Source organism: Vulpes lagopus, chromosome 2 (genome assembly GCF_018345385.1).
Source record: "Vulpes lagopus strain Blue_001 chromosome 2, ASM1834538v1, whole genome shotgun sequence".
In the NCBI taxonomy this organism is placed as follows: Eukaryota; Metazoa; Chordata; class Mammalia; order Carnivora; family Canidae; genus Vulpes; species Vulpes lagopus.
In genome coordinates, this window is record NC_054825.1 from 145,152,853 (window position 1) to 145,372,805 (window position 219,953).

The following is a 219,953-nucleotide window of genomic DNA, read 5'->3' on the forward strand; positions in this document are numbered from 1 at the left end:
AAGGATTTTATTTATTCATTCATGAGAGACACACAGAGAGAGGCAGAGACACAGGCAGAGGGAGGAGAAGCAGGGAGCCCGATACAGGAATCGATCCTGAGACTCCAGGATCATGCCCTGGGCCAAAAGCAGGCGCTAAACCTCTGAGCCACCCAGGGATTCTTGTTGATGATATAGTCTTAAACAGACTATCCCTTGTAGGTGAGGGCTTTGGGCTATCCTCCTTGGAACTTCTCTCCAGGTCTGACATATGGCCTGTTGATCCTCTCCCTATTAACTCCATGTTCAGCACCTGCCTGAGGTCTAGGTATGTGGAGAGATCTGTTTGGACACAGCTCAAGCTGCTCCTCAGCATTCTAGTTCTTAAACATGGGTGTTTGCCCTCCAACCTCATCAACAGTAGCTGTGGATGAGGGATGACCCAGCAGCAAGGGACACATATCTAGTCACTTGTGTCATTAAGGGGTTACATTATGCAGGCCTACAGCTTTGTCTCCCACATACCCCAAAATATCTGGCACCCAAACATGCAGAGAAGGAAGCTCTATTTTTGCTAGAAGGCATTTTAACCATTGTTTTGGGTTTTAATACCTTCTTATCGGGCAGCCCCGGTGGTGCCTGCAGCCCGAGGTGTGATCCTGGAGACCCAGGATCAAGTCCCACATTGGGCTCCCTGCATGGAGCCTGCTTCCCCCTCTGCCTATATCTCTGCCTCTCTCTCTCTCTCTCTCTCTATGAATAAATAAATAAAATCTTATAAAAAATAATAATACCTTATCTTCACTCTTAGGATCCTAATAATTCTGGGATGTTAGTCAGAGGAGTTCAAAGGATAATGATAATCAAAATAATGGTTTTTGAGCCTCCAGGATATTATACTAAATGAAAGAAGCCAGACACACAAAAGGTCACATATGTAGGAGTCCACTTATAAAACATCCAGAGTAGGCAACTCTATAGAGAAAACAGACTAGCAGAGGCCAGGAGCTAGGGGAGGGGTGCATGGAGAGTAACTACTTAAAGGAAAAAAGTTTTCTTTGTGAGGTGATGAAAATATCATGGAACTAGATAGAGGTGATGTTTGCTCAACACAAAATATACCAAGTGTCACTGAATTGCATACTTTAAAAATGGTTAATGGGTAATTTCATATTATATGAATTTTACATTAAGAAAAAAAGCGTAAGATTTCCTGAACTGGTGCATGCTAGCACCAGGCTGGGACTGCGTCCAGGCTGGGTGTCAGCTGGCCCCAGTGATAATGGCTGTGTTTCAAAATGAGGTGGAGATCAAGGACTTCCAATATGATGAAGACTCAGAGGCATATTTCTAGCCCTGCCCATGTAGGGATAATTTCTGCATTATGAAGGAAGATTTGGAGAATGGAAAGACGTAGCAATGGGAACAGCTGCTTTGTCATTGTAAAAGTGATTTATGACAAAAATCAATTTAGGTGTGGAGAAACAGTCCCAGCCTCTTCCACCCACAAAGAATTAGTTAAATGCTGAAGAAGACTTTAGAAATCCAAATCCTGAACTCTTGGGAATGAGTCAAGGTGGAAAAATCAAAGACAAAGTTACTGACTTCTTCATGGGGACAGCTATTCTATAGCTGGCTCTTCTGTTAGAATGTGGATCCTTTCTATTGGCTGCCAAGTTCATCTTCAATTAAGGAAGCAAGTCCATGGGATACCTGGGTGACTCAGTGCTTGAGCGTCTGCCTTTGGCTCAGGTCATGATCCTGGGGTCCTAGGATCAAGTCCCACACCGGATTCCCCACAGGAGCCTGTTTCTCCCTTTACCTATGTCTCTGCCTCTCTCTCTCTCTGTGTCTCTCATGAATAAATACATACATACATACTTTATATAAGCAAGTCCATGACATGACATACCTGGATTTTGTGTTTAGAACTTTGAATTGGAAGTGTCCTTAATTTTCCATGTGATTTTATTTATTTATTTATTTATTTATTTATTTATTTATTTATTTTAATTTTATTTATTTATTTATGAGAGACACAGAGAGATAGAGATAGGCAGAGACACAGGCAGAGGGAGAAGCAGGCCCCATGCAGGGAGACTGACTTGGGACTCGATCTTGGGACCCTAGGACCACTCCCCGGGCCAAAGGCAGGTGCCAAACCACTCTGCCACCCAGGGATCCCCCTCCATGAGATTTTTTTTGAAGATGAACTTTTGGCCTAGTTTTTTCAATTAGTTTTAAATTTTTATTATTTTTTTAGGTTTTTTTTAAAGCTTACATTTATTGAGTACCTACTATGTGCCAAGTCCTGTGCTAAGGAGTCACCTGTATTGTGGCATATAATCTTCACCACCAACTGTTTGAGATAGGTGCAATTTTTACACTTAGTTTAGAGATGAGGAAACTGAGGCTGTAACATGGAGGTTATATGATTAGCTCAGGCTCTCTAAGCAGTAGTTTTCAGAGAGGCATGCAAACACAAGTAGTCTGCTCAGGGGCCAGCATCTCAGTCACTGTGCTTTGTTAATTCACTGGCCTCAGAGGAACTGTTCACCTGTAAGTTTTGTCAAAGAGGAAAGAAAGCCAACCTATACTGGTGGTAGGTTTGGCTCATACTTGTGTAGTACCTACTGTGGGCCAGTCACTTATGTCAATTCCCCGTTTCTCACAATCACACTTCGTGAGCAGAACTACTGCTATGCCATTTTTGTAGATGAGGAGACTGAGCCTTACCCACTCACCCTGAGTAACAGGACCAGTCCCTCAGCTGAGGATGGGAGTGACTGGCTATACCCCAGGCCCTCCGGCTCCTTCTCCCAGCACCCTTCTCTTCTTTGAGCACAATTGTCTATGCAGCAAATAACAAAGCTATTGAAAAAAAAACAAAAAAACAAAGCAATTGAGAGGGAGAAGGCATGGCCTTCCCTTCCCATCCCACAGAATGAGCACTACGATCCTTCCATGGAAACCTCATTCAGCTCAGTTAGTCCAAAAGCTGAAGACTGTAGAATTGGCTTCCTTTCCTCTCTGTTACATGCATATCTACTGATGGATGAGTATTGACTAATGATGAAATGTTAGTGGGGACCCCTGGGTGGCTCAGCGGTTTAGCGCCTGCCTTTGGCCCAGGGCGCAATCCTGGAGTCCTGGGATTGAGTCCCACATTGGGCTCCCGGCATGGAGCCTGCTTCTCCCTCCTCCTGTGTCTCTGCCTCTCTCTCTCTCTCTCTCTCTCTCTCTCTATGTCTATCATAAATAAATAAATAAATAAATCTTAAAAAAAAAAAAAGAAGAAAGAAATGTTAGTTAATTTAAGCCTGAAGAATACAGGCACAGGGATAAATCCAGTAGCTGGCCTAGAACTATTATCTGATCTTCTGTAGTGTACTAGCCAACCTTGTACTTCTTTAGTGGAATTTTCAGACTGTATTTCCCCAGGCCACATTCACAAATACAAACACTGCAGTGACCTTGCTAACAAAGGTAGCCGCCATGGCTCAGGAATCCCATTTGTTCCTTATTCAGCAGAACTTTAAGGTGATTTTTTTTTCTTTTGTTTTTTTTTTTTTTTAAAGATTTTATTTATTCATGAGAGACACACAGAGAGAGGCAGAGACATAGGTAGAGGGAGAAGCAGGCTCCCTTTGGGGAGCCCATTGTGGGACTTGATCCCAGGGCCCTGAGATCACACAGAGCCGAAGGCAGACACTCAACCAATGAGCCACCCACACATCCCTCAAGCTGATTTTCTAAGCAACACAAATATATCTGCCACCCTTCCCCAGATCTCTCTTTCTGGTTCCAACCCATTCCAACCATATTAGCCACAGAGAACAGGACTTGAAGAGATATACTCATTATTTCCCTTTAGAGCCACATGGAACTTCTGGCCTATCTTGTCAAGTAAGTGGCAAACCATCCCAAGAGAGGTGCAGAGTTTCTTCTCCATGTTCAGAACTCTGGCTTCCCTTGCAGCCTCATGGATGCTGCACGCTGCTTGGGGAATGGGAGGGGAGAGGGAATGTAAGGTGAGAGATGAGCTAGGGCTGCAAACCCAGTGCCCTTGGCCATCAACAAGGCCAGATTAGTGAGGCTGGGCAGGTACTGTCTGTATGGGGCAGCAGACACCCAGATCCAGCCTGCAGTCATATATAAAAGTGACCCAGGGCATCCCTGGGTGGCTCGGTGGTTTGGCGCCCGCCTTTGGCCCAGGGCGTGATCCTGCAGGCCCGGGATTGAGTCCCGCATCGGGTTCCCGGTGTGGAGCCTGCTTCTCCCTCTGCCTGTGTCTCTGCCTCTCTCTCTCTCTCTATCATGAATAAATAAATCTTTTTTTTTTATTTTTTTTTTATTTATGATAGTCACAGAGAGAGAGAGAGAGAGAGAGAGAGAGAGAGAGAGGCAGAGACACAGGCAGAGGGAGAAGCAGGCTCCATGCACCAGGAGCCTGATGTGGGATTCGATCCCGGGTCTCCAGGATCGTGCCCTGGGCCAAAGGCAGGCGCCAAACTGCTGCGCCACCCAGGGATCCCCATGAATAAATAAATCTTTAAAAAAAAATTTAAAAAGTGAACCCAGAGCTGCCAAACCTACCATTTTTACAAAAAGCCCCAAATCTGGACTTGTGTGTAAACTTTGGTATTTATTTTTTTAAGGTTTTATTTATTTATTTGAGAAAGTGTTAGAGAGAGCATATGAGCAGGAGGAAAGGGGCAGAGGGAGAGGGAGAAGCAGACTACCCACTAAGCAAGGAGCCCAATATGGGGCTTGATTTCAGGACCCTAGGATCATGACCTGAGCCCAAAGCACACACCTAACTGAATGAGCCATACAGGCATCCCAGCTGAGGTTTAAATTTAAGAAAATGTCATCGCCCTGTGTAGGCCAAACAAGTTTGTGCACTAGATAAATTCTGAGGATCTGGCAATTTGCAGGCCCAGCTCTAAACTGTTGTTTTTTTTTTTTTCTTTTTTAATTGTACATTGAAGGGTGCCTGGGTGGCTTGGTTGGTTAAGCATTTGACTCTAGGTTTTGGCTCAGGTCATGATCTTGAGATCATGGGATTGAGCCCCACATCAGGCTCTGCATTCAGCATGGAGTCTCCTTCAGATTCTCTCTCCCTCCTGCTCACTCTCTCTCTGTCTGTCTCTCTCTCTCTCTCCCTCTCAAATAAATGAATAAATAAAATATTTTTTAAAAGTTGTAAATTGAAAATCACATAACATGATACACAGACTATTTCAAGGCATTCTGTGAAAGGGGCCTCTAGTTGGAGAAACAGGAAGCCTGGATTGAGAAACAGAAAACTTTGTTTTGAATCCAAACTGTATGTGTGATTTAATAGCTGAGGGACTCTGAGCAAGTTAAATAACTAAGTTATAGATTACTTGTAAAATTGTCAGAACCACATCTGCCAATCTCACTATGCAGGGCTATTGCAAAGAACAAACCTGACTATCCATTCAGGAAATTCCTACACAAATAATTTACAGTGTAAATTCTGAAAGTCAGAGAATGGATCATATTCAGTACATAGTGTCTTTGTTTATTTGGACACAGACATACTCAACAAATATTTTTAATTGACTTAGCTTGCCAAAGTTCCTGCTATAATCCAAATTTAAGGAATTAATCTTTTTAATGATCTACAAAATAATTGGTGTGACTATTGAACATAATTCACATAGTGACTAATTCCTGCTAAAACCATTTATCAAAGTTCCCAGACTTGGTGAAATTACATGTTAATGTGTAAATCTTTGTCTGGTAGAGGTGTGAAAAATTTCTGTCTGGTGAAGAAGATATCTACAAAAGTAATCATTTACTATTCTATAAGATATTAACCAGTTTTGTATGTAACTCAGAATTCTTATTGTAATATTCCTTAATTGCTTATATATATATCTAGATCCTCAAATGCTCTTTAAACCAGTATGAACACCTTACTGGTTCCTTCATTAAGTAATGCACTGAATAAAATCTTTGACATGTGCTCATTTTATATATTTGCATGAGAATCATAATTTCATTCTTTTGAAAATCATACTTTAATTTAGTTTGTCTTTTCCTAGCCAAAGTAAATTCTTAGCAGTTTTTCTTGACCTGTTTTACTAATGTTCTCCAGTTTATATCAGTGCAGAGTGGAAGTTTAAACTGGGCCCAATGTCAGCAAATCGTTAGGCCACTGATATGTTTTTGTGAAAGACAGACATTACATTTCATTTTATTTCTCATTCATTCATTCATTAATTCATTCATTCCATTTTTCCAACAAACATTTCTGGAACATATACAGGGCACTGAAGAGATGAGTAAGTCACATATATACTCCCTTTGAGGAAGCTTAGAATGAATGTACTTTCATAACTAGAATATCAGAGAATACGGATAAAGGGCTATGGGAGATTACTGAAGGAATTAGTGTTAAATTTGATTGGAGATATCAGAGAAGGAGTGATAGAAAATGTGACATATTAGCTGGACCTAGAAGGATGAGTAGGATTTTGAAAGATGCTGCAGAAAAGGAGAAGGTATTCTCAGCTGAAGGAGAACTGGACAACTGACATCAACGTTTTTATGGTTCTCTGACCCAATTTCAATGTGTGTGGGGTGGTGTTTGGGGGATGTTCCACACACACAACACCAAGCAATTCTCAACTACCACCTGGGTGTCAGAGAATTCACCTCAGAGAATCCACCCAGAGATAGCATCAGATTCTACAGGTTAAGAGCTCTGCCCTGGGGATCCCTGGGTGGCTCAGCGGTTTAGCGCCTGCCTTTGGCCCAGGGCGCGGTCCTGGGGTCCGGGGATCGAGTCCCGCATTGGGCTCCCGGCATGGAGCCTGCTTCTTTCTCCCTCCTCCTGTGTCTCTGCCTCTCTCTCTCTCTCTATCATAAATAAATAAATAAATCTTAAAAAAAAAAAAAAAAAAAGAGCTCTGCCCTGCAAGACTGCCCTCCACTCACTTCAGATGCCAGTCGTAAGCTTCAGGCTATTACTTGTGCTTCTGATCTACAGGTTACAGATTGGAGGTTCCAACTATCCCCTCCTTAGGTTCCTTTAATGGGCTGGAATAGCTCATAGAACTCTGGGAAACATTTAACTTAAAGTTACCAGTTAATTCAAGGATACAACAAAGGATACAAATCAACAGGCAGATATATACGGGAAGGTATAGGGCAAGTTTGTGGAGCTTTCGTGCTCTCTCCTGGGTGCCACTCTCCCAGCATCTCCACGCTTTCACCAATCAGGAAGCTCTCTGAACCCAGCCCTCTTGGGTTTTTGTGGAGGATCCAATGCATAGCCATGATTGACTAAGTCAGTGTTCATTGGCTGGTTCAACTTCTGGGGGTGAGCACTGAAGATTTCAATGCTCTAATCACATGGTTGGTTCTCTTGGCAACCAGCGCCCAACCATGAGTGGAGACCAGAAGTCACCCTCCTTAATATAACAAGAGATGCCTTTACCACTCTTTAAAATATATATATACATTTATTTATTTTTATTTTTTTTATTTGAGAGAGAGACAGAGCGCACAAGTAGGCAGAGCAGCAGGCAGAGAGAGAAGGAGAAGCAGGTTTCCTGCTCAGCAGGGAGGCCCCACCCAGGACTCATCATGACCTGAGCTAAAGGCAGATAGATGCCCAACCAACCAAGCCACCCAGGCACCCCCAGCCTTTATCACTCCTAGCACTTAGGAAGTTCCAAGGGTTTGGGGAGCTGTGAGCAAAGACCAACATGAGAAATCTATTTTGGTTATCTGAATGACCAACTATATATTTCTTACAAATCACAGTTGGGAACAAGTCCTCCTATGACATTGGAAATCACAGTTGGGAACAAGTCCTCCTATGACATTGCAACATACATGGGCTTTTGGCAGGAGAAAGTTACCTGAAAAAGGATTTGGAGTCTATTTTTGCACAAAAACTACCCCAAAACTTGGTGGTTTTAAAAAACACTTGTTTATCATTTCTTACACATCAGCCGATACAGGCTGGGCATAGGTAGAATGTTTCTGCTCCACCTCTCTCTCACCCTGCTCAGAAAACAGCGGCTAGTCTGAGGAATTTCCTCAGACTAGGATAGCAGAGGTGCAAGAGAGAAAAACACATGGTCAATCCGAAGCCAAAGGCTGTGGAACTACATTCCAACCCTTTTGTGGAAGGAACCATAAAGTCATCTGGCAAAGGACACATATAAAGAGAGGACATGAAGAATTAGAACCAATGATGCAGTCTACACAGCAACAGACAATAGAAAATCTTGAATGCTATGATAAAGAATTTAACTTTCTTCTAAAACACTAGGTCTTACTTACTCTCCCCAGAAAAAAACCCAGTAATTATATAACATAATAAAGGTGTTAGCTAACACTAAGGTGGTAATCATAGGGATGCCTAGGTGACTCAGTGGTTGAGCTTCTGCCTTTGGCTCAGGGCGTGATCCTGGGTCCTAGGATTGAGTCCCGCATCGAGCTCTGCTTCTCCCTCTGCCTAGGTCTGCCTCTCTCTCTCTGTCTCTCTCATGAATGAATGAATGAATGAATGATTTTAAAGTTAATCATAATGCACTACATAAATGTATAAAATCAACGCATTATATCAAATCCACACATTGCATACCTTAAACTTACACAACATCACGTCAATTATATCTCAATAAAAAATAAGAATTAAACGTAGGCAAGGGGAAGTCATCCCTTTTTTTAAGCAGTAGGGGACATTCTCAGTTCTATTTTAGAAAGATGATCCTAGGGCAGCCTGGGTGGCTCAGTGGTTTAGCGCTGCCTTCAGTTCAGGGTGTGATCCTGGAGACCCGGAATCGAGTCCCACGTCAGGCTCCCTGCAGGGAGCCTGCTTCTCCCTCTGCCTGTGTCTCTGCCTCTCTCTCTCTCCTCTCTGTGTTTTTCATGAATAAATAAAATCTTTAAAAAAAAAAAAAAAAGATGATTCTATTTAGCAGGTTGGAGGATTAGAAAGTTTACAACCATCTGAACTGGTGGAGTGGCTGTGGGAAAAGCGACGGGGGACAAATTAAACATAGTTCTTAAGTTGAATAAAGTAGCTCATTTTTTGGAGGAAGAATAAGAAACTCAAAGGCAGCACTCATATTTATAAGTTGGTATGGTGAAACCATTGACAGTGATAACTACTACTAGCTTGCTACTTTCATTGCGCATTTATTGTGTGCCAACTACTACTGCAAATATTTTATGTACACCACCTTGAGTCCCACACAGTGGCACTTAAAACTATGATACAGTGGGAAGCCCCAGTGGCTCGGAGGTTTAGCGCCGCCTTCAGCCCAGGGCGTGATCCTTATCGACCCGGGATCGAGTCCCACGTCGGGCTCCCTGCGTGGAGCCTGCTTCTCCCTCTGCCTGTGTCTCTGCCTCTCTCTGTGTGTCTCTGAGATTAATATGAATTTAAAAAAGAAACTATGACACAGTGCTGTATTTTCTGTCCTTATTTTTTTAGACTTTGCTTCTTTATTCATGAGAGACAGAGAGAGGCAGAGACACAGGCAGAGGGAGAAGCAGGCTCCCTGCAGGGAGCCCGATGCGGGACTCGATCCCGAGACCCCAGGATCACGCCCTGAGCCAAAGGCAGACGCTCAACCACTGAGCCACACAGGTGTCCCCTGTCCTTATTTTGTACCTGAGAAAGAGGCCTAAACAGCTGAGTAACCTGCCCGAAGGTGCCTGCTAATAACTGACAAAACTGGGGGTTGATGTAAAAGTGCTTTGATTAGAACCTGAGCTTATATAAGGTCTAAGGGCTGCCTTTGCAGATCTCTATCTACCTGCGCCTACTCTGCAGATCTTGGAGGTACTCATCCTATGAGCCAATTCTAAGAACGAAAAAAGGGAGGGAAGTTAGGGCCGAAAATGGATCGATCTCTCCTGTTGGCTCTGTTTCTCAAGGGAACCCTTCTAATGTCTCCCCGAGCCCATCTTTTTTTTTTTTTTTTTTTAAGATTTTATTTATTTATTCACGAGAGACAGGCAGAGACAGAGGCAGAGGAAGAAGCAGGCTCACGCAGGGAGCCCGAGGCGGGGCTCGATCCCGGGGCGCCAGGACCACGCCCTGGGCTGAAGGCGGCGCTAAGCCGCTGAGCCACCCAGGGATCCGCTCCCCCAGCCCATCCTAAAACACTACAGAAAACCTCTCTCGGCCTGGAGGCCTCGGTAGACTCACAGCCCATTCATCATCCTGACACGCTGTCGGGTTTCCTGGGCGCCGGCGCCTCGCTCTGCGGGGCGCTCCAGCCTTTCAGCAGCCAGGCTCTCCCTGCACACGTGCCTCTGCTTGGGAAACGAGGGTGATGACGTGCAACGCACGCAAGCACGCACGCACGCGCACACGTCACGCGCACACGCACACGCACACGCACGTAGCGGCCGGCCCTCAAACAACCGAGGCCCGTGGCGGAGCCGGTGGCCCAGCGTCCCCGCCGCCTGCGTGGGAGGACCGGGAGGCACGTGTGGGACACCGTTTGACGGCGTTTCTTGCCGCGGCCAACCACTGCGGAGTTACCTCGTACTCGCTCCCCGCGCACTTTGCGCCCAGCGCTTGGTGCTGCTGCTGCTACCCGAATGAAGGCTTCCCCCGGAGCCCCCTCCCCCGCTCCGTTCCTGCTGTTCCTGACGCAAAACCGTGGTTGACAGAACCAGGGAGGAAGCTCGGGGATGGGTGGGGCGGTGGGGAGCACAGCCGTGACTGGCAGAGCCTGAGCACGCTGCCCGGGGAGCAGCACCGCGTGGAGGACGCGGGCGGCTCGCAGCGGCCTGGAGGCGGGAGGCCGCGCACGTGCGAGGCGCCGCGGTTCGGTAAGTACCGCGTCTTGTGCTACGACCTGGTGTTGAGGTCTGCATTGCGCTGCAGGATCCGCCCTGTTTTCAGGTGCCTTCTCCAGACTTTTTTTGAGGGGCCTGGCTGGCTCAGTTGGTGGAGCGTGTGCCTCTTGATCTGGGGTCGTGAGTTCAAGCCCCACCGTGGGTATAGCGAATACTTAAAATCTTTAAAAAAAGAAAAAAGGGGCACCTGGGTGGCTCAGTGAGTTAAGCGTCTGCTTTCCGCTCAGGTCCTGATCCCAGAATCCTGCATCTGGGCTCCCTGCTCAGCGGGGAGTCTGCTTCTCCTTCTCCCTCTGCCCCTCCCCCCTGCTCAGGCGCACTTGGTCGCGCTCTGTGTAAATCAATCAAATCTTGAAACAAAAGACAAAGAAACAGATCTTCAAAGTCACCCTTGCAGGCAAGTGGCTATGGCTGCGTGACACAGTGTAAAAAAGAGGGGAAGTAGAGAATTCCAGAACAATTTCCCTAACGCCCTACAGACATTTTGAATCAAATCAGGTACCAGTCATCTTGTGCCCTATTCTGGCCTCTGGAAAGCAGAGGAGGCCAGACAATGTGTATTGTGAACACTACCCTCCCTCCTGGCTGTGCCTTTCCTATTCTGGTATTCTTCTTCCTTCTTTCCTTATTTGCCTAGCGCCCCCCCCCCTTTTTTTTCTTAATTATAACCCACATATGTTGCAGATGGCCGTAAATCCTTCCCAGAACAAAGACTATTAATGAAAAATGAGTGGGACAGGCACTAGTGGTCCATCGGGCATACTGGAGGAATGCACAGAGGGGAACAGAGGTCCTGCTGGGCTGCACCACTTAACGTACCCACAAAAAAAGGGCAGAGCGCCATGACAGCCCAGATCCTGATGCAAAGCCTCCTTTCTCCTCCCTAGCTTTGCAGAAAGGCTCATTCAGATAGCTAAGGGACACAAGCAAACTAAATCATCATATACAACCAGGGTATCTTTCTCCATCCACAAAAGGTGACTTTTATTTACCAAACACACAGATTTGAGTCCATGTCTTCACAACCGGTCAGAAATTCATGTCACTGCTCTAAGTGGCTTATGAATTCCAGCACCCAGGTTGATAGACACACAATCAAGGATATATTTCTAATACAACTCTGTTTTGAGTAAGCTGATTTCTAACTCAGCTTAAAGCTAAACACCTTTGTGGCAATTCAGATTATAAAAGACTCTTACAGGAACCAAGACTCTTCTCCTTTCCTAAATTCAGTCTATTTTTGATTCATACAAGCCTAAATTTCTAGGCTGTCTTGTTTAACTTCTAAACATATTTCAGCCTTTAAAGAGTGAATGAGGGAGTATAAATTGATGCAACTTTTCTAGGAAGCAATTTGGCAGTAAACATTAAGAGCCTTACGTTCCTTTATGGTTTTGCTCAGTAATTCCACTTCTGAGAAACAACCTGCAGATAAGGATTAAAATGTTGATCTTCGATGTACGGAAATGGACTATATGTGAAGGTGCATTTCATGTAAAAGAGGTAAAAAACTGGAAACAATCCAGATGACCTGAGATAGCAGAATTGTCTAGTTATGAAGTCATAGAATATACTATTCTGCAGTTCCTAGCAATGATGCATACTTGAGTTTTACGCCCTGTGGGAAATGTTCATAATAGAAAAAGTAGTGGTACCTGGGTACCTCGGTTGGTTGGGCGTTTGCCTTTGGCTCAGGTCATGATATCAGGGTCCTGGGATTGAGCCCTACAGCATGCCCTCTGCTCAGCAGGGAGTCTGCTTCTCCCTTTCCCTCTGCCCCTCCCCCTGTTCTCCCTCTCTTTTTCAAATGAATAAATAAAAAACATATTTTTTTTTAAAGTAAAAAATGGGCACCTTGGTGACTCGGTTGAGCACCTGTCTATGGATTCTGGCTCAGGTTGTTATCTCAGGGTGTGGGATCAGCCCATGTGGGGCTCTGTGCTCAGCTAGAAGTCTGCTTGTCCCACTCCCCACCTCCCAGCCATGCTTGCCCTCTCTCTAATGAATAAAATCCTTAAAAAAAAAAAAAAAATAGAAAACAGAACTGCAAATACAGTACACCCCTAATTATAACACACACAGACATCCACAAATATGTATTCCAAGGAAATGCATTAAAAGTATCTGAAAGATGAGATGATTGGTAAGTTTCATTTTCTTTTCCACATGGGTCTCCATTTTCATGTTCAGCAAGGAGTATGTTTCTCCAAGGAGTATGATCATTTCATGATCACTAATTGAAATAAAAGTTGCATTTAGGAATAGGAATTAGTGTAGAAATCTACCAGAAAGCAAATTATTGATTTCAATATCCTTTTTATTAAATTATAAAACTGTTGTCAATACACACACTTTTGGAAATACAGCTTTTCCAAATATCTGCTTTTCTGGAGCACATGGTTTAAACAAAAATTTCTATACCAATTTCTTGGTCATCAAGCTATTTAGCACTGGTAGCTGAACTACCACATGTAGCTACTATATATACAGAGTTTATGGAAAATATTACAAAGACAAATGCCTTGAAAAGATGACACAGTGCAGAGAAAACCATAGTTATTAAGCTGGTATAAAACTTTAGTCAAAATAGTCTTAGTCCATTATGGCTTTGCATAAAGCTTCAAAGGAAGAATATTTAAGACACTTCTCATCAAAGGCACTTAGAGTTGTAATAAAATATTTCTTTGAATTTAGTTGGAGTCCAACAGCATTTTAATTCCTTTTTCACATTCCATCTCTCATTGAAACAGTCCTCAAAGGTAGATATTAATGAGGGAAAATAGTTATCACTTCTTAATATACATGTTAAAAATACGCAAACAGAATTAATACAAATTTTGGTCCACTGAAGCAGGTAACAGTATCAGACTGTAGTGTTTCTCTTAATTCTGAGCAAAAAGCCATCAACTCTCAAGACCCAGTTCCACAAAAAGAGCCCTCAGTTTTTATTTGCATTGGCTGCCCCCGGGGCTCCCCTTGAGGAAATGGGAGTTCAGGTCCCACATCTCCGCAGTGCACTTTCCCTAGAAAGAACCATCGCATGCTCAGTGGGAGCGCTGCTCCGAGGTGGTGGCAGTGGGGAGACGGGACGCGCCGACTCACAGGCATCTATAATTCCGTGTCCCGGTACCGGGAAGGCTGGCTGTAATAGCCACGCTTCGAGTGTTCGGACAGCTGCTGGCGGTATTCTTCCTCTTCAGCATCACTGCCATAACTTCCTCTGGGATCCTGGTAGAGCCTGGAAGGGCCTTTCTGGGGCTCGGGTGGCCTGGAACTAATTAAGTCAGAGTGTTAAATGCCTCCCAAAGCTCATCCAGGGCTTCTGACTGCCCGCGGAAGGGCGGCCACATGCCCCAGACAAATCGCAGACCTCGGAGACACACGCCACACTCTGCTGGCAGGGCAGGGCTACCTTGGGCCCCGCTCCAGTTTCACTGTGGGGATTAACAGGTTAAGGCCATTGTCATGTGGGCAGTGAGTGAGGAAGTCAGCCCTGTGTTCCCTGACCTAAGAATTCCCCTGCTGGACTGAAGGTGCCTTCCCCATCCCTGAGTCTTTGGCTATAAGCTCACCCAGCAGAGTGACTTCTAGTTTCAATCAACTAGGGACTACCTGGTTGGCTGTACCACTGCTCAATTGTTAAAGAAGAAATTTGCCTTTCGTGTTCTATTGCTGTAAAACTAGACTCTAGCTTCCAGTCAGCACAGCCAAAAGAAACTGACTTTTTCTGTTCTCGGAAGCAGGAAACAATCCAGTATAAAAACCTCAACAGGAAGACACTGCCATAATTCCTAATGCTTATATGGCATTTTAAATATGAAGCATCTTACCAACACTGGCCCATTGATCGTCACCTTCCCTTCAGAACACAGTTCAGTACAAGTGGCCTGACTTTGCTATGTGATGCAAAGGAATTAAGGAGCTTGGCTAAGAGCCAGAATATATTAGTGACAAAACAGTTAGTGTCTAAGCCCCCAGGAATTCTGCTCATGTGCTCTCCCAATACAGTTTAATGTATCTGTGCTTCAGTGTGTTAAAAGGGTCTAATTTGAAATGTCAGTGATTAAGCTCTTGGTTTTAGCACACAAGCAAAATTACTATGAAATTTTGACTCTATAATCTTTACGATTAAATTTGAATAAGGGGGTACTTAGGTGGTGCAGCTGGTTAAGCGTCCAACTCTTGGTTTCAGCTTAGGTCGTGATTTCAGGGTCATGGGATTGAGCCCTGTGCTGGGTACAGCACTCAGTGTGGAGTCTGCCTGAGATTCTCTCTGCCCCTCCTGCTTTTATTCTCTCTCTAAAATTTAAAAAAAAAAAAAAAAAACTAAAAGAAAAAAAAATTTTTTTGACTGGATAAGGTAAATGATTGGCCGGGGGGCGGGGGGGGGGGAGGGGGACGCGGGGTCTTCTTGTTACATTGATGCGTAGGTGAAGAAATTTTTTTCTTAGGAGTCCTAGACAAGCCCTCTTTTTAGACCTAATACTGCTGAGCAGCCCTTACCTTGTGTGCTGGGACAGGCCAGGGTCTGGCTTGTGTGTTTTGATTGGAACTGCATAGATGTCAGGATGCTTCTGAGCAATTTCAATCTGTGGTAATTAAGGGAAACAAAGAGGAACAAAAGGGAAAGAATGAATGATTGCTGTGTGGCTTGCTGGTTTCTTGCTGGTCCCATTTTCCAATCCAAACTATTTTAAGTAGAGGAGGAAAAATAGAAACAACTCTTTAGTTTTCATGGTTGTGTATGATTACCTAGTATTTCATGTCAAAATAGGTAAAATGTTTAAAAGCAATGAAATTCTGCCATATGCTACAGTAAGGACAAATACTATATGATTCCATTTAAATGGGGTTCCTAAGTAATCCAGTTCACAGAGACAGAAAGTAGTACGGTGATTACCAGGGCTTCAGTGAGGAGATATGACAACGTCTCAGGATGGATGGTAGTGATGACTGCAGAACCCTGTGAATGTACTTAATGCCACTAACCACTTAAGAAATAGTTAAAATGGGGTGCTCGCTTCGGCAGCACATATACTAAAATTGGAACGATACAGAGAAGATTAGCATGGCCCCTGCGCAAGGATGACACGCAAATTCGTGAAGCGTTCCATATTTAAAAAAAAAAAAAAAAGAAATAGTTAAAATGGGGAAAATTTGTTAAAATGGTAAATGTATATTTTACTGCCAAAACAAACAAAACCGAAAAAGAAAAATGCTCAGAAGCACTGCTGCTGTTGTGACAGACTTAAATGAGGAAAACTCCCATATTCACTGGACAGGATATGATCAATGAGCCTTCATTTAAATTCTTGACTGTTAAAAGGTTAGATGTGCATATGGCACAAAAATTCAAACTGTATCGAAAACTACAATCTATGGGCCTTTCATTTTAGCACACGAGGTTTGCTTGTTTTCTTTTTTTTTTTTCTTTTTTCTTTTTATTTTGCTTGTTTCCTATGGCAAATCTGGGAGCAAATTTAAATTCAGTTACCAAACGAATACAAAGGATGTTTTAATGAAAAATAACTTCTGAGAGGCACTGATTCTCTTGTCATACTTCCCCATTCCAGAACCTGATATAAAGTTCTAAGTATGAAAAGCAGAATCTTATTCACCTATATTTGTCAGACTTTCTTGATTATAAGAAAAAGGGACACAGTGATAGCTGATAATCTGGAAATGACATACACATAGCATGTGCCTGTGGTATCATTGCATGTGAACATCCTTTTCAGGTCTGTATGAAAAAAAGACTGCAAATCATTATATTAAATGAAACTTAACATTTTTACTGTTGACATGCTAAGGTAATCTAGTGGTTTAAAAATAATTACCCTTGCATTCTGTGCTTCTTGAAGCTCCTGCATTCTCTGTAATCTTGCCTTGTGATCCATCTTCTCAAATATTTTAACTTTGCCCAGGACAGACTTGGGAGCGCCTTCTTGCTCTTCACTGCCCTCTCCCACCTCCTCACTCTCTGGGGAAGGGACAGGAGTGGAGGGCTTCAGTATAGACCTTCCAAAGGAAGGTTTTGCTGCAACAGGAGGAGGACAGCCTCTGGTAGATGCCCCAGAAACTTCATTACCAGCAACGGCTGAGGGGTTTGACTTATAGTCATGGGATCTGGAGATGTCAAAGGATTCTTCTCTGTTCTGAGTTTTGGCCTGCAGAGAACAATGAACATATATTTACCTTGGGCTTTCGGTTTATTTTCAAATCTGTATTAGTGATTTAATACACTCCCATTTCCTGATCAGTTTCCAGAAGTGGTCAACAAATACCATTCTGACAAGGAATCAAATACTACAGGACAAACAGCCACTGGTTGGGCATCCTGAGCCCTACCCTGCTTCCTACAAAAAAGTACTAAGAACTCTAGGGAACCAAGAGGGTGTTGGGGAAGTGTTGGGGGCCTACAAGTTCAGAGGTAGTTCAGACCTACTTTTGTACTAGAGGATATTAAGATTAATACCTTGGAAAAAGACCTCAGAACAAGTCGGGGGTGTTCAAGATCAAAGAGTGGGATCCTGAGTTCACATACCAAGGGTGCATGCCCTAGCTCAGAGGGAAGGCCTCTGTCCAGCCATGAATGAGACTAGAGCAGGAAGGGCAGCATATAATGCCAATGGCCACTTTTCCTTCATCCTTTGATCCTAGGTCTGGTTGTATATTTTCAGTGATATATTTTATGAGGTCCCTATTTCTGACAGTTCATACAACCAGTGATTGCTTTCTTCCTATCTAAGGTATTGAGCTAAATGGAGAAATCTTACTAGGTTATAAGGAAAAGCCTATACTTACAGATTTGGTTCATATGACATATACCATGTGTTCTTATATTGATTCTGTTCTGAGTAATGATTTAATTTAAAAATAAATTAAGCTGTCCTCATAATGAGAGGGATCATAAACAGTGGTGGTGATTGTTTTCTTTAGTCAATCATCAGTAGGGATTTTCTGGTATATCTAAATCAGATTGTGGGCAGAAAACTCTAACTGAAAAAGAAAAACAGATTCTGAGATCAATGTTTCTGGGCATTTAGTATTTGTCAAACTTTTATTCTTGCTACAAAAAAATTTTAATGAAAAATAAAATAATAAGTGAATGAATAAGTGAATAAATAAATACCAACAGTTCTAAACCTGTATGCTCTTCCTAAAACTGCCTTTCCTTCTTTTCACTCTTCCCTAATTTTAGGGTTCACCCAACAAACCAAAAGATGCGTTTTAATAACAAAGAAGTGAGCCAAAAACATAAATTCAACACCATTCATTGTGTGTGCTCTTCCTGGCTATGCAGGAAACTGGGTGTCTGCTTCCTCTTCCTCCCCATCATGGGCTTCCCAGCCACGTACCTTGGGCGGCTCTGGCTTGAATGCGGGGGGTGGACTACTGTCCCTAAGTTGATCTCTGCTAGCAGCCCTCCTCATCTGAGCTCGTGGCTCTGGGCTGGGCTTCCTTATGCTCTACAAAACATAAAGGTTCATTCACAAGAAGATCCCAGCAAAGAGAAGAGAACACTCATCTGCTTTGCTGGAGTTCTGCCAAGTTGCAAAAAGTTCAGAAGTTGAGGTTCATAACTTGTATAAATGGAGATACCCCAGTGCTTCTTTACTAAAAAGGCAGGTATCAGCAAATACCCATTGGCTAATGCTTTATACTTTTTTTAATTAGCTGCAATCCATATTAATTAATAGTCTCTTCCTTTAAAATAATTCCTCCCCACACACAAAATCCTCCCAAAGTCTAAAATCTCTTTTGTTACTTACAGCTATTAATATTTTTAAGCATTAGCTCATCTACACCTGTAGACATGAGGGAGTTAATTTATTCTTTATAACTTGTCCACTAGTATATACTAATTTTTTGGCCTTGGTGGGTTTTATCTTCCCTTCACCTTATTTTTGGGGGGGGGGTACTTTTATTTCATAAAGAATAAAATCATTCACCAAAATGAGCTGACTTGCTAAAGAGAAGTCCACAAGAATAACAACTATTCAAATATATGGATAACCTCATTTACACTGTTCCAGTGTTCTCTGAGGTACAACTAATAATTGGTCCTAACTTAGTGCCTGTTGACACAATCTCTAGGATCACAGAAGCTATTCACCAGTGGATGCATAGTAATGACCAGATGTATATCTGATCATAAACTCAATTAAAAAATTGAAGTACAAGAGAGAAGGAAACTGATGGGGAAACACTCAGGAGTTCCAGCAAGATTAGAAAGGTTAAAGGGAGGATGGATAAGAAAAAGCAAGGATACCTAAAAGTACAGAGAGACCTAATCAAAGGTTACAAGTAAATACAACAAAATTGTATTTAAAAATAATGTTCCACTTGTAATTTGGACAGCTGGCACATAAAGCTGTTCAGTGTATCCATCATGCTCTAGATCATCAGTGTGATGAGTGCTGATCACTCAATCTCTCCCAGCACTTAGTTCCTGTCTGGCTTTCCCATGGACCACAAATGCTATCATATAGGCATTGACTTGGGATCATAAGCCCCCTAGAAGTCATCTGTTCCAACTCAGGAATACCTTCCAAAGCACCCTGAATAAACAGTTGTCCAGAAGAATTCAAGTGAAACACCAGAACGTCCTTTTCCTGCTCATGGCCTCACAGCCTGTGGTCTGCCTCGCCTCACCTCCTCATGCTGCACCGGCTCCGAGGAGCGGGTGATGGAAGACACCAGTGGCTCCTCAGCTGGCTCATCCAGCTCATTGTCAGTGTAGGCACCTCCTTCACCGTCGGTGTCTTCAAAGTCACTGATGAGGCGGCTGTCGCAACTCAGATAGTCTGCGCCCATGGCAGTTAAGTAGGACATGCGGTCTTCAGGGTCATCATCCATCCCTTCCATCTAGAGGAATTTGTTTCGGAGGGTCAGTGGGGTCGACTTGGCTCCTGGGAGTGGGGACTCAAGAAAATTCCCAAGGGCACAGCCAAGTGACTGAAACTTTGACATGCCCTAGAAAGGGAAGTCATCTTTATTTTCCTGAAATCACTTGGCTTGAGACGACTATTCATTTTTTGTGCAGGGATTCAAATTCGGAACCCTCCACCCTATCCTTACTACCATCCTGTATCCCACTACTGAGCCATGCTTCCTCAGATTATTGTGCTTCTCTTCCAGAATTTGGGCTCCTTTTCAGCTTTCTCTGCTAACACTTGTCCCCAATAATAAATTCACACTGCCTGGTGCCTGCACACCTCTCCAGTCTTCCACAAAATTCTCAAATCCCCAAGGAAGGAAGCTATGTCCTATTCAACCTATTCTCACAAAGGAGGCTATTACAGAACCTCAGCAGGCTGTAAGCACTTAGAAGATGCTAGACATCTTGACTACACATGCAGTTTCCAAAGGGCAAGACTAGGACTCAACAATCTAATTAGTAATTGAGTCACTTTCACAACAAAATCATCCTCTGACATCTCACAAACTAGTTCAGTTCAGATGGACTACAGAATACTAGCACCAAAGCCTCCTTAGAACCACAGGAACTTGTATGATCTCTTTGCTTCCTCCATTCAGTAGAACTGTGGGTAAACTACCTGCATGGATGAGAAGCTAGCCAATTTTAGAGGCCTACACAAGCTTCCAAGCACTCTCTTACCAACCTATTCAAATTCCTAGGACACATTTTCCTCCAATCTTCTAAACAAATGATTCCAACTCTGCTTGCTAGCTTTTCCTTTTTTAAAAAATTCATTTTTAATCATATTCTCCATGACTCTCATCCTCACCTCTCCCCTCCATGCTGACTTTCCTGTATCCTTAGTAAGCTGTGGAGCTCAGCACAAGATCTTGTAAGCTCTGATTAGTGTGCTTGGAATACAACACTAGTTACTACGTTAAAAGTAAAAGGGAAGTGAATGTAGGGTCACATACATCACATTCTACTTTTGTTTGAAAAGTCCCTTCATTTTATTTTTCAGAGAATTTATAAAATTTCCAACTTAATTAGCACATATGTTGAAATCACTTCAAATGGGCATAGTTTGACTACATTCACTACCCTCCTGAGAAAAGATTCAGAACACGGACTCTCACCTCATAGCAGAGTATCTATGCCACATACCTTTCCTTCAGAGACCCAAACTGCTTCTCCTTGCTGATGCTGGATTGTGTCCTTCAAGCTGCCAAACCAGCTATCATTGGCTGAATTTAGGTTGATAGTAGCTATAGAAATGTAAACAAAAGGTTTGCATCAATTTCCAGAGCAATGTTTATTAAAAATGCTACTTCAAATATAATTTTCCTCATTTCTGTCATATCTGAATTAATACTTTGGCAAATGCAAGAAAAAGTATGCACATATTTGAACAATAAACCCTTTAGTTGCATGTAATTAAAACCCTTACCCATCTAGCAATTGGGAGTTTACATTACAGATGAATGTTATAAAGCTAAAAATGAATTACGTTCTTTTCAGAATGTCTACTTTTCAGAAAAGCTACCTTTAAAAAATATGTTTTTAACAACCATGTGTTTAGGAGCAAAGAAAACATATCTAAAACAAATATAAAAGTACTATATTTTAAAGATTGTTACATAGGCATGTATGTGAGAAATAAAAATATATACAAATTTACTGTTAGATATCTCAAAAAAATAGTAAAGGTAACATTTAAGTGTATATAACTTTGATGGACTTAAATATTTTAGAATATACATACAGATTAACCGATCTCTACAGATGTATATTCAAGGAATATAAATTTTCTATTCCAAACAAAATATACCTTAGATAGCAGTACTATGGATCGACCAAGCACTTTTCCGAATACCTTACACAGGTGAGCTCATTTCTTGTTTATTCAAACCTTTCATAGTAGGTATTGCCATTTTACAGAAGAGAAATTGAGAGACAGTAGTTAAGAGTAACTATCTGGTCTAAGATCTGACACGAAACAAGTGAAGAGTGAAGAAACCTAGATGCAAGCTCAGTTTGCTTTTAGAACCTATGGCCCTAGCCACCCACCGTACAACACAGTTCATCTAAAAATGAGTACAAAATAACCAAATAAAACATATGCAGTTGTCCTACAGCAGTATGTGTTTATGGACCTAACAGAGATAAGCCGATCAAGCAAACTGCTCAGTTGGGCTTAAAATGATCAGACTGAAGGTAAATTAGGATTTTTTTTTAACTATGTCATAGCTTTTTATTTATTTATTTAAAAAATTTTTATTTATTCATGAGAGACACACACAGGCAGAGACACAGGCAGAGGGAGAAGCAGGCTCCTTGCAGGGAGCCCGATGTGGGACCCGATCCCAGGACTCTAGGATCACACCCTGAGCTGAAGGCAGGTGCCAAACTGCTGAGCCACCCAGGGATCCCCATGTCATAGCCTTTTATTAAAGGGTATGGCATTATGTGTAGCACCCAAAGGAAAACCAGGGCTTGTGGGTAAGAGCTGTTAGGCCTCCTGGTCTATCTGTCCTGAAGTCTGTGTAATTATGTAAGTGTGTGTGTATGTGTGGCCAAAAAAGAACCATTAAGCAATTTGTAAGCAACTGTGTTTCAAGTTTTCTTCCTAGTAATCTATGCCATTCTTCCATTTCATCTAACCTTGACCTTGGAAAATCCTGAATGAGCTTAGAATTTCCTTGGTTATCAATTATTTATAGTATTAGAATAAACTGATACATTGAACAACTCAAGGAAAATTAACCTTGATTCCTTGGACTTTTGTATCTTTATCATGGTACTTTGCAAAGATTATTGTTCTCCTAGGTAAAATATGATGCCATGGTATTTAAATATGGAAATGAGATTGTATACCCTAGAAACAAAAAATAAATGGTTTGCAGGAAATGTATACTGTAAAGCTGCTTTTTGAGCCTTATATTGGAGTTATTTGAGATGAATACAGTTTGTATCATGAGGAAGACCTAAAGTTAAAAGGGCCATTTATGAAATGGAGAGAATATGTTCGTTCATGCCTCCTGATAAAATGAAAAAGTCATAAGACCGATGATTAAATTTACATTGAATCAAGTATATGAAAAAAAAATCAGAGTAGTTCATTTCTTAAGCTTCCTATAAAGGTAACACAGACTAAGTTGCTCCATCCAACTCATGCCCTTGACCTCCTTTTAAGAAGTGGGTGGCACAACTGTGATATTGCCTTCCCTTGCAATCAAGTACCTTTGATTTACTGTTGGGTTTTGCTCATTAGGTTTTTACATATTCTTTGACTTTGAGCATTATTATACGCTATATATATCAGTTAATTCCTGTTGCTCCCAACCTCTGGACTAGGCCTATATCTCCTTGGACAGACTTAATGCATCTCTGAAACTCCAGACAATGAAATATATAAAGAATCTGCAGTTAACCTCTGTCTTAGCTGGAAATCCTGGAACTTTGAGGCCATCCATTCCCAGCCGTTGAACAAGTATGGTCATTACTCCCTCCCCAGCCAAGGAGGATGTTGGGAAGTGCCAAGTGCAACAGCAGATGGTGACATGTAAGGCTGGACAGGTGGGGAGAAACTGGAAATGACTGCTAAAAGATACTGGGTTTCTTTTTGGAATAATGAAAACATCCTAAAATTGATTGTGGTGATGGCTGTACAGTTCTGAATATACTAAAACTCACTGAATTGTACACTTTAAATGGGTGAATTATAGGTTATGTAAATTAAATCTCAACCTATTCATGTGACAGGGACCCTCCTATAAATGAGCAACCATCAACCAAGGTATCTAACCAGAGACCTCCATCTTATTCTGCTGGTTACCAGTCTCTACATTCCCATGGGAAACCAAGAATTGGCTACTACAGTTTGGGTTCTTTCAGCTGGTACAAGTTTCACTTTTTCCCTCAAGCATTTTCAAAGACTGTATAATGACATGGAACTATTTTTTTTTTACATGTAATATTGAAAGGTAGTAAAATAGATATAAAGTAATATCACTAATAATAACAGTGGCCTTTGTTGAGTACTTGGAAAATTCTAGGACTGAACTGTAAAAATTTCACATTACTGAAACCTGGAGAAGCTAATAGAAGTGCTAGAATATCCTGTGGTACTTTAAAAATCCCACAATTTCACATTTATAAATGGTGGCCCTGCTGGGGTCTCTCAGTACAGTTCCATTTCATTGGTCTTCAAACCATGAAATGAGTGCTTCAGGAATTTCAAAAAAACATGTAATTCAAACATTGTTTGAAAAATAATTTTGTGACAAATACACATAAATGCATTCTATAATAAAATTTTTTAAACTGAGAAGGAAAGGTAGCTTAACATTTTAACTTACACTGAGAATTAACTTGCTTTGGGGCAGATCTCAGAATAAAGCTTCCCTTGTCATCTCCACTTAACTGAGGAGTACCTTGAGTTTGCGAGGGGAGTCATTTTAATATTGTCATTATTAAATATTCATCTGCCGCAAAAAGGACTTTCTCCTTACTGTGCATAAAGGGAAAAGAAGGATTTTTGAGCCTGGGGAGACCACCTACAACATTACCCTGGATTTGGATTTTGAATTATGGTGTTCATCAGAGAAGTTCTATTATTCCTACTTATTAATTCAAAAAAATGCCATAAACTTATTTTCCTTCCTGGTATCTCTTATCCTCAAATGAACCCCAACTTCAGCTCTGAGACATGCCCCTAGTCATTTAGTGGACTTAACCAGAGGTGGAGGGAGGGTGTGAGGTGGGATTTAATATCAGTCACAATCTTGCAGGTTTTGGTTAAATGGATGACTTACCTATTAAAGGGAGGAATTACACTGTATGACCCTTTCCAGCATTAAAAAATACATCTGTGTTCTATAGAATACTGGACACATAGTCCATTTCACCTGAGCTCAACCATACACTAGATGTGTGACCTTGCAGAAGTTGCTGACCTTTCTTATGGGCTAATAAGCAGACATGAAAGGCTGTACCTCTATTAGCTACTGCTATAATAAAAATAGTAATTATTATTATTACCATAAGTAGTAGCAGTAGTAAAAACAACAGAGGAAATATATATGAATGTATCAAAAGCACAAGCTCTTAAGACTCTACATTCATAAAAACCCAGTTTATTATAGACCACTCTTTCCTATACATGTGGCTAAATTACCTGTCAGTTTCAGCATTTTACCATAGTGGTAAAAAGTGTGTTTCTTTACCAAGAAAAGCCAGTGACAATAAAACAAGAGTCTGATGTAGAGATATATTCATCAACTCCCTCCTTTCCCAGTGTCAGATATGCTAAAAATGACACAGGTAACGGTGAGCAGCCCTGAACTCGAAAGAGCTCTCATTACCCTCAAGTATATTCTATCCACACAGTCCCTCCCACAAAACTGCATGACCAAAAACTTCATATAACCCTTTTAAACCTGAATTGTACCACATTCACAGAACTAGTGACATATGTAGGTACTGCATATATTCAGTTACTCAACACACTACATTCTTACATTATTTTACTTTTATAAGGAATAGATGTGGGTCTTCATTTCAGGAACTTAAAACTATTATGTAAAACTTAAAACATACACAAAGTAGAGAGAACATGAACTTCCTTGTCTACATATATTACCCAGCTTCCACGACTGTCAACTCTTGGCTAGTCTTCTCTATATCCGCCACCCACTCTCCTCACCAAAGATTATTTAAGCAAATGCTAGGCATATTAGGTCATCCATAAATATATATTAGGTCCATCCATTAATATTTTATTTAGCACAGAGTCCTATAAGATAAAGACTTTTTATTTAAAACATAATCACAGTATGATTTATTATCCTAAAAAGGAGTAATAAATCCTTAATATCATCCAATACACAGAGTGTTCAAGTTTCTATTTTGGGGACCTTTTTAAATAATGAAACCAAGTTCCTAGCACCCTGTTGGTGCACATATGCATGGTAAGTAGGGCACAATGATACAATCTATATAGAGATGTGGGTGCTAGATGGTGCACTGGGCTCAATCACTAGCTTGCAGTCCCACACAAAAATTTGAACCCGTCAAAATGACCAATTTTTGCATGTCATGGATCTTTATGATAATTTTCAGCCAAAATTAAATATATAAACACCATGAAACTAATATACTGATAGGATTCATTTGTCTTCAAGGAGTCATGAATAGGATTCCAGACCACTCTTCTTTGTTCAAATTATTTTCTTAATTCTTCCATTCTTCATTCTCTATTTCCCATTGTGGAGCAAGGACAATTTTAAATTTCACTTACCTGTAAAAAGATGTGCACACGTTTTCTTAAGCTTGTTGGCTTGATCATACAACTTCCGAGAACTTTTGTTGGATGTTGGATTCAACCTCTGTCTCATGGTTTTGACACCTTGTCTAGAGTCTGGGTTGAAAAAAATCACAATCGGGAACCACTGAGTATAATTCAACAGGTCCACAGCTTTAGGAGTCACATCCAATAGTGCATGCTTATCCTGTTAGAAATGGGCAAAAGTTATGTAAATGTATATATAAAGTCATACAGCAACAGAGTTTGTCTTAAGGCTGCATCAGATAAAACTTATCAGTTTAAATCAAAAAGCAGAAAATGTTCTCCTCCACATTATGCCCACTGCTAAGAAAATGAATTAACATGCTATTTGGTACAGTGCTGAGAACTCTGAAAAAAACAGTACATCCCTGTGACTGTACATCGGCTGAATTCCACACAATGCAATAGTTTACATTTATGTTCAGTATTTATCATTAACATTTAATGATTATTAAAAATACAGATTTTGTTCCAAAAAGGATTGCAGCAAACTATGACCCAATTCTTTCTGACAACATGGCCTTTGGATGAATTTCCTCACCTGTTCAATAATTTGCCTCACAGTATTTAACCGGACCACCCCACTGGATTTCTCGGATCCTGCATCTTTTGGTTCCGTTTCTGTAAAAGCAAAAACAAAGGCTAATTAATTTTTTTTATTAATTTTTTTTAGAAACTGGGACCAAAGACTTCATCCCAGCACCAGCAATGGTGAGACGGATGGTGATGTCAGGAGCTGCCCTGAAGAGAGACCATGAGAAGGACCCATCACACCTCTTTAACTGAAGTCTAATCATGAGGGAGCAGGTAGTCCAACAACTGAAGACAAAGGGCTTGGACTCTGCAAGATATCAAGTCAGAAAAAAAAGAAAAAAGGAGAATCTAGAAAGACGTAAATAGACTATATACTAAATAGTATTACCCTATTAGTGTTAAATCTCTTGGCTGTGACAATGTAGTATAGGAGAAGAATGTCCTTGTGAAGAGATTCTCATTGGTAAAAACAATTTCAAATGGTTCACAAGAAGTTTTTCAAGTGTGTAAGTGTCTATGTCTATGGCAGGGGATGTATATGGCAAACTTTTTGATCAGTGACAGTAACTACACATGAAAGGTATGTGGGTATTCATTATTTTTTCATTTTTCTTGTATGTTATTAGATATTTTTCAAAATAATAACTGGGAGAGAAAAGAATCATCAGCAGACTTACTAGCAGTTTGGAACAGGTCCGGTAACTCATTTGCCAACTTTTCCAAGGCTATATCTGCTATAGGGCCAAATAAGACCACAGGTCTCTTGAAACCAGCTGAAATGAGACAAGAAAGGCCACGTAAACACATTTCGTCAGCTACTAAGATAAGCAAAAATATTTTGGAGCACCTGGGTGATTCATTTGGTTAAGTGTCTGCCTTCAGCTCAGGTCATGATCCCAGGGTCCTGGGATCGAGTCCCGTATTGGGCTCCCTGCTTAACGGGGAGCCTTGCTTCTCCCTCTCCCTGCTACTCCCCCTGCTTGTGCTTGCTCTCATTCTCTCTCTCAAATAAAATCTTTTTTAAAAAAGTATTTTATAGGCTAATGATAACATGATTAAATGAAAAAAATTATGTTCTCTCTCCCCCAGTTTAGATGTGCTCTTTTCTGAAGAATATGCCTTCACTCCCCTCCCCAGGATCAAATATAAACTTTGCTAGAAGTAACATATATAAACTTGCGAATGGTGGTATTAAAAAAAATAACTGAAGGACTCCTGAGTGGCTCAGTGATTGAGCATCTGCCTTCGGCTCAGGTTGTGATTCCAGGGTCCTGGATCGAGTCCCACATCAGGTTCCTCATGGGGAGCCTGCTTCTCCCTCTGCCTGTGTCTCTGCTTCTCTGTGTGTGTGTCTCATGACTAAATAAATAAAAATCTTTAAAAAAAAAATAACTGAAATTTGGAAATACACTTCCATGTAGGAGTTTGCATAACTCACTTTTTTGGAAGTCTTATTTCATGTTTGAATATGATTGCAACTCTATAGCCTGGCTTGGGTTTAAATGGTAAGTTTGAAACTGCTTATTACAGTCTGAAAATGAAGAAAAATAGGCTCAGAGCCCAGTCAGATCATTTCCTGGCCCCACTTGGCTTCCTCACCTTCTCGCAGCAAAACCCTTTCGTAAGCTGGGAACTTGGTGCTAACTGACACAGCAGCTGTTAGATCTTCCCGACTTTTCCTTAAGTTCTTCTTCATGCCAGATCTCTGGCCACGCATTCTCCAGAAATCTGCTCTGTCCCCAGCATTGTCTCTCTGGGCATTCTGAACACTGGCCATTTGTTCAGCTCTAAGAGAAGAAACCACAGGTAGTAAAAGCTTATTAGATAATGCACAAATGAAGTTAAAATGAACCAAAACCCATCAATGTTGCTTATGAACTTGGATTAGAGAAGATGCAGCTTGACAGTGAAGAGGTTTCAGAGTGGGAAATGTGGGGACTTTCTTTACCCAGTGAAAGCAGAGAAGGGCTGGGTGCACATAAAACCTACCAGAAATAGCTCAGTAACAAACACACTGAACTTGGCTACCCTGGTAGGCTGGTGTATAGTAAACATAACCCAAATTCCTGCCAAAGTACAATTATCTTTCTTATTTTCTCCAGTCAGCTACCCAACATGTTAACTGGGGTGCATAAGCCTCTCCCAAGGATGAGGGCCACACAGTGGAAAAGGGCAACCTGTTCCTGAGGATCGTGTTGACATGCTCCAGCCACTCTGGTATCTGCTCGTGTGCTATGCAAGGCAGCAGACACTCCAGAGGAAACAGTTTAAACACCAGCCAGGTGCAACAACGAACCACATGATACTAACTAAATACAGCAAATTAGGGGATCTCACAGTCCCAGGCCATACCTCATGAACCAGAAGCAGGTGATAGAAGAGGACATAAAGACAAATTATGAAATCATATGGGGCTTCCTCTTTGAGCAGGGAAGGGACTGTAATTGATTTGTAGGGAGAAGGCTTAAGAGAGATGTAGGAGAGTGTATGATCTCAGATACCTGCTTTTGTTGGGGATTAAGCCCTTCTCCAATTCGTTTCCAATCCTCACAGCCAGCCAGTGGCCCAGCTTGCCATCATACAGTGTATCTACAACTCGGAAGACCTCCCCCCTGCTGAAGGCCAGGCTCTGTGGAGTTTCCTTCTCACATTCAAAGTGGCTTCTTATAAAAAATGAGTCCCCTCTGCCACAAGCCAGGATGTCTCTATACACTGAAAAACAAAAGCATTCTTGTATGTTGCATTCTGCTTAGCTAGAGGTTTTTTTTCTTGAAGAGTTACCAGCTTCTCCTATCTCTGATCACCCTTTTTACTTCTTTTTATTTAGTAAACTCAGTGGACAGGCCCTATGGGAATCAGGACTCAAACAGGAAGAAGGACAAAAAACTAACTTCATGAGTCACTGTGATGGTTAATTTTATTTGTCAACTTGACTGGGCCATAGGGTGCATTTGGTCAAACATTATTGTGTGTGTAACTGAGGCTCTTATGGAAGGAAATTCACATTTAAATTAGTAGACTGAATAAAGCAGATGTGCTCCTTGAGTGGTGGGCCTCATCCAGTCAGTTGAAGGCTTGAATAAAACAGAAAGGTGAACCCTTTCCAAGTAAGAAAAAAACAAACTCTTCCCTGCTTTAGAACTAGGACATCAGCTTTTTCCTGCCTTCAGACTCAAGTGGAAACATTACGTATTCCTGGGTTGTGAGCTTGCCAGCCTTCAAACTTTGACTACACTATTAGCTCTTTCAATTGTCAGGCCTCCAGACTTGGACTGGAACCAAGTTATTGGCTCTCCTAGGTTTCCAACTTGCCAAACTCACCCTGCAGTCCTTGGGACTTGCCAGCCTCCACAATCATGTGAGCCAATTCCTTATAATATACCTCTGTCTACACAAACACACAGACACACACACACACACACCCCTATGGATTCCATTCCTTTAGAGAACCCTAATACACTTGCCAATCAACCTCCGAAGCAAACTGGGAAGATACCGTGAACCCCTATTTTACTGATGAGAACAATGAGGTCTGGAAGGGTGCAGCAACTTGTCAGACTGGTAAGCCTTAATGTGGAAGCTGCCCCAGAGACATGGCCCTTTGCATCTTTCATATGAAAAATCCAGTAAACTTCAGGCAGTACTTAAAGACAGATCACTATTCAGGGCAGCCCGGGTGGCTCAGCGGTTTAGTGCCGCCTTCAGCCCAGGGCCTGATCCTGGAGACCTGGGATCGAGTCCCGTGTCGGACTCCCTGCATGGAGCCTGCTTCTTCCTCTGCCTGTGTCTCTGCTTCTCTCTCTTTCATGAATAAATAAATAAAATCTTAAAAAAAAAAAAAAATCACTATTCAGAAAAGCGATTTTATTCCAAATTGACACAACTGGTAAAATTATTTCAGTTGGTGCACAGAAAATATTTCTATAGAACATTAAATGGTACTCAAATTTTCTTCACATACCTGTGACCCAAAAATTGAGTGAAGATACACTTCAATTTTTTAATACCCAGACTTACCTATCCTGGTCCCAAATACCTCTCTCATCCTTGTCCCACTTCCCCCACTCCCCACATTAAACTAATGATCAGACTTGCTCACCATCAGCTCGGCTCTGAGCTAAAATGGTCACCATTTCACCTTTAGGGATTTCTAGCAGGTAGAGAACGGCATCTTCCCGAACTAGCCCTCTGAAATCCTGTGTGTTCACCTAATAGGAAGGAGAAAAACAAGACAAAAAAAAAAAGTAAAGAAAAAAGAAAAAACAACAAAAAGGAAAAAGTCATTTTTTAAAAAGATGCCACCTAAGTTTTTTATGTTTGTTTTCATCAGGGCCTGGATGTAAAAAAAAAAAAAAAAGCCCTTAGTGTCTCAACTCAAGCCCTCCCAGTACCTGCTATGGGCCTGGGCTGTATGGGCATCACACATTCCTGTCTCCCCACACTGCCAACTGTCCCTTAGAAATATGCCATTCCATCAAGGATTTGTCACTGGATCAGATTAAAATTTCTTGTTATGCTAGTGTGTCTGTTTCTTGTTGAGTTTCCCATAGAAGTGGTCAGGGAGGTAATACACAATTATGAATCTTAACTATAATGCTATATAGGGAGTGGTGGACTCTTATGGTAAACAGGCATGCTGGCTCAGCTTAAGGTATTAAAAACACTTCAAAGTGATTTTAATAAAAGCCTGAAAATAAAAATCTAATTCCACCTTTCTCCTATAGCTTCTCTCACCTAAAAGGTTTTTAATATGTGTTTATGAAATTGAAGAGCATTACCCTTATAATGGCAGGCCATTAGCCTAATACATAGGCTTATATATTTACGCTTCTGGCACACTTATTTCTGGGAAGGAGCCACAACACTTATCCCCCAATGACCAAAGAGGGGACACAGTACATAGCTTTTGAAACGTAAGTCAGAAAGCAAGTAAAACTGAAATGTGGCACAAAGAAAAAGGCATTTTGGAATCTTTATTCAGTACCTTTAAGACCATTTTAAAACAGAATAGTTAAGTATGACATTTACTTAGGTAAATTATCATTAACTTTTCCCTTTGAAACAATATTTAGCATTTAAGATATCTGTCATTCCCATCTCTCTATCCCCCAATTAGGGATCATCACACTTTAGAATCTAATCCTTTCTTGTGCCATTTATATATATACACCTGTAGCTGTATATGGCCACATTTTCATATGCACTGTATATGCTTTTATTTAAGTAAGACAAGGCCATAGGGCTTTAGGGAAGACCTTGAGGGTCCCTCTGTCCATCCTGTGGCCATGTGAGGCTAATCTTGCATCAAGCCAAAAATAAAACAGTGAAAATTAAATCACACATGGTAATTATGTTTAAAAACTTAGGCGTTTCTTTCTCTTTTCCATCCCATAAAGTTTCTGAAAGAGAAGTAAGAACCATACCAGATAAATAATATAATAAACAAAGAGACAGTCAAGCCAAGCATGAAAACACACAGACTTCTGATATTCATAAGACCACAGCACACTAGTGTGTTTGTTCTATGTTAGGCTGCCACCTTTACAAAGGGAAGAGCCGCACTTAACCCTCAACAGAAAAAGAATGATTAGTAAATGTAGAGAGAGTTCACCACATACATTCAATTTGGCCATGAAAAGGAACATCGAAACAAATTACTGTTAAAGAGGCCATGACAGCACTTTGATACTGGAAGGTTAGGCTCTACAGTCCTCTCCAAGAAATACCCTCTTTCATTATCTATTTAGTAGTCTATGGGGGCTAGCCGTGTCTGCTGTGATCCTGAAAAGGATTCGCTATCAGCTATAGCTTTTGATTGTACAGCAGCTTCTCTGCCCCAGTAGGCAAACTCAATCTTTTTTACTCCTTTGCAGAACTAAAGGTTCCTTTAACAAAATTTATTCACGCCCAAGAATGAGGACTATCTATTGTCTGACTTTCAGATGAGATTACTGGAAAACAAAACAAAACAAAACAAAACAAAAACAAGAAAAAACAGTTCCCACAGCTTTTTCCTTGTCTTTCACCAAGGTGATAACAGGAAACAAGACACTTTCTTACGTGTAAGCATTGCATACCATGACGTTTACCTATGGACATGACGCTCCCCATCTTTAACAACTTACAGAGAGGTGTGTTAAACCCATAGGTGAATTCACTGGTTTTTTCATGGAAATTCAGAAAAATCTCTCTTCCCCCAGCATACAAAAATATTTTATCCTTGAACCTTCATAAGCAAAGGCTTCCAAATTCCTGACTTCCTAATGGCTCCACTCTAGTTAAGAAATGTTTTTTTTTCCTTTGGCATCAGCTCAAGAGTAAATTGGTATGAGCTGGCACTCTGATGGGATTCTTATCAGTAGCACTTAGTAGTATTTCCTAGGATCATGTGCTACCACGAGGTTCACTCAGGTATACTTAGTCTTCCAGGACCCTGAGCAGAGCCAAAGAGGGTCTAGAATATCACTGTAAATCTTAGCAAAGCTCATGATCAAGGTTTGCCCTTCATCTGCTCCATAAATGAAATCTGAACTGCAATGAGGCCAAGAGCCAAAAAGGAAGAGGACTACCTATTTTTGTGCTCTGTTGCCTGCTTCCTTGGGAATTCAACTTTTTTCCTCCCCTCGCCTTTGAACCAAGATGCTTTTTTACCAGACCCTCTAGTGACTCATAAGAAATCCAAGTTTACAGAAGCAGAAATTCAGTGAAGACAACTCCCTAGGATTCTATATTTTTGTATAGTCACAAGGTACTTGACATTCTCAACGTTTGTAAGTCAGCGGACAATATATGTATCTCATGAAATGTCAAAGCTGAGTTGTTTATTTTTTTTTAAAGCCCACAGATTATATAAACATATATAGTAACCTTAAAAGGATCAACATTTGATTAACCATTCTTGGACAATTTTAGATATAAACAACATATTAAGTGACAGCAACTTGTTATTTTCCAATGGGGAGAAAAACAGACATTGACCTTCCTGTCTTATGCCAGGAACTCTGTTAAATCCTTGTAGTGTTATCCATTCTACCTTCCCAGGGCCTCTACAAGGCAGGTATTCTCATCCCCACTGGAGAGATACAGAAACCTGAGTCTCAGGATTGAATGAGGCTCACAGAACTAATGAGAGGCTAGGACAGAATTTAAGTTTAAAGATCTAAGCCAGTATCCTCCTTTGTTCAAATACAGCACATGGTCTTAAAAGTGACAATCAGGCAGGGAATCAACAAAAAAACAAACATTAGCAAGATCTCTTGAGAGATCTTCCTCCCAGGCCTGAAGTTAGAATCTTAATTTTTTTGTTAAGCAAACTAATAAAAATCCCTGCAAGGGTCTTGAACACTATGAGCTTCCACTGACATAGGGATGTTTTGGGTTCAGAGCTGAGAAGACAGAGCCCATTCGAGGGAAAGAGACTTTATACTTGGCATCAACAAAGCTGCAACTGGTCTATTTTCACAAGCTGGACCACCTCCCCTTCCCTTACATAAGACCCCAGAAACCCCACTCTTTCCTAGTAACATGTAGAAATAGGGATGGGCTTTCCTACCTTCAGAATCTGGTCCCCCTCTTGAAGGCCTTCTTGTTCTGCTGAGGTACCCTCTTGAATACCAGCCACAAATATCCCAACGTCATTGCCACCAGCCAACCGGAGTCCCACGCTGTCTCCCTTCTTAAACCTCACCATTTTGGTATTGGGACTGCAATGAGTTCAGTTTTAGAAAAGAAATATGGGAGATTTTTCTTTGTAAAGGGGAACCAACATTAGCAGTGAAAGATTTTCTTGTATCTATAAAGAGATTTACATGTTACAAAGCTCCCATTTTTATCATTTTATCTTTTTGGGGACTGCGAGATGAGTATCAGTAGGCCCACTTAACTGGTTACTAAGTAGAAATACAGATGTTTAAGTAAATTCATTTAAGATTAGAAAGCAAATAAAAGGCAAGGTTAGGCCATCTGACTCCCAGTTCAGGATTCTTCCAAAGGACAGCCCGGTGCCACCACAGCCTGGGGGGCTTGTCAAGGCCAGGTCCTACTCCAGGAGCTGCTGCTCTTGACCACCACCGAATCAGTGGTCCTCATTATCCAGAACAGAGCGGTGTGTCATTCCTCCTCTCTCTCCACACACTAGGAACATCAGGATACTGTGGCCCCTACAGAGGCCCTGTGGCTAAGCAATACTTCACCTCTCTAGGAGTTACTGATCTGGTAAACTCAAATACTCAGAACCACATTCTGGAAAAGTAGCCAGATGAGTATACAAGCATTCAAAGTTTACATCACAAAGTTCACCCAATTCCACATTTTACTTTCCTACAAGTTATTTCTCATAAACACCAGCAACAGAGGTTGGTTAGAGGTGGCTAATTATCTGCAAAATCACCATCTGTGGTTAAAAGAAAAAAAAAATTCTTCTGGATTTCAGTTAAGGAGACAGGTATGTGGAAGGACAAAAGAAAAGAAAGAGACTGAAATACATACCCATATATTGCTTCATCTTCAGGACTCGGGCGAAGAAAAGTTCTTGGGGCTGCTTTAGGTTGAGGAGCTATGGATTAAAAAAAAAAAAAGCCATCATTATCAACCTGGACTAACAGGAGTGAGTTTGTCTCTATAAAAAGCACAAAATCCACAAAAATTCAAGTCTGAACCTTATGTTACATATTAGCCATCACATCAAACAACAAAAATAAGTCTTTAAAGTGAAGTTTAATTCTGAGGCATTAGCAGATGCCAATGGTTTCTCAAAATAAGTGGGGTAAGAAATGAAACTTCCAATATGCAAGGTGCACAATCATATGCAAAAGATAATATTTTTATAACTTAAAAACCACATAAATCTTCTCCATCAATAAATATTTATGCATGTAAAATCATGATAGTTTTAGGGTGGTGGGGGCAGGGCTAAGAGATGGGTTGAGAGCAGAGGCAGGAGACAACAGGATTTCAGCTAATCAAATAAAACAGAATGTGACTGCGACAGGACTGGAAACAGATATATTTGGTCTCTGCCCCCGGTTCCTGATACAGAGCTCCTAAAGTCCCTATTAATTTCCAGAGTGACAGTGGTGCCAAGAGCTTCTTCAGCTCTTTGCTTCCAATTCCTGACAGAACTCCTATATCCCTTGGAATTTCACGGGTGGCAGAGCATCTTTTGTTCTAAAGAGGTAACTCCTAGATAGCCTTGGGTGGGGGCTGGTCACCAGAAAGAGCAAGCCATGATTAGAAACTTAGAACTTTCAGCCACCTCCCCATCATTTTGGAGGGAACAGGGGTTGAAGACTGAGGTAATAACTGGTCACACACATGACAGACTTCCATAAAACCCATAAACATACTATGGACTTTGGCATGCCTCAGCGTTGTTGAACACATCGAGATACTGGGAAGGGTGGTACCTCTACAGAAGACATGACAGCTCTGCACCCCTTGCCCTTTACCCTGCTTCCATTTGGCCATTCTCCAGTTGTATCCTTTATAAGTAAAGGGCTTCCCTGAGTTCTGTGAGGCAATCTAGCAAATTCTCAAACCTGAGTGAGGAGGGGGTTGGTCAGAAGTTATGTATCACCTGGAACTAGTGAGTGGTGTGTGAAGTGGATACACCTTGCTGGACTGAGTCCTTAACCTGCAGGGTCTGCACTAACCCTGGGCAGTCAGCACCAGAACTGGACTGTCGGGACAACCAGCTACTGTCTGGAGAGTCTGAGAACTGGTAGGTGAGTAGGAAAAGAAACCCACACATTCGCTATCAGAAATGTTAAGAGCAGAACAAATTACTCAGGTTGGGATCAGGGAAGGGAAACACCAGGACCATAACTAATCAAATATTAACAAAATGTGACCAATCGGTTGGTATATAGAAAGGGCTGTTTTTCTTTATGTTTGTTTGTTCCTTTCTTTCTTTTTAAAGACTAGTTTTTCTGTTGTTTTTAATTTAACTGAGAAAGAGAGCACAAACAGAGGGAGCAGCAGAAAGAGAGGGATAAGTTCACTCCTTGCTGAGCAAGGAGCCCGATGAAGGGCTCCATCCCTGGGCCCCAGGATCATGACCTGAACTGAAGGCAGCTACTTCACAGACTGAGCACCCAGGCACCCCCTGTTTTTTCAATATTAAAAGAGAGAGAGACTGGAGTCCCTCTTCCATATGTAAGAATGATTTTTAAAAATTTCTCTCCATCTGGCCATCCTCTGGAATTACCAACCACATACTTTTGAACACATTTAAAAGGAGTCTCACCTGGTGGTTCCTCTTGGTATCTGGGTTCCTTGCTGTTCTCTGTGCCAACCACAGATGCAATATCCCCCATGGACTTAAAGGGAGTGGGTGTGGCGCCCATCCTGGACCATCTGTTCTGCATGTCCTCTCTTGAACTTAAGCACACATCACGTTAATGTCTCATAATGTAATAGATCCACAAATATGTATGTGTGTATGCTCAGTGTCGCGTGAGGGGAAGGATACATCATCTTACTTTGGCCTTTCCTTCAGTTTTTCATTTGAGGAATGATAATCATAGTCGGAATACTGCTGCCGTCTCTCCTCTGGAGAAAATGATCGGTTTGAATCTATTTCTGAGATATCTGGTTTCAAAAATAAGAAAAGACTTTTTATTAAAATATTTAAGACCTGTACCAGAAATGATACTGAGGTAAGGCAACATGGGAAATGGAAAAGAGACAGGCAATAACTGTGCTATTAGTCTAGCAGTCTTCCCTTGAAGAAAATCTGAACCTCTCAAAAGAAGGGCATTAATTAATAAAGAGAAAGCCAAATTCAGAATTTTACATACCCCTTACATTATACTTTCCTTCAAAGCTGCTACTAAGGAATCAAAATTCAATTACTGGATCATATATGTATACACTCATTTTTAACCACACAAAGCAGTGCTTCCCAAACTTTAATGTGCATATGAATCACCTGAGATCTTGTTAGAATATAGCTCTTCTGGGACAGAGCCTAAGACTCTGTGATTTTAGCAAGTTCCAGGATGCTCATGCAACTGGACCACACTTGGAATAGCAAGGAAGTAACCTATAAACACCTAGCACGTGGGGATTATTTCTTATGCTCTGTTTTCCTGCACTGCACTCACAGCAGTAACCAAATGATTACACTTTTGATATAATGGAAGCTAAACTAAGTCTTGAAATTTTACAAAGTAATTCTTTAAAAAAAAATCAATACATCTGTCTTCAAACTTGAGAACTTAATCTTTTCTAAACTCTTCTGCACGAAGGAAGTATTAGATGATTAATTAGGAAGTATCATGCCTACTTTTTTTTTAATGTATACGTTATACATGTATAATCACAATATTCAAGAAATGAACATTGCTTCCTAAGACAGAAGAGTGACACAGATTGCCAATCAATGAATACCACAAAATTCAGCCATTCTGACTGTTTCTTTACTATAGTGTCTACCTGTTTTAGCTATGATCTTCTCTTTGTTAGAAATATTATCTATTCGGATGCCTGGGTGGCTCAGTGGTTGAGCGCCTGTCTGCCTTCCACCCAGGGCGTGATCCTGGAGTCTGTGAATCGAGTCCCACATTGGGCTCCCTGCATGGAACCTGCTTCTCTCTCTGCCTGTGTCTCTGTCTCTCTCTCTGTCTCTCATGAATAAATGAATTTTAAAAATCTTAAAAAAAAAAAAAAGAGAGAGAAATCTCTATCTTTTAAAAACATCTTAAAATATAAGAATGAGCAATTTACACATGGATGCGGTTAGGTCTTTAAACCACTCATACATGTATTTTTTACTAATTTTACTGAAATTTGGTTTCAGTGGCCTAAATTAGAGTCCACTGGGGAGTTCATGAGGGCACCTGAATTTCATATTGGAAAACTATCTTCAACAGACACTTAAATAAGAAAATAACCACCATTTACTTACTGGAATTAAAGTTTAAAAGAGAAGCTTTTGTTGGAAATACAACTTCCAACTAGATGGCTATGCTAAATTAGTTGACAATATGAAACCCAACAGCCTTCCATGCTTCCAGCTGAGCTCACAGCCTCCCCCTTCTTTACCTTCTATTTCAGAGTCGCTGTCATTTAATGATGGAATGTTGATGAGCGTTTGCTTGCTGTCTCTCAACACCACTAGTTGGAGTTTTCCTCTTGACTTTTCTATCAGTTTTCGAGCATCAGTCAAAGACATGTTCTCAGTTACAGTTCCATTTATCTGTGTTTACGGGGTAACGGTCATGTTACATGCAATACAGTAACTCACAGTGAAACAAAGTGTGTATTTTTCCCTTCTAAAAGCATAAGGGCTTTTGCTCAGCTATTCAAACAGACATGGGCTTTAGGATGACTGACTTACTCAAAATGAATTATCCTTTAAATTCAATATAACCCTGCATGACTGGACCCCAAATACAGGCTTGAGAGAGCTGTGGTATACTTATGTTACTCTGCTAATTTATTTAACTTCCAAGCTCAAGACATTGGTTTGGTTTACTAATGGAACATGTTTCCTGACTGGAGAGGTTTATAAAAACTATTAAACATTCAGCATTCATAAACTAACAACTCAAAAAAATAAATAAATAAATAAACTAACAACTCTCTGTCTCATCTTTTCTTAGTTTAGGGAATAGTAGCTTAAACTTTAAATAAGCAGAGAAGGGATCCCTGGGTGGCGCAGCGGTTTAGCGCCTGCCTTTGGCCCAGGGCGCGATCCTGGAGACCCGAGATCGAGTCCCACGTCGGGCTCCCGGTGCATGGAGCCTGTTTCTCCCTCTGCCTATGTCTCTGCGCCTCTCTCTCTCTCTCTGACTATCATAAATAAATAAAAATTAAAAAAAAAAAAAGAAAAAAAAGTAAGCAGAGAAGAATAAAGTATTCACTTTTAACTGATACTACACTATTATAAATCTCCATGTCTGTTTTCTGTGATAAAACTCTCACCCTGCTGGCCCCCCAGCTTTTTTTTCTTACTATTGACTCCCATCTCAACAAAGTTTCACTGTATCAGCACTCAAATGGGAAATCTGGACTAGAAAGCCAAACATGACTTCAGCTATTCTCTCTCCTGGTCCACCTACCTTAAGAATTATGTCTCCTTCGTGCAGGTTGCCATCTTTAGTTGCCAGACCGGTTCTGGTCATTTCCTTTATGAAGATCTGACTCCCAAGCCGGAGACCGTACTCTAGGGGACAAACACACGCACACACACACATATATATTTTATCCACTTGTAGTGAACACTTAGTCTGCTTTTTAGATCAATTTAAAAACCTACAAAAAATGGGGATCCCTGGGTGGCTCAGTGGTTTGGCGCCTGCCTTTGGCCCAGGCTGTGATCCTGGAGTCCCGGGATTGAATCTCGCATCGGTCTCCCTGCATGGAGCCTGCTTCTCCCTCTGCCTGTGTCTCTGCCTCTCAATCTCTCTCTCTCTCTCTCTGTCTATCATGAATGAATGAGTGAATGAATGAATGAGTGAATGAATGAATAGATAAATCTTTTTAAAAAATCTACGAAAAATCAATTTTGCCCGTGGGACATTCTGTAGGACAACTAGCCTGGACTCATTGAAAAATTGACATGTAAAAAACAAGAGACAGAGGGACAGTTCAAGGTTAAAAGCGACATAAAAACCAAATGTGATGCATGAGCCTTCACTAAATTCTTGTTCCAGTATGAGAAGTGGGGGTGGGAGTGGATTACATTATTTCAAAGCAACTTCAAAATGAACCATACTACATTATATGGAAAGGGGTATTAATGTTAATTTTCTTAAGAACCAGTAATGGCATTATGGTTATGTGGGAGAATGTGCTTATCCTCTGGAGGTACCTGCTAAAATATTTAGGGGTAAAGGGCCACCCTTGCAACTTACTTTCAAGTGGTTCCAAAAAACCACTAAGAAATAAAAGTGTGGGAAAGGAAAAGAGGAGGAAAGAAAGGGGTAAAAAGGAGAAAGAAAACAAATGTCTCAAAATGTGAACAAATGGAGAAACTAGTTGAAGGCTAAAATGAGTATCTCCTCTAAAACTAACACTTTACATTGGGAACAACAACAACAAAAAACAATTCAGTACATCTCAGTAAATATGTTATGCTGACCACCCTGTTTCCTACAGGAAGGCACTGCAAATAGTATTCCCTTTATGTGTAATGATTCAGACATGTGGGGTTTGGCATTGAAAAAGTTTCAGTGTGCAAAGAAACAGGGTCAGTAAGCCAGGCAAAGCAATATTTAACTAAAACCAACATATTCTGGTTTTATGAACATATGAACTTTGAATTGCTCTCAAAAGAAAATACACTGTATTTTACTAAATATGCATATTTAAAAGTATTTTACTACTATTCAGATTCCTCTGATTTTACTTAGTAAACTTGTAAAAATATCTAATTTAAGGATAAATTTTGGTCATTTTAGGAAGCTACCACAACCTAGAAAGTTTTAAAAGAGGCACATTCAAATTTTACTATTATTGTTCTGGACTCAAAATCTTGTAATTCCAAAACAATTTTTTACCATTTAGAAAAGTTATGAAGTAGACTTATTAAAGATATATTTTTATCCAAGTATAATTAATATACAATGTTATATTAGCTTAAGGTATACAGTATAATGCATTTTTTTTTTAAGATTTTATTTGCAGGAGAGAGAGGGAAAGAGAGAGAGAATGAGCACAAGTCAGGGGAGGCAGAGGTAGATGCAGACTCCTTACTAAGCAGGGAGCCTGATGTGGGGCTCACACACAGGACCCTGGGATCATGACCTAAGCCAAAGGCATACACTTAGCTGACTGAGCCACCAGTGCCCCAGTGACACAACAATTTAAAGATTTTATCTTTATTTATTTGAGAGAGAGAGAGTGAGCAGGAGGGAGAGGGAGAGAGAATCTGAAGCAGACTGCGCTGAGCAGAGACCAACATGGAGCTCAATCTCACAACCATGAAAAATCATGACCTGGGCCAAAACCAAGAGTTGGAAGTTCAACCGAGTGAGCCACCCTGGTGCCCCTGATGCAACAATTTAATACATTACTCAGTGCTCATCACAATAAGTGATTCTCTTCACTTATTTCACCCATCCCCTCAGTCACCTCCCTTCTGGCAATCACCAGTTTGTTCTCTAAAATAAATTTCAAGTGCTTTAATAAGTGCTTTTAATAAGTTATCATCAGATCTTACCACAAATGAAAATGTTGAAGTCCACCCCTTCCCTTTTAGGAAGTTGACAGGAAAGAATAAGGAAGGGTAAGATAGTATCTTCTTTCATGGATGACAATTCCTTACTGGTTAAACAGCCTCACAGCCCAAAACAGAGGATGAGACAGCTTAAGTGATGATTTCTTTCTCATAAATCAACAATTCCTCTATCATCTTAAAAGCTACAGTCTTGGGGATCCCTGGGTGGCTCAGCGGTTTAGCGCCTGCCTTCGACCCAGGGCATGATCCTGGAGTCCCGGGATTGAATCCCACATCAGGCTCCCTGCATGGAGCCTGCTTCTCCCTCTGCCTGTGTCTCTGCCTCTCTTTCTCTCTCTCTCTCTCTCTCTCTCTCTGTCTCTCATGAATAAAAAAAAAAAAAAAGCTGCAGTCTTACTGAACAGTTGCAAATAGGCTGTTATTGGTATATTCTAGGCATCTCTCTCTTTTTTAAAAAGATTTTATTTATTTATTCATGAGAGACACAGAAAGAGAGGCAGAGACACAGGCAGAGGGAGGAGCGCAGGCTCCATGCAAGGAGCCTGATGTGGGACTCGATCCTAGGAATTCGGGATCATGCCCTGAGCCAAAGGCCACGTGCTCAACCGCTGAGCCACCCAGGCATCCCTATTTTAGGCATCTCTTAAATGGAGAAAAAACAATTTGACCAGTTTCTAAGACATTTACCAGCCAAGCTATCTGGTGCCCATGAAATGTAATAGCAGGCCATATAAGTGGATATTTTTCTTATGTCAGATATTCTTGCCTACTGCTAGATTTCTTTAAAGATTAATTTCTAGGCAACCCTCACCAGTGATAACTAAATTATTATGTAATCCTAACAAACAGTGGTAAAATATCTTTTTTAAAAATGGAACTTTTTTCTCCCCATGAATTCCAAGTTTAAGTAACAAAATGGCCCAGGAGGAGTAAAATGCTATCTTAGCAAAGGGACATAAGCACTTTTTATCCTTGATAGTATTACTAAGACCAGGGATGACTTGAGCAATCTTTTATGACAGATAAGATCTTTTCAAATTGTGGGTTACAACTCATTAATGAGTCCTGAAATTAATTTAGTAAGTTATAAACAGCATTTTAAGATTTAATGTAATGGAATCTCTCAGAATGCATCACACAGAGTAAGTACTATTCCATGAGACTTATGCAAGTTTTTGATATGGAGGTGTGCATCCATGATTGTTTGTAAGATGTGGGGCTTTCTGTGGTGGAAGGAGAGGAGAAGGGGAGAGGAGGGGAAAGGAGAGGAGGCAAGGAAGAGAAAGGGGAGGAGGAAAAGTATGAAAAGCACTGCTTTGGTAACTCAAAAACATGGGGTACAAGCCCTACAGAATGTGCATCAGGCCTCTCTGAAGGAGGTCTCATGCTGAGTCATTCTCAAAATTTCTCTATGTCCACATTTCAGTCTTGGAGCAGAGCTGTTTTTAAGTGTACAATTCTTGGGAGTTGATGAATTAATATGTCATTATCAGTGGTTATAAATAAAGTATAGAATCCTTAAACCTCCTAAAATGTACATTCCTTATAGATAGTGCAATTTCTTTTTCTCCTTTGTTTTCTGGAACTGGACTCTGCATAGCCCATTATTCATATTCCTGTGTATTGTAATGGGCACCTAGTTCTATAACAACTTTGTGTTCTACTAGAAGTAAAAACAAAACAAACCCTTTCCTTAGACAGGCCACTGAAATGCAAATTGCCAATGTAAAGGGCCAGAAGTTCCCTTTGCATTTTGGGGTGCTCTTCATCTCTTTTCCTCTTGGAAGGAGAATTAGAGAACAAAAGGAGACAAACGATATGTTACAAGTAATTTAAAAAGTCTTAACCAAGAACTGATGCAAGGAATATCTCCGTACCTACTCTAAAGCCCTGTTTACTCACCTACTTTTATCTACTTCTAGGAGATGGAGTTTGAGTTCTGGTTCTACCACTTACTTAACTGGCTTCAAGATGTGGGCAAGTCACTTCCCTTCTTGGAGTTTCAGATCCTCATTTAAATTACAGGTACTTACTGGCTTCTCTAGCTGCCACATGAGGCTTTAGTGAATTTTGGATGAAATGAAGGGTTTGCTGGGGCACTTGGGTGGCTCAGCGGTTGAGCGTCTTCCTTTGGCTCAGGTTGTGGTCCTGGGTTCCTGGGATTGAGTCCCACATGGGGCTTCTCACAGGAAGCCTAGTTCTCCCTCTGCCTATATCTCTGCCTCTTTCTGTATCTCTCATGAATAAATAAAGTCTTTAGAAAAAAATGAAGGGTATACAAGTGCTCCAAGGAATACAGTGTAGGACAGGGCAGCCTGGGCCAGGGTCCACCTCATCTGTGGGCATGCCAAAACCTCTCTGCACCATGGTCCCCCCAACTGTACAACGGGAATGAAGTCTCCTACCTACCACACAGCGTTCTGGTGAGGATTAAGAGAGTATTTATTCAGCACAGGCCTGGCATAGAGCAAAAACCCAAGATTAGCTGGAGTCCTGTCCTCTCTCATGGTTTCACCACATAAGCTGCACCAGCCTCACCAGGAGAGCTTGTTAACAAAAACACAGACTCCGAGGGCTCTTCCCAGTGTTTCTGATTCAGTGGGGCTGAGCTGGGGCCTGAAAATCTGCATTTACAGCAAGGTGGTGCTTATGCTGCTTTGAGAAACCCAGGCCTAAGAGTTTCAAGCCACATTTTTGCCGCCTGCCTCTGTCTTGAGACATGTCTTTGTGCAAGTTCATGAACTTTCTGTGCCTCACTTTCCTTATGTATGTAATGTAGATATAAGAAACTCCCACATGAGGTGGTTAGGAGGAAGCAATGAGCCAGTCAGTGCTTGGCACACATTAAGTGCCATGTAGGAGTTAGCTGTTGTAACAGTGCTTTTCTTCATGGAGCATGCCTACCTTCGTTTGCTTTGCTTTTCATCAGAAGGACCCCGATGGGCCTGTCCGAGTCAGGCTGGCCTGCATGGTCCGGCCGCCCCCTCAGCTCAGGGCTGGGGCTGCGGGAGTGCAAGTGCTCGCGGCTGCGGCTCCGGGACCCTGCGTGCCGGGCATCGGGCTGGGCCCTGCGGCCATACTCGGCCTCTGGGCTATAGGTGCGGTCGTAGCCACGGTCGTAGCCACGGCCGTAGCCCCTGTCAGTGCTCACGCCGTGGCTGCGCTCTCCGGGCCGCCCGTAGTCATCATCATGGTCCAGGCCCCGCTCTAGGCTCCGGCCCCGGCTGCGCTCTCGAGGCCGCCGATAGTCATCGTCATGGTCCAAACCCCGCTCCAGGCTCCGGCCACGGCTGCGCTCGCGCTCCTGGCTCCATGCCCGCTCGTGGGGACGCCCCCTCTCCGGGCTGTCCTCCCAGCTGCGGCTGCGCCCACCGTGGCTGCTGCGCCGGCTCCTCTCGCTGTACCCGCTGCGGGCACTTCTGCCATCGAACTCATCCATCACCTCAAAAGCACGGTCATCCTCATCGACGGGTAGGCTGCCCTGGGGCGGGGCCAGCTGGACCTTCCGGGGCCTCTTGACCACCTGTCACCCAAACAAACACAGTGGGAATGCAGGGCAGTGACAATTAAATATAGACAATGCAGTGGTTAAGAGCCCAGCCCCAGTTCTCTTGTCAGTAAAACTCTGTCCCTGACAGAGTTTCACTAAGCCTCCAGTCCCTTGGGTAAAAAAAAAAAAATCATAGAATCAAGTATAAGACAAGGAGTATAACTCAGTACCTCCAAAATCTGCTTCTACTCAGACTGTGAATAGCATCAAAGAACTTTAAATCACTAAGTTTTAAAAATCCAAAAATTGGGATCCCTGGGTGGTGCAGTGGTTTGGCGCCTGCCTTTGGCCCAGGGCGCGATCCTGGAGACCCGGGATCGAATCCCACATCAGGCTCCCGGTGCATGGAGCCTGCTTCTCCCTCTGCCTGTGTCTCTGCGCCTCTCTCTCTCTCTGTGACTATCATAAATAAATAAAAATTAAAAAAATAAAAATTAAAAAAAAAAATCCAAAAATTGAGACATTTTACATTCAACTGCCTAGATTCATCTAAAAGTCAATGTCATGGGGGGAGGGGCAGGGAGAAAGAAAGGCCCTTCTAGATTAAAAGGCACTGAAGAGATAAGGACCCAGTGTAGTGACTGAGCTCTAATTGGATGCTGGGTGGGGGAAGAAAAATCTTTCAAGATGTCTTGGGATTTGGACTGGATATTAGATGATACTTTAAAGTCACTATTAATTTCCTTAGATAGGATGACAGTGTTATAGTTATGTAGAAGAATGCCCTTATTGAGAAGATGCATGCTGAACTAAGTAGGATGGACACGGTCATTATCTGCGATTTTGTTTCAAATAGTTCACTAAATGTATTGCTTTTGTATACATAGGAAAATCAAGTGAAGATGGTAGGATATTAACACTGAACAAGTTATATTAAGTGTTTATAGTTCAAATCTTTGAACTTTTTTTTTGTTTGAAAATTTCATAATATAAAGTTGGGGGAAAAAAAAAACCCACATACCCAGTACATCCCCCTAGCACTGCGCTTAAACATAATGTGCTCCAACTCTGGCTTCATGTGTCCATTTGCCTGGCTGGAGTAGGTACTCTGTGCTGCGGGCTCAGGAGGCATCTGGCTCATAGCTGATCCTCAACCAGTATTTGCTAAATGAATGAGTGAGCAAATAAATGAATGAATGCTACAGACTGCCAATATCTCCTAAGACAGTCTAGTTTATTAAGATATGGCAGATCTTGTTTGGGCCTTTACAAATGGGTTTTTGAGCTGAAATTTATTTTCTATATTAACGCCGTTTTACAAGTGTTTTCAGTCTAGTTAATTGTTTTAGGATTGTGTAGCCTGGTTCCTGAGATAAGAGAACTACTGAAAGTTAGGAGAAGGATGAGAAAAAGGCAGGAAGAGATTACTTACATCTTTACATCATCATCTTTACAATGTCACCCCAAAGTAGAGGAAACAAAAACTTAGCAGCCGCTAAACTATGTAATTCTGTCAAGTGCTTAGAAGCAAGTGGTAATTTTCTTCTTAGCATATAAACAAGATGCTATTGAGGCAAGCTGAAAGCAAACAGAGCTTACAATGGCAGCGATCTTCCCACTTTTTCTCAGCTGCTGGACAGCAAATGAATGGAGCACATCCTCCATGGGGGTGCCGTTAACCATGACCACCCTGTCATTTTCTCTGCAAACAAAAAATAAAAATAAGACATGAAAAACTCCCATATAGTCACTGTAAATCGTTTATTTAGGAACACGCAGAAGCAGCAAATTGACCCCAAATGCTTAAAAGGCTCGGTGTCTGACAACTCCTGAGGCCGAATCAGTCAACTCAATGTGAGTCCTTACTAGGAGGAAACCCACGAGCAGCTCTGTCTACTGGAAACCAGCGGGAATGACTCACACTCAAGGGTGCCTCCAGGAGGGACTCAGCAGTGGTAAGATCTAGGCACAAAAAGAATTTCTGCACCAAGCCCTCCCCTCCCCGAAGTGCATGGTGGGCTGCAGAAAGTCTACAAACAGGGACACCTGGGTGGCTCAGCAGTTGAGTGCCTGCCTTCGGCCCAGGGCATGATCCTGGAGTCCCAGGATTGGGTCCCACATCGGGCTCCCTGCATGGAGTCTGCTTCTCTCTCTGCCTAGGTATCTGCCTCTCTCTCTCTCTCTCTCTCTCTCTCTCTCTCTCTCTCTCGAATAAATAAATAAATAAAATCTTTAAAGAAAAGAAAGAAAAGAAAAAAAGAAAATAGCCCCCAGAGCACGTTTAGATCCACCTGTGTTTTTAAGGGGAGGGGAAGAGATTAGTAGTTTGCCTCAGATTAATAAAGAAATTTTGAGGTCATTAAAAACCTTCTTAAATATCTCATCCCTAAAATTATTCTTTAATTCTACACTGCTCTCTGTATTAAAGATTGCTGACTTAGATATGACCATACAGACTTCAAAAGCCAACAGAACCTAAACTTTTGAGCTCTCTCTCTCTGGCCAAGGCAGCCATATAATTAATTTTAGATTGATCCTGAGAAAACTAACTCAGATAGGCATCTTTTAAAATGGCATCATCTCTTCAGACCAGAAGGCTGGCTGTGTTTTCATGTACTAAATTTTCCCAATTTCCACATTCCTCTTACAAATCAGATCATTAAACCAAAGTATCCTCATTAAATTTTTAATGAAAAAAAATAAATAAATAAATAAAATTTTAATGAATATATAAAGGAGGTAAAATAAATATAAAGTGTTGGAGGTAGACAGGAAAGCATGCTGATTTTGTACTCCACACTCAGCAATGATTCCTAAGCCTAGGAATGATAGTTGTGATAGTTATAACTACTTCCCCGTGTGGAAATGACTGCTCTCCTCCCTCCAAAGAATATTGGATATTTGGATATTTGGAATTTGGATATTTCCAAATGTTTGGAGCTTATTAAAACATTGTATGTTACATTCTCAATTCTTACTTTAAAACTTTTCTTTTTTTTATGATTTTTTTAATTTAAATTCAATTAATTAACATATAGTGTATTATTAGTTTCAGGAGTAGAGGTCAGTGATTCATCGGTCTTGTATAACGCCTAGTGCTCATGACATCACGTGCCCTCCTTAATGCCTGTCACCCAGTTACCCAGTCCCCCACCCCTTAAAACTCTTCAGTATATATAAAAGTTTTTTATTTTCAGTGCACACCCACTGCCCAAAGCACCCTGTCAAGAACCAACCAATGGGGCTGGCAGGGGCTGGGGCTAGGGCAAAAGACACTCACTGAAGCAGCCCATCAGCAGGCCCACCCGGTAGCACGTCAGAAATGACGATTGATGTTTCTCCATTTTCAAAGTGGGGGTTGTCTCTGCCTCCGGACACTGCAATTCCAAATCCTCTTTTGGAATCCTGTTCATTGGAGTTAAGAGAAAAATAAAAAAATAGAAATCCCTCCATAAGTGGCTTTCAGGATTTATCAAGCACTCGGTAAAATAAAGGTCAAACCAATAACGAGAGACAGCTCAGGAACAAAGGGCTTACAGATACAAATGAGAAACAAAATAAAGCACCATCATGGTTAGCTGACAGGTTTATCAAGGGAAATTCCTTATCTAAAAGAAACAGTCTTGTGAAAGCTGTAAAAGACTGACAGAACAGAGTTATCAGTAGAAGCTGGCAGGGGGTGGGAAATTACATCTTCTGTCCAAACAGGGATGTGCTATTCAAATCACTAGTCATACCTGTTCTCATAGTCTCACCTGAGCTGGAACAGCTTCAGTCACAACTGAATCTGTATAAAACACTATTTTGAAGTATACCTTTAACTTTAAAGTTAGGTGAACTGGTGGTTTCATTTTAATATAGGGTGGGGGAAAAAAGTAAATGGATTTTAAAAATTAAAATATGAAGATAAACTTAGTTTTAAGACTTTGTGAGAAAGCAAAGCATTAAACTCCTTCCTACATGTGTATAAGACAGAAAATACAGATTAATTATATCATGATTGGTCTAGACATGTAAAACAGTGAACCCAGAAAAAATACATACCCCTAATTCATTTCAGTGTGTATAGAAGCTAAGCTCCCAGAGCATTTGGCTAGCTCAATCGGTGGGGCATGTGACTCTAGATCTGGGGGTTGTGAGTTTGAGCCCCATGTTGGGTATAGGGATTACTTAAAAACAAAACCTTAAAAAGCTAAGCTCCTAAGGTTTCATCCAAATGATATGGCTATATGTGATTATAACTATAAATCAGGGTCTGCTTATGTGGAAGTGTACTCAGAGAATAAAATGAAGTCTCCTCCCACCCATGGAAGATTTCCCACATGGGACCAACTGTACCAACTGGAGACAAACAATTAGCAACATAATGCAGGCTAGACAATTATCCCTAATTATGTGGCTTTGGATGGGGCAGCACCATCACCTGGGTGGCTAGTTTATACAGAGGTAGCTCCATCCTCTAGACCTTAAACTTTGTCTCTCACTTTTGCCACTTGGGAACCACAACTCAAGGGGTATGTGAAATGCTGGTGGCAGGGTGCAGAGAAGAGTCAGAAGAGGACTAGAGTTGAAAACTAAGACCCTAGGGGGAAACCACTCACCAGGAGAAATCATGTTATGTGACTGCTCCAGAAGGTTTGGCACCTAAGCACTGCATCTGGGTTTTTTCTACCAGGATTAATTTAATTCATTTATACAGGAACTAACTTTTACCAAAGTCAGGGTTTGAAAAGTTCACGGTTCTAAGGGTCAAAAGAAAACTCTCCTAAGGAACTTATAATCCCTCTAGGAACTTTACAGTCCAGAGCCTGGAGGGACTCAGAGCAGGACTAAGACCCCAGCGGAGCCCACAAAAGTCACAGAGATGCTGAGCAGGGCAGCTGATGGAATAAGGTCAGCCCAGCCACCCACAAGATGACATACAGACTCTGGGTGGCTGTGCTTGTTTCAAGTGGGGCTAACACCTATCACACCTACCTCAAACTCTGCTGTTAGAAGAATAAAAAGGAAGAGAGCTAACATTTATTAAGCAACCATTATGTGCTGGAGTCCATGTACTAGAAGCTATTTGTAGTACCTCATTTAATCAAGAAGAGCAGTACCTGTGAATGACTACATATTAAGTGAAATATATTCATAGCTTCTGTCAATCCCATGGGCAAAAGAGGAGGATTTTTAAAAATCTGATTAACTCAGCACCTCTTAATAGAATCATGAGTAGGACAAGGAATACAACCCATGTCTCCTGATTGTTAAACCAACATTTCAAAATTTAGTTTGGACTTAATATATTACAGTTACTATCATAAAAGTTGGGGGGCTCAGGTTAAACATCTGCCTCCAGCTCAGATCATGATCCCAGTGTCCTGAGATTGAGCCCTGCATCCTGGCATCAGTCTCCCTACTCAGCAGAGCGTCTCCTTCTCCCTCTAACTCTGCCTGATGCTCCCCCTGCTTCCTGCTTGTTCTATCAAATAAATAAAAATCTTAAAAAAAAATTATAACAGTTGTAGTAGCTACCTCAACATCCTTAAATAGTATAGGTTATTTCATTTTCCCCTCCTTTTCTTTTTTCATAACCCATTCTATCTAGAGATAAGTAAATACATTGAATAACCTTCTATAATTTTCTATTATACAAACCTCAACCAAAAAATATATTAGCATGCAAATCTTTGATAATATAATAACTACTGCCTGCTACAATGCATCATCCACTTTAAGGGAGGAAAAACCATGTTTGGGCAAAAATGACTAAGATTTATGACCTATAAACTCAAGGACAGGGGATGCCTGGGTAGTTCAGCGGTTGAGGATCTGTCTTTGGCTCAGGGTATGAGCCTGGGGCCCTGGGATCGAGTCCCACATCAGGCTCCTCACAGGAAGCCTGCTTCTCCTCTCCCTTATGTCTCTGCCTCTCTCTGTGTCTCTCATGAATAAATAAACTCAAAAAAAAAAAGAAGAAGAAACAGGATTGCAGCAAGGATGAACTGCATAGCACTCACCTTTTGTAGGGTCACAGTGTACTGCTCCCATATCAGTTCTTCCATGCCTGGGGCCTATTTTAAAGCAACAAAACCAGTTGGATTAGAACCACAAACATTTCAGTGCTAGAAATAAAGCATTATAAAATTGAAAATGTCTCAAGAGAAAGTCCAGCTCACACATTCTACAAACCCAAAAGAGTTGGTATTTTTGAGGAACATTACATCACCTATTTTTAAACACCCCTTCAATCAAATGGCAGTTTTAACAATACTGGAAAATTAGTAAAATATGTAGTAATAGATATGTAAATGTTAAGTGTTGAGTTTTTTTATTATCACCACTCCAAAACAATCATTACAAAATCCCTCGAAAAAGAAATCTAAAGTTGTTTGTTTTAAGATTTATTTATTTATTTGTGAGAGGGAGCCAGCATATAGAGCAGGAGGGGAGAGGGAAAGAGAATCCCAAGCAGACTCTGCTGAGCATGGAGCCCAACTCGGGGCTCAGTCTCATGACTTTGAGATCACAACCTGAGCCAAAACAAAGAGCTGGATGCTTAACCCACTATGCCACCTAGGTGCCCCAAAATCTAGAGTTTCAAAGAGGTATTTTTTTATTCATTTTTTTTAATCACCCCCCTTCCCCATCAAAGGTGATCTCTTAGGCAAGCCTGATGCCTTTTTATGTCTAAAGGAATCCTTGGCCTTCTCAGAGAGTGCCCAATTGGGTAGCCTCTTCTCTATTAGTACTGCTAGGCATGAAAGATGAAAATGCCTGCATAAATTGATGGAGGCTTCAGTTTCTGACAATATACCAAAACAGATGTCCAGAAAAGCCTGAAACTGGCAGCTAGCAATTTAAAAATACTAATAATTATACAGACTGTCTTTGAAGAGAAATCCTTAAAGACTAGAAATACCAAGAAGGCTCAAAGCCAGAGAGATAAACCAGTACTGAAACAAACAAACAAGAATCCACGTAGGGTGGAGATTAGATTGGATGGATATAGTAGGGGCAGAAGGAGATGGCAGGGACACATGCTTTGTTCATCCTCAACTCTGAATAGAGTGGAAATAACTAAAAATACCTCCCTGGACAATTCCTATCAACAGACCCGTATTTACACAAGCCTGGGACTAAATTTATTATAGATCAAGCACACCTCCCCACAACACACTCAAAGTGGTTCTGCATGGTAGTGCCACACAGGTACATAGGGGCAAATGGAGATTCTCTCCCAGGTAAGTACCTGAGGAACAGGAGTTCACAATTTGAATGCACACACACAAGTCACCACTGTATGTTGGCAAATTGAACACCAATAAAAAATAAATTTATTATTTAAAACAAAACAAAACAAGTCACCATGAGTGAGAGTTCAAAGAAACAGAAAACTACAGAGTCAAAGACTCAATCCTGGAAATATCAGTCACAGGCTCAGAGAAGTAGGTACAACATGAAGTTTATCATAAGAAATTAAAAGGAGAAACTGAAAGTATACTACTGAAAGAACAAAAGAACATCAAAAATGACCATGCAAATCTGGAAGAAAAAAAAAAGCAAACAAAGCTTTTAGAAATAAAAATATGTCACTGAAATGGGATCAACAATGAAGTGAATCACATACTACACACAGCTGAAGACAATAATTAATTGGAAGACAGATGTGAAAAAGTGACCCAGAATGCAGCAAAAAGCACTTAACAAGTGGGACATGCTAAAGATAAGACCAAGGAAGTCTTACAATATAATGTGTCTGTGTCTAGTTAGATTTCCTGAAGGAGATGCTAAGAGGGTACCAGAGAAATACAATACTCAAAGAGATAACGGGTCTTACAGAATTGAAGATTTTTCAGGTTCAGGAAGCGCTGCATATCACAGGCAGGGTAAACAGGGGACAAGGAGAGACAGGGAGGAAAACACTTTTAAAAACGTGGTATTCAAAAATAATAATAATAAAAAAATAAAAATAAATAAAAATAAAAACGTGGTATTCAGGAGCAGAGTTAAATTGCTAATTAATTTTAAACTTCACTGATTTAAAACTACATGTTAAATTTTCTGGGGGTAACCACTATAGGAATACTGATGGTACATAATTCCAACAATGGAGAGGAAAATAAAACAAAAACCAAAAGCCAATCCAAAAAAAGGCGAAAGGGGAAATTTAGAAAAAAACAGCACAAATATAGCACATATTCTAGGATACAAAATACAGAAAAGTTATCACAACAAATATAGGCAGGATAAATTAAAAACCCAGCTATGTTTTTTTTTTTTTTTAAGAAAGTGAGAGTGAGTGAGGTGGGGGACACAGAGGGACAGTGATAGAATCTGTGCCCAATGTGGGGCTCAATCCCATAACCCTGAGATCATGACCTGAACTAAAATCAAGAGTCAGATGCTTAACGGACTGAGCCACCCAGGTGCCCCCAGTATGTTTTTTAATAGAGAGTTTCTAAAACACAAGGACACAAAAATATAATTATATGAATAAAAGGCCTTACTATACTTATATACAAATTAAGATAATTAAAACAAAACTAGTTGTTTTACATTAGAATTTTTTCAAATCAAATTTGGCATTCCTACACTAATATTAATATGAGAGAGAGAAAAGAATCGGAAAATGTTCAGATGATGTGTGCCCCCCCCACCCCACCCCAGTTTAACAAACTCTCTGAACTGGGGGAAACACAGCTTAACACAAAAGGCTATTCTATCAACTGATCTATTGGAACAGATCATTTGTTCCCTTTGGCAAAGGGGTTTGGTAGGAAGAAGCAATTTTGTTTTATACAGAAGGTAAACCAGCCTGGTCTTAAGTAGCTACTAACTGATGATTCGATGTGTGAGGAAGTCATGATCCTTTAGTTCACCCTCTGTATTCTCACTTTTAGGACATTTCCATGGCTAATACCATCTGGCTCCAAGAGATCAGAATTCATAGATCAAAAACTAGAATAGGGCCACCTGGATAGCTCAGGATGTGATCCTGGGTCCAAGGACCAAGTCCCACATTGGGCTCCCTGTGAGGAGCCGGCTTCTCCTTCTATGTCTCTGCCTCTGTGTCTCTCATGAATAAATAAATAAAATCTTAAAAAAAAAAAAAACTAGAATTAAAAAAAAAATCACCTCGAGGGTTAAAAAGAAAATACAAATTGTCTGAGGAACAGGCAAGAACTAGGAGCCATGCTATCAGCACCCCTGGGACCAGGTGCTATGGGATAGGGGTGGGACGGATGGGATCAGCATCCCAAAAGGAGCGATGTTTAGGTTCAATGAAGGCACATCAAAGCAATTAAACAGGTAAACATTCTGGACGCCTGTGTGGCTCAGTGGTTGAGCCTTTGGCTCAGACTGTGATCCCTGATCCTGGGGCTCCTGGGATGAGTCCCGCATGAGGCTCCCCATAGGGAGCCTGCTTCTCCCTCTGCCTGTGTCTCTGCCTGCCTCTCTCTCTCACTCTCTCATGAATAAATAAAAAAATCTTAAAGAAAAAAGAGGTAAACATTCAAAAAGATAATTATCTAAATTATGTAAATCTCCCCATTTAGATTTGTTCACCAAGACCTCTGTTTTTCAATTGAGAGAAAATTAAACTGGATTTTCAGGTTAAGATTTTTCTATCTCGCTCACTCCCTTTTGTCCCTATCTCCTAGTACAGTAGTTGGTGCAGAGAAAAGGCACTCAAAAAGGTTTTCTTTTCAGTGAACCAAGGAGTGGATACACTGTCCATTCATCAGTTGTTAATACGATTAAGGCACTGACTTCCACTACTTACAAGTTTTCTTAAAATCTGCTACAGTCACTGGCCCTCTGATTCTCTGACAGCACCCCTGAGGTGATTAGGCTGGGAACTCAAGTGCCTATTCGGTCTGGTGTTACAGGTGTGCTTTATATCACCATTCCTCTCTGGAATGCTGTGGTCTATGTCTAACATGTGCCAGTATAACACAAATTTTCCAAATTTTAAAACTACTTAAAAAAAGTTTTTGTAAAAGGAAACAGTAGGCAGAAACCTAGTTGATCAGAACTGATTATTTCTTTCCATTTCACAGAATACCTCCTAACTCTTTGGCCCCTTCAGGTTTCAATGTGGCTTTAACCAGCCACGTACCAACTAGCATGCATGCTCCCCAAGTTCATCTTCTCAGTACTTGACTCTACCTTAAAGCTGGCAAATTTCAACAAAGTGAATTAATGTGGAAGTTGTGTAAAATAAATACAGATGCCAGCTCTTTAAATATAGCAATATCCCTACACGTTAAGAAAAAACATCATGCAGCACCCTCTCCAAAATATTCATCTAAAAATCATCAGGAAAGAACTAACCAGTACCATGACAATCACCCCTAGAATTGGGGTGGGAGGAGTGGTGCTAAGGGGTGCTAAGGGGTGCGAGGGAGCACAGTGTCCAAAAAGGGTGTGATATTTGGGTTAAATGAATCAATAAAATGAAATGTACAGGCACTAAAAATAATTACTTAATTCTCATGATTACTGTATTTTTAATTAAAGAGAGAAAGAGCGAGTTGGTTTTATATTATTAGGTCTGTCTGCTCTTGGTGGAAGGAGTAGAAATAAAAATTGGCTATAAACTTTATATAAGCATATAAACAAGAGATGGGAAGAATACCAAAAAAAGGTTAAACCTCCTCAGGAGCTGTGATATGGCAGAGAATTGTTTTTATATAAGCACATTACTCTTTATTTTTAAAACAAAAATGTATTCTAAAACAGCAAATTCTCTTTTTAAAGTTTTGGATCCCTGGGTGGCTCAGCGGTTTAGCGCCTGCCTTTGGCCCGGGGTGCAATCCTGGAGTCCCGGGATCGAGTCCCGCGTCGGGCTCTGGGCATGAAGCCTGCTTCTCCCTCTGCCTGTGTCTCTGCCTCTCTCTCTCTCTCTGTGTCTATCATAAATAAATAAACTTAAAAATAATAATAAAATAAAATAAAATTTGTTATCATTTAGCCAATTGTGAGTGAGTTGCTACAAAACTTTATTTTTTAAATGTTGCCCAAGTAGAATGGCTTTTGAAATTCACTATTCTTCCATAATGCGATTATACTATCTAAGTATTCCCGAGCTATGCACAGGGGTAATTTAAATCAGATTTATCCAGAAAGAGAATTAAATCCCTATTCCTACCACTACCACCCCAATAGAATTGAATTAAATTTTTAATCAATCAAACCTTGCCAGGTGCCCAAAGATCTCCCCAACTTGTATGAACTGATCAGATTGTAAGTGGCTTCTTCTTTACCTAGGGTTAGTGGGTTGTGACATAAACTATTAACTACTTAAACATAATATTAAAAGAATATATTTCTGTTATAGTAGGTGATGAATTTTACTTTACTTTATTTTATTATTATTATTTTTTTATTCAGAGGCAGGGAGAGAGAGAGGCAGGCAGAGAGGCAGAGACACAGGCAGAGGGAGAAGCAGGCTCCATGCAGGGAGCCCGATGCAGGACTCGATCCTGGGTCTCCAGGATCACACCCCAGGCTGCAGGAGGCGCTAAACCGCTGTGCCACTGGGGCTGCCCAGGTGATGAATTTTAAATCTTATTTTTTAAAGATGAGGAAACTGAAGTAAATACATTTTAATAGCTCTTTTGAAAGCTATTAAAATATATCATAACTGTGTATTTAGCCTACAGCACTATGACTTTTTATGAAGGTCTCAGACCCTTCATTCACTCACTCCCTTATTCATTCATTCAGAAATACTAAGTACTCACTATGTGCCAAGCATGTGATTTACGACCCTTTTGATACATTGGCAAATAAAAATCACCAAAGCCCATGGAGTTTTTTACCAAATACAGTGTGCCCAAAAAGAAAATCACTGAGTGTCTTCTCTGCCTCATCAATATAAATACCTTTTGGGAAACAAAGAACTCCCCACACAGTCACACATTCCTCAGAACATCACCTCCCTGGGACAGTCTGCCAGCAAACAGCAGCTTAGCTGAGGGCTTCAGCTCATGCCTTTCAAACTGGGCCACTGGGCTTGGGCCCCACCCAACCTGGCAGGGCTGTGCACAGATCCTAGAATTGCTATCAGTATTCAGACTCTGCATGAATGCCAACGGGCTGTTGCTTAGCTTTGAGGAGCTTTGCATACAGGGCCACAGAAAGAGCTCACATGTATTAGAGCCAAAGACACACATATTGCATGATGCAGTGATTTCTCTCCCGGGCTAGGAATGTATGAGTAAGTGACAAGGATACACACAAAGAGTATTCATAGCAGCAATATTCTCAACAGCCAAAACCTGGAAACAACCCAAATATCTATCAAGAACAGAATGGACAAATACATCATAATATATTATTCAAATGCAATATTATAATGTAATAAAAACAAATTAGAGCCACATGTACCACAACAGATGCTACTCAAACAGAATGTTGAGTGAAAAACATCCTAGAAGAATGTGCAAAGCCTGATACAATTTTTATATAGTTTAGAAAGCAAACCATGTTTCACAACAATGTGAACATGTTTACTATGCAGTAAAGAAACTAAGCTTTATGTTCTCTGGTGTTCTTTACTACAATAAAGAAAGAGCCAGCAAAAGTAATTTTTTCTTTAGGGATGTTCTGTTTAGGATTATGTATGTGTATGTGTGTGGTAAATCTAGGAAAGAAAGGGGCACCTAGGTGGCTCAGCGGCTGAGCGTCTGCCTTTGGCTCAGGTCTTGATCCTGGGATAGGATCAAGAGGCCCCCCACAGGGGGCCTGCTTCTCCCTCCACCTTGTCTCTGCCTCTCTCTGTCTCTCATGAATAAATAAATAAAATCTTTAAAAAAAAAAAAAAAAGCAAGGTAATGAAAACCACAGACCTCAGGATGAAGTGAGCTGGGCAAGAGGCAGAGAGAGAAAGGACTTTGTATCCATCTTGGTGAGGCTCCATGCTATTTGTTTTATAAGTAGGCTTTATGATTTAGATTCATAATTCCTTTATGTGCACCAAACATTTCATTAAGTTCAAAAACGGGGGACATATAAGTGGACATCAAGGTGTACCTGATTCCTAAACAGGGACCTTATATCAAATTTTTTTAACCCCCGACTTTGCAAAATAAAAGTGTTACCACTTGACCTGAGGAGAGAAAGACAGGGTGGTGGCAATAACTTGAGAGATGCATAGAAGGCAGGTGAGGGAGAGACCATTTAGCTGTGGGGGAGCAGTGGGGTGAAGAACTCCCCAGACTCCTTCCCCCCCCCCAAGTCAACACCCCAAGCACCAGGAAGGAGCATCTTCAGGGTACTTCACACCAATCCCTCAGCCCTTTTATTTTTCATGTAAATTGTTTTCATTATAACTCTTTTGATATTATAATGAGTCATTCCTAGACAACACAGAAAGTTAAAGGGAGCTAATCCTCTACCATAAATAAAAAACTGTGTTTAACAGTAAGGTATTTACATGAAGAATGAAGGGAAAGGGGCAAGGACAAATAGTTACTTGACCTGTCTTTTTAAAATACCCCCTAGTTGTTGTTTTCCCTTTGAAATACCTTGGCCAAACAGGTAAAATCCTCCATTTTGCATAAATATGTTAAAAACTAACAAGGACGCCTTGGTGGTTCAGGGGTTGAGCATCTGCCTAGGCTCAGGATCCCGGAATCCAAGATCGAATCCAAGATCGAGTACCATTATCGGGCTCCATGCAGGAAGCCTGCTTCTCCCTCTGCCTGTGTCTCTGGCCCCCCTCTCTCTCTATGTCTCTCATGAATAAATAAATAAAATATTTCAAAAAATAAAAATAAAAAATAAAACCAAAAAGAAAAATGTCTTCTAAAAAAAAAACAACAACCAGAAGGCAGATAACCAAAAGTCTGCACTATCTCTACTCCCCCAACAGGCAACTTTTAGGCTTTTTGTCCACAGACTGCTAGTTCAGACAGATGGAGGCCATAGCTAAAGTTAAAGATTATTCAAACTCGGTCCATAATGGAGCTGCCTGATAAAGAACCCCACCTAAAAAAGTAAACACTCATACATGTTACAGTAGTACTTACCGTTCAAACTTTAAGAGGAAAAAAAGAACATGTGAAAAACTGTTTCCTGTGATTTAGGAACCCAGATATTAGAATAAAGATGGCTATAGAATAAGGAAACAAAAAGTTTTACCACAAAATAAGAAATTCCCGAACACAAACAAACATCTTCCACGAGGCAGTATATTAAGTCATTCTCAGGAAGCAAAACAGCACTTGCAGACTCCCAACACATGGAAAACAGCAGCCTTTGATTCATAAGCCTCATAAGAGGCTATCAGTTTCACACATCTGCTAAAAATAAGCCAAGTATTTTTAAAACCCACCATTGACTACACGCTGCATGTCACAATTTGTTACTGAAAGCTGCCAGAAACGCAAATAAATCCAAAGAGAAAGGAGTCACTATGAGAAAGCTTTTGCTACCCAACCACTACCCGCAAAGAAAGGCTGGGAAAGAAAAGGGGGAGAGCCTGCAGGGGGACTCACATGGCCTTTCAATCTCCCCAACTTTTTAACAGCCTGGATCCACATCCTCTGGAGGACCTGAGCAGTCTTCATGGCCTCCGGAGATTAATCAGTAGGCCACTGCCTACACCCCAGGCTGCTCACCCATTGCCATCACTCCACGTGGTTACATAAGGCGGATACAATAGTGGCCCACATTCCCAGCAAATCCTGTTGTCATCTCTCACAGTGACACATCCATACAGCAGGGACGCTGGAACGCTTTGAAAAGCACCACTTGCGAGGAAAAAAAGAAAGCAGTCTGGATTTACACCACTTGAACGGTTTTCTTTCCCTCCCTCTCTCCCATGCAAGGGAAGGAGAGGATCAGAGCAGATATTCTTGTCAGCCATATAGAGTGACTCAGAATCGAAGTAGAAATCATGAAGCAAATAGGACATTTTGGAGCAAAACTCTGGAAAGGAACATTTAGAGAAGTGTTTGTTTATACAGACCCTCCCATACACACACAAAAGGCACAAGCTGGCTGGAAATGAACTGGTGATGTTTCAGGTGAATGGAATTGCCAATGTTACACAGAAATTAAAGGCTTGAAGATAAGATGTTTCACATCCTTGGAGATAAGAGGTCTGTAGGCGAAAGGGAGCTTGAAGCCAACTGGGGGACAGAGTGCTCACTCAGCAAAGTTTTCTCTTCTCTCTAACCTTTCTGTAAATTTAGCAGATAAAAGAATAACAAAGAGTCGTACCATCTGTTTCTGTTTTTACCAGTGGTGGGGGTTGGGGGAGAGTGGAAAAGTACATTTTAGGTTTTTGAACGTCTAGAAAAGACTTTATGGGATGCCTGGGGTTTCACAGTTGGGTTTGGGATTTCAGAAGCATGGTCTTCAGGATCCAGTCCTCATTCTTGCTATGATATATGCTACACCAAGGGGTCAAAGTAAGCCGTTTGCAAATGTGGCGAGTGCACCGTCCAAAGTGTTTGAGGTTAAGGTGTTTGATAAATATGGATCATGAGATGGAGACCATACAGGAAGCAACTTGAAGTAGAGGCAAGAACATAAGCTGTAAAGGCAGAAGATCTGGAGTGCAGTCTGTTCTGTCACTTAGCTTGGATACTGTGTCTCCTTCTTTATAAAATGGGGATAATAGCACCTACACCTCAGAGGGCCACTGTCAGTCTGAAATGAAATAACCTCTATAAAGGGCACATGCTGAAGAGGCACTCAGAAATGTTCATGTCTTGGGGTGCCTGGGTGGCTCAGTTGGTTAAGTGTCTGCCTTCAGCTTGGGTCATGATCCCAGGGTCTTGCATGGAGTCCTGCGTCGAGCCCTGCGTTGAGCCCTGCGTTGAGCCCGGCGTCGAGCCCGGCGTCGAGCCTGGCGTAGAGCCCGGCATCGGGCTCCCTGCTCAGTGGGGAATCTGTTTGTCCCTCCCCCTCCCTGCACTCTCTCTCAAATAAATTTAAAAAATAAAATCTTAAAAAAAAAAGTTAATCTCTTTCCATTAAGTTCCTCATAAGCATTAGAACAGCAAAATAGGGTAGGAAAGTAGTAAAAGTTCGCTTCAAATCTTACAAAGAGAAAGGCAGGAAATACAACACCCAGGACTCAGCTGGGCTGTGCAGATGGAGGCAAGCTCCCTACACACCAGCCAGGCTCTTCCCCGAGCTCACGGGTTCCCTAGGCTCCAGGAGCAGAGAAGCACAAGAACCTAGGCAAGGAGGGAAAGCACAAAGCAGATCCCTCTTGGACTCTGACAATCCTTCGGAAAATACTTGAGTTTCCCTCGTGAGGAAATAAATACTTCTTTCCCTCATTTATTTATGCGTACTGCCCAGAAGTCAAAGGCATCCTACCCCTTAAGAATTTCAGATTCAGGGCAGCCCAGGTGGCTCAGCAGTTTAGTGCCGCCTTCAGCCCGGGGCATGATCCTGGAGACCAGAGACTGAGTCCCACGTCAGACTCCCTGCATGGAGCCTACTTCTCCCTCTGCCTGTGTCTCTGCCTCTCTCTCTCTCTCTCAAGAATAAATAAATAAAATCTTAAAAAAAAAAAAAAAAGAATTTCAGATTTGTATACAGTGATTTCCAGAAGTCAGTTTTTGCCCTAATTCTTTTAATTGTGCTTTAAAAAAAATACATAACAAAATTACCATCTTGGGCAGACCCAGTGGCTCAGGGGTTTAGCATCGCCTTCAGCCCAGGGTGTGATCCTGGAGACCTGGCATCGAGTCCTATGTCAGGCTCCCAGCATGGAGCCTGCTTCTCTCTCTCTCTCTCTCTCTCTCTCTGTATCTCTAGTAAATAAATAAAAAATCTTTAAAAAAAATTGCAAAATTACCATCTTAATCATTTCTAAGTGTACAGTTCAGTACTAAGTACTCCACATTGTTGTGTATCGAGTCTCTAAGACTCATCTTGCAAACCAGAAACTCTACACCATAAACGACTCCCTGTTGCCCCCTCCTCCCACCCCTGGTAACTACCATCATACTTTCTGCTCCTATGAATCTGACTGTTCTAGATATTGCACATAAGTAAGAGTCTTACAAGTGTTTGTCTTTTTCTGTGGGACGTACTTCACTTACTGTAATGTTCTGTGTTCATTCTTGTAGCATACATCAGAATTTCCTTCCTTTTTAAGACCGAATAATATTCCATTGTCTGTGTATGCCAAATTCTGTATATCCAGTCATCCATAGATGGACACTTGGGTTACTCTCACCTCTTTGCTATGGTGAACAGTGCTGCTGTGGAACGTGGGTTTGCACATACACTATCACCAATTCTTTACTCATTCACTCAGCAAATGTTTACTAAGTACAGCCTGCTAGATTCTGAGGATCAGATGTCAGTTAAAACATACAGCACTGGGGGCACCTGGCTGGCTTTGTTGGAAGAGCATGTGACTCTTGATCTCAGGGTCATGAGTTCGAGCCCCACGGTAGGCATTGAGATTACTGAATGAATGAATGAAGTGAGTGAATGAATAGATAAATATAAAGCATGGCACTTAGAGATACTGCACTGACTGCCCTCAGGAAGCTTGGCAAGAGACAGCACCTGATGGGAGGGTGGGGGATTTCCCCTAAGCAAGTGACCCTGAGATGAAGTTTGAAAAATGAATGGTATAGGGGTGGGGGTGGGTTGTGCAGGATGCAAAGACTAGCACAGAGCAAAGACCCTAAGAAAGGGGGAACCTAGAGAGTAGCCATGGGAACCACTGCAGCCTCTCCCTAGCAGTTTTTATACCAGGGGCATCAAAAGGGCATTTTGTGGTAGAACAGCTGCCTCAATAAGATGATCTCCCGTTTAGCAATTTACCTCCCCCAAAGACTCCTAAACTCCATATTCATATATTCGAGAAACATTTCCTGAACAGCAGCCTGTGGACTGAAAGACAAATTACCTGAAGTCACTGCAAAAGGCAGTCACGGTCCAATAAGGAGGAGAGTACACAGTAACAACTCAGTACTACTGACGGCCATAGCAAAGGAAGATAAAGGCCCACTGTCCATGCTGATGGGAGATAAGCCAAGTCCTTCCCTCACAAGAAGGATTTTAATGGGAAAGAGTAATAAATAAACATATATTATAATGGCAAGAGGATTAAGTGCCATGGGCTGTGACACTGGAAAGCACCAATCCTAAAAAAATCAGAACTGCTCTCCAAGGTGGGAGAACAGTAAGTGCAAATGCCCTGAGATGAGAAAGAATCTCATTGTGTTCAAGGAAGAAAAAAGACCATGTGGGGCTGGAGCAAGGTGAGCGATGAGGGAATGGCAGTTACAAAGAGCATACCGCTCAAGCACACCTTGAAACTGGTCTTATTTTAATGGTTGTGAAGGATTTAGTAAAAATTCCAATCGCTGAGGACAATTTCAAAACATCTATCAAAGAAGTAAGCAGGAACTGCTTTTTCCCAGGAAAAGCAGAAAAGGAGGTCCAGTCTCTCTTCCTAAAATGAGTAATTTTTTTAAAAAATTTTATTTATTTGAGAAAGAGAATGAGTGATAAAGAGAGCACAGGCAAGGAAGGGGAGAGGGAGAGGGAGAAGCAGACTCCCCACTGACCACGGAGCCCAGTAAGGGGCTCGATCCCAGGACCCTGAGATCATGACCTGAACCGAAGGCAGATGCTTAACCAAATGTGCCACCCAGGTGCCCCCAAAATGAGTAATTTTAAAATTATAAATCAAGTCCTTGGCCTTGGGCCACTTGCCTGTGGTCTCTCAAAGTAAACCCTTCCTTAGAGCAGTAGACTCGTCTGCAGGAAACTAAACAAGTCTTTATGTGATTTTTGGTTTACCAATAAATCATCCATAGCTTATTCCACAAGTATTTTCATTTTCCGATGGGATGATAACAAAGAGATCACCAGCTCCTTACCCTCCCCTTTATGGCTCCAGAAGGTAAGATGTGCTCACAGCCACACCTTACAATATGTACGGTTAAGAAAAAAGTAACATACACAAATTTTAAGAGGGGTTCCTGATAGGTCATCAGAATTCACAGGATTAGATTCCAGGCCCACTGCTGAAAGGTACAAGTTACCAATTTACCAGAGGTTTCTTCAACTCCATCACCCTTTATTTACCTAAGGGAAAACTTCAGTCTGCACTACAGTGAAGACAGAATTGGGAGACAATGAAGGTGTGCCTGGGAATCCTACTATTGTTTAAAAAGCAGGTCTGCTGAAATGCAAAGAGCAATGAAACTAGACTCCAAGAAGACACTTCCAGCCAAGATTCTGACCCTCCAACCCAATCATGACCTTGGGCACACACACAATTCAGTTGCCACTTGATACAAATAAGAGTATCAACGTCTATTCCATAGGGTGAAAGGAAGCAAACTTCTATGGAAAGCACTCTGTAAAATCCAGGCCAACAAACCTCCAAGTGGGAGGCAGAGTCTTCATTAATATATCCCTGGAAATGTGGAAATGGCAGCCATCTGATTTTGAAGAGCTTTGTAGGCCATCACACACACCTGGGTCCGAGCTCAGCTCCCTACACATCCTACAAGCTCTGTGACCTTGAGCAGTTTACTTGGTGAGGCTCAGTTGCCTTACCTGTAAAATAAGGCTCACAACGTCTACTCTATTATAAATGCTGTAAGGACTGAATGAAGTTCTTCATATTTGTAAAAGCCTTGCTGAGTGCTCATCACACAAGTCTCAATAAAGGTACCCACCAAAAACACTGCAACAATAGTATAACGAGATCACTCCCAAATAAGAACTGCCTGCTTTCTGTCTCCCAGAAGAGCATAGTATAGTAGTTAAGAACACATCATGGAATCCAAGAGAATGGGAAGTATATGTCTACACAAAAACTTGTACACAAATGTTCACAGCAGTATCATTTATGATAGCAGAAAAGTGGAGAAAATTTGGATGACTATCAATCAATAAATGGGTAAACAAAATGTGGTCCATCCACGCAACGGACCATTATTTGGCCATAATAAGGAATGAAGTACTAGTATATGCTGTGACACTGATGAATCTTATAAACAGTTTAAGAAGCCAGATAGTTAAAAAAAAAAAAAAAGGAAGAAGCCAGATAGTTGTAAAAAGACAAATACTGTGTATGATTCCATTTATGTAAAATGTCCAAAAGAGGCAAAATCAGAGGCCAAAAGTAGATCAGTGGTTGCTTAGGAGTAGGATTTTAGGGAGAAATGGGATGATTTAACTAATGGGTGTGTGAATTATTTTCTGTGGTGATAAAGATGTTCTATAATTGATGTGGTGGTTGCACAACTCTGTGAACATATGAAAAACTACTGAACTGTACACCTTCATTGTAATGTATATAAACTATATCTCAAAAAAAAAGCCTTTTTTTTCTTTAAGGGACACATCATGGATTGCATAATCAGAAAGTGGGGATTCTGGCCTCTGCTTCACCACTTAACTTAGGCAAATTACATTAATTTGTCCTTGCTTCGGTTTCCCCAACTGTTAACCTCTCTAGGGTTGTTAGGAGACTTTAATAAGTCCATGCATGTAGAGAACTCGGGGTGGTGCCTGACATGTAGTAATTGTTCTATCATTTTTAGCTATCACCAATTAGACTCATCCTACAGAAGACAGAAGTCAGAAGTAAAGTAACCTGTTCAAGTTCATTTAAGTAAAAGGTGACAGAGGACACATCCTAACTCAGGTCAGTGCGGCTGCAAAGCCTGTATCCTTTCCACTGAAGAACACTGCCTCTTTCCCTGTACCTGGATAGAGTCTTTCAGAAACTACCTGTGATCACTTCCTGGCCTTTAAACCAAAAAACAAACAAACAAAAACACAAAACAAAACAAAACACAAAAAAATCCCCACCATGGTTGTTGGTGCTTGGACACCTCTAACAAGCTTGAGGGTCATTCCCAAGTAGTTGGTCTGCATTCAGTCAACCCAGCTCAGCAACTCTTCTGAGTGACTGCAGCCTAGTGACTTGAGAAGGAGAGGGTGCAGGAAGGGAACCAGGTCAGACTTTATTTCTGGCTCTTGCAATAGCCTGCTAAGTATAAGTTCCCTAGGGCTGCTCCTCTGTGAACACATGTGTGAATCAGGGGACCCAAAACATATCATCACTGACTGAACATTACAAAGCACCAAGACACTGTGCTAAGTATTTAATGGCTATTAACCGTTAACCCTTCCAAAAACCCAATTCCTCCTTTTTTTATTTATGAAAATATAAGGTGTGATGAGCCATGAAACAAAGAATTGATAAGCTGGACTTCATTAAGTTTACAAACTTCTGTGAGTGACAATGTCAAGAGAATAAAAAGACTAAATAAAAACTAGGAGAAAACACTTGCAAAGATGTCTAATAAAGAACTATTATCAGGACACCTACATGACTTAGTGGGTTAAACTTCTGCCTTTGTCTCAGGTCATGATCCTGGGGTCCTGAGATAGAATGTCCTGCATTGGGCTCCCTGCTCAGCGGGAAGCCTGCTGATCTCTCTACCCCTGCCCCTCCCCGCCATTCATTCTCCCCGCCCCCCATCAAATAAATTAAAAAGAAAAAAAAACTATAATCAGACAAATATATACAAAAAAACTCCAAAAACTCAAAATAAGAAAACTACTTGGTTAAAAAAACAGGCCAAAGACCTTAATAGACACCCCACAAAGATTTACAGATGACAAATAAGCATATGAAAAGCTGTTTAGGGGTGGCTCAGTGGTTTAGTGCTGCCTGCAGCCGAGGGTGTGATCCTGGAGACCCCGGATTGTGATCCTGGAGACCCCGGATCAAGTCCCATGTCAGGCTCCCTGCATGGAGCCTGTGTCTCTGCCTCACTCTCTCTGTGTGTGTGTGTGTGTGTGTGTGTGTGTGTGTGTGTCTCTCATGAATAAATAAAATAAAAATTTTTTAAAAAAAGAAGAAAAGAAAAGATGTTTAACATCATATGTCACCAAGGATATGCAAATTAAAACAGAGATAGGACTACACATATTAGAAGGGCCAAAATCTGGAGTAAAGACACCACCAAATGTGGTGAGGATATGGAGCAGTAGGAGCTGGTGAGAATGCAAAATGGTATAGCCAGTCTGGAAGAGAGTTTGGTGATTTCCTTAAAACCAAACATACTCGGGGTGCCTGGGTGGCTCAGCGGTTGAGCATTTGCCTTTGGCTCAGGTCATGATCTCAGGGTCCTGGGGTCAAGCCTGGCTTCCTGTTCAATGGGGAGCCTGCTTCTCCCTCTGCCTCTTCCCATCCCTCCGGTTCATGCTCTCTCTCAAAAAAATAAAATCTTAAAAAATAAAAATTGGGGTTTTGAGTTTGAGCCCCATGTTGGTTGTAGAGATTACTTAAAATAAAATCTTTAACAAAACAAGAAAAAAAACAAACAAAAACAAAACAAACAAAAACATACTCCTATCACACAATCTAGCAATCATGTTCCCTGGTATTTACCCAAAGAAGTTATAAACTTATGTCCAAACAAAAACAGATGTTTATAGCACCTTTATTGAGAACTGCCAAAACTTAGAAGCAACCACAATGTCCTTCAGTAGGTGAATGGATGAATAAATGTGATGCATCTCAATGGAATATTATTTTGGGGGGATCCCTGGGTAGCTCAGTGGTTTAGCGCCTGTCTTCGGCCCAGGGTGTGATCCTGGAGTCCCAGGATTGAGTCCCAGGATCGAGTCCCACATTGGGCTCCCTGCGTGGAGCCTGCTTCTCCCTTGCCTGTGTCTCTGCCTCTCTCTCTCTCTCTGTGTCTCATGAATGAATAAATAAAATCTTTAAAAGATATATATATATAATTTTTTAAAATATATTTTAGTTATTTATCTGAGAGAGACTAAGAGAGATCACAAAGGCAGAGGAGAGGGAGCAGGAGACTTGCTACTGAGTGGGGAGCCCGATGTGGGGCTCAATCCCAGGATCCTGGGATCATGACCAGAGCTGAAGGCAGACGCTTAACCAACTGAGCCACCCAGGTGCCCAACAATGGAATATTTTGAGCACTAAAAAGAACTGAGCTTTCAAGCCATGAAAAGACACGGAAGAAACTTAATGCATATTCCTAAGTGAAAGCCAATCTGACAAGGCTACATCCCATTTGATTCAAACTATATGGCATTCTGGAAAAGGCAAAACTATGAAAATAATAAAATGATCAGTGGCTGTCAGGGTTAGAAGGAAGGGGAGAAAATAGGCAGAGCACAGAGGATTTTTTGGGGCAGTAAAAATACTCTGAATTATACCATAATGATGTATACACGTCATATACCTTTGTCCAAATCCACAGAAGGTACAACACCAACAGTGAATTGTAATGTAAACCATGGACTCTGGGTGGTAATGATGTGTCAGTGTTGGTTTATCAACGATAACAAACATACCACTCTGACGGGTAATACTTATGATGTAAGGCTTTACCCAGTGTAAAGGGTAGAGGGTATATGGGAAATCTCTGTACCTTCCACTCAATTTTACTGTGAATCTTAAACTGCTCTAAAAATTAACCTGAAATATTAAGGAACCTGCACATGGTTCCAAACTAATAGGTGGCTGGTCACAATCTGAGTCCAGATATGCATGAGTCCAATTTTAATAAGATATGAAGAGGGAGAAAAAAATCAGCTGATAATTACATTTAAGACCTTTATGTTCACATTTCTGATACAGTGAGCTATAAAGTATAATTTGTAATTTAAACAGACCATTCTTAATTATAATTACATAGAAACCATCAATAAGCCAAAAAGGAAGGTGCTAATTTGGCAACAGGGACACAGCCCTGTCTACTCTATGATTTTGAATCTGACTAAGCCCATACAGCATTAAAAAACAGCTTCACTTAAAAAAAAAAAAAAAAAACATACAAACTACCACCCCGTGACAAGTACCAAGATAAATAAAATTATAAACTGCTTTGTCAAAAGGCAGGTTAGAAAACCAGTCATTAGAGTGCTCAGCTAAATCCTGCTAGCAGGGTTGGCCCTAATGAAGCACAAAATAAACTGTCCCTCCTAGACCCTAGGCATCATCAGAGGATGGTTCACAGATGCTCCCACCAAATATCAGTATCCCTGGTTAATCCCCAGAAAGCCAGTAAGCCTGGAGTCTGAAACCTCAAAGACAAGCCTTTTCTATCAGAATTGGGAAATAAACGCAGAATTTAAAAGACCTCATGTATAGATACTCTATTGCCGTATAGATACTATATTGCCAACACTTAGGAGTTCCTTGGAAATGCTGAATCCCAAAGCCCTACCTTGGACCTGTTGAAAAGAACACGTATTTTACCAAGAGCCCCTATGTGATTAAGGCACACACTGAAGTTAGAGGCATTGGTCTGGGGCTATCTCCTATCTCCAACAGAACTCTGAGCTGTAACCGCAATGTTCTGTAGCTATACTGCCCAATATGGTAGCCACTAAGCACATGTGGCTGTTGAGCATTTAAAATGCAGCTACTGCAATTAAGAAACTAAATGTTTAACTTAAATTTATAAATAGCCACATTTAGTTTATAATCTGTTAACCATATCCCTAGTAGTCATTTAAAGTTTCTTTCTTTGGTTACTATAACTAATACTATGGCAAAATTGTAGTGCATGGAGCCTTCTCGATATTTTGTATTTCTAAATTGAACACCACCAACATTTCCAAACATCTTCGTTATGTCCGGACCCATTATTCCAGCAATTCACAGTGCTGGATCAAGATGAGTCAAATGCCATGGTTTTTAAATGCCATTTTGAGGAGAAAAAAGAAAAAAAATACTACTTATTTACAGTACTTGCTTTCATACTTTAAGGACCCTTTTGGTAATATTTAAAAATTTTCCTACAAGGGAAGTCTGGGTGCCTTAATCAGTCAAGTTTCCGACTCTTGGTTTCAGCTCAGGTCATGACCTGACAGTCGTGAGATGGAGCCCTGAATTGGGCTCTGTGCTGAGCATGGAGCCTGCTTAAGATTCTCTTTCTTCTGGGCAGCCCAGGTGGTGGCTCAGCGATTTAGTGCTGCCTTCAGTCCAGGGCATGATCCTGGAGACCTGGGATCGAGTCCCAAGTCAGGCTCCCTGAATGGAGCCTGCTTCTCCCTCTGCCTGTGTCTCTGCCTCTGTGTGTGTGTGTGTGCGTGTGTGTGATGAATAAATAAATAAAATCTTAAGAAAAAAAAAAAAGATTCAGGGATCCCTGGGTGGTTCAGCAGTTTAGCGCCTGCCTTTGGCCCAGGGTGCGATCCTGGAGACCCGGGATCGAGTCCCACGTCGGGTTCCCTGCATGGAGCCTGCTTCTCCCTCTGCCTGTGTCTCTGCCTCTCTCTCTGTGTGTCTATGAATAAATAAATAAAATCTTAAAAAAAAAAAAAGGGAAACAACAGAGAAAAACAAAGAATTCTCAGTTTCACCAGAATACACTCCATTAAGAGGAGGGGGCAGTAAAGACCAGAGACAGGAAGGGGAAAGGTGAGGTTTCCTGCATCCACCTGCCACACCAGGGCAAAGTGGGAGACCTAGCCAAGCTATTAAAAATACTGAAAATGCAAACCAGCAAGCCTTACTAATGACTTTGACTTAATAATAAAACACTGTAAATGTAACTGAATCAAATTATACAAAAAGAGTAGGCATCTAATGTTTTCTTCTCATGACAAAACTTATTAAATAAAAGGTTAAGATGTTTGAAACAGTCTTATTCCTAAACTTAGAAAAAAACCTCATTCTTTGGTCTAATATCTTGTATGTCATTATTCTATAACCTGAGGTAATCAGAGTCCATAAAATAGTGTGCAGATGCCCCCACCCCTACTATGTACTGTCCTTTTATTAGTGACATGGGAAATTTCAGATACGGGTCAACATTTTTTAAAATTCTGAATTCAGCAATGTTGATCTTCTCTCAGAAGAATCCATCTTTGCCTAGTAACAGAAATTGTTGGTAGAAACCATACACAATCTTAAAACATAAAAAGGCACCCAACATTTCCCTTCGGTGGAAAGGGCAGGTCAGGAAGGAAATCAGAACAGGCAATGGGTAGTAACAAACATAATCCACCAGGTGGCGCAAAAATGCAGAAATAAAAAGAATGTTCTTTCCCTTCAAATTTAAAATTTCAAAATAAATGCCATCTAGAGGAAATTAGAAATGAACTTTAATAATTACAATAAAATCCTACCACTATAGCTTTTATAAGAGGCAAGACAAATTTGCAAATGGGGAGGACTAAAAGTAGAAAATAAACACTTTCACTTGTCATTCATTAAAATAAAGCTTATTACAATACATCATCACCCTACAAAGTTGCTAGCCTGGCTCTGGCTGTTGTGGGGATATTCAAAGGAATTTAAGCCATCTGGGAAGCAGAAGATAGCACTTTCTAATTGTTAATCATTGGACCTAATTAGTATAGAGGAACATAATTTCCAGAAGACAGACCTACAGGAGTTAAAAGTTTCCATGTAGCAGGTGGGATCCAATTGTTGGTTCATTACACACATTTTATCAAGCACCTCTTTCCTTCCAGCTCTGTACTGAGCACTTGAGATTAAACAATGATGATAACAAACACAGCCCTGCCTTCAGTGAGCTCTCAGGCACAGGAGGGTCAATGTAAATCATGGCAGAACTAAAATAAAGCTGACAAATGCTATGAGGGGAAAGCACACAAAGGTCTAGAAGAGAAAGGACTGGCTTCTTCCAGAGATCAAGGAAGCCTTTCCTTCTTTGGGACCTCATGGAAGTAGGGTATGGAGCTCCCTGAGGAAGGCTGACCAACAGGCCACCACACTAGAGGCACAGAGAGGGTGGTGGCTGGGGGGGCCTCCCCGAGACTCAGGAGCGATCTTGGTGTCATCTATGAGCAAGTCTGAGGCAGGTCAATGTCGCAGACAGATTTGTATTTTTATATATTTGAGTCTAAATTCCTTATCTTTACAGAGAGCCAGAAAAGAAATGTAAGCCTAGGTCGACAGCCCCAGATGGTTACTGGACACAAGAGGTGGGGAGGGGGTGGACAGAGGGGCCTGACACTGATTCCATGGGCATTTAATGGCTTCTCAGGGCAGCTGAAGCCAAGGGGTCCATCCAAGGCTCCAGCCAAAATCCCCCTTCTACTGTGAGGAAAAACTATAAAGTGAACTATAATTTCCAAGCCAGGTTCCAAAGACACAGTTGCAGTATTGTTACTGAGGAGTGGGCAAGAAACAGGGTCAGGGAAACACACAATAACACAACACACGAAGCTCTCTAGCTGTTCTGCTCTGTAAGTTTGTCACTAACCAGCTGGTCCATGAGCATCTTGGATGATAACACCCATCACTCAAGGGTTTTTGTCAAGATGGACTGAGAATTTTACATGGGAGCTTTTATAAACTCTGAAGTGCCACGTGAGAGGGGTGTTTCCTATGTTAAGTAAGTGGCACCCTAAACAAAAAAGTCAATGTGGTATAAATTGAGTAAGATTTTTAAAATAGCCTGTATTTTTCAAATGCAAAACAGACCTAACAACACAGGACATAGTCCCTCCCCACCCTCAAGGGATGCTTGTTTTTAGGATGTAGGAAGGCCTGGAATAGTAAAGAGAAAATGACAGTCAATTGGCTCAAGGGCTGGGGTATCAGCCACTGATGTCACCCCAAAGCTTTTCTAGATCTCCTAAGCTGGAGGAACATCAACTCCTTTTCTGCACTACATTTTTGTCAAGACTTTGAACCCATGACGTCATTTTATTATAATGTAGAAGGTTTCCCTGACAGAAAAGAATCAACCGCTTGGAACTGAAATAGTCAACAATGTAGAAACACAATCAACAGTGCTGTCCCGAGGCTGGAATCCAGGAAAATAAGAACATCCAAAACCCAGACAGAGGTGTTTCAAACTCCTACAGGGACATTTCAGTTTCATGGCCTTTCTACACCCTGCAAACAAAATGTATTTTAAAATATATTTTCTGGGGATCCCTGGGTGGCGCAGTGGTTTGGCGCTTGCCTTTGGCCCAGGGCGCGATCCTGGAGACCCGGGATCGAATCCCACATCAGGCTCCCGGTGCATGGAGCCTGCTTCTCCCTCTGCCTATGTCTCTGCCTCTCTCTCTCTCTCTCTCTGTGACTATCATAAATAAATAAAAATTTAAAATAAAATAAAATAAAATATATTTTCTCCACAGTTTCCTGTGCTTATGTTACTGCTTAAGTTGGAGGGAGTCTACATTCAACTTCTCAACTGGTCCCTGTTATCTGTCACCTTCCTGGACTGAAACCAGAAAGCAAACGAACCCAGCCCCGTCTCTGTTTCGCTTTCCCACAGCCAAGAAGGACGTCAGACAAGAGTGTCCTCAAGAAGTGAGACTCTTCCACAAGTCAGTATCCTGACATTCGCATTTCCAGATAGTAGAACGGGTCAGGTCGGGCAAGATACCCAAGCTTCCTGCTTCTGGGAGTTCTAAACCATGGCCCAGCAAATGTTCTCTTTAAAAGGCCACAAAAAAAAAAAAAAAAAAAGGCCACATAGTGGGCTCCCTGGGTGGCGCAGCGGTTTAGCGCCTGCCTTTGGCCCAGGGCGCGATCCTGGAGACCCGAGATCGAATCCCACATTGGGCTCCCTCCCGGTGCATGGAGCCTGCTTCTCCCTCTGCCTGTGTCTCTGCCTCTCTCTCTTTCTCTCTGTGTGACTATCATAAATAAAAAAAATAAAAATAAGTTTATAAAATGTACCCATTTAAAAAGGTAAGAACAATTATTTGCTAATAAGCAGGGAAAAATAAAAACAAAAAAACAACCAACCAAACAGGCGGTTGATTAGTCTAGTCTAAACTCATGCAAAATTTAGTAATGGCCTACTGATGTGGCAGGTGTCTATTGACCAAGACACTGTCTTTACCTGGAAGTTGCTCACACCAGTACCGGAGGAAGTACACACACTTCTTGATTTGTGCTTTTCCTTCACTTTGGTTTTCACTATAATCCTCAATAAACTTTAGAACTGCTCTTAGGATCCAGTCACTGTTTGGGGATAATCCTGTTCTGTTTGCTTGTTTACTTTTTTACTTTTTTTTGTTTTTTAAATAATAAGGAGTAAGTTCTGAGTGCGAACATAACCCAAAAGTTAGGTCAATTGAAAATGAACTACACTTGGTTTTGGTAGCAACAGAACTTACTGGTTATAATTTACCTAAGCTAAATTCTGAACTTGTTCACAATTTCCAATCACACACCACACAGGAAGCTGGCCTGAGATCAAAATCTTGCTTCAGATAATCCTCAAAGTAGATCATTAACTATATGTGTTAGTATTATCCACATTGGGCAAGACACTTTGTGAAGAACTGTGTTAGACAATGAGAAATAAAAACCCTGGTTCCTGATTTCAAGCCGGAATGTTCTCTGTGCACCCTCACAGAGAGATTAGGATATGGCACCCACAACACCAAATGGTGCTTTAAGAGTAATGTTTTAAAAAGAGAGATATAGGGATCCGGGGTGGCTCAGCAGTTGAGCGTCTGCCTTTGGCTCAGGGCATGATCCCGGAGTCCCAAGATGGAGTCTCACATCGGGCTCCCTGCATAGAGCCTGCTTCTCCTGTCTCTGCCTCTCTGTGTCTCTCATGAATAAGTAAATAAAATCTTTAAAAAAAAAAAAAAAAGAGAGAGAGAGAGAGAGAGAGAGAGAAAAGAGGGGTATAAACACTGGAAGTTTCCATTGTCCACCCTGAAGTTTGGTTCGACTTACAATCTGGTCAGAACTATATGGCCAGCATTTGTTGTGGCTGAGCCTAGGACCAAGAACCAACATTTCTTTTTTTTTAAAGATTTTATTTATTCATGAAACAGCCAGAGAGAGGCAGAGACACAGGCAGAGGGAGAAGCAGGCTCCATGCAGGGAATCCAATGTGGGACTCAATCCCAGGACCCCAGGATCACACCCAGAGCCAGTTAGATGCTCAACCACTGAGCCACCCAAGCATCCCTAAGAATCAACATTTCAAATAATGTCAGCTTTAACAGACTGCCCACGCATGCTCATCTAACTCATCAGTTCTGGGTCCTGGGGGAAGACAGCTGTGTAGTGAGACAGTGAGGAAGAGAAAAGGCACCCTTAACAGGATTCCAGGGGGAAACTGTAAAGAAACAATGTCTGTATTTGGAGCTTTCCCAGCTCTTTCTACCCCTTGGGCTGTTTGCTGTTTTCAACATCCTCCTATCCCAACCTGCCCAAGGGTGAACACATGGCACTCCATATCATCTGCTCCATCAACAAAATGCTCTAACTCCAAAATTCCAACTCTATCTTGATCCTCAATCAAAACTTTCACTATATCTATCATATGGTCTTGACTACATATTAAAAGAAGGCTTACTTTCCATTTCACACAAAAGTGTGAGTATCTGGTAGCCTAAACTTCTTGGGAGGTATGTGGTGTTTTAAAAGATGTACTTTGATCCTCAGGCAACTTGTGATGGAATTCTGACCCTTTAAACAGCCAACTTCCCAAACACAGCAAGTCTAAGATGTTGATTCCACAACCCATGTGCTTTTTAGCCACAAGTTTTTCTTCACATTAACAACAATTGTGGGGGAGTTGGGCAGGGGGATGATTGGGGAGGGGTTGATGGGATAACAGTCATTTCTAACCAGAGGCTGTGTGGACCTGAAGAAAGACTCTCAGGGACAAGACATATTCTTAGTATTTCTATAATAAATTGTGATTTAGCTAGTTGTTTATATAATCTACTTCCCCATAAATCTGTGTCTTACTCATCTTAGAGTCTTTGAGGTCCTATACAGTAATAAAGACAAACAAGTCATTGAAAAATGAAAATACCTCTTAAAAACATTAATATATTATTGTGGAGCACCTTGGTGGCTCAGTTGGTTAAGCATCCGACTCTTCGTTCCAGCTCAGGTCATGATCTCAGGGTGGAAGGATCAAGCCCTGCATTGAGCCCAGTGTTGGGCTTGAGATTATTTCCCATCCTCTCCCTCAGCCTGCCTCCCCACTTCACCCATACAGACGCTCTCTGTAAAATAATCATAATAATAACAACAATAATAATTTATATAATATTGCTACTAATTATTTCCTGGAGAGAAAAACTTGTATACACTTTCAGTGATAATGTTTAAATTCCTAAAAATCAACAGAGAGCCTTCTCCTATTATATCTTTGCCCATCTGATTCTGAAAAGCAAAGGCCAGTGGAGTTCGAAGAACCTACCAGTTACGAATTAGTCAGGTGGACCTTGGCTCAGAAGCCCTGCCTACCACACAAGCTGTGTGACATGGGGCAAATTACTTAACATTTCTGAGCCAGTTTCCTCACTCTATTAAATCCAGTTTTAACACCTACACCCAAGTGGTAGGCATTAGTCAGTGAGATCTGCACCAAGGGTCTAACACTCCATCTGTAAATGCCTCCTTCTTTCACTTCGCTACAGGAAAGTTAGAAGTCCCACAGTACAGAGTAAAACCCACAGCATCTCGCTCGGTGTCCTGGGCTTCCTCACGACTAGGCATTTTTCACAAACAGTGGGAGTTCTGCTGCACACCTGGCCACTGAGCAGGGTGAGCCTGCCCCCAGCACACCTAAGTGGTAGAAATCAAGGACACAGTCTCAGAGCTGCTCTACAAGCTTTACGAATGCATATTTTAGATTTGTTCCTCCAATGATGGAATGTTGCTGTTTCCACCAGTCTCCAAACTTTTTTGCTGGACTGGGAATATAGTAAGAAAAGGGAGAAAACACACACCCATGCAGATCCCACTTCAGTCCTTTGTGACTTACCTGCCCCTCGGTCTTCCTTTCACCTTCTTCCACTGCCTGAACAACTATGCTATGTCTGGACTAGGAAAGCAAAGATCTAAGACCTGCTCTCAAGAACTCATAACCATCCCCCAACACTGAAACTGACAGCCCTCCCAACACTCAGCTGAACACAGGCCCCCATGAAAACACCCTGCTCTTCTGAAAAGATAAACATATGCACCTTAGTTTAGATTAGATCTAATGGAGGACCTTTCCTGAAGTTCATCGTTTCCAAGCATTCATTCTGATTAAGCTCATCGCAATCAAAAAGCTTTGTTACTTACTTTCTGTGAAGATCATGGACTATCCATGTAGCCGACTATACAAATAGAGCCAATTTAGCCAAGGTGAAACAGATGAAGGATAGACAGACATGACAGCACCCCAGTTTCTACAGTACTTCACTGCATAAATCATTATCCCAAATATAAAGCCAAGAGAACAAGTCTGGTAACTGTCCGAAGTGATAGGTTACTGCAGTTTTTTCAGGACAGTTCACAGCTGGGATATAATCCAATCAGGTCAACATTTATATTTAATCATCCAGTCATACTCAAAGACCACTTAGAACAACAATGCAATTGTTACTTGAAACTTAAAAGTAAGCCCAATGAACTTTTTTACCCCATAGTGACGTGTGTGCTCTCCTTTGCTCCTGTTCTATTAATAGGTGAGATATTCTTTGAAGCAGTACATACTGGCTGCAAATATTTCATGGTAATAAATGGTAAAAGCACTGGCAATTTACGTTTTCTGAACAAAATAAATCATAAATACGATACTCAGAAATTTAGCAATGCCTGAACTAAATTTTTAACTCAGTTCTGTTTCTCCACATTTTATGGAAAAAGGCTCACAGAAAAGTTTATCTTTAAAAAGTACATGACTAAAATTCCTGAATGTCAGGATTGACGAGGGTGACATGTGATTGCAGCTGCCTTTCTTAATTCCCTAACTTTTGTGGAATATCAGCTCATTCCAGAACTTGACTCATTAAAAAAAAAATCTAAAGGCCACTGGCAAATAAAAATAAAGGCTGTACTTAACAAAATATACAAAGCACCACACGGCCCTTCCTGAAGCTGTAATACTACTAGCTGAAATATTTATAGATACCTTATATATATAGAAATATATAAATACATATATATTTAAATCATTTTTGTTGAAGGAGTGAATTAGGTCAGTGCCCTTAAGAAGCTCCCCATCAGCTCTCTTTTCCACTCTCCAAACAGTGAAACCCTTTGTCCATTGTATTAACCACTGTAAACTGTTTGGACATCCATTGTTAGCCCTGGCCGACTGGGTAAGTCTGGCTAAAAAGAGATAAAATGGGATTCTGTCAATATATTTCTAGCACAATAAAATTTAAGCAGCTTTGCAAAGAACCAGCTCACTCTAACTACTACACCAGTGGCTGAAATGAAGTTTCACTGGTCACGCTTATCTTGGCACTTAGAATATTTGCATTCCTATTGCTTCAGATTTTTCTGCAAAGAGCCTTCCGGAGTAGCACTAGAGATAGAAGCTTAAAATAAAATGTTGATCAATAAATCACTTGGTCAACTCACCTCAAAACAATAATAGTAAGGTCCCTAGGAAGTAAAAAATTGATTCAATTGATTCAAGATGTTTAAATGTCTCAAGAGCAATACAGTGTAGCTCACATTTCATAATAGAAGCTAGAAATAGGGCAGTCACTATTGTCCAGTGTTTTGGTAGTGTGCTGTAAGCATGAGATTCTAGGCAACAAATAGGATAAAAATGTAGTTTCTTTCCATTTCATTTGTCAAAAGACAAAGGCAGTTAAAGACCCAAAAAGGGAATATCCTTTTTAGCCTATCTATCAACAGGATTTTTTTTTTTTTAAGATTTTATTTATTTATCCATGACAGACAGAGAGAGGCAAAGACATAGGCAGAGGGAGAAGCAGGCTCCATGCAGGGAGCCCTATGCGGGACTCAATCATTGGACCCCGAGATCACGCCCCAAGCCAAAGGCAGACACTCAACCACTGAGCCACCCAGGTGTCCCTATCAACAAGATTTATACATCATCTTTTACTTTATTAAAAACTAACAAGTCAGAAAGAATTCAAAAAGAAAACACTCAAGTTTCATAAAGTATACATCAAAACAGCTGTTCTTAGAATTAAGTCACCTTTCAGTTTCTACATTAATTGGTAAGCTTGCAAATTATAATTTCTCAAGCTTATTCATAAAGAAAAGTACCTAGAATCACAGATTAGTTGCCAAAGAAGCTGAGGCCCTTCAGAGAAATAATTAATGTGACAGGTAGGTCTTAGAGCAGCATCCATCCTCCAGCAGGTGACTATAAAGTCAAAGGACAGATTCTGAATGTGTGTGACAGAAAGCGGTCTTAGGACTCCTTGGACATCATGTTCTTCTGTAATAATGAGAACGCTAATAAGTTACAACCACTGCCATTTAGGTTGCCAGTGCAACCCTCAGAGGCATCTATTCCATTTCTGGTTGGCTGGCACCCATCTTCCTGTACTCCCAGCAGCCAGAAACCCCCCAACCTTTGGCCAACACAGTGCACTTGTTTAAGATCTAGAAGGAGGCAGGAAAGCAGATGCCATTGTTTCCTTTTTTCCTATAGCAGCAGTCTCGGGGCAAAAGTAGATTTGCCAGACCTGAGCTCTGCAGCTGTCACTAAATTCCCTATCATTTCAGCCACCTCTGAGCTGCACAGGCTGAGAAGGTGGAAGAGGGTTTGCAAGGTCCTGGCTCTGGGCCACAGCAGCTTTCTGACTTTCTGGGGGGCAAGTACAAAAGCCAGTGGCATTTAATGCTCTTAATGTAGGCACTTAATGCTCTCCTCTAAATGCATTTCTCCTTAAAAGAACTAAAATGTTGTCTCTCCTCTTCACTGCCCCTTGACTAGTCAGGTACACAGAGCCTATTTCACAGCTGAGAAAAACTGAACATGAAAAAAGTAAACTGCCTGAGGTAGAACAAGCAAGTGGCAGGACAAAGGAATTCACACCCAGGTCTGCCTGACTTCAGAGTTACAGAATGAAAGTTAAACATATCCCCAGCATATGATCCAGCATTTCTACTCCTAGGAATTGAGATAAAAGAAATGAGTGCATAAGTCCACAAAGCAAAGTGTAGGTGGTTTCCCTAGCAGCTTTAATCATGATAGGAGAAAACACAAACAAACCTTGACAACGATGTAAATATCCATCAGAAGAAGAATGGATAAACAAACTGTGGTGAACTCACATAAATGGAATACTACTCGGCAACAAACAAGAACTACTGAATCACATAACAATATGGATGAATCTCATAGAAGTTATGTTGAGCAAAAGAAGCCAGACACAAAATGTTGACTTCATTTATATAGATTCTCTCCAAGTCAAGAAAACTATCCCATGGTGAGAGAAGTCAGAAGAGAGTTTCCCTCCAGGGTAAGGTAGTAACAGTCGGAAAAAGTGGCGAGAAGCTTCTAGAGTGATGGAAAGTCCTGTTTTTTTATCTAGGTGGTAATCACACAGGTGAATACATTCATGTAAGCATTCATCCAGCTCTGGAACCAGATAGTGGTATCTGCACGATACTGTGAATGTACTAAATGCCACTGAACTGTATACTTTAAAATGGTTAAGCTGGTGGCTCTTATGTGCTTTACCACAACAAATTTATCAAGCTGTCCCCTTGAGATCTATGCATGTTACTGTATGTAAATTATACTTCAACAAAACACCAGGAAAACAACAATATTAAAAAAGCTTCATTATGAATAAACAAGGTTACAAGGATAGACCCTGGATACCACTGTTTCTATGGGAAAATTTTTCTGTTTTCCTGCACATTTTTTTAACCTCAGTTCTTTGGTAAATTCAATACACCTTTCCTGCCTCTTCCTGATTTGGGTAAAAACATCTTCAAACTGTGCACTTAAGCAGTATGAGAAATATTCCTCCCAGACCTTTAATTAAAATTCAAATTCAGGTCTGTTAGAAAGAAGGCCACCGGTATTCAAGATGAACCCCGTGCCTCTTCACTTCAGTGTGTTGCCGCTTGCCTGTTTTTAGACTCCAATAATAACACCAGTAGGAAAAGCACAAATGTTTCCAGTTCCCTTTCTGGAAAATCTCAATGAGTGTTGAAGATGCCACAAATCTCTCTCCCCTCTTAAAACTCATGCAGACACTAAACAGACCAGCCCAGGGTAGGCAAAGTGTTCTGCCTCAAGTTATGCTGAAAACCTCAGAAGTGCCTAAAGTGATGCCTAAACTCGAGCAACAGTGAGTGATTTTGTGTTATCTGGTGAACAACGAGAGCCTACAGCAGTAACCAGGTAGCTCATCTTCAGCGCATTTGTGAAGAACAAACCAGAATAGGCTCCCAACTCCAGGCCTGCCTTACCTTGCTCCTGCTAGAGGCAATGTGGCCCCTGTAAGAGAAGCCCACAGAAAAAGAAGGGGTAATTGGAGACTCCCAGTATGCAGCTCTTAATGGGAAGAGTGGAGGGGAAGAAGAAAGAAAAAGAATGATCCTCAAGAAGCAATGCAGGATAACTGCAGATATTGGCTTGGGCTGCAGAGCAAGGAAGAGAATACAGCACATGGTGTGGTGGTACATTATTTAAGCTGCAACTGAATAATAGATCTTTCTAGCACTTCATGAGCTAAACTACTGCCATTCTTGGGTTCTCAGTTCGTCCTTCAGAAAAATATCTTTCAGAGAAAATCCACTGGACCTTTTCTTAAAAGAAAAAAACAGAAAGAAAACAACACAAGTTGTTTAAGGAGCATGAAAGTACTTTAAGATAACAAGAACCATGAGAAATTATTTAGAATGTTCTCCAGGCTTCATACCCACTTAGAACCTTAAGCACTGGAGAAGACTTCAGAGACCTTTAAATACAACTACTCATTTCCCTATAAAGAAACTTAGATTTACACGCCGTAGCCGAAGTCACCCAGCTAATTAGTACAGCTTATATACCACTTCAGAGAAGGTCCAGACGTATATAATCTACAGTTTTTTTCTTACTCACAGACCAGACAATCCATCCACTCACTATATAAATGTCAGGAATCCACTCTTCTGAGTTCCCACTGAGTCTTCAATTCTTACTGGTTTATGCAACAAAAGCCTTCCCCAGATCCAGTCAGTTCAGTGTGGCAAATTTGGTGGATATGTTTGGTGTCCTATAAGCTGCTGGGGTTACCCAGATGACTCAGACCAAGGAGGGGCTCAGGCAGACGGGAAGTGACTGGCATGGAGCAGACATGATAAGGGCTCTAATAAATACTGGCATGTGCACACCAGCCAATCACAGGCAAGAAGGAAATTGATTCAGCTGAGTGAAGAAGGGTAAGGGAGGAACCAGGCTTCTAAAAATGAGCTCACAGGGACGTTCCTTCTAAACAAGTCATTCTTTTTCAAAAACAGAAATGGTTAATTTTACTAATTAATTCGCTAAAATAATTTCATTCTGCTTTTGCCAGATAATATTTGCAAGCAGTTTCTCATGGACTGAGAATGAGCTGGCTGCCTCTCAGAGCATACACTATCCTCCTTCCCACACAGACTTAGGGTCTCAGGTGTGCTTGACTGCATAAGGCAAAAAAGAACCTCACAACCTAGAACTTGGAACATTTCCTTTATTGCTGTGACAATAAATGGCTCTCAAAAAATAGTTCTCAGGGAGCCTTGGTGGCTTAGTAGGTTAAGTATCTGCCTTTGGGCTTGGTCATGATCTCAGGGTCCTGGGATCAGCCCCACGTTGGGCTCCCTGCTCAGTGGGGAGTCTGCTTCTCCCTCTCTCTATGCCTCTGCCCCACCCCCACACTCTCTTAAAAAAAAAAGGTGGTTCTCAAGAAAGCCGTATCAGACCATACATCCTCCTCAGAGGAACAAACATCTTAGAAGCTACCATCCTAAGAAAAGTTCATTTATGGGGATCCCTGGGTGGCTCAGCGGTTTAGCACCTGCCTTTGGCCCAGAGCGCGATCCTGGAGTCCCGGGATCGAGTCCTGCGTCGGGCTCCCGGCATGGAGCCTGCTTCTCCCTCTGCCTGTGTCTCTGCCTCTCTCTCTCTCTCTATGTCTATCATAAATAAATAAAAATAAATCCTTAAAAAAAAGAAAAAAAGAAAAGTTCATTTATTCCTACTGATGATCAAAAAGCATATTTCCCCCTGTTCACCTTCAACTAGAATGACAAGAGTATCTGCAGTGTTCTCTCATCTCTACCAAAGCTTTTCTTTAATACAATGGCAAAGATATAACTGGACTTTAATCATTATCTGCTAATTACAGTCTAATAACTGTTACCTACCAGGAAGACTATCCTAATAACTGTCTCAAAATATATTATTTATATCCCCCTCCCAATGCCTCTGGCTTGTCACTAACTATAAATATATAACTATATATTTAGTCTCATAGAGAGTGTTTATCAGATGAGGCATACTGTAATTAAGGTTTCAAAAGATGATGCCACTTTTTTCTTGTGAACATAATGTATATATTCATGTAGCTGATTAAAATCTACAACAGAAAATAATAATCTCCCTATTAATTAATTAATTCTGAAGTCCATCTTTATATATGCATATAGGTAAAATTTAGAAAACATTTGTATTCAAGGACAGGACATGAGATCTTCACCATGATTAATGGTTTCATTTAAATTTTTATTTTGGTCAGTCCAGCTTCTTAAGTACAAATATTTTATTCACAAAAGATTTTTTTTAAAGATTTTATTTATTCATGAGAGACACAGAGAGAGACAGAGACATAGGCAGAGAGAGAAGCAGGCTCCATGCAGGGAGCCAGATGAAGGACTCGATCCCAGGACCCCAAGATCATGCCTTGAGCCAAAGGCAGAAGCTCAACCAATGAGCCACCCAGGTGTCCCTCACAAAAGATTTCTGAAGTGTATGCTTTCACCACTCCTAACTCCTAACATTCCTACCACCCCCTAAATCTCTCTCTCTCTCTCACACACACACACACACACACACACACACACACGTGTGCAATGTTGGGAAAGGACAAACAGAAGCAAACTATAAGTCGTGAATATAATTAGGAAATATTAGTCTGAAAGTTAAAATAAACATTATTACAAACATGCATATTGCTTTGGTCTAAAAATAAAAATGTAAAAGATATGGGAGCACCCAGTTAGCTCAGGGGGTAGGCATCTAACTATTGATCTTGGGGTCGTGAGCTCGAGCCCCACCTTGTGAGATAGAGTTCGCTTAATAAAAAGAAAAAAGGGTAAGATGGATAAGTGATTAAGAAAGAATGCGTTATGTTTTTAAGATTAAAGACCTGATTTAACTGTAACTATCTGGCAGAGGCACTAAACAAATATCTGCGTAGATTTAAAATGACTAAAGTACAAGTTCCTAATTGAAAGCTAAGTAGTTCACGTAAAAGGTGTGTTTTGGTGACTGAAACAAAGTGTTTTCTATTCTGGTTTTATTTACCTACCATGACCATGAACTTCAATTGCTCATTTTTTTCTAGGTCAAGGCAGTGTTACTTTTTTTTTTTTTTTTAGGATTACTTTTTTTTTAACCTCAAGACTTTCAATTCCTACTACCATCCTTGTTAGAGCCTACTTCACAGACCAACATAAGGTACGTTTCTAAAAAATTAAATCCATTTTGGGGTGCCTGGCTTGCTCAGTTGCTGAAGTGTGCAACTCTTGATCTCGGGGTTTTGAGGGGTTTCTTTTTTTAAGATTTTATTTATTTATTCATGAGAGACACAGAGAGAGAGAGGCAGACACGGGCAGAAGGAGAAGCAGGCTTCATGCAGGGAGCCTGACGTGGGACTTGATCCCAGGTCTCCAGAATCCTGCCCCAGGCTGAAGTGGCACTAAACCACTGAGCCACCCAGGCTGCCCAGGGTTTTGAGTTTAAGACCCATGTTGGTTGTAGAGATAACTTAAAAAATTAAACCTTTAAAAAATAAAAAATTAAATGCATTTACACATGAGGCTATTTGGTTCTCTGTTGCCTTTGGCATTGCTGGATCAGGAAAGCAAGCTGCGCTCCAGAGCACAGCAATGTCCCTGTTGCAGAGCCCAAGTATTTCCTCCATTTTCAGTCCATCCTATCTGTTGTCACACCAAGACTTCAAAATTGCAGAGTCGGGGGATCCCTGGGTGGCGCAGCGGTTTGGCACCTGCCTTTGGCCCAGGGCACGATCCTGGAGATCCGGGATCGAGTCCTACGTCGGGCTCCCTGCATGGAGCCTGCTTCTCCCTCTGCCTGTGTCTCTGCCTCTCTCTCTCTCACTGTGTGCCTATCATAAATAAATAAAATTTTTTTTAAAAAATTGCAGAGTCGGGGCATCAGAGTGGCTCAGTGGTTGAGGGTCTGCCTTTGGCTCAGGTCGTGATCCCAGGGCCCTGAGATCCAGGTCCTCGGGCTCCCTGCAGGGAGCCTGCTTCTCCCTCTGCTGTGTTTCTGCCTTTCTCTGTGTGTCTCTCATGAATAAATAAATAAAATATTTTAAAAATAAAATAAATAAAATAAAATCTACAGAGTGGCTTGTGGGAAGCAGAGAAAGGAATAAGAATTAAGCAAGGTATCAAATTGCCTCACAAATACACTGTCTCCAATAAAAGATAAGACAGCTGGATAGACAAGAGCAAAGTATACATGTTAAGACGCAAAGTCTGTCAAATTCAACTTTACTGGCTTCTCAGGGCCATTCCTGAAGGTGTGGTCAAGACAGACACAGCCCTCTGTAACTAAAACATCACATTCATATTTTAAACAGTGTTACCAAGTCTCAAATTTCAAGGGCCACATTTACAGTTTTTGCCTTATTCTCATACCACTCATCCCCATAATTTATTATTCTTACATCAGACTTGTTTTACTTAATAGTTCTTGTACTTCACTCTAAGCAACCGAAATAAGTGAATTTGGTAGCCAGCTTTCTATTTTTTATCCTTGGAAGTACAATATTCATGCACAGTAACTGAAAAATAATGTGCCACCCCACCCATGAGTCTGTCTGTGTAGCACACTTTAGAAAACACTGTTTGGGGAAGAGCAAAAAAAAAAGTGCCCAAAAAACACTGTTTGGGGCAGTGGCAGAAAAAAAGCTTAATAACATATTAGGTATTTCTTCAATACAACAATCTTTAGTCTCTCTTCTGAGCTCACAGGTTATCAAGGCTGATGATGCTTTGGACAGAGTGGCTGGCTGGATGATAGAGGCTCTAGACCCCTTCAAAACAGAATGAAACTGTCACCGTCATAGGAAGGCTTCCCCAGGCCTGCCTGGGCTCCAAAAGTGAGAAGCCAAGTTAAGTGTCTTTCTTAACCAAGCTGAAAAAAATAACACTTTCCAACTCCAGGCTCTGCCTCGTGTGCAGTAATGTAGGTGGTGTACGAGCTTAGCCACCTGTATTTCCCAGGTACCCTTCAGACCTGGAACTAGCTATTGCCAGTACTTAATGTTACAACTGAATGCCTGAAAACATTTTTCCACTGCTGTTACATGACCTTTAAAAAAATTTTTTAATGGTAATACCACCTTAGACTCTCATAAATTTGGGAGCTACATGGGCTTCTGCTAACAAGAGTCATCATAAAAATTACTAAAAAAAAAAAAAAAAAAAAAAAAAATTACTGAGGAGGTGAATAGGCCATAAATAGTTTTAGGGAAGACTTCTTTTTAAATCTTGAAAAGTTCACTTAACTCTAGAGTTTCTAACCCCCAAAATATGTGTTAAGTCTGACCTCTGAGTCTATGTTTTTGACTCCAACCCTTGGATTTAGGAGCAAGAAACTAACTGAGTAAAACACCTGAGATAATCATTCTGCGCCCCGCCAACCCTCCCCCTTCCACCTCACACATGTGCATCAATCACTCTCCTACATTACTACACCCCAAATCACCTTCAATGGTAAACACCTTTTAACACCAGGGCTGGCTAGTCCAAGGCCATCTGGCCACCAACTGTTGGCCACCTGATTACTGCTCAGAATCTAATCAATGAGGCATTTTATAGAGAGTCAGCTCTCAACCTAGATAAAGTAATCTGCAGCCACAGCTTCTTAATAGGATTTGCTTTAGGGATTAGGCAAGGAATTCCCTGATGGCTCATATTCTTGGTAAGAGTATGTTGAAAGTTTCAGCAGTGATTACTAACCCTTCCTCTTAACCTCACCCCTGCCACCCATACCTCCTGCCACTCCCAGACCCAATCTGCATGACTTTTTCAACTACAGAACACAGAACTAAAATGGCCCCGCCTGGTTTCAAGAACTCATCTGTCTCTTAATACCTTCAGAAGAGAAACCTTTCTAAACATAAGTCACTGCAGGGATTTTTACATCTCCCTTGAGTTCCCAGGCACTTTTGCAAAAGATAAATGGCTGGTTGTAACCTTTTGTCAATGTACAAAGAATTAGATCAAAAGTTAAACAAATGTAGGCAGAAGTCCTTGCAAATGGAATTCCCCAAGGGGGGGCGATGTTAAAATTCACTGGTTTTAGGCATTTCAGTGCCTCAAAAATAGTAATATTCCCTGTGTAGGGGGTGGGGTGAAATGTTTACAGGAAACCAGTTCACTTTTTCACAGGGAAAGTCAAGTCACTAATACATCAGGAATTTTAGGACCTTCCCCTCCATCCCAAGTTCTCTTACTGGCATTCAAGGCCTTTCAAGAGTGTGAAGAACTCTTTCTTTCCGTTGGCTCCTGCCTAGACACCTACCTGGTACCTCCTACCTGTACTTCTAGATCCTACCTCCCAGGACCCAGCATTGGGAGCTTTCAGTAGCTGTCTTGGTTCATATTACTAGCTACCATTTACCTAGCCCCCACGACATGCCCAGCACCCTGATGTCATTTCACGCAGTCTTCATTCAACCCTAGGAGGTGGGTGTGTTATTAGCTCTATCTTCTTTACCGACTTGCACTGTGAGGTATCTGTTCAAATGCAGCGGCTTTCTCCCTAAAAAGAACCCCTAATGGGAGCGCATGTAAGGCAGTCTGAATTTTTGCCTGAATTTCAGTACTGCAGACACCTCTGTATTGCACACCCCTGCCCCCTGGCCACAGGTATCCCAGCAGTCTGCAGTCTCAGTCTCAGTCTCAAATGTTTAGATCTAACCCACTCTTAATGGCAGAAACTGGGTCTTGCTCACCTTGTACTCCTCACAGAGACCATCATAGGTAGGTGCTTATTAGCAGGTGTGTGGTCATGAAAAAGTTGCAGCAGCCATTTTATGGAAAGAAATCCCCCCTTCATCAATCTCTGGTAGCAGCTCAGAAAAAGCTCAAGAAACACCACCCCAAAAGCCACTGTTGCTGGAGTGAAGCACACCTTCTCTCATCTCCCTGGAGAGGGGAAGCCACAGCATCCCATCCATATTTCTCATGGGAACTCATCATTCTCAATTATTTGCGTGCTTCCGCAACAAGACACTGTAACAGAGGCACACTCTTAAACGCTTGTATTGCCCACACTGAAGTGAACTTGTTCATGAAAATTTATTGAATAGTCAAATTTCATTCTTAGGCAGGATATTAACTGCCACAAATTCAATGACTCTTACTAACTCCTCACTTAAAACATCTCCTTCCCAGGTTCGGTGTAGATGTTCCCCCACCACCACCACCATCCCACACACACACACTGTCTCTCCAAGGAATGATTCTGACAAAGCAGGTCTGGTTCTCCCAAAATGATTGTCAGCAGGCACACCTGGCCACAGACCACCAAAACATCAAGTAAAGGGCCTCCTTCCCCCTCTGCTAGGATTCCCCAAGGCGAGGGAGGGTGTGTGGAATCACAGGGCAGTTTCTATGACGGGGTGAGACTCTGCTGGGAACTGCAGGGAAACCACAACCATTATTACTCAGCCCAGACAGCTGCCAGGGAAGCAGCGCTGCCTAAGAACTGAAGCTAAAATAGAGGTGGGAGGCTGTATTCCATTACTAAGCCCTGGAGTATTCACTCCCCCAGTTCATCCACATTTCAAGAATGTTTAAAACCCTGTAGTCAAAACCCTGATTATTTATAACTTAAACTACTGTGTAAAAGTGGAAACTTGACAAATAAAGACTTAAAGGGAATGGTGACAGGTAAGATAATACCAGAGAGGAAGCATTCATCACTCCCTTTTTGTGGCTTCTTCCAAAACCCCATCTCCAGTCCCTACTGAAAACAACTTGTATTACAGAAGTAGCTGATTCAAAGGGGAAATGAGTTTCCTGGTCTCCCAAGAGCTGTCAGTCTGTCTCATACAGACATGCCTGTAACTTTGCATCAAGTAGTAGAATACGTGGTTTGAAGCAGAGAAGGAAAACACAAAGGCACGCAGCAGGCTGCACAACAGGCAGGACGAGATGCCTTCAAGGTAGCAGAGATCCAGGACAGAGTTCAGGGCAGGGTCCCCTACCGTCCCGGAGACTTCATCTGAAACCCAAGGGACTTCAGAGAGGAGAGAAAAGGATCCAGGGGCCCTGGAGGCCATGAGCCACGACCCGGTCGGGTGAAATCTACCCCCCCCCCCGCCCTCGCCCCGCGTCCAGGTGGGGCAGCAGCAGCAACAGGAAGCCCACCACGCGCTCCCACGCTCATTCCCCGGGACCCGGGACCCGGGACCCGCGCCCCAGCCGCGCGGACTCGAGAGGGGACTTACACGGAGCCAGCCTGACAGCTCCCGCCGGGGTGGGAACCCGCGATCTCCTCGCACCGGCATCTCGGGCGCACGTCCCGCTCGGGCCCGCGCTCCGCCGCTCCGCCGCTCCGCCGCTCCGCCCCTCCGCGCCGCCGATCCGTCCTCGGACCCGACGCCGGGGCTGCGGGGCCGCGGGGCTGCCGGGCTGCGGGACGGCCCGGCCGCGGGGCCCACCCCTTTGTCCCGCCCCCCGCCTCCGCCTCTGCGCCGGCCGCGGGACCCGGGAAACTCTCAAATGGGCCGCTACCACCCCCGCGCGGCCGGGGGGAGGCGAGGGCCCGCCCAGGCCAACCCGCGGGGCCCCCGGCCGGCCGCCGCACCGGCGACTCCTAGCGGGGGGCGGGCGGGGGCGGCGGCGGCGAGGGCGGGGCCCCCGAGGTCGGAGCGCCCCGCGGCCCCCACGCCGTCCCCCCCCCCGGGCGGCGCGATGGTTCGCTCCGCGGCGCGCACAGGCCGGCAGGTCCGGGTCCGGGCGCGCGGGCGGGGGGGGCGCAGGGAGCTCGCGGAGGGCGGGCGGGCGGCTGCGCGCGGGGCCGTCGGCCCCGGGCTCCCCTAGGAGCTCGCGTGCGCATCCGGCAGCGGCGCTGTCTGCGGAGGTTTGCGGCGCCCCTGCGGCTCTTCCGAAAGGGAGAGGAGGGGAAACCCCAAGTTCTGTGCGCTGCCTGGAGGCCTGCACGGCGTCGCGCCCCACGCCCCAGCCCGGCCTCCGAGGCTGCTGCAAGTTCGCCGTAAACAAACCGTGACTTCCGAGGAGCGTAAACTCCAGGTGTGTATCTCCTTGGCCCATTTCCAGCAACTCCAATAAAAAGATTCGAACGCCTCTCATCGTCCGCTTCCAGAGGGCGACCGGCAGGTCACACGTGCTAATGCAGCAGGATTTATTTAATTCAGCTCAGTACGGTTACTCCTTGCAGAGTTGTGTGTGCAAAGAACTGCACAAGAGAACTCCCCTTATTTTAGGGACACGGAAATGATTCCGAGACTCAAAACAGGTACGCGGACTAAAAATAACAACTTTGGGTTTGAAACCTTAAGGGAACCAACCACGTAAGAGAAAAAATCGCGGACCCCACCCTGCGCTTCCCCTTAAAATTGCTTTCCCTTAAAGCAAAACTCGGCCTAGGCTCACAAGTAGAAGGTAAAGGTGTAAAGGTCTGGCCTGACCCGCTGATGAGATGCAGATGCTGGGATGCTGGGCTCTCGCTCTCTCTCTCTCTGAAAAGTTGCTTCACTTCCTGCCTAATCAAAACAAGTTTGGCAGTTTATGTGGAAAAACAAGTCCAGCAGATGCCTCTCCGAAAGTGTTAGGCTTCTGGCCTCCTTCGGGGTAGCTAAGTGCATGCCTCTGGATAAAAAGCACTGTTGAGTAACATTTCCCACCCTGCCTCAAGTCTCCAGACCCTGGACGTTTAGGTTGTCTTCCGGATGTGAGGCATTTATCCTCCTGACCTAAGCACGATGTAAAAAATGTTTCCCAAATTAGGTAGTGCCAACATAACAATGATAGCCTTTGTGAACTGGTCGCACCTTAGTGATGTGAGCTTTCATTAGCATTTAAAAAAGAAGACAGGAATCTGGAATGTAGCACTCACATCCGATGAAGGATTTCCTTTTTCTCTCTAGAGATGCACTGTCCAATACAATAACTACATCCCACAGGTGGGTATTTAATACATTTTAAATTAACTAAAATGCAAAAAAATAAAAATATATTAACTAAAACGCGAGGAAATTACAATATCAGTTTCTTCATCATACTAGTCACATTTCCAGTGCTCAGTGGCCACACGCAGCTCATGGCTACCATACTAGACAGTGCAGATAAAGAATATTTCTACCATTGCAGAAAGTTCTATAGAACTACACTGCTCCAAATAATGAAATACTCTTATACTAGAAATACTATTCTTCTGACACAATGCCTGACACAGATTAACAATAAATAGTTGTTGAAAAAGATAACTCGATTAGTACACTAGCAGTGCTGGTAGAAGTTACAAACAACTTTTTTGGAAGAGCAATTAATAGTACATATTTTTCACATGTGGGTTGCACATTTGAACCCCACTCCTAGAATGTGTTTCTCCAAAGAACTTTTTTTTTTTTTAAGATTTTTATTTATTTATTCATGAGAGACACGGAGACATAGGGAGAGGAGGAAGCAGGCTCCCTGCAGGGAGCCTGATATGGGACTCTATCCCAGGACCCCAGGATCAGGACCTAAGCCAAAGGCAGACTCTCAACCACTGATCCATCCAGGTGCCCTCTCCAAAGAACTTCTATCAAACAATTACTGAACCACTTGTATCAAGCCAGACCCTCTGATAAAAGACTTGGGCTCTCACATTGGGGAGCTCAGTCTATTACAGCAAACGCTCAGTAAAAAAAGCTAAGTGCTGGGATTCCTGGAAAGCTCAGGGTACCTTGGGGGAGGGGTTCTTCACCCAGACTAGGGGAATGGGGTTTAGGGAAGGCTTTCCAAACATGAGGTTGCATACAGGAATGAATTTGTGAGACAAAAAGAGGGGGGAAATGTTTCCAGGTGAAGGGAATAAATACAAGTGGAGAAATAAGGAATGAAGAGACCACAGACTTGCCCTTCAGTGCCCAGGCAGGCAGGGGCTGCCTTCTCCTGTGAACACAGCAGAAGTGGGATTAGATTGGCAAAGATGAATGTGCCAGGTGGGGGTGAGGGGAGGGGTGTCAGTAAGAATGACAAAACCAGCAAAAAAAATGCAATTTTTTGTGGGAAGGCAGGTGATAAATGACATGGCTATCAGGCAGTGTTAGACAAAAAGGAACCATTTCTAGAGAAATCAAGGGAGTGTAATCAGCAGGCTGGCTGACTGCCTGATTACAAATGACGTAAGGGAAGAGGGAAGTGAGTCTAAGGTGACTCTCAGGTTTCTGGCTTAGCAGAGTAGATGACGGTATCTCTACCAGAGAATGCAGGAGTGGGAGCAGATCTTGGGAGGGGCTGGAGGAAAGATGGTGAGTTTAGTTAAGGACTGAGTTTCAAGGGCTATGGGTCATGCAGGTGGAGATGTTCAGTTGTCTACTAGGCACTAGTCATTGATGAGTACTTGGGCAGCGAGCTCTCTGGGATGGAGGAAGAGATTTGAGAATTGTCAATGTATCAAGAAAGCCAAAGTCAGGGGAGGAAGTGAGACTATTCAGAGACACCATGTAGATTGAGGCAGCAGAGGATTAAAGATAGGACCCATCCAGCCTGTTTTCATAATAACTCTTATTGTGACAGGCAAAAAAAAAAAAAAAAGAAAAGGAAAGGAAAAAAAAAAGATAGGACCCATCTCTGGAAATGCCAATATGTAGGGGGCAAGCTCAGATCCCCTGAGCAGAGACCAAAGAGGAACTGTCAGAAAGGGAAGAAAAACCTCTCTGGGGCAGCGTCCACAAAGTCAAAGGAAGAATGAATTTCAGGCAGCGGAGAGTTGCCAACAACATGCACCAGTGAGGAGGTCAGTCAAGGTAAGAACAGGAGATGCTCACCAAGAAGACCAGTGCTCATCTTGGCCAGAGCTGTTTCCCTGGAAAGATGAGACTAGAGGCCAGACTTCCGTGGCTGACTGGTAGGTGAGGCACTTCATGCCAGGTTATAGTAACAAAGGATGGAAACCAACAATATCCAAAAATAGACAGCTACTGAATTACAGCAGATCAACTGAATTGGCCTAGCAAGCTGTCATTTAAAGTTACAGGTCGGGGATCCCTGGGTGGCTCAGCGGTTTCGCACCTGCCTTTGGTCCAGGGCACGATCCTGGAGTCCCGGGATCGAGTCCCACATCGGGCTCCCTGCGTGGAGCCTGCTTCTCCCTCTGCCTGTGTCTCTGCCTCTCTCTCTTTCTCTCTCTATGACTATCATGAATAAATAAATAAAAATCTTTAAAAAAAAAATAAAGTTACAGGTCTATCCAGCAATGAGAATAATAATATAATAACCAATGAAAAAGAACACAAATTTTACCTACCCAATGATGGCAATGAAGAAATTATGAAAAAACATATGAATGAATTGGAAAGCAAATGGGAACATGATTTGGTGACAGGCTGGGGCTTCATGTATTTCTCTTTTCAAATCGTAGTTATTGTTTGTGCCATATTGTTTGTGTAATGGATAGGTTTTCAGTATTTTTCAGTATGCATTACAATGTACAAAATCTTCGTAACAGGGATCCCTGGGTGGCGCAGCGGTTTGGCGCCTGCCTTTGGCCCAGGGCGCGATCCTGGAGACCCGGGATCGAATCCCACATCGGGCTCCCGGTGCATAGAGCCTGCTTCTCCCTCTGCCTGTGTCTCTGCCTCTCTCTCTCTCTCTCTCTCTCTCTCTGTGACTATCATAAATAAATAAAAAAAAATAAAAATAAATAAATAAATATTTAAAAAAAAAAAAAATCTTCGTAACAAGTTGGTCAGAAGACCTCAAATTAATTGCGCTAAGCTAAATACTTTTCATCAGGGCAGCCCCAGTGGCGCAGCAGTTGGGCGCCGCCTGCAGCCTGGGGTGTGATCTGGAGACCCGGGATCGAGTCCCGCGTCGGGCTCCCTGCATGGAGCCTGCTTCTCCCTCTGCCTGTGTCTCTGCCTCTCTCTCTCTCTCTCTCTCTCTGTGTGTGTCTGTGAGTAAATAAATAAAATCTTTAAAAATAAATAAATAAATAATACTTTTCATCAGATTTCCTCAAGAATGTTAAGATTTGGAGATATATATATATAAATACACACATACTCACATATAGACATACACACACATACATATAGACAGACACGTATATGTGTATATGTACATATATATTTGCAGTATAGTTATAAAGTGTCATTAAATGGGAACAAAGGGATCTGACATTGAAAAGTTTACAGAAGGGGCACACCTGGGTGGCTCAGTCAGTTGAGCATCTGCCTTTCGGTCAGGTCATGATCTCAGGGTCCTGGGATAGAGCCCCGAGTGGAGAACCTGCTTTTCCCTCTCCTCCCCACTCACATGCTCTCTCTCACTATCTCTGTTGCTATCTCTGAGTCTCTCGCAAAATATAGAAATAAAGTCTTAAAAAAAAAAAAAAAGAGGGGAACCCGGGTGGCTCAGTGGTTGAGTGTCTGCCTTCGGCTCAGGTTGTGATCCCGGGGTCCTGGGATCGAGTCCCGCATCAGGCTCCCTGCATGGAGCCTGCTTCTCCCTCTGCTTGTGTCTCTGATTCTCTCTGTGTGTCTCTCATGAATAAATTAAATCTTTATTAAAAAAAAAAAAAAAAGCAAAATTTACAGGGTAACTGAGCAATGTAGTTGGCCTGTACATAGAATGGCTGACTGCAATCACAGAGACACTTTTCCACCACAAACATTTCCTGAACACCTCCCATGTACCCTGGGGCAGATACAAAAAAACGACAAAGACGATATATACTGGGGAGGGGCGGAGTGGGTGGTGCTTGCTCACAGTGTGATGAAGACATAACCAAGTAACCAAAGATGGTAAGGCAGGAGACTTGCCCAAGTGGGGAATGATTAACATGCGGAGACCACGGTTAACACTCAGCCCGAGGGAGGGGCCCCTTTCAGGAGACAGGCCTGGCCTGCCCTCACCTCCCCTACGGTGGCTTCTTCTCTGCTGGCCTCTCCCACCCTTCTCAGTCCAAACAGGCATCCCAGAAGATGAGCATGTACAGTTAGAAGATTCTGTCCACAAGTACCCACCTGAACTAACATTCAGGAGAAAAGCATCGAAAGTTCTGTTCTGCCCTTCAGATATCTCCAAATCTTAACATTCTTAAGGAAATCTGATGAAAAGTATTTATTTATTTGTCTATTTATTTTTAAAGATTTTATTTATTTACTCACATCTTCACTTTTACTTACTTGGTATTACTCCTGCTTACTTTCATTTTTTTTTTAAAGATTTTATTTATTAATGAGAGATATATAGAGAGAGGCAGAGAAAGAAAAGCGGGCTTCATGCAGGGAGCCCAACGTGGGACTCAATCTTGGGACTCCAGGATCACGCCCTGGACCAAAGGCAGGTGCCAAACCGCTGAGCCACCCAGGGATCCCTCCTGCTTACTTTCAAAGTGTGTTAAAGTACTCCTCTTTGGGGGGGGGGAAGGGGTGACTAGCTACCCTAAGTATCCCAAATCCTTAGTTTCTAGTTAAAGCACTGAGACCTGTATATGAAACAGCTCCCAGTACCATATAATCCCATGTGACCCCCAAGCCCCCCAGAAAAACAGACTTCTCATTGAGATTCCTCATCCAGATCTATGATGGTCCTATAAATCCAATACAAGCAGCGAAGTTCACTTGAAGTGTAACAGTCATAGGTCTGTACACATTGCAGAGAAAGCAAATTATTTTTAAGCTAGCCTTCAGCACTTGAGAATTATGCAAAGGAACAGATGAGTGCATTTATAATCCACAAGAAAACCTCTCAGGTTCACCTCAGCCTTCTGGGCAACTCAAGACTCTTGCTTTACCTTTGGAAACACTGTGTTTCTAGTTCACCGACAAGCACTTTGCAGACTCCCTGGCTTCAGGATTGTTCCCATATCTCAGTATTATGCAGGAAGAGCAGAAAGCTGCCTCTAGTTTGCCACTTTACAAAACATCCAGATATCTACATGTTAGTGTCTCCAAGGACAATGCCAATTTTCACATAGCCATCCGTTCAGGACACGGTAACTGAGGTGTTAACACTATTTATAGTGTTCCATAGTTAAGACTGTTTTGTTCATTTTCTATGAACAGTGAGTTTTTTGGGGGGAGAAAAAAGATGCTCATTATAAAGCATTCAGAGCAGTTCAGAAAAGCACAAAGAAATGTAAAAATCATCTAAAATCCTAATAAACAGCTTCAACATAAGGTGAACATTCCAGACATATACGCAAATACGGATAAAAGGCTAGCTACAAGAATACCCCAGGGACCGAAATAATTTAAACAAAAGTGAGACCTTATTACAGTGCTATTTTAATTTAAAAATAGTAAATAAGGGACGCCTGGGTGGCTCAGTGGTTGAGCGTCTTCCTTTGGCTCAGGTCATGATCCCGGAGTCCTCGAATCGAGTCCCGTTCGGGCTTCCTGCATGGAGCATGCTTCTCCCTCTGCCTGTGTCTCTGCCTCTCTCTGTGTGTGTCTCTCATGAATAAATAAATAAAATCTTTTAAAATAAATAAATAAATAATAGTAAATAAAATTCTCTTTGATATTGACAGAAAAAAATTGAACAAAAAAGTTCATGAACACAGGATATTTCTTCAACGTGATAATTATCCCCAAAAGATCATCTAAAGAGTAAAGATTAACTTCTCCCTAAGAATCTTTGGTAGTGAATTTCCAAAGACATTTCTAAAACATTAAGAGATTCAGGGCACCTGGGTGGCTCAGTGGTTCAGGTCGTGATCCCGGGGTCCTGGGATCGAGCTCCCCATAGGAAGCCTGCTTCTCCCTCTGCCTGTGCCTCTGCCTCTCTCTCTGTCTCTCTGTCTCTCATGAATAAATGAATAAAATATTGAATAAATACATAAAACATTAAGAGATTAGTGTTTTAATGTATTAAAAATTACATGTTTGGGGGCACCTGGCTGGCTCAGTCAGTTAAGTGTCCGATTCTTGATTTCAGCTCAGGTTATATCTCAGGGTCAAGATATCAAGCCCTGAGTCGGTCTCCATGCTTAGTGGGGAGTCTGCTTGAGATTCTCTCCCTCTCCCTCTGTTCCCCCACTCCCCACTCATATGCTCCCCCACAGGCTCTCTCTCTCTCTCTCAAATAAACGAACTTTTTTTTTAATTACATGTTTTAATTTTAGAAAGTTTCTCTTCCTCTAGGACTTGCCTCTTTGCTATCTCCCTCTATCCAACCTTGACTTTCCCAATCCATCCTCCCCAACAACCAGAGTGATCTTTTCATGAGGCAAATCAGATCTCCTAACTCTATCCTTTTAAGCCATCAAAATGTCACCAATCCAGACTTCTTGTCACAGCCTCTGTTACCGGCTAAATGTTTGTGTTTCCCCTAACCACCGCCCCCCACAAAGGGGTTGAAGTCCTAATCTGCTGGTAAGTGTTGGTATCTGGAGACGGGCCTCTGGGAGAGAGATTTATTTTTTTTTAAGATTTTATTTATTTATCCATGAGAGACACAGAGAGAGAGAGGCAGAGACACAGGCAGAGGGAGAAGCAGAGGGAGAAGCAGGCTCCATGCAGGGAGCCCGATGTGGGACTCCATCCTGGGTCTCCAGGATCACACCCTGGGCCGAAGACAGCGCCAAACCGCTGAGCCACCCCGGCTGCCCAAGAGTCAGATTTAGATTAGGTCATGAGAGTTGGACCCTCATGATGAGATTTGTGGTCTTATACGAGAAAGAGAAGGAGAAAGGGGCATTGGGTGGCTCAATTGGTTGGGTATCTGACTCTTGGTTTTGGTTTACATGATGATCTCTGGGTGGTGGGATCAAGCCCCACATCTAGCTCCCCACTCAGTGGGGGGTCTGCATGAAGATTCTCTCCCTTTGCCCCTCCCCCTCCCTCTCTCTCAAATAAATAAATAAATCTTTAAAAGAAAAAAAAAAAGAGTAAGAGCGAGATCTCTCTCCAGGCTCATGCTCCTAGGAAAGATCATGTGAGGACACGTGGAGAAGGCAGCTGCCAATAAGCCAGGAGGAGGGCCCCCACCAAAAGCCACATCTGTCAGCACCCTGATCTTCGTCTCTGTAGTCCCCAGAACTGTGAGAAACAAATGTCTGGTTGTTCAAACCACCTAGCCTATGGCATTTTGTCTTAGAGCACAAGCTGGGCTAAAAACAGCCTCCAAGTCGTACATGAATTGAACCTGCTGCCCTCTCCAAACTCAACTTCTCCTGCTCTCTTTCCAAGCTCACATCCTGGAGCCACACTGGCCTTTCTTTGTTGCTCCTGAGAGACCTCACCAAGCGCATTTCTGCTCTAGAGCCTTTGTTTGCGCTTCCTTGCCTACACCACAGAGCCAGCTTCTGCTTAGATTTCTCTTTCTATCTAAAGCAGGAAGCATCCCTTGAGGTGGCAACCAGGAAGTGATGGCCTCAGGAGAGAGTCAAGTTTAAGTGAAAGCTAGGACACCGAGTCCAGCTGAGCATTTTGCTTATCATGAGGCAGACGTTTCAGAGAGCAGAGTGCAGGGGTATGAAAAGGTAGGGGTGGTGGGTTGTGTGGTTGGGCTAAGGGAAGCTGAGAGAAGGAACATAGCTCAACACAGCAAAGGACCTTGTATCCACGGTTCTCTCTTTTTAACTTTATTATTATCATTACTATTGATAAGACGGCAGCAGGGATGTTGTTATTACTACAACGGAAAGATGTTGGCATGAGTGCCACAGTGAAAAAACATCACTGGGGGAGAAAGTTCTCAGTTCTCAGTGGATGGTGGCTTTCAGTTTACCCTCTCCTCTTTCCGCCATTGGCACAAATCCCAAACCCCAGCCTTTCCTCCCAATGTGAGAACCTGGCAATGTTTCTGGGCACGATGGGTTTAGCTGGCTACAAAACTGACAGAAGAATTGGCTCTGCACCTCAGAGTCAGCTGTGGGCCGGATGGATTATGTGTCTGAGGAGGCCCCGGCCTGGTGCTGGGGAGAGCGTGGGCTGACCTTGTGGTCCGGGCTCACAGGCAGGCTCCTAGGACGCCTACCTAGGAGGGATGGTCTGAGTGCATCCAGGCTGGCAGGCAAGGTCAAGGCATACTCAGCCTGATGGGCAAGGGGTTGAGACAGGGCATAATCCAGCCCCCAGCCTGGAGATCCTAGAAGGACCTTTCGAAGCACGGTTTCCTCTAGACAGACCCTGCCAGGGAGAGTGCTCTACACTGTGAAGGATCCTCCCCTCCTGGCAGGGTGCCCTAGGGCCTCAGAGGTGGGGTTTATTGAACTTCTGTTTACAATGCAGAGTATACAAAATCCACACTCTTTTCAGGGACAGATGCCACTTGTTAACCCTCTATTAAAAAACAGCACCAACAAGGGGCACCTTGGCTGGCTCAGTCAGTAGAGCAGGGGAGTGGCTCTTGATCTCGAGGACTCGAGTTCGTGCCTCAGGTTGGGTGTAGAGTTTACTTAAAAGTAAAATCTTGGGATGCCTGGGTGGCTCAGTAGTTGAGTGTCTGCCTTCGACTCAGGATGTGATCCCACGGTTCAAGGATCAAGTCCCATATCGGGTTCCCTGCATGGAGCCTGCTTCTCCCTCTGCCTGTGTCTCTGCCTCTCTCTCTCTCGCTCTGTATCTCTCATGAGTAAATAAAATAAAAATCTTTAAAAAAAATAAAAATAAAAAAATAAAATATTTAAAAGTAAACAAACAAAACCAGAAACCCTGATAAAGCAAAGACTGCTTAAAAGCATATTATGTGTCAGAAATTTTTCAAACAGGATTTTAACTCGTTTCATCTAAGTCCCCACAGAGCCCTCGCTCTATATTTGGTATATTCGGTATTATTGCCTTGCTTCAGTGATAAGGAAACTGTGCTTTGGAGGGGGGAACACAGCTATTGCCTGAGGTCCCCAATCCACTAGAAAGCAGAGGAGATTCCAGACACAGCTCTGTTGAATTGGAGCTCAGACTCATCAGTATTTCCCTGCCCCTGTGTTCACTGCCTCTACTGCAATGGATCAACTGCACGGAGTCAGAAGACAGGTGGGGTTTGGTTTCTACTGCTGTTTTCCTTATGGCTTCTTTTAACAGAACTCAGGAGGGCTTTGGTTGAACCAAATGTTAGGGAGTCATGTTAGTGAAGCTCTTTCTGAGCAGTATGAAAAAGGTAAATGCCATAGCTCTCTCTTCCAGCCATCCAAGATGCCAAAAGAAAAGAAGGCTAAGGGAAGAAGGTGGCCCTGAACCCTACTGTCCTGAAGAAGCCATTAAAGTGTCAATCCTCTGTTTGAGAAAAAGTCCAAGTATTTTGGCCTCAGACAGGACAACCAACCCAAAAGGACATCACCCGCTTTGTCAGATGGCCCCACTACATCCAGCTGCAGCAGAAAAGGGCTATTCTGTATAAATGTCTAAAAGTGCCTCCCACAATTAACCAGTTCACGCAGGCCTTGGACCTCCAAACAGCTACATAGCTGCCTAAGCTGGCCCACAAATACAGACCGGAGACAAGGTGAGAGATGAAGCAGAGACTGTTGGCTGGGGCTGAGAAGAAAGCTGCCAGCCAAGGGGATGTCCCCACTAAGAGGTCGCCTGTCCTTCGAGCTGGGGTTAATACTGTCACTCCTTTAGTGGAAAACAAGAAGACTCAGCTGGTAGTGATCACACATGATGTAGATCCCACCGAGCTGGTTATCTTCCTGCCTGCCCTGCATTATAAGATGGGGGCTCCCTACTTACTGCATGGCTCTGGCATCTGGCCCACAGGAAGACCTGCACCACTGTTGTCTTCACACAGGTTAACTGGAAAGACAAAGGAGCTCTGGCTAAGCTGGTGGAAGCCATCAGGACCAATTACAACGACAGATATGGTAAGATCCACCGGGGACGCAACATCCCAGGTCCAGAGTTATCAGCTCACATTGCCAAGTTGGAAAAGGCAAAGGTTAAAGAACTGGTCACCAAACTGGGCTGAGTGTATGCTGTTGAATTCTCTGCACATAAAAGTCAGAAAAAGTTCTCTTTCCAGAAAAAAAGGAAATGCCACAAATGCCATCTGACTCCAGCTGTGGGCTAGCTAATGAGAATCCTTGATGTAAATGTGATCTGATGTCTAACTGAACTCCGGAGCACCTTTTCCCTAAACCACTACTTTAAGAAAAAAACACTTTAATAGGTTAAAAATTGGACTAAGTAAAAACACTCTCATCTCACGTGCCAGGGAGGGAACCTGAGGTGACAGAGACCCAGGGGACTCTGGCAGGAGACATGGGTCCTCCAGGGAACCAGAGGGGCCTCTGGCACTACATGAATTGCTTTAAAAAATTATCACCAGAACCCTATAGTCTGATTAATTCAGTATCCCTGATCAGCATAGATTAAAGTTGTTGAAGAGGCTCCTAGACTTTCAAAGAATCCTCAGACCTGAAAGGGCCCTTAGAAAAACATTGCAAGCAGATAGTTTTCCAGAGCGGTCATAAATTAGCGAAGGCTTTGTAAACAAAGGACACTGGGCCTGGGAAAGGCACTTCGAGGAGGTGCACAACCCAAGCTGAAGATGTGGCTGGCAACTCTTATGTTCCTATGGGACTTCTGCTAAATTTCTCTGATGACAAGAATTACCTGAGGCCCTCTCTGAGATGCTGGTTGGGGAGAGGTCTGAGAAGGGTCAGGGAGTGGATGTCTTGAGAACACACCTCCCTAAGTGAGGCTCATTACCAAGGAGGCCCGGGAAATTGTATGCTTCCTTCTTTATTTTCTTCTTTTTTAAAATATTTTATTTATTTTTTGAAAGAGAGAGAGAGCATAAGCAGGGGAAGCGTAGAGGGAAAGGGAAAAGCAAGCTCCCCACTGAGCAAGAAGCCCCATGCGGGGTCATGCTGGGCAGACGCTTAGCCTACTGAGTCACCCAGATGCCCCTTAGGGACATTTTTTCAGCTCTGACACAAGACAGAAAGATCACCATTTTGAAGGCAGGTTAAAACATTCAAAAGGTCAGAAAATAATTCTCTCCATTTGCACAATGTTGTCTTTGCTTTGCAAAAGAAAGAAAAGATCAGGTCCCATCATTCTCTTTCTTGTATTTATTTACATATATTTGCACATATACATATCATTTGTATTTAATTATTTTTATATACATGATAGTTGTTTATTTACCCAAACCATACAGGAGATCATAAAAAATTAACCAAAACACGGGGGTATCCCTGGGTGGCTCAGCGGTTTAGCACCTGCCTTCAGCCCAGGGCATGATCCTGGAGTCCCGAGATCGAGTCCCACATCGGGCTCCCTGCACGGAGCCTGCTTCTCCTTCGGCTTTTCGCTCTGCTTCTCCCTCTGCCTGTGTCTCTGCCTCTCTTTCTCTCTCTGTCTCTCATGAGTAAATAAATAAAAATCTTAAAAAAAAAAAAAAAAACCACGGGGCACCTGAGTGGTTCAGTCATTAAGCATTAAGCGTCAGGCTCCTGATTTCAGCTCAGGTCATGATCTCAGCATGAGATTGAGCTCCACCTGAGCACAGAGGCTGCTTAAGATTCTCTCTCTCCCTCTCCTGGCTTGTGCACGCATGTGTGCACTCACATACTCTCTCTCAAAAAAATAAATTGGTAAAATACAATTAAATTGTCACCATCCAGAGTAAACTACTATTAGTAACTAGATGAGCATCCTTCCAGGTACTTCTATGCAGGTAAGCACGTAGATATCATATACAACTTTGCACACCTGGGGCCATACTAGGCATGCACTTTTGCGACCTTTATTTCTGTGTGAGAATATTGCTTGATTTTTTTCATAGCAATACAGATCTATATCATCATGTTTCTAACTGCATGATATTCCATTTGTGTGAATATACTATAATTTGCTGAAAAAAAAAAATACTTTTATTTAAAGTTCTTTTTTAAGAACTGGTATAGACGGGCACCTGAGTGGCTCAGTCAGTTAAGCAGCTGCCCTCAGCTCAGGTCATGATCTCTGGATCCTGAAATCCAGAGCCTCGTGTCTGGCTCCCCACTGAGCAGGCAGTCTGCTTCTCCCTCTCCCTCTGCCCCTCCCTCCCCACTCATGTGTGCGTGTGTACTCTCTGTCAAATAAGTAAAATCTTAAAAAAAAAAACACAAAAAAAAACCTGGTATAGAGGCCAAGAAAAAAAATCAGGTGGATGAAACTCCTAAGATTTATTTCACAAAGATGATGAGGAAGTAAGTTGCTTGTAAAACTCAAGCAGAATTTATAAGACGCGTAGAATGTAGATAGTAAGTTAGTAACCTGTGAGATATGTTAAACAGAATGAATGCACCACTTGCATGTTAAATATAGATGAAAAGATTTAAACAGATGAGTTAGGTGTTACTTAGAAAGGGATGGAAAGGGGCACGTGGGTAGCTGGATGGCTCAGTTGGTTAAGCATCTGAGTTCTATTCAGGTCATGATCCTAGAGTCTTGGGATGGAGCCCTACATCAGGCTCCCTGCTCAGGTCGGGAGTCTGCTTCTCCCTCTCCCTCTGCCCCTCCTCCTGCTCATGCTCTGTCTTATATAAATAAATAAAATCTTTTTAAAAAAGGGAGGATGGAAGGACAAAATAAATTTTGCATACTAATAATTTTTAATAAAACACTAGTAAATTTAATAGATACCTAGTTTATAATTGTATTTATTTACATATAATGTATATGTAATGTATAATATAAAATATTTTATAACTTACCATTTATATTGTTAAAAAGATTTCCCATTTAACAAAATATTAGTACTATATAATAAACTCTGGTTCATGTTCTCTCCAGATTGGCAGTTATATTACCACTAAATTGGCCACCCCATTGGTGACACTCCTTATGTCCAATTCTGGCCACTTAAAGTTATCATGTACTCATCCCATAATATGGACTTAGAAAAAGCCAATTGAAGGTGAAAACTTAAAAACTTTTACTTCTGTGCACCTGGGAGCCCCTCTGCAGTCCTGTCTCCCCAGGCACTCCCCAGTCTGTCAGAATACTTACAGAGCTCACATCAGCAGCCAAACCTCCTCACACTGAATCTCATAGACTTACAGCAGTAGTGTTCACACTTTAGGGCATCAGAGACTCCTGGAGGGCTGGTTAAAGCAGATCTCTGGGTCTCACCCTTAAGAGTTTCTGCTTAGGTCAGTGTGAGTTGAGGCTCAGGAGTATGCCTATCATGTCTTTGTGTCTTCCTTCCTTCCTTCCTTCCTTCCTTCCTTCCTTCCTTCCTTCCTTCCTTCCTTCTTCCTTCCTTCCTTCCTTCCAGAAGGAGAGGGAGAGTGGGCAGGCTGGGCTGGGCAAGAAGGAGAAAGAGAATCTTAAGCAGGCTCCATGCCCAATGCAGAGCAGGACATGGGGTTTGATCTCATAACCCTAAGATTATGATCTGAGTCCAAACCAAGAGCCAGACACTTAACCAACTGGGCCACCCACGTGCCCCAAGTATGCATTTCTATCAAGTTTCCAGCCAGGCCATACTTGGTTTCTCTGACTGATCTAGTTCTATCTACCATCTAGTTGCTAAAGTATTTTGATTCTTGTTCTAAATCTTGGGAAAGTACCTTGCTTTCTTGTCAAATTTGTTATGCTGAGCTAAAGCCATCAGAAGCACAAATTCAAGTTTAACATATTACGAAGATTCTACCAAAGTGTGTTGACAAGGGGAGGTGGGTGGGGGGATGGGATGACTGGGTGATGGGCACTGAGCAGGACACTTGACGAGATGAGCACTGGGTGTTATACTGTATGTTGGCAAATCGAACTCCAATAAAAAAAAAAATATAACAAAATAAGGGATCCTTGGGTGGCTCAGCAGTTTAGCGCCTGCCTTTGGCCCAGGATGTGATCCTGGAGTCCCGGGATCAAGTCCCACGTTGGGCTCCCTGCATGGAGCCTGCTTCTCCCTCTGCCTGTGTCTTTGCCTCTCTCTGTGTGTGCCTCTCATGAATAAATAAATAAAATCTTTTTAAAGATTGAACAAGAAAAAATGTATGAAATAAAATTAAATTTTAAAAATGTGTTGACAGTTATTTTAGTTAACTAGACTTAAGCACTGAAATTGACTTTTTTGAATCTCAATAATTATATTTCAAATATCAATATCAAAAATTAGGAGTAATTATAATCAAATAATTATGCATATTATTAAAATCAATAATTTTAAAGATATCAATATAATTATGATTAAGTGAAGGAAATTCTGTCCAGGATGTTTTGTCTAATCTTGCTATACAACCATATTACTTCCAAACAAATCAAAATTTGGCTAAACTGGAAACTGCTGTCACCGACCACTCTGTTGATAAAAACGTGATGGGGGCAACTGAGTGGCTAAGGGGCTGAGCCTCTGGCTTAGGCTCAGGTCATGATCCCAAAGTCCTGGGATCGAGTCCTGCATCAGGCTCCCCACAGGGAGCCTGCTTCTCCCTCTGTCTATGTCTCTGCCTCTCTTTCTCTGTGAGATAAATGAATATGAATAGATAAAATCTTTTTTTTTAAGTGATAAAAGACCAAAAAATAGAGCTCCAATGATGACACCCCTTCCAAACACAAGCTACTTGCAAATTCTCTATCTCAATCTTAGCAGGCTAATGCGAATCATAAAATAAGCTGTCTCTAGGTTTCTGCACACAGTCACAGCACCAGGCACCCAAATCAGGCAGCATGCATAGCAGCATAACTGCTGAGTATAATTAAGACCGAACTCCTAGCTGGGGAAGAGCACTGACCCATGTAGATTTTCTCAGGCAGTGCAGTGCTTAGCCTGTAGAGTACTTAGAACCATTACTGGACCGCAAGTGACTGGAATAGGTGAAGGAGGAAGTGTTAGAGAGATAAGCAGGTGGTGGTGAGGAAAAGGGATGGTAAGTACAGAGAATCCTTTTAAGCAACCTGGCTGTAAAAAGTAAGAGATAGGGATCTGGCTTGGAAAGCACCTAGTCATCTTCTTATTCCCAGGTTCTGGATTCTTTTAAACATGCAGGAGTATGATTAAATTTCTGTTTTAGAACCTAGCTTCAGGATTACTCATCTATGTGCTCTACTTAACAATGTCCAGACATCGCAAATTTCCAGAGATAAGCCAGATGGCCACCACTTTGTCTTGTTGATTTCACGAGTAAACCACGTGCTCTATATTTGCTTGGAAAACATGTCAGGCTATAGTTAATGCATTCAAAAGTTTGAATAAACCCTTCTTATTTTTTATTTTTCTTTCACTTAAGTGGTACACCAATTTGTCATGATGAAAGCTTGCTTGAATTGCTAAAATAACAAAGTCTTTGTAAATAAGTATTTGGAGTGATGGTCTTATATTTTAAATACTTAGGAAAATATGGAATTATTGTATGGATGCCAACAATACTATTTGTCTGAATCTTTATAGATAGACAGCCAAGGTGCTTGAATCCCTACATGCTAAAATAATTCCAAGTAAATATACTTGCATAAGTTTAAGGGCTAACAAACACATTATTTACATTTAGGCTGTTTGAGAAGGACATTAAGAGTAGAATAACTATACGAGATAAACTCTGTATTTATAGGTATTTAACATTTGTTTTAAAGATTTTATTTATTTATTTGAGAGAGAATGAGAGACCACAAGCAGGGGGAATGGCAGAGGGAGAAGGAGAAAGCTCCTTCCCCTCTGAGCAGGGAGCCCGACTCAGGGCTTGATTTCAGGACCCTGAACCATGACCTGAACTGAAGAAGTCAGACACTTAGCCACCCAGGCACCCCAGTATTTAACATCTTAACAGCAAAAATGGCACATTTTCTTAAAAAGACCTCATGAATTTTAAATATTTCATATGCTCTAATAACTTCCCATAGTCAAGCAGGTTAAGATATAAAACTGAAATGGAAGATTATCTTATCCAGAAACTCAGGAGCCAGAAACTGACAGGCTAGCAGCATGGCATCCTGGGTGCAGGCCACCGCGTTCCCAGGGAACCTTGAGGAAACATGGCAGAAACAAACACCAGAAGCCAGTGAAGCACTGGCTGACAGAGCACAGCTATGAAGTCAGACAGGCCTGTGTTTGAACAAGCCCCCGTTCTGCTACTTCTTAGGTTTAACCCATAACCATCAGCCAACTGTTCTTGACCTACGCAGCTGGCAAGTGTGACTTGAGCAGCTTCCCTAACCTCTCTGAGCCTCTGTTTCTTCATCTATGAAGTGATGGTATGTGTTCCCCACAACATTCACATGTTGAAGTCCTGTCCCTTGTTATCTCAGAATGTGATCTTATTTAAAGACAGGGTCTTTACAGAGTTAGTCAAGTTAAAGTGAGGTCTTCAGCATGGGCCCTAATCCAACATAATGGTGTCTTTATAAAAGGGGGAAATTTAGACACAAAGACAGACACACACACAGGCAAGACAGGCATCTACAAGTCAAGGAGTGATGCCCAGAACAGACCTTCCCCTCACAACCCTCAGAAGGAAACAGGTCTGCCCACAGCTGGACTTCATACTTCCAGCCTCCAGAACTGAGACAAGAAATTTCCATCATGGAAGCCAGCTGGTTTGAGGTACTTTGTTGTACGGCTCTAGGAAACCAACACATATCAGGAGTATAATTGGACCTGCACCTCGCAGGGTGGGACAATGCAGATAAAACACTCATCACTGTACCAACTACATTAGAGTGAGAACTCAAATAAATAAAAAGCTTTCATCGTTGCCACTATAGCTTGATGCTTCACCTGTAATACTAGAATCACAGTGGGATTCTCACCACACACAAGAACTTTCCTCTAGCCTGGTGCAGCAGCTCCAGGGCCTACACTATACAGTCTCCACTCTGCAAGTTCCTTTCCCCACTTTGCTCATGTGGCCAGCAATTTTCATTCTCAGGTTGCTTCTCAAATATCACCTTCCCCAGGAGGCCCTCCTCACATAGTCACCACCTCAGGCCTTCTGCTCCCATCCACACAAGAGGTAGGTACAGCAGTGCACTGCTTCCACAGCAGTGCAGTTACTGATTCCAAATTAGACTCCCAGGCCCCCCAGGGATGAGCCTTTTATCCCTCTAAATTTCCCTTAGGTGTGCTGCTTGAGATGCTCATTAAACGTTTGAGGAAACAATCCCTTCACCACAGGTAAGGATAGTGGCTACATATACCATGTATAAAAAGCCCATGCTCTAAACTAGCTTTCTAGTTTAACGGTTCTCAAAAGTATGGTCTGGAAACTAAGTATGGCCTGGCTGGGAACTTGTTAGAAATGCATACTCCTGGGCCTTACCCCACACTGACTGAGGGGTGAGACCCAGGGACCTGCTTGAATCAGTCCTCCAGGAGTTTCTGATGCCCTAAAGTGTGAGCACTACTACTGTGGACCTATGCGATTCAGTGTGAGGAGGTCTGGCTGCTGGCATGAGCTCCCTAAGTGTTCTGACAGACTGGGGAGCCCCTGGGGAGACAGGATGACAGAGAGACTCTCAGGTGCACAGAAGTAAAAGTGTTTAAGTTTCCACCTTCAGCTGGCTTTCCTAAGCCTGTATTATGGGGTGAGTCCATGATAACTCTGAGATCCCTAAATCACCTAACAATGAGAAGCTATGTCTAAGAAGTGAAGCTCTGCTCAGATTCACATACTTCCAGAAGACTAATGATCAGAAACCTCAGGTCAAGAAACAGGAGGAGATACAGGAACCCTCCTCCACCCATGCTAGGCATTGGATGCTAACGGACCCTAACATTCTTGCGTGGACAGGACCTAAGAATCCTTAACTCCAGGCAGTCACCATCAATGGATCAGAACAAGCTCTTGATGGGGCAGCCCGGGTGGCTCAATGGTTTAGCGCCACCTTCGGCCCAGGGTGTGATCCTGGAGTCCCAGGATCGAGTCCCACATCGGGCTCCCTGCATGGAGCCTGCTTCTCCCTCTGCCTGTGTCTCTCCCTCCCTCTCTCTCTCTGTGTCTCTCATGAATAAATAAATAAAATCTTAAAAAAAAAAAAAAAAAGAACAAGCTCTTGAGAAACATCTACTACTATTCTGAGTTTAGGAGTTAAGTATCCAAGCTCTGTAGAGTTAGTATAACTCAGTATATACAGTCAGCTGTTACTAGAGGAATCTCACTGAAGTTGGGAGTCAGGGTCTGTGCAACCTTGGGAAAATCACTTAAAATCTGTGAATCTCAGAGTTTTTTATTTGTAAATAACACCTTTGCTTTCAGGGTTGTTTTGAGGTTAAACAATATGGGTAAAAGCACCTTGCCGAGTGCCTAGCAAATAAAAAGCTCTTAATAAATGCTTGCTGGATCTGAAACTAAGATGATGTGAGATGCTCTGGAAAAAATCCTTGCCAACCAAGTTCACCTGAGGCTAAGTCACCCCAGGAAACCAAGCTTAAGTTTTTACACAGTTAAGAGCTTTGGAGCAAGGCTCTGTCTTGGGCAAACTAACTGACATCAAAGGACCTGTGGTCAGTAGTACAGGGAATCAGAACCAGAGAAGTGTTTATTAGAAGGGGCTTGTTTGAGTCACAAAGAGCCTTCCCCCCTCCTACAGACAATGAATGCCAGCACCATCCCCCTTTGCCACACCCCATACTGCTCCTCTAATTTATTTGACAAAATCAATAGATCCTACCCAGAAGTCTAGTTTCAGGAAAACTGCTGGACTCTTGGTAAGCATCTGTCTTCTTATGTTTGGAAACTTTAAGAGCTCCATAGAGAACATCTCAGCAAACAGAACTCACTCCAAGCCCTGTCAGCTTAGTGGAAACCAAGGTCTTCCCCACAAGTGTCCCCATTTGGACAACTAGACTCCGAGAAAGAACTTGGCGTGTGCCTAGTTCTTGCTATATATACTTTAACTCATTTAGCGTCATATTGACCCTCTCTTTCACAGATGATGGATCTGAACTCAGAAACATTAAGGCATGTGCAGGAACACTGGGATTTGCTCTCTGCTACCCTGGCGTGTGCCATTCACACTCTATTAAACTCAAGCTCTGACAAAGAGCTAGAATCTACCCAGGCAGGGGTTTTAAGCTCAAATAGACAGGAATTATGAAACAAGCACATGAAAAAAAAAATTCCAACCTCATTCCAGTGGACCACGTACTGGCCTATAATCAGGGGTTAAAGTATAACTAAGAGCAAATACATCCCAGCATCTGTCAAAATAAAATGTAATGCCTTGTAAATCTCATTTAATTCCTACTTAAAATTGAATCAGTAAATAGATAATACTCACTCTTAGTTCTTTCACTAAAAGCTTGTACATAATTAATCTTTGGAAGCCAGTGCAACCGATGTCTTTAATATTTTCAGCAAAGTGCTTACCACTGTTACATAATTCTGCTACCTCAAAGATAATGGAAAAAACAGGACTTGCTAGAATGACCTATAACCCCAGGCACTAAAATACCTTGCCAAGCATTTATTCTGAACCACAGGAGTTAGATTTATATGCTCTGGCCAGGAAGGAGCTCAAATTAATTCTCATCCAATCATGGCAAAGTTATACATGTCAATTCAGACCACAAATGCATGTATGATGTCTCTGCTCCTTGGTAAATACCATGTTACAAGGAAATTTTCTGATATTGAACAGTTCCTCTATCAGCAACATAGAAAAGGGTGCCCTTGACTACCTCTAAGATGCGAAATCAGTTACATCAAACTTTAGGTGGAGGAAAGCCAGTAACCAGGTTGATGAGAGAAAAAAGCAAGTACCTGGAAAAGCAGGCTGCCTGCCAGCACACGTCTGTGCTCTGTGGAATGCTCGTGCCAGGAGGTACAGCCGAAGGGCCAATCCCACTCGCAGGGAGACGATAATAACGTGGTACTCCGCACCCTGAAAAAGACAGGGTGGTTAAAAATCCAACATACTTCCAGCACAGTAAGATCTTGGGAAGTGCACTGAAGTTCACATACTGTGTGATTCAGCCATTTATAACATGGCTTTTAATATATTTACAGAGTTAAGCAACCATCATCAAAATCCATTTTAGAGCATTCTCATTACTTCAAGAAAGAAACCATGGGCCACCTGGATGGTACCGTCAGCTAAGCCTCCGACTCTTGATTTTGGCTCGAGGGTCACGGAATGGCGCTCCACGTTGGGCTCCACGCTCAGTGGGAGTCTGCTTGACATTCTTTCCCCCAACCCTGCACACTTCTCTTTCTTTCTCTCTCTCAAATAAATAAATATTTAAAATTTCAGGTGACAAGAATACTTAGCAGGTGGGAAAATATCTGGAGAAAACTTTTTAAATTACAATTAAATACGCTTAACGTAAAAATTTCCATTTTAAAGTAAACAATAGCGGGCACCTGGACGGCTCAGTCAGTTAAGTGTCTGACTCTTGATTCAGCTCATGTCATGATCTCAGGGTCCTGGGATCAAGCCCTGCTTTGGGCTCAGTACTCAGCAGGGAGTTTGCTTGAGAGTCTCCCTTTCCCTCTGCCCCTCCTCCACTTGTGCATGTGCTCTCTCGCTCTCTCTCTCTCTCTCTCAAATAAATGGATAAATCTTTTTTAAAAAATAGAGAAAACAGGGTAGCCCGGGTGGCCTAGTGGTTTGGCGCTGCCTTCAGCCCAGGGAGTGATCCTGGAGACCTGGGATCGAGTCCCACGTTAGGCTCCCTGCATGGAGCCTGCTACTCCTCTGCCTGTGTCTCTGCCTCTCTCTTCCCCTCTCTCTCTCTCTCATAAATAAATAAAATCTTAAAAAAATAAAAAATAAATAAACTGCACAAGGAGTTAAGCTCACTTCTGGGTGAGGCCTGGGCCCCAGGAGCTTCACACAGGGCAGTCATGTGCAGTGGGAGGAAGAATGTGGCTTCTCACCAGTTCTGGGCATACTCTTCTGTTTGCTAGACAAAGTGATATTGTGGTATCTGTGCAAAACACTCCCTACACAATGAAATAGAAATAAGGGATAATGTCGATTTTATTTATACAGGCAGGGGACACATTTCCCTTCTCTTCCAAGCATCAGCAGGAAGTGTAGGCACTGGCTAAAGCAACGCCATCTGGACATCCTACAAAGCAAGCAACAGGATTACAGCCCAGCACAGGCATGGTTTCTATTATTACTTCCAAAGATAAATAAATGGCCAGCAAATCAAGATGGGCTTTCTTATGCTTTTGGCCTTACCATGAAATTTTTCTACAGGTATCAGCTCCAAAAAGTGCTTGTTTCTTGTATTGAAACAGGTTGCTTTTTAATTAAATCAGTCTTCCACATTTCTAAAACATCTTGGTTTTAACTTTCTTTGATAATATTCCCAAGGTTTTTGACATGTATAGGAACCACCAACAATAAACCATGTCTAAAATACACCAATATTGACTAGGGCTACTTTTAAATTGAGAAATAGCTTGAGAAAGAACTAAACTATATTCATATATAGAGAGTTTTCAATAGCATTAACAGATACATAAAACTAATATAAAGAAACATGAAAAACTTGACAAACTTTTAAAAGGGAAATCCAGGGCTGCCCGGGTGGCTCAGCGGTTTAGCACCACCTTTGGCCCAGAGTGTGATCCTGAAAACCCAGGATCGAGTCCCATGTTGGGCTCCCTGCATGGAGCCTGCTTCTCCCTCTGCCTGGGTCTCTGCCTCTCTCTCTGCCTCTCTCCCTCTCTCTCTCTCTCTCTCTCTCTCATGAATAAATAAATAAAATCTTTAAAATAAAAAATAAACAGTAGTTTATTTAAAAAAGGGGGGGGGGATCCCTGGGTGGCTCAGCGGTTTAGCGCCTGCCTTCAGCCCAGGGTATGATCCTAGAGTCCCAGGATTGAGTCCCACATCGGGCTCCCTGCATGGAGCCTGCTTCTCCCTCTGCCTGTATCTCTGCCTCTCTCTCTCTCTCTCTGTCTCATGAATAAATAAATAAAATCTTTTTTTAAAAAAAGGAATAAAAGGGAAATCCATAGGTGGATCAGTATTTTTAAGTTTGAATGTCAATTCCTTTAAACATTTTTTGTGTGTGTGACTATACTGAAACTGAGTTAAGCACTGGCAAGTGTTTGCTGACCACCTATCATGTCTCAGGCATTGGGGTAAATGTGCACACGGAGAAGCCATTCATTTTTTTTTAAGATTTTATTAAAATGTACATGTGAATGAGAAATAAGACACCAAACTGCTCTGCAAGATTTAGAACTGATTAGTGAAATTAATCAGGAGGAGATAACCCCTGCTAGAATTCACAGAAGGGAGAGTTTGTTAAAAGCTTAATGAAGGATATTCCCATGTCCAAAGGAAGACTGTTAGGTGAAAAGGGAGTCAGCAAACAAAAGAATGAGAACCAGCAAAACAACATTTAGTCCATGTGTATTTAAAGAACTCAAAGTATTACAGATACAAGAAAGATCTCATTGTCCTGTGACATTGTGCTATTTCATCAGGTTTCAGGGAATGTCTCTTAAAAGAGAGAGAACGAGAAAGAGAGGAGGAAAGAGAGAGAGAGCACATTCAACTTTCTTTATTAAGAATCACTTTGGGGGGATCCCTGGGTGGCTCAGCGGTTTAGTGCCGCCTTCAGCCCAGGGTGTGATCCTGGAGACCCAGGATCGAGTCCCACATCGGGCTCCCTTCATGGAGCCTGCTTCTCACTCTGCCTGTGTCGCTGCCTCTCTCTCTCTCGTTAATAAATAAATAAAATCTTTAAAAAAAAAATCACTTTGGAATGAATAGTTTGACTTCAGTTTGGCTTGACTTGGGGAAATGAGGAGAAGCAGAGATGGTTTTACTTAGGTTACTTACTCATTCCAATGGCTAGAAAAGGTTATCTCCAAAAAGAAATTAATAATGTGGCAATCCATTTACACATCTGAATCCTGTGGGTCTGTTTAGGGAGAATCCCTTAAGGAATGATCTTGAGCCAGAAACCAAGAACATCCAGTTGCTGTCTGAGGGCCAAGCCCTCAATCATGGTGACTCAAATGGGTCTCGGTTTCACAGTTGTAAAAATCAAAGACCAAATTAGAATTAGGGAGTGATGAAGATATAGACACATGTTGCACCTCTCCAATTTTCCATATTAGTATGTCCCTAATCAATCACAATATTTCTTTTCTGATAAGCTCAGACTTGACCTGGGTACTCTCCCTCACTCAACACTCTCAGCAGCCCACACATCAACTGGCTTTGGTATGCCATAAGAAACCTGTCTGCTGTCTGTGACAAAAGGTCCTCCCAGCTCTTAACTTCCATCATTCTGGGACAAAAGTCCAAGCTACAGTATGCCCCATCTTTAGGGGCTACTTACAGAACCATATTTGGTCATTATGACATGTTTTCCATGGCCCTCACTAAACATTAACCCACATGGACTCTCCCAAGGTCACTATATACCCTTTGCCCTCTTGGCACATATATACGCTTTCTTTCCCTCTCAAGACAGAATAAAACAGTTAATAATGATGATGATGAGGTCTCGGGATTCCATTCGAAAGCATCCCTAAAATTTCTTAAAGAGATATCTAATGTATTTCTAATAAAAATTACCTTTTGCAGATTGGGAAAAAATCTACTTAAATCAAATGTCTCAACAGCAGCACTCTTGACATTTTGGACTGGATAATTCTTTTGTCCATTTTAGGATGTTGGACAGCATCTCTGACTTCCACCCGCTAGATACCAGCAGCAACCCCCCAGGTTATTATAGCCAAAATTGTACCCAGATGTTGCCAAATGTCCCCCAGGGGGCAAATCTTGCCCCCTCGCTCCCTCCTTTGAAAACTTCTGACCTAAATGATTAAAGTAATTCTCTTAGAGAGGTACGATTACGAATTATTTTCCCCCTTATTTTTTTGTATTTTTTAAATCTTGCTTAATGAATGTATATTGTTTATATGATAAAAATAAGCTAATGACTTGGGACAGCTGGGTAATTCAATTGGCTAAGTGTCCCACTGTTGATTTCAGCTCAGGTCATGATCTCAGTGTAGTGGGATGGAGCCCCACATTGGGCTCTGAGCTGGCCATGGAGGCTGCTTGGGATTCTCTCTCTCCTTGCCCCTCCCACTCGTGCTCAAGCCCTCTCTCTCTCCCACTCTCGCTCTCTAAATAAATAAACCTTAAAAAAAAAATAACTTGTGACTTTCTATTTTTTAAAAAGAAAGAGCGTTAGCTATATAGATGCCTCTAGTTGGTCCTTGAGTGAGAACCGATATGTGGTTCATTCAATTTAAATATTCAGTTCAGGAGCAGCCCTGGTGGTGGCTCAGCGGTTTAGCGCCGCCTTCAGCCCAGGGTGCGATCCTGGAGACCCAGGATCGAGTCCCACATCGGGCTCCCTGCAGGAGCTTGCTTCTCGCTCTGCCTGTGTCTTTGCCTCTCTCTCTCTCTGTGTCTCTCATGAATAAATAAATAAAGTCTTTTAAAAAAAAATTAAGTTCAGGGGCTCAGTCGGTCAAGCGTCTAACTCTTGGTTTGGGTTTAGGTCGTGATCTCAAGGTCATGGGATCAAGCCCCATGCTGGGTTCCTGCTTGGTGGGGAGTCTGCTTGAGATTCTCTCTCCGTCTGCCCTTACCCCATTCCCCCCCCCCCCATGCTCCTGAGCTCTCTCTCAAATAAATAAATAAATCTTTAAAAATTTTTAAAAATTGAGATGTCTGGGTGTCTCAGGAGTTGAGCATCTGCCTCTGGCTCAAGGCATGATCCTGGAGTCCCGGGATAGAGTCCCACATCAGGCTCCCTGCAGAAAGCCTGCTTCTCCCTCTGCCTATGTCTCTCCATCTCTGCCTGTATCTCTCTCTCTCTCTCTCTCTCTCTCTCTGTGTGTGTGTGTGTGTGTCTCATGAATAAATAAATAAAATCTTAAAAAAAAATTAAAATTAAGTTCAGTCCCTAAAAATACTATCTGCCACTTAACACCTTAAATTAAACTTCTCTTCAATGTGTAAAAGACACAAAAGGGACTTTAGAGAAGAAAATAGGGATCCAGGACTCTAACCATTCAGAATAAAACATCTAAACCTTTCTTCAGCATGGTTAATTAGTGGGGCATTAGAAAGAAACATAAAGCAAAATAACAAGTATTTATCCAAAACATTCCACATGTACACTTTAATCAGAACAATACTTGCATCGTACGAAAAAAATAAGGCACACTGACTCATGAAGAACTGCTCTATGTATAGACCATGTAAAAAAGAAAAAGTCAAATCAGAAAATTAAAATATCCAAATGTAAAAAACACCCGTTACTTCATCTTCTTGGCTGCTAGACTAGAATTTTTCTTAGAGTTATTATTACCATGAATTGTATTACTATTTTAATTCTGCCTGTCAAGGCCCTATGTGCTAGGAAGAAACAAGTTCTCAGTGAAGAACTCCCCCACCTATTACCCTTAGGACAGGGATGACCCTTCCCCTCTGTCTAGAACCCCCCAAACACACACAAAGCATCTTCTACCCTCCTCTGCTTACCCGGGGTGCTGCCAGAGATTCACATGTCTTCTGCTCTCAGGAAGAAGCTCTCTTTTGTTAAGTGGGGTGATACCCACTGCGGCTTCCAGGATGGCCATGTACTTCTTGTACCTCATCTTGTCTCTCTCAGTAAAAGGTCATGTACATTTTGGGCACTGATCAGCTGAAGCAATTGAAGTAATCTTTGCGCTACCCAAAGCCCCTGTGCTTTTAGATGTTCTGTGTACCCCTAGCGTGTGGGGTGAGGGTGGTGGCAAGGCTGAGGCCAAGCCACAAATAAATTAAAAAAAAAAAAAGAAAAAGAAAAAGGAAAAGAAAAGGCTCATTCGGATTTCCCTGCAACGTCAGTATTATATAAGGCTAAAGAATTTTGAATAAAGCACTAATGAAAATGACTTGCAGGACAACCGTGGTTCTAAACACAGCAATCTAACATACACTCCCCAATTAATCCGCACATAAATCTTTGAGGCTGCTAATCCTTCAAGTACTAATGGCACAGGAGGTGATTTATTTCAAGGTCTGGAAATAATTGGTCCAAAAAGCCTGCATGCCTCTGGATGAACTAAAACCAGAAACTGATTTGCTCCTTCTACTTCTATCTGAAAAGCTGTGCTTTGACAAATAAGGAGTTCCAGTTGTCATTTTATAGCAAGGCATTTCTCAATGCTATAAACTGCCTGAAAAAAAAATAAGTTAAAAAATTAAAAAAAAAAAACTCCTTGCCTAAGTCAATAGCAAAGATTAATTAACTGAGACACAATTAAAAAAAATTTTGAGACACAATCCTGTTTGGGTTGGGTTTTTTTTTTTTTCTTTTAAAATACTTCTATAATGCAACATAGGCAAGCTCCCATAGCACAAAAATATATCGTCTGGAGATGGTGAGACTACCAATTCCTTGTTGTTGTAAATGTCTCCCTTCAGCTTGGAGGACCTTTCTTGCCCTCTTTCTTTCTTTTTTTTTTAAGATTTTATTTATTTATTCACGAGAGACACACAGAGAGAGGCAGAGACACAGGCAGAGGGAGAAGCAGGCTCCCTGCAGGGAAACTGATGGGGGACTCGATCCCAGGACCCCAGGATCACAACCTGAGCTGAAGGCAGACGCTCAACCGCTGAGCCACCAGGCACCCTAATTCTCTCTTTTCTCAAAAGCAAGTTTCTTCATCTTTATCTTTTTTTTTTTTAACCTGAATGACCTAAATCAGTGGTCTCCAAAGTGGGATGTACATGCCAAAAGTCCTTGGAGTATTGACAGAAAATGCTAAACCATCTATTTCCTATTCTCTCTCACCCATTAAAAATTTAACTTGAAAAAAAAAATTAACTTGAGTGTGTTTATACCCCGAGACTAACAATAAACCATATGTTAACTAACGTGAATTTAAATAAAAGCTAAAAAATAAAAATAATTTTAAATTTTTTAATTTTTTTAAAGATTTTATTTATTGATTCATGAGAAAGGCAGAGACATAGGCAGAGGGAGAAGCAGGCTCCATGCAGGAAGGACTCTGGGATCAAGCCCTGAGTCAAAGGCAGACGCTCAACCGCTGAGCCACCCAGGCGTCCCTAAAAATTTTTTGATTTAAAAACAGATATGCCAGGGATCCCTGGGTGGCGCAGCGGTTTTGCGCCTGCCTTTGGCCCAGGGCGCGATCCTGGAGACCCGGGATCGAATCCCACGTCGGGCTCCCGGTGCATGGAGCCTGCTTCTCCCTCTGCCTATGTCTCTGCCTCTCTCTCTCTCTCTGTGTGTGTGACTATCATAAATAAATAAATAATTTTTTTAAATAAAAAATAAATAAAAATAGATATGCCAGTTATAAATTACTATACTCATATATATTGCAGGGTGTGCTTAAAAATGTGATGGGGTGTCTGAGCAAACAAATTTGAAGGTCAGTGATTTAAATAACCCTTCGATCCTTTCAAGCCTCAATTTCCCATTTAGAAGACAAGAGGCCTGACCAGATGAATGCAGTCATATTTCAACAACAACGAAAGACTAAGAACTCCCACTTCACTTGGCCTGATTATACAATGAATATCATCTAACCACAGCAGAGTGGTGAAAACAAGGGGTAAACCACTTGGTCTCAGAATATTTCATTTCCATAGTATTCATGAATATTACTCCCACTGGTTGTTCCGTAAACAATTAGTACCAGTTAGTCACAGGAATTCTTTTATAGGCTGAACTTGGTTTGCTACAGCTGCCACCGCTGAAAAAAGCTACAATACAGCCTTCATTTAATCATACAGGAAGATGTAATTATACTTACACAACAGTCTTTGTTCTAACAAATTGTATTTCTAATGACGCGTGATAAAAATTACTATACAGCCCTCTCAAATAAGAGAGGAAGCCTGAGCTAGCAACAACAAAAAAAAATCAAGTTAAACTCGTTATCCATTGGCAGCTGTTTTACTCGGGTGAAAGTGACACAATACTTTATAAATGGCCTGTTTTAACGTTTCATTTTCTATAGGAATTTCGTATGCATTTAACACACATCTTAGGATGCCTGGGGAGCTCAGCAGTTGAGTGTCTGCCTTTGGCTCAGGGTGTGATCCCAGAGTCCTGCATCGGGCTCCGCATGGGGCTCCGCATGGAGCTCCCTGCATGGAACCTACTTCTGCCTCGGCCTGTGTGTGTGTTTCTCTCTCACTGTGTCTCTCATGAATAAATAAAACCTGAAAACAAACAAACAAACACACACACACATACAACTTATGGAGTGATTCTTATCTATGATGACCTCATACAAAACTAAAATGGGGTCTTTGATGAGGAAAAGAACTCTGTCCTAGCAAATAATTAGGAAGATTTTGCTTTCTTCCATAAAGGGATTGTTCTGTTTTATAATTTATTTATCCATTTAAAAAACTGTCATCTTTGTGTGATCGCCTTCATAAGACAATGCAGGACAATAACATAGAAAACAAATATCTAGCCTAAATACCCCCACTCAGATATGTACTTATATGACATTTTCTTTATAAGTCTAGAAACTCTTCAGAAATATGTATTTATTTAGTTAATTCCCTTCGAATTCTAGAAATTCTTTACAGCTGCAACTGTCTGATTTTATTTTTTTATTTTTTTAAAGATTTTATTTATTTATTATGAGAGACACAGAGAGAGAGAGAGAGGCAGAGACACAGAGGGAGAAGCAGGCTCCAAGCAGGGACCCCGGTGTGGGACTCGATCCTGGGACTCCAGGATCACGCCCTGAGCCGGAAGACAGACGCTTAGCCACTGGCCAGCCAGGTGTCCCCAACTATCTGATTTTTAAAATCACTTATCTGGGGGATCCCTGGGTGGCTCAGCGGTTTGGCGTCTGTCTTTGGCCCAGGACGTGAGTCTGGAGTTCCAGGATCGAGTCCCACATCGGGCTCCCTGCATGGAGCCTGCTTCTCCCTCTGCCTCTCTCTGTGTGTGTTTCTCATGAATAAATAAATAAAATCTTTTTTAAAAAAATCACTTATCTGTTTAAAAAAAATGACTCTAGGTCTACATGATCCAAAAAAAAGCTTCTGAGTCAGGATAAGATACTCAAGGATACTTTAGTCTACATGATTAAAATTGAACATAAATATTCACAGACCAGACTGGTGTTCCCTTTGAACTGATTATTTATACTTTACTTCTGCCGGAGGAAAACAGTGGACATCCTTCTTTCCTGGGTATTTTAACTGTACTTGTGCTTTAGAAGTATAAAAATGGAAATGAACTAATGTCCTAAATGGGCTGTTTTACAGGGTGTGGTCTGCTTTTCAGGGAGCTGGAAAAAGCCCTAACTAAAAGTAGAAGAGTGCGGGAAACCGCTATTTTTTTTTTAAGCTTTACTGCAAATAAACCATATGACTTTATGCATCCCGTTATATTATCTACCCACTTAATATCTTCATGTATAATATATTTTTACGTATTGGCTACTCAAGTGACCGATCAGAGTCACTGTAAGAAAAACAAGCTACACGATGTAAAACAATCACCAGAGTTCTTGAACGTTAGCTGTGGCTCTCCCAGATCCACCCACCTCTGTCCAAACCCATCTGCTCTCTTCAGTCATCTTCAGAATAGACTCACTACTGGGTTTATTCAAACCATTCAAACTTCAACTAGATGCCACCAAATGCATCATTTTAATCCTATCCTTCCCAACCCAATACTTGTCTGAAATCACCCCCTGCCCAGCCCGCAGCCACCATCACGTCTTGCCTTTTTCTGTTTCTTGAATCCTTGTCCTGGTTCACCTGGCATGAGAGCTGGAAGCCATCCTCACCTGGCCCCGTGGTGCCCACTCATACCAGCCCCATGACACAGAGAGAGAGATGTGTTTACATGGGAAGACTGGATCTGAGTCCCACCTCTGCTGTTTAACACCAACAAGTGATCTCCAACAAGTTACTTGACCCTTCTGAGCCTGTTTTATCATCTGTAAAACTGGAATAAAACCACAACACAGGGGTGGTTTTAATAATTCATGAGGATGATGTATATGCCTTCGATGCCTGTCATCGCTTTCCTTCCTCCTTTCTTCCACCTCTGCCATCTGTCCTTTTTTCCACTCCCAAGACCTCTTCAAGAAACCTTTCCTCGGGATGACCGGGTGGCTCAGTGGCTTAGCACCGCCTTCAGCCCAGGGCCTGATCCTGGAGACCTGGGATCGAGTCCCACGTTGGGCTCCCTGTATGGAGCCTGCTTCTCCCTCTGCCTGTGTCTCTGCCTCCCTCTCTCAGTGTGTCTCTCATGAATAAATAAATAAAATCTTAAAAAAAAAAAAAAAAAAAAAAAAACCTTTCCTCTCTTCTCTATAGGCTTACAAACTTCTGACCTGCCCATACACCCACAACTTCCTTCAGCACACAGTTGAAGAAGCAGAAAAGCCCAAGGTTGAATAGTTTTGTAGGAAAAAATAGAGACTGAAAAAAACAGGGTGGCTGAAGGGAACAAGGACCCAGGGGCTGGCGTGAGTGATGGAAACCCTGAAAAAGAGAACACTGGGTCTTGCAGGCCCTGCTCAGGTGGTATCCACCAACCACAGGGGTTCTCCCTTAAAATAGTTCCCAGATTTTTAACCTCTGCTACTGAATAATTAATAGCCAACATTAATATCACTTAATTGTTCCTCCCAAATTATGTGCATACATAATAATTCATGGATTCCTCATTCCTAAGAAATAAAAAACTTTCCACCCCTCATGTGCAGGGAAATCGGCTCCCTGTTGCTTTTGGAAGAAACTGTGTTCGTGCTACATGTGTACTCTGAACCTAGAGCTGTAGGACTCTAGCACTTCTCTTGCTTGGGCACAGAAGAGCCAGAAGGCAATGCACAGAATTTAAAACACTGATGGGAGCTGGCTTCAGTCGAGAAGGGCTGAGCCATCACTTGGGTTAGGAGGATATTAGTCACTTCTGCTCTGCAATTTCAGGAAAGGGACAAAGTCTCTGGAACCTGTTGGGGACACCAGCTCTGAAGTGTTGAGCTATAACAGTCAGCTGCCAGCAGCTGGGAAGCGTAGTTCACACAATCCCACAGTCCCCCTGCTGACACACCCCTCTGTTCCTTAGCCTGAAGGGGGGCACCACACTGCCCAGGACTGAAATCCAGCTCCACCTCTAATGAGCTCTTATCCTGGTCAAGTCACTTAATGTCTCTTTGTCTCACTTTTTTTCATCTGTAAATGGGGTTAATAATAGCACTGATCTCATAATACTAAATCAGTCATTATGTGGAAAGTATTTAGCACATGTGCAGCATAGAGCATATACCATGTAAATGTGTTATTTTCTTTTCCTTGATAACTAATTACAGCTTCATTTTTTTCCAGAAAGCTCTCTTTGGTTGAACCCCGCCACCCCCACATCCCCCAGACTGGGCTAGGTTACTCCTTCTTCTGCCCTCTCAAATACTTTCTGCTTCAATCTATCAAAACTGGAAACACAGTGAGTTTAAATTATGTGTTCAAGCACTTCCAGAGGATAGGGTGGGTCCTCTGGGCCATGGAAAGAGTTAATTAAAGGAAAGGAGTCCTGGCAGTTGAAGGTGTCGACTTCCACATGGATCCAGGCCTGACCCCTACCCTCTGCAGTAATGGCCTGCCTGGTTGTCAGAAACAGGTTTGATTCCAGGTAGAGCCCTGCTCAGGGATCAGTGTTGTGGCTGAGCTGGACACAGAGCCTCAGAGTGGAGCCCCATGGTGAGGAGCCTTATTCAGCCCTGAAACTATAATCCTGGTGAACCCAGAAGAGACTGTGGAGTTTAATCAAAAGAACCTGATTATGTGAGCCCCAGGCTCGCTCTCCTGGGATATCAGTGGGAGGAGGCGGCGTGAGCCGTGACAGATGCTGTATTAACAGTTCACCTGGTTTCAGGCAGATTTTCTTATTCTGTCTGAATTAGTTTGCTAGGGCTGCCTTAACAACGTACTGCAGACTTAACTAACAGAAAACTTGCAACTTAATTATCTCATAGTTCTGAAGTCTGGAAGTGCAAGAACAAGGTGTTGGCAGGGCTGGTTCCTTCTGAGGGCCATGAGCAGCAGGGCTCTCTCCTTGGCTTATAGATGGCCCTCTCCATCCTGTGTCTTAACATCAATTTCCCTCTGTATGTGTCTGTGTCCAAACTTCTTCTTATAAGAACACTAGTCATATTGGATTAGGGCCCACCCTAATGATCTAATTTTAACTTGATTACCTCTGTAAAAACCCTATCTCCAAATGGGCCACATTCTGAAGTACTAGAACAGTACTTCATCCAGAAGAACAGAAATCCATCCCAACAGATGAATTTTAGGGGGTATTGGGGGAATACAATTCAACTCATAACACTGCCTGAAGTGACAAAAATGTAAAACTCTCATGAAGTTTTGCTTTGTGATGGAAAAAGACAGAAACCTAGAAGCACCTGATGGCCTGGACATGTCCAGCCTGGGATTTGGTCCAGCATAGGCTTCATAGCAAATCAACTAGTTAAAAAATCCTCCATGTTCAAGATGAGCCAATGCCTGATACTGTGAGAATGAGCTGGTCTCTGGTAGCAGAAGCTGAATCCATTAAAACAAGGATTCAAGAAGACTGCACTTAAAAGTATTCTGTACAGGGACACCTGGGTGGCTCAGTGGCTGAGCGTCTGCCTTCAGCTAGGGCGTGATCTCGGGGTTCCCAGGATCAAATCCCGCATCAGGTTCCCTGCATGGAGCCTGCTTCTCCCTCTGCCTGTGTCTCTGCCTCTCTCTCTCTCTGTGTTTCTCATGAATAAATAAATAAAATCTTTTTTAAAAAAGTATTATGTACAACTGAGAAAGACCAGTGATGTGCAGACAGCACTCTGCCCGTGTGTGGGGTCAGTGCAAGGGTCTGCTGGAACTCACTCATTCGAGATCAGCTTCTCTTGCAGGAAGAGAACAGGGTGGTAAGGTGGAATCAGGGGATGTAGTCTTTGTTCACAATAAGGCATGAAGATCGAGGAGGAAACTGACTCATTCTAAAATCAAGCATGTATCTCACCACCCACGATGGATAGAAAAATCAATCTACACCCACGTTGTAGAAGAAGAGAACAGCAAAGCACACTTGACAGGTCATCCCAACAAAGCCAGATTGAGCAAGCCTGAATTGTAAGTGTGGTCCAGATCCCCCAGGAGAGGAAATGAAATGATGGGGCACTGTTGTGAAAAAAGAAATGGGGCTTAATGGGTTTATTACCCATGGAGGCAGAGCCAGAGGAGGAAAGGTCTGAAGCAAATAACAAGATGAGCGGTGAATACAAAGAGCTGGAACTCTACAGAAAGAGATTCAAAGACCTTGAGAAGCTGGAGGGACCCTTTCGTCTCAGAACCAGATTCTGTCCCTTGGGAAAAGAGCTCATGATCCTCGGTTGAGAATAAGGGAGGCTGGACAAAAACTCACCCATTCAGGACGGGAAGCTGCAGACCTGAGACAAAGAAAATCCAAAAGGGCAACAAAACTCCAGCCACACCAATACAGTGAGAAGGCAGCGTTACCGTCCCCCTTTTACAAGGAGGAAACTAAGGCTTAGGGTTGAGAAGACTGCCCTAGATCACAGAGCCCCCAAGTCGCAGGGTCAGTACTCTAGGCCAGGTCTGACTTGTCCCTACTCTGTTCTAGTGCCTTCTAGACTGGATCCTCCTGCATCCAATGATCTGAATTGAGCATCTGCCCCGTGGTCCCTGGATCCCTGGTGCTGCTTCCTCTGAGACAGGAGGGTCTCACCCTCCCCTCACACCCTCCTCCTGGCTACAGGCTTTCCTCTTCTCTCTCCTTCCTCTTTCCCAATCTGCTGTTTCCAGGGGATCCCAATGTGAGGTTTGTAGAAAGAAAACACCCTCTTCTCCTTCTCCTTTTCCGGTAGCTCCACCACCATCACCACCACCACCATGCTGGCTCCACTGTCCTTCTAATCTTCCTCTTAATGAGTTGGGTTTTCCCCTAAACATCTCAACCAGAAAACAGAAGACCTCCTGGGTTCACTGAGCTTCCATGTGCCCCCTAATAGTCAGGATCCTGAAACTCCACAAGATTCCTAAATCCTGGGCAGCCCAGGTGGCTCAGTAGTTTAGCGCCACCTAAGGCCTAGGGCGTGGTCCTGGAGACCCGGGATCGAGTCCCACGTCAGGCTCCTTGCGCCTGTCTCTGTCTCTCTGTCTGTCTGTCTGTCTCTCTCTCTCTCTCTCTGTCTCTCATGAAAAAATAAATAAAATCTTTTTAAAAATTCAAAATCATTTCATTTAAAATTTTCCTATATTTTGATTTTTTTTTTTTTTTAGTTTATTCATGAGAGACACACAGAGAAAGAGGCAGAGACACAGGCAGAGGGAGAAAGCAGGCTCCAAGCAGGAAGCCCAATGCAGGACTCAATCCCAGGACCCTGGAATTACGCTCTGAGCCAAAGGGACGCTCAACCACTGAGCCACCCAGGTATCCCAAGGGCTCAATACATTTTAATTGGCTTCAAAAAATTGTGTTTTTACAGACCTGTCTCCCTGAGCATTCTATGATGGTCCAGAAGGTAGGTATGATATCCTACTCTATCTTTGTATCTCTTGTACCTCTCCTTGCTCAGGAACCAGCACATGACAGATACCCAATACTGTTAGGTTTTACTTCCCTCATTAAGAGGACAGCAAGGTATAATGATTAAGACCCTGAACTCTAGAACCAAACTGCCTGTGTTTGAATCACTTCACACTTGATTAGCTGAGTGGCCTTGGCAAGTCTTTTAAACTCTCTGGGCCTCAGTCTCCTCATCTGTAAAAGAGAATAATAATAGCACCCACCTGTTAAGATTGGGTGAGAATTAAATTTTACAAACATATGCAAAACTCTTAGGACCTGGACCAGATGAAGTGCTATCCAAGTACTAGCCAGAACCATTCTTTCCTCAGCAAATACTTATCGACTTAGGTTCTACGGAGTTCATAACAGCGAAGAGTATTGTCAGACCAGCAGAGTGAGCACCTTGGAGCCCAGGACTGGAGGGAGGCAGGCAGTAGAGTCTACGCCAACAAGCGGATGGAAGATGCTCTTCCCTCTGGCTAACACAGTCCTCCCCCTGCCCAGATGTCACTAAACCAGGATGTAGCAAACACATCCACCGTTCCAGTCACTGAGATAAGCATTCTACATGCATTACCTTGTTCGATTTTCACACCAGCTTAAGAAGTGGTTATAAAGTCTCCCTGTTTTCAGATGACACACAGGCACCATGTGACTAAGCAATTTGCCCCTGGCCATGCAGGTAATAAGTAGTGGAGGCGTGATTCCTACCCAGGTTGGTCTGATTATAAAATTCATGTCTTCTGACACCCACTAAGCCTGGGTAGGTGCCTTGGGGCCCTTGGTATGTCACCACCATAATGAAATGTAATTGCCACTTATTTGTCTCCCTCTAGAAGGTGGGTCTCATGAGAGCAGACTCTGCTCTGCTCACCATTCTATCCCTAGCACCTGGCATATTGCCTGGTAGAATACGGGGATCAAGAGCATGTGTTTAAAAAAAAAAAAAAGAGCATGGGTTAAGAATAAATAAGTGCATGGGAGAGCAACTCTTGATCTCAGAGTCATGAGTTGAACCCCACATTGGGAGTAGAGATTACTTCTTTTCTAAGATTTTATTTATTTATTTACTTATTAAGATTTTATTTATTTATTCATGAGAGACACAGAGGGAGAGAGAGAGAGAGAGAGGCAGAGACACAGGAAGACGGAGAAGCAGGCTCCATGCAGGGAGCTGGACGCAGGACTCAATCCTGCATCTCCAGGATCAGGCCCTGGGCTGAAGTGGCGCTAAAGCACTGAGCCACCCAGGCTGCCCTATTTATTTATTTTAGAGAGAAAATTGGGGGCAGGGGGGAGAATCTCAAGCAGACTCCCTGCTGAGTGAGGAGCTTGCTCTTACAACCCTGAGACCACAACCCCAGACAAAATCAAGAGTTGGATGCTCACCTGACTGAGCCACCCAGACACCCCAGGACATTTTTTTTTTAAGTTATAATGAAAAGAATGAATGAACAGGGCTTTCTTTTTTAATGTGTACTGCCACCCTTCTTTGTCCCTGCGGCGAAGGAATCCTAGCTGTCATCCTAAAATCAAGATCTGGGATGCCTGGGTGGCTCAGCGGTTGAGCGTCTGCCTTTGGCTCAGGTCATGATCCTGGGATCCAGGATTGAGTCCCGCATCAGGCTCCTTGCAGGGAGCCTGCTTCTCCCTTGGCCTGTGTCTCTCATGAATGAATGAATAAAATCTTTTAAAAATAAAATAAAGATCTGAGTACAAACCCCAAGTTCATTTCCACCCTCCTGTAATTTGGTCAGACAGAGCAAAGCTCCCATGGCACTGGACCCAAGCTGCATGGACAGACCCCTTCCTCAAGTGCAGGGCTCCTAGCACCATCCTCACCTTGCACCCATCAGTATGCAAAATAGTTTTAACACACTTTGAAAAGATGCTTATAAGATTGGCCCTTGGCTGGAGTCTGAAAACTTGATTTGGAGAAAATTCCCACCACTCCTAGAGCTGATAAGAGTGGCTCACTGCCCCTAAACTGTTTGCACAAACAATGTAATTTACCCTAATACCAGCTTCCCTTCTGGGAACCTGAACTTCTGGTACATGCTCTACAGGGAATGCTGACGTAGCCAAACCTAGACTTTGTTCCATGTGCCTTTTCCCTTTGCCAATTTTGCTCTGTGTCCATTACTGTAATGGATGCGTCACAGTACATGTACTAAGTCTTGTGAGTCCTCTTACAAATCACTGAAACTGGGGGTGGTCCTGGGGACTCCAAGACACCATCTCTGCAAAGGAGCCAAGTTGTAAAATGCTTCCTGTCCAATCCTGTCTGTGAAAGACAGGACTCACACACCCAGAGCCCACGGAACCAGGCAGGAACGTAAAGATGTGCAACTGGATGAGTGGGATCTGGAACAATAGATGAGTGTCAAATAGTCAGGGGCTAACTCAGCTCCTGGCCGACCATCAAGTGCCAGGCAGAGCCAACCAGCTAGTTCATAGCCACTGACAGTACATCCTCTCCTCTGCCAATGACAGGTACCGGCAAATGATAACACAGAACCCCCTGGGCAGGATTTGGCCTTCTTCCAAAACTCAAAAGAGAAATGCTCTGCATCCTCAGAAACAATGAAGACTCCTTTAAAATAAAATATAAAATAAAAGGGGATGTTTGTCTGGACTGCAAGAAACCAGCAGAAAAGGTGGAACACAGCTCAGCTTGAGAAGAGTAAATAGCGCTGGGTCACCATGTCCTTCTTGGGTTTCTCTTCTGCAGCAAAGCTGACCTTCATGACATGGACTGTCAGCACCCACGCTCTGAATCGGCTTATACCAAGTCACACTAAGGAGACTCGACAAGTGGTAGCACAGATCCTAAAGCTATTAAGCTGAGCAGCAAATACATGAAGGGAGGAAAAATAAAATTCAAGATCACTGCCTGCATAAAGGAGTCTTGCCTCTGGTTGACATAGCTCACCTTGGTTCTAGGCTGAGTCCGACTGGTAGTGACAGGCAAGAAGAGGGCGAGTGGTCAGTCATGACTCCAGGGCTATGGCTGAAGGACTAAAGGGGCCCCTGGTCTTATGAGGACAGTTCACACTGGACCCTGCAGTCCCCAAGCAGCATATCCCACACCCCAGTAATGTTGGGCTTCCCAAAAGGCGTAGAAAGGTCAGGACTGTAGAGCTACAGCACCCACTAGCCCACTAGCCGGTTACAGCCCGGTCCCTCCCACCTCTGCAACCAATGCCCACACATGCCCTCACTCCCCTGTTTACATAGAGTTCATGGGCTCCAGCTGGCCTGGGTCTCCTCATAGCCTTCTGCCCCTTCTTCCCGTATCCCAGAGGCTTCTCTTCCTCCAGCATCCAGCCCCTACCCCATCCCTACATTTCAGTTCCCAGCACTTATGTCTGCCTCCCTCAGATGGTATCCACTTCCTAGGCCCCACCAAGCTCCTGTATGCACAGGGCACCCAGCTGACCTCCAGCTCTGTCCCTTCCCCACTCTTGCTCCAGTCTGATGCCTCCAAATGCCTCCAGACCACTGGTTCTCAAAACACAAAGCCCCAGACCAGCAGCATCAGCATTGCCTGATGACTTGTTAGAGATGCAGATTCTCAAGCCCCACCCCAGGCCTACCTAATCCAAAGTTAAAAACTCAAATCTGGGGCTGCAGATCAGTGTTTTGACAAGCCCTCCAGGCGATTCAGATGCAGCTGACGTTTGAGAACCACCGCACTACACACTTCCACTTGCTTACCCAGTGGCTTTCTCAAACATTTCTCAAATGTTTCTAAATCCAGGTGAATTCCCTCTTTCTTTTACTGCTGCCTATATTTACCAGTAATACAAGATCAAAAGAGCACAACCCAAGTTTGATATGTAGGCCTCCAAAATACAAAAGGTATTTTTTAAATTCATAATTATTTTGTGACTGTAGAGCATGAAGGCAATTCTCCACATGACTACAGAGAAAAACACTGCCTTGCAGCTTGGAAAAGAAAAAACAAAATTAACTAACTCATGCAAAAATGTCTATCCGTGGGGCACCTGGGTGGCTCAGTGGTTGAACGTCTACCTTTGGCTCAGATTGTGATCCGGGGGTCCTGGGATCAAGTCCTACATTGGGCTCCTCGCAGAGAGCCTCTTCTCCTTCTGCCTGTGTCTCTGCCTCTCTCTGTGTGTCTCTCATGAATAAATAAATAAAATCTTTAAAAAAAATTAAATCTGGGAATATACTAAAAACCAATGCATATATTTTTTTAATTTATTTTTAAATAAATCATTTAAAAAGTATATTTTAATAAGTAGAATGGACAAATATTAACCCACACAATATCAAACAATATTTTCATTCAAGTGTTTAAGATGTCCATCATTAGCACCAATGCATTTGTGTGTGTGTGTGTGTGTTTGACGTGCACACTTTTGGTGTATTACTAACATTTGAGAGGTGCATGATTCTTACTGTGCATTAAATCCGCAAATAGGATAATAGGTCCCTGCCTGCTTATTCCCCTTCATTTCAAAGAAACTATAATATTCGTTAGTTCTTCACTCAAATCCTTTGGAACATCAGGTACCACATGCACGAAGCCCTATGGCAAATAAAAAGATGAGCCAAAACTGAAATAAATTTCAAAAAGAGCAAAAGGCTCAATTTACGTTTTCATTGTTCTAACCCATGGCAATTAGGGAATCTATTCAAAACTGATTTTCCTTTCTCTGTCTAGTTTACCTTTATTTTATTTATTTTAAGATTTTATTTATTTATTCATGAGAGAGAGAGAGGCAGAGACACAGGCAGAGGGAGAAGCAGGCTCCATGCAGGGAGCCTGATGTGGGACTTGATCCCTCCCCTGACTCCAGGATCAGGCCCTGAGCTAAAGGCAGATGCTCAACCACTGAGTCACCCAGGCATCCCTAGTTTCCCTTTAAAAAAGAATAAAAGTAGGGATACCTGGGTGGCTCAGTGGTTGAGCATCTGCCTTCGACTCAGGGGTGATCCTGGGATCTGGGGACCTGCACTGGGCTTCCAGCAGGGAGCCTGCTTCTTCCTCTGACTGTGTCTCTGCCTCTCTGTGTCTCTCATAAATAAATAAAATCTTTAAAAAAAAAAAGAAAGAAAGAAAGAAAAGAAAAAAAGAAATGTCCTAAGTAGAGAAAGAAAGAAAGAAAGAAAGGAAGAAAGAAAGAAAGAAAGAAAGAAAGAAAGAAGAAATGTCCTAAGTAGGCAAATCTGTATCAGAAAGTAGATCCGGGCTGTTTAGCCTGGGGAAGGAAAGGGATTGGGAGATGCCAGCTAAGGGGTGGAAAGGGTTCATGGAGGAGTGGTATTCATTTTAGAATACCTGGCAATAAAAATGTCCTGAAATTGGGCAGCCCTGGTGGCGCAGCGGTTCAGTGCCGCCTGCAGCCCCGGGGCGTGATCCTGGAGGCCCGGGATCGAGTCCCACGTCAGGCTTCCTGCTTGGAGCTTGCTTCTCCCCCTGCCTGTGTCTTTGCCTCTCTCTCTCTGCGTGTGTCTCTATGAATAAATAAATAAATAAATCTTAAAAAAAAAAAAAAAGTCCTGAAATTGATTATGGTAATGGTTGCACAACTCTGGGAATAAAACCAATGCATTGCATACTTTAAATAGGTGAATTGTATGGCATGTGAATTATATCTCCATAAAATTATTATTTATTTTCTTGAGAAAGAGAGAGAGAGTTGGGAGTGAGGGGCAGATAGAGAGGGAAAGAGAGAATCTTAAACAGGCTCCACCCACAGTGCAGAGCCAGACACTAGGGCTGACCCTGAGATCATGACCTAAGCCAAAATCAAGTGGCAGACACTTAACCAACTGACCTACCCAGGAGTCCCAATAAAAGTATGTTTTTAATGGCCTAAAGCAAGAAAAGAATTACAGATTCAGTTATCTAAAAAGTATTAGATACCTCTAATATGTAGCTGCTTCTGTCTTTTTTGCATCACAAATTTCTCCCAAATGAAAATAAGAGATAGATTTCTACTCTCATTTTAAAATTCACAAGCACTTGGGATGCCTGGGTGTCTCAAAGGTTGAGCGTCTGCCTTTGGCTCAGGCATGATCCCGGGGTCCAGGGATTAAGTCCTGCATCGGGCTCCCTGTGAGGAGCCTGCTTCTCCCTCTGCCTGTGTCTCTGCTTCTCTCTGTGTGTGTCTCTCATGAATAAATAAATATCTTTTAAAAAAACTTTTTAATAAAATAAAATTCACAAGCACTTTTGCACATACGGTTCCTTAGAGTTCTTACTATTATCTCAAAGGGAGATATCATGCCCCTAATTTTATATTTCGGAATGTGCCACTCGGACTACATGAGGTTTATTAAACCCAGTTAGCTGTTGAGGGCAGATGTTCCTCCTGCACCTAAATCCTGCGCCCTTTTTTCCATACTCTTTAGCATCTAGGGGTGCCACATAGATACTGACTGGTCGATTTGCAGAGACGGTAAGGCTGACTCATCTCAGTAAGGAGAATGCCCACGTCTTGATTTTTCCGGAAGCTGGACCAGCTACAATAATGCTACATTCAAGCCAAGTATAATCTGATTCATCACTCATCAGAGATCTTGTGGTCCCATGAAAAGAACCTTTGCTTTTAAAAATCTTTGCTCTTTGGGAATTTATTTCAGTTTTCGTTCATCTTTTTATTTGCCTAAGGACCTAGTGCATGTAGTACCTGATGTTCCAAAAGATATTAATGAATTCATAGCTTCTTCATTTCGACTATGTATTTCGGCTTTGAGGTGAAGGGGAATTTGTAGGCAGGGGCGATTCTACATGAAAGAGCAATGGAGAAGAACCATGGTCTAGAGTAGGAAGACCACCACTAGCTTCAGTTTTTTCATCTGTAAAATGAGGGGAAAAGAAATATTTCTCCCCAGATCATTATATAGATTTAATGAGAATGTATCTGAAAATACCTGATTTGCAATAGGCATGGTCTCTAAATCGAGTAGTCTAATACCTTGATCTCTCCTATGGAGACCAGTAGGTTCTTCCAGACATTCAGGCTACTAAACCTCAGATCTTGAGAATGTTGACCAACATTACCCATTTTTACTAAACTCCCTAATGATTCTCCTGGCATCACTGAAAAAACGATTCACTGGACACGTTCTAAGGAATTTTTTTCTCATGTGTGGACTACAAAATAGCATTTGTTCACCAAATAAAACTCTGAACTATATTGCTATTTAAGAAGAAAACGCAGTGGAAGAAGGGAAACCTTTACTTACTGCAATTACAAGGAGACAAGAATCTGAATTTCTTCGAATACAACAATCTCCTCAAGAAGGAGAATTTATATCTAATCTTGCCCAGTTAAATTATTTTTCATTCAAAGGAAGCTGTAAGTTCCTTCCTACAAGTAGATAGCCTCGTTCCAATAAAAGCCAAAACACAGGAAAAGTATCTTAGTAAAAGAAAAAAGGATCTGGGAAGAATTTGAAGGATCTCCCACCACTCAGCTATTTAGTAAATCTTCCCAATATCCTTGATCACATATATATTCGAAACCACATTCTTTTCTCTCTCTTTTTTAAAGATTTTATTTTTAAGTAATGTCTACATGTGGGGCTCAAACTCATAACCCCAAGAGTAGTATGCTCTACCAACTGAGCCAGCCAGGCAGCCTGAAACCACATCATTGCTCCATAACAATGACTTTCTTAGCTCATGAATGAAAGCACTTTTATTAGTTTGCCAATTCATATTTGTGTTCTCACTTAAATGTATGTCTTCAAATTGCAAGCTGGACAATTTTAAGCAGATGCAGGTCAATGACTTTCATTATTATAAGACTTTCCTCAATTCTACAAACATTTTTACAACTAGAAATAATGTTGTTGGACCATTGGACTCATTTAACATGAAAGGAGAAAAAGGGGCACCTGGGTGGCTGTCAATTAAGCATCTGCCTTCAGCTCAGGTCCTGGGATTGAGCCCCACATCAGGCTTCCTGCTTGTCAGGCAGTCTCCATCTCCCTCTGCCCCTTCCTCTGAGCTCTCTCTCTCTCAAATAAATAAATAAAACCATTAAAAAAAAAAGGGGCAGAAACAAAATACATAGTTCGGGTATTTGGGAAAATTATTTCAAATCTACTTTCTGAAGTTTTGCTGTGACCTTGTATTCCTGTATTTACCAAGCAGCAACTTTTTCCTTAAGGTTTATTCCAACTACTTTCAAAAAAGTACTTGAGTCACTGTTAAAAAAATAATAATAAACCCAGTATAAACAGGATACCTAAAATAAAGCTAGTTAAAGGAAGCGTAGAGATAAACGTCACCAAGCATCTAGATATTAATGTGCATCTAGTTAATCAGTGCTGTTTGAGCCTTGGGTAGCTTCATTCCTTTGCTGCCAAAACAGAAAGGAAACCCTCGTGGATTTCTGGTTGTCTCTATTAAAAGAAAGCATATGCACATTAAGTACCTGAAGCTACCATGCCATGGCCACAAAGACAGTGACCCAGAAATCTCTACATGTTTATACATATTCTGGGAACATGATTTTACTTTTACTTTACATTCCAATTCGACCTTTTCTCGACCCTACAAAAAAATACCATTTAGAGGATCCAGTAGTTCCAGGGCTGGGGAGAGAGGAGAATGGGGTATTGTTTAACAGGTAGAGTTTTTGGAACAATGAAAAAGTTCTGGAAATGGAGAGTAGTGATGGTTGCCTTGTCAGTGTACCTAATGGCACTGAACTCTACATGTAAAACTGTTAAAATGGTGAATTTCATGCTATGTATATTTTATCATAATAATAACAGTCAAGGAATAAAAGAATCCAGAAACAAAAAATTCACAGGTTAGTGTGCAAACCACATGTCCAAATCTCGTTGAGTAGCCTGACACTTAGCAGCTTAGGCGTGTTTTTCCTGCTTTGGCAAAATAAAGGCGTGTTTTTCCTGTTTTGGCAAAATTTTCATCAACTCCACTTCAAATGTAGGAGTTGATGAAAATGTATGGAAGTGAATTATAAATCCCTTCTCCACACTGGACAGTATGCTTCACCCCAAGATACCTTAGGTGGTGCTTTTCAAATGTTATTGCGCAAAAGATCCCCTGGGGATCTTGATTCGGCAGGTCTGGGCTCACTTTTAACAGGCCCCCAGGGGCGCCTGGCTGGCCTCAGTCAATTAAGCATCTCCTTGGGCTCAGGTCATGCAAGATTCCAGGGTCCTGGAATCGGGCCCCTGGGGGAGGACTCCCTGCTCGGTGGAAAGTCTGCTTCTCCCTCTCCCTCTGCTGTCCCCCTGCTTGTGCTCTCTCTCTCTCTCAAATAAATAAAATAAAATATCAATTAAAAAACAAAAACAGGCCCCCAGGCGAAGCAGCTAGTGCCTGGATCTCACCTGGACCCGCTGGGCCTCAGAGCACTTCGGAGTAAAAAGACTATCCCCCTATCAATCTAACCATCTAGAACCGCAGTCCCCTCACTAGGAAATGGGGAGGATTAGTCACACCTTTCAAGAGAATTAATTGAGGACGGAAATTAACCACCAACCACCGTTTGTAAAAATGCGTTGAGAAACTTCCACACAATGTCCGACGCCGGGGGCTTCCCACGTGTCCCCACCCACCCCTGGGACTTGGAAGGTCGATAAGGACGGGGACAGAGAGGCATTTTCGCAGAAAGCCTTCCCGCAAACTTCAAAAACAGTCCCGAGAATACCCTTCCCAAGCTCGAAGAATGCCTGGAATTCAGTGGCCTTTATCCAACATAAAGATCTCCAGCTCGGCTTCGCCTGAGTTCCCTATGGAAGAGCCCTGCAGCCTTGAATACGGACGACGCCCAGCCTGGTAACGGGAAGGCTCTTCCGCGCTGGGGGCGCAGATCGAGGCTGCGCAGGTGGCTGTGGCCCGCGGGCCCCTTCGGGCTCTCGGCCGCGCGGGGTTCGCAAGCCCCGTAGCTGAGACCCGCCGGGGACCCGACCCGCAACCCCCACCTGCCTGCAACTCACCAGCGCCTCCCTCGCCGCAGGGCACCAGCTCCTGCCCTCGCCACCGCTGCCAGCGCTGGCCGCGCCAACAGAAACCAGAGGCCCTTTTAAAGAGCTCAACAGAAAGTGAAAGAGCCCCCACTCCTTGGGGGAGAAGGCGCCAGGCCAGGTAGGAGAAGGACGGCGGCTCCCAAGGGCACCTGTAGCTGCCCCAGGTGCGTGCCCGAACCCACTTCCAGACGATCCCCCGAGAGACAGCCTGCGATGCGCTGCGGTCCCCCGCGGGGGGCTGCCAGGCAGAGAAGTCCGCCAAGCATCCCCAGGGAGGAAAGAAACCAGTGCCCAACACAGTACACCCCGAAAGCACACGGAGATGGGGGGCGGGGAGCTTCAACCCGCACGTCCTCTCGCTGCCCCCCGCCTCCGCCCGCGCGCGGACCCAGGCGCCAGCGCCCCGCCACACCCCGCACACCCCTCGCTCGCAGGACCGGGAGCGGCGGGGGGCGTCCCGGCGACGGCTGAGCCCCGGCGGCCGCGGGGCGGGGGAGGGGAGGGGGGGCGGGGGTACTCGCCTGCGGACGCGGCGCGAGGGCGGCTGCGGGGGCGCGGGGGCGCGGGGGCGCGCTCGGACGCGGCGCGGCTGCTGGGCGGGTGTCCCTCGCGCGGCCCGCGCTGGTCGCTGGCGGCGCCTGGCCGGAGCCCGAGTGCGGGACGCTGCCCAGGGAATGGGCGGGCACCAGTGGCCTCGCTCGCTGCTCCTGTGTATTATTGTGGACTCAAGCTATTTCCTGTTTGGAGGTCTGGGAGAAAGGAAAAAAAAAAAAAAAACCCAGGGTGGGGGCAGGGGGAGTGGGCGGCGGAGAGCCAGAGAGCCGCGGCCCGGACGGGAGGAGGGCGGGCGGCGGCTGTCACCTGCTCCCTCGAGACCCCAAGGGTGCCAGGTTCTAGTCTGGGGCAAGACACGCAGCTTATTGCAGCCTTACTTTGGGGTGTTGGCAGCGACTGGGGGGGCTCGCACGCGCCACCCAGCGGTGGGGCAAGGACTGTGGCCGCAGGGACCTCGGAGCCTCCAGCCGGGGCATCCAATCCGCGGCCGCTTCCCTGCTCCGGGGACCTGCCGCCGAGCTTGCTCTCCGCGCGGGGGCAGAGGGGATTCGACGTGCCGCCTTCCTGCCCGTCCTCGGCCCGGCTTCCCGACCCTCCAGGGCTGTGCGCTGGGGAGCACTTCGCTGCACTACCCCTCCAAGACCCCGGAGGGATGGTCGTGGGCCCTGACTGCAGGTGCTTGGCGCTGCTGGGATCTTGGTTTTTGCTTGGGGGTGGGTGGGATAAGAAGCGGGTTGGTGATTTTGGTGGCAAGTTAACTTCTATGATACGCTTCCGCGCCCCTCCCCCACGAACTTCACCCTTAGCCGGGATCACAGGGTCTGAGGCCCCAATCCGGAAATACCGGTTCCTCCCGCTGGGACAATAGGTGAGGGCGGGAGCCTTAACCCCAGGGCCTGCTTAGTCACCGCGGGAACCCCTGCTCGGCCCGGAAGGCAGCGGCGTCCTAGTGCGCAAGCCTGCAACTGGCCAGCAGGTGCGCCTTCCATGGAGTCACGTTAAAAATCCTGGGAAGGGAATAGGAAGTTATTGTTTAATGGGTGCAGAATTTCGCTTTGGTATGATGACAAAGTTCTGGAGAGGGATAGTGGTGTGGGTTGCACAATAGTGTGAGTATACTTAATGCCACTGAACTGTATGCTTAAAAATGGTTAAAAAGGGAGCACCTGGGTGGCTCAGTGCTTAAGCGTCTGCCTTCGGTTCAAGTCATGGTCTCAGAGTCCTGGGATCCAGCCCCCACATCGGGCCTCCTGCTCAGCGGGCAGCCTGCTTCTTCCTCTGACCCCTACTCTCTTTCTCTTTCTCAAATAAATAAGATCTTTTTTTTTAATGGTTAAAATGCCTAATTTCGTGTTATGTATATTTTACTGCACATGCAAAGAAAAACCTCCAAGAAGGTACATTGAAGACACCTTAGCCTATGACTGCCAAACCCTCCTGCCTTCCTTCCCACCCAAACCTCTGCCAGAAGTAATGGAATGAATGACTGCTTCTAATAAAGCTCAAGTTCATTCAGTTTAGACTTCTGGGCTACCTATCAACAACTTATTTCAAAAAGTGAGTAGATTGAGCCTAGTAGACAGTACAATTTTTAAAAAGAGAACAGTAATTTCCCATGGAAGGGGAAAGTATGTCAGGTGAATTTAAAACAATTATTTAACTCCACATTCCTTAGGTATATACTCTAAGGATGGAAAACATGTTTTTTTTTTTTTATTTTATCTTATTTATTTGAGAGAGAGCGAGAGAGCATGCAAGAGCAGGGGGAAACGAGACACAGGCAGAGGGAGACGCAGGCTCCTTACAGGAAGCCCAATGCAAGACTCCATCCCATGACCCTGGGATCATGACCTGAGCTGAAGGCAGTTCACCAACAGAGTCACCCAGGTGCCCTGGAAAATGTTTAAAAAAAAACTAAACAATGGGAAGCCTGGGTGGCTCAGCCGTTGGATGTCTGTCTGCCTTTGGCTCAGGGCATGATCCCAGAGTCCCAGGATCGAGTTCCACATCTGGCTCCTTGTGCAGAGCCTGCTTCTCCCTCTGCCTGTGTCTCTGCCTCTCTCTCTCAGTCTGTCATGAATAAATAAATAAAATCTTAAAAAATAAATAAATAAACTAAACTAAACTGCTTTTTGATAATAATAATAATGTTAGTAAGAAGTAATTATGTGAATGGCCTTAAGAATCAAGATTTTTTTTTTTAAGATTTTATTTATTCATGAGACACAGAGAGATAGAGAGAGAACGGCAGAGACACAGGCAGAGGGAGAAGCAGGCCCCATGCAGGGAGCCCGATGCGGGACTCAGCCCCAGGACCCCAGGATCATGCCCTGAGCCAAAGGCAGACGCTCAACCGCTGAGCCACCCAGGCGTCCTAGAATCAATATAAAACCAAAGCAGTTAAGCAATATTAAATTTGAGTTAGAATTATTATATAGAACTCATGGCATAACTTTTCTTAAAACATATATATATTTTTCCAGGGTTGCATGAGTGGCTCAGTAGGTTAAGCATCAACTCTTGATTTAGGCTCAGGTCATGAGCTCAGGGTCATGAGATCCAGCCTCAGGTCATCCTCACACTCAGCATGGAGCTTGCTTAAGGTTCTGTCTCTCTTTCTCCCTCTGCCTCTCCCCTCATGCTCTCTTGCTCTCTCTTAAAAAAAAAAAAAGGGGGGGGGGATCCCTGGGTGGCGCAGCGGTTTGGCGCCTGCCTTTGGCCCAGGGCGCGATCCTGGAGACCCGGGATCGAATCCCACATCGGGCTCCCGGTGCATGGAGCCTGCTTCTTCCTCCGCCTGTGTCTCTGCCTCTCTCTCTCTCTCTGTGACTATCATAAATAAATAAATAAATTTTTTTTAAAAAGGCGTATTGTTTATTTTTTTTTATTTTTTTTTTAGGCGTATTGTTTAAAAAAAAAATCCAAGTGATGTGGGAATCATAGGCAGAAGAAAAATTATTAAATTTTCTTAACTACTTATAGCTCATTGACAAGTTCTTGAAATAGGCAGAATGACCTTCCTCTGGGAGTTCAGCTGCCTCATTGTTGACACTTTGCTATGACCAAAAGACAATATTAGGGCAGCCCAGGTGGCTCAGTGGTTTAGCTCCGTCTTCAGCCCAGGGCAGGATCCTGGAGACCCAGGGTTCGAGTCCCACATCAGGCTCCCTGCATGGAGCCTGCTCTTCCCTCTGCCTGTGCCTCTGCCTTTCTCTCTCTCTCTCTCTCAAATAATTAATTAATTAATTAAATCTTTTTGTTTAAGATTTTATTTATTTATTCATGATAGACACAGAGAGAGAGAAAGGCAGAGGGAGAAGCAGGCTCTATGTAGGGAGCCTGACGTGGGACTTGATCCCGGGTCTCCAGGATCACGCCCTGGGCTGAAGGCGGTGCTAAACCGCTGAGCCACCCAGGCTGCCCAATAAATAAATCTTAAAAAAAAAAAAAAGGCAATCTTAGCCTGACCCTCCAGGATCCTGTGAGTCTACTCTAAACCTATAGAAATTCCTTTGGAAGCTCCCTTTTTCTCTACTTCCCCTCTCCCCCAAAGATACACGTTAAGAATCATCCTCCAAGCAGGATGCCTGGGTGGCTCAGTGGCTGAGCATCTGCCTTTGGCTCAGATTGTGATCCCAGGGCCCTAGGATTGAGTCCCACATCGGGCTCCTCACAGGGAGCCTGCTTCTCTGCCTCTCTCTGTGTGTCTCTGTCTCTCTCTGTGTGTCTCTCATGAATAAATAAATAAAATCTTAAAAAAAAAATCATCCTCCAAGCATATGGCTCACTGATATGCATCTGAAGGGTCTCATGACTGTATTTTTACTAACCAGTAATAAATTACCTTTCCTGGGCAGCCTGGGTGGCTCAGCAGTTTAGCGCTGCCTTCAGCCCAGGGTGTGATCCTGGGGCCCCGGGATCGAGTCCCACATTTGGCTCCCTGCGAGGAGCCAGCTTCTTCTTCTGCCTGTGTCTCTGCCTCTGTGTGTGTGTGTGTGTGTGTGTCTCATGAATAAATAAATAAAATCTTTAAAAAATAAAATAAAATAAATGACATTTTCTAACAATAGCCAGCCCCCTCAGGATCCTGGAAATCTTGTTTTCGAAATACCCAAGAGGCTTACATTATCCCTAACCCCTTCCCAACTTAAAGGTATATAATGGGTCACTGTTTATGACGAAATACAGCTCTTTTTGCCCATGGGTCTTATTCCTGTGCTTTAATAAAAATCACCTTTTTGCACCAAAGACATCTCAAGAATTTTTTCTTGGCCATTGGCTTTAAACCCTCCTGTTTTTCCTACATCATAAGGTCTTATTTATTCAAAATGCTCACCTAACATTGACCAACCTGGTAGGAATAAGCATGCCGAGATTTCAGATTGTGGTCTCTCAATACTATATTTCCCTAAGAAGAACTGTATCTACTTGGAGAAGTGATTGATTTTCGATCACAGGCAAGAAATATTCAAAATATGCCTCGAATATCTTGTCAATTTAGGAAACAGGGAAGCTATCAAAAACTAAGGTTGACCTCAAATGCAATCTGGAGCTAACTTTTAGAAGCATCCACCAGCCAAACTGGAGTAAATTTTAAGGCTCAAGAAGAAAAATCACTGAAAATAAGGCTCATCTCCTTCCTCCCACCCCAGTGCTTCCCTGTTGTGCCATGATGGGGATGCCCATACATACACTGCCCTGAAGACTGGGTAAGTTAAGGTTTCATTGTCTAAGCTTCCACCAGTGAGGGATAAAAGCTAGTATGTGAATATTCCTTTCTTGTCTACAGCCATACCACCCTGAACACGCCCGATCTCATATGAATATTCCTTTCTTTTTCCCCACAAAATGAAATATCCTGAGACTCCGTATATATTGCTTCTCAGAAATCTAGTCACCCTCATCAAGCAATCAGGTGCCTGAAGCAGCAGCCTACTGAGTGAGTCTCCCTTCTATTGGCTTTCTCTGCTTCTGTCCCTCACTTTCTTTCTATAAGATCACTTTCCCCAATAAAGCCCCATAACTCAAGGCTCTGCTTCCTGGGAAATCCAGGCTAAGACAAGTACAAACCATGTCTCACGATAACTAAATAGTTGATGAAGAAACTCTTCCAGCCAACAAATGAGAATCGACAAAATTTGAATATCAGCATTTTCCAAAACCCTAATAAAAACAGTGGATCAAAGCAACAGTCATCAGTGGTCACTAACATTGTAGAAAAGATCACCAGACGTTATGTGCCATCTGCTGGAAATACACACCACCACAAATCACACACTCTGGCCAGAAAGAGCAAACCTGAGTCTGACCAAGGTTCTAGATCCAACTACCCATTTATAAGAATAACTAGAAGAAAGGAATATGTTGAACACCACTTGACAAGATACATCAACAAAATCCAGAATGTGGGAAACTCAAGAAGTCAAATGATCCAATTTCTTAACAGCCAGAAAGGCATTAGAGATGAAGGGGAAGAAACCTATAAATTAAAAGGCTTAAGTGACATTGAAGAAACACAACATGTATTTCTTTTTTGGGCCCCAGTGCAGAATAGCTAGACACTAAAAAAAAGGTTAAGTTATTTGAGGGAAACTTGATATTCTCTAAGTCTTAATATGTTTTAATTATATGCCACTGATTTAATCTAGTATATGGGGTTGATGTTGCTATTACATGTGTTTGGGTGGCATATTATATATATACACACACACACTAAAATACATGTTTAATTTCTTTCTGTATCTGAACTGAAACAAATATTTCAAAGACTTGGATTTGGGATTTTCTTTGGATGTGTTCAGGTAGGAAGAAAGAGACTCTGGCTGGCATAGCTGGTAACTGACATTATCTCAGTTTTTACCACCCACTCTATTCATTCTGGGTACATGCTGTATGTATTCCTTTGTGCTTTCCTACAGTCTACAAAAGAGCATTTTCAGCAACTGCTAAGCATTTCCACTCTGAAGACTACACATTTCAAAATCTGCTCAGAGAAATAAAAAGAGAAGCCTCCATGGGCCCCAGGGGCAGTGGCATGAAAAATGGGGCAAGAACTCTGGGTTCTGACTTGGAGCTCAGCAGAGGTTCCCTCCCTGCCCTGGCCCCAAGGCAGCCCCATAGAAACCATCTTGCCTTTCTGGGAGACAAAGCCCTATTCTGCTGCCTCTCGGGACAGGGAGTTCTTGTGTTCTGCATCCTGTTGTTCTGAAACTGATCTGTGCTTCACCTGCAGGCTGGACTGACAGGATGGGGGAGAAGTCAAATCAGTCTGAAGTGGGGCACTTGCTTTGATAAGACAGGTGTTTTCATTACTGGCAACAGGTGCACCACAGAGCCCAGAAAGAGCTTTGTTTCTTTTCTTTCTTTTCTTTTTTTTTTTTTTTTCATCAGGGATGCAGAGAGAGAGGCAGAGACACAGGCAGAGAGAGAAGCAGGCTCCATGCAGGGAGCCAAATGTGGGACTCAATCCTGGATCCCAGGATCACACCCTGGGCCGAAGGTAGGCGCCCAACCGCTGAGCCACCCAGGTGTCCCAAGAGCTTTGTTTCTAATCTTGACTTTGTTTCCTGCTGCCTGTGTATGTTTGACATTTTTTGTCCAGTTTTATTGTAAAATAATTGACTTATATCACTGTATAGACTTAAAGTGAACAGCAAGATTGTTTAATTTACATCTGTTGTGAAATGATTGCCACAATAGGATCAACTAACATCCATCACCCCATATAGATACAATACAAAGAGAAAAGGGAAGTGTCTGGCTGGCTTAGTTGGTGGAGGATGCATGAGTTCAAGCCCTATATGTGCTATAGAGTTAACTTAAAATTAAAAAAAAAAATTTTTAAGAGGAAAAGAAAAAAGAAAAAAAAGTATTCTCCTTGTGGGGAGAACTCTTAAAATTTACTCCCTTAACTTTCTTGTATATAACACGGTACTGTTAGCTATAGTCATCATGACATCTCTTGTATTTATTTATAACTCAAATTTTGTACCTTTTGACCACCTGCTTCCAAGTCCCTCTTCCTGCACCTTGCCCCCCAGTCTTGCATTTAACTGCAGGGTTTTCACCCTTTGACCCAGCAATTCCATATCCAGGTATCTACCCCATCCTCACAAGTAAGGAAAGAATTATACTCAAGAATGCTTATTCCTGTGTACTAGAATACCAAAAGCTTAGAATTAAATGGCATTAAAAGAATGCAGTCCAGGGGGCTCAGTGGTTTGAGCCCCACCTTCAGCCCAGGGCCTGATCCTGGAGACCCAGGATTGAGTCCCACATCAGGCTCCCTGCATGGACCCCACTTCTCCTTCTGCCTATGTCTCTGCCTCTGTGTGTGTGTGTGTGTGTGTGTGTGTGTGTGTCTCATGAATAAATAAATAAAAATCTTAAATAAATAAATAAATGCCATTAAAAGAATGGCTGTGTAAATAGTGCATAACTACATGTTTTATTATTCTATTTTGTAAGTCTATCCTTTATTTCCCCTTACACAACTTTGTTATGTGATATTTGATACATATAAACAATGTACCATCTATATACCCTTGAAAGCATATAATAAAATGAATACATGAACACACAGTTAATCAATAGAACATTACCAGTGTTTTTGATGATGCCATGTGCTTTCGAGACCTAACCACACTCATCCATTTCAAGGGAATCACTATCCTAAATAATGAATTCATTAAGAAAACTTTTTTAGAGACTTTTGGGTGGCTCAGCAGTTGAGCATCTGCCTTTGGCTCAGGATGTGATCCTGGAGTTCTGGGATGGAGTCCCTCATTGGGTTCCCTACATGGAGCCTGCTTCTCCCTCTGCCTGTGTCTCTGCCTCTCTCTCTCTCTTTGTCTCTCATGAATAAATAAATAAAATCTTAAAAAAAAAAAAAGAACTTTTTTAGAGGTGTCTGGGTGGCGCAGTCCGTTAAGCATCCGATTCTTGGTTTCGGCTCAGGTTAGGATCTCAGCATGGGGTCGACTTGAGACTCTCTCTCTCTCTCTCCCCTCTGCTCCCCCCACCACATGCACATGCTTTTTCTCTCTCTAAAATAAATAAATAAATATTTAAAGAACAATTTTCCCCCCAAACATGTACATCTTCCTAAGTAATATGTTGTTTGGATTTGCTTGTTTTGGGAGATTTATAAAAATCTAATCACACTTTTTATGTGGTCTGCAACTGACAATTTTTTTAGTATTTTATTTATTTATTCATAAAGACAGAGAGAGAGAGAGAGAGAGAGAGAGAGAGGCAGAGACACTGGCAGAGGGAGAAGCAGGCTCCATGCAGGGAGCCCGATGCAGGACTCGATCCTGGGTCTCCAGGATCACAATCCAGGCTGCAGGCAGCGCTAAACTGCTGCGCCACAGGGGCTGCCCTGCAACTAACAATTTTTACTACAAATTATATTTCTAGGATTTAATTGAGTTGTTGAATATAGCTGTATTTCATCCAATTTTCCTGCTGTATAATATTCCATTTCCATATTTGACTCTAAATTTTCCTTTGGAATCAAAAGATGTCCACTCTCTAGGCAGACAATTACTTTCTTGGTGATTTTTAGAGAAAAGATGTCAGATCATTGCAAGACCAGAATTTGTAGATGAGAATTGTTCTTCATTTCACCCACCAAGGAAAACACATATACCACCCTATGTCATTTGAGTTTTGCCTTCAAAGTATGTTTGATATTGCATAACTAACCAAAAAATGCATCAAGGTACAGCTCACTAAACTTTTTTTTTTTTTTAAGATTTTATTTATTTATTCCTGAGAGACACAGAAAGAGAAGCAGAGACATAGGCAGAGGGAGAAGCAGGCTCTATGCAGGGAGGCCGATGTGGGATTCCATCCTGGTATGCTGGGAATCACACCCTGAGCCAAAGGAAGACACTCAACCGCTGATCCACTCAGGCATCCCTAAACTTCTTTATATTCACACTAATCACTCCCTAATTTCAAGAATGGATAGCTTTTTGCCCACATTCTTACATTACTAATTCTTCCTTCTATTCATAGAAATCTGCATCTTCCAGGTTAATCGGTTGGGTGGATTTTTTACTTTCCTTTGACTCTTTGGATTTATAAACATCTTTCCTTTGTAATTCTTAAGACCTGGGCCTTGATAAATCCTGCTTCTTTTTGTATGCTTTTCATTTTACAACCATACAATTCTGTCATGGAATGAAATAACAGCCAACAAGAGTGGTAAGAATTGTTGAATCTAGTGGAGAGTATATGGGTGTTCACTGTACTAGTCTTTCCATTATTTTGTATTTTTGAAATTTTTCCTATGTAAATGTAGGGAGGATAAATGATTGAATAAGCTGAATTCTGGATGTCTTTCTTGTCTGATTTGGGAGTCACATATTTTTATAGTATATCTACTGACTGATTTTGAGGAATGCTCTCTATCAGGTAAAAACAGGTAGTCTGTATGACTCAATATGCAAAGTTGTCCATGACACATTGCTAAGGAAGAAAGCAAGGTACAGAGCAATACATCTAGCATGAGCCTCTTTATGCAATTAATACACATATGTGTGTACATATATATACATTCAAAAAAATAGAAAAAGGGTTAGAAGGATGCTCATTATCTTCTGGCTAATTGAAAAGGTGATTTAGGGGAATAGGAAAATGTTAGAAAAGACAGTTCTGCTTTTTGGGGGTGCTGTTTTGAATTTAATTAAAAAGAAAGTAAGGGGCACCTGGGTGGCTCAGTTGATGAAGCATCTGCCTTTGGCTCAGGTCATGATCTGGGGTCCTGAGATTGAGCCCCACATCAGGCTCTGTGCTCAGTAGGGAGCCTGCTTGTCCCTCTCCCTCTGCCTGCTTCTCCCCCTGCTTATGCTCTCATGCACGTGCTCTCTCGCTTTCTCTCCCTGTCAAATGAAAAAATGAAATCTTAAAAAAGCAAGTAAAATTAAAGGGTGCCGGGGTGGCTCAGTCAGTTAAGTGTCTGCCTTCAGCTTAGGTCATGATCCTGAGGTCCTCGAATTAAGCACCACCACCCACCCACCCTCATTCCCACCCCGACCCATCAGGGGTTTATGCTTGGTGGGGGTTGGGGAGTCTGCTTCTACTTCTCCCTCTGCCCCTCACCACAGCCCCCACCCCAGGTCATGCACTCTCTCTCTCTCTCACACACACACACACAAAAAAATTAAGTCTTTTTAAAAAAGCAAAGTAAAATAAACACATGGGATGAACTAGAAGATGTGTCAGTATCTTCTGGCTGATAAAGTAATGATCCTAATGGGAAGGAAGATGTGTGTTTTGATGGGAATTTAGTGAGAGGTAGTGGTCATGGGGCCTGGTGCATAACTGCAGATTGAACAGGGCAGCTGCAGCTCTCATGCTGCAGGAACATGCTGGCCACAGTTGCACAGGTCACGTGGCTGCTGAGTACTCCTCTAACACTCCTTATCCTGGCCTTGCCCCCAGTCACACCTGTCTGGCCTAAGAACAGGGTTGCTCCTGGGCCCTGGAGAAACCTCAGGTCCCTCCTCCATGGGGCAAGGGAGACAGCGGCTCCATCTTCTCCCCAAGCAGAGGCAGAAATGGGGCAGATAAATACCTCCCATGTAGCTACCCGTCAGAGTATTGAGAAAAAAGGCAAGAGGAGTAGCCAAAGATCATCCCTTCTCCATGCTCAGAAATCCCTGCATCAGTTATCTTGAGCCCCTTTAACACATGTTATAGTCCAGTCTGCTTTGGCATGATACTTTAAGTCCTTCCTAAACCTAAGATAGGTTCTGTGGCCAAAACTTTGGGAAGTTTTTCTAAGAAAACGGCAGTTTAAGTCATTGGCACACTGCCCGCTTTATGGCATTCAGTGATGGACTTTGATAAATGGCCCATAAAGAAATAATACTTTCTGTTGATCACTTTTTAACAGTCCAAAGATTACTATAGTTTTAGTGAAGTCTCTGGTGAATATTAGTTTTAAACACACATGAAAAGTATAGTTTTCCTGGAGCTGGGATTGCCTATGAATTTCCAGGGAGAAAGATGTCGATAGAAACATATGTGAATATAGAAATAAATTTCATTGAACAACTTTGTAGAAAACAAGAATATGAGTACTTGTAGGGTCTAATGTAAAAATCATCTTTTTTTATGTGATGCTCAAAATGTTCTAAACAACAAAAAGCTGTAAATAAAATTATAATATATAACTGCTATTTACATATGTAAGCCAATCATAGAAATTAAAGGTTAAGATACAACTGAATCGCACATGCGTTTGATACATTGGGAAATAGTGGGAGTATTAGGGACATGGCCAAAATCATGGGCTCACACTTTAATGAATACGTATTTGGCACACTATGCCTGGGATGCTACAGTGAGGTTATGTAAGCATGCTAATTGATTGAGGGCTTATTACACTGAAATCAATAACAACAATTTAAAAACACAACACATGGGGATCCCTGGGTGGCTCAGCGGTTTAGCGCCTGCCTTTGGCCCAGGGCGCGATCCTGGAGTCCGGGAATCGAGTCCCATGTCGGGCTCCCGGCATGGAGCCTGCTTCTCCCTCTGCCTGTGTCTCTGCCTCTCTCTCTCTCTTTCTCTCTCTCTATGTCTATCATAAATAAATAAATATTTAAAAATAAATAAATAAATAAATAAATAAAAACACAACACAAACTAGGGCAGGTGAGGGTGTGAAGAAACTGCTACATTGCCTTTGCCATTGTAAACTGCTCCCACACTTTCTGAAAGCATTTTCAAAAAGCATATCTAGACTCATAAAAACTATATTTTACCCTAGGCTCCTATGTTCAAATACAGAATAAACTATATGCACAGAACTTTTCAACAACACATTATTCATAAGAGCAAAAAATGGAAAACAATGAAAATATCCAGTAATTATGGCATATTAAATAAACTAAGACATATCCATTGAAAGGTACATTATGTGGGCATATATATGTTAACTATGAAGAGTTTGTAGCAACATTTATTCAGTCAACAAATACTTATTGAACCAGCTTTACTATATCATGCTGAGCTCAGGCGATACAGTGACATACAATGACGCACAAAAAAAGGACGTTTTGCCCTAATGGAGCTTGTAGATAATACTTAGAATGTAATATTCAGTGTAAATTAATATTACAGAATCCAAAATTCCCTACCATGATTACCACTATGCAAAGCTGAAACACAGGGGCAGAAGGACGGGAACAAGACACACCAAAATGTAAACTGTATTTGTCTTATTTGGGGTAGTGACACCACCGATAATTTCCCTCCCCATTTCAGCATTTTACAGATTGCATTTGGCATTTTTGTAATTTAAAATACTGTGGGATATATAAGAACATCAAGAAATACTATTAGTTGAGAGATGCAGAATAGTAAGTGGGACATACAGAATAGCTGTGGCTCTGCATTCTGATGAACAGGAATTGAAAACAATTGTGCCCAAAGGAAAAGTATGAAAAGCTGTAGGATCTGAGCTAACTCCTTTAATTTTTTAACAAGTGCATGTTAATGAGTTGGTTCAAGGCCTTGTAACAATGTGTGCTTCTGTAAAAGACTTGGACCAGTCGTCTCCTCTCCCTCCCCACCCCCCATCCCGCACCCTGCCTCTCTGCCAGTCCAAGAACTCTGGAGAGAGGCCCCTGGTACAGGTGGAGAAAGAGCATGGGTTTGGGAGTCCCCAGACCTGGGCATCTGTCCCCATGTGTGCTCACTTTCTAGTTGTGTACTGAGGTAAGCTCCCTAGACCTACTTGAACCTGTTTTCTTTTCTTTTCTTTCTTTCTTTCAAGATTTTATTTATTTGAGAGAGAGAGAGAAGAGGGGCAGAGGGAGAAGTAGACTCTCCTGCTGAGCAGAGAGCTCGATATGGGTCTTGATCCCAAGACCCAGAGATCATGACCTGAGCAGGAATCAGAGGCTTAACCAACTGAGCCACCCAGGTACCCGTTTCACCTTTTAAAACTGAGAATAATATTATTTGCCTCGTAGGTTGTTGTTAATGCTAGAAATTATATATATGCAGAGATAAAAACTCTAAGATAGTGTATTACAATTATGATCAGCTACAGAGAGTGGAATCTCAACCAAAGTGGCCAAACAAGATAGAGGTCTGTTTCATTGTTGTTGAGCTGTTTTTTACATCATAAATATCTGAAGGCAGACAGTCTCATTTGGTACAGCAGCTCAGAGATTGAAACAGGGGACAAAGATTTTCTGGTCTTTCTGTCCTGCTGTGTTTGCCTATGTTTTGACCCTCATGGGTCTGAGATGAGTCCTCCACCTTCAGTCATCTAGGGCATCATGTAGGCAAAAGCCCATGCCAGCTGAGTCTGCCAACAAGCTTTCCTGTAAGCTTTTCTGCTCACACTTTTCTGCTCATGTTAGTCAAAGCTCTAGGTGCCTGGGTGGCTCAGTTGGTTAAGCATCTGGCTTCAACTCAGGTCATTATCCGGGGGGGTCCTGGGATAAGCCCCATGTTGGGTTCCCTACTCAGTGAGGAGCCTGCTTCTCTCTCTTCCTTTGCTGCTCCCCCCTGCTTGTGCTCTCTGTTAAATAAATAAATAAAATATTTTTAAAAAATTAGTCAAAGTTGCTTCCTATGGCTATTCCTAATTACACATATATCCTACCAGGCTTACTGTAGCCTAGCATCTCCACTCTGCAGACAGGGGCTTATATCTGTCACAAAGATACAATAATATGTGTTGAGCTGAAACATTAAATTCGGTATAGGGAACCACACTCCTCATCAAAGTATGATTCCCTACAAAATAATAAATCAAAAGTAAAATAATAATTTTATGACTTGATATGACTAAATGCTCCTGTCCAGAAAATTCTGCGTGTTCCTTCTATACTGAATACTCACACTGAGGACAAAACAAAGCTACTCACCTGGCTCCCAAGCCATCCTATGAACCACATTATCCAGGTTGCTTTGCCTCACACTTGCCAGTTTGAAACCCAAGAGACAGAAACCAGAGGTAGTCCAATGTGTGGCCTGTTTGGAGAGCATGGTCCATGCTCTCTGTCCTGGATGGAACAGCCACAATTACACGTCAACTCTCCAGGAGAAATACATCCCAAATGCGGGTCTGGCAACTGTTAGGCAGCCATGTCTGTGAGTAATTGTATCAAGAGCCGAGGAGTCACTAAAATGAGGAGCTGGGTTAATTATCCTTACCTATGGTTCCCAAGACAACGGGCAACAACCCTCTTAGGATCCGGGGTAATAAGATCCTTTCAAATTCACTTGGGAGATATCGGTTGTCTGTGGCTTGCACCTGCCTGGATGGATATGATTCATAGGGTTTTGCCTTCTGCTGAGCCAGATGAAAGCACCCCGCAATGCATTGTAGTTCTTATTTGTCTATTTTCAGATCCCACTAATCTGTGCTAAATAGCCCCCCAACAAAGGACCTCCTATTACAGACTTATCCACTTTGTGAGGAAGGAATTGATGCTGAGTAATTCATTCCTACCTAGATCCAGATTCTTGATTCATAGCATTATAGCCACTCATGAGATTGTATCAAGTGATGGCTTGCTTTTTGCAATCATACAGAGGAAGGTCATGCAGATCCATAATCCCTCAGCCTCAATTCTGAAATTTTAGAGTTTTGTCTCTGAAACCAAATTTTGGTGCTTAACAAAATTTTTAAAAGATTTTATTTATTTATTCATGAGAGACACAGAGAGATAGGCAGAGACATAGGCAGAGGAGAAGCAGCCTCCTTGCAGGGAACCTGATGCAGAACTCGATCCCAGGACCCAAGGATCACAATCTGAGCCAAAGGCAGATGCTTAACCACTGAGCCACCCAGGTTCCCCTGGTGCTAAGCAAATTTGGCAGCAAAATCTGACCTGAACTGATTTAAGTCTGTTTATGATCCGTATTTATTGTACTTAGTATAAGTAATCATACATTTCCCTGTGGATATATCCATGGGTTTAATTATGAAGTACTGCCCCAGACCGCTGGATGTATTTTGCAATGCTATGTAGTATATACTTGATAATCCTGAAGAGCTCTGCATTCCAAAACATTTGGCCCAAATATTTCAGATGAAGGATTATGGATAAGAAAAATAAACCTCCAGGAGATAAGCCATTATTGATGAGTTTTCAGCAGGTCATGGTGCACTTATTGCACCTTTATAAATTGTAGAGTCTCTGCTTTCCCGGCTTGGACATGTATTATTTAACCCTAACTATCATGTGCTTTCTGAGTCTTGCGGAAAATTTTGCAAACTCATACACACCTCAAAATTCTTACCTTATGAATTTTTAAAAGAGATTTTATATATTTTATTTATTTATTTATTTATTTATTTATTTAATATATTTATTGATGAGAGACAGAGAAAGAGAGAGGCAGAGACACAGGCAGAGGGAAAATCAGGCTCCATGCAGGGAGCCCGATGTGGGACTCGATCCCGGGTCTCCAGGATCACTCGCTGGGCTGAAGGCGGCGCTAAACCGCGGAGCCATCTGGGCTGCCCTTACCTTATAAATTTGCACTGGCTCTGCCTATATTTACAAGGATTGCCCCTCCTCACATGAAAAACAACTCCATTTCCTTGTACTGCTTTTCATATCAATAAGAAAACAAGAGTCCACCTAGAGCAAATATGCTCATTTCTCTGCAAGTTTCCAGGGAAAGCAAATTAGAACAAGTCAAAGGAGAACATGTTCAGTTTTTAAGATGTATCCCACTAATTTGTGTGACTGTGGGGTAGGATTTGTTTTGTGACTTCTGCATGATATTATCGTAGCGAGTTAATCTCAAATATCCAGATAAGTCAGAAATGATTTGGAATGAAGAGAAGCAGAATTTGCCACCCCAGAATATATCTCTTTGGCATATGGATTATTTTAGGATGATGATTTTTTTGAGAAACGTCAGGCAGGAAAGAAACCCTGAAAACCAAGTAGAAGTTACTTGGTTTTTTAAGAGCAATTTACATTTGTCTTCCTTTCTGCACCAAGAAGAGAAGGAGGTCTCTAAATCTCTAGAAATTCTTATAAATGAAGAAGACAAAGATTTAAAAAAAAAATATTTTATTTATCTATTCATAGAAATGCAGAGAGAGAGAGAGAGAGAGAGAGAGAGGCAGAGACACAGGAGAAGGAGGCTCCATGCAGGGAACCTGACATGGGACTCAATCCAGGGTCTCCAGGATCACGCCCTGGGCTGCAGGCGGCGCTAAACCGCTGCGCCACCAGGGCTGCCTGACAAAGATTTTTTAAAGATTTTATTTATTTATTTATTCATGATAGACACACAGAGAGAGGCAAAGACACAGGCAGAGGGAGAAGCAGGCCCCCTGTGGGGAACCTGATGCAGAACTTGATCCCAGGACCTTAAGCCAAAGGCTTAAGCCAAAGGCAGATGCTCAACTACTGAGCCACCAGGTGTCCTGAAGACAAAGATTTAAATCTGCACAATAACCTTACCCTTGTTTACTGTGCTTTTCCTGGTGCCTCCTCCTCCTCAGCCCTTTCCCCCAACATCTTTTGTGTATAACTGGAGATTATTTAATGTCATGGCTTGGGCCATTTCAGAGCCCAGAAATGACCCACAATTATATGGTCAATTAATCTTTGACAAAGGAGACAAGAATATGCAATGGGGAAAAGACAGTCTATTCAACAAATGGTTTTGGGAAAACTGGACAGCTACATGCAAAAGAATGAAACTAGAACGCTTTCTTATACTATACAAAAATAAACTCAAAATGGGTACCTGGGTGGCTCAGTGGTTAAGCATCTGCCTTTGGCTCAGGTCATGATCCCATAGTTCCAGAATCAAGTCCGACATCGGGCTCCCTGCTCAATAGGGAATTTGCTTTTCCCTCTCCCTCAGCTCTTCCCCCCACTTGTACTCTCTCTCTCTCTCTCAAGAAAAAAAAAAAAAAGTTTAAAAAATAAACTCAAAATGGATGAAAAATCTAATGTAAGACCTGAAGCCATAAAAATCCTAGCAGAGAGTACAGGCAATAATTTCTCTGACATGGGCTATAGCAACATTTTTCTAGCTATGTGTCCTGAAGCAAGGGAAACAATAAAAAATGAACTATTGGGACTATACCAAAACAAAAAGCTTCATACAATGAAGGATACAACCAACGAAACTAAAAGACAACCTCTGGGATGGGAAAAGATATTTGCAAATGATATGTCTGATAAAGAGTATCCAAAATATATAAAGAACTGATAGAACTCAACACCCGAAAAACAAATAATCCAATTTAAAAAAATGGACAAGGGGAGATCCCTGGGTGGCTTAGCAGTTTGGCGCCTGCCTTTGGCCCAGGGTGTGATCCTGGAGTCCCGGGATCCAGTCCCTTGTTGGGCTCCCTGCATGGAGCCTGCTTCTCTCTCTGCCTGTGTCTCTGCCTCTCTCTCTCTCTCTATGTCTATCATGAATAAAAAATAATAATAAAATAAATAAATTAATTTTAAAAAATTAAAAAATGGACAGAACACACGAACAGACATTTCTCCAAAGCAGACATACAGATAGTCAATAGACACATGAAAAGATGCTTATCATCACTCATCATCAGGAAAATGCAAATAAAAACCACAAGGAGATATCACCTCACACCTGCCAGAATGGCTAGAGTCAAAAACATAAGAAACAACAAGTGTTGGTGAGGATGTGGAGAAAAAGGAACTCTTGTGCACTGTTGGTGGAAATGCAAACTAGTGCAGCCACTTTGGAAAACAGTATGGAGGTTCCTCAAAAAATTAATTACCATATGATCCAGTAATGCCACCACTGACTACTTACCCAAAGGATATGAAAATATTAATTTGAAAAGATATATACACCCCTATGTTTATTTTAATAGTATTTATTATAACCAAATGATGGAAGCAGCCCAAGTGTCCATCTATAGATGAATAAATAAAGAAGAGTGGGAAATATACATATATATATACACATATGCACATATACACATATATCTATGTATATAAGCTCTCTCTCTCTCTATATATATATATAATGGAATATTACTCAGCCATAAGAAAGAATGAAATCTTGCTATTTGCAATAATAGGGATGCATCTAGAGCAGCCCGGGTGGCTCACCGGTTTAGCACCGCCTTCAGCCCAGGGCGTGATCCTGGAGACCCGGGATTGAGTCCCACATGGGGCTCCCTTTATGGAGCCTGCTTCTCCCTCTGCCTGTGTCTCTGCCTCTCTCTCTCTCTCATGAATAAATAAATAAAATCTTAAAAAAAAAATAGGGATGCATCTAGAGGGCATAATGCTAAGTAGATTAAGTCAGAGGCAGAAAAATACCATATGATTGATTTCACTCATATGTGGAATTTAAGAAACAAAAGAAACTAACTAACAAAGAAAAAGACAAACTAAAAAACAGACTCTTAACTATAGAGAAGAAAGAAGAAAGTGGTGGTTGCCAGAGGGGAGGTAGATGGGGGATGGGTAAAATAGGTGATGGGGGAAAACAAACAAACATAGATCTGATCTTATCATTTCCATACCCCCAAATTCTCCTTGTTTAAAAGAAAAACAAACACTATTATAGAATGTTACATAGATCAATTCTGAGAAATAACATCGTAATTTCTCTGCATGCCAAAGTCTCATAAAAGACTTAATAAAGATATTAGGTCATAAGCAAAACTCTGCCACGAATAATAAAATTCCCTGAACTAGCTGTAGCTTTTTACTAACCATGGTAGAAAGTCCAGATTTAATAGATGACATGACATCTTCCTGTTTTTGATGTAACAGTTCTAGTACAGTGACTAATAAAGCCATATAGTTTTTTTTTTAATTTTTTAAAAATTTATTTATTCATGAGAGACACCGAGGAGAGGCAGAGACACAGGCAGAGGGAGAGGCAGGCTCCATTCAGGGAGCCTGACGTGGGACTCGATCCCAGGATTCCAGGATCACACCCCGAGTCAAAGGCAGACACTCAACTGCTGAGCCACCCAGGTGTCCCAGCCATATAGTTTATAACCATGTCTTTTCCTTCCTCCAAATTCTTGCATGGAGGAAGAATACAGGAGCAGGAGCATACTCCAATCCCTTATCTACAGATTCGTGGTCCCTAAATCTAGCCCCTTGTCCATCCCCTCTTCACTCATTCATTGCTCGCCAGGTTCCAGACTGCTTACTTTATCTGGATTCACATTCTTCCCACCTCTGCTCAAATCTCTCCCCTATCAGAAATGGCCCCATTTGTCCTTCCAGTTGACTCCTTGGCATGGAGTGCCTCCTCTCCTCTCCACTTGCTACAGTTTGTTCATCCTTCAAGGCCTTCTCCTCCAATCTTTCCCTAAATCAAAAACAATTGCCAATTTCCTTGAACTGACATGGTATGTTATATTAAGCCTCTCTTTGAATGCAATTTTGGGTTCTGGATCGAAGGCATTATGCTTCTGCCTTTCTTGCCGACCAGACTGTAGAGTATGAGAAGAGTGTGACAGTGCATACAATAGGTGCTCAAAGCAAGTTGGTCAGAACTGACTTCTTATTCTGGGTACCTCCAGGACATTATACTCTCCACATCTAGACCCTTTATTGAAGGTATTGTTTCTCAGCTTTAACTCAGTCACTCACCGAGTGCTAGTGACTGTGCCATGCTAGAACACAATGGTGCCAAGTGTGACTTCACGGCAGCTGCCCATCAGCGGAGAGGAGATGGCCCTGTCTTTGTTTACCTAATTGAGCCCTTAGGTCTAGTGGAATTTCTGAGGGAGTTGGCAGGGCAGATGTTTACTGTGTGTCATCACCAGAAAAAAGAAGGCTTTCGATAAGTGAGTCCTGAAACTGAGGAAGGCAGAGTTTTGTTGGTATTTGCCTTTGTGTCATTGTGAAGGGAGAAATCAGTGCTGACCCATGGGAAACCCCACTGTCCAGTCCACGTCACACGGACGTCTGTCTCATTGAGAATCCTACTAATGCCCGTGGAAGATTAGGTGGATGGAAAGTGGAGACTCGCCTCAGTGTGCAAGCTGCATCTCATGCACAGCACTTGACTGATTTCTGGATTATGAAGGAGCAACTAAGAGAATAAACCTTTTTTAAAAAAAAGTTAAAAGTTATTTGAGAATTATCATAGCAAAATAAAACAAAAACCAAACAAACCCGAAACCCGACAACCATCCCAAACAAATATACTTCTATTGCTCCAACTATTGCTGGGCTGTCTACAGTTGCTCTAGCAGAAAAGGGCAAAACCTGGAAGTTATTTTATTTATGCTTCGGATCTGGTGGGCTAAGCGCTGGGCTAGTGTATGATAAATCACTACTGATTTTCCATTATTGTGACGAATGCAATTTATTGTAAGGTTTCAAATCCAGGTGAATAAATCCAAAGGGGGATGTTAAGCATTTGTACTTCTGTGATGGAGCGCTTAGAAAATTTAAGACCCAGGTGCCGGAGGGGGGTGGAGGGGCTCAGTCAGTTAAGCATCTGCCTTCAGCTCAGGTCATGATCCCGGGGTCTTGGGATGGAGCATAAATAAAGTAGCTTCCAGGTTTTGCCCTTTTCTGCTAGAGCAACTGTAGAGAAGTGCAAGAGGGTGAGTGAAATTTTCAGTAGATGGAGCACTGGCCTAGATGCCTCCCACTCCTAACCAGGCACCAAGCCCTGGACAGGCTGCCCAAATCCTCTTGCCCACTGCTTGCTTACGGCCATAGCATCTATTTAAAATGCACAACTACTAGGTAGACTATCCTCCAGGGCATATTGTACAGTAAAGAAGGAAAACAAAAAACCAAATCCGAGGGGCGCCTGAGCGTCCACCTTAGGCTCAGGTCGTGATCCTGGGTCCTGGGATGGAGTCCTGCATCGGGCTCCCCGCAGGGAGCCTGCTCTCCCTCTGCCTGTCTGTGTCTCTCATAAATAAATAAATAAAATCTTAAAAAAAAAGGTGCAAAAAAAAAAAGGTGCAAAGCAGTCTGTACAGTGTACCATTGACCCTTGCACAATGCAGGGGTGATGGGCGTCAACCCTTGCGCAGTTGAAAATATGAGTACCACCGGTGACTCCCCCAAACTTGGCTACTAATACTCTGCTGTTGACTGGAAGCCTTACCAGTAACAGAAACAGTGGATTAACATGTATTTTGTATGTTGCATATGTTATACATTCTATTGGTACAATAAAGTGAGATAGACGAAAATGTTAGTAAGAAAATAATTTTTTTAAAGATTTTATTTATTTGTTCATGAGAGACACAGAGAGAGAGAGAGAAAGAGAGAGAGAGAGGCAGAGAGACATAGGCAGAGGGAGAAGCAGGCTCCATGTAGGGAGCCCGATATGGGACTCGGTGCCAGGACCCCAGGATCATGGCCTGAGCCGAAGGCAGATGCTTAACCACTGAGCCACCCAGGTGTCCCTAGTAAGAAAATCATAAGGAGGGGTAAGTATGTGGGGTGGGGAGGGGGGGGTGGCTCAGTTGTTAAGCATCTGCCTTCTGCTCAGGTCATGATCCCAGGGTCCTGGGATCAAGCCCTGCATGGAGCTCCCTGCTGTGGGGAAGTCTGCTTCCCTTTTCCCTCTATTCCTCCTCCCTGTTGTGTTTTTTTTCCTCTCTCTCTCACAAATAAATAAATAAAATTAAAAAAAAAAAAGGAAAAAAAATCATTAGGAAGAGAAAATCCATGAAAGTACATTTACAGTATTGTGCTGTAAAAAACCCACCTGGGGCAGCCCGGGTGGCTCAGCAGTTTAGTGCTGCCTTCAACCCAGGGTGTGATCCTGGAGACCCAGGATCAGGTCCTACATCAGGCTCCCTGCATGGAGCCTGCTTCTCCCTCTGCCTGCGTCTGCCTCTCTCTGTGTGTCTCTCGTGAATAAATAAATAAAATCTTAAAAAAAAAAAAACCCACCTGTAAGTGGACCCCCACAGTTCAAAACTGTGTTGTTCAAGGGTCAAATGTACTACTGTTTATAATTTTAAAAGTATTATACATATGTCTCAATGAATATGAGGCAGTCTTGATTTACAATTTTCATTGATCAGAACTCTTCACAATACATTTTATTTGTTTACTTTTCTGTTTGAGGGGAGAGAATGTGTTTGTTCACCTTGGTGTCCTAGCTCCTGGCTTGGACCAAGTGGGCAATCTATAAAGTCAGTTGAATAAATGAATCTTTGAATAAAGGCAAAAACACTGCTCTTAATAGCGTCCCCCTTCAGCATGTGTAGTGAGCCAGTTTTGTTTTTTTTTTTAAGGTTTTATTTATTTATTCATGAGAGACACAGAGAGAGAGAGGCAGACACAGGCAGAGGGAGAAGCAGGCTCCATGTAGGGAGCCCGATGTGGGACTAGATCCCAGGTCTCCAGCATCAGGCCCTGGGCTGAAGGTGGCGCTAAACTGCTGAGCCACCTGGGCTGCCCCAGTATTTATTTTTTTAAACATAAACACAGATCCATCTGGTGTGTCATGTCCTACCTCTTTAAAGTTTTTTTTTAATCAGAAGGAGCCAGAGGCAAAAAAAAGTGATGAAACCACACACACACACACACACACACACACACACACACAGAGGAAAAACATCTATTAGACCAAAACAAAACCAATTTACAAGCTCTGGCTCATCATCTTGATAGCTATGTGCACTAATCCTGTAATTTATGACTGAACACTATTATTTTCCTTCTCTGGGCATTAGGCAACTCAGGAAACCGTTCCAGAAAAATTTCAACACTGCTGACACTCTTGATTATTAATATTATTAATACTGTTTATTTTTTTTAATGGCCCATCTTCTAAGCCCATGTATCAGATCTTAGACAAGAATGTATTTATAGGGTTGCAGCCCCAAAGCAGCGCTGAATGCTTTCCACTGGGAATGTCCTGCCTTCCCAACAGTGACCTCACTTCCCAGAGCCCCTGGGAATCTCTCCTTCCTTTCAAGCTGCCCCAGGGACGCCTTTTTCTCTGCCATGGGAGGGTGGGGTGTGAGGAAGGGATGGGGGAGAGACAGGGATGTTAGTAATGCCTCTAGAGTTCCAACTTCCTCCCTCCCTTCTCTGCCCCACCAACATCCCTCCACTAAAGGTGGCTCTGATTTTCCTAACAAGCCTGTTCATCATCTCTGTGGCCCCTGACTTCTCTCCTGCTCTACAGAGGAATTCCTCTGGGGAGTCGGGAGTTGGTCAAAGATTTCTGCTCTGCCCCTAGAGTTTGTCCAGTGGTTTGTATGGTGAGTGAATTCTCCTTGGGAGCCTGATGATTTTACCTTTATCTATGGCGTGTGCATTTTACCTCGGGCATGAGGTGGACCTGGCAAAATGTTCTTAAACACTGGTGAAAAATCCCAAGAAAAGGAAAAGCAGCCAGACCAGAGGCTGCAGTTTGTCACTGAGTCACACAGTGGTCACAAACCACAAAGACTATCATCAGGATGATCAGGTCGGTTGTGAAAAGGAAACAGGCCCACTTATATCCCAGTGAGTGTCTGGAAGGATGTTCACCATGTTTTCATAGCTTCTTGCAATCTTTTTAACTTTCTGTTAGTTTTTTATTTTCTTTTAAATTTTTATTTATTTACTTTAGAGAAAGAGAGAGAAAGCACTTGAGCATGAGCAGGGGTAGGATCAGAGGGGTAGGGAAAGGCACAAGCCGACTGTGTGATGAGTGTGTGAAGCCAGACTCCAAGGTTGATTCCAAGACCCTGAGATCATGACTTGAGCCAAAACCAGGAGTTGGGAGCTTAATCTAATCGAGTGAGCCGTCCAGGTGCTCCTTGTTAGTTTTTTTTTTTTTTTTCCTAAAACCCCTGAAAGAGCCCACCCATTAGAGCTGGGATTTAAGGACAGTGAGCTTACCAAGGCAGGAAGCCCCTTCTGGAAGCAATGTCAGGGGAGCTAGCAGGTACCCATCCAGACACTGCCAAGTTGGAACAAGAGGTAGGATTCATTTTCTTGCTCCCTGCATCTGCCTCCCAGAGTTGGGCACATACCTGGCTTAGGATAAAGGAGTCAGGTCCTTGTAAAGTTTCCATTATCTATGGATAGCTCCACCTGAGGACAGACCAGTGTTTCCTCCTCCATCCCCTGTGCCTTTAGGTTTCAAGGGACTAGTACCAGATCTGGAAGCAGGTCTCAGCAGGTGATGCATAAAATTGAATCAAAGGGCCCTTAAAAGAAGGAAAAATGGGCCACATAGGAAGAAGGTATGCAATGACAGCATAGGGGATGCTGTCAGAGGCTCTTGGTGGTCTAGAATTGGTCTCACGATAATTCTAGAAATTCAGAAAACCTAAGTGGAATTGTGGGATTACTATGAGGAAAGGATGGTGCAGTGGTTCCACAAACAAACAAACAAACAAACAAACAAAAACAAAAACAAAAACAAAAAAACAAAAAAAAACCACACACACAAAAACTCAGGACCCCTTTAGAGGCAGAACCCGGGCTTTTTAGGGCAGTGAAAATACTCTGTATGATGCTATTAAAAAGCAAAGTTCAGGGGATCCCTGGGTGGCGCAGCGGTTTGGCGCCTGCCTTCAGCCCAGGGCGTGATCCTGGAGACGCGGGATCGAATCCCACGTCGGGCTCCCTGCATGGAGCCTGCTTCTCCCTTCTGCCTGTGTCTCTGCCCCCCCCCCCCCCGTGACTATCATAAATAAATAAAAATTTAAAAAAATAAAAAGCCAAGTTCAACCGAGCATATTTGAAGATCTAATTGGCTTCATTAAGCATCGGGCGGCATCCCATATGGTAGCGGGGAGCTCCCAGGAGTTGTAGACGTTGGAGGGTTTTTATAGGAAGGAGGGTAGGGCAAGAAAAAAAAAAGGGGACAGTTCCAGGCAAGGTCACTTTCCCCTGGAGGAGAAGTTGGGAGGGAGTGTCTTATCAGGCACATGACCTCATCTTCCCCTGAGGAATGGGGAGGGCCCTTGTGCTAGATCACCTCACCGATGCAGAGCAGAAGATTCTTGACTGACCAGTTAAGACTGCAATTCTGGAAAAAGTTGAAACTACAATTACATTAGGTTATAACCGTGGTTGGTGATTTGGCCTGAGTGATGCCATATTGGGTCTGTGGTTTTCTCTTTAACAATAATATTGTAGGGGAGGAAGGCTTTCCCTCTGGTGTAATAGCTGGGTTTATGGGATAAACTGACAGCAGGTGGATTAACAGGAGAAAATGTATATAAACTTACTAATTGAGATTTGAGTTTATGTAAGATCTTCCTGGGGAAGAAGACAGGGGCTTGTAGGTCCCTTAGGGGAAAGTAAATATTTATTAAAAATGATAGATGGGCTCTTGGGGTGCCTGGGTGGCTCGGTGGTTGAGCATCTATTTGCCTTGGGCCCAGGTCATGATTCCAGAGTCCTGGGATGGAGTCCCACATTGGGCTCCCCACAGGGAGCCTGCTTCTCCCCCTGCCTGTGTCTTTGCCTCTCTGTCTCTCATGAAAAATAAATTTAAAAAAACTTTTTTGAAAAATAAAATCTTAAAAAAGAAAAAAAAAAAGATGGGCCCTTAAGAAGAATAAATGGGAGATAGGTAGGATAGTGTGTGACAATGTCTGTCTGGGTGTGGTGTCAACATCTAGTCTCCTCTCCTAAGGTAAAGGTCAAACCTCCAGGATGATGAAATTCCTAGGGAGGGGATTTATGACAAGGGAGTTTCTTTTGCCTATGAAAGGAGGCAGATAAGGGGAGGTCAGAGAAAGTCTCTCCCTGTGCTTTCTGTTTTTCGAGTGCCTTCTGACCAAAATAGTATGCTGCAGCCGCATATTTTGAATTGTCCTCACCTCTTTCACTGTAATAATGGGTATGTGTCATTATGCATTTGTCTGAAACCATAGAAGGCATAACAGCAAGACTGAACTCTAAGGTAAACCATCTGTCAATGATTACCACCTGTCAGTGTCGGTCCATCCATCTTAATAAATGAACCACCATGGTGGGGATTTGATAACAGGGGAGCCTGTCCATGAGCTGGGAGTAGGGGAGGCAAAGGGCATATGGGAAAACCCCTGTACTTTCTGCTCAGTTTTGCTGTGAACCTAAAACTGCTCTAAAAATAGTCTTTAAAAAAAAGCTATAGAGAACTCCACAGAGCTTTTGTTTGTGCGTAATCAGAGAGCAAGAGCTCCTGTCCCCTTCAAGGGTCCTTCTAGTTAAACTAAGAAGCAAATTGGGGGTGCCTGGGTGGCTTAGGGAAGCATCTGCCTTCAGCTCAGGTCCTGATCTCAGGGTCCTGGGATGGAGACCCACACTGGGCTCCCTGCTGGGCGAGGAGTCTGCTTTCCCCTCTCCCTCTGCCCCCTTCCTGCTCATACTATCTCTCAGTCTCTCCCTCTATCTCAGATAAAGAGATAAAGTCTTAAGGGAAAAAAAAAGCAAACTGACAAGAGATAGGTGAACAGGAGACAATCAAATGTACTGGATATGTACAGGGACTCCATACAGACATGGAGATTACTTTGAAGAACCACCCCCCGCCCTGAGTAGGACCAGCCCTAATCCAGAGAGAGCCCATCCCTGCGCCTTCCTGGAATTTAAGCAACAAAAAATATTCTGGTTGTCCGAGATAAGAAAACCATTCCCCCCCACGCCCTGACTGAAATGTCCCTGAACAGGTTCATGTTGAGAAATCAATAACCTGGATGCTATGCTACTCCCCCGGTTTCTTTGCCTTTTTTTTTTTTTTTTTTTTGTTTTTTGGTTTCTTTGCCTTTAAGCGGTCTTTTTGCCTTTAAAAGATGCCTGTAATTGCTAATCAGGGCTCTCTGACACCTCGGAGGTGGAGAGCCCGTTTGCGCAAACGTCCAATAAACCCTCTTGCTTGGTGCATCTGCCTGTCTGGGGTCTGAGTCTCTGGGGCGTCCACCGGGACACGTTGGCACCCGTGAGCCAGAGTCCAACAACTTTTTTTTTTTTTTTAAGATTTTATTTATTTAGGGACGCCTGGGTGGTTCAGTGGTTGAGCACCTGCCTTCTGCCCAGGGTGTGATCCTGAGGTCCCGGGATCGAGTCCCACATCGGGCTCCCCGCACTGGGCCTGCTTCTCCGTCTGCCTGTGTCTCTGCCTCTCTCAATCTGTGTGTCTCTCATGTATAAATAAATAAAATCTTTAAAAAAAAAAAAGAGGCGGGGTCACCTGGGTGGCTCAGAGGTTCAGCGTCTGCCATCAACTGAGGTCGTGATCCGGGGTCCTGGGATCGAGTCCTACATCGGGCTCCCTGCGTGGAGACTGCTTCTCCCTCTGCCTATGTCTCTGTCTCTCATGAATAAATAAATAAAATCTTATAAAAAGAAAGAATGGCATTATTTTGTAGTTTTGTAAATCTCTAATGTTTGGCTTAAGTGAAAGGTACCAGAATGTACCACTTCAAAATATGCCTTTTTGGGGTATGAATTATTCTGGACTCAAGGCCAGGGAGAATCAGCCCTAAACAGGAAAAACTCTACAAACTAGATACTGTTTTCCTTTTGTAAAGGAGAATTTAGGGATCCCTGGGTGGCGCAGCGGTTTGGCGCCTGCCTTTGGCCCAGGGCGCGATCCTGGAGACCCGGGATCGAATCCCACATCGGGCTCCCGGTGCATGGAGCCTGCTTCTCCCTCTGCCTGTGTCTCTGCCTCTCTCTCTCTCTCTGTGACTATCATAAATAAATAAAAATTAATAAAAAAAAAAAAGTAAAGGAGAATTTACATTTCTTTTTTTTTTTTTTTTTTGTAATTTACATTTCTAAAGGATGTTTCCAACTGTAAAAATACCTCCCTCCCCCTTACCTGGAAGATCTAAGGACTCTTATTGGTGGAGAGAACCTAAATTAAATCTGCATTACAAAGTTTACTAAACAAGTCTGTTTACCATATTTCTCAAGGTCACCGTTCTAAAACTTGCCTATCCTGACTAGAAGGCCAAAAACCTTTTGCCTTTTTTTTTTTTTTTAACTTTTATTTATTTATGATAGTCACACAGAGAGAGAGAGAGAGAGAGGCAGAGACACAGGCAGAGGGAGAAGCAGGCTCCAAGCACCGGGAGCCCGACGTGGGATTCGATCCCAGGTCTCCAGGATAGTGCCCTGGGCCAAAGGCAGGCGCTAAACCACTGCGCCACCCAGGGATCCCACCTTTTGCCTTTTTTAACCCAAGATGGTACAGAAGCCCAAATTCCAACTACCCCTTTGGATTATTCATCCCTGGGTTCTCCCTTGTGTTCATGTGTTAATGCACATGTTAATAAACTCCTATTTGTCTTTCTTGTTAGTTTTTTTGTTGTTGTTGTTAGTCTCTCTCTCTCTCTCTTTTTTAAAGATTTTATTTATTCATTAGAGACCAAGAGAGGCAGAGACACAGGCTGAGGGAGAAGGATGCTCCCTGCAGGGAGCCGGATGTAGGACTTGATCCCAGAACCCAGGGATAATGACCTGAGCCAAAGGCAGATACTCAACCACTGAGCCACCCAGGCGCCCCTCCTCTTAAAAGATTTTATTTTTAAGTAATCTATCTCTACACGTGGGGTTCAAACTTACAGCACCGAGATCAAGAGCCAGGTACTCCTGTCTTTTGTCAGTCTAATTGACAGGGCCCCAACTTGACGACCTAAGATGACTCAAGGAAAAGGATTTTTTTCTCCTTCCCTACACCCCTCACTGACACCCCCACCCACCCCCACCAACCATTTTTAAGGATTTTATTTATTTATTCACGAGAAACACAGGGAGAGAGAGAGAAGCAGAGGGAGAAGCAGGCTCCATGCAAGGAGCCCGATGTGGTTCTCCATCTGGGGACTCCAGGATCGCACCCTGGGCTGAAGGCAGGTGCTAAACCGCTGAGCCACCCAGGGATCTCCCCACCAAACATTTTTCTATAAAATTTAAATTTCTTATTATCACTTTTGGAACTACATTTATTTGGGCTACCCTGGGAAACCCATAATCATCACACATTCATTTAATATTTATGTGGACCTTTCTGTGTGCAAGGAATTGTGTTCAGTGCTGGCACTACAGCAGTAAATTGGGGGTACCCGGTTCTGTCCTCATGGAGGGTATAATCCAGCAGAGGCGGCATGTTCTAGACTAGTTAATTCCTGTTGCCATCAGTGCTGGGAAAAAATACTGTGCGCTGAGAGATCATGGGACAATCGGGGTCCAGGGTGATGCAGTTTTGTAATGTTGATGAGGTTTGGTGGAGCAAGGTCTGGAGCCGATGACAAAGAATTTTTTTTATTTTATTTAAGAATTCTTTTTAAAAAATATTTTATTTATTTATTCATGAGACACACACCTAGAGAGGCAGAGACCTAGGCAGAGATAGAGGCAGGCTCCCTGCAGGGATCCCAACATGGTACTGGATCCCGAAACCCCGGGATCACACTCTGGGCCGAAGGCAGATACTCAACTACTGAGCCATCCAGGTGTCCCCAAGAAAGAATTCTTGAGACATCTTTGCTGCAAAGGAGTGGTTTTATTAAAGCACAGGGGGCAGGACCTGTGGGCAGGAAGAGCTGTTGCCCTGGGCTCATGAGAGGTGGTTGATTATATACTTAGGAGCTGGGGGAGGTTAAAAAAAAAAGAAAGTTTCAAAAGAATTTTGTATGCTAAAGAGGACCTACAAGATACTGGAGGCCTTTTCACTGTCAAGTGAAGGTGGTTTTTCCCCTCCAGTAAAGCATTATCGTTAAGACAGTTGGGAATTTCCTTCTGGAAGTTAGGTTATTAATAAGAATGCTTTTTATCTTGTAAATCACTAAGACATTTTGTAAACTGAGGAAGACTCTGGGTCTATAGGACTATAATCTCTATAAATTAACTGTTTGTTTTTCCTTTCCCTTAGCTTTAGGGCAGCCAGGAGTGCCTGAGGAATGTCACATGTGTCCCACCTGTGGAAGGAGAGGTCATTCATGGTGATGTCAGCTTGTGATGTGTCCTCAGTTAGCCTTCTGTTCCCTCATCACAGGTAGAGAGGCCGCATTGAAGGAGGGATCAACAAGGCTGAGCCAAGAACATTTTTCAGGCACAACAAATGCCCTGAGCAGAAAAGTGGGGAATAAAGGACCAGTGTGGGTTCAAAGCTGACCAAGTCTCAGAGTCAGGAGAAGCAACCCCTTTAGGGAGCTGGGGATTTGGAACTGTCATAGCTGACATGTTGAGTGAGGGGAGGAAAATGCATCTTACAAAGGTAGGGGATCCCACTTACACTTTTGAAAGCTCACTCTGGGTGTGGCATGGAAGATGGGCTGAGAGAAAGGGAGGGAGGTAGAAGCAAGAAATCTCCTATAATAATGCAGGTGAGAAATGATGAGAACCTGATTGTGAGTAGGCACGAAGTATAGTTCTGGAGAGGTCCGGAGCCCAGGGCCAAGAAAGAATCCTTGAGACATCTTTGGTGCAAAAAGGCGATTTTATTGAAGCAGGGAGACAGGACCCCTGGGGAGAAAGCAGGGCTGCGCTGGGGTCATGAAGAATGGATGACTTATATACTCTGGGCTTGGGGGAGGTTAGGACCAAGGGAGGTGTCTCAAGGGACTTTCATATGCTAAAGAGGACCCTCAGGGTACTGGAGGCCTTGCTATTATCAAACTAAGGTTGTTTTTCCCCTCTAGCAAAGCATTAGCAATAAGATAGTTGGACCGTCCTGGAGGAAGGTCACACAAATCCCACCCAGGAGGCGGGGGAGCTGGTCGGGTGTCTGCTAGTGCTTTGTTCTCAGCTTGCCTTTTGCTCCCTCATCAGGTAGAAGGGGGGCAGATTTAAGGAATGTTTGGTGAAACATTTGAAGAGACTTGCTTATGGGCTGGCCAGATGAATTCCAGCACAATCAAGTGGATATGCTCTAAACATTTTGCACAGCTCTAGGTGGCACCATTCACATCACATTGTGATTATTGTCATCTCTGTGAATAGAGATGCCTAGATTTATGCAGTGCACAGCTTGGACAGCCTCACATGGCAACTTTGATTTTAAATTCATGTAATTCTATTACTTTTGAGCCTTGGAGATTTTTAAAGTTCACTTTCTCTTCTGGTTTTATTTAAGCCATTTTCTTTTCTTTTTTTTTTTTTCTTTCTTTCTTTCTTTTTTTTTTTTAATTATTTATTTTTGATAGTCATACAGAGAGAGAGAGAGAGAGAGAGAGGCAGAGACACAGGCAGAGGGAGAAGCAGGCTCCATGCACCGGGAGCCCGACGTGGGATTCGATCCCAGGTCTCCAGGATCGTGCCCTGGGCCAAAGGCAGTCGTCAAACCACTGCGCCACCCAGGGATCCCTCTTTCTTTTTTTTTAATCAGCGTTGAAGGGAGTAAAAGTAACTAGGGAATGGCATTGTTTTATTTTCCAAATAATCTAGCCACCTTTCCACTTAACATGGCAGAAATAAGGCTAAAAACTTTGAAGTTAAGATATGGCACTACTAATGCTCCCACAAATCACAGAAACAGAAGTGAAAAGTAGGGGCCTGCCTTGCACTAGTATTTATTTATACCTGAACTGAACCTCAAGAGGCCTGACTTGTGAGAGTAGAGGGAAGTCTTTGGGAGCCAATTTTCCTGCTGCTTGCAGGTGCTTTATTCCACAGTTTAATAAATCGTCAATAAACAGCTCAATAAATATGTCGTGGTTTTATTGACTTAAGCCCTTTAGTTCTGTTTTATTATCTTTATAAGAATAGAAACAGTCTATTTCTTTTTTTGTCCCTTGGAAATTTGTAACCTTTTACCAACCTGGCCCTTTATTTCCCCCTAAACCTGGCAACCACTTTTCTACTGTTTTGACTTGAAAACAATGTTGATTGATTGATTGATTGATTGATTTACAGATTTCACGTGTAAGTACCATGCAGTATTTGTTATCCTCTGTCTCGTTTATTTCATTTAGCATGATGCCTTCCAGGATCATCCTTGTTGTAAATGACAGAATTTTCCTGTTTTTTTAAAGGCTAAATAATATTTCATTTTGTATGTGTGTCTGTATGATGAGTATATGTTTACACACATACACACACATCCATATATACCACATTTTCTTTGTCCATTCCTCTAACAGCAGACACTTAGGTTGTTTCTATAACTTGGTCATTAGGAGTGATGTAATGAACATGGGATGCAGATGTTTCTTTGAGATAATGGATTTGTTTCCTTTGGATCTATACCCATAAATGGATCTATGGATCCTATGGTAGTTCTATTTTTCATTTCTTGAGGAGCCTCCACAGTGGTGGCACTAATTTACATTCCCACTGGCAGTACACAAGGGTTCCTTTCTCTCCATATCCTCCTGGACACTTGTTATCCCTTGTCTTTTTTTTTTTTTTTTTTAAGATTTTATTTATTTATTCACAAGAAACACACACACACACACACACACAGAGGGAGAGGGAGAGAGAGAGAGGCAGAGACACAGGCAGAGGGAGAAGCAGGTTCCCTGCAGGGGGCCTGATGTGGGACTTGATCCCAGGACCCCAGGATCACAACCTGAGCCAAAGGCAGACACTCAACCGCTGAGCCACCCAGGCATCCCTCCCTTTGCCCATTTTTTTTTTATTTTTTTTTAAATTTTATTTATTTATGATAGTCACACACAGAGAGAGAGGCAGAGACACAGGCAGAGGGAGAAGCAGGCTCCATGCACCGGGAGCCTGATGTGGGATTCGATCCCCGGTCTCCAGGATCGTGCCCTGGGCCAAAGACAGGCGCTAAACCGCTGCGCCACCCAGGGATCCCCCTTTGCCCATTTTTAATTGGGTTGTTTATTTTTTGCTATTGAATTTTATAAGTTTCTTGTGTATTTTGGTTATTAACCCCTTATCAGATATGTGGTTTGCAAATATTTCCTTCTATTCTCCAATAGAAGGAAATATTTAATTTCATTTTGTTGATGGTTTCCTTTGCTATGCAAAAGTGTTTTTATTGTGATGTAGTTCCACTTGTTTACTTTTGCTTTTGTTGCCTTTACTTTTGGTGCCAAAACTGATGTCCAGGAGATAACCTCTGTATTTTTTTTTCTGGCAATTTTATAATTTCAGGTCTTAGGTTCAAGCTTTTAATCCATTTTGGGTTGATTTTTGGTTTTGGTGTAAATAGGGATCCAACTTCACTCTTTTGCATGTGGCTGTCTAGTTTTTCCCCATCATTTATTAAGAGATATCCTTTTCCTATTGTATATTCTTAGCTCCTTTGCTGTAAATTAATTGGCTATATATGTATGAGTTTATTTCTGAGCTCTCTCAATTCTGTGTTTGTTTTATGCCAGTACTATGCTGTTTGATTACTATAATTTTACAGCATAGTTTGAACTTATCAAGTGTGATACCTCCTGTTTTGTTCTTTTTTTTTTTTTTTTAAGATTTTATTTATTTATCCATGAGAGACACACACAGAGAGAGGCAGAGACACAGGCAGAGGGAGAAGCAGGCTCCATGCAGGGAGCCCGTCGTGGGACTCGATCCTGGGTCTCCAGGATCACACCTTGGGCTGCAGACGGCGCCAAACCGCTGAGCCCCCCTGGCTGCCCTGTTTTGTTCTTTCTTAAGAATGCTTTGCCTATTCGGGGTCTTTTGTGGCTCTATTAAAAATGTTAGGATTGTTTGTTCTGTTTCTGAGAAAAATTGCATTGAAATTTTGATAGGGATCTCACTTAATCTGTAGATCACTTTGTGTAGTTTGGACATTTTAACAATATTAATTCTTCTAATAGTTCTGTTTATATCTTCTTTAATTTCTTTAGTCAATGTATTCTGGTTTTCAGTGTACAGATCTTCCATTTTTGGTTAAATATATTCCTAAGTATTTAAGTAATATATATATATTCCTTAAATATATATATAAATATATATATTTATTTATTTATTTTCATTTTTTTTTAAATTTTAATTATTTGGGCAGCCCAGGTGGCTCAGTGGTTTAGCACCGCCTTCAGCCCAGGGTATGATCCTGGAGTCCCAGGATCGAGTCCCACGTCCGGCTCCCTGCACAGAGGCTGCTTCTCCCTCTGCCTGTGTCTCTGCCTCTCTCTCTCTGTGTCTGTCATGGATAAATAAAATCTTAAAAAAAAATTATTTATTTATCCATGACAGACACAGAGAGAAAGGGGCAGAGACACAGGCAGAAGGAGAAGATGCTCCTTATTAGAAGCCCAATGTGGGACTTGATCCCAAGACCTGGAATCAGGACCTGAGCCAAAGGCAGATGCTCAACCTCTGAGCCACCCAAGCGCCCCAAGTATTTAATCCTTTTGAGACTTCTGTAAATGGGACTGTTTTCTTGATTTGTCTTTCTGATACTTCATTGTTGGTATATGAAAATGCAACTGATTTTTGTACATTGATTTTGTATTCTGCAGGTTTACCAACACTATTTACGAGCTGTAACGGGTTTTTGTTGGAGTCTTTAAGGTTTTCATGTCATTTGCAAATAGTGACAGCTTTACTTCTTCCTTTCCCTTTTGGATGACTGAAGATAAATGTATGCCAAGACTTCAACTGAACATGACCTAAAATTACTTTAATCTTAAGAGTATACCTTGGAGGTGTGAAGCCAGCTTTCCTTGGCAGCCTTGCCTAGCCAATCCCGGCAAACTTTTCACATTTATGAACATGGGTCTTTCTTTAGAGGTAGCAATGGGGTTTATTAGAATATGGGGACAGGGGCAGCCTGGGTGGCTCGGCGGTTTAGTGCCACCTTCAGCCCAGGGTGTGATCCTGGAGTCCCGGGATCGAGTCCCACGATGGGCTCCCTGCATGGAGCCTGCTTCTCCCTCTGCCTGTGTCTCTGCCTCTCTCTCTCTCTGTGTCTCTCATGAATAAATAAATAAATAATCTTTTTTTTTTTTTTTTAAAGAAAAAGAATATGGGGGTAGGTATAGCTTAAGAAACACACTGTGAATTTACTGGTTAATACAAACTATCAAACTTAAAGTTGGCCAAATTATTTTCAGAACTATGAAGAAGACTGAATAAAATATAAACACTGGAGGTGGCAGGAAAAATTGTTCTGGGAAATCAGGATCTGTCACAAGACAACCAAGAGGAGCATTTGGAGTAAGTTTGCAGCTGAATAGAAAATGTTGCAAGTAATATTTTGGGGGAAAACTCCCAAATGTGAATATGAAATTGTGCTGTGCATGTGCTAATATTTGTCATGTACCTTTGCACAAGTGCTTTGCACATGGGCCCAGGAGCCATAGGTTAGATACCACCGTTTTACAGGTAAGAGAAGTGAGGCTAGTATCAGCAAATAAGTTGGTAGCAGAGTTTGGAGACATTTTAAAAATCCTGATTTAAAAAAAAATTTTAAATCTCAGGTTCTCTTTCACACACCCCAGTGCTTCTCTGTATCCTCAGAGTGAAGTAAATTAGTCCTTCTGGGTAGTTATATTTTCCAGTGGCCAGGGATCTATCCACTCAGGAAGCTAAACATAGTAGAAAGCTTTCTGAAATTATACTGTGTATTTTCTCGCCTCCTTTAACATTTAAAACTGAACATTTTCAACGTTTTCCTGGAAACTCATCATTAATGTGGGTGATACCATAAATGTGATGATGCCCCTAGGTCTGGGGTGTGGGAGGCTCCTGGACCCACACTGTTGTGCTTTTCCAGTTTGCTAATCAGAGAATGATTTTCATTCCTCCCTTGGTGACTGTTCTTGTGGTCCTAGTTATTCTACTGTCTTAAGTGGGTATCTCCCAGGGCCGTAGAAAGGAAATAATTAAACCAGTTAGCATTGTATATAAAGTAAAAGTAGGCCTGAAAAGATGGTCCATAAGGGAAGCATTAAGAGCACAGATCCCCTAAGGTACGTTCTCGTCCTACAGAGACTGATTTTTTATGTTGTGTCCCAGATAGGTGAGTGCATCACTTAGCTGAGTTCCAAGGAAGCAAGATAGTGAAACTTTCATTAGAAGAGATAGACACACATACATGCAGTTTTATTTTCTCACTGGTACTGACTTAACACACTTTAAAAAGTTCCACCCACACTAAAAAATAATTTTATTTTTGAAAAAAGGAAATTTTTTTTTTCTAAGAAAGGAAATATTTTAAATACCCATTTAGTGTTTGTTTCTATTGTTCTATTGTTAAGAGGTTTTTTTCCATAATGCAATGTGCTTTTTGTTCACGGGTTGCAAAAGCGTTTGCTACACATTTGCATAGACTTGTCACTAATAAATCTTTCTTTAGTAGCAACAGAACTGTACAGGAACATAACTCTGGAGGGGTTAGCTGAGCCATGGTTTCTTCTTGTGTAAGATGCAAGTCTGTAGAGTTTAAAATGAGGTCTTAGGGTGTGGCAGGCTTAGTCCATTTGGGCTACTAGAACACAATACCATAGACTGGATAGCTTAGAAACAACAGAAATTTATTTCCCATAGTTCTGCAGGCTGGGAAGCCCAAGATCAAGGCCCCATCACCTTCCATGTCTCATGTGGTGGGAGTGGTGAGGAGCTCCCTGGGGTCTCTTATATGGGGGCACTAATTCCCTTCATGAGGCTCTGTGCTCCTGACCTAATCCCGCCCCCCTTTGGGGGTCCCAAAGGTCCCACCTCTTAACTCCATCACACCAAGGTTGGGGGGGGGGGCAGTTAGGATTCAACATAGGAATTTGGGAGGGACACAGACCACAACACTAGCTCAGCAAGGTAAAGACACCATAAGATAGGTATCATTTGAACATGAATTCAGCTGACATTCAAGTAGAACAATACCAATGACCATACGCTTCTGCTGTAGCTTAAGGAAATAATTCATTGTCATCCCTCATGTATCAGGAGGAATTAAGACCAGCCTGTTAAATTGGCCTGACAAGACCACTGAGTGTCTGGACTGGGAATTATCAACTATATTCTATGAAGTTCCACCTCTCATTTACCACGTGGGGGAAACAGGTCCAGGGAGCTTGTGACACTCACCCAGAGATAGGCAATGGAGATGCTGCATCTCTGCGTAGACTTGTCACTGAGAAATCCTTCTTCAGTAAGGAAAGGTTAAACTGAGCTAAGTGAAGGACCAGGGCTCTTTTCATTAACACGAATATCTTTTCATCTATATGGTCTTTCACAATTTGCAAAGCACCTCCTCAGCCCGGCCATCTAGTTTATTAGACTTATATCCACTAGCTTGTGAAGATGGCCCTTCCCCCTTCTTGCCTTTGGGAGATTTTCTGCACTCTCAGACCTTTGTTGGAGCAGCTGATTCTATGCGGGCCTTTCACTTAAACACACAGACACACAGAACACACACATACCCCTGAAATGAAACATGCATGTATGGCCCTATACACGTGTCTGTGGAAGAAACAGCTTTGCGTCCCCGAGTCTCCCATGCAGGCTGCACCTTAGCAGACACGAAGTGTAAACAGAGAATGATCTTTAGTTTGAGAATTCCTGAATGTCACTGACACTTTCCTACTAATGGGCTTAGGAATGTTGACATTTTCAAGAGGCGTGGCAACATTTATAGGCAACTCTTTAATGAGTCTTTGGGGACTGAAGGGGGAGGTCGGGCCAGCCGCTCTTCACATGGTTTTAGGCAGTTAAATCCTTTAAAGTAGGAATAGTGAAATCAAGTCATTTTTCCTTCTTATTTTTCTTTGTTGTAAGGTTATATATAAATGTATGCATATATGGGCATGAGAAAAGAAGAGATATCCTGGGAAGAAAGAAACCAGACAACAAATCCTAAAAACAAAAAACAAAACAAAAAAACCACAAAGACCCCCTCCCCCCCGAAACTATGGAAATTAAAAATCTGAATTTGGGGGACAGTGGGAGGCAACACACTCTTTTCACAGAGCCGTCACATGCCACAACTGTCCTCAAAAGCAGGAATGGAAAAAAAAAACCAGATACCAGCTGCAGGATGAAGCTGGGGTCTTGGCTTTTTAGCTTTTAAGGTCTTTGGAACAAAGCTGGGCCTCAAGTGCCTTTTCCAGAATAGGCCAGAGAAGATAAGTCCAGTTTGATTTTGAAGGCTTTAGTTAGCTCTGTGGCCAGCAGCTCGTGGAGGGACACACCATCATGGGAGTACACCCAGTTCTTCCCAGTCCAGTCGTAGCGCTTGGGCCCACTGCAAGACACAATAAATACATAGAAGGTCCATGAGAACAGCCCTTTGGAGGAAATGCTGCCATCCAGACACAGACTGGAAGAAAGCTCCAGAAAGTCTATTTCACAAAGCATCCATTTGACTTCTAGTCTCAGGGTCTTTCTATTTAAAAATAAATATATGGGATCCCTGGGTGGCGCAGCGGTTTGGCGCCTGCCTTTGGCCCAGGGCGCGATCCTGGAGACCCGGGATCGAATCCCACATCGGGCTCCCGGTGCATGGAGCCTGCTTCTCCCTCCGCCTGTGTCTCTGCCTCTCTCTCTCTCTCTGTGACTATCATAAATAAATAAAAAATTTAAAAAAAATAAATAAAAAATAAAAATAAAAATAAATATACAATTTATCCCCTGCAACAATTCAACAGAACAATTCTTAAGACCTGAAAACATCTGAACCCTATCGATGAGTCTCTGTAAATCACATTCTGATCTTTCGCTTTTCCTAACTCACATATGATACCTCCTAGGTCAGAGCAGTAGTTTTTATGTTTGTTTGTTTTAAGATTTATTTATTTACTCATGAGAAACAGAGAGAGAGAGGCAGAGACACAGGCAGAGGGAGAAGCAGGCTCCCTGTGGGGAGCCCAATGTGGGACTCGATCCCAGTACCCTGGGGTCACGACCTGAGCCAAAGGCAGATGCCCAACCACTGAGCCATCCGGGTCCCCCCAGAGCAATGTTTTAAAATTATAGCCATTAGTGTACCACTGACAAACTGTCCCTTATCTATATTATTGTTATTATGATTTTAGTACATTTATAACATGTGTAACCACTACCTCTATCTACCAAAACACTCCTGCACCTCACCCTCTCCTCTCCCCAGCTCCTGGCGATCACCTAGTGTGTGTGTGTATATATATATATATATATATACACACACACACATACACAAATATACATATAATATATATAATATAGACATGTGTAAAATATATATACACGTATATAATATATACATATATATATGGTATTATGGTGTTTTTGTTCTTTTTTTTTTTTAAGAGAGAGCATGAGTGAGGCAAGGGAAGGGGCAGAAGGAGAAGGAGAAGTAGGCTCCCTTTTGAGCAGGGAGTCCAATCCAAGACCCTGAGATCATGACCTGAACTGAAGACAGACACTTAACTGACTGAGCCACCCAGGCAACTCTCAAAAATATTTTTTTTAAATTTTTATTTATTTATGATAGTCACAGAGAGAGAGAGAGAGAGAGAAAGGCAGAGACACAGGCAGAGGGAGAAGCAGGCTCCATGCACCGGGAGCCCGACGTGGGATTTTATTTATTTTTTTATAAGATTTTATTTATTTATTCATGAGAGACATGGAGAGAGAGAGGCAGAGACACAGGCAGAGGGAGAAGTAGGCTCCATGCAAGGAGCCTGATGTGGGACTTGATCCCAGGACTCCAGGATCACTCCCTGGGCCAAAGGCAGATGCTCAACCACTGAGCCACCAGGCGTCCCCCCAAAATATATTTTAAATCCATGAAACTGAGAGTTTCTCCACCTCAAGCTGGTCCAATGAACAACAGTGTATATCCATTCTTGCTGGGAAGAGTTATTTGTGTGGACCTGGATGTAGTAGGGTTTTGACATGTCTGGTCATTCCAGATGTACACAACAGTGCCCATTAATTCTGCCTCTACTCAGACTAGTGGAGGGGTAGGCATGCCAGCAGACAGTGACGATGCACAGGCATGCCTTGATGGAGATGGAGCAGGGAGCCCTGGGAGCTCACAAGAAGGGGCGCCTGGTCCACCTGCATTCTCAGGGAGAGATTTCCCAAAGTCAAGACTGTAAGGAGTTTACCAGGGAAGAGGGAGGCTTAGAAGGGAAGCATCTTGGCGGACTATACAAAAAGCATCAAAGATTTCTGTATTATCAACCAAATGCTTGGGTTTGACCATGTTCATAATCGTGGAGATAATAGGGACAAACCCAAAGGACTAGGGCCTTTGTTTAATACACACGACCGGTCAAATACAAATGATCCAGGCCATAGAGAAAGAACTGATAGTCCGGACCAAATCCAGAGAACATTCCTTGGGCCTTGGACTCAGATTTGCTGCCGAAATGCCAGGGAGAGGGTGAGAAACTTGCAGGTCCCTCCACTGCTCCCAACAAGGTGTCCACCCAGACCTCTGCTTTATCCCACCCTACAACCTCCTCAGGATGGCAGGCTAGCTGGGAGAGACCACTGTTTCCACAGGACCTGAAAAGCTGTCATTTAAAACAAAACAAAATAAAACAAAACCACCACCCAAAATATCAGAAATGCATTCCCATTTAAGATTATTTTGGACATAAAAAGTTGAGTGGAAAAATAATTCTTTTTTCTTAAGGAACACAGTATCTGTGATAGTAAATGGCTGCTTGACAGAATTTCTTTCCATATTTCCACTTTGAATTACAGATCAAACAAGCCTGGGGTAGGATCATATTGCTGGCAGGTGTGTCCAAACATGGTACAGACTTTTTTGGCCTCCAGATACAACACAGAGGGAATTCCTTTTGTGGAGCCATACAGATGGTTCCTGTGCCCTGCCCATATTTAAATAGCCACCAATCCCAAAGGTGACAGCTGGGTTTGAACACATCCACTCAGTTTCTCATATGGTTTCTCCAGACGTGAAGGGTAAGAATGTACAGTCCTCATGCATGGTTCTGGTTAGGATTGGGACAACTGTTTGAGGCCAAAGAGAACAGGCTAATTGTCTCACGTAGGATAAAACACCCAATTTCAAGTTAACTGGGTCTAAAAAGCAATATAGGGAGAAGTGGGTGGCTCAGTGGTTGAGCGTCTGCCTTTGGCTCAGGTTGTGATCCCGGGGTCCTGGGATCAAGTCCCACATCAGGCTCCCTGTAGGGAGTCTGCTTCTCCATGTCTCTGTCTCTCATAAATAAATAAATTTTAAAAATACTTTGAAAAATGAAAAAAATAGGGCAGCCCGGATGGCTCAGCGGTTTAGCGCCACCTTCAGTCCAGGGCGTGATCCTGGAGACCCGGGATTGAGTCCCATGTGAGTCCCATGTCGGGCTCCCTACATGGAGCCTGCTTCCCCCTCTGCCTGTGTCTGCCTCTCTCTGTCTCTATGAATAAATAAATAAAGTCTTAAGGGGATCCCTGGGTGGCGCAGAGGTTTGGCACCTGCCTTTGGCCCAGGGCACGATACTGGAGACCCGGGATCGAACCCCACATCGGGCTCCCATGGAGCCTGCTTCTTCCTCTTCCTATGTCTCTGCCTCTCTCTCTCTCTCTTTCTCTGTGACTATCATAAATAAAGAAAAATAAAAATAAAAAAGATTTAAAAAAATAAATAAAGTCTTAAGAAAAAAATGAAAAAATAAAAAGCAATGTAATCTATAAGGGCCTTGCTAGAAATGAGTGATTTCTGGAATTGTTTGTTGAATTATAACATGCCTCCTAGATGAGACTAGGGCAAAGAAGGCATAACACCTTATTTATTTTGAACAAATAATTACATACCATGGCATGATAAAGAGTATGATGTTAACTGCCTAAAAAATGATATGAATGTTGGGACAGGAGAAGAGTTATAATTTTTTTTTTTTTTTTAGATTTATTTATTTGAGAGAGAAAGAGAGAGCCAGGGGAGGAACAGAGGGAGGAGAGAGAGATCTCAAGCAGACTCCCTGATATGGGCGGAGCCTACTCAGGGCTCGATCCCACTCCCAAGATCATGACCTGAGCCCAAATCAGTAGTCGGATGCTTAACTGACTGAGCCACCCAGGTGCCCATATAATTTTTTTTTTAATGCAAATACCATTGGGCTGTCAAAGAATTACATGCTGGTTATGTTTGGACCTTTCCCAAAGCACAGTCAGTATGTTGCTTTTGGAAGTGCTAATGACCCAGGAAGGCTGGTCTGCCCTTATAACCACCCAGATAGATGCAGACGGACAGGAACCCTCTCTCCCTGCACACTCCCAGGCCTTGAGCTGCAGCGCAGGCGGCCTCCAACATAGTCTTTTCTTCCACTACACTGAAAGCACATTGATGGAAAAGGCAGGAGGGATTCAATGCCCTAGAGTCCCAGCTTAAGACACCCTCCCACCTCCACAGAGGGAATGCAACCAACCTTTGGCAAGATGCTCAAAACAAGCTAAAGGTCAAACTTTAACCTGCTTTGAAGGCAAAGTGCAGCTCATTCTGAGGCTGCAGCATCAAAAGTGGCTTTTGTATTTTTAAAGATTTTATTTATTTTATTCATGAGAGAGAGAGAGAGAGAGAGAGAAAGAGGCAGAGATATAGGCAGAGGGAGAAGCAGGCTCCCTGTGGGGAGCCCAATGCGGAACTCGATTCCAGAACCCCGGGATCATGCTCTGAGCCAAAGGCAGACACTCAACCCCTGAGCCACCCAGGTGTCCCCAAAAGTGGCTTTTTAAAAAGGCAGGACAATGACTTGATACAAACTATCCAGGGCAGGTTCTGAAAAGTGATAAACTTTTTGTTTCAGATCTTGCCAATATCTCAATATCTGCTTATAGCAACCAGATCACTGGCCGACCGAAGTTACAGAAGAAGAGTTAACTGTCCTGCGAGGATGGGGTGAGCAGGAAGCATCAGGAGAGGTGCGCTCACAGACACCCAGCCCCGAGGCCACTCTCCTCTTAGAGAGTCCACAACACCACACCTCACAGGAGCTGAACAACGGGTGCCGATGTCCCCGGACGTACCTGGATGGTGAAGATAACCAGATTTGCTTGTTTGGGGTCTGCTTGTTGATCACGTAGGTTCCTAGATCTCCACCCAGTTTAACTGTTAAAACACCACTCTGGCGGACCAGGTGGCAAAAGCAGGAGGAAAATAAAACAAAGCAAAGTTACCACTTTGTCACAATTGCTTCATATCTCGACACCCAGGCAAGTACACAACACACCCGTGAAGACGCGTCTTTCGTGTTCAGGAGGAGCAGATCATGCCAGAAGCACACTGCTTTCGGTCAGACTCTGATTAATCAGGCTAACTCGGAGGGGAGGCCGTTGTGCTCTCCCGCATCCCCCGGGGACTCCCAGTGTTCCTGTCTCGAGGTGAGGAAGCAGCAGAGGCTTGCCTGAGGAGGAGCCTCCACATCCTGCCTGCTGCCTTAGTCCCCTCAAAGGCCATCCGGAACACACAAAAGGATGCTAAAAAATGCAGACACCAACTCTACCTGGGTACCACAGCCCGAACGTGGGACAGCACAAGTTCATTGCCCAAACAAGGAAAACAGGCAAAGTCGAGGGAAGGAGTCAAACCACCTGCTTTGCTGGTCTTAGAAGAGCCATAGCACCAGCTCTGCTGGTAGAAGGCCGCCACTCCAGACAGTTTTTGTTTTCAGACCCTTCCCACGCATCTCACAAGCTGCTCTCAAGGGCTTTATGTTTCCCTCAGGAGCCCTGAATTCTTTAAAAGACTGGTTGGTCCATCTTTGCTCAATAAATGCTCATTTAAATTTGAAAACACTCTTTAAACAAAGGAGCCCTTTACTCTTAAGGTCTGAGGTTTCTTTAGAATGCTCAGAATATTACAGAAGCAGCCACACTGCCCAGTCCCTTTATTGGAGCTGGTGTGCAAAAGGCAGCCCCTGGCTGTTCCCCACCCTGGGCATAGCCCATGGAGACACACGGCCGCTTTTCTGTGGGCTTCTAAGCCCCTTTCCAATCAAGAGGCCCTGAACATTTCTTAGAACACTTTGTGTTTGGTTTGTGTGATAATAATAACATATAATATATATGATATATATAATGTAACTGACAGGCAAGGGAGGACTCAACTGGGTTACACTTTTTTTAAAAGAGATGTTATTTGAGAGAAAGAATAAGAGAGAAAGAGAAAGAGCATGAGGGGAACGGTAGAGGGAGAAGGAGGAGCAGGTTCCCCAAGGCCAACACAGGACCCTGGAATCACAACCTGAGCTGAAGGCAGATGCCCAACCGACTGAGTCACTCAAGTGCCCTTGAGTTATACTTTTAACAATATTTTTTTCTGATGAAAAATGAAACAAAGAGGAATTATACAGACATCAGAAATACAAAGAGTATAAATAAAATGAAATCAATAAAAATATTAACCAATACTGTCCAGTACCTACTTTGTGCCAAGCGCTGTATCTGACACTTTGTGTAAGATTGTATTCCCTGTGACCATAACTATCAGAGGTGGGAATCCTTATCCCAGCTTTACAGATGAGGGAAACAGGGACAGAGTAATAAGGAATACTTAGTAACCAGCAGAGCTAATCTTAAATCCAGATCTGTTTGGGTCTAAAAGAAGCTGATGTTGCCATAACGTGAAGAGCTCTCTTGATCCCATTAACCAACGATACAAGCTGTTCCCTCTCAGCTATCAGCTTCCGGTTTTTATTTCTATCTATCTATCTATCTATCTATCTATCTATTTAAATTTTATTTATTTATTAGAGACACGGGGTGGGGACGGGGAGAGGCAGAGACACAGGCAGAGGGAGAAGCAGACTCCATGCAGAGAGCCCAACATGGGACTTGATCCTGGGTCTCCATGATCAGGCCCTGGGCTGAAGGCGGCACTAAACTGCTGAGCCACCCGGGCTGCCCCAGCTTTCAGTTTTGTTTTTTTTTTAATATTTTATTTATTTATTTATTCATGATAGACATAGAAAGAGAGAGAAAGAGAGGCAGAGGCACAGGCAGAGGGAGAAGCAGGCTCCACACCAGGAGCTCGAAGCGGGATTTGATCCTGGGACTCCAGGATCGTGCCCTGGGCCAAAGGCAGGCGCTAAACCGCCGAGCCACCCAGGGATCCCCCAGCTTCCAGTTTTTAAATGCATTTCTGAAAAGGACTAGGATCACAGTGTACATAAGTTCGCTTTTTATTTTTATTTTTAAAGTTTAATTTTTTTAGTAATCTCTACACCCAGGGTGGGACTCAAACTCATGACCTGGAGATCAGAAATCACATGCTCCATTCACTGAGCCAGCTAGTCACCCTATTAAGTTTGCGGAAAAAAAATTTTCTTGAAACCCACCTTTTCTATTTTGGTAGGACTACCACCTTTCATTTACTTAAAAGTGTCTTGAGGCACCTGGGGCACTCAGTCGGTTAAAAGTCTGACTTTTTTTGTTGTTGTTGTTTTCAAGATTTATTTATTAATTTATTCATGAGAGACACAGAGAGAGAGGCATAGACAGGCAGAGGGAGAAGCAGGCTCCCCGGAGGGAGCCTGATGTGGGACTGGATCCCAGGACCCCAGGATCACGACCTGAGCCGAAGGCAGATGCTCAACCGCATCTGGTGTTCCAAGAGTCTGACTCTTGAATTCATCTCAAGTCATGATCTCAAGGTGGTGGGATAGAGCCTGCTTGCAATTCTCTCTGCCCCTTTTCCTCTGCCCTTCTGCCTGCTTAAAAAAAAGAAAAGAAAAAGTATCTTAAAATTGCATAATTCAACAGTTTTTAGTATTCCACAAAGTGTTTTCACAAAGTGTGCAAATACCACTAATTCTCAACTATTTCCACCTCCCCAAAGAGAAACCCCACACCCTTCATCAGCCACTCCCCATTCCTTCCTCCCCCAAATACATACTTTCATAGCTTATTTTTCCATGAGGCAGCAGGCTCAGGGGATCGAGACAGAATTGTTTGCAGTTTGATCTATTTGTGATCCTTGGGTGCTCCACCAGGCCTTGCCCCCCACATTGGGGAGGTGAGGGCGTAGTGGAGAGCACAGAGGGCCACTCTGAGTCTCATCAACCCTGCGGCCTTCCTTGGGACAACATCGAGTCCAGAGACTCAGGGCAGGGATGGAGGGGCGCAGGCGCTCAGGGGTTGTGTGCGCTCCTGCTCACTGTCACCCCTTAGAACAGACCAAACCAGGGATGGCACATCCAACTGCTAAAAGCCAAAATCAACTCTTTCCAACTCAAAATCTTCTGGAATGATTCCAGGGGACTGGCCTCTCATTCACAAAGAGCTTATTAATAAAGCAGCCGTGAGGTTTCTCCTAGCTATGCAGACCTCAAGTGGTCTCCTCCACCCGGCTCCTTCTCTGCAGCACCCCTCCCCACCTAAGACCATGACCCCAGCTGAGGCACCCCTGGCACAGTCAGCCTGACACCCGGCAGCTGGGACCAGGGCCTGTGCGTGGCCCCCACGGGCCCTCGGCCTTCCTCCCCGCACCTGCATCTGAGCGGACTGCTTGTTGGCCGGACGCCTGCCCCCACCCCTCCACAACTAGGCACCCTGAGAGCAGATTTGTCTTTATCATCCAAGCACCTTCAGTGTCCAGCACATTGGTTCTTAGTGCAGAATACTGGACGGATGCAAAAATATATTTGTGGAGGAAAGAACAGTGACCAGGGATGCTGATAAACGTGCGAAGTTAAGGGCGCTGCTACACAAGACAGAAAGTCTCAATCCTCAGCCAACCCCCCTGCTGTTCATTGCGTGTCATTATTTTTTCCCCTGGAGCCAGAGGCACTTTCCAGAGGAAACTAGCAAGTGGAGGAAGGAGGGGAAGGAAATTAGCTGCCTACTGGTTCACCAGGAGTTCTTGATCCTTTTGGAACTGTCTGTAAGTGGCCCAGATGAAGAGGGCCTTTTGTTCATTAGTATTATTCCATAAGGGGCACTCAGATTATTTTGGGCTTGTGGACAGACTTGAATGCAGAGGAAGGTGGGGACGTGGGGGAGAGTCAAAATACTTAGCAGCTTCTGGCGGGGGTCACTAACCAATCACAATAGCCCCCCATCTGCAGCTGGTGGAGGCTTATTCCCGCCAGTCAACATCAGCCCTACACACATGGGAGCAAAAGGAGGCATTTCTGTTGTCACTAGCTCATTGTGTGGAAATAGACACATAGGAGATGGCAGTGTTGATGTGGGCAATTTCAGGTATATGTGGCTTCCCACACTTCAAAAAAAGATACCCCTCTTAAGGAATAAGAATAATGAATGCAAGTCACTTTTAAAGTTCAATCGTAATGTAAATCCCGTGAAGTAGAGGGGTGTCACCCACTTCACCGCTGAAGAACCTGCCACTCACAGAAGTTAAGATAATTCACTTAGGGGCTCTTGGAAAGAAAATACAAATCCAGGATGGAGAGCTAGATGCTTTGTCTCCATACCCAGAAGAAATGCTGCCTCTGAGCAAGTGTCGGTAAGCTGGCACCCACCCAGAGACGGTCTCCAGGGGTCTGCAAGCTGCCCTGCCCTGAAGCTGAGATTGTACTCACAGGTATATGGGTACGTTTTTCTTGGGAGAAGGTCCAGGAAAGGTCAAGAAACCTCTGCTGTATGGCAGTGATATGCCAACCAGTATTTTTAAGCAGAAACAGGGGCTAAAGAGTAAAGAGTAAAGAACATGACACCAAACAAATTCTCATTAAAATGTCAAAGAGCCCAGGGCTCCACCAGGGGGAAGAAGAAAGGTGGCTTGGAAGTAACCCCTCCGACAGCATGGTACTTATTACAGCCCTGGTCAGATTTTGCTGGTCAAGTGCAGCAGACTTATGGATGCCTAGTGACAGGAGGTGCATTCTGCTGTGGTGGGCAGTCCCCTCTAATGGCAGGGCCAGTGGGGAGTGAGGCCTGGACCCAGACACCCACACCCCAGATGATCTACTCCACTGACAAGAAAACAAAACAGCCAAGGAGCTGCTCACATTTCTCACTCCACAGGGAGCAAACAGAACAAATGTGCTCTCAGGTCTCTCTGGATTACTGCTTTCATTTGTCTACTTTGCCAGGAGCAAGTTGCTAAAACGTCTATGATGCTGTGTGGCATCAGGGAAAGTATGTTTCCTGCACGTGGGCCCATTTCATTAGTGAATGGAATCAACATTAAGTCTCTATCATGTACTTGGCAATGGTTCAGGCATTGGGATACCAAGAATGGACAGTGTCTTGGCTGCCAAGGAACTCAGTCTCACCATGGGAGCTGATATGTAAGTAGAGACAACACAGAGTGATCCATGCTCTACAGAGTCATCTTCAGGGTGCAGGGCAAGGGAATAAGCGTGGTATCTGCCTGGAGCATCTAGGAGGACTTCCCAGAGGAGACAATGCCCAACTGGACCCTGAGGACAGGGAAAGATTACACCCCAACAGAGCTCAAATAAGAGTGATACGGGTATTCTACTGCCTATAATGTAGTTTCAATAGATTTATATGTGAAATATATGTCGGCTAATACCTGAGAGACTCAAATCAGGAGTTCACACCCCAGGGTAGATAGCATTTCAAAGTTCTCAGTCAGAAGTCTCAACAAAAGAGCCAGCTACTGTATACTTTAGTTTCTATGTGTGTACTAGAGAATTTCCTAATTAGTAAATGATTTGTTAGAAATAATTTTTCCCTGGTGAGGAGAACGATACTTAGATATATGTACTGGCTAGAAAAACACAGGTGTCTCTTCCCTTTGCAGGAATGGGTTACAGAATCTGGAAAGCCCAGCAGCTGGGTCCCTCTTCAGAGAGATACTCTGCAGGTAGGATTCAGGTAGGGTCCTGTGACCCACCACTGGGTAGGGTCTTTTTTTTTTTTTTTTTTTTAAGATTTATTTATTTGTTAGAGAGAGAGAACAGCCGGAGGGGGAGCAGAGACAGAGGGAGAAGCAGACTCCCCGCTGAGCACAGAGCTTGACACTGCTGCTCACTCCCAGGACCCTGAGCTCATGACCTGAGTTGAAATCAAGAGTCAGGGATCCCTGGGTGGCGCAGTGGTTTGGCGCTTGCCTTTGGCCCAGGGCGCGATCCTGGAGACCCGGGATCGAATCCCACATCAGGCTCCCGGTGCATGGAGCCTGCTTCTCCCTCTGCCTATGTCTCTGCCTCCCTTTCTCTCTCTCTGTGACTATCATAAATAAATAAAAATTTAAAAAAAAATAAATAAATAAAAAATAATTTAAAAAAAAATTAAAAAAAAAAAAAAAAAAAAAGAAATCAAGAGTCAGCCACTCAACCAACTGAACCACCCAGGCGCCCCTGAGCAGGAGCCTTTGCTCCTTGATTCGGGGAGGTACACAGAATCCAGCTGTTAGAACACTAGCACATTCACTACTAATGAAACATTCATGCAAAATACTTGAGTCACTAAGTATTCTCACTAATCTTAGAAGAATGGGCGGTGTGACTGCTTTTGTGGTATGTTAATGAATGTTTGCATGTATGGCCGAGTTTAGCCAGAGACCGGGTTTCCCTAGAAGTACAGCCAGCCCCTGGTAGGGAGGCTGGGGGAGAAGAGCCCTGTAACCGCCCCCAGCTCCCTCATCCCACAGTCAACCTGGGGAGGCCAGTCAGTAATGGTCTCCCAGCAGCTTGCCTTCCAAGGCTGTCTGTGTAAGCACTTACAGCACCGTGCCTGGGTGATGCTCACCACAGTCACCTAATCCACCTGGAAGGCAGCCAGTCCTTATTTGCCCCATCGCCTGAATTTGACCTCCAAGTCCCTCACTGTCCTTGCCACTAGGCTGGAAATCCTCCAGATTCTGCTCCCTGCTCCATCGGAGGGAGTCCCTTCTCTGCCTAAGGGCTTCCCCAGTAATAATATCCCACACTGTTCCTATCACGTTAGCCCGACAGCTGGTTGTCCAAAATAATTCCACTTCATAACATTTCTGACTATTAATTAATTGCTCTCGAGAGGATTAACCTCGGTGGGGATTTTCTCCTGCCAGAAAAGGAGCCCTCCCTGCAGCTGGAACAGCATGCTAAAGGCAAGGGTGCACCCCGACTCGGGGCTGCCACCCGGTGGCCAGTCGATGTAGAGCAGCACTCCCTTGGCTTCAGGGATCCGCCTGCCGCCACCTGTGTTTAGGATCATCCGAGGAGTGATTATAAAAACTAAAAAACCTCCCCTGCCCTGCCTGGGCCATATTCTCAGACCAACTAAATAAAAATTATCTAGGGGTGGGACCCAGGGTGTATGTTAAAATCCCAGGCGAGCTTTTAGAAAATATGCTTCCTGAGAAGACCCTGACCTGCCAAATCAGAAGCCCCCAGAAGAGGAACCCCTGTCTGTGTGCTCTGAGCACACCCGGTAGGAGAAGGAGTGGCCTAGTTCAGAGCTGCCCATGCCTGCAAGAGAGTCCTCTTGCTAGACAAACACATGCCTGGTCCCTCCCTGATTTATCTTCACAGGCACCAAGAGGGAGTTTGAGAACCGGTATTTTTAAGCAGAAACAGGGGCTCATAGAGGCTGTGACTTGCCCAAGGTCACAGGGCAAGAACATAAAACTCCAGTCTCTTGGTCCTATCCGTAACTGCCTGCTGCTGGATGCGAAACTCCATTGGAGGGGGAATTCTTTGTTTTATAAGCTAGAATTCTTAGGGAAGAAACAGACATAAGAAAATAAGTAGAGAGGTACCCCAAACGAGACATCATAGTCTTCCAATGTGTAAGGTTTGTCTGCAAGGTCTTCAAAGAACTCTGCTAAGGAGTCCAGTGTCGTCTCTGCCAGTCGTTCATAAGTGGTCTCATCCAGAGAGCTGCAGGGAAAACATGAAAACCGCCCAAAACACACATTTACCAAATTCCTCCAGTTTATTAATGTCAAAACCCACACATTTATTTTTTTATTTTTTTAGAAATGATTTTTTTAAATTTTTTTTTATTTATTTATGATAGTCACAGAGGGAGAGAGAGAGAGAGAGAGAGGCAGAGACACAGGCAGAGGGAGAAGCAGGCTCCATGCACCGGGAGCCTGATGTGGGATTCGATCCCGGGTCTCCAGGATCGCGCCCTGGGCCAAAGGCAGGCGCCAAACCGCTGCGCCACCCAGGGATCCCAACCCACACATTTATTTATTTACTTAATTTATTTTTAATAAGCTCTATGCCCAGTGTGGGGCTTAAACTCACGACCCCAAGATCAAGAATCGCATGATTCACTGACTGAACCAGCCAGGCACTCCAACATATCCAGTTTTTACTTAAATTTTAAAAAAATTCAAGGAAAATAGCTACCATGCACACAGAAATTTTAATCAGCATGAAAGAATTTTACAGAAGAATCCCTTTCTTTTCAAGTAAGCAGCCCGCATGCACAGTCAACTACAAATAAGTCTCTTCTGTATCCATCTGGAATTTTGTATTCTTTTTAATACAGAAATTGAAGCACCTTACAGTTTTTATTTAATGTACCCTGGAAATTGTTCCATATTAGTACATACAGACTTTCATGGTATTTTATTTTATATGATTTATTCAATCTGACTTCTTCAGCTGGACATTATGCTTATTTCCATTGCTTGTGTTTTTATTATTAAAATTATTTTGGGCCAACAACAATGTGGGGGAAAATGTTTGCATTACATGTATCTGAAAAGGGACTTATTTCCAGAATACATAAAGAACTACAAGTCAATAGGAAAAAGAAAACCCAATAGAAAAATGGGTAAAACACTAAAACAGATATCATTTCAAATGAGATATCCAGGGACACCTGGGTGGCTCAGTCAGTTAAGTGTCTGCCGTCGGCTCAGGTCATGATCCCAGAATGCTGGGATCAAGCCCCAAGTCAGGCTCCCTGTTCAGTGGGGAGTCTCCTTTCCCTCTGCCCCTCCCCCCAATTTGTGCTCTCTCTCTCTCTCAAAAAAAAAAAAAAAAAAAAGAAAAGAAAAGAAAAAGATATCTAAATGGCCAGTGAACACATGACAAGGGGTATAACTTTGTTAATCTTCAGGATAACACACATTAAAAAATCACAATGAGGGGCACCTTTGGCTTAGGGCGTGATCCAGGGGTCCTGGGATGGAGTCCCATATCTGGCTCCCTGTGAGGAGCCTGATTCTCCTTCTGCCTATGTCTCTGCCTGTCTCTCTGTGTCTCTCACGAATAAATGAATAAAATTAAAAAAAATTCATAATGAGATACTACCAGAATGATTAAAAAGAGATAGACAATATCTGAAAGAGACAGGTAATATCAAGAGTTGCAGGAAGTGAAGAACTCCTCTCCATCAGGTGTGTGTTTGTGTGTGTATGTGTGTGTGCGTGTGTGTGTATAAGTCAAAGAAGCTACTCCATAAAGAGGACCTCATGTCACCTGGAAATCTTGGCCTTTGAGGTGGATGAGGGACCATCTGGGCCTGTGGTGGCAGCCTTGGGGTTAGAGGCCAATGTGTGTGTGAGTCTATGTGTGGGAGGAGGGGCCATCGGCGGTGGGGAGCAGACTGTAGCAGTGCTGGGGAGCTTTGCACCAAACCCACCACATCCTTCCAGGGCACCCAAGAGGCTAAATTCCCGGCATCCCCTGCAGTTAGCTGGGGTTCTATGACCAAATTCTTCCCACTAAAATCTGAGTGAGGGACAAGTGCCACTTTCAGGACTTCCATGCTCCGGTCCCTTTCTGTGGATTGTAACCTGGGTAGGGTCACCGGGCTCCTAGGTGCAGACAACAGTAAGGTACTGACAAGTGATAGGAGGTTGGAAGGACCCCGGCTGCCTAACTCACTGCATAGAGGCATGCCCACCCTGGACTGTTTGACCATGAGGACACGAACCACTCCCAGACTGAGCCATTACAGTTCTGGGTCTCCTCGTTATAGAGCCTTTGCCTACTCTAACTGCTAAGTCACCAGAGAGAATAATAAGAGAACTCTGGAAACAAGCTAAATGTCCAGCAATAGGGGATAGGTTAAATGAACTGTGGTGCATCCATAACTGTTAATAATATTTCATTAAAAATAATGTAGTAGAAGGGCACCCGCATGGCTTGGTTGGTTAAGTATCTGACTCCTGATTTCAGCTCAAGTGTTGATCTCAGGGTTGTGATTTCAACCCCATGTTGGGCTTCACACTGGGGGTGGAGCTACCTAAAAAAAATAATAAAACAATGTGGTAGGTAGTTGGTGATATGGAAAGATGCTTATGAGTGCTGCTGCTAAGGGAGAAAACAGGTTTGGGTGCGATGGGCTTTTTTTTTTATACTGGTAAGAGAAAAGGAAAAAAATATTTTATATTACTTATTTTTATTTTTAATTTTTATTTCTTAAAGATTTTATTTATTTATACATGAGAGACACACACAGAGAGAGGCAGAGACATAGGCAGAGGGAGAAGCAGGCTCCATGCAGGGAGCCTGATGCAGGATTCAATCCTAGGAACCCGGGATCACACTATTAAAGGCAGATGCTCAGCCACTAAGCCACTCAGGTGTCCCAGAAAAGGAAAAAAATTAAAAAGATAATTGAAGTATGAGCAGCAATGCACACATTATGTATTGAGGGAGAGAAGGAGGGAGGAGGGGGAAGGGCTCTCTGATGTGGAAAGTGCTTTATCTTACCCAGGGCTGCTCACAGTTCCCGCTGTCCTCATATTCATCAAACAGACACTCTGCTTTTTGACATTCACAAGCTGATTGAGGTGGTGGAGGCTCAAACTCTAAAAGCCAAAGTTGAGAAGAACATTATCATTTTTCAGTGTATTACAGTCTGTGAAGAATATTATCATTTTTCAGTGTATTACAGTCTGTGAACGCAAGGTTTAGGTTTCACTACTTGTGCATTTGAGAATAAACCAGGCTAAATCCCCCCCCTCCCCCCCAGTACTTCTGGAATGTTTTTACCTTGTAATGCATTACCTGGAGTTTGCTCTGGCTCTCTCCAAGCCTGTGCTGTCCAGTGTAATAGCCCAGAGCTACAGGCTACTATTTAAGTTTAAATTTATTGATATGAAATTTAAGAAGTTCTTTCCTGTCACCTCCCACTAAAATTTGAGTGAGGGGGCAAGTGCCACTTCCAGGACTTCTATGTTCTGGAAGGCCATGTTTCAAGTGTCCTGTGGCCTCCTGTGGCTAGTGGCATGTAGGACGCAGTCACCATCACAGGAAGCTCCATGGGCAGCACTGCTCCAGGCTGTTCGAGTTATGAAGTGATCAGCACAAGCAAGGTCAGGGAGCATCAGCAAAGCTCCCGGGATCTGACTAATAGAAGCAACAACATCGGCATGTCTGCCGATGTCCAAAAGAGAGGATCGGACTGCAGATGGACAGGTCTCATTAACATGATCTGCAGGAGATAATGAATGTGACCTGTTGATTTCTTCCAATACATAACTGCTGAGCATCCAGGCACTCGTCTCTGGGGCCAGCAGCCCTATGGACCAGCTGGTGAGACAGATGCCATAACCAGAGGATGGTGACAAACACCAAGGGGACCCTGGCTGAGGAATCTGCCCCAGCGTGGGAGAGGACAGAGCCTGTAAAAGGAGAGAAAAGTGGTTCTTAAGAGTGGAGGTGGCAGGGGAGAGGATGGAGAGATGGCCACAGGGCCTTGTGATGGCACTCAGCTGGACATCAACCTGGGAAGGCATCCGAGAGCTTGAGGTGGTTGGTGGTAAGATTTACCTTCTCTGAAGGTCACTTTGGAGCAGGGCTCAGAGGCCGTATTCTTGAGCTATCCGTGCCCTTGGCAAGCTGAGGAAGGAGAAGGCCAAGGGCAAGGGGCTGAGAAATGAGCAGAAAAGGGAGAAATGGGAGGGGGGTGCAGAGCACAGAGGCTGTGATTTTATTTTATATATATTTATTTAAAATATGTTGCTTTTTTCTTAATTTTATTTATTTATTCATGAGAGACACAAAGAGAAAGAGAGGCAGAGACACAAGCAGAGAGAGAAGCAGGCTTCATGCAGGGAGCCTGACGTGGGACCCGATCCCGGGTCTCCAGGATCACACCCTGGGCTGAAGGCAGCGCTAAACCGCTGAGCCACTGGGCTGCCCCGCAATAGTTTGTTCTATAAGGTCACCATGAACACAAGGTTAGCGAGATGCTCCTATGGCAGATACAGGCTTAGCTTCCTTCCGGCTTCAGGCTCATGTGACCAGCTGACCCATACATAACCTTGTTTGCATGCGTTTTTGTTTAAAGACCCCTGGTTTGATACATATTGTTGAATCACAAGCACCATGTTCGGGGCCATTTCAAATAGTGAAATCAGGGGCGCCTGGCTGGCTCAGTCGGTGAAGCATCTGCCTTTGGCTGGGTTTGTGGTCTCAGGGTCCTGGGATCCAGCCCCAGTCAGGCTCCCTGCTCGGCAAGGAGCCTGCTTCTCCCGCTCCTCTGCTTGTGTTCTCTCTCTCTCTTTAATAAATTAAATAAAATCTTAAAACAAAAATAAAAACGAATAGTGAAATAACCAACAAAAACCACAAAAATGCAAACAATGTGTCACTACGTAGGTGGTGAAAAGGACACTTGATGACAGCGTGGGCACTGAGGTAAGAAGGCAGAGTGTCATCTTGTTTGACCTCAGTGGGAACAGGCAAGTGTGGGGCCAGTCTAAGTTTTTGCTGCTCTCTGCATGTCCCAGAGTGACCACAAAATCCACCCTAGGTATTGATTTTTGGAGTTACAGATAAATTTTACTGAGCAGGTGAATTCAGAAGTACAGGATCCGTGAAACACAAGGATAGACCATATTTGTATTTTACAGATGAGAAAACTGAGCAAAGTCACACAAGCACACAGATACAAAGTGGAGGAGCCAGGATTTGAACCCACACCATCTGGCTCCAGGGTCTGGGCCACAGTGGAAAGAATCACACAGCTGGGAATCGTACAGGATTGTGGACATGTAAGGGAAGTTCGAGAACTGGGACCTCAGAGTTTCCCTTTTCTCCAGGAGCCTGGCCTCTCAAATCCTAGCTGTCGCAGTGTGACACCTTTGCTTCAGTCTTTTCCCATTTCATTTTTGGTTTTGACTTTGATATCTTGGATGGCTGTTCTGGGTGCAAAGTTTGCTGTAATGCAAGTTACTCACAGCCAGAAACAGACATTTATATTTGGCTGTTTGTTTGTTTGTTTGTTTTAATTTAGTTTATTTGTTCATAAGAAACCCACAGAGAGAGAGAGAGGTAGAGACACAGGCAGAGGGAGAAGCAGGCTCTGCGGGGAGCCCGATGTGGGACTCAATCCCAGGACCCCAGGATCATGACCTGAGCCGACGGCAGATACTCAACCACTGAGCCATCCAGGCATCCCTATATTTGTCTGTTTTTTTTTTTTTTTAGATTTTATTTATTTATTTATTCATGAAAGACACACACAGAGAGAGGCAGAGACACAGGCAGAGGGAGAAGCAGGCTCCATGCAGGGAGCCTGATGTGGGACTTGATCCCAGGACTCCAGGATCACGCCCTGGGCCAAAGGCAGGGGCTAAACCCCTGAGCCACCCAGGGATTCCCTATTTGTCTGTTTCTAATCATCAAAGGAACTGCTGCCGAAGACTCCTTGCTGGTCTCTTACCGGTTCTTCCCAAGCTCACATGCCCTGGGGACCTGCTTAACCTTTCAGAACCCCTGAAGGCAGGGATCACAGTACCTGCCATATGGACTGGTGATGAGCATTAGTCAGGAGGAGACGAATACCCTAAATACAGGGCTGGAGGGTGGTCAGTCAGTTTCGGTGTTGGAGCATGTCAACAAAGGTGTAGAGAGGCAGAAGGTCAGAGGCAAAATCCAGCCCCTGCCCACGGGAGAAGCTGCCCCACTCTGCTAGTGGGCGACAGATGGGATTCACAGTGGGGAGGGCTGTATTATGAGTGCTCCCCCTGAAGCCACCCAGCAGCCACCCCTCCTGCTTCCAAGCCACCCGGGGCCCTTGGATGATCATTCTGTGATGGGTTTGCCCAGCTTGAGTCTTCAGGGTTCAACCAGTCTGGGGGCTCAGCACCGGGCTGGCTCATGGAAGGCATCTGAGGAAATATGAGATGGTTCTAGGCCTACCCTCTCAGGCCCCAGCCTTGGAACTGCATGACTCAACTGAGGTCCACCCCGGGGAGGCCTGGCCTGGGTGGCCAACAGGGAGGCCAGCCCTCACCCCAAAAGGGGTCGCCTCGGCAAAGCACAACGCTGGAAGTCAGTTCTCACCCGCTTCCAGGGGGGATGAACCAGTACAACCACTCTCAGCATCAAATGAGTTGAGTATTTCCTGGTCCCTTGCCTGGCAATGCCATTCTGAGGATTCAGCCACAAAGGGCCTTTGTCCACACCCAGGAAGGCCCCACAGCAGCACCACCGTGACAGCAACACCGTGGGCAAATCACATGGATGTCACCAGGACACTGGATAGAGTATGATGTGCTCACCCAATGGGATACTATCCAGCAGAGAGAATGAGTTAAGTGACAACACTGTGTCAGTGTCAATGAACCTCAAAAACAATGCTGAACACAAGGAAAAAGTCACAGCAGAATAAATGCAGCATGTTTTTTTTTTTTTTTTTTTTTTTGCATCACAGTGCATGGTTTACGGAGGCATATATCGGGGTGCAACTCTAAGGAAAGGAGAGGAATGCCTGACAAGTCAGGAGAGCAGATTCGTCTCAGGGAGGCCCGGTCGTAATGAGGAGAGCCCCAGAGCCTTCCGAGGAACAACTAATATTCGGTCTCTTAATCTAGTGGTGAGAATGTGGCAGTTATTAATCTTTAAACAGGACACATATTTTACATACACATATTTATGTATAAATTCATGTACATTGTCTGTGGAAGACAATAAAAATGAATTTAAAGTGAATTAGGTCATAACCTGCTTGCCAGGCCTGAGGCCAAAAGACCATGGGTCATAGTGATGATCTTGTTCCTCTACAAAAATTCACAGGTGTCTGCAAACATTCCGAGGTGTGCAGACATGGCTGCAGCAGCGGCTCATGGAGTTATGTAACAGATGGCAACATGTGGCAATCTCTCCTTGGAGCTGCCTCCAGTGCACCAGGGTAAGTGTTTGAGGATCAGTGCCTGATGGAACCAGATGCCTCCCTAGGCCACAGAGTCGCACACTTAGAAGGAAAGCATTTCTGTAGATTCTGGGTTCTACTGAGAACCCAGAATGTTGAGATGATAATATTTTGAAAAACTAGATTACATAAATGTAGTGTTGGAATCTTTTTTTAAAACTAACCTCTAGGCCCAACATGGGGCTTGAACTCATGACCCTGGGATGGAGAGTCATATGCTCTATCAACTGAGCCAGCCAGGTGTCCCACTGTGGTATCGAAATTAATTTCAACTGCTTTTTTATATTCTGTCAATGTAATGTAGCTACTAGAAAATTTAGAATTACACACGCAGCTCCCATTCTATTTCTTTTGGACGGTGCTGTAGAAGTAGGATAGGGAGTAGAGAAAATAAGGATGGGGAAGAGGCCCACCCACTGAACTCAGGTCCTGGTGAGTTGTGGCGTGCAGAGATGTTAGGAGTCAGCCTCAGGACAGTTCAGGCCTTAAAACAAATTAAACAAGGTGATCCCAGTTGCCATCGTCATCCACCCAACTCCGCAAGTATTGGAGATGTGTAAGCAAACTTGTGTTACAGACAAGCTCAACAAACTCAATTAATTTACATGGTAGAGGAGGCCCAGTGGGGTGATTCAGGTTGTTTACTACCTCCCAACCTCCCAAGACTCCTAATCCCAATGTGTGTCCAGTGCCCACCCCCTGCGTGGCAGCTCTAAGCTGGGCATGCTTCTGAGTCAACAGCCCTCAACAGCCACTAGGTACCATCCAAGAGACCATGCCATATCTTGTCACTGTCCTAAGTTAAAAACTGCTGCCAATCCATGGCCCACAGGGGTTGAAGTGCAAGCCAGGGCAGCTCCAGGTGGGAACAGCACAGAACAGCCCAGGAGAAGGGTAATAAATGTCTGTGTTCTGCACTGGGACATCGTGGAACCAGCATGGTCACGACTGCCTATTTTTCTGGAGAAGCTGCAAGATCCAGTATCAAAGGTCCCAACTTTGAGTGTTGGCAACCAATTCTAACTTTTCTTCACACACGGTCAAATAACAGGGCAGTGGGAAGTTTAAGTCTAAAGTCCCAATTCCAGAGCTCCACAGGCAATTTGGGTTGGACTTCACCTGCCTTCCTCACCACACAGGGCCCACCCAGCCACTCAGCTACTGTCCACCTGCCTACCCGGCCCAGGCAGGTCCCCCTTTTAGGATGCTGCTCTCTTGCCACCTCCAAGCGCCACCTCCAAGCCGGGTTACACATCGCGTCCACCCCGCTGTGAGTCTTCCTCAGTCCACAGCCACTCCTTGGGCTTCCTCCTCTCAGGTCTCGGGATTGCCTGGGTCAGACGCTTCACTGCATCCCCCAGGGAAGGAAAGAGAATGAACTCCCAGAGTTGAAGACTTTATTATCACGTTCAGCCAACTGGATCCTCACCCCAGCTCGGCAGGATGAGCGTTCCTCATCCTTTCATCTCTAGACAGAAAAGGAAGCCAGGCCTCTGGGAGGGGAGGTCCCCGGGGTCGCAGAGCTCTGCAGAACCCAGCCAGGCCGAGGAACCCAGGCCGGGTCCTATTCCGAAAGCTTTGCTGCGCTACCTACTGCGCTCCAGGGCCTTGGTAGTTCCACCTGGCTCCAAGGAAGCTTTTCGTTCATAAAAGCACATTCTTGAACACATTGCTCTAGAGTTATAAACACACACTACTATACACTGCTTCGTTGGCATGTGTGCTGTTTCAGTCTATTTATATGCACTTACGCAGACACTAGGATCATCTGCCATACACGTGTGGTGCAGTACCCAGTACAGTATATAGTATCACTTAAACCTTGGTTCTGGCAGAGGGAGGCGGCGAGCTGGGCGACCACCACGGACCCCCGAGAGCGGGTCCCCGGCCACCTTCCCTCCGCAAGCCGCACCCCGCGGAGAGGGCAGCGCGCTCCACTGCCGCCCCGCCGCCCGCAGAGCGCGTCCCCGCGGGCAGAGCGCATGCCCGACCGGCAGAGCGCGTCCCCGCCCGCAGAGCGCGTCTCCCACGGGCAGAGCGCATGCCCGACCGGCAGAGCGCGTCCCCGGCCGCAGACCGCGTCTCCCACGGGCAGAGCGCATGCCCGACCGGCAGAGCGCGTCCCCGGCCGCAGAGCGCATGCCCGGCTAGCACAGCGCGTCCTCCGCAGGCAGAGCGCATGCCCGACCGGCAGAGCGCGTCCCCGGCCGCAGAGCGCATGCCCGGCTAGCACAGCGCGTCCTCCGCAGGCAGAGCGCATGCCCGGCCGGCAGAGCGCGTCCCTGGCCGCAGAGCGCATGCCCGACCGGCAGAGCGCGTCACCCCCGCCCTCTCCGCGGGCAGAGCGCATGCCCGACCGGCAGAGCGCGTCCCTGGCCGCAGAGCGCATGCCCGGCCGGCAGAGCGCGTCCCCGGCCCGCGGCGCCGCCGGAGCCCCGTGAGCGCGCGTGCCCGCAGCGTCCCAGCGTGCGCGGCCTCCTCCGCCGGCCTGCGGCCCGGTCGGCTGCGCGGCGCGGTACTCACGGCGTGGCTGGGCCCGCGGGCCGCTCCTGTCCCGGCGCGCAGCCCCCGGCCGCCGTGGAGCGGGGCGGCCCTCGTGGGCCCCCGGGTCCCCGCGCCGGCCGCGGCTGAGCCCGGGGGTGCCGAGCGGGGCAGGAGGCCGGTGGCGGCGCGGCGCCCGAGCGTCCACATGCTCCTCGCGGTCTGCGGCGCCTCGCCTCCGCTCCGGGGTCGCCGCGGCGCCCCTGCTGCTACGGGGGGGGGGCTCAGGGAGAGCGCGCTGCGTGCAAAGCACAGGGCTTGCCCCCGGCAACTCGTGAAGGCGTAACCACGGCCCTCGGTCCTCGGAGCCTTGGGCCTGGCGACCCACGGCTGCAGGGTTCTAGCCAGGAAGGGTTGGCGAGCTGCAGCCTTGCTGGGGCCTGGACGCGGTGCAGGCCTCGAACCCGCTTGGCTGTGCGAGGTTGGAGCCGTTAGGACCTGCAGACTGCAGAGGGATTGCCGGGTTTGCGCCCGGGCTCTGTACTCGGCAGCTGTGTGACCAGTGGGCGGGTTAATTCACTTCTCCGTGCCTCATCTGGAAAGCGTGGTTTATAAAAAGTTTCTTCTTCTTAGGGTTTTTTTGTTTTGTTTTTGTTTTTAGATTTTTATTGATTCATGATAGACGTAGAGAGGCAGAGACACAGGCAGAGGGGGAAGCAGGCTCCAAGCCAGGAGCCCAGGCGGGACTTGATCCCGGACCCCAGGATCGTACCCTGGGCCAAAGGCAGGTGTTAAACCGATGAGCCACCCAGGGATCCCCTTCTTAGGGTTGTTTTAAGGATAAAGTGAGTTAATCTATGTAAAGTGGTTTTTTTTTTTTTTTTAGACTCTGCTAAATGCACGCTATTAAGTTGTTAATACATTTTAAGTAAAAGACAGTTTTACTTAGGTTGTAAGGAATTGCAAAGGAATGCAAATTGTGAACGTTTCTTTTATATTTTTATTTATTTTTAAAGATTTGTTTATTCATGAGAGAGGGGAGAGAGAGAGAGAGAGAGGCAGAGACCTAGGCACAGGGAGAAGTGGGGAGCCGTATGTGGGGCTCAATCCTGAGATTCCTGGACCACACCTTTGGCTGAAGGCAGATGCTCAACCATTGAGCTACCCAGGCGTCCCTTTATTTATTTGACAGAGAAACCACAGAGAAGCAGGTGGAGTGGCAGGAAGAGGCAGAGGGAGAGGGAGAAGCAGGCTCTCTCTGAGCAGGGAGCCCCATGTGAGATTTGATCCCAGGACCCTGGGCCTGTGACCTGAGCAGAAGGCAGACACTTAACCGATTGAGCCACCCTGGGACTCCTTCATATTTTTTTAAAAATATATTTATTTATTTATTCATGGGAGACACACACACACACACAGAGAGAGAGAGAGGCAGAGACACAGGCAGAGGGAGAAGCAGGCTCCATGCAGGGAGCCCGATGCGGGACTCGATCCCGGGTCTCCAGGACTATGCCCTGGGCCAAAGGCAGGCACCAAACCGCTGAGCCATCCAGAGATCCCCACTCCTTCATATTTTACATAGGCTTGAGAAAATAGCACGTGCATATGAGAGAATATAATTTTTATGGGGAAGGTAGTGGGCAGAGGAAATGGTGTCAAGTTTTTCTAAAGCCACCTTGGTACTTTGTGAATAGTGGAGGTAAGACACAGATACAGATGTGTGGGGCACTAAATGACAAGTGTCAAGAACACAAATTATCAGATATCAGCACCAAGTGGGAAAGTATATACAACTAAGGGTGGGGACAATCAAGGGAGTCCTCACGGAGGAGGTGGCATTTGCACAGGGCTTTGCAAAAATAGGGTAGAGAAGGTGGGACCTAATTGGCTGTCAGAGAGGTAGTCCCGGGGCATTCTTTTGGATGAAAAGCATTCTCTTGCCTTCAGTTAACTCTAAGTCATTTATTGAGCACCTGTTATGTATATGCTGGGCATGTAGAAGCCACTTCCCCCTGTAAATTATCTGGAGATACATTTGATAGTTGAAACTAAGTGGGAATGGGGGACGTGTGTGCTACTGGCATCTAGTGGGGAGAGCCCAGAAATGCTGTGCAATAGACAGGATGGTCCCCTGCAACACAGAATTATCCAGTACAGAATGGTAATGGTGCCAGGGCTGAGAAGCGCTCACAGAGGCCTCACCAGTAAGCCCTCATTAGAGGCAAAGGGAAGTGTTTTGGTTGCCAGCCACAGCTCCGGACCCTGCCACACTAATAGTGAGGCCTTTCTCACAGCCTCAGAACTTTATTATATACTTGGGGAGTTGCACTATTATTAACCAGCATGCTTAGCATGTTCTGGCATAGGGAAGGCCCTAGCACCTGCTCCCAAAGTTTGCTCCCTGCAAAGTGGATATCACTGCCCTGTCTTTTCAGTCAAGGAAGCAGGCTCAGAGTAGCAGAGCAGAGAACATGAAGGCCTCAAAAGAATCTGTGCTGCTCAGTCAGACTGGGAAAGACATATCATATGATTTCACTCATATGTGGAATCTAAACAAAGAAATAAAATTCAGTGAATAAACAAAACTGAGAATCAGACCTGTAAACACAGAGATCAAACTGATGGTTGTCAGAGGGGCAGCTGGGGGATGGAGGTGGAGAGATGGGCAAATGGGTGAAGGGGGGTGGGAGATGGGCCTCTAGTTATGTGCTGAATGAGTCATGGAATGAAAGACAGTGGGGAATGCAGTCAGTGGTACTGTAGTAGTGATTTGTGGGGACAGGTGGCAGCTACACTGTGACACAGCATGATGTTTGGACTCTTGCAGTCGCTACGTTGTACACCTGGAACTAATGTAACATTGTCAACTACACTCAAAAAAAAAAATGGCTCTGGACTTTTGGAGGTGATCAAAGGGAATCATGCACACATAGAAGCTTGGGCACTGTGACTTGTGCAGAGATGTTGAAGGGCCCTGTAGGCCCCCAGAGCCTTTCCCCCCTCTCTATTTCTTCAGCCCAAGGGCAGGTGCAGGGTGGTGGTGTGTAGACAATCCCAACGCCTATGTACGTGGTGGTGGGAGAGAATTCCCCTAGAGCTTACATTCTCGGCTTTTAGAGGACTTTGATGGGACTTATTCTAGGGCAGTGATTCTCAAGATGTTTGGACCAGCAGCTTTAGCAGCACCTGGGAACCTGTTAGGAGAGCAAATTCTGGGGCACCTGGCTGACTTGGTTGGGCATCTGCCTTCAGCCCATGTCATAGTCCTGGGGTCCTGAGATGGAGCCCTGCCTCAGGCTCTCTGCTCAGCAGGGAGCTGGTTTCCCCTCTCCTTCTGCTTCTGCTCCCGCTTGTACTCTTGCTCTGTCTCTCTGTCAAATAAGTAAATAAAATCTGTATTTAAAAAAGAAAAAGAAAAGCAAATTCTCAGGCTCTGTCCATACCTACTGGATCAGAAACTCCAGCAGCAGGGCCCAGGAGTCTGTGGTTTAACAAGTCCTCCAGGGAAATTGGATGCTTCCAGAAGTGTGAGAACCACTATAGTAGGGTATGTCATGGATGAAATTGTGAATTTAGCCAAAGTCATCAGAATGATCTATTTTTTGAAAGACGATATCTGCTAGAAAAGCAGATTTATTTTATTTTATTATTTTTTAAAAGATTTATTTATTTATTTATTTATTTATTTATTTATTTATTTATTTATTTATTTATTTTAGACACAGAGAGAGAGAGAGAGGCGGAGACACAGGCAGAGGGAGAAGCAGGCTCCATGCCGGGAGCCTGATGCAGGACTCGATCCTGGGACCCCAGGATCACGCCCTAGGCCAAAGGCAGGTGCCAAACCGCTGAGCCGCCCAGGGATCCCCGCAGATTTTATTTTAAAAAATTATTTATATTTATTTTTATATTTTGAAAGATTTTATTTTTTCATGAGAGACACACAGAGAGAGGCAGAGACATAGGCAGAGGGAGAAGCACGCTCCATGAAGGGAGCCCGATGTGGGACTTGATCCCAGGACCCCTGGATCACAACCTGAGCCAAACGCAGAAGCTCAACCACTGAGCCACCCACGTGTCCCCCAAATTATTTATTTTTAATTGAAGTATAGTTGACCTACAATATTATGTTAATTTAATTTCAGGTGTACAATATAGTGATTCAACAATTCTATACATGACACTATCCTCACCATGATAAGCGTAGTTGCCATCTGTCATCATACATTATTACAATATTACCGACCATATTCCCTATGCTGTACTTTTCATCCCCATGACTTATTTATTTTATAAATAAAGTGGAAAATAAGTGGAAGTTTGTACCTATTTTTTATTTTATAAATAAAGTGAAAAATAAGTGGAAGTTTGTACCTCTTAATCCCCTTCACCTATTTTGCTCATCCTCCATCCACCCCTCCTCTGGCAACTACCAGTTTGTGCTGGGTATTGATCAATCTGGCTTTTTGCTTGTTTACTTGTTTTGTTTCTTAGATTCCACATATAAGTGAAATCATATGGTATTTGTCCTCTTCTGTCTGACTTATTTCACTTTAGCATAATGTCACCTGAGTCTGTCCATGTTGTTGCAAATGGCAAGATTTTTCTTTTTTTTTTATGACAGTAACATTTTGTTTTGTATATATGCCACATCCGTATTCATTCATATTCCCAATGATATTTAGGTTGCTTCCATATCTTGGCTATTAGAAATAATATAATGAACATGAGGGTGTTTTCCTTTTCTTCAGGTAAATGCCCAGAAGGGGCATTATTGGATCATATAGTACTTCTAATTTTTCTTTTTTTTAAGACTTTTTTTTTTTTAAAGATTTCATTTATTTATCCATGGGAGACATAGAGAGAGGCAGAGACACAGGCAGAGGGAGAAGCAGGCTCCATGCAGGGAGCCTGATGTGGGACGCGATCCCGGGTCTCCAGGATCACACCCTGGGCTGAAGGTGGCACTAAGCCGCTGAGCACCTGGGCTGCCCTTTTTTAAGTCTTTGTAAAAATATTTTATTATTTATTTATTTTATAATGATTTTATAATAATTTTTTAAAAGATTTTATTTATTAATTATGAATCTTTTTTAAAAAAGATTTTATTTATGAGACACACACACACACAGAGGCAGAGACACAGGTGTTGGACCCTGGCTCACGGGTGCCAACGTGTCCCGGTGGACGCCCCAGAGACTCAGACCCCAGACAGGCAGATGCAATTAGCAAGAGGGTTTATTGGACGTTTGCGCAAACGGGCTCTCCACCTCCGAGGTGTCAGAGCGCCCCGATTAGCAATTACAGGCATCTTTTAAAGGCAAAAAACCGCGGGAGTAGCATAGCATTCGGGTTATGACATGATTGATTTCTTTGAAGGTCAACACGACCATGTTCAGGGACTTTTCCAGTCAGGGCGCCGGGGGGGGGGGGGGGGGGGGGGATAGTTTTCTTATCTCGGAAAAACAGAATGTTTTTGTTGCTTGAATTCATGGGAGGCGCCTGGATGGGCTGCCTCAGAGTTAGGCCTGGTCCCACTCACGGGGGCGGGGGTGTGGGGTTTCTTCACAGGTAGAGGGAGAAGCAGGCTCCGCTCAAGGAGCCTGACATGGGACTCGATCCCGGGTCTCCAGGATTACACCCTGGGCTGAAGGCGGCGCTAAACCACTGAGCTACCCAGGCTGCCTTATTTTAAAGATTTTATTTATTTATTCATGAGAGACAGGGAGAGAGGCAGAGACATAGGCAGAGGGAGACACAGGTTCCCTGCGGGGACCGAAATATGGGACTCTATTCCAGGACCCCAGAATCACACCCTGAGCAGAAGGCAGATGCTCAACTGCTGAGCCACCCAGGCATCCCATCATATATTGTATTATGTAATATACTACATGATGTAGTATACATATAGATACATTATATATAACTATATAATCACCACAATATAATGATTAATTAGCATTAATTATATGTATAATCAGTAGGCTGTAATTATTTATAACTATATATGTATTTCTTGGAGAAAGAGATCTGACCTCTGTTTCCCCCTTCAGACTCATCCTGTAGAAAAGCATTGCCATGTGCCCTGTTGCCACAGTGACTAGTCCTTCTCCTTGCCCTGCCCCTTTGTGCCCTGGGCCTTTGCTCTTACTGTTCCTCCTGAAACACTCTTCCTCCAGCTGATCACAAAGCTGGGAGTGCTTCTCATCCGCAGGCTTCCATCTCCATGTGTCCTCCCAAAACAGCCCTTCTCTGACCACTGTACCTAAAGGAGACCTCTCCTTCCATCCCATTTCCCTCCGACACTTGTATCCACTGATTTTCTCAGCAGTGATGAAGGGTAGTTGGAAGGCAGGCAGGCAGGCCGGGACCTGGGGCCCCCTGCCCTAAGAGGAAACCACCCTTAAAAGGATTTTGTACCACCCTGGAAGTGACGTAAGAATGAGTTAGGGGCAGATGGGGCTAGGCAGGGAAAGATAAGAGAAAGGCCCCAGAGTCAGGCTCCTATCCATCCCAAAGAAACAGAGATAAGACAGTAAAAAGAGAAAAAATATACCTGGCTCCCTAGGTATATTTAGGGAGTAACCCCCCCCCTTAATAGCTACTAAAAAATCCCAAATGTAGAGAAATGTTACTGAGGAGATATTAACCAGAGAGAAGGGAACACCTTGTTTGTGCTCATGATATTTACAAAGAAACATCTTATTTGTTACAAGTCCACCATGTTTGTTCTAAATATAGACATGATACTTATGAATCCACCCTGATATTGATAAGAAATTTACCAAGTTCCCTGGGCAGGTTCCTATAAAAGACAGACCATCAAAGTCCTCAGTGGCAACCCTGTTGGGACCCTTCTCCCTTTTGAGAGCTTTCTCTGTATTTCTGCCTAATAAATTTCTATCACTTTGCTCACTCTCTGTCATCCGCAAGATTCATGCAAGATTCACTCATTCTTTGACTCCATGAGACAAGAACCAAGTTCTTCCGTATCAGGAGCTCTCCACCCTTTCCCATGTGATAGGTGACAAAAACCTGATTGGATGACAGGCACAGGGGAGGGTTGATCAAATTAAAACAGTGCACTGACAAGCCCATAAAAACCCCTAGACTTAGAAACTCTGATGGGAACCCTCTTGGGTCCCTCTCTCCTCAGGAGCTTTGTACTATCCCTTTGCTATTGCCCAGTAAGCCTTGCTTTGCTGCCCACCACTCTGTGGTCTTCATCCTTCCAAGTAGCGTGACCAAGAACCAAGAGCACTGCCAGAGGAAAGAGTCTTGTAACGAGCACATCTCCCAAGTGGCGAATGCATTGTTCGTGTGTGTGTGTGTGTGTGTGTGTGTGTGTGTGTTACTTGCTAACCAAACCGTCTGCCTCACTAGAACATAAGCTCCGCATCGGTTCTGTTCACCACCCCAGCGCTGGGTAAGTAGTAGGTACTCAGTAACTGTTGGCCAGATGAAGGAGTGGATGAATAACCCTGCTTGGTGACCTGCTAGATAAGCTTTACCTGTAGAACAGAGACAGGAGGGGTACCCGCCACACAGTGTGGTGTGAATTAAATGAAATAGTGCACAAACTTGGGGTAATGGTACTTAGCTCATTGTAAGATTTCAACAGTTACTATTCCCATTCTCTTGTCACTGAGTCCTAGGCTCACCTTTTTTTTTTTTTTTTGGAGGGAGGGGGATTTATAAAGCTTGTTTAATATCAATGACTTTTTTTTTTTCCAGAATTAGGATTTGTGAAAGAATAAACAGTACAGAGTTCTTCCTTATGGACAAAAGCTCCCTGGAACATTAAAGATCCAGCCACACCCACCTCATACAAAACACTATGAAAAAGCAGAATCAACCATTTATTAATTCTTAGCTTTTTCCCATCTTGGAACATGCAAAAGCAAGATTGTCTTTCTTGACAATATGTATGTATCTATGTTTTTTAAAGTTTATTTTTTATTGTAACTCACATCTGAGTCTTTAAACAACTATGAAGGAGAAAGGTGGATAGACCACTGACAATGCTTGTTTCTTCTTGGCCACAGGAACAAAGGCAGAGTTCAGACTGGGCCTCTGAGGGTAAGGCTCCTGACCCAAACCGACCCCCGGGCACTGAGGTCCTAATCACAAAAATTAAGCTGTTTTGGTAACAGGTTCCTAGACAGTCTCGTGACCTATTTCCAGGGACTGCATGGCTTCGTCATGCTCATCACTGCGGTGGAGAGGAAATCACCAGAATGAACATTCTCTCTTTGGAGAGACTTCATGGTTTCCAGGCAGAGCATCATTGTGTCTCCACTTCATTTCCCTCCGGGCTTTGTGGCCAGTGCGACTCAGCCTTTTGGCACACTTTCAGTACCAGCGCCTCTCCGTGATTTCAACCTTGCCCTCGGAGTTGGGCTCTTTCAACTGGAGCAGGACCTTGAACTCCCATTGGAACCCCTAGAGGAGGGTTCTGCTTGGTCCAAAAATTTTTTCCAGCAGATGGGCCTCCAGAGGAAGCACAGACGGCTTCAGAAAGTACTTAAACCTACACCAGTACTGTTGAGTGTGCATAAGGAGCCAATTCCTGGAATAGAATACTCCTTGCTGGCTCCTGGGCTGTGTGATCGGTGCCGGGTCTTCATCATGAAGGGCACCATTGCTGACTGGGAAGGAATCTGCAGGAAGAGGTTGGCTCAACTCTTGACCTGCTGGAGGCAACCTTGGTCTAGTCATTGAACCTCCTGGGCTGTCAGAGTTTACTCCATCAAGTATTTACTGAGTGCATGCACACGGTTCTAATGCTGGAGAAACGGTCATGAACTATTAAAACTCCTTGCTTTCATGGATTATATTATTTTTTAAAAATTATTTATTTGAGACAGACCATGAATGGGGGTGGGAGAGAGGAAGAAACAGATTCCCCCCTGAGCAGGGAGCCCTATGCAGGGCTCTATCCCAGGACCCTGGGATCATGACCCAAGCCAAAGGCAGATGCTGAACCAGCTGAGCCACCCAGGTGTCCCTGGAACTTATATTCTGAGATCTCCAATGGTCTAGATATTTTCTCTTAGATCCTGTGTCATGCAAGAGCTGGAATGATCTGGCTGAGTTTTGAGCAGATGAAGAACAAGGATGGCCTAGCCTAAGGACTTGGGATGGGATGGGGAGTCCTTGGCTTAATTTCACTCAGTTCTAGCAGGTTTCTAAAATCATTTGGCAGATTTCCTTGAACTGTCCTTGAGAGTTTGCTTGATATGGTACCACATCTGATGGTGTGCCTGCAGCTCTTCTCTCTGAGAGCACATCAGAATTTGAGGAGTTGGGACGCCTGGGTGGCTCAGCCGTTGAGCGTCTGCCTTTGTCTCAGAGCGTGATCCTGGAGCCCTGGGATCCAGTCCCACATCAGGCTCCCTGCAGGGAACCTACTTCTCTCTCTGCCTGTGTCTCTCTGACTTTCTCTCTCTCTCCGTATCTCTCATGAATAAATAAATAAATTCTTTTTTTTAAAAAAAAAAAAGGAATTTGAGAGTTAGAGGACTGCCAGAGGAACCCAGGCCTCCTGCCTTCTGGTTCAATGCTTTTGCTCTACAAACTCAAACAAATGGAGTTTCCCTGCTTTCGGAATTCAATTCCAGGAAGGGGTCTGATTGGCTCTGCTGAGATCCCTCCCTTGTAGCAATCACTGTTGCTGAAGCCATGCGGTGAGCTGGTCGGTCAGGTCAGGGGTCCAGGGCTTATTAGGGGACCAAGTAGGTGGGAAAGTTTGCCAGGGAGCCAAGAAAAGAGTGGTACCTTATTCCACAGGAGATGATAAAAACTTGTCCTCAACTTCTCACTCACCCCCCACCCCTTTTTAATGATTACATGTTTTTAAACAACCAGGACAATGTGCAGATATTCTGAATGATCCATTCATTTTGTCTGGTACATGGGGCCACAGACTTTCACCACCTTGTATTACATAGACCAACCTGCTGCTTTTCCATAAGGACCAGAATTTTATTTTATTTTTTTAAGATTTTATTTATTCATGAGAGACACACAGAGAGAGGCAGAGACATAGGCAGAGGGAGAAGCAGGCTCCCCGATGCAGGACTGGATGCCAGGACTCCGGGATCATGACCTGAGCCAAAGGCAGATGCTCCACCACTGAGCCACCCAGGCGTCCCTCACTCAGCCTTGACTGGCCTTGGGCTTCGGCTCTGCGCTCTGACTCAGAGCCTCACATTTAACTTACTGCCAGGAGCTGACTTCAGCTCTGGGGAAAAGCAAGTCCCTTGTATTTACTTGGATTGATTGATAAGACAAATTGCCCAGGATGTTCCTCTGACAGTTGCCAAGGGCAAATTTTTCTCTAATGAGGGATGAGAAATAGCAGTATGTCTCAGGAGACTGATTATAGCACCAGAATCAGAATCCTAGCTCTGGAATGCAATTTGATACATGACTTTGGAGCTTAAAAGAGATTAACTTCATAAGATATTCAACAAATTAATTGATCCATCATTCCAAAATATTTTTGACAATAAATATGAAACCTGTAAATTAGTTAAAGAATGTGCTAATTATTGAAACTTTCAGTAGCCAGAAAAAAAGGAGGTTTGGATTTATAATGCTAAGAGAGGCTTCCTGCAGGGTCCCTTGGGGCCATGTGTGATTATGTTTGATCCCTGAGCTGACGGATGAAGAAAGCTTCTGGCAGAGCCTTCTCACTGTACAAAAAACTCATAATTGAGACTGATTGAGAGGACCAGAGAAGCATGTGACATATCTGAAGTATCACTTTAGAGGGTCAGTCTTGGGATAGTAATTTGGACATTGACTCTTATGCCGAGGGTGGTCATTTTAGCCCTCTGCATTTTTAGCACACTGATGTAAGGAGGACCCAAGTCCAGTCTGACAGATAGGGCTCAAATATTATCTAGTGATTTCTGGTAAATAATAAAGCCTCAGAAATGTTTGGTGGATTTGACTGAAAAAGGGCCTACTTTTTCAGGTTAGAAAATGTAGTGTTCAGGGGCACCTGGGTGGCTCAGGGTGTGATCCAGGGGTCCTGAGATCCAGTCCCATGGTAGGCTCCCCGCAGGGAGCCTGCTTCTCTCTCTGCCTGCGTCTCTGACTCTGTGTGTGTGTGTGTGTGTGTGTGTTTTTTTAAGATTTTATTTTTTTATTCATGAAAGACACACAGAGAGAGAGATAGAGAGGGGATTTACCCCAAAGATACAGATGCAATGAAATGCCCTGACACCTGCACCCCGATGTTTATAGCAGCAATGTCCACAATAGCCAAACTGTGGAAGGAGCCTCGGTGTCCATCGAAAGATGAATGGATAAAGAAGCTGTGGTCTATGCATACAATGGAATATTACTCAGCCATTAGAAACGACAAATACCCACCATTTGCTTCAACGTGGATGGAACTGGAGGGTATTATGCTGAGTGAAATAAGTCAATCGGAGAAGGACAAACATTATATGGTCTCATTCATTTGGGGAATATAAAAAATAGTGACAGGGAATAAAGGGGAAAGGAGAAAAAAATGAGTGGGAAATATCAGTGAGGGAGACAGAACATGAGAGACTCCTAACTCTGGGAAACGAACTAGGGGTGCGGGAAGGGGAGGTGGGCGGGGGGTGGGGGCAACTGGGTGACGGGCACTGAGGGGGGCACTTGATGGGATGAGCACTGGGTGTTATTCTATATGTTGGCAAATTGAACACCAATAAAAAATAAATTTACAAAAAAATAAAAAAGTGTCATTCTTGTTGAATTAGCGTTAATATACCAATAGCCCTCAAGGAAGCAGAGTGATGCAGTAGGAACATGTGGATTTTGTGGACTGAGATATATTGCAAAGCAAATACATTAACATAATTCTCATACGATATATATATATATACTGAGCATGTGTCAAAGATTAATTAATTAGAGAGGTGTTATGGATGAAATTGTGCTCCTCCAAAATTTGTATGTTGCCCTCCTAACCTCTTATACTTCAGAATGTGATGGTATTTGGAGGTAGAGCTTTCCGAGAGGTAATTAAGATAAAATGAGGTCATAAAGGTGGGGTCCTAATCCAATGTAACTGGTTTCTTTATAAGATGAGGAAGAACTATCATGGGTGCAGAAACACAGAGGAAAGAGCAGGTGAAGAGGTGGTACGAGAGTGGCCATTTGCAAACCAGGAAGAGAGGCCTCAGGAAACCACCTGACATCCCATGCCAAGGCCTTGATCTTGGGCTTCCAGCCTCCAGAACAGTGAGATACATTTCTGTTGTGTTGGCCACCTATTGTGTGTCTTTAAAAAAAAAAAAGTATGTATGTATGTATGTATGTATTTATTTATTTATTTGAGAGAGAGACAGTGAACATGACCTGGGGGGGGAGGGGCAGCGGGAGAGGGAGAAGTAGGCTCCCCACTGAGCAGGGAGCCCCCACAAGGGGCTCCATCTCAGGACCCTGGGATCATGATGCTTAACCAACTGAGTTATCCAGGTGCCCCTAAATAAATAAAATATTAGAAAAAAGGAAGCATGTTCCTACACCTGAGGCCCCCAAGGGCAGAAAGCACCCCTGGGACATGGTTGGCAGAGCACAGAGTGTGCCTGAGGGGACTGCAGGATCACTGAGAGGCTGGGTCCCTACTGCTGACCTAGGCGCCCCCTGTCACCCCCCGGGCAGGACAGGAGTGGGTGGTCTTGACAATCATTAGGGGAGAAGGAGGGGGTTACCCTTTCTTTACTCTTGGCCATCCGGCCATGCCAGCTCCCACCCACCCATGGCCGTTGTCACCCCACTCCACTGCTTTCTGAGGGACCTAGGGCCCTCCTCGAGCTCTGTCTCAGCTTTAAGCAACCAGGGGAGCCTGAATGTGCGTACAGGGTCAGAACTTCCAGTTGGAAGTCACTGGCATCTTTGTGGCTGTCCTTCTACTTCTGTTTTTCAGAGGTGAACTTGTTGATGAACTGATTAATTTATATGTGTATTGTTAAAATATTTTATGCTGAGGTAGGAGTTGAGGGGAAAGGGGGTTTTCTGGTCCCAGCCCCCTCTCTGAAGGAGACAAGGGGGGTTACTTAGGACACTAGCCCAGATCCCTCCAGGGGACACCACTGCCCAGCAGGTGGCACCCCTGCCTAGGCCCTGGGACTCCTGGAAGGGGTTATACTGAGGTTTTTTCTTTCTTTTCAGCTGTTAAATTTGTGGGTGTTTATTTATTTGAGAGAGACGGAGTGCATGAGCCAGGAGGAGGGGCAGAGGGAGAGAGAATATCTTAAGCAGACTCCACCCTCCTTGTGGGGTTACACCTGGGCTCCATCCCACAACCCTGACATCATGACCTGAGCAAAAACCAAGAGTTGGTTGCTCAACCGAAGGAGCCACCCAGGTGCTCTGGTGGTGATTTATTTTTAACGGTGGGGGGGGGGGGGGGGCGGCGGCTAGGAGCTGGTTCAGTCTAAGGTGGGGACTACTGCTCCCAATTCCCTGCTTGTAAAATGCAATTAAGAGACAGCCTGGCCTGTTGGCTCAGGCCAGGACCTCGCTGGAGAAAGCGAAAGGAGACTGCCTCCGGATAATGAAGAGTTGCATCAGAGTTTTTTTTTTTTTTTTTTTAAGATTTTACTTATTTATTCATGAAAGACAGAGAGAGACAGAGAGACACAGGCAGAGGGAGAAGCAGGCTCCATGCAGGGAGCACGATGTGGGACTCAATCCCCAGTCTCCAGAATCAGGCTCTGGGCTGAAGGCAGCGCTAAACCACTGAGCCACCAGAGCTGCCCTGCATCAGAGTTTTTGCTGGCATTTTTCCCACAGGTTCCTCAGCTCCCCATTCATTCCAGCAATGCTCTGCTTGCCTGAGTGAAAGCCTTGTGAACTAATGGCAGCTATTACTTACGTGAGGCTCCTTGAACTACTAGTGAGCTAATCTGTGAGGATTGTGACTTGCCAGTAATGCTCAGCGCTGTGCAGTGTAGCAGGGCAGCTCTGGGGGTGGGGGTGTAAGGGCAGGGGTAGGGCAACCCACTCCAGCCCCACCTGCCACATCTGCTGACCCTGAGCAAGAAGATCCTTAATCTCCCTGGGTTTCAGTTTTCTCATAAACAAAATGGGGGATGAAAATGCTGCCCTGTGAGAGTCAAGTGCAAGAATATTTTTTGAAAAGATTTTATTTGAGAGAGAGAGAGAGAGAGAGAGAGAGAGAGAGCACAAGCAGAGGGAGAGGAAGGGGGAGCTGGGCAGGGAGCCTGACATGGGGCTTGATTCCAGTTCATGACCTGAACTGAAGGCAGAAGCTTCATTGAGCCACCCAGGCACCCCAAGATCCCACTTTTTGATGAGAATCTCCAATTCTTCTATGTCACTCATGCACTCTCTTCCAGTTCCGTGTTTGCCTCATTCATCCCTGCAACTATCCATCTACCCATCCATCCGTCATTATTTACTGCACTGTGGTTGCTGATGATGTAGTGATGATCCAGACTGATAACAAACACATTTCTCATGCAGCTCATGCAGTAGATGATGTTTTTCATGGTGAGAATATTTGACATGAGATCTACCCTCTTGACAAGATTTAAGTGCATAGTAGTAAGGTACTGTTAGCTCTAGGTGCCAGGTTGTACAGCAGGTTGCTAGAACTTATTAATCTTGCATAATTGAAACCATATCCCTTGGGCAGCCCTGGTGGCGCAGCAGTTTAGCGCCGCCTGCAGCCTAGGCCGTGATCCTGGAGACCGGGGATCGAGTCCCACATCGGGCTCCCTGCATGGTGCCTGTTTCTCCCTCTGCCTGTGTCTCTGCCTCTCTCTCTAGCTGTGTCTCTATGGATAAATAAATTTTAAAAAACCTTTAAAAAAAAAAAAAGAAACCACATCCCCATTGAATAGCAACTCCCATTTTAGCCCTCCCCCAGCTTCTGGCAGCCACTATTCTATTTCCTATTTCCATGAGTTTGATTATTTTAGATACTTCACACACGTGGAATCTTGCACTGTGACTGATTTGTTTCACTTAGCATAATGCCATCTGGGTTCATCCATGTTGTCACATATGGCAGGATCTCTATCCTTGTGAAGGCTGAACAATAGCCCATTGTTTCTATATACTACATTATCTTTGTCCACTTATTTGTTGATGGATAGTTAGGTTGTTTTCATATCTTGGCAACTGTGGAGTACAGGAATCTCTTTAAGATGCTGATTTCAAAAATTTTAAAAGATTTTATTTTATTTTATTTTATTTTTTTTATTTATTTTAAAGACTTTGAGATGCCTGGTGGCTCAGTGGATGAGCATCTGCCTTTGGCTCAGGGCATGATCTTGGAGTCCCGGGATCGAGTCCCACATTGGGCTCCCTGTATGGAGCCTGCTTCTCCCTCTGCCTGTGTCTCTGTCCCCCCTGCTCATGAATAAATAAATAAAAACAAAAGAAAACTTAAAAAATTTATTTATTTATTCACAGAAGGAGAGAGAGGCAGAGACACAGGAAGAGGGAGAAGCAGGCTCCATGCAGGGAGCCCAACATGGGACTCGATCCTGAGTCCCCAGGATCACACCCCGGGCTGAAGGCGATGCTAAACCACTAAGTCACTGGGGCTGCCCAAAGATTTTATTTTTTTAAAGTAATCTCTGCACCCAATGTGGGGCTCAAACAACCCCAAGATCAAGAGTCGCATGCTCTACCGACAGAGCTATCCAGGGACCCCTCAATTTTTCTTTTTGATATTCATTCAGAAGGGGAATTGCTGGATCATGTGGAAATTCTACTTTTAATTTTTTGAGGAACCTCTATACTGTTTTTCATAGAGACTGCATCAGTTTACATTCTCACCAACAGTGTATAAAGGCTTCCTTTTCTCTTTATTTTCACCAACTCTTATCTTTCAGTTTTTTGATAATAGCCCTCCTAACAGGTGTGAGGTGATATTTAATAGTCTTGGTTTGCATTTTTCCAATTAGTGATGTTGGGCATCTTTTCATATATCTGTTAGCCATTTGTATATCTTCTTTGAAGAAATGTCTATTCACATCCTCTATTTCTTAATTGAGTTACTTGGGTTTTGTTTGTTTGTTTGTTTAAATATTTTATTTTTAAGTAATCTCTACATCCAATGCTAGGCTCAAACTCACAACCCAGAGATCAAGAGTCTGCATGCTCTTCCAACTGAGCCAGCCAAGTGCTCTGTTTGTTTGCTTTGCTTTTGTTTTTGTTTTGTTTTGTTTTTTGCTATTGAGTTGTAGGAGTTTCTCAATAGTTGAGGTATTAACCCCTTAGCAGACGTATGGTTTGCAATATCTTCTCCCATTCTATGGGTTGCCTTTTCACTCTGTTGATGGTTTCCTTTGCTGTGCAGAAGCTTTTTAGTGTGATGTAGTCCTATTTATTTATTTTTGCTTTTGTTGCTTATGCTATTTGGTGTCATATGCAAGAATTATCCAGGCAACTGTCATAAAGTTTTTCTATGTTTCTTCTAGGAGTTTCAGTTTTAGATCTTAATGTTTAAGTCTTTAATCCATTTTGAGTTGATTTTTGGGAAGGGAGAAAGAATTTATAAGTATCAACAAATGCCACATAATGCTCTAATAGGGTAATTATAGGATGCTGTAAGAGCACATGGGAGTGTCCCCCCCTATCTGCCCCCCTCCCAGGGTTGGTGAGGGCATGAGTCCTTAAGGCCTGACTCATGAGGAGTTGGCCAGACAGGGGAGGGCAGAGTAGAGCAGGCTGAGAAGAGAGTATGTACAGACCCAGAGGCCAAATGAGGGAAGTACCAATGCTGGGCAGATTTTGGGGGGTGGATTCTCAAATAGAATCAAAACTTGGCTGTTTTGCCTGCTTCTCCCTCTGCCTGTGTCTCTGCCTCTCTCTCTCTCTCTCTCTGTCTCTCGTGAATAAATAAATAATATCTTAAAAAAAAAACTTGGCTGTATTGGACCCCACCTGCCTTTGGAGCAAATCTGCAATCCACCTCTGAAGTTACAATCTTTCCTTTCCTATTCAGGTGTTAGGTAGGCACTTCTATACCCCACAGGATGGGTTTGGCTCCAGCTCCCTTATAATTTGTATCCCTTATAATGGATACAAATTTCCTCAAACTACTTACACTTCCTTATTTCTCCTGTTCCTTCTCTGGAGCCATGGTGAACCCTATTTTTCTTATTTTATTTTATTTATTATTATTTTTTAAATATATATTTTTAAGGATTTTATTTATTTATTCATGAGAGACACACAGAGAGAGGCAGAGACACAGGCAGAGGGAGAAGCAGGCTCCATTTCAGGGAGCCTGATGTGGGGCTCGTTCCCCAGTATCCAGGATCACGCCCTGGGATGAAGGCAGGGGCTCAGCTGCTGAGCCACCCAGGCGTCCCTATTTTTCTTATTTTAAATGTAGCTTTCTTTTGTTTTAGAGAGCTAAGTACCAAGATAATTTGTGGTGGGATCTGTACCTAGCTCTTTGCTCTGTAGGCTGTGAAGTGTCTTGGTGGTGCTCCCACTAGGGAAACATAAATGCTGGAGGGGCCAGGAAGGTTCCAGAATGGGCGGTAGCCCTTTGGAATGCATGGTCCTCCTGCACTGCCTTTCCGCATCTGCTTCTGCTGGAGACACAGGGATAAGCACTGTTTGGCTTCTGTTAACACTGATACAAGAACACCCACAGCACAAGCAGGACGATAAACAGCAACGTCATTGGCCCTGTGCTGTGGTGACAATGGGGAAGGTGGGGAGGACGGAGGAGTGCTGAGAAAATGCTTATAAGGTGTGGCTACAACTCCTCGCAGTTGAATAGCGTCCTGTGGGAATGCAGGCCTGCCGTGGACAGATATTCCAACAGAAGACTGAAATCTGGATGGTTTGGGGTACATGTAACTGACTAATTTTTAATTCTTAGAAAAAATTAAGTTTAAATATACTGTACAGGCCATGGTGATACAGATTAAACAAAAGATATTTATGGGCTTATTCAGAGGTCTTAACCTTGGCTGCACATTAGAATCACCTGGGGAGCTTTTTTTTTTTTTTTTTTTAAGATTCTTATTTATTTGAAAGAGCTCGTGCATGAGAGAGCATCAGGGTGGGGGGAGGACAGAGGGAGCAGGAGAAGCAGGCACCCGCTGAACAGGGAGCCCCACTGGGGCTTGATCCCAGGATCCTGGGATCATGACCTGAGCCAAAAAGGCAGATGCTTAACTGAGCCACCCAGGTGCCCCTACCTCTGGCCAATTAAATCAGAATCTTGGGGGGCGGGATGAGTCATCATTTTTTTTAATGTCCCAGGTGATTCCAATGTACAGTTAAGGCTGAGAACCACAGGGTTTGATGTGTCTGTGGGCTTTCTCACATGTGACCCCTGATTTATATGGCAGATGCTAGGGTGAATGCTTTGTACCACCTGGGGCCTTTTCTAGCGTTAGTTGGCAGGTGTGCTACATCACCAGCTATCAAGTGCCCTGGATGGGACCTCTGCAGGAAAACATGAAGTGCTCATCTGTTCTCTTTCTCTTGAGGGCCCCATCTCTTTGTCATGAGATGTACTGACTGTTACCGTGATGGTAGAAGAGGTTTTGTTTTACCTTAAATGGTTGCAAAAGCTTTTTTCATGGTGCACACGTTTTGATCTAGCATCTTGTCCTGGGCTGTCTCTTACTTGTCCTCTTAGCTCCACTGTATGGATGTTATAATGACCAGGCATCATGCACATGCAGTCACTTTGCAACTATGCAAACAAGGCCCAGTCGATAGGTATACATGAGGAATTACCTTCAAGGTCTGGAAAAGACCGGATATAGCAAGCCTCATCAACCATGGTGGGCAAGTGGCAGCGTCTGATATGCCTTCCCCCTTCCTCAAATAGTGGTGTTTCCTGCAGTCCCATCATTGACTCTGTTGTCTTAGATCACATACTTTGGCCGTACTCATACCTCTTGAGTCTTTGCCACCAATTCTATTCTCTGCTGAGTTCCAATTTTGTTTTTCCAACAGTCTATTAGATATTTCCACCTGAATGCTCTATAGGAAATATGGACTTAATGTGAACAATCCTGAAACAATAATGTTTTTTTTTTTTTTAAGATTTTATTTATTCATGAGAGACACAGAGAGAGAGAGAGGCAGAGGGAGGAGCAGGCTCCGTGCAGGGAACATGATGTGGGACTTGAGGGACTCCAGGATCACACCCTGGGCTGAAGGCAGACGCCAAACCACTGAGCCACCCAGGGATCCCCCAACAATAATGTTTCAATAAATTTGTTACTCTCAACCTCCATGAGTTTTTTTTTTTTTTTTTTTAAGGAATTTACTGGAAGGACACATAAAGGAAGAATTGAAAAACCGGTGCAAAGAAGGACAGGTGCCAAAGAAACTTGCTTAACAGCCCCAGAGGCATGTGGACAGCCTTTTAAGATGCTGTCTTTGGCTGACTTATTTGCAAATGCTTCCAGCCCCCATGTGTTTCTGCTCCAGATTCAAATTTCTTTTCTTTTTAATGAAGATATAATTCACACACCATAGCATTCACACTTTTATTATTATTATTTTTAAGGATTTGATTTTTATTTGAGAGAGAGTGAGCCGGATGGAGGGGCAAAGGAAGAAGCAGGGACTCTGAAATGGGGCTCGATCCCAAGATCTTGAGATCATGACCTGAGCTGAAGGCAGACCCTTAACCTACTGAGCCACTTAGGTGCCCCTCCCGATTCAAATTTCTGCGAGAGATAAACTGATTGGCCTGTCTTGGGTCATGTGCCCACCCTTGACTTGACTCAGGGGATGGAGTCTGTGATTGGAAAGCCCATCAAAATCAGATAAGGGGGTGGGATCAGTCTCTCAGTGCTGTTACCAGGAGAAAGCAGAGAGCTTCCAAAATGGGGAGGGGGATGTTTTATAAAAATTGTCCCCCCCCAAAAAAATTGTCCCCATTGTGTTGTTTTAAACATTATACGAGTTACACATAAGTAAATGCACTTCTAAAAAACCAAATAAGGAAGAATAGAGAATAACATCTTCTTCATCCTGCTCTCATCCTCAGAGGTAAGTCCTACCAATTTATGGTCTGTTTTTATAGGTCTTTTTTCTGCTTTTAGATGTATATGTAAATATGTATGTAAAATATGTATATATACATTAATAGAGCTGCTCCTTTTCATATTAATATGACTTATTGCCTTCATGTACCTTAGTTTTTTCCCATTTCAAACTCATAGTTGCTCCTCATTTTTATTTTAGCAAGTTAAGTAATTCTGGCCAACACTAATTTAAGCAGTTCAGAAGTTTGTAAAATGAAAAGTGAAAATTTCCCTCCCTCCAATCGACATTTCCCTACACTTCTAGTGCTTTTATTCCCTAGAGATAAGCACTGTTAACATTTTCTTATCAGAAGGAACGCTTTTAGGTAAACAAGTGGGGCTAACTCCAGGACTGTTTACTTTCCGTATCCTGATATTACAATGCTGATTATCATGTGTGTCAACCCATTTGTATAAATGTAACAAAATCAGTGGTACCAAGGGATGGATGGTCACCAAGATTTTTAAGAAATGTAGTACTTTATTATTTTTTTTAAAGAGTGCATGCCTGGGCGAGGGTCGGAGCTGGGGGGGGCGGTATGTGTGGAGGAGGGGCAGAGGGAGACAATCCCAAGCAGATTCCCTGCTTCACATGGAGCTCACCTGGGGGCTCCATCTCACAACCCAGAGATCATGACCTGAGCTGAAATCAAGAGTCGGATGCTTAACTGACTGAGCCACCCAGGTGCCCCGAGAAATGTAGTACTTTATAAGTAACTGTCCATAAACTCTCTCTCCACCTTCTAAACTTCCTGACTCCCATAATCGAATTTTCCATCTTTCATATAACAGAGGCCATGCCAGTTTATTTTTTAATTTTTATTCATGAGTGACACAGAAAGGCAGAGACACAGGCAGAGGGAGAACCAGGCTCCATGCAGGGAGCCCGACGTGGGACTTGATCCCGGGTCTCCAGGATTATGCCCTGAGCTGAAGGCAGATGCTCAACCACTGAGCCACCCAGGCGTCCCTGCCAGTTTTTAAGTCAACATTTTATAGATATTCTTGCTGCTTATACATCTGACATAGAAGCCTGGTGTTCAAAGCTGTTCTACACTATCTCGCTCCTAGGAGGCAAATAAACTGGAAGCTGGCTTGTCAAAATCCAGTTATGATGAGCATTTCTTTCTGGACCAGAACATGCAATATTACATAAATAATTCCTGTGGAGATAGACACGTGCATTTCTTGTTTGAATTCTGGGGACATTCTTTCCATTGTTCTCATAAAACATTTTACAGATGGAGACAAAGAATCAAATGATACAAGCCTTCTTGTACTGTTAGCCATTTGGAAACAGCTATATAATTGGTCAAAAGGGGAATCAGCTGGTGTGACTGCCAGGGGAGGATTTTCAGGGAGAGGAGGAACTATCTTGATGGCCTTCTAATGAGCAGACAGGAAGTGAGAGGTTGGCTCTCAGCTGCTAATTGTGCTCTATAGCCAACCTCCCAGCAGGATGTTGTGAACTCACCAGTCCCGCCACTCTAATCTTTTCCAATCAGCAGAAAGGGCTTATGTGGATGCAAAGGGAATCTCCATGCCCTTGGTCATGCTAGGGACTCTCCTGCTTCTCTAGAAGAAGAAAAGCAGAACAGAAAGGAGAGAGAAGTAGAGTATAATTACTCTGCACTAATTCTGGGACAGCTAAATACTGATGTCCTGACCTCTTATTCTGGAGATGTTTCTGGGATGCAGCCTGTGCTCTGTCTAGAACCTGTGCTTTTTCACTTGAACTGCAGTGACTAAGGTCTTATGAATTCTTGGGATGATACATGACTGCTTCACATGAACTGTTCTATATGGGACTTAGGTTTTGAGGGTAATTTAACAGTGATTGCTCTTTGTGTATCTGTTCTATTGAGTAATCTAGAGCTAAATCAGAAATGGGTAGAATTTCTGGTTTAGGGATGCCTGGGTAGCTCAGTGGTTGAGTGTCTGTCTTCAGCTCAGGGTGTGATCCTGGGTCTGAGAATCAAGTCCCGCATCGGGCTTCCTGCATGGAGCCTGCTTCTCCCTCTGCCTATGTCTCTGCCTCTCTCTCTGTGTCTCTCATGAATAAATAAATAAAAATCTAAAAAAAAAAAAAAGAAACATCCTTGTTTTGGGGTAACTGAGTGATGGGCACTGAGGGGTGAACTTGGCAGGATGAGCACTGGGTGTTATGTGATATGTTGGCAAATTGAACTCTGATAAAAAAAAATTAAAAATTAAAAAAATATTTCTGGTTTACTGTGATGAAAGTGGAAAATAATCTAAGATCATTCTATGGAGAAGCCTTAGAATTCCCATCTTTCAGGGACGTGCCTTGAGCTAAAACACAGCGGGACAATTGCCCCTCCTCCTTGCCATGTTGTGTTCTTCTTGAGGGAATATGGGTTTCCCTTTTCTAAATGTTGGGCTTGTTATCTCTTAGTAGATCTTTCCTCCTTCCTTTTTCCCCTCCAATCTGATCCTCTCTGAGTATATAGCTAATCCCCTCTTAATCACTTAGTGTGAGACCATAAACTCAAAATTAGGCTTGGCACACAGTAGATAATTGCTTAGTTAATTTTTGCTGAATTATAAAAAAAATGCTTATAGTAGAAACCTACTTGGAGTCGAGCAAGAATTCCTCACCATTTTGTCTGTCTCCAGCCTGTATGGCCGGGGGAATGGGTGTTGTATTCTCTTGCAATAGCTAGAAGTGATGTAGCCATGGTGAGTAAACAAAACTTTGGATATGCAGAACTGTCAAACTAAAAGGACAAGATGAAGAGAAAGTGGGAAGAAAAATGTGTATGGCTGTAGCTAGGTGTTTGTGATACAGGACAATTTGTTGTGGGGAATCAAGTGGTTCAGTCTCTGTTCCAATATGGTGACCTGAGGGAGTAAGGAAAAGCGAATCACACCCTCTGCCTTCCCATACATTCCTGTTCTTTTTTTTTTCCTTAGTAATTGATAGAACACATAGAAAATCATTAAGAATACAGAAGACCTGAACAATACTATAAATAACAAGGCTAGTTGACATTTATAGAACACTCAATACACATTCTTCTTGAGAGCATATGGGATGTCTACCAAGGTAGACTATATTGGGCCATAAAAACAGGTGCCAACAAATTTAAAAGGATTTAAGTCTTAAAAAGTATATTTTCTGATCACAATGGGATTAAAAGGGAACTCAAGAACAGGAAAACTCTATTTTTCTTTTAAATGTTCCATTTAGTGAATTCTGA

General features: G+C 43.3%; 3 protein-coding genes, 1 non-coding gene and 2 pseudogenes across 11 annotated transcripts; 4 read left to right on the top strand and 2 right to left on the bottom strand.

Moving 5' to 3' along the window:
• The first annotated feature begins 1,261 nt into the window (after positions 1–1,261).
• On the top strand, positions 1,262–1,508 carry LOC121481342 (annotated as a pseudogene).
• An 11,633-nt stretch (positions 1,509–13,141) lies between these two features.
• Positions 13,142–136,516, bottom strand: TJP2 (tight junction protein 2). Of its 8 annotated transcripts, none has more exons than XM_041740425.1 (24): positions 136,391–136,516; positions 111,085–111,205; positions 51,322–51,375; positions 48,597–48,721; positions 46,916–47,018; positions 44,731–45,349; positions 39,707–39,810; positions 38,688–38,841; positions 37,124–37,232; positions 36,889–37,022; positions 35,133–35,199; positions 34,198–34,348; positions 30,745–30,853; positions 29,147–29,357; positions 28,245–28,432; positions 27,323–27,418; positions 26,653–26,732; positions 26,064–26,274; positions 20,930–21,030; positions 19,498–19,710; positions 18,201–18,311; positions 16,680–17,009; positions 15,346–15,431; positions 13,142–14,116 (listed from the first exon to the last, which is right to left on the bottom strand). In XM_041740425.1, exons 3-24 carry the CDS (start codon positions 51,364–51,366, stop codon positions 13,951–13,953), a joined length of 3,513 nt encoding a protein of 1,170 aa, XP_041596359.1. In that variant the 5' UTR covers positions 51,367–51,375; positions 111,085–111,205; positions 136,391–136,516; the 3' UTR covers positions 13,142–13,950. The 8 variants fall into 8 exon arrangements, with proteins under 8 accessions (XP_041596359.1, XP_041596349.1, XP_041596334.1 ...); XM_041740415.1 differs by lacking the exon at positions 136,391–136,516 and adding an exon at positions 135,840–136,210; XM_041740400.1 differs by lacking the exon at positions 136,391–136,516 and having other exon boundaries at positions 16,680–16,822; positions 16,931–17,009.
• LOC121485886 lies at positions 15,856–15,962 on the top strand. The gene has a single exon (XR_005986392.1). It is a non-coding gene; the product is annotated as a U6 spliceosomal RNA (small nuclear RNA).
• LOC121478387 lies at positions 89,997–102,443 on the top strand (annotated as a pseudogene).
• On the top strand, positions 136,192–180,912 carry LOC121478396 (translation initiation factor IF-2-like). Its single transcript, XM_041733454.1, has 3 exons — positions 136,192–137,099; positions 166,227–166,349; positions 178,969–180,912. Exons 1-2 carry the CDS (start codon positions 136,192–136,194, stop codon positions 166,249–166,251), a joined length of 933 nt encoding a protein of 310 aa, XP_041589388.1. The 3' UTR covers positions 166,252–166,349; positions 178,969–180,912.
• FXN (frataxin) lies at positions 173,840–196,904 on the bottom strand. Its single transcript, XM_041740431.1, has 5 exons — positions 196,724–196,904; positions 189,751–189,848; positions 186,834–186,954; positions 179,189–179,286; positions 173,840–174,452 (listed from the first exon to the last, which is right to left on the bottom strand). Exons 1-5 carry the CDS (start codon positions 196,889–196,891, stop codon positions 174,302–174,304), a joined length of 636 nt encoding a protein of 211 aa, XP_041596365.1. The 5' UTR covers positions 196,892–196,904; the 3' UTR covers positions 173,840–174,301.
• Between the last annotated feature and the right edge of the window lie 23,049 nt (positions 196,905–219,953).

Bases quoted from the DNA above. Each gene is read 5' to 3' on its own strand.
- TJP2 (XM_041740407.1), bottom strand. From the start codon at position 89,782: ATGCCGGTGCGAGGAGATCGCGGGTTCCCACCCCGGCGGGAGCTGTCA. The intron at 48,722-51,321 runs GTGAGTGCTATG...TCCAATGAACAG, and splicing joins ACACTGTGACCCTACAAAAG to GATTCCAAAAGAGGATTTGG. The intron at 14,117-15,345 runs GTAAGGGCTGCT...TGACTTAATTAG, and splicing joins GGCCTGTCCCAGCACACAAG to TTCCAGGCCACCCGAGCCCC.
- LOC121478396 (XM_041733454.1), top strand. From the start codon at position 136,192: ATGGGGGGCGGGGAGCTTCAACCCGCACGTCCTCTCGCTGCCCCCCGC. The intron at 137,100-166,226 runs GTGCTTGGCGCT...CCTTTCCCTTAG, and splicing joins GTCGTGGGCCCTGACTGCAG to CTTTAGGGCAGCCAGGAGTG.
- FXN (XM_041740431.1), bottom strand. From the start codon at position 196,891: ATGTGGACGCTCGGGCGCCGCGCCGCCACCGGCCTCCTGCCCCGCTCG. The intron at 189,849-196,723 runs GTGAGTACCGCG...TTTGGCTTTTAG, and splicing joins CCCGCGGGCCCAGCCACGCC to AGTTTGAGCCTCCACCACCT. The intron at 174,453-179,188 runs GTACGTCCGGGG...TGTGTCTTGCAG, and splicing joins TGGTTATCTTCACCATCCAG to TGGGCCCAAGCGCTACGACT.